We start from the raw sequence: 216,772 nt of genomic DNA, 5'->3' as shown, positions 1-216,772 counted from the left end.
GTCATTACTGCAAAGTACTCCCCTTAAAAACCCTTCCATTTTCACTTCCTCTGGATTCACTGCTTTAATGGAAGAGCCCGCCAGGGTGACACATACACTCTGCTTGTCATAGTGTGGTCTATGAGGCCCTGCCAGATGGTCTCCTTCAGAATAAACGCTTTCAATTTGATAATATTTATATTTGTGTTTCTGGCATGAATTAATAATTTTCTCATGATATTTAATAAGAAACAGATTATTTCACTTCCAGCTCATAAAACCCCATACCTTACTTTCCATTATGTCTGATGAGGGTTATTTTTTTCCTGTTGGCGAGTTGGCAGCAGGCATGGGGGGGGGGATCACTGAGTTGTAGCTCTTTTAGCACAGCTGAGTGGTGTGCATCCCACAAGGGTTGCAGACCCACTGCTCTCCACAAAGGTGGGGTTTGCAACGCATCAGAAAATGACAGTCAGGGTAGCATGAGACCAGGGCTCCAACATAAACAATCACGTTTAAGCTTCAGGATTTACCCCTGAGGTCTAATCTTCTGGAATTTGGTGACTGAGTCTGTCCTCTCTGGCCATATCCATCACGTGGTTTGTTTATTTTTTTTTAGCCGGGCTGCACTGCATGTGGGATCTTAGTTCCCCGACCAGGATCAAACCTGTCCCCCCCTGCAGTGAAAGCGCGGAGTCTTAACCACTGGACCATCAGGGAAGTCCCCCCCATCATGTCGCTTAAGAGACCTATCATATTCCTTTCTAAGCCTTCATCTTTTCGCACTGGAATCCTTATTATTTTATCATTCTGGCCACAGTAGTGGGGGGTGGCTTTCCATCCCTTGACCATTTTTCTTTTTTTGCAATTCTCCAGACTCTTGTATTTAGGAGAAGTACCACTAAATTTTACCCATGCAGCCCATTTCCTGCAGATGTCTTTGACTGACAGAAACTGGTCCAGGCATATAGCAAGAGCAGGGATGGTGTGAAGACAGACCACATGCACTTCACAGGATGAATTATACCAAAAATGATGAGGAAAATTGGTTTGAAGCTCGGCTGGGATTGTAAGGTCAGCAACTTTCTCTTCTCTTCGAAGGACTGCGAAGTAGGGATGGGGACAGGTTAGATCTCCCTGAGAGGGAAGGGATGGTTTGACATCTTTGGGCAAGTACGAGGCACGCATGATTTTTTTTTCTTTCACTACCAAACTTCATACAAGAGTAGACTTTTCTCCTTGTCACCAGGTGCTCACCATCAATTCATTCTTTAACCTGTTGGAATTTGATTTCCACCCCCAAACTGTCACGGACACTGCATCCTGAAAGATCACCGAGGACCAGCAAATCGGTAAAGGCTGTGCAATTCAACCTCGGCCTCCTTAACCTTCTGTGGAATTGCATATGTGGCCCTCTTCCCGCGGCTCCTTCTAAGTGCTGTGCTTGGCCGTGACTTCTCTGATCGTTGCTCCTTGGTCTCCTGTGTGGCCTCCTCCCCCTGTAAAGTTGGCGTCTCCCAGGGTTCTGTCTTTGGTGCCTTTGTTGTTGCTGCTCTTGCTGCCATCGTGTAGTCACCCTCGCCGCTGGCTCCAGATACCACCATTGTGTCTACAAGTCTGATCATGAACTTTCTTCCAATCTCTAGAATACCTTCTTCACAGGCTTTTCTACCCGAGAATGTCCTGTTCAGAGAGGAAATTATTGTGAGACACCTGGCAAGGATGCCGAGGACCTGCGCCAAGATGTGAAGAGGGGAAATACAGGAGAGATTCATACAAGTCTTGGCAGATAAAATGAACAGGAATTTGATGGATTAGCGGTCCAAAGCAAGGGAGGAAGAGAAAGGAAGAGGAGAGACAGAAGGAGGCAAAGCTGACCCCAAGTTTTGGAGCTCGAGTAACTTGGAGGGTGGGTGTGCCCTTATTGGTCTAAAGAACACATGGTTAAGGGGCAGATTTAAGGGAGAACATGGTGGCTTCAGTTCAGGATATTTGAACCTACCACATCTCTCTGGTTCATTTTTGTCTCTCGAGTCCTCCTTTTGCAGCGCTGCTAGAATTATCTTCCTAAAACACAGGTCAGATCCTGCCATTCTCCTCCTCAAAATGTTTTCTTAGCTCTTATTAACTAGAGAGTCGTTTAGATGTTCAGGATCCTTAACAAGGGATTCGAAGCCCTGCACAAGCTGGCTTTGTTTGGTTTCATTATAATCTTCTAGCACAACAGAACCCACCATGCAGTTTCTCACCTTCTTGCTTTTCCTCAAGCTGTTCTCTCAATCTGGAATGCCCTCCCCACTTTTCCCGCCTCTGAGAATCCCACTCAGCCTTCAGATTGCAGTTGGCATGCTCCGTCCCCCACAAAGCCTCCTGTCACCCTGGTTGGAAGTAGTCACTCTTTATTCAATATTTCTATAGCAATTTATGAGTACTTTTTCCTGGTATTATAATGCATTTGCTCAAACGTGCATTTCTTCTATGGGTTGGTAAATGTCTTAAAGCTAGGGAATGTATCTTACTTTATCTCTGTTTCTTACCAGCTGCCAGCACATGACTTTCCACATATTGGTTGCTCACTAAATAACGAATGAAAAGGAGAGAAATTGGTCAAGGTTAGAGTGGAAGCGGAGTCTGGGGTTTGCGGGGAGAAGTGATTGGTCGGATGGGCTTGGGCTTGCTTTAGAACATGGCAACTGGGGTGGAAACTCTAGGTTGTGGGGAACAGGTGCAGAGAATAATAATGAGGGAGGCGGTGGATTATGGGTAATGTGAGGAGCTCATATTTAAAGGCAGGATCCCGTGACACAAGATCACGCGTAAACACAATTTAGCCTTCCTCACGGGCAGACACGCCAAATTGTAAAGTCCTTCATCAACGGGAAATTATTATTCTGCCCATTTAAAAAGACACATTGGCCTCTTTGCATAACCAAGACTCCTGCATATCCAGTGATTGCTGCCATGTCTATTGTCTGATGCCATAAAGAGACGGGACCTTGACTGATAGCATGGTGATGACCCATTGCTATGCCCGTTTATTTAATTGTAGAAAAGATGGGCAAGGGCATATTCTGATTAACGAGATTTCTTTGACCCTTAATTATTCTTTTCATATGTTACTCTTTCATCAACCTGTATTTATTTTCAGCAGTACAAAGGAAAACTGAAAAGTACTATCTTTTAATATTGTGAATTCCAGAATAAGAAAATTCATGGTCTTCCTTCTGGATGCTCTCACACAAATGCATATCTATAATGTTTATATCTGTATTGTGTGTGTTCTCTATGCAGTCTCTCTATGTTCTGTGTAACCACGCTTAGCCCAATCTTCCATTAGTGAAAGGACTGCCAGTTGCGGGTTAGAGATGGAAAGAAACAGGTGAAATATCGGAACATTTCAATTTTCAGTCAGTTGTTTTCCATGAGGACAGATACCTCGCTGTTCAGCCCCAGGTTCCCGTGGGAGATACAAGTACAAAGAAAATGCCAGGCGAATGTAACTTTTTTATTCCTCAATGAGTTCCGGCTACCAACCCCTTTGCTGGACCTGCATTCACGAGAAGTTGGGACCTAGGAGAGCCACCAGGATGCCTTTTGCTTGGGCTTGAGGTGGCCACCAAGTCTGGGGGACGGCCCCTCGCCGCTGGCCTCATTCTGGGCTCTCCCAGGTCAACAAGGCTCTCTGAGGTGGGAGGCAGCCCATGTCCCTGTCAAGTGATTTCCCCTTAATCAAGTCCTAGAAGGGCTCAATCTCGTTAGAGAAATCAAAAACCAAACCCCAAAGAAGGGAGGACTCTAAAGAGACTGCGCCATACAGGTGAGAGGGCCTTTATCTGCTTCTCATATGCCACATCTTCCCTTCCGTAGCACCATGACCCAACACTGCCTTGTCTCTGCCCAGCTCCCAGTGGAGGAAAGGAGAAGAGCTTCAAGCTAACCTAATAGGTTGGATGTGTAGCCAACGTTGGTTTAGAGGCTAAAGTGACGCCAACATTTAAGCCAAATATGACCATTTTATAAGACACCTATTGTTCTGCGTCTCACAAACTCACCTTATTACTCCAGCCTTTGCTGTAGCAACCAGCTACGGCCAGGTGTGATTGACAGCACCTTCCCTCGGCTTCACCAAGCCGCTCTTGCTTTCTGCACCACTGGCTTCTTTGCCATCTCTGTGGCTGTCTGTGGGGACCTACTCAGCCACTGCAAATCATGGGCAAAGCTGGAAGTGCAAGGGAGTTAACACTCTCTGTGGCTACTCCAGCCCCTTCTCCCTTCTCTCCCTTGGGCTGTCAATTCTGAAATACATTTACACAGCTCCGCATGAGGTTTCCCAGACGGGTTGCATCCCAGTTGTTCACAACAATGACTAGCTCACCGATGTGCCCTGGGATTGGCTTTCCCCTCTTACTTGCTTCACTCATCTAGTTTCCCACCTTTATTTCTGGAATTTCTTTCCAAAATAAATGTCAGGGTTCAGCTTTTTAGTGGAACCCAGAAAAGAGAGAGAGAGAGAGAGAGGCTACAAATGCTGATTAAACCCATTGCATGGAGAATGTTCTAATAGACATTCTGTTTGAAGTGGGACATAAGGGGAAAGGGGACTTGATGGTCTTTTTATTTTTTTTTAAGATTTTTTTGATGTGGATCATTTTTAAAGTCTTTATTGAATTTGCTACAATATTGCTTCTGTTTTATGTTTTGGTTTTTTGGCCGCGAGGCATGTGAGATCTTAGCTCCCTGACCAGGGATCGAACCTGCACCCCCTGCACTGGAAAGCTAAGACTTAACCACTGCACCGCCAGGGAAGTCCCTGATGGTCCTTTGTAATACACACTGAGAAGTCTGTAGACCACTAATTTGGAATTGCAGTTAAATAAATATAAGAGAACACTGAAGCCAAGTGATGGCATCTCTTATCTAGAAATCTTTGAGACTGGAGAGACATCATTCTAGAATTCAGGCTGGAGGATGCCTAGATAAATTTCTCAGGTCCTAGCCCGGTGTTTACTCTTTTAGTTTTGCTTGTCTGATGATGGGGACAGATCGGTTATTTTCCTGTGTCTCTGTAAAACACATGGAGCCTTTCTATCCGATGGAAGTACCTGGAAGCTTTGATAATGTGCTTAGAGTCCTTGGGCTGAGAGTCTGTCTCAAAAAGTGGCAAAATGAGAATAGTATCAATATATTCTTTCATTATGTTAAAACTAAAATGTCTTTCATTACCTGTTAAAAGAAACCATTTGCTCTTCCCCAGAAAAACATCTGAAACATGGTCGGCAGGAGCTTAGCAGGCACAGCTGCACTTGAGGAGGTTGGAAGCAGGTGGTGGGAAAAGGAGGGTGCAGAGTTAGAGAGATGAAGACGGGCAGGGCAAGACCTTTCCATCCCCACCTGGCTACCCCCAACTCATCTCACCAGATTAAGTACCCATAGTTTGGTAAAATATGTTTAAGCCACCCTCAAGATGACTGCAGGCAATCCAAGCATGATGACTTAGTGTTTAATCAGAAGAGACACATTTTAGGCCTCCCAAACTCTGAAGTGGGCAAAAAAGTATTTTTAGTCATTGTTTTCTCCCTTAAGTCTGTTGTGGCTTGAAAATGTTGAGGTGCCATTTTTTGCTATAACTGCCCTGCAAGGATTCTGCTCTGTGACCACTTTTGCTTCAAAGACTACTGACTTTTGCTTGTTTAGAAAGAGTAGTGGAATCTGCGTATATTAGATGTTATCTGTTAGGGCGGAAGGGGTCTTAGAGACCATTTAGTTCAATCTTTCTTTTTATAAGGTGCTTTCGAGTCGGACTTCAAACTCGGGTGATCAAACTCCACGGGAATGTCTTTTGTGGTTGGGTAACATTATCTGTAATCCAGATATTCTCACTAAATAGGGTAGAAAGCCACCTGTAGGGGAAAAAAATTTAGAAGTATGAACTGAGATAGATTCTGTGTTCTAGTTCTACAGTTCTGTTGAAAACTGACAACGAATTAACTATACTTACCTTAACTCCATCAAAAAAGGAATCCTAAGGGGATACAGCAATTGATTTTCCTTTTCTCCTTTGCAGCTCCTACGAACATGAGCAGAATTTACATTTTCCTCTTTTACAGATCCAGCTATCAAGAAGAATTATGGGGCTTCCCTGGTGGCGCAGTGGTTGGGAGTCCGCCTGCCAATGCAGGGGACGCGGGTTTGTGCCCCGGTCCGGGAGGATCCCACGTGCCGCGGAGCGGCTGGGCCCGTGAGCCATGGCCACTGAGCCTGCGCATCCGGAGCCTGTGCTCTGCAGCTGGAGAGGCCACAACAGTGAGAAGCCCGCGTACCGCAAAAAAAAAAAAAAAAAAAGAAAGAATTATGAAGGGGAGAACTCCTACCTCATAAAGAAGAGGCCCTGATTGATAACCTCATATCATTCAGACCTTGGACGGGAGAAGAATGGGCCCCTAGGTCCCCAGAGCCACATTTTATTTACTCCAGGGCCTGCATGATGGGCATTTGCTTTCTTAGTGAATTGTAATTACTTGCAAAATAAACCTCACTTTGAGTGAGATTCTTGTTTTGAGAGAGTTCTATAAGTAAAAGAGTGTTGGCTGGGGTCTCTTGAACATCTGTGGTTGATGGCTCCTTGGAAGGGAGTCCAAATCCCAAGAGTATTCTCTGATCCTGCGATTTTGCTCACAGGTTCTAAGTCACCGTTGGGAAAGATTCCAGTTTTACATTCTCTGAGTGAAAAACTGATGAGATTTTGTTTATTTTGCACGAGCCCCCTGACCGTTTATGTCCCACTTCAAACAGATGAAATCACTCAGCTGCTGTCCCTTTCCGTCCCTCCCTCCCCTTTTGTATGAGCTCCTCCCCAAGGACTGAAAGCACCGAGGTGACTTGATTCTGTGTTTCGGCCACTAAGGAGACATGCCTTCCCCTGCAAGTCCTTCATGAGCCCCACGTGACCTTTGGCAAGCGAGGGTTCTAATGTGACGCCCTGACTGTGGGTATGGATGTACCAGTGCTCATCAAGCCTTGACGTTTCTCCTTGTTCCCCTGTGACCAGCACTGCGGCTCTATGAAACGGTCAAGGATAGTTTCTGGTGTCCACCAAATGGGGCCAATCAGCCGTAGAGACGTTATAGAAAACATGGCCTCGAGTCTTCGCTTACAGTCTTATTTATTGAACACGACAGTAGGAAAAGTATATATGATCTGGTATTAAATTCAAACAGGGGCCGCATAACTGCCTTGGAGTCCACATGCAGCGCTCTCTGGGTAAGTGAAGGAGGCGGATGAGGTCTGTCCTCTCATGGATGGCTCCCATCCCAGCCACTCCTCAACGCCACTGGAAGCCCATTAACAGGGGAAACAACTGCCAAACTGATGATTATTTTCTTTCTACTTCTGGCTTTTTTCACCCAAAGGGAAAATGTGAGGTAGGTGTGGAATCTAAGGGAAAAGAATACGTACACAAGATGAGATACCATGCCTGCTGTAGTGCTAGCAAAAAGCCAAGAAGTCTGACTTACTTTAATATTTTCAATAAATACCAGCCATCCCCAAACAAAGTGAGTATTTGAATCAAGTGAGAGAACTTGATTCAATCACTTAAACACAGTTACTGGATGAACAAATGAAGGGGAGAATAGTGTCTGATAAGTGACTGGCCATTTTCAAAGTGGGTTCTCCTACATTACCTCATTTTATAAAAAAGTAAATTTGATCTTTGTGAATGTTAGAGTGAAGCAGGTCATAATTTCTTCCAACAAGCCAAGGACGTTATACTTAGAAGCATGCAAATTGTGAACCAGGCAAAATATTCTCTTTTGCTTCTTTCTATGTTTCACCAGCCATCAAGGATTCATGGGGAAGTTCTCTAAGGGACAGAACTTTAAAATGGATTTTAAAAAAAGTTGTTTCAATGTATCAGTGTGCTTTCTCACTCTCTCTCTCTTTCTCTCTTTTGGGCTCAGTTTCTTTCTCTGGTACCTTCCTTTGAATGGAGAACTCTTACTTGCATTTGGATAGATTATTATTTAGCTTGCAAAGCATATCATTTTCCCCCTCATTACAGTCTCATAGTTGCCAGACTTCATTAAGACAAATGGAATTACTCATCTGTTTCCCCCCCGCTATGGCTCTGGGGTCAATAAAATGCTGTTAAGCAGGAGAGGGTAAGGCTGGCGAACACTTTTAAATGTCACTGAGTATTTTCAGCAAGGAGCCGGCCTGCAGCTGTACTGATTGATGGATATGCTCTCGATCCTAATGGCCGTGAGTGATTTACATAATACCAGTTTGCATTAGAACCATGGTTGTTCAAAACTTGCATTTTGCAATAGTTATAACTAGTAGTGGACACTTCCTAAACTTATCTAAAATACACTGAAATGTGAAAATCAGAACAAAGCAAGATTAACAAGTAGCCAAGGATGGCACCCAAGAAAGAAAAAGAAACAAGAGTATAGCCAACTTTTTTTTTTAATTAGAGTATATTATACTTCCAAACTGGATACACTAGAAATTGGCAATGCAACATAAGATGCAAAGGAATATACCAGTTACTGTCAAAATGACCCTGTACAGCCTTGTAATGCAAAAAGCTTTATACAATACAAATTTTCAGTAATGTACATAAACCTTGACAGTATGATCATCTGAACGTAATATGAGGAGTTAAAAAAAGGAGAGAAGAAAGTGCTGAGAACTCTAACTGCATTACTATATGGAAAAATAAGCTAGCTTTCATTGAAGAATGCATAGTGAAAACAGAATTGAAGTTAGTTGGCAGGTGACTATCTCAAAGACATTAGTGTTCTACACGGAAAGGATATCTATGGAATACATCCTTCCCTGAGTATCAAACTGCAAACCAAATTCAGGGGTACATATTACTTCGGTGGAGTCTGAAAAATGCTGTAGATTTTTCTTTATTAATAACAATAATAATAATATAAAAAGTCAAACAAACTCCAAACACACCTTTTCTCACTCAGAAAACTTTTATAATTTACCAGAAAGATTGATGACTCTTTCCAAAGTGCTAAAAAAGTTGCCCAATTACATTAAGCATGACTAAGTCATTCAAATACAAGTTCAGTGGCAAGCATCTGAGCGGCAATTGTCTCCTTCCAACACCCTTCTTGATCTTGAAAGTTTCACCCTAGGACCTCGTATTGCACAAGTGGCATGCTGTAAAATCCGCAGTTTTAATTGTCAGGGCCACCCTTCAGGTTTTTAACCTGCTGGCGCTCCCGTGGGATTCGCCCTCCTGCCAGCCTCTGTGGGATCACCATGGTCCTCTTTCCTGTCATCACTGAACTTGTAATTGTGAAAGTACATGATTAGCCAGGTGGCACATTCTCCATTATATGGGGAAAAGGACGTGACTTTAAAAAAACCAATCCACCCATAAGCCCAGTATTCTTGGAGTGTATCGTCCATAACTGTCTATAGTGTCTTTTACTGAGACATTGATATGGCGACGTTGAATGACGTTTCAAACGTGGCCAAGAACAGATGTCTCTGCTGGAAGATGACCCAGGGTGCGGGAGCTTCCTGCCCTAGCTGGCTCAGCCTCCCTGCCCCTGGAGACATCTCCTTAGTGTAAACAGGTCTGCCAGGGCTGGATGACTGGCAAGGGAAGTGTAGCACACCTGCTAGGTCTGGGGGAGGAAGGGTGGGTATAAGGGAGGACCATGGTGTGGACAGAAGACTTCTGGACTCCTTCCTGTAGAACGGTAACAATTTCAAGGGGAGCTTTCAGTGAAGCAAACTGACTAGAGGAAGAAAATTAGGGATGCTTTTATTTTCCCCCGGTGGAATAGATGAAAAAAAAAATCCCAACCCTAGGATAACACATGATGGAAAAACAGCAACGCAGTAAGAAAGCATTCCTCCTGTACACCAGTTCTTCAATAGATAAATAATATATAAACTTTTATATTCCAAACTTCTCATTATTATACAAAGCACATTTCTTCCTGCTCTTCAGCCTGTTTCATACTGGAAATTCTGTTGTCTTAAAAAATACAAGCCATTAACATGTTTAGCCAAAGATTCTTTTCCTTTTCTTCTTTTTAAATCACCCATTACTTTTTAAGAATAGCAAAGGGCTGTACAACCAATCCATATATGCTTCTTGCCGCGATAAAGTGCTGCACATAAGTTGCCATTTTAATGACCACAAAATAAGAGCTTTAAATAAGTATAAAGTTAGCTTCCTAGCAGGTTATATCTACCAGGTGTTAACAAAATGGAATACAGAATTATTAATAACGTGGAGAATACCGCTATAGCCTGACGATCTGCAAACAAATGGAAACGTCTCAGGGGCATAAACTGAACGGTAGGACAAAACAGCACCTTTTTGTTGGGTAGTTATATGTCAAAGAGGTTATGACAAAAGTTTCAAACATACAGTCTACTCTTTCCATAAAAAAGGTACATTTTCTTCCTTTTATTTTACTTTTCTTTTTTGCAGATGAGAAACAAAAACTAGTGCAAGACCAAAAGCACTGTGCAAAACTGCCATTTCTTTTTTAGTCTGAGCATTTATACCCAGAATTTATCCAAACCCCTTTTAATCTCCTTGGCTGGATTTATCAACCATAAAAATTTTCACTCATACAATTTTTCTTTTCCTGCAAACAAATGGTAACCACTGACTTAATACATCACATACATATATATATATAATCTGCCCTTAAAAAAATGATGCACTGTGTGTGTGTACCATACACACTGCATACGTATGGACACACACGCAAAACACACTTAAGTTTTGTGATGTTGGCTGCAGTGCTGCAAGCTATTTCTCCCAGATGGGGCTCTCAACGGCTCGCATCTTCATAACCAGAGATGCGAGCACAAGGTCTCCAGGACTCTGTCGGAAATCTCAGGCAGCACTGAGATGTCTACCATTCCTTCGTCGCCTAAGCACCAGGCCTTACCACTCTGTAGCCACAAAATAGAGAGGGAAAGGTAATGAAGGAGCTCGGGGTGCGACTGTAGTGGATGAACAACCCAGGAGGGCCAAGAACGTTCATCCCTGTGAAAGAAGCCAGTACAAAGAAGGTGCAAATGTTATGGCACACGACACACGGCTGTCTCTTTCCAAATCCACAAACGCCCACACGCCCCATTCACCCAACAGAAAACAAAATGCACCGGTACAGAAGCTTACAAGTGCTGATTGCTATTAAGGACACTCTCTTTAGGGTTTAACAAGACGAATTTCCTTTCAAAGTACTGAGAAGGGCTGAGGGTGGGAGTGTGTGGCTGGGGAGGCATGCCTCTGAAGGTAGACGGATGCAGTAGGTCACCTCTCTGAAGATCGGATAAAGCAGCTTTCAGGTCAATGCAATAGGTATACACACAGAGCCAATTCTCTATTCCTCACTAAAGATATACAGTACACGTGGTCAGACCCGGGCGGGTCTGTAGGTTTTGCAGCAACGTACATCTGCTGGGGTTGTGTTTAAGTTTTGTGAGTTTTGTGTTTTTGTCTCTGTCTCTTGGTTTTTGGTACAGAGCCCGGCTGCCCTCAGACAGTCTCTGCTCTCTCTCTCAGTCCGAGATAGGCGAGGAAGGAGTGTTTGGGGGACGGGATGCTGGGCGGCGCAGTCTGAGGTCGGGGAGGGTGGAATGTGAGATCCAACTGGTTCTTGGGGTATAACATCGTCAAGGGAATGAGATGGGCGAAATCCGAGTTCCGGTACTTGTCAAAGCGCAAAGGGGAGCCATTCAAGGGCAAGGCCTTGAGTGCCAGGTTGGGCTCGGAGCAGCCGCCGCTGCCACCGCCGCCGCCGCCGCCGCCGCCGCCGCCGCCGCCACCGCCGTGGGCGGCCGACAGGGCCACGGTCTGCAGAGCCTGGGAGGCGGACATGACCGACAGGGGAGACAGGAGGTGGCGGGCGCTCCCGACCACGAGGAGCGGGGCTCCGGGGCCGGCGGCTTCCTTGGGGGCCGGAGCCGGGCCCTTCTTGTCCTCCTCGGGGCTGTCCGCGCTCTGGTGCTTCTTGACGTGGCGGCTGAAGACGAAGGGGTGAGTGGTCTTGAACAGGCACTCTTCGCAGCTGAAGGTCTGGCGCGGGGCGTGCTTCAGCTTCCTGTGAAGGTTGAGATTGTCCTTGCGTTTGCAGCTGTAGCTGCACTGGTCACAGTGGAAGGGCCGCTCCCCGGTGTGCACGCGCACGTGCTCGATGAGCTTGTTGGCGGTCTTGGACAGGTAGCCGCACTGGTCGCACTTGTAGTGGTTGCCGAGGCGATGCTCGCGGGTGTGCGTCTCCAGCTCCAGCTGGTTGGCCTTCACCATCTGGCAGATCCGGCACTTGTACTCCATCTTGTAGTGGGTCTTGAGGTGGCACTCCATGGCGGCGGGGCGGTTGGTGGAATAAATGCAGAATGGGCACCTGTGGGCGGGGGGCGGGGGGGGGGGAAGCAAGGACGGGGAGGGTCAGCCACGCGGGCTCGGTGGCCGCCCGGCTGCTCCCCGCCTCACCAGCCTGCCCTCGGCCGCCCTCCCAGCTCCGAGGTCCGGCCTGCTCCCTGCCCAGCCCGGCCCTGCCGCCTCCTGCGGGGGCGACGAGGACCCTCTTCTGGAGACGTCCGTCGGCCTGCTCGGGGTCTCCTGGCTGCGCCCGCGGACGCCGGCCCCCAGGAAGGGGAGCAGAGCCAGTGCGGGAGGGGGCGCCCGGCTAAGCTGTTCTCCCCTCCGTCCTCCCCGCCCGGCCCCTCGGAGCCCTCCCCGGCCCCCCCCCAGTGGCCTCGGCCGAGGGCTAACCCTCACGACCTCCCCTCGAGATGGGAGCAACACAGAGAATCGACTTTTCATGCACCACACCAAGCACACGCAGAAAGGCTAAGAGTTTTGAAGAACAGCTTATAGGGGGAGAGCTGCCTCCAGCAGACAGAAAGTCGTAGGGGTCAGAATCGTGCTGATTAAAGGGTGGTTAGGACGAGAAGGCCTGGGTGTGTGTCTGTGTGTGGGAGTGTGTGTGTGTAGATGCAGAGACCTGTGCTCCTAAAACCTGCCTCCTACAGCCCTGGGGTCTCCATCAGGGAAGGGAGGGGAGGACCAGGGGCGGGCTCGGCAGAAGGAAGCCCACCCACCGGCCCGGTTAGGAATGGGGGATGGCGGGAGGGAGGCGACTGCTATCTGGAGCTTGAAGACATTATTAATGCATTATTAATGATTAATGTTATTACATCATGGAAATAATCATCATCCAAAGGGATCATAAACCCTCAGCGGGCAGGACCATATCCCCCTTTTCTTCTGCGTTCTCTGCAGTGCTCGGTAGAGTACCCAGCACATGGTGGGCGCTGATTCATTACTGGACGGGTCTCTGCAAGTCATTTAGGCAGAGTCTATCTAGAAGGGACGGTTTCAGTCCCAGCTCTGCCACCTTATCGGGCTGGCTGTGCCCTGGGACAAAGCCTGGGTCTCTCCATCCTAGGCAGTGAGGCTACGCTACCCACAAGCCTCCCGGCTGTCCGGAGGGGCAGGGAAAACAGAGGGCAGGTTTACGGATTCTGCTGAGCTTTGCTCTGTAGAAGCTGCCGGGCTCGAGTCGGTGGCTGATATGCTAGCTGTAGCCTGTGTGTGCTCTCTTTACCAAAAGAATGCAAATGCAGAAGTGGCTGCCTCGGCTCTGGCCTGGCACCTGCAGGGCAGGGCCTGGGAGTGAATTGTCCTCGGAGGGTTTGGAGAGGTTTTCAGCAGAGCCCAACACACCCAGTGCCCGTGCACTGCGCCTCAGCACCAAGCCCACCGTTAGCCTCGGAACCTCAGCTCACAGAAGAGTGCACACGAGAGAAATATAAAGCCCATTCCCAGGTCAGGTGCACACACAACCCCTACGCCAAGCTGGGCCTTACCTAGAGGAGTCTGAAACTCACCACTGTCCTGAGCTACGGCAAAAGAAAAATAATAGTATAATCTTATTTGATCTGCATTATGAACAGGATATAGAGTACAAGCAGTCCCATCACAGAAAAGCAATTTAGACATCGGCAGTCTGTTTCACGTTAAGGACATTTCTGTGACCCACGGCTCAGTCTTTCCTTCGCTGCTCAGGCAGAGTGCTAAGGGTTTTCCGTGCTCCCGTTACTTATTGTAAAGACACTCTCTCAGGCAAATTAAAGCTCTGATATGGCCAAGGGAAAACAAAACAAAACAAAACAAAGACTCACTGTACAGCCAGAAGGCTTTAGCAAGTTTTTCAAAGTATTCTTCTACTTGGTCATCCTAGAACATAAACTATTACATAGGGGACCATTAGTACTGTATGGGAAGTGTCTATACCCGCAAAAGCATCAGCGTTCACTCTGCATCCTCCCCAGTGGGTCGGAGGCTCGGGGCTCCTTAGGTCCCCGAAGAAAGGGGGCCTAACTGGCAAAGCCACAACTGGCAGGGGCCGCGGGTAATGGGTGTGACTGGGCTTCTGGGCAGGGCAATGAGTGCTAGTCTAACCACGGAAATACATGGCTTTTTTTTTTTTTTTTAAACATGAGTACACAAATATTTAGAAAGGGACAGTGGGAATAAACCAAATCAAATTCCCAAATAAGCTCGTGCTAGGCATTTCCCATTTACTGGTGGTCGGGAATGATAATCGCCCCTCCCCCCATCCCATTTACCCACCCCTCCCCCTCCCACCTAATCATCCCCAAGGGTGAAACAAAATGGGATCCAACAGTAGGTGCTGCTCCTCTGGGCAAGTTCTTGAGGAGGGTCCCCCTGACCCGGCAGGAGCCCGGGGAGTCCACCCTGCAAGGAGCCCCCCGACTCGACTCCCAGGCTCCTTCTGGATCTCTCCACCCCTCACCCATTCAGGACAGTCATGCCACTTCTCTGGCAAGTTGTGAGTTTCAAAGATAAAAACGTTTAAAAACAAAAGGTTTTTTGTTCTTATATTAAGTACAATGTCATTTTTCATTCTTTTAATAACAGGATCATTTCAGCTAAACATGAATAATTATGCTTTGAAAGTGGTATGTCTTTCTGTGCCCAGTGACAGATGCTTTTTTCTCTTTACTAGACCATGAGTGCCTCCTGAACAGGGACTCTGATTTCAGAACCACTGGGAAGATTAAACTCTGGTTGTGCTCGGACGTACATTTCCCGAGGGTGGAAATTATGTTTTATTCCTTGTTTGCCCTTTAGCACCTATTATCAAGCCAGACACACAGTGCATTTGATAATAACGGATGGGTCTCTCTTCAGACCAGAGGGCTTGTTGCAAATATTGGTTAATGATGATGCTCATTGTCTAGGTCTTTGGGGATCTGTGGAGAACATGTGACCGGAAATGTCAGATCTCACGAAGGCTACACCAGGGAGATCCCAATTGCAGCTCCTGGGAAGGCGTAAGGCATATGTGCAGGAAGACACGAGGCACATGATCTTTGCATGAAAAACGGTGCCTCTTGCCTGTTCACACCGGCAAGGATCCGATATTTGGGTGTGTGTGTGTGTATGGGGTAGCTGTAGTGCTTATTTAAAAGACTTGCGGCAAATCATCTAAAAAATAGAGGATGAAGTGCAGTGTCAGTGTAATGATTTTGGGGACACTAACCCCCAAGTCCCTTAAAATCAAGTCTGAGTGAAAGTCAAGCAGTGTAGGATGGGTCTACCCTTGCATGCCTGTGCAGAGCTGCTTCAGCAAGTCGTCTTGTGAAATGGATTCTCCTGCTGATATCTGCCAACCTCCTTGGGGGCAGATCTAATTCCTGTCCAGCTAAAGGCAGCAGAGGTGCCTGACTAACGCCCCCCCCCCATGCCAAGCCCCCCTTCTGCATGACCCCAAAACCTTCAGGGGAGGGGATGGGGTAGGGATGGGGAGAGGGTGTTTAATAAACAACACAGTAAAAGGTTCTGTACTTGCTTTCCTTACTTGAGCCCACCGGTGGGGACAGTGTGGCATTTCTTATGCTCCAGCAGCTGTTCAGGGGTCTTCATGAACTTGTGGCACACGTCACACTCAAACATCCGGGTGATGAGGTGGATCTGCAGATGGCGCTCAAACATGTTCTTCGTCTTGCAGACAAAGTTGCAAAAAACGCATTCGAACCCTGAAAGGACCGAGGCTGGGTGTACGGGTGCATGGGGCAGAGGGACAGGAGGGCAGGAGTAGGACAGAGACCCCCCACCCTCCAGCTGTACCCTTCCAGGCACCGTTCCCTGCATCTCCGGGCTAAAAGGTGTTAAACATACAGCTTCAGAATCAATGTCACACTCCCCATCTTTCCACCCCATATACGGATGCCAATCAAGCCAAAAAGCACACGTAAATTTTAGATTATACGTACTATACTGTTCCCAGGCCTAATACCTGTTTTCCAACATCACTTCTGTCAAGGGCTTATTCTCAAGACTGGGTCATCCCCCCCAGAGTGGGTAGGGTTGAGTAGACCAGCCCACCTCCTCCTTTACCTTTCTCTGGCTTTTCCTCACTGTTCAGTGAGGGCTGGCTCCCAGGCACGACAGAGATGACCAGCAGGTTGTTTCCGCTCTTGTTTTTCTGGGAGCTGTCTGAATCGTCTTTGCTGTTGGCTGAATCACTCAGAGCTGAGAGGGAGGATGAAGAGGGGCTGTTTGATTCACTGGGGGTCTTCCTATCTTCCCCTGAAAAATGAAACAAACAAACAAACCCAGGTCTGTTATTTAGGAGATGAAAACCCTAGAATAATAGCAATTATGGGTGGGGGATTTGGGGCCTCATGTCTACATCATCATTCAGGGAGCACAAGCTGAGGTTTCCAGCTCTCCCAGTGCTGGATCCCAGGTCCCAGTCACCTATGGTGATGACACTTGTGGTTCTCGGGCCAAGAGTAGATATTCAATTGGCAAGTGTTTATTGGCGTCTTATAAGAATTAAAATAAAATGACAACAATAGCTAAGATGAATGTGTTACCAAGTTCTAGGAACTTTAGATGCATTAAATGGGTTATCATGCTTTAAATGCGCTATCTCATTTTATCCTCTCAAAAATCCAATGAGGCATGACTATTATCACCCCCATTTTACAGACTAAGGAAGGGAGGCACAGCCAGGTTAACATGGCCTTGGTCACGTGGCTAGGAAGTGGTGGAGCAGAGATTTCACTAACGTCCATACTCTTCATCAGGGCACTGGACTCTCCCTCAAAACCAGGAGTAAATAAGTCAAGAGGCCATTGAAATCTAGTGTCAGGAGACTTCTGCTACCATGCAAGATGGAGTGTCAGAGACGGGATTTACCACTGCTATTTATCAACTGACAAAAAACAGACAAAAGTTATCAAATAATAGTTTTCACAACATTGGACATGAGGCAATAAAGAGGAGTGACCCCTGAGAGAGAGGAAAGAAAACAGGCAGGCTCTAGGTTTAACCTGCTTCCTGCCTTGAGAGATTTTACTTTCCAGACTGCAGTGCAGGGTGGGGGAATGGCCTGGCAGACTCACTGAGTTGACGAGATAGAGCTGAGGGTCTGAGGAGGTTGGACTTTGCAGGACAGAGCACCAGAGAGGAAAGAGCAGCACAGGAGAGGAACCCGGAGACCTGCAGAGGGTCCCTCAAGGACATTCAGCAGAGTAGGGGTCAGAGCATGTGTGTGAGGAAACTACCCAAAGCTAGAGGGAAAAAAGCCATCTGAAAGGCTTAGAGAACAGTGTCTGTTTCCACTGGCCAAATTAGAAAAACTTATAATTCCCAAGGCATTGAGTAGAAAACTGAGGAAGATCTTTGAATAGTGGGTAATGATTAGCCCTCGATGGAGCACTGCTCCAGACCTGCCTAACAAATCATAAAAGCAAGACCCCCAAAAGATCAAAGTTGCCAAGTAATTAACTGAATCCTAAGACAAAGGTCAAGACTATTTATAGGAATATAAAATATACAGCACCCGACAAGGTAACAATCACAATGTCTGACATCCAAACGAAGATTATCAGCATGCCAAGAAATGAGAAAACACAACCCAAAACGAAAAGATTAATCAGCCAATCAAAACTGACCCAGAACTGACAAAGCTGTTAGAATTTGCAGACAAAGACATAAGAGCAGTTATTGGAACTGTATTCCACATGTTTGGAAAGTTGAGTAGAGACATGAAAGATATAAAAAGATCCAATCCAAATTTCTAGAGGTGAAAATTACAATGTCTGAGATGAAAAATGCACTGGATGGGATTACCAGCAATTTAGACATGGTAGAAGAAAAGATTAGTGAACCTGAAGATATAGCAATAGAAATGATCTGAAACGAAACACAGAGGAAAAAGAATCACAAAAATGCAAAGGGCATCAGTGAGCTATGGGACGCCTGCAGGTAGCTTGATATAAGTTCAACTAAAGTTCCTAATGGGGTAGGGAGGGCAGAAAAAATATGTGAAAAGGCCAAAATTTTCCCCAATTTGAGGAAAACCACAAACCCACAGATCCAAGAGACACAATGAACCCCAAAGATAAAGAAATCTATACCAAGGGACATCATAATCAAAATGCTCAAAATGAGTGATAAAAAAAAATATATCCTAAAAGCAGCCAGAGGAGGAAAGCTACATTACGTGCAGAGGAACAAAAATAAGCATGACAGAAGATTTCTCACTGGGAGCAATGCAAGTGAGAAGTAGTGGAGTGACGTCTTTATAAAGTACTGAAAGAAACAACTGTCAACCTGAAACTTTATATGCAGTGAAGATATATTTCAAAAATGAAGGCAAAAGAAAGTCAAAAGAATTCATCACCAGCAGACCCAAATTACAAGAAATGTTAAAAAAGAATTCTTCAGGCAGAAGGAAAGTGACACCAAATATAAAAAAATGGATCTACACAAAAAGAATGAAGAACACTGGAAATGATAACTGCATGGGTAGATAGATGAATTTTTCTTTCTATTTAAAATCTCTTTAAAATATAATAAAAGTAATTTTGTTTAAAAAATAATAACAAAGTATTATAAGGTTTATAATAGGTAAATGTATGACAACAATAACATAAAGGCTGGGAGAGAAGAAGTTATTGTGAGGTTCTTATACTACATATGAAGAGGTATAATATCACTTGAAGGTAAACTGTAATAAATAAAAATGGACATTATAAACCCAAATAACTGGAGAGCTATCCATTGTAAATGTTCAAGAGACTCAGTATTGTTAAGACATCAATTCTCCCCAAGCCAATTTTATCCAATTAAGCCCATAGTTTTAGGCTAGGGTTGAAAATGTAGGGAGTCTGTGCTTCCATTCCCTTCAGATCAACCAATTAAGTAATCTAGTGATTGTAAACTCTAGAAACAAAGTTCCTTTATTAGGAGATTAAAAATATAAATCATATTTTATATATAGGCATAAAAAATCCAGAAGTAAACAAAGCTGTAATGGTGGCTACATCTAGCATATGAAATGATCAGCCTTATGCCTGTTTTCTTTTATTTGGGTTTTCAACATTTTCTGGAGTGACCATAAATTACTTGTCTAATTTAAAAAAGTTTGTAAAAAGAGGAAGGGAAAATATTTACCGGCTTACAATGTTTTCAAGTCCTGTTCCTGTCAGAGCTGCACTTATGCCCAGAGCACCCAACCCTTACTTCAGTTGACAATTTTAATTTTCCTTTTTATTTTCCTTTTTGGGCACGCCCCACGGCAATGGCATGCAGGATCCTAGCTCCCCAACCAGGGATTGAACCCGCGCCCCCTGCATTGAAGCTCGGAGTCCCAACCACTGGACTGCCAGGGAAGTCCCAAGTTGACAATTTTTAAGATCTTATTCCTTAGCAGAAGTGAACTTGGTTCCTGGACAGACAGTAGGTGACCTCACTTACTGACCCACGAAAGGGATGGAACATGCCTTTAGGGTACATTCCTCCCTTGGTACAAGGAAAGCCAGCACCATGATTGCCAGTCTCTTATCTAAATATTGAACCAGTTCAGTCACAGTTTGTAGACAAATAGAATATTTTCAGTGGGGGCCCTGAGTCCCTGACATTGCTTCACCAAATCCATCCTCTAAGACTAGTCTTATTAACAGAATATTATGAGTGATTATTTTAAATGAGTTCTTAGAATTAAAACAGATAATTTTAATTACCATCTTTAAGAATAGCTTCAAGTACCCTCAGGCTTACGGCACTGAGGAGAGCTCCCTAAATTAATAAATGTATAAATATAGAGGTGCCACGGCAAACGCTCTGGGCTACAGCATGGGGAAACAGCCCAGCCCACGCTCTTTATAATCCCTCATCTACACAGCTTCCTCTCCCCTCAGTTCACATCTCCCCTCGCTGTATCTGTAGGGAGTGAGCCAGGGTGCCCTTGTCAACCCAATCCAAGGCTCACTGCAATCCAAGCCATCACTGATTTTCAGCATCGCAAAGATTTTTGGTGAAGGACACCTGTGCACAGGTAAGGCAACCTCAAACACTGGGACAGCCAATTGAAGAGAACGTTAAAACCCTAAATATTTCGTAATTTAAAATGACACAAATTGAGAGATTGAGACCAGAAAAAAGTACCCACCCTCTTGCTGCCTCAATACAAACAACATTACATTTTTGGTGTTCTTTTTTTATTTTTGAAAAAGTAAGCATTTTTATTTTAAAACTGTTGTTGTTAACTGCATAGTGGTTAAGAATAAGCATTTAAGACAAATATCACATGATATCACTTATATGTGGAATCTAAGAAAAAGGGTACAGATGAACTTATTTACAAAACAGAAGTAGAGTCACAGATGTAGAAAACAAACCTATGGTTACCAGGGGATAAGTCGGGGGAGGGATAAATTGGGAGTTTGGGATTGACATATATACACTACTATATATAAAATAGATAACTAATAAAAACCTGCTGTATAGCACAGGGAACTCTACTCAATACTCTGTAATGACCTATATGGGAAAAGAATCTAAAAAAAGAGTGGATATATGTATATGTATAACTGATTCACTTTGCTGTACACCTAAAACTAACACAACATTGTAAATCAACTATACTCTGATAAAAAAATAAATTAAAAAATAAAGAATAAGGACTTAAGATCCAGAATACCTGAGTTTGAATGCCATCTGTTCAACTCAGTAGCTGTATGACCTGGGACAAGGTATGTACTTTGTGCCTCAATTACCTCATCTAAAAAATGGGGATAATAGCAGCACCTGCCTCATATGTTTGTGGTGAGGCTCAAATGGGTTTTTCTATGCAAAGCACTAAGGACAATGCCTGGCTCATGGTAAGCATTATTGAAGAATATATTATTATATTATAAAATATAACATATAATATTTATAAAATATAATAATAATGATAACTAACACTTTGTATTTTCCCATGCTGTTTTATATACCTGGCACACAGTTGGTGCTCAAAACATTTGTGAAAATAATTATGAATTAATACTTTTAAATGATATTATTATATCCATGGGGTAAACTTATCCTACTCTACTTATTTCCTTAAAATTGCATTTGAAGTTAAAATTAATATTCCACTGGCTGGTTTTTTTTTTTTTTTTTTTTCCCCTACAGATAAATTCCCAGAAGCAGGATTACTGGGTCACAGCGCATTACATTTTCAAGGCTCTTGGTATACACTAATTAGTTTTCAAAAGTTCTACCACTTTGCAAGGCCATGGCCACAGGCGGATCAGCAGCTTCTGGTAACAGTGGGTAACATTATAAGACGTGCTCCTAACTTAATAGGTGAAAGATAAGCCACTTTTGAGTTTTAGTTTGACGGCTAGCGAGGTTGAACATTTTTCCTGATGTTAAGTCATTAGCTTTTCTTTGTTTTATTGTGACTTGACTGTTCATGTCCTTTGTGAATCCTTTAATTGGAGACCTAAAGTGTTTCTTACCAGTTTATATGAATTTTCCATGTTGTAAATAGATTAACATTTTGTCATTTTTACAAACACATTTTTTTCAGACTGTGGGTTTTTGTTTTCCTTTTCCTTCTCTTTTGCTTTGCTTTTGCAAACAGGAGAAATTTTCCTGTGTCAAACCTCTTGATTCTTCTCCTTCGTGATTTCTTCTGTCACTTAAGCTTGTACAAATCCTTCTCACTCTGGAAGTTTGAAAAATATTCTATTTTCTTCAAGCCTTTCTAGGGGTGATTTGTAAACAGGGATTGGGTAAGTCATGTGGCATTTATTTTGGTGTCAATGTGACGTGACATACAGATGGTTGTATTTTCCAAATAGCTATTCAAATTCCTCAATGCCATTATTGCAACATTTAAAGACTGCAGCAAAATTTGCATTTAGGAAGCACCAGAGGGAATATTTTATCTTGCTGATGTTCTCTGCAGGGACAAGGAGCCGTGGAGGAAGAGGGTAAGGGAGAGTCACTGAAGAAACACTAAACAGAGGACAGTTCCTCAGATACCCGCTCAGCACTTCATTCACAGGGTGCCTCGGGTAAGAGTAGCCAGTAAGGAAGTATGAAGAAGGATGTGGATTCTAAGAGAGACTGAGTAAAAATCTGCTGTTCATTAAAGCTCATCCTGTAGATCACAACTTCACTAGGTAACAAGAAAGCACTTCAGATCTCCTAGGGTACTGAAATAAAAGATGCCCATTCCTACGACAGGTAAGTCAAATGAGGGAACAAAGCTCACAGAATTAGAGAATCTCAGGCCTGTCTGGCATCTCCTACTCATTAAAAAAACTCAGGAAACAGATGGAGGCCCAGAGAAGTTAAATGAGTTCTTATATTCCCAGAGCTATTTACAGTAACATGGGGTCTAGAGCCAGGATCTAGAATTCAACGTGTGCTCTCCTCCATCCCAACTAACTTCTTCCACATAGAGTACAGGCAAACCTCGGAGACATTGATGGTCCGGTTCCAGACCACACCAACAGAGCAAATATTGCAATAATACAAGTCACATAATTTTTTTGGTGTCCCAGTGCGTATAAAAGTTATGTTTACAGTATACTGTAGTATATTAAGTGTGCAACAGAACTATGTCTAAAAAAACAATGTACATAACCTTAATTTAAAAAGACTTTATTGCTAAAAAATACTAACCATCATTTGAGCCTTCAGCAAGTCTTGATCTCTTTGCAAGAGTAACATCAAAGATCACTGATCAGAGATCATCATAACAAATATAATAATGATGAAAAAGGTGGAAATATCACAAGAATTGCCAAAATGGGACACAGAGACATGAAGTGTGCAAATGCTGTTGGAAAAACGGCACCATTAGACTTGCTCGACGCAGAGTTACCACAAACCTTCAATTTGTTAAAAAAAAAAAAACCCCAAAACCTGCAAAGCTAAATAAGGCAAAGTGCAGTAAAACGAGGTATGCCTGTATATACACAAGTTAGTGGACTCTAAGGTCAGGCAAGGGCCACGTTTCAGTAGTTTTCTTACTTGGCGTGCACATGTGTGTGTAGATGTGCTTGCACACTTATATTCATTCACTGGATGAAGGCTTACTCCCCACCTACACAGTGCAGCCACTGCTCCAGGTGCTGGAGACACAGCAGTGCCTTACATAAGCTCCTTATTCTCAGGAATATACATTGTTATCTATATTATATCGCATACATACTGCTTTATATCATAACTTTGCAATTACACAGCTTACTGATTACAGATGTAGGCTGACATATTTTGGGTTAAATTCTAACCTCAAAGCAACAGCTAAATACGAGAAACCCAAACTGTGGGGCCATAAGCTTATAACTGGGGGTCAGCAAACGATAACCCTTGGGCCAAATCTAGCCTTGGGTTTTTGTAAAGCAAGTTTTAGTGGAACACTGCCACGCCCACTCATTTGCATATCACATATGGCTACCACTCCCGCTCATTTGCATATCACCTACTGCTACTTTCCATCCAATGGCAGAGTTGAATTGCAGTGACAAAATCTGTATGGCCTGAAAAGCCTAAGACAGTTACTATCTGGCCCTTACAAAAACCTTGCTAGCACCCCTGGATTATAAAATAGGATAGAACCTTATTCCTTAATAGCAGCAGCACTAACGGCTTCTACTGTGTTACAAAAGAAACTTCTTCAATGCATTTCACTCTGGGCTCTCTGTGCTAACAAGCAAGAGTGTTCTTCCCAGCTAGAGCAGGGGTCCCACCATCTCAGAGGGAACAAGATCTTCACCGTGTTCCCTGTGGCAATTAGGAGGTCAGTGACTTTGCGTTGGTTGCTTGTGAATGTGAAGTTTCCAGTGATGACAATTAAGTGGTTCTAAGTCCAACAACTTTCCAGCCATATGGTTTCTATAGTTTTCTTGAGGTGGGGTGGAGAGAGCTGTGGATAGGGGAGGGAGGAGAAAAGTTCTCAACTGGGTTTAGGCATACTTTGGGGTGGAGAGAGTTAGAAGAAAGGAAGTGTAACAGACAAGAGAAAAAAAAAATCTGAAAGCCAGTGGAAATAGAAGAGAGGCTGGCCTTTCCCTCCACTGGCCACTCCAGAAATGCTGAATTTCATTTGTCTCCATGTGGGTTTCCCAGCTCACCCGCTGCCCACAGTGCTAACATGGTTATGGTGAGACAAGTGACTGTAAAAACGGCACCTCCTCACTCAGCATAATGGTTCTCTGCAGACCTCCGAGTCATAGCTGCTCCACTTACTGACAAAAGCAAGCGTTTATTGCTGCTGGCACCACGGAGCCAAAGCGGCCAGTAAAGCACAGAGTGATACTTCTCGGCCGTGCACATTGTCAGCACAACTGCCAGGGAATTTCCCCTTCCCGAATCCTTCAAGGGCCGAGGATGCAAGGGGCTGATCCACCGCCCAGGGCTGGCAGTCAGCAACGTGAGCTCATGACTTGTAAGCAAAACGCAGGGGGAGCTCCTCTTCACTGTCACTTAATGACGCCACGCTGGTGTCATTTGTAACCATTACTTGGGAGAGGACAATTGTGTGGTGAAGTCCAAATGTTAACATCATGAAATGGATGAAGTTAACCAGTATGGCCGGAGCTTTATAGGAAAGGAAAAGTGCTGGCAAAGTCTTGGCTGCAGGCTAGAGAGCCACTGAGTTGTTTCAGGAGAAGCTGGCTTTCTTTGCCCCTGAACAGAGCCGCCATGCATCATTCTGGAGGGGGTCAGGGCTGCAGTTTCAGGGAAGAGGGGCAGAGCCTGCAGAGCTAGGTGCACAGGGCTCTGGCCCCGCAAAACAGAAAGGGGCAGCCCTCTGCCCAGGGTTGCCTGGGGCTGTCAGAACAGCAGGGTCACAGAGAGTGGCTCTAGCATGAAAGTGTTCTGGTCTGAGTATCTGGAGTCACTTCCTGGTTGTAGACCTTGGAGAGAATACCTGACCTCAAGCCTCAGTCTCTCACCTATATGGTATGCCCACGATGGTACTGACCCCAGAGGGTTGTTCTAAGACTTCAATGAGATCTGGGACACAAAGGTGCAAGCCTGGGGCATCATAAAAGCTCCATGACTGTTACCTACAATGATGATATCAGGATGAGGAACAAGCAAACAGCCCTCGCCTCTCCACCGCACCTGAGCCGGTGAACCTGTCAGATGGGCGAGGCATAAGCCAGGCCAGGCAGTGGCCTTGTGGATACAGAGGGATGTGGCTCTGCTACCCTGAGAAAGTCCCTCCTTCGGGAAGGAAGTGTCAGCGTCGCATGGCGATGAGGACATCCATGCCAGGTGGGGCGGCGGGGGATGTAGGAGAGATGGGTGAGAAGGGCAGACAGGGAGGGTCACCTGTGTGCTTGGTGCCGATGTGCGCCTTTATCTCCGTCTCCTCCATGGTGACGAAGTCGCAGGCCGTACAGCAGATGGAAAACATCCACTGTTCCTTGTCCACATGGAGTGACATGTGGCTGACAAACTGGACGTTGAGCTCTGTCTCAAATCCGCACACGTGACAGCTGTACGGGACGAGAGAAGAGTGAGCTTCTAAATGGAGGCTACCCAGTTGCACGCGGTACACTCCGAAATCTGGACCTTGACACGTGTTTTCCTCCCACCAAAAGGCTTTGCGTTAGAAAATTCTTCCACTTTCTGGGACACCTCCGAAGTGGTCACTGTGCCAGACAGGCTAAGTGCCAGCATGATGTACCAATCCCATTCATGCTATAACTATGCTAAATAATCATAAAGTTAATTAAAAATTACAGATTCCAGATGCTGTACATTAACCTAACTGACTCCTTCGGGCAAAGAGATGCGGGGCAGCCTTGCCAAGATATCAGCAGAGCTGGTGTGCTGATACACTCGGGCAGGATTCGATAGCAAGCCCGAAAACTCGGGATTTTATAGCAAACAAACCAAATACTGATTCACGGTTGAATATGGAAGAGAAACATACCATTCCAGGTACTAAAGGATAGCACAGCCAGGGGAAAGTATGCAATACTTCCAGGGCTATTCCCTCAGGGTTCTCAGATTCATTTCTCCTTAGGATAATTCTCAGGAAGCAGCGAGGTGCTCAGTGACAAAGGTGGGAGCTTCCCAGCTGTCCAGACCTCACAGCTCATCACCCCTGAGCCCTGCCACTCTCTGGACTCCGCTCCACAAAGCCACCTCTAAGACCTCCACCCTTTTAATTAACTCTCCCAGGGCCACCCAAGCCAGGAAGGAGTCAGTGCAACACAGGGTTCAATCCAAGCAAAGCCAATATTAAAAGGAAGCTCAGCCCTGTGACTGAGAAAAGACACTTTGTCATGTGTGCCCTAGCAGATGGGCAGGGAGTGTTCAAGAAACTCTGGGCAGCCTGGACCAGCAGGTTCCACTGGCGGCTCACCTGTAATAATAAGGGTGCTTCTTTCCATCACTGCCTTCAGAGGTGACGGCGCTGACGATGTCCTCGGTGTCCGTACTCACCAGCTTCACCGAATGGACGGTCAGGTGCTGGTTCAGGTTTGCGCGGCACTTAGCAGCATACGGGCACAAGTGGCATTTGTATTTTCTTTCCTCTGGGGGAGAAGGGACAGGAAAAATCCCAAACCACTCTCAGAAATGAAATCCCAACACCTTGCCAAAGACCACTTAAGGGTATCAGGAAAGGAGGGTTCAAATCTCATTTCCAATGGGGACAAAGGGAACACTCTGGAATTTTAAATATCTAAAAAGTCTTCACATGGCAGGTCGCTTCTGCTTTCAGACTTTCAAAGATGAAAGAAAGTTCCGGGGCAACTGGACCATCTGCTTTTTCCTGGGTACCTATAGGCCCCTCTTCTTGATAATGTGAGCTCCATGCAGGCTACAAGAATAATTTGTGTGCGTGTGTGTGTGTCCAAGCCCCGACATGTGTCAGTCCAGGGTGGGTGCTGAGCTGAGGAAGGGGATATGATCAGCCTTCCCAGGACTGGTGTGTAAGAGAAGCCCCTCATTTTTCCTAAGCTCCAGGCCTGAGTTAGCCAAGAAATAAACACTAATGACATTAAAGGGACTCCAGATGAAATAACTTAATTGGAAATTTTCATGCTACATAAATAAAATAAAAAACTTTAGTTGATTTCTTAATAGAAACCCTTTCATAAAACTGACGATGTTTCAGGGCTGTTTCCAGAGTGGCATTCTGAATTCATTTGATTAATTAAGGAAATTAAAGGAGCAGGCTTTGCTTTTAGGTACAGATCAAGGTAACAGATGGTAGCAGAGGAAGGAAAGAACAACTTCCTTTTCTATCCTTAGTTCTGAATTTGTAATAGTGGGCTCACCTTAAAGAAAACACCTGTCTTATCTACTTCATGGGAAAGAGTGTGGAAAAAAATTTGTCTGCAACAAAATGTAAGGCATCATTATTATTATAGGTGGTCCCCAGCATCCGAGGTGCTGGTGGCCTGGGCTTCGCAGGGTTGGGGAGGAGCCCTACAGTACAGATAGAAGAGAGTCTTTTCTTTAGAATTTGTGTATTTGTATTAATAAGTGAGGTTGTTAAGTTTTGGTGTTAAGGTTATGATTTCTTCATAAAGTGAATTGCTGCGCTTTCTTTTTCTATCATTTGGAAAAGTTTAATAATATCAGAATTTCCTTGTCTCAACAAGTTAAAAAGAACCCAGCTGGGGGCTTCCCTGGTGGCGCAGTGGTTGAGAATCTGCCTGCTGATGCAGGGGACATGGGTTCGAGCCCTGGTCTGGGAAGATCCCACATGCCGTGGAGCAACTAGGCCCGTGAGCCACAACTACTGAGCCTGCGCTCCGCAACAGGAGAGGCCGCGATAGTGAGAGGCCCGCGCACCGCGATGAAGAGTGGCCCCCGCTTGCCGCAACTGGAGAAAGCCCTCGCACAGAAACGAAGATCTAACACAGCCAAAAATAAATAAATAAAAAAACAAACCAATGAACTGACATTAAAAAAAAAAAAAAAAAAAGAAGCCAGCTGGGAAAGTTTCTGGACCTGATGCTTTTATTAATAGTATCTCCATCATCTTTCCAAATTCCCCTTTGGTAACTGATTTACTTAAGTACCACCACCTCCCCCCTACCCAGCTTGGGTCAACTTTGGAAATTTTGCTTAAATTATCTATGTCTTCTAAAGTTTTCAGCTTTTTTTTTTTTTTTTTTTTGCCATAGAGTTGCCCTTATTCTTCAATAATTCTTTAACAGCATCTGTATTAAGAATAAGGCTTCCCAACCTAAATGTCCAGCAACAGGTGAATGGATAATGAAGATGTGATACATATATACAATGGAATACTACTCAGCCATAAAAAAGAATGAAATCTTGCCATTTGCAGCCACATGGGTGGACTTGGAGGGCATTATGCTTAGTGAAATAAGTCAGACAGAGAAAGACAAATACTGTATGATATCACTTATATGTGGACTCTAAAAAATACAGCAAACTAGTGAATATATCAGAAAAGAAGCAGGCTCACAGATATAGAGAACAAACTAGTGGTTACCAGTGTGAGCAGGGAGGGGCAATACGGGGAGGGGGAGAGGGAGGGGGAGGTGCAAGCTGCTGGGTGTAAGATGGGCTCAGGGATGTATTGTACAGCACAGGGAATAGAGCCAATATTTGGTAATAATTGTAAGTGGAAAGTAATCTTTAAACATTGTATGAAAAGAATTAGGCTTCCTTTTTCATTGCTAATTTTGAATATTTCAGCCTCCTTTTCATTTCTTTTTTTTTTTTTTGCTGTACGTGAGCCTCTCACTGTTGTGGCCTCTCCTGTTGCGGAGCACAGGCTCCAGACGTGCAGGCTCAGCGGCCATGGCTCACGGGCCCAGCCGCTCCACGGCATATGGGATCTTCCCAGCCCGGGGCACGAACCCGTGTCCCCTGCATCGGCAGGCGGACTCTCAACCACTGCACCACCAGGGAAGCCCTCCTCTTCCTTTCTTAATCAGACTTAAAGGGATTTATCTATTTTATGGTCTTATTCCTAGATTTTGTTCTTCTACTAATTCTTTAATATGAGTGCTAAGTTCCTTTATTTTTGTTTTTCTTCCCTTCCAATTAAAATGTTTAAATCTATAAATGTCCCGTGGACCAGAGCTGTAGCTATTCATTCCAGGTTAAGGATGAATGTTCCCCTTTCATTCCTCTTAGATGTCTGGAATTTGTGATCCTTTCCTTTGATACAATTAGGTAGAACATTTTATGGATCCTTGGTTATTTTAAATTTCATTTAAGTATGCTCAGAGAATGTGGCTTATAGAACCTCTACTTTTTATTTATTTATTTATTATTATTATTTATTTTTGTGGTACGCGGGCCTCTCACTGTTGTGGCCTCTCCCGTTGCGGAGCACAGACTCCGGACGCGCAGGCTCAGCGGCCATGGCTCACGGGCCCAGCCGCTCTGCGGTATGTGGGATCTTCCCGGACCGGGGCATGAACCCGTGTCCCCTGCATTGGCAGGCGGACTCTCAACCACTGCGCCACCAGGGAAGCCCCCTCTACTTTTTTTAATATGTGAAAGTTTTCTTTGTGGTTAAGTATATGACTAAATTTTGTCTTTAGTGGTTTAATAGTTAAGATTAAAAATATTAAAAAATATATATATATAAAAAGAAATTAATCTTGCCATACTAATACTGTCTTGCTTCTTTTAACTTTGTGTGAGATACAAAACTTTTATTTTCTTTACCACTTTGTTTTGTGTTTCCTGTAAATAAGACACATTTGAATTTTTAACAAGGCTGATCTATAGTGTAAAAATTGAAATAGTTCATTTTTTATTTTCCATCTTGCTTTTTGTTTGCTATTGATTTTACCTCACTTCTTATTGTCCTTGCTTATTATTGCTGCATTGATTAAGTTACTATTTATTCGGGTTTCCGCTTCCCAACACTCAGAATCAACCACATTTCTCCATTATTATATGTAAATAAAGACAGAGACTGTTTCTCCATCAAGGTGCTCTTTTCCCCTCTGCTTCCACCTACCGCAATGAGATGAATCCAATAAGATGGGGTGCAGCCCCATGCCCTGCACCCTCAAGGTGACATCAATAAACTCCTTAGAGTTCAGAAATTTTACCTGAACACACCTAAAAATGTGTATCTTTTCTCATCAATCATCTTTGAACTCAATGGATCCTTTCAATACAAATAAAAAACCCTTTCCAGAGGCTTATTTGAACATGCCAGGTAAAATGGCTTGAAAAGGTCCGGATAAAAACATTTCTACCACTTCCTGATGTAATTCTCTTAGAGACACAGCTTCCTGATCATGGAGAAGCTGGTGGTCCAGGGAGGGAAGGCCCGGCAGGGAGACCCTGACTCACCTGTGTGCAGAGACAGATGTCGGGACAATGTCTGCTGTCGGCCAAATACTTTCCCACACACGTCACAGGGAAAAAGCTGGTCGTTGAATTTCCAAGAGGGCAACCCATTTCCTGCCTCGAGGACTATCTTTTCTGTTTCTGGGCCAAAAGAACAAAGCAGCATGAGGAATAAACAAGGCAACGTGAACACATTTCAGTTTAGTCAACATTCAGGACTTAAGCAAAGACTTCCTTCTGAAGAATGTGGCCGGTAAACTGCAAGTATTGATAAGTCCAAGTAACCTCTGGTCTTCACGCTCAGCTCCTGTCTCTAAGAAGGCCATTCTTGAAAGCTGTGGTGGCACATGGATTCCAATTTTAGTCAAGTCTCCCGTGGTTTCTCTCCTTCCTCACTAAAGGTTAGTGGACCTAACCCTCCAGCAGGTTGACAGCTTGGTTTAGCACTGTGCTCGGTATACAGTTGGCACTCCATAAATAGGTGCTGAATGAGTGAATGGTTGAGTTGCATGTTAAAATTCCAGAAATGCAGACTCTCGCCACCAGACCGTAAATCAAGAGGGCCGAAGCTCAGATTCTGATGTAAAAATAGATGGTTCCATCTCTTGAAAGGAAATACACTTTCACTGCCCTTCATGAAAACAGGCTTTGCCCTATTTTCTGGGTTGTGCAGAATCCTTAATGAGGAACTTAATGTTACACAGACTCAGGGACGACAACTGCATACTGCTGGCTATGGTCTGAATGTGTGTATCCCCTGAATTCATATATTGAGACCCTAGTGCTCAAGGCTGTGGTTTTTAGAGGTCGGGTCTCTGTGAGGTGATTAGGTCATGACGGTGGATCCTCATGAGTGGAATTAGTGCCCTTAAAAAAGAGGCCTCATGTGGCTCCCTAGCCCTTTTGCCACGTGAGGACACAGCAAGATGTAGGCAGTTTGTGTCCTGGAAGATTGCCCTCACCCGACCATGCTGGTACTCTGATCTAGGGCTTCCAGCCTCTAGAACTGGGCAATACATTTTTATTGTTTATAAGCTACCCAGTCTGTGGTATTTTGTTACAGCAGCCTGAACAGACTCAGACACTACTCCACATAAAACTCCCTAATGCAAGAGTACACAACCAGAATTTCCCCCAAAGTCTCATCATATTAGAGAAAATGACGAGAAACACAAGGTCTTCTGTACCTAATTCACAGCCATGAATGACCTAAGTGGGCGTTAATACCTTCTCCTGTCATCTTAAAAAGTTTTATTTTCTCGTCATCATTCATTGAGTTACCTTTAATTTTCTCACCCTTATTTCTTCTCACTGAACTGTAATGGATTCTACAAACATTCCTTCTACAGTAAGATAAGGAGAGAGATGACAGACTACCAAAAAGAGGGAAGGGGACACTTCCACGAGGACACTTGTCTGGGCCACTAATAGGGCTTTTGGCCTCAAGTTTGAAGAGCAAGACAAATAATTTACTGAGTCAATATCTTGTCCTTTACCTCAGTAAATTCTTGCGAATGTTCCTACAGCACGGTAGTGCTTTATAGAACCGGATACCACATGGAAAGAACTTTTCATAAAAACCAAGCAGATGAAAACATTCAGACCACTGGGCAGAGACAGCATCAGAACAAAGAATTTGATTTCACACAATTTGGTTAAAACTGCTTCCCATATACAAATACAGGCTTCCACCTGGATCTGGGTGAGTCAACTGGATCAATTTTCATCTGAATTCAGGCTTGCCAGACAGTGTGATCTCAGGAAAGAAGTAAATACGAATGTATGTTTGGAACGGGGTGGGGGATTGATGGTGAAATTGCAACAATGTTTGCTGTGAGGCACCTGCCAGCAATCCTAACACCGATAAGGCACATTTATCGATTTACCTGTGTTTGTTAAACGTAGCTTTTTGGGCCTCAGAGAGAAGAGCTAGTCTTCTTATTAGAGTAGGAAACGTGTGACTACAAACCTCTTCAGGGGAAGGGGCGGAATTCTGGGGGAAGGAAGGTGAAAAGGGAGGTACAGGGCTCTGAGATGTGCGGACAGGAGCCACTCTCAGACGACTGCCCTTGAGTCCAAGCCATGGGCGTTTCCACCGCATGGCGCAAGAGGGTATTTTAGCAGCTCCTTTGAAGTGTGTAATCAAAACAGTGCTTCAAAGGAGGATGACAGTAATAATTATAAGGAGAGATCAAGAGGGTACAGGGTCTTCCAATACATTCACAACAAGAATGAACTAATTGGGTCACAGACTGAACAAGTAGATGCAATTAAAAAGAAAGACATCTCTTAATAATATTAGTCACACGCTTGAGACATTGAAGCATCATGAAAAGTCCACTTCCCTCCAGTAGCCTAGAAAATGGTTCGAACCATGAAGGCTGTGCTGCCGGCAAGCAGAAGGCCCACCTGCAGCCGCGGAGGCAGGAGAGGCACCACGGGGGCGGCCAGGCTTGGTCAGCCACACCCCTGGGGCCTGGACCCCAAGCCTCACCCCGCTTGCTGTCTGCATTTGCTACGGCCGCCTGTTGTCATTTCACACGCGGGAGCAAGGCAACCCGGCCATAGAAGCCTCATCCCAGAACACGACCTTGAAATCACAGCGGGGTGAGGCTGGAAGTGGAGGTGCAGGGGCGAGAGGGGAATTATTACTGCCTAAACAAGTACTAAAGTAAAAGGCCTGCTCTTCTTTTCCCGGAGCTGAAATGGAGCTCAGCAGATGCTACGTTCTCCCACATTTCCTGGAGATGGTGTCAGCCACATGCCATGGGAGAAACACACAGAATTTTTTGATTCTTCCTGTCTCTGTGTATGTACCACCAAAAGCTGTCCATCTGGTTCCAGAGTGATATCTGAATGTGATGGACACCCAGCAAGGCCAGGCTTTAGAACGACCACAGCCTGCCTTGTGGAAGCTGGACTGGCCCCATCACCGTGGAGGGCTGCCAGCTGGGACACCGGCTCTCCAGGAAGCGTTCTGGAAGACAGCAGCGCACTCTGTCTGCAGCTCTTGAGGATCGAAAGTTGCCAAAAATACTGAAAACTATTTAAATTGTGAACCTATTGATAAACGTTTATAAAAACAGATGCGTAGGCCTGTACTAATCTCTAGGCGTTAGCAATACAGACTAACCCTACATTAAGCAAATCACTGCACGGACAGTGGCGAGTGTCCCCAGGGTGTGTATCTTAAAGCTCAATTCATAGTCACAGGTACTGTTCTCCATCTCCTTCTCGGAGGAACCGAATGAACTGGCCTGGTTACCTCTGCGGTCACATGCTACAGGTTTAACAAAAAGATATCACGATTTGATTTGTGTGTGTGTGGACACTGTGAAAGCTAAAATTGCCATATTTTAATGTAAAGTTTTCCTGTTCTTTGATTTTTGATAAACTTGGGAAACCAAAAAAAAAATAAAACAACAACAAAAAACCACAAAGACCTCAAAGATCTTTCTGGAATCCCACTGCCTTAACTGAGTCATCATCACTCACCAGGACTTGCAAAAGCCTCTAAAGAGCCTCATGGGTACCATTCCAACAGCCCCTCTCTCAATTCCAACAGCCCCTCCTCACGGGTCCCAGAATGATCTTTCTGAGGCCCAGGTCAGGTTATGTCTCGTCCTGTGTTCTAATGGCTTCCCCAGGCCAAACTCCTGTGCATGGAGCCTGAGGTCCTTCATACTCTGGCTCCAACCATCTCCCCGCTTCAGCTCCCCACTTCACCTCCCACCATCCAAGGGCTCCGCGGAGTGAGCGACTCACCTTTTCGGGAACAAGCTAGTGCCTTTGGAGATGTCAGTGCTTTTGAACCAACTATGCCCCCCCGCCAGCAGCCACTCCCCACCTTGGCACCTCTTTCTGCACACAAACTCCAGCTCATTTTCAAGCGCTATCTCAGACTGCATCTCCTCGGTAAAGCCTTCCCCAGTTCCCCAGGTAAGGAGTCATTTCCCATTCTCTGTCCCAAAGCACTTTTATGAATACTCTATTGCACCACTTTACCTGTTATATTATTTATTTACGTATCTTCTATATTATATGCATTTTTTTTTTTTTTTTTTTTTTTTGCGGTACGCGGGCCTCTCACTGTTTTGGCCTCTCCCGTTGCAGAGCACAGGCTCCGGACGTGCAGGCTCAGCGGCCATGGCTCACGGGCCCAGCTGCTCCACGGCATGTGGGATCTTCCCGGACCGGGGCACGAACCCATGTACCCTGCATCGGCAGGTGGACTCTCAACCACTGTGCCACCAGGGAAGCCCTATATGCATCTTTTTATACGGAGTACCCAGCAAGTCCAACATGCGGTGGTGCTCAGTAACGATGTTCGCTGGCCTCCTCTCCCTGTTCAAAGGTGACTCATTGAAGGAGGGGGTTCTGCAGGATTTATTTGTGCATCCTTGGTATGGGCACAGTGCCTGATACATAGCAGGTGGGTAGTAGATAGTTGCTGAAGAAATGAATGACTGAATGAAAGGATCCAAGTGAGGCAGGGAATAAACATTATTCTTATTTTATAGTGGGAAAGACTGAGCCCTGGAAATACCATTAGTTAAGGCTAATGGCCAATTCAGGGTGAAAAATAAGGCTACTTGCCTTCTGAATGGTGTCTTAACTCAACCCAAGAACGGTGATTTTATGATTTTATTAGTGGAAATATTTACAGTCCTGAGCCATATCCCCAGAGGTCCTCTGTCCTTACTTCCTCCCAATAACAAGCCACAGGATTATTCTCTTCAAGACAAATTCTGTGGCAGACGCTGTTTTTTGATTAACCCAATAGTTATTCTCAACTTTCCTTCTCCCCTGTCTATTCCCACTGTACAGGCAGCTGGGGTGGTCATGTGCTAAAATTCTGGCCAATGAGAAGGCTTTTGCTTTCCTGACAAAGAGAAATGTAGGCTTGGTGTTGGCCCTCTTCTCTCTTTTTCTTGCCTTGATCACAGAGGAAATGCCTGGGATTATGGAAGCCATTTTGTGCATATGAGACCTGAGGATGAAAACCAACCTGCCAAGGATGGAGGAAGGGAAAGATGGGAAAAGTCTGGGTCCTTGATGGCATCTTCCAGTAGCTGAAAAAATGGCAGGAATACCGCTCTGGACTTACTTCTTATGCGAGGAAAATAAACCCCTGTTTCTTTCAGCCACTGTTAGTTGGGTTTTCTCTAACTTATGACGTTCTTAATTGAAACCCTCCTATGGTTACTCTTGGTCTTGGGACTTTGGAAGTTAGGTCTGGCCTTTGACAAGCTTTATTCCAAACCACCTGCATCCTGTGAAGAACTCTCCATGTTCACTGTCAACAGCAACAAGTTTACAGACATCTGAGCCCATTTCCATCTTAATCGTCTTCTTCTGTTCTGCTCAAAAAACTTAAAAAGTTCCTTTTAAACTATTAAGGAATATGCTTTCTAAAAACTTCTGATTGAAGCATAACACATCACAGAAAAATTCACATAACACTAACTCCTTTTCAATCAGTCCAAAGTCACGAAAAATTTTGGAATATAGGTATTATTTTTTTTAATTTGCTCTTCTTGGGCTTCCCTGGTGGCGCAGTGGTTGAGAGTCCGCCTGCCGATGCAGGGGACACGGGTTCGTGCCCCGGTCCGGGAAGATCCCACGTGCTGCGGAGCGGCTGGGCCCGTGAGCCATGGCCGCTGAGCCTGCGCGTCCAGAGCCTGTGCTCCGCAACGGGAGAGGCCACAACAGTGAGAGGCCCGCGTACCGCAAAAAAAAAAAAAAAAAAAAAAAAAAAAAATTGCTCTTCTTCATCTTTATTCCCATATCCTTTAATATTTGTTTCATTATCTTAAAAAGATGCAAATGATTTTCTTCATTTCTTTTATAGCAAAATACTTATTTAATGATTATGTATTTTTTATACAGTGTCTCAGAGGATTCTGTCTCCTACAAAGCATTTTATTTCCCTTTATCCTCTTACACTCTGATTCCTGAGATAGCCATAAATTTTTCCCATAAATTCCTCGCTACTTGGTACTATTTCATTAGATGCTTTTCTCTCTACTTTTCCACTCACGGTCTTTGCTTTGAATGCCATTTGGGTCTTTGCCTCTTCCTTAAATACATTTTTGTTTTAAACGAAGTAAATAGGTGTGCAGGAGCAAGCACTTTTTTTTTTTTTTTTTTGCAGTACGCGGGCCTCTCACTGTTGTGGCCTCTCCCGTTGCGGAGCACAGACTCCAGACGCGCAGGCTCAGCGGCCATGGCTCACGGGCCCATCCGCTCCACGGCATATGGGATCTTCCCAGACCGGGGCACGAACCTGTGTCCCCTGCATCGGCAGGCGGACTCTCAACCACTGCGCCACCAGGGAAGCCCCAGGTGCAAGCACTTTTATCCCCTACAGTACAGTCAGGAATATGGGAACAGGGCATTTGGAAAGTCACCTCATCTTAGTGGTCCCAATGCAAGGCTCTCAGCTCCTCCCCTTTTTGGTGAACTGAGGCCCCTCATTCATAATGGTGAGGCCCAATAGCCAAGAGACAGGATGCCAAACTCCTCCTCTTGTGACCTAGTCATCCAAGGGAAAAGGTCTCATTTCATGCACAGATCCTGGGAAGATGAAACCCATCCATCAAGTATTTCTCCAAAAACTTCCATGAAAGAAACCCATCTGGTACATTTGCGGAGGGAGCTCCATCAAACTCTACGTGACAGAACATTGGATCCAGTAGAGGACTCAGCTTTTTTCTGAATCCAACTCCTTCATTTCCATAAGGATGAAACCGAGGTATAAAATTCCAGGACCTCTTCCCCCTCAGTGCACCCCACAACCTGTACAGGGTTGAATAATAGAATCAAGGTTTCCAGAGTCACTAAGGCTCCCTCCTGCCCCAAACTTTAGTTCAGGGAGGAACCTGAAGGATTGTCTTGTTCAATGTTCTCTTCCTACATATAAGGAAACCGAGACCCAGAGGACTGAATTGATTACCCAGGTAACCTGGCTAGTGACGCTGGGAGAGGAGACAGCAGACCATGGGTCTCACTGAAGCTCCTCCAAGCCATACGGGATCACTGCCAAAGGTGACCATAAACAAGGAAGGGACTTTTCTTTCTCCTCTTGTGTTTTGGCCCTGAGTTTAATTTCTTGGTTACAAGTGGACATGTGTAGATTTAGCAAAAATTCACAGACACTAGGATTTCTTTCCGTCTCTCTTCTTGAAGGTGTCAGCCTAGAGTATTTCCAGCCACAGAGAAATTAGAAACTGTAATATGTCATGAAGTAGAATAAAGAAGGAACAAGAGGAAGATCAAATGGGAAAATCCTAAAAGCCAAGCCCCTCTGAGGTAAACTAGTTATTACTATAGAAAGTTCCCTTGGGCCTTTCATTGACATTTGGGGAACATTTTTGTTAAGCAAACAAAACGAGGGGCAAAGGAAAGGACTTGAATTTGCTTCTTCCGGTTTTAACATCTTTTAGCTCCCTGACTGGTGTATCATCTGGCTTTGTCGCTGTGTTTTGCTGTGTGAGAAGATCCCTGTATCTTCTGCCAAAATAATCCTCTCAAAGAATCATCTCTCAACCTGACTTTGGCAAGAGAAATGTGGAAAGAGAAGGCTTTATTTGGTTAAAGCCATAAGCAAAAGATTGGCCAAAATGTGACCTCAACACATAAATAACTGTCCAGATTGACTAAATCTGCATCAGTTGCTCAATGAGGAAGAGGCTCTGGGGCCACATGGGTTTTCCATTACGACAGATGGTATTTTGAGTCTTTCTTTCATCGTCAAGCCTGGAGAGTTTCGAGGCATATTGCAGATGAACTTCTGAAACCCTCGGCATTTAGAGTCAGTACTCTGCTATAGGGTTAAAACCTATCCAATCATTTCCAGGCAGGGCGTGTGATTTTTCTGGTTAGTCCTTTCCCTGCTGGCTCTATCCTTTGGTTTCAGGGGCTTAAGACAAGCTGCCGCCCTCTGAGGGCTGCTTGTGAGTTAAGGAGTCAGCTGTGGTTTAGGACTCTTTGGGGGTTAATATCTTTGCTCTAGTGATTGCGGTTCTATATCCTTTACAAATTCCTTTTCTTTTTAAGGGTCACTACAACTTAGGGTAATATGGCAGGTCCTAACACAACTCTTAGGTTCCCTATGACCACCTCTCTGCAGGTCTTAGTGCAACCAAATTCCCCTTTAAAGACCATTCCAAACACTCTGCCAAAACATAGGATTTTCTGCTGGTTAAGATGTCAGATCAAGGAACAGCTAAGATAGCAGAATTTAGTAAGAGTCAATCTGTGCTCAATTAAAAATAGTGGGTAGAGATTTTTAGGCATAAAAGAGTTCACAGCCTTGTTTGGCCTCATTTCAAACTTTAATGCTTAACATACTTAAGCATTAAAGTCCATGCATATGTCCAAGAAGTACTTCTCCAAAAATTTTCATGAAATAAATCCATCTGGTAGAATTTGGGAGGGAACTCTATTAAACTCTACTTGACAGAACATTGGATCCAGGAGAGGACTCATGTTTCTTTAACCCTAACTGCTTCCCTTCCATGAAGATGAAACCAAGGCATAAAATTCGAGGACCTCTCTCACCGCAATGCACCCCACAACTTAAAACTTACACAGGGTTCAGTTAACAGAGTCAAGGTCTCCAGAGTAACTACATCTCCATCCTGCCCCAAATCTCACTTCAGGGAGGAACCTTAACAATTATCTTGTTCAATGGTCTCTTCTTATTCAATACATATAAGGAAACCAAGGTCCAAAGAATGGAAGTAACTACCCCAGTCTCACTCAAGCTCCTCTCAACCACAAGACTACAGACGTCTACAACCAACACGGGTTTGTGGAATTGGTTATTAGTAAACATCCTGGGATCAACTTAGAAAAGTCTTATGGCATTTTTTGCATAATTCTGGGCAAGAGTTAGCCTCAAAGAATCCTTACTAATGGACTTTTAATTTGGTAAAGAACCATAAGTGTTTTCTACACCTGCTTTTATTCATTTAAAATCAATAGAAGAAAACAGAACCTGGATTCCTCTGGTAATGGAAAATGGCTAGGACTTGGTACCCCTAATTCCAGTGAGGCTGATCACATGAGCATCTTAGGGAACTTCTCTAAGCATCCAAACAGAGAGAGTCACTGGCAGAATTTAGCCAATAGATGTCTGTCATCTCTGTATAACTTCAACTTAACAAGAAATCCATTGGGAATTTGGATGCTGCTTCTATATTTTCCCTCTACTTGTGTTTCCAAGATCAGTGGACCTTCAATAAATGCTTACTGAATAAATGAGACAGTCACATCACCAAGATCATGATTGGTGAACTAAATGGCAACCAAATTTTACATTGCAACAGGGAAGCAAACTGACAATATTGATTCAGGAGTGACATCTACAGGGCTTTGGTTATTATCTTGCCACTTACATACACCAGTAACCACTTCTCTTCTTAATGATGATGGTAAGATTTAAAGTCTTAGCAAATGCCCTCAGAATGTCCCAATGTTGAGAACATTTATAAATCTTTGTTAGAAAACCATTAGGCCTGGGAGCTGTGTCATTCTTATGTCTTTGTGGCAGACACTGCTGACTACTTACTCAATATCCGACAGAGTGACAACTTTTTTCTTTAGGGTAGCACTGTGCCTTGTTAAAAATCATGCACTTCCCTTCACAACTTCCACTGCTGTTAGGGCCTTGCCCTGAAACATAGTTCTGGCCAATGAGATTCACCCCATTTGGGCAGCATATCTCCATTATGCAAAACAATATCAGAGTTTCCTAAAAGTATATTAAGGATTTAAGTTTAATTAGGTCCCATTTGTTTATTTTTGTTTTAATTTTCATTATTCTAGGAGGTGGGTCAAAAAAGATGTTGCTGTGATTTATGTCAAAGAGTGCTCAGCCTATGTTTTCCTCTAAGAGTTTTATAGTGTCTGGTCTTACATTTAGATCTTTAATCCATTTTGAATTTATTTTTGTGCATGGTGTTAGGGGGTGTTCTAATTTCATTCTTTTACATGTAGCTGTCCAGTTTTCCCCAGCGTCACTTATTGAAGAGGCTGTCTTTGCTCCATTGTATATTCTGGCCTCCTTTGTCATACATTAGGTGACCATAGGTGTGTGGGTTTATCTCTGGGCTTTCTATCCTGTTCCACTGATCTATATTTATGTTTTTGTGCCAGTACCATACTTTCTGGATTACTGTAGCTTTGTAGTATAGTCTGAAGTCAGGGAGGCCTGATTCCTCCAGCTCCTTTTTTTTTTTTTTGTTCCTCAAGATTGCTTTTGCTATTTGAGGTCTTTTGTGTTTCCATACAAACTGTAACATTTTTTGTTCTAGTTCTGTGAAAAATGCCACTGGTCATTTGATACAGATTGCACTGAATCTGTAGATTGCTTTGGGTAGTATAGTTATTTTCACAATATTGATTCTTCCAATCCAAGTACATAGTATATCTCTCCACCTGTTTGTGTCATCTTTGATTTCTTTCATCAGTATCTTATAGTCTTCTGCATACAGGTCTTTTGCCTCCTTAGGTAGGTTTATTCCTAGATATTTTATACTTTTTGTTACAATGGTAAATGGGATTGTTTCCTTAATTTCTCTTTCTGATCTTTCACTGCTAGTGTATAGGAATGCAAGAGATTTCTGTGTATTAGTATTGTATCCTGCAACTTTACCAAATTCATCAATTAGCTCTAGTAGTTTTCTGGTGGCATCTTTAGGATTTTCTATGTATAGCATCATGTCATCTGAAAACAGTGACAGTTTTACTTCTTCTTTGCCAATTCGGATTCCATTTAGACAACCCTCAGAATGGGAGAAAATATTTGCAAACGAAGCAACTGACAAAGGATTAATCTCCAAAATATACAAGCAGCTCATACAGCTCAATATCAGAAAAACAAACAAACCAATCAAAAAATGGGCAGAAGACCTAAATAGGCATTTCTCCAAAGAAGACATACAGATGGCCAATAAACACATGAAAGAATGCTCAACATCACTAATCATTAGAGAAATGCAAATCAAAACCACAATGAGATACCATCTCACACCGGTCAGAATGGCCATCATCAAAAATTCTACAAACAATAAATGCTGGAGAGGGTGTGGAGAGAAGGGAACCCTCTTGCACTGTTGGTGGGAATGTAAATTGATACAGCCACTATGGAGAACTGTATGGAGGTTCCTTAAAAAACTAAAAATAGAACTACCATATGACCCAGCAATCCCACTACTGGTCATATACCCTGAGAAAACCATAATTCAAAAAAACACATGCACCCCAATGTTCATTGCAGTACTATTTACAATAGCCAGGACATGGAAGCAACCTAAATATCCATCAACAGAGGAATGGATAAAGAAGATATGGTACATATAGACAATGGAATATTACTCAGCCATAGAAAGGAATGAAATTGGGTCATTTGTAGAGACATGGATGGACCTAGGGAGTGTCATACAGACTGAACTAAGTCAGAAAGAGAAAAGCAAGTATCGTATAATAACGCATATATGTGGAATCTAGAAAAATGGTATAGATGATTTTATTTGCAAAGCAGAAATAGAGACAAAGACATAGAGAACAAATGTATGGATACCAAGGGGGAAAGGGCTGGGGAGGGAGGAACTGGAAGACTGGGATTGACACATATACATTATTGATACTATATATAAAATAGTCAACTGATGGGAACATACTGTAGAGCACAGGGAACTCTACCTAATGCACTGTGGTGACCTAAATGGGAGGGACGTTCAGAAGGCAGGGGATATCTGTATGTGTATGGCTGATTCATTTTGTTGTGCAGTGGAGGCTAACACAACATTGTAGAGCAACCATACTCCAATAAAAATTAATTTTAAAAAGTATATTAAGGAGATAATGCATAATTAAAACCATAGGCTACAGGTACAGAGGATTTACCATTGTGCCAGGCACTCTATTATGATGTACACATATTATATTGAAACGTATAACGGCACTATGGTTAGATACTACTGTTACCATTTCCATTTTACAAAAAAAGACATATCAGGCTCAGGGAGGCTGAACAATGAATTCAAGGTCACGCAACTGATAAGTGACAGTCTATCCCAAGCCCAGGTCTGACTCCAAAGCCCAAACCCTTAACCATTCGTTACATGATACTACTGTACAAGATCAAAGAAGAAAATCCAAGGGTTCTGATTTATCTCACCAAAGACAAATTTATCTGCTACAATCTCGATTTGTTTCAATTTAAATTTTCCTATATTCACCAGCCATGAAGAAGAAGCATCCGTGATTGCACAAATTTAAAGGAGGCTTTACTGGGGCGACCCAAATGCCTACCCCAGGACCTAGATGGAGAGAGAATGGTGGAATTCGGAGCCTGCCAACTCCCTTCTCTTGCCTGATTCCTCTCGGGTCTCCTCCTAGGTCTTTACTGCTGATGGGTTGCTGGATATCAAAAATCTGAGCACCAGTTATGTAAATTTTAATTAAATCCTTTCAGGTCAGCTTTCATTGGTCCTAGAATAAGCCCCTCTAATGACTGTTCTTTCAACTTTTCCCAGCGAAGTAAAAGAACAGGCATTCAAGTGTGGAGCTACCCCATGACTGTATTAGGTGATGGTGAATCTTTAAATCAAAAAAATTTTCTTCTACAAATTATTATAAAGTATGGGCACATATGAAAACACCTTGAGGGAAAACACTACCACTCCTTGGGCAAATGGGAGAATTCACTCTTTTTCCCCTTGTAAATTGCTGAACTCGGTGCTCCATATTTATTTATTGAATAAAGGAGGGGATGAATAAACTAAAAGCAAATCACCATTGTTAAAAAATTTAAACTTTATAAAATATTCTAGACTGTGAAAATTCAGACCTTCTAAACTAACTTCTAAAATACTAAAAATGTTGATGTTCATTTACTTCTAATATTATATGATGTGCTATGCACCACACCTATAGAGTATTTTTAAAATATTTAATATGTTTCTTTTAAAATTCAAGTCACAGTCATTTCCAAATATTATTCAAGTAAGCCCCTAGGGATTCTGTAGTTCCCTTCACTGAATTGGAATCCGCTGGTATTCTCAATTATTCTAGTTCTCTTTTCTTATGGACAAGCCTTGATCATATCATCCATTCCTTTAAAGATTTCTAAATTTCCTTAAAGCCCTTATCAGCTCCCAGACACTGCAGTATTCTTGAGTGACTACATCCAGTTTCAAATTTTCAGTCTTCTCTCTCTGTTTCCTAATCTACTGAATTCTGTATTAACAGAAAATATAACTCTTCCAGTTTGCCTTTCTCTTGACCTTGGGTTTTAGCACATTATAAAATTTGCAGTAGTTGATGGTAGATTTAACATTTGAAGGCAACACTCATCACAAATATTTTTCTCCTGGACCCAGAAATACTATCTATTTGATTAAGCTGAGCTGTATGTTTTTATATGGTGAAGATTCCTGCTTGTTGGTTTCTTTAATTATTTTTCCCCAGGTAGGGCACACCAACATGGGTTTGGGACATATCTTGTTAATATTTTCCTATGAAAGTGTGTCTGAATGATTGGCAACACTGATAATTTGTTAACAATAATAAGTAACACAGCTGGCAAACATTTTATTTTTAAAATAAATAAAACAGGCCATCTCCACAATAATATTACTGTCAATTATTTGAATATCCACGTACTTTCTTTAATGGGGGAGAAGCCTGTGGATTTAGATGTAGCTGAAAGAGGAATTATACATACAACCAGTTAAGATTTACTTAGCACTTATGTTGTTCTAGGCACTGTGGCTAAGTCCTTTACTTATATTATATCATTTAATCCTCAAAGCAACACATTAAGGTTGGTCTCACTGTTATCCTTATTGTACCGATGAGAAAAATCAATGCTCAAGACGCTTAAGGAATCAGCCTGTTCTCACACAGCTGGTAAGAGGTGGAGCTGAGATCTGAACCCAGGATCCCCAACCTGGAAGAATATGTACACTGGCTTTCCTCATACTGCACGTAACACTCGGTGTGTCCATGGGATGCGTCACCCCTCTTTTGTGAAGGATCTTTAATCTCTGTGTCAAAGAAGAAAAAGGCTGATAGCGGATTTTGGAGTGGGTCCTAAGGAGGCCAAAGTTGTGTGCTTAATTTTTCTCTTTCCTAGATGGCAAGTGTCGCTGCATTTTATGGTTTCAGATGAAAGTACAACCTTATCAGCTGCCTTAAACACACATGTCCCTGTTAAAGAACAGAAGGTAGCTACAACATGGACGGTTTAATGTAAGTTTAATCCTACTCCAAACACATATCCTATGGACAAGGAGTCTGAAGAATTGAACTTGAATATGAAAGTTAAGGCATTACTATTATCAATATAACTAAATGAAAACTCGAAACCACTTCTATTTAATCATTTAAGGTTAGAGCAAATAGAGGATTTTCAGCTTACAAACCAAAAATGCAAATATCCAGTAGCCTAAGGATATGTTAAGGAACAGAAAATACTCAGTGATACAACTCCAAAGTAGCTGAGTGAGAGGAGGAGAAATCTAAAAAAAAAACATGTTTTCCTTCCATTTCAATTTTCAAACTGAAAAGGAAATCAAATAAATTAAATACAAAAATATCAGTGCAATATTTTGGTTACAAATCAAAATAGAGAAAGATCAAATAATAAATTTGGAAGTGTGGAGGCACAACCTTAGTCCATAGTGGAAATGCAATATATTTTAACTATATGTCCTGTATTACTGAAGGTTGTATGTATGTATCTTTCTCATATATTCTGACTTGGTCATCATTTTTTTATTCTTTAATTTAATTTTTTTTATTTGGTCGTGCCACACGACATGTGGGATCTTAGTTCCCCGACCAGGGCTCGAACTTGTGCCCCCTGCATCGGAAGCATGGAGTCTTAATCACTGAACCTGCGGGGAAGTCCCTGACTTGGTCATCTTTGAAAGCATCTCTTCCTAGCTTCTTGTTTTACATAGATCTTAAATATAATAGACAATCAATAAATATTGGTTGATTTGATTAAAATTTCACTAATTATAGGCAAAGGAGAGAAAAGCATTGATGCATGATATATGTAAATTAATGTAAACCACTTGCAAATAGATAAGGCTGAGAAGTCCTAGCCTGTCCCATGTTGCACCACTGTCTACCCCATAACAGAAAGTTACTACCTCAAACTATGATGATGGAGGTTCAACTTTCTTTGGAGACTTCACCTCAGAAGAATCTTGGCCTCACCTTCTGTGAACCAGGGAGAACTGGGAGAAGGCTTCTATCACTGCTTCTAATTTATAGAGAACCTGAGGTGTGGGCCAGCTAATTGCCTGCCTGGAGTCATACAGTAAAATCCAGATTGGGAGTGAACCAGTCTTAGCTCAGTGCTCTCCTCACCTCCTCCCCCTGCCTCCCCACAGGCTGAAGTTCAGGTGCTTGATCACACTACCTACCAATGGCTTTGCATAACTAATCAGTCTTCAACCCATACACTGTCCGATAGAACACGTACTACAGTGGAAAACAGACGTCACCATGATAATCTCATTTTCTGTTTCCCAGTTTTGGCATACGCACATCTGTAACCTTAACGTTGCATGAACAAAGATTCTTACATTTAATCTTAATATGGGAACTCACAAATGCTCCTCCCATCGGAATGCCGCCATATTCTGATTTCAAGAGTGTTCGAGCATATGATTTGCCTCAAGGTCCTGTCGGTGTTGTCTGAGATGAAAATGTAGTCACAGTCTAATCTCACAGGACATAATGTCAGGTGAAACTCCTAGAGATCTACATTTCTCATTTAAAAAGCGTACACATACCCAAAACCCATAAGGGCCAACGGGAAAGCTCTTTACCTGTCAAGACCCAATTCACAGAACTATTTCTACTGTTAGGGAAACCAGTAATATCTCCAGGAGAACAGAGCACTGAAAAACGTCAAATCCCAAATACTGGTCTGGCGGGTAACCATGGGTAAAAAGCGAGTTTCCAAAGGCTTTCAAATGGAATGGCACACCTCTTTCCTCTTCCAAAGTAAAGGTTTAGCCAAAATTGCAAACTCTGATACCTAGACTAAGCCTACCTACCATCCGTGCGTGTCAAATGATGTCAGAATCACTGCTTATGGGGAGTGACTGCGTCTGCTTCTCTCTCTGTGTTACTTATAGATAATATAACCATATTACTTAGGCACCAGGATACTCAGAAGTATGCCCTTTTAACCCAATCATTTTTGCCCTAATTGATGGAATGTGGAAGAGCTAAATCTGATTTGACTAGGTTCCTGTGGGGGGGGCAATGGGAACGATCGAAAGAAGGGAAGTGGAGCAACTGGCATTCTTCTGAAATTCTTTGCTCTATCTGCTCAGCTAGAGTACGGTGCTTTACACCACTGACTCCTCAACTAAGGCTCCTAATTCCCCGTCAGTGTAATTTGGAGCCAGTCAGCTAACAAAGCATATAAAAATATGTAAAAGAGAACTGGTTGTTGATTCTGGGCACCCACATATTTGGACCACATGCTTAAATGATCATGTCTCTATGTGGAGATAAAATGGCCTGTTGAATGCGGTAATAAGCTCCAGTGTGAACCACCCTTTGGGGCCTCAGTGTCTACCCTGTCAAAAGGATCCTCTATATCCAATGTCCTCTTTATCTTCTTAAATCAGGAAGGATGTAACCACTGGATTCCACAGGGTAGAAAAACTTGCCATTTGCAACCATGCAGGGAAGAGACTCTTAACTTCGTTTCCCTACTTCAATTATCAGCTTGAAAGGAGGTTCTTTATCCTTTCAAGTGGAGGGCTGTTCAAGAATAAATGTTCCAAAAATAAATATGGATACACGCAGATATACAGATACATTTTCACTTGTCTGTGCATACAGTATCTCTGGAGGGATGCCCATGGAACTGGTAACACTGGTTGAGTGGCGGAGAAGGGGGAAGGAGGGGGAGAAGAGGGAGAGGGCAGGAGCAGGGAGTAGTGAAGTGGTGGTGGGGAGAAGGGTGGGGGGATACCTTATTTCATCAGTGGCAAATCGAATTTCTAACCAACTGTGAACATTTTTTTTTTTTTTTTTGTGGTACTCAGGCCTCTCACTGTTGTGGCCTCTCCCATTGCGGAGCACAGGCTCCGGACACGCAGGCTCAGCGGCCATGGCTCACGGGCCCAGCCGCTCCGCGGCATGTGGGATCTTCCCAGACCAGGGCACGAACCTGTGTCCCCTGCATCGGCAGGCTGACTCCCAACCACTGCGCCACCAGGGAAGCCCCAACTGTGAACATTTAATATCATGTCTCCGTTTACCCTCTTAACACCTGGGCAGGAAATATGGTGGCAGCACCAATAATAAAATTTGCTACTGAGAGCTAACAATGCATCAGGTGCTCTGTAAAGTACCTGAAGTAAATTATACCATTGGCTCCTCCCAACAGCCTCTGTGGTAGGTTCTGTCCCCTTTTCACAGGTACTGAACCAAACCACGCATTCTGGGGGTGTCCTCCCAAGTCAGAGCAAGGTCAAAAGGCAAGGTCAAAAGGCAGGAACCGTGTAGTGTTTTATCAAGAATTTTGGTCTCTTAGGGGCAGTGACCCTGAGTCACACAATTCTGGGACCACATTTGCAACAATTATTAATCAATGGAATCCTTATATAATATCTCAAAACAAAAGCCAAATGCCTTGAAGAGTATCCCGCAAACAAACCATATCTGGCTCAAGCCACGGTGTGCTGGATACGATCTCTGTACTGGATAACAGAGACCCTACAGAACAAAGTACAGATCTTGCTTTTAAAGGTAAACTCTTTACCTTTAGGTAAAATTATTGTGGAAAGCTTCACACTTGACCTTTACAGACACTCCGTCTACTGCTTTGATATAATAATAGCCAGAGGATTATCTTTTTATCAAGTTACAACTGTTCACCTAGTGACTCACATGAGTCTATGCTTCGTTCCAGTTGGCCAAGGAGAGGTTTGTGAAGTCCTTGAACTTTAAGAGATTCACAGCGGCTACCCCTGCCCCAAAATGCTGCATCACAGGAAAAGTTCTTTGTCCCCTTTTTCTCTGGAGCTTGTTCACCACTAAGGCTATTAGCCCTCATTCTCCCATGTTCCTTCTATGCCTTTCTGTTTCCTGTATTCATTTATTTGAAAAAGAAAGAGAAAAAGAGTGGAATCCTTCTGTTTGGAGGAACCTGCACTCTAGGGCTTGCTTCCTTAAGTCCTGAATAATTTTTTAAAGTATTATACTGTAATATGCTGAGTTTTAAGAAACCAAAACTTCTATGGCAGAAATGGAAATGATTTATTCTGGAAATCGTCGTTGTATTTTTTTTTTTTTTTTTTTAGGGTTGGGCATCATTAGCTGTTGTATATTCACATTGTTAAACCCACATGCCCTCTTGAGTGCTTAAAGTTTTAGCCTGCCTAGTAAATATTTTGATACAGGTCAGTCTAAATAACTTCCATTTCAGAATTCCCTGGTGGCGCGGTGGTTAAGAATCCACCTGCCAATGCAGGGAACACGAGTTGGAGCCCTGGTCCGGGAAGATCCCACATGCTGCGGATCAACTAAGCCCATGCGCCACAGCTACTGAGCCTGCGCTCTAGAGCCCACAAGCCACAACTACTGAGCCCAAGCACCTAGAGCCCGTGCTCCGCAACAAGAATGAGAAGCCCACACACTGCAACGAAAAGTAGCCCCCGCTCACCGCAACTAGAGAAAGCCCCTGTGCAGCAACAAAGACCCAACTCAGCCAAAAAACAAACAAACTGAAAAACCTTAAAAAATAAATAACTTCCATTTCCATGCAATTGGGTGAAATTGTTTTCTTTACCATTTTCTGTTGATACAATAATAAGAATTGCTATAATGAGTCACCATCATTCTTCCTCACTGAATTTAAGAGTAAATGGATGTAGAATCATCCATTAAATTTTATGTTGTAAGGACCAAAGGGACTTTGAGAAGAAAATCAAGACAAATGTTTGTGTACTGGAGTATGGCTGCCCCCACTAATTTTATATTCACATCAGAGTATGTTATAGCCTATGGAAAATACACCCTGCATTCCATAAACAATATACATGATTTGCATTTCTATTACTTCATATAGAGGTAAAATACTAATCTACTTTCAAAATTTATACTAGTAAAAAGTAGGAAATGACCTAACAAAGAACATGTGTGTCGTAGGGGCCAAACTATATTATCACCCGCAGAGGATTTTCTCTAATACACACACAGATACGTATGTACATTCATCAGCTTTAAAAATGTCCTAACCTTAATTTTAGTGATCTGCTCAGAATTCAGGGACGGATATCTGCTGTACGATGTTGACACATGAAATACTGTAGAAAGCATGATAATTACTGCCATTTGTAGATCTTCTGAGTTGCAATGTTTTTGCTGTGAGTTTGTGAATTCCTTTACTGAAAAGAATTACCTCGAGTTTAATGAAATTGATCGGATCAAAGCAGAAACCTCTGACATCTGCAGAGAAATCCACAGGTAGTTGACAAAGCCGCAGAACATTAGCTGTCTACTCTGAATTTCTAGCTTGTCCACCGATGTGACTCCGATGTAAATTGCTGGCAGTCTACTAGCTCGTGAGCTGGCTCAAGCCCACATCAATCACGGTCAGCTTTATTTTCATCCCAAATCAAATCCCATGTTCTGATAACTTTTTTGGGGGTGGGAGCTACAACTCAAAATTAGGTCAAAGCAACAAATCTGTATTAGGATTTTAAAACCAAATGTAATTGACAGACATGTATGTGTTTACTAAGTTAAGGTTCAAATCAGCAGAGAGGAAATCAGCTAGTCGGGCGCAGGGATCCACCACAATGATAACAATGTGTAGAAATCTTAGTAGGTCACTCTGATGGGCACTGGTCTGAGTGCCTTATGTGTATGACTTCACTAAATCTCACCCCAAGCCTGTGAGTTAGGTATTATTATCATCAACAATTTACAGAGGAGGAAATCCAGGCACAAAGAGTGGAAGGAAGCTTGCTAAAATCGACTCAGCTGGCAAGTGGCGGAGCTAAGATTTGAACCGTGGCAGTTCAGCTCCTGAGCTAGTACTGCCCTACGTGTGATTGAGGATTGATGTAACAGAGTGAAATAACGAGCCATTGTAGACATCATCACAGTCTGTGCCCTCTATCCTGACCAAAGGCCAACTGGAATCATTAAGCAGTCTTTGGGTTCCTTGACCTTGAATTAACCGAAGACAAGATATCTGAAGCAGAGGCTGCTAGCTGTCTTCCCACATGCATGCTTTTCTTCTTCCTTTAATAAAGGAACCCCTGAGGTTTTGCTGGGCACATGTCTGCCCAACAAAAAAACTTTGTCAGTCTCCCTAACAGCTACATGTAGCCATGTGACTAAGTTCTAGACAATGAGATGAGCAGAAGTGATGTGCACAACCTCTAGGTCATGACCTTAAAAGGAGGGCCATGCCCTTGACTTTCTTCTTGCCTTCCTGCTGTTGAGGATGTGGGCATGATGGTGGGAGATGGAGCCGCCATCCTAGGTGGTGAAATGGAAGCTATATACCAAGGTTGGCAGAACAAGACAGAAGGAACCTGGCCACCCTGGGGCCACAATAACAGCCCCAGATTGCTCACACTCCGGCTGACATATCAGAGAGAAATAAACTTCTACCTTATTTAAGCCACTGTTCCTTTGGCCTTTTTTACAGCCATCAAAACTTCATCCTAACTGATACATGTAATTTTTTTTATCATTTAAAGTAGGCTCAGGTACTTCACAGGGGATAGGACTCCCGTTCCATAATGCATATCCTCCATTTCCTGAGATTTTAAGAATTCATGAGCAAGGCTGTGTTCACGTTTGATGCTTGTTTTTCAGGCCACTGTTATAATGAAAGAGTGTCACCGTTGCCCAGTTGTCTATTGTGAAACAAGTGCAAGTGTTAATAGAGCTATTAAACAACAAAACCCTAGCTTAGAAACTTGAAAAATTTCCAGAAGTCTGTGTTTATACACAGTTGAAGCAATACCACTTAATTTGTATATCTGGTCTATGACTTTTAGTTTTCAACATGCCCTTTAGGTACACACCCGCCAACAGCTAAGGTGGGGTTTCTCAACCTCAGCACTACTGACATCTGGCCCAGATAATACTTCGTTGCTGGGCCTGTTCTGTGCATTGCAGGATACTTGGTAGCATCCCTGGCTTCTAGATAATAGGTGCTAATAGTACCTGCCCCCTGGTCATGGCAATTAAAAATACCACCAGGCACTGCTAAATGTCTCCTGCGGGGGACAAATCAACCCCAGTTGAGAGCCATAGATCTCATCCAGCCTAGGTTGCAGATTTTGAGAAAGCAGACTAGGACTTTAAATTCTAGCTGGGACACAGACAGGTAGGTCCTTAATATACCTTCAATGATAGTGGTACCCTGGTGATTACCAGGGGCAAGGAGCACGAGCTGATTCTTAAGTTTTGAATTAAGAAGTTCACTGAGCTTTCGATAAGAAAATTCACAAGGCAGTAAAAAAAGTCATAGGCATAATTCCAATCACATTTAACTATTAGTCCAACTTCCTCTATCCAAGGTTAAGATGGAAATAATTGCCTATGTGAAGTAAAAAAAAAAAAAATCCTCCATGTCTGAATGGGGTTCTTTTGTAGAAACTCTAATGACAGAAGAAAATTTGACCCTTTCAGAATGGAGAACATTGCCCTATTAAACTTCCAATTCCTTTAGCCTTTCTATGTTGCTGGCACCATATTTTTCAGACATTTGGACACTGAATATGTGTAATAAGTGAGAATTATTTGCAGGTATCTTCAAATATGTAAGCCTTTTTAGCCCTACCAGTCAAGTTCTTCTACCTTAATAGCCTTCGCAATACTTCACATACATATAGATCTATTTTTTATTTTATTTTTCATTGAAGTAGAGTTGCTTTACAATGTTGTGTTAGTTTCAGGTGTATAGCCAAGTGATTCAGTTACACATATATGTATCTATTCTTTTTCAGGTTTTTTTCCCTTATAGGTTATTACAAAATATTGAGTATAGTTCCCTGTGCTATACAGTAGGTGACAAATAGAAACTTTTCTATGTTCCACGGAATCAGCTCATTCCAAGCAAATAATATCTTCAAAATCTCTTTCCTATTAGAGAGAGTGAGGAGGAAGTGTACTGTAAAAAGATACGTCAGGCCCGTCACCTGTCCTGAGATGGGGCTTCGGGGGTGAGGTGAGGAAAAGGCTGTCACCTTACATTTCTTTCAGATCACTGCACTCATTAGGAAGGTCCCCAGCACCTTTGGCATAACTAATGATTGTCAGGGCGTGGGAAGCCAATCAACTTGATGTTCATTATCATCAACAGAGCAGAAGTAATACCCCAAGGGTGGGATGAAATTTCATTGTTTTAATTGAGAGAATTCTCTCTTTGCTGATTCCTGGAGTGGGTGGAATCCAAGACATATCTTTTTCTCCCTTTCAATACACATGCTTTAAAAAGCTTAGCTGATTACTGTAATCCATCATTTCCAGCAACCGAAAAACTCCATTATTTCAATCTGAGCCTTTTATCATTCATGGGGGAGGCGGAGGAGTGGGGGGGAGGCAGGAAGGGTGATCTGCTATTCATAGGAAATTATTTTTAAAAATGGGAACTAAAGGCAACATACTGCGGAGAGGGGGTCATTCAGCCCCTGTCTAACACACTGAATAAGAATCAAGGATGGACACTGTCATAGCTACTTATATGCAAGAAGGTGCAAAACCAAAGACTGGTTTCAGATACTAAGGACTAGATTCAATTAATGGCTAAATGCAGAATTCAAAATTTTTCTTCTATCCTTTTCCTCCCACTTAAGTTCACTTTGCCATTATTTTAAAATTTTGAAAAGCAATCTAGAGACATTTGTTTTTCAATGAGATTCACTCACATGCAAAACATCATTACTTTCCAGTTCCTACTGAGATACAAAGACCAATAGTACCAGACCACTCTGGGAAAGGTTTGGTTCCTCTTCTGTTTTGTTTGTTTTTGGTACAGTAGGGCACAGCTTCAAAGGTCTGGTTCAGGAGTGATCCAATCATCTCAATAGGATGGGAGTTTGGATCTGCAAACTGTTTGGCACAAAACAGCCTGTTGAGTCAACACCAAAGGAGTTGGGACTTCCCTGGTGGTCCAGTGGTTAAGAATCAGTCTTGCAATGCAGAGGACGCTGGTTCGATCCCTGGTCGGGGAACTAAGATCCCACGTGCCGCGGGGCAGCTGAGCCCGTGTGTCACAACTAGAGAGAAGCCTACGCACGGCAACAAAGAGCTCACGTGCCTCAACTAAGACCCAAGGCAGCCAAAAAAAAAAAAAAGACTAAAGGAGTTGGCACCTAGTTGGTCCTTCTTGACTTTGCCAGAAGGGAACTCAAAGGAGGAGAACACTCCCGTTATCCTTATCGGTTAGCCCAGTGATGATAAAATTGCTGGGTGTGACCCACCAGCAGATCAGGAAATGAACCGGGCTCAACCAGCACTTTTTTTTAAAAAAAAAGGTGAAATAAAATAGGATAGACTGGAAAATACCAGACGTGGTACATGGTGAAGATTGTGTCATTTACCTATCTTAATCGATCAACCAACCTACCTCTATATATTTTACACTGTCATTTAACACACACATATACATACATGTTTGTAAACACATAAAACTTACTCTGGGTTTCTGTCCAAAAGTTTGAAGGCCACCAACTCAGTACACGTTTCCACCTATTTTGTTATGATCAAGCATTTTAAGAGTCCAAGTCTATTAAAACCAATACATAACATAGCTGCACATATCTTTTTCCTTGTGCATATTTAAAATTCTTTCTTTAAAAATCTCTTTAATCCCATCAACCTGAGCAATTGGAAAACAAACCAAAAAGAGTCCAAGCTGGTTACCACCTTCAAGAGGATAAGATAATCACTTCTTTGCTAGCGGTGTACTGGGATCACTCTCGTTCTTCAATTGCACAAATAAAGGTAGTCGTGTTGGAATTCAGCTGTTTGCAAAAAGGATTTAGAAAGCCTCAAGGATCTAATCTGAGAGGAGTTGATAGCATCACCCTGAGAATGTCAACCACACAATCTGACCTATGAGACTTCTCTGTCCTCCTTCCGAGTAGAGAGAAGTTTTTCCAGTTGATCAAAGGAATCCTTATGAATCAGTGTATATGACTCCCCAAGACTCCAAGACTGTAATAGAGACAGCAATATCATTTAGCTTGAGCCAGTAATGATTTCCCAAAGGTCTAACTGCAGGTTTATCCCAGCTCCCCAGTAAAATGAAAATGACTTAAATGTATTCAGTGCGCTAAGCACACAGGAACATCCTGGTTGGGTTATTGGTGCACACACACAAAAATCCAGTTTCTCAAAATGGATGCAGTTTTTCTCAAATTCATTTCCCTTTGTTATTACTTGTTCTAACATATGGTGTGCTACCCTGAAAAGGGGCCACCATTGCTAGGGAACAATGAGTCAATTAAGAACTTTCTAACTATGAAATCTCTTAAGTGGACATTTCTATTTAAAAGAGCAAAGCCCTTAAGTCAGATGGAGAAAGACAAATATGGTATGATATCACTTATATGTAGAATCTAAAGAATACAACAAACAGTGAATATAACAAAAAAGAAGCAGACTCACAGACATAGAGAACAAACTAGTGGTTGCCAGTGTGTGTGTGGAGGGGCAACATAAGAGTGGAAATTAAGAGGTACCAACTACTAAGTATAAAATAAGCTATAAGGATGTACTGTACAACATGGGGAATATAGCCAATATTTTATGATAACTATAAATGGAGTATAACCTTTAAAGATTGTGGATCACTGTATTGTACACCTGTAACTTATATAATATTGTACAGCAACTATATTTCAATAAAAAAACAATGCTTTAAAAAAGTAAAGTAGCAAAGCCCTTTTAGAGATTTTAACCAGTTTCTTCCCACACGCCAAAAGAAAATGAACACACACACACTCATGAGTGTAAACAGATGTAAACGGACCGCTTGTAAAGGTTTCTCTTGTCTCCACCCTCAACCCTTCCCCCAGTGAATTCTGAAGCCTGCATCACCCTGGAGGAAACTGTAATTCAGACTCACTCTTCAGCTCAATATTAAGTAGTCAACCTCACAGCTCGCCAGCAAGAAGTGGACTGCTTTTCTATCACTGAATCTTATTATCTCATTCCCTATCTCAGCAAACTGTCTCTGAAGGACTTGGCTGAAAAATTGTATGGTAACAGGTTTAGTCTAGAGAATCATCTACTCTATTCTGGTGGTTGGAAAACACTTAAAACAAAAATTTAGCCAAACAATGTGTTTATATGATGCAAGTCTCAAAAAGTCTAGGAAGAATCTCCATTGCCTCAGATATTACAGATGACAAAATATTGTTAAAAAGGGATTTCAACATCTGAGGATTGCTGGAGAGAGGTGGGAAGAGGCACATATTTAGCGGGAAGGTCATCTCGAACCTGAGCTTTTTTTTTTTTTTTTTAAAAGGGAATTCCTTTATTTTTATTATTTATTTATTTATTTGTTTATTTTTGGCTGTGTTGGGTCTTTGTTTCTGGGCAAGGGCTTTCTCTAGTTGCGGCGAGCGGGGGCCACTCTTCATCGCCGTGTGCGGGCCTCTCTCTATCGCGGCCTCTCTTGCTGCGGAGCACAGGCTCCAGACGCGCAGGCTCAGTAGTTGTGGCTCACGGGCCTAGTTGCTCCGCGGCATGTGGGATCGTCCCAGACCAGGGCTCGAACCCATGTCCCCTGCATTAGCAGGCAGATTCTCAACCACTGCGCCACCAGAGAAGCCCGAACCTGAGTTTTTGATGGTTTAGTACTTGGTCGTGTTTCTGAGAAATTTCCTTATTAAGTGCTATTTCCTTGAATGGGGAAAGGCACCCTCCCTGCTCCACACACACACCAAAAGAGTCATATTATGTACTAGCAAATATAAGCTCTTCTGCTTGTCAGTAATGTATGTAGGTAACAAACATTTAGGATTTCTGTTGTAAATAACGGATGTTATTGTCTTACACAATATAATTTGGTATAACATTTGTAAAGAGCCATCATTAGTGGTTTTACGACTGTAAATCACCTCTCCAATGGCAGAACTGGCAAGACACACATATACAATAGCCTCTAGGCATGCTTTGTGAGCGTCTGTTTGAGTAATTTGCAGTTTTTATTGGTGAATTCACAGTTCCCTGACATAGCTCTTTATAAATAATGCTGGAGCAATTCTTGATGAAGCTAAATTCCTCTTTCTTATGAAGGCATTCTCTTTTCTACAATGAATTCTAAATAATGGATTTGTCTTGTCATTTTAAAAAATAATTCTGATTTCAAATTCTGTGAGTTTCCAAGCGTTTTTTTATTATTGAGTTTTGTAGACTTTTTTTCCATAAATATTCAGTTAACTATCTAGATAGTCATTTTAACTGATTAAGAAAAAACCCAAAACATTCAACTAAACATAATAAAATAAAAATATTTTGGGCTTCCCTGGTGGCGCAGTGGTTGAGAATCTGCCTGCCAATGCAGGGGACATGGGTTCGAGCCCTGGTCTGGGAAGATCCCACACGCCGCGGAGCAACTGGGCTCGTGAGCCACAACTACTGAGCCTGCGCGTCTGGAGCCTGTGCTCCGCAACAAGAGAGGCCACGACAGTGAGAGGCCCGTGCACCGCGATGAAGAGGGGCCCCCGCTCGCCACAACTAGAGAAAGCCCTCGCACAGAAACGAAGACCCAACACGGCCAAAAATAAATAAATAAATTTATATATATAAAACAAATATATATATTTTTGAGTTTTTAATAAAAATTTATTTTAGTTTTAACAAATTTTTATTTTATTTTTTATTGCGGTATAGTTGATTTACCATATCGTGTTGGTTTCAGGTGAACAGCACAGTGATTCAGTTTTATACACACACACACACACACACACACACACACACACATATATATTCTTTTTCAGATTCTTTTCCTTTACAGGTTATTGCAAAATAGAGTATAGTTCCCTGTGCTATACAATCTCTCTTTCATAACTTAATAGTAAGAAAAATGAAATGAGATAAACATTGGGCAATATTCACCACCAATAATTAATTATTACAAGGATTGCACAGATTCCATCCACTATAAAAAGAATACCCAGCAAATTAAATTAACTTTCTCTGCCTCTCTTATCTTTATTCAGGGCCTCTCTGTTTCCATTAAGCCTTTCAGGGGACCTTATTAAGGCTTTAAAGATTAAACAAGAAGTCAGATTAACTTTTTAAAATGGAAGTGAGATTCTGTCGTTTCTCTGCTCCAAACATTCCAGTGGTTCCTAGGATACTTGCAGGAAAGCCCAAACCCTTGCTAGTCTCCTCCAGCCTCTGTAAGCTCTTCTCCCTCCCTCCCCTCCAGCCAGCCACTCTTCCTGCTGTCACTTCCCCAAGCCAAGCCCATCCTCCCCTCTGGGCCTTGTAGTAACTGCTCCCTTTACCCAGAACTGCACCTTCTCAGGGAGAACTTTCTCTGACCATCCTACCTTTGATGGTCCCTTTCCAACCCCCCTTACATAGCTTAGTTTTTTCATGTTATTAAATAATATAGAAATAAAATTATATATTCCATAAAAATATATATTATATACTTCTACAATGTTATTATATATGTGTGTGTATATATTATATACACACTGTATAATTATTTGTATATCATATGTCTCTATCTCTAGCACATAAGCCCCATAAGGACAAGGACTTTGTTCTGTTCACTGTTGTTCCCCAGACCTAAAAGGTACTCAGCGTATCATAGCTGCTTCATAAGTGTTTGTTGAATGAATACATAAACTTTCTTTTTACCCCAGGGGTACATACACCTCATAATAGCTCCTCAGACTGCTCATCAAATACTTAATGCTCTCAGATCCTTTTATATTTAATCCCCATTTCATAGGATCTCAATGTCCTCTGACGCTAATGGAGAAGAATGAAAATTATCTAAGGGGAAGTGAATCTGTAGCCACGAAGATCGTTTTTCTAATTGACCTCTTCTGTTAGGAAACTAAACAGATGCAACAAAAATGTGAATGCTCATTTTACTTCTTGATAAAACTACTGAAAACATTCTCCATCAGCAGCTATTATTGTGTTAATTATACCTAAGTGAAGGATATTTATGAGACCAATAGTGCAATGTAACAGTACAAAGGGCTGTTCCATTAAACACCGTTTTCAGCGACCCAGTTAAATAAGATGGTGTGCACTTCTTCTCCAACAGCTGGTGCCCTAAGATAAATTTAATTCATTAATCTCCCTTGTAAGGTTGAAAATAAGGAACGATCCTCAAACTTCAATCATTCCTCAAGTGAACTTAGTAAGTAGCCAAACTGAAATATGTACTTAAAAGACTACGGTCATATTTGTATCTCATATGAGGATTTCACAGCCCTTTGTGAATAACTTACAGGATATGTAATTTAAAATTTTTGAAACAACTCTACCAATATTTATTCATTGTAACACAAGATGTTTGGGAACCTTGGACAAAGGCCCATCTTGTGTGTAACCATGAGAATGACTATAGTGCAACTCAAAGCGTCATGACTCTTATCTTCCTCCCTTAACAAACGTACTCCCTCTAATAAATTTGATTTTTTCTGTATAAGTGTTCCATGCTCATTATACAAAACTAGAAGAACACAGACAAGTGGGGGAAAAAAAAACCCCAAACCACAACGACAGTTCCCATCATTACCCAAAGACAACTGCTATGAACATTTTGGTGAACTTTCATTTTATTCCTTTTTCATGTCCAAATGCCTTTAAAAAGAGACATTAATTACTATGAAAGGCTTGTAATCCAAGGCAAGTCTTAGTAGGACACCAGTGATGATATTTTTAAAATACCACATTTTCGAGTGATAAAAGTAACAGTTGGGAGATAGACCGGAGCGCTTTAAAAATTAACATTTTTCATAAAAATGAAAAACAATTTGGCCAAAAATAGTGTCAAAAATAACTTTCACATACCGAAAGCATGCCTACATGTTAAAAGCATTTGCAAGAGTACACATTTTTTTTTTTCCTGAGTAAAATTTTCCCCTGCTTTTCTTTTGGCAAGTACCTACACAGTACATACAAAATTAGTGAGCAAAAAAAGTAATTTGTATGAGTCATCTTGCCTTTAAGACAAAATAGTTACCTCAAATCCGCATAACCCATTAATTCCTGCCTCCACACTCCAGCAAAGATTGACAACCAGAGTTTGGACCTAATCTTTTTAATTAATTAATTAATTAATTTGTATATCATTCTACCTCTGGGTTATCTGACTCCCTAATTATTCTGTTTCCTGTTCCTATAATAGAGCTGATTTCCCTGATAACCTCACCACTGCCTTTCCTGGGACCTACTGATTCATGAATCTTTCAACTGAACATCCCAGAGTCTAATTCCATTCAAGTTAAAAGACAAGCAACTGATCTGAGTGACTCATTCCTGGATACTTAAGGCAAGGACCTAGAATTTGCAGATGGATTACCCTGAGATAACAGTTAACATTTCTATCCTTCCTGATTTTTCCCCTGTATGCACACAGTTTTACAAACCATGCGGTCACACCATTCATGCGGATTTGTAACCTGATTTACATTCTCATGAACTGTATGAAACACTCATTTAACCCTGGCATCTAGCTGGGGGAGTTCACCAAGGGAAGATGGCTAAGAATCGTTGCTTTATCCATATTTTTAGTAGTTCACTTAATTTAGAGATTATTCATTAGGGCTCCAAGTCATCATATGAATCATGGAATCCATAGAATGATGGATTCTAAAAAAAAAAAACTGATTTGAACACATAAGTATCTCACTTTACTTTTGATAACTTTAAAAAATTATAAAAGTGTAAATTAATGGTAAAAAAAAATAGAACAAAGGATACAAACTGAAAAATGAAAGAACGCCTCTCACTTACTATCCCTCTTCTCCCAGTCCTTTTCACTCCTATGCTAATCACTGTTCAGAATTTACCTGTGGGGAAATTATCTCCACACATGCAAGCATTTTGTGTGCACATAAAATGTACCACCTCTGGCTACCCTGGTGGCGTAGTGGTTGACAGTCCGCCTGCCAATGCTGCCGATTCAGGGGACGCGGGTTCGTGCCCCGGTCCGGGAAGATCCCACATGCCGCGGAGCGGCTGGGCCCGTGAGCCATGGCCGCTGAGCCTGCGCATCCGGAGCCTGTTCTCCACAACGGGAGAGGCCATAACAGTGAGAGGCCCGCGTACCGCAAAAAAAAAAAAAAAAAAAAAAATGTACCGCCTCTTTAAAAAATATATAAATGGGATCATGTCACACATATTGTCTGTAGCCAGCTTTTTGTTTTTTAAAATCTAACAATATATCTTAGACATCTTTTCATATAAATTCTCAAAGATCTCCTTTAACCTTTTTTAATAGCTCTGGAATTTTCCATCGAATGTCCTATGGTTCATTTCACCAGTTCCCTACCTATGAACATTTAATTTGTTTTCATATATTTATGTGGAGAGCACAGCCTTGTCCATACACCTTAGTGTTACTTGCTCAAGTTTATTGGTAGATTAAATTCCTAGAATGGGACGTGAAGGTTAAAGTTAACAAAATAACAGGGAGCACTGTATTTCTCTGTAACTCAGAGAATTCATTTCTTATTGACATCTTTAGTAGAATATTTAACATAGGTCTTGCCTCATGTAAACCCCACAATGGCTCACGATAGAAAAAGAGAAGGAAAAGATGGGGATGAGACAGAGTGCCCTGGAGAAGACAGGTAGCTGAGGGCAGAAACGGCTGTGTATGTGTGGGAATCTCCAACTGCAGGGGGCTCATCTCAGCTGATTCTTGCAGAGGTGAGGAGAAAGGTGTAAGAGTAGGGAGGGGTGTAGCCTGACAGCTGTAGAAAACTGTTTCTCTCTTCAGGTGTAAGAAACAACTGAGGAAGTGTCAGAAAATTTGGGGGACATTTCCCAAGCAAGAGGAAAAAGCCATGTATCATTTTTTAATAATTTGCAAGAAAAAAAAATTCCCTTTCATGGGCTGCCCAAATTCCAGAGAGCGTCAGGCCTGAATTCAAATCTGTCTCACACAGTTTCCCCTTAGTATGGATGAAAGACTCTTATGTGAACTTTTGCCCTATTTGGATCAAAATATAACACTGTCTCTCAATGAAATAATTTACATTAAAAGAGGAGCTCATCTCATAAAGCGGTTGGCTCACGGATGGGAAAACAATTCTATCTGAAATAATTCCAAACTTTTTAATATGAGACTAATGACGTAGGGAGTTTTATGCCTGGGAAGTTTTATTATTATGCATGAAAATCAGTACTGGGTTTTCACATTAATTCCCGTGTTAACCTTTAACATCAAACCATCTAGTCTTCTTGGACCTCCACCTTCCACTCTCTGCCCTCAGAAATGCTGCTCTAGACTTTCTTTTGTGGCAGTTAGATCTATACCTAAGGTGAAAAAAATGAACACAATAGCCCTGCAATCTTTCTCCTGTCAAGCTTAACCGTTTAATTCTAAAAAGACAATTATGTCATGGCAGTTACCCACACTAGCTAGGGAGACCAACTGCATTTGAGAAAAGCTTTATTGCACACCTTACATTTATAAAGAGGTCCATTTTAACCTACAGTCAAAATCGGATCTGTGTCATAATCGAAGTCTCATCAGATATCTCTTAGAACATTTAACACGAGCTCTACAAACAACATAGTTGTTCAACAATATGCTTTCATCCAAGATTGATGAGCGATTACACTTGGTGGTGACTTCTGGGAGATACCATGGTCACCAAGTCAGCTTATGCCCACCAAGGAGTTTACAGCTAAGGGAGAAGGCTGATGCTTAAATAAACAGGAAATTCTAAATACCCCAGGAGATCAAAGGAAGCAGCACCTAATCCAGTTTTGGAGTGGAAGGGGAATGCAGAGGCTATTAAAAAAGAAAACAGTAAAACAAACCTATAGGGAAAGACTGCAGGTGTCAGTTAAACTTTATCCTGAGGGCAGTGGGAAGCCACTAGGGCTGAGAGTGAGATGATGAGATATGCCTTCTGGAAAGATTACGGCTGCAGGATGGGAAGACGGGACCATCAGGGGTGACACTGGAGGCAGGAAGACCTGAGAGAGCCCACTGTTGTAACCCAGAGGACTAATGATGGAGACTCGAACAAGCTTATTGGCAGTTGGGAAAGAAAGGAAAACATGCATTTAGGAGAGAGGTAAGAGGAAGAATCATGCAGGGTAACTGGTTAGAAGTGGAAGGTGGAGAAGAGGCAGTAATGGAAAATGATGCAGCAAATACTGTCATTCCTGCCCCCTCTCCCGCCATCACCTTGCCTTTATCACTTCAGCACCTGCCTTCCCACTGCTAGCATGTGCCTACATTTGCCAAGGGCTTCCTCTGGCCACGGGAGTCTGCTTTGACCACCTGTGTAGTAAGACCAGGGTGTTGGGGAATTGACTCTCCTGGGAGAAGCTTGAATCTCACCTCTCTCAGTCCCTCCAGTAGAAAGTTCTGAGGTGTGTGTCCTCCATGGCTTCCCAGAGTCCCCCAGTGACATTAATCTCCAGTTGTCTACGTAGGTAACCTGTTTGAGAAGGAACCTTTTGTTGACTGCCTGCCTTTCCCTGGCCCGCTTTCCCGTCTCTCTCCCAAGCTTTCCTGGTCTTGCTTCCCACAAAACTTCTTGCATAAATCCTTGCCTTGGGATCTGTTTCTGGAGGAACGCAAACAATTGGTATCGAACCTTATGATTCGTGCCATGGGAGGCGATGATGCTACTCAGCAAGCTAGGAAAAAAAGACAGAGCAGAGGGTTTTAATCAGTTTTAATTATTTGGGGAGGGGAAGGATGGAGACAGCAGGGGTGGGGTGGGGAATACGTTTAGTTTGGGACCTGTTGAATTCAGAGAACTTGCGAGACCCCTGTGCGGGACGTCTCAGTAGAACTCCAGAGGAGGACGTGAGGAACCAGGGATCTCATGAAGCCAGTGCAAAGACTGTCCATACTTTTGCGCTTCTAATTCACACCTTCCTTTTCTGGATGATAGATGGAGAAGAGAAATGGTAAGGACTTTGCTAAAGGAAACACACTGCATGAGCGAGAACAGCCCCCAGCTGAAGCCCTGACAGTCATTCCAACAACCACATGGAGGAAGGGCTGTGGTGTGACGTGGGGCAGGGGTGTCTCTCTCACTGCAGAGAAGTCCCCGTTTGGCCTACATATGGGAATACAGAATGGATCCGTTTGAATGAAAAATAGATGGTCTAGTTTGTAAGCGGAATGGCTTTTCTTTTTTTCTACACTGGTTACCGGAGGGCACTTGCTGCCCTGCAAAGGAATAAACACAAAGAAGAAATTGCATGAAATGAGAATACGTATCTTTGATAGCAAAGGAATGGAAGAACGTATTGTATATACAGAAAAGGCCTTGTAGATTGAATTAGCCGGTCACAAACTGAAGCCAGGGTCACCACATGGCAATTTTCAAGCAAATACTCTCCATTGTCCATTACACATACTCAAGAATTTGACCTTTTATAGCACTATTCATTCTCCAGGCATCTCAATGGTCTTTGCAAAAGTAAAAACACAACCACAGGCACCGCAGAGGCCTTATAAATGGCGTGCAGAAAATTTTATGTTCTGCTCACGGGAAGATATCAGGCCGGGGCCGAAGTGGTCACAGCCTCAGGGACCTAACCTGAGAAACACCTGAGAAACAAAGTCCTCAAACTGGATTTTTTCTTTTCCTGTATATTTTATTACAAGATATTGAATATAGTTTCCTGTGCTATAAAGTAAGTCCTTGCTGTTTATCTATTTTATATATAGTAGTGTGTATCTGCTAATCTCAAACTCCTAATTCCACCCCCCTTCCCCTTTCGTAACCACAAGTATGTTTACTTAGCCATAAAAAAGAATGAAACAATGCCATTGGCAGCAACATGGATGGACCTAGAGAGTATCATACTAAACGAAGTAACTCATTCAGAGAAAGATGAATATCGTATATCACTTATACATGGGATCTAAAATATGACACAAATGAACTAATTTACATAACAAAAAACTGGCTTTAAAGAAACTAATTTATTTTATTTATTTATTTTTGGCTGCATTGGGTCTTCATTGCTGTGTGCTGGCTTTCTCCAGTTGTGGCAAGCGGGGGCTACTCTTCGTTGCGGTGCGCAGGCTTCTCATTGCGGCGGCTTCTCTTGTTGCGGAGCACGGGCTCTAGGCACGCAGGCTTAGTAGTTGTGGCTCGTGTTCTCTAGAGCGCAGGCTCAGTAGTTGTGGCGCACGGGCTTAGTTGCTCCGCGGCATGTGGGATCTTCCCGGACCAGAGCTTGAACCCGTGTCCCCTGCATTGGCAGGCAGATTCTTAACCACTGTGCCAGCAGGGAAGCCCAAAAAACTGGGTTTTTAAAAGGGCTTTTGGATGTCACCATTTCCCGCAAAGTACAAACACGAAAGAGTTGATGATTATCTTCAATACCAAGTGACTCAACCCCGGTGCTATCTGGGCATAGATAAAGGGACTTAGCACAGCGACCACAGTTTTGTCCTCTGTCTTTGTGGCTTTCCACAGATAGCTCAGGTGAGGCATCTAAACTGGAGATAAATTTCTCCTTTGGAAAGGTTACCACAACTAAACCCCTTCAGTATATGAACACCACAACCGCTGGTCTGCAGAGACCTGATTAGTCACATTTTTGAGAAGGACTAACTTGGACACGAAGACCTTTCTCTTCAAAGAATTTTTAATGGAGTCAACAGCTCCCCTTTGGAATTCACCTACACTCTGACTGAGACCAAACTAGTCTGGTGAGGGACAGATGGAGCTAGTTGCGAGCACATCATTTTTAGCCTCAAATAACATTATCTGGGTCAGGAAGCTGTGTAACAACAAAAACTTCTCCCTCTAGTAAACAGCTGGACAGACTACATAGCTCACCTTTTGTAAGTACATCAGAGAAATGCTATAAGCAGTGCAGAATACTTTCCCAATTTGAAACAGAACGGGAATCAGAGATATCAACCTATATGTCACTTAATTCGGGGCAATTTTGTGCTACAAATGGAAATGTTCCTGTAAACTAAAAATTGTCTACTTGAAAGACAGCTGGCATCATGATCACTTTCGGTCTCTGAAGTGAAGATGCACTCGTATTGATGGCCTGGAGGTGGCCACGTGGCATCGAGACCCACCTATTTGTGAATAAGGCAATTAGCCCTAACACAGCTTGATGAATTTTCACAAAATTACCCATATATGTAACCAGCAGCCAGATCAAGAAATGAAATGGTCCATCTTCCCAGATGCCCTTCTTGTGGCCGCTTCTCAGTCACTACCATCCCCAGGACTGTCCTTCGAGGATTATGTCCCTTCCCCAACTCTTAGTGGGTGTGGTAGAATTTCTAGTAGACTAAACTGATGTTCCCCATACCAGCATATAGTTTTGGCTCCACAAGGAAAATAAAGAAACCTGAGTTGAGGTCACAGTACCATTACAGATGGCAGTTTTTGAAAAAGAGGGGATGTGGAAGAAGCTTGAAGCTCTTCTATTCTCTTTCTACTGGAAGCTTAGCTAGGGCTAAACCCGGGTTCTCCTGATTCCCAGTGGAGAACTTTTCCTTTTGCATAGCTGATCAGATCACCACTCACTTCAGTGTTATGTGTCTTATTTAACCAGGAGGTTTTAACCAGGTTCATGAAACTATTTCTACGGCTCAGACAATCCATTAAAGGTTACTGAAAAGCGGGCTTCCCTGGTGGCTCAGTGGTTGAGAGTCCCCCTGTCGATGCAGGGGACACGGGTTCGGGCCCCGGTCCGGGAGGATCCCACATGCTGTGGAGCGGCTGGGCCAGTGAGCCATGGCCGCTGAGCCTGCGCGTCCGGAGCCTGTGCTCCGCAACGGGAGAGGCCACGACAGTGAGAGGCCCGCGTACCGCAAAAAAAAGGTTACTGAAAAGAAACATTGTTTCTTTAAGTTTCTTGACTGAAAGAAACATTCCAAGTGACTATGATTACTAGATATCGAGGCATTAAGGGAAGGAAGAAAAGAATTAAAGGGGAAGAGGACAAAATTAGCATTATATTAATAAACAATACATTCTTATCTTGTCACTGCTTTGAAATATCTTATTTAAAGGACTACTTTTTATTCCTAACTAAAAGAAGGCCATCCATCAGTAATACTTCAAATGTCAACTGGGAGTACGTATGGGCAAACCCTGGAGAGATGTGCTTCTTTGCTCACTGCTGGTGACACATATCTGACTTAGGAGGCAGTGTGACAGGGCAGAAAGAGAGAAAAATGCACTGTGGAGTACTGGGTTTGAGTTCACGGGCTGCCACTCACCAACTGGATGATTCTGAACAAGTTATTACAGGCATATCTTGCTTTATTGTGCTTCGCAGATACTGCTTTTTTTTTTTTTTTTAACAAATCGAAGGTTTGTGGAACTATGCATTGTCAGATGATGGTTAGCATTTTTTAGCAATAAAGTATCTCTTAACTAAGGCATGCGTGCTGTTTTTTAGACATAATGCTATTGCATACTTAATAGACTACAGTATGGTGTAAACATAACTTTTATATGTACTGGGAAACCAAAAAATTTGTGTGACTCACTTTATGGTAATATTCGCTTTATTGTGGTGGCCTGGAACTGAATCCACAATATCTCTGAACCCATGTAATCCGTAATGTCTCCGCAAAAGGTACAAACTTCCAGTTATAAGATAAATAAATTCTGGGGATGAAATGTGCAGGACGGTGACTGTAGTTAACAATACCACATTGCAGGTTTGAAAGTTGCTAAGAGAACAGATCTTAAAGGCTCTCACAAGAAAAAAAATTTGTAACAATGTGAGGTGGTGGATGTTAACTAGACTTATTGCAGTGATCATTCTGAAAGATATGTATATCAAATCATTACGTTGTACATCTTAAACGAATACAATGTTATATGTCAATTATATCTCAATAAAACTGGAAAAAGGGTATTAAATCTCTCTGAACCTCCATTTAGTCACCTGTAAATTGAGCATAATTCCTATGTCTCAATGGGTTGTTTTCAAAATTAAATGAGATGACACAGATCCCGGGCCTGACAATTTAGCAGGTCCTTGATAACTATTAACTTCCTCCTCTGTACAGGATGAATCTGTTTAATCAAAAAGGAGCTTAAGCCACCAAATGATACACACCAAACAACACCCAGTGTTCTACTGTTTATCCATGACTTAGTCTGAATTTTAAAAGAATCTGCTGTGTTTGAAAAAGGATTGAAGAAAACACTTTGCTGTAATCCAGGAAAGCTTGGTATGTCTCTCTCTCGAGATATGAGTCGGGAAGTCTTAACATAAACAAAGGTGACATGCACATCTTTTAAACCCACTGCCTGAGAGAGGTCATTCCTATCTGGGCAGCTGCACGGCAGGCCAAGAGTTAGTCACTGGCGGCACTCTAATGCAAGGCACCATGAATTTAGATTTCAGAAAAGTGTATATGACAATTCAGAAAAGTGTTCTGAATTTAGATTTCAGAAAAGTGTATATGACATGGTACAACTTGTATTAGAGTGATGGGCAGAACAGAGAGAGGAAAATGGATCAAGAATTGGCCTGGGGACAAGGCAGACCATTCTAAATGTGCCTTTTTATTTAACATCAAACCTGATTGGCATATCAAGTCTTGAACTAAATTTTGCCCATGTTCTTCTTGTTTGGATGTTATGAACAATAACAGCAAAAAGAGTTTCTTTTTTTAAAGGGAATTTAGCAAATAATGGGTGAAGGGATTTACAAATACAATTGCTGATATGTTTTACATTGTCTGACTCTAAGCTCCATCTGAAACAACAAACAGACGCATCGGTGACTCCAAACACAGTGAAAGAGTTCCACGGAGACCTGCATTTTCCTTCACACCCGCTCTGCTTGTGTTTTTGTCTTAATACAGAGCAAACATACTGTGACTTCAAAATCATAATAAAACAGAATTGAAGCTCCACACTGCTTAAAAGCAGTGCTGAGACGTAAACCCTTCTCTTAATAGCCTTTGCTTCGGAAAGACGAGGGGAAAACACAACAGCTGCAGGTACATGGCGATGGGTCCACTCCTTATACAGAACTGCCCTCGTGCCCTGAAAAACACCTGACCTCAGAATCTCTCCTCTATTAGTGTAAATCTTTTACAAAGTGAGACAACTATAAATTAGACAAAGTACATTAAATTACACAGAGTCTGTAATTTTATCTCCCCCATAATAGGACATCTCTTTTATTTCTTTTGTACAATCACCACCAGCCACGGCACTAGCCAGGGTGCACTCAGTCATCTATTCACGGCCTTCAGGTTATTTTGTCCTCACATCCCTCCAGCAGACGATGACAGCAGCTTTTAACTCATTGTTTTATTAAGGATTCCTGGTGTTACCTCCGCCTAAGACATTCACAGCAAGTAAAAATGTTAGGTCTTGGCTCGTGAGCATTTTTTGGTTCACAGGAAAGTCAGTCTAGAAATAGTGGCAACAACCGGGTCCAGGACACTGCGAAGCTCTGTGTTTATTCTGTTTCTCTGGGATGGTGGCAGCTGTGTGTCTTAGAGACCATCTGCCGAAGGCAAATGCCTAGTTAACAGTGCTATTCTCAATTTTTCCATGATCCGTGGTGCTACCACCTCTCCCCATTTTGCTCTCTCCCACACCGCTTGCTTCGTGCTCCACAGGCCTGAAACACAATCACAACCCACTGTGAGCATCGCTTTGGCCTGGAGCTGCCAGGCCTTCAACGATACTCTCACGTGGTACACTCCCCTGTCCCGTGGTCTCACTCCAAAGGCGAATGGGAGAGAATTTCATCCCACTGATAGAGGTATATAAATATATACCAATATATATTGTTGAATTAATGCTGTGGGTTTTCAGCATTTGCAAGGGCTTTCTTGGATTGTAACTAGGCACATTAAACCTCATTAATTATGGTCTCCACTAGTTGGGACTCTGAGATCATTCTCCAGGCTGACATTTATCTTTACATGATGTGTGGCAAGAAGTTTGCTAAGTAAATAAAGAATGGAAATAATTTTTTAATGGTGACATTTAAATTACCCAAGAGAAGATGTCTAAGGATGCTGACGCTTTTATTTATATACTAACAAATGATTTTCTGCCTAGTCACTAAAGCCAGCTATCTCCTTCCTGGCTTCCCCATTTCTGCACAGCCACCATAGGTCCCTACTTCAACCTGCTGATAACAAAGCTAACCAAACTAGTCAACTAGCCCATTTCCTGCCTGTCCTATCCCTGTCCTCCTTTTCTCGAATCCAGGCCCTCACTGACAATGCTGTCGTAGTACTAGAGCATCTGCCTCGGACAACTCGTTCTTGCCACATCGCCAATGATTCAGAAATCTGCTGTCCACTTGGTCTTCCGAAATCGTCTATAGGAATTTATGATTCTTATACCCTAGAACCTTAAGATCTTTAACTGTGGCTTCAAAATTTCTTTGTTCCCAGCACTGCATTTAGCAGAGTCCTGGAACAGACGTAGGTTCACCATATCTATCTAAGACCCCTGGGGCCTGATGTATTTTGGGATTCATACTTTTTCTGATTTCAGATGATAATATGGTGCGTAAGATATTATTTTATGTAACACTCCGATGGGCCTTCGTAATCAAGCACATTGATATTTCTGCAACAAAAATGTATGGATTTCATCCTTGGCATAATACATAAAGGCTATAAATAGCCTCCCATTAGGTTTTGCCACCAAACAACTTATTCAAAAAATTATGGATTTCAGATTTGTGGGTAAAGGATTGGGGAGCTTGAGCAGGTAGTACACAATGGCCATGTATCACGGTCCAGACGTCAAACACATGTTTTCTTGAAAAGTCTCCGTACTTCAATCTTTTGTTAGTTCAGATTGGTCTTCTCCACAGTTCGTCCAAATTATCAAGGTTTTCCTTGCAAAATATATCTTCGGATTACGAGAACTTTGTGATCACCAGATTGTCCTTACCGCTTTTAATTTTTCTAATTTTAACTCCATTTCTAAAGCATTTTTACCTTGCTTGCTTTAAATAGGCCCTTTTTAGTTGTCTCTTTTGGCAAAATTTAAATATAGTCATTTTGCCTATCCTCTGCCTAAAGAAAGGCTTTTTCAAGAACAGAGACTGATTACCCCTCAAGAATGGTGGATTTACATTAAAAAAAAAATCCCGGTTATGCTGACTTCTCCCCCCAAAATAAGAGTTAACTTTTTAAGGGTGAGTTTATCTAATTTGTAATAAAAGTCTGTGAAGCGCATCATAGCAAGTTCCCCACCCGACAACACAACACACATAGTTAAACATATTGCTTTTTGAGGGCGAGCTGTAACTTGACCAATAAACCCTTCTTAAAATATAGCCAAGCCGCACATTAAGCCAGCAATGCAGGGTTTGTATATACATCACGAGATGCTTGGCTGTATGGGTCACAGCATTCTGACAGGCAATTACTAGGCAGTTATTTTGACATTAGAAAGTCACAATCCATCAACTTAACAGCAGGGTGATAATTTGGGGAACAGGGAGATGGTTATTCAAAAAGACACTGTGGGAAGTAAACAGCAGTTCCAATAGCCCCTGTTTGAGAATGAAGGCATCAACTAACCAGAATTTCTTTCCACCTCTGGAACCAGGTATTATGTAACGTGTTTTTGTGTAAGCATGTTATTTATGGGGTTTGAATAGAAAAGCCCTGCCAGGCTAACAAGGACTCTTTGGAGATGAGAAGAAATGGATCTGCCATCACAAGACTAAAGAACGACAAAGAGTGGCCTCTTCCCCACTGTTTGTCACGGACCACTTCCAACGACCTGTGACATCCACAAGCCAGTATCTCAGAAGATGCTCCTTGGGTCTTTCTGAATCGCAAAACACTCAGCTCTGCAGCCGTTTGCGTCTGTGACACGGGCTCCTTGCGTGTGAGGGGGACACTGGACTTTATTCTTGCAGGAATTCCTGGCCAACAACCCTGCTGTGAGCCCCTCGTGCACACATGTGGCCTTGGTCTCTCCTGGACACATGAACGGGTGTGGAGGCCACCAGGAGCTTCTGAAATTCTCTTAGTGACTGGGAGCTGAAAGCTTCCTGGCAGCTGGACTGGTGGTACTGGGGTGGGGGAGGGGTGGGAAGGGAGGAGGGACTCCAGGGCAGGGGTTCTCAAACGTTCTCATTTCATGACAACTCTGAGATGCACATGTTAAGTCCTGAGGGATGGCCATGCTGTTGGTAAGGGGACAGCAGGCACATCTTTCTTTCTGCTCGGGAAGGGAGCAATGAAAAAGGAAGCGTGGATAGGAAATTGTGCATTGAGGCCGAGGTGGCAAAAGGAAGTGGTAGATGGATCTATGCGGATCCTCTCAGAACAGAGGTGATATCTGGGTGGCAAGACTGTCGTAACAAGCTGTGTTGCTGCCATGGAAACCGAAGTGCTCTTTGTGGTGGCCCACACCCCCCCCCAGGGTCACGATCTTCCCGGTCTGCGACTAGCGGTCTTGCCACCGCCCTCCTGCATCTTCCTGGCTGCCTGCCTAAAATACTGACAACGTGGAAAGCAAATTATTTCCAGGTTGTACTTCGCTATTTCAAAGGAATTCACTCTGCGAATGAAACATCAGCCGATAAAGAACAATAAGCCCCCGCAGCGGAGAGCCTTCTTACTGTCTGCTTTTTCTTTTAACAAACTTTTGTGGCTATTTAAATTCTCTCTCTTCTCAAAAGCCTAGCTTCAGATGAGTAACTTCAGCCTATAAACTGAACCAACAGTACCTGAGAATCCACGCATTCCAGAAAAGTAATTTTTAAGCAACCATTAGTAGAAGCAAAATCGACAATGTTTCCATACCTGGAGCTGATATTCTTCCGTGAAGCACAGATTCACTGGGCAGCAGGTCTTTTGAGTTGGAGGTGAATGGTGATTGTCTAAAGGTATCTTCTGAAAAGAAAGGGCTGGGGGTGGGGAAGGAGGAGGGAAGTTTAGTAAATCAAAGTTATTTAAGATACCCAGAGCATCTGGCCCCAAATATATACGTATACACAAACAACATGTGGGTCAACGTATTTTTAAAATGCTGTTTAGAGACTATAAGATTGTGCTTAAAATGGAGAAAGAGAGACTACATTACATCAGACAAGTGCCATCTGCACGTTCTGCCCATTGGTTGTATACTTAAGGTGAACAGATGAAACATCTTTGATACATTGTTAAACCCACTGGCAGGACAGCTGAGCAGTAAATTTTACTTTTGCACTGTATGATCTGGGAGTGAGTTGCGCCTGAATGAAGACCAAGCACATGTGTCAGATCAGAAAAGCCTGTTTTGGAGGTCTTTCCAGAGTGGTGACAGATTTGCCCCAGCTCGCCCACACTGTGTCACCTGACCCCTCAGGGACCAATGGCACCCCTCCAAAGGGCAGATGGCTGGAGTCAGGGTCCGCCGAGCCGATGGAGACAACTCGCTGGTCCCCACAGGAACTGAGTCTGCATCCTACAACTGTCTTGGTTTGGAAGGAGTTAAAGCCAGCTAATGGGGCTGCCAGAAGGGACCCCGGGGAGCACTTTCATTTTTCAAGAAGCTGAGGCTTTGACTTGAGTGATTCTAAGCTCCCCTAGTGACTCAGTGAGAACTAGGCACCAGACACCCAGGCAGGGTTTTCCCCTTATACCACAGCCATAGTGAACACAAACACTTAGACTGCTTTTAATCAGCGGATTTTAACCCAGTCATAGCCTCCATCTCCCATGCCTCTGAAGAAAACTATATTGCGATCACGTGTGAGAATACTGGAATACACAACAGAGTCCAACATGGAGCACGGGAAGCCCTATTACTGTACAACAGAGCAAATTTCACTCGGTGCACAGGTGGTGGAAGGTTCATAGGTGCAGCCCAGAGCTAGCAGGAAGCCACCAGCACGCTGAGGCTGGAGAGACAAAAGGCAGAGGTAAATGGAGCCCAGGGAACTGAGGTCACCTGGTGGAAGCTGCAGGCAAGGTGAGCCTGCCCAGCAGGGAGCTGGGACCACAGAGGTGCAGCCGTAGCAGGAGGCAGACAGGGAGGGCAGGGAGGGAGGGAAATACCCGGGCAGGGAGGGAGGGAAATACCCCGCCTCTTTCTTAAGCCCCACCCCCACCACATCAAAGGCTCTGATTGGCTGAACCTTCCCGGAAGTCAGAGACGTACAGCCTGCCGGATCGGCTCCTGCAAAACTGCAGACGGGGGAAGGAACAGATCTGGGGTCACGCAAAACTAGGACTCCCATGACTGGTGCTGCTTTTCTAAACATGCCAAGAGGCTACCGGTTACTGTTATTAAATATTAAAAAGGAAAGATTACGATAAAAATGGAAGACATATCCATCTTTTAAAAATAAAACACACAGTTAACAGTATAGTTTCACATGACTCAGGCTAGATTTGATGCAACTTTGTGTGGCATGCTTTCTGGTTTTTTCTTCGTATTGTTTCTGATAATAAAATTTTAATCATTACCCTTTCCTCAGACTGTTTTATCTCTTTTTTTTTCACACACACACTGTATTTTATTTTTACAAGAGATAAATAAACTGACACCAAGCATTGTAAATGGATGACCACAACAGAAGCAACAATGATTGCAATTACCAAACACGAAACACACCCATACTATGTCATAATATTGACATTCAGTCCAGTAATCCTCCACTGTAACAGCTCCTTTACTTTGCAGTGAAAACTGATTTGTATATTTTTTGCCTCTGAGTCCTTGTGGGATTTTTTTTTTATTCAAACAGAAAGTCACAAAAATTATAATCATCTTCATCAGTTCACTCAGTCCCATGTGATTAATTTTTTTTTATGTTGATCTTTTGTTAGCGCTTTTATGAATTCATCAGTTTTCCATTAGAGTTTTGAAAATGTGTGGCATGCTTTTTATTTGTATCTTAAACATAAAACAACTTAAACAGGCTTAAAAAGTGAACTGGCTATAGGATAGTCAGTGATGGGGAGTGGGGAGACACGTTGTTTTGTGCCAAACAAGTCAAAACCTGCAAGTGATACAAAACTCGTGAAAGGATAAGGCAAGGCAGCATGGAGGCTAAGAGAGTGCACTTGAGAGTGGGCAGTTCCAGGTCCAAACTCCAGCTCCACCACTTACGGCTGTGTGACCTTGCACAAATCGCTTAACTTTTCTGAGCCTTCATTTCTTGTCTATAAAGTGGGACGTTAATAGCATCTATACCCACTCTAGGAGGACTGAGTAAGGTGGTTCATGGAACGTGCTTTTCACAGTGTCTGGCAACCAGTAAGTGCTCGATCAGCGTAAGCTGTTTTTATCTGTATCTCTGTCTAGCTCAAAAGGAAGCATAAATTAATCAACCTTTCCTCACGAGTCGACAAAAAGAATAGAGTTTCCTTGCATAAAATGCATGAAGGAAAGGTCACTCTGATATTGAAGGGTCCGTTGACCGCTGGAGAGATTCGGTTAATTTCTAACTCTTCCACAAAGAAAACTGTTTAGAATCAAAGAACTTCTAAGGAGGTAGAGCCCTTGGAGGATTGTTGGTCAGACCCAGAGCATGAGATTTCTAGAATCCCACCTCCTTAGTTCTGAAGCTTCTATACAAGGTGACAATGACATCCTCGTGTTTGAGTGGACAGTTCACATGGGAACCACCACCGGCTGGCCCAAGGGCACAGGGTAAACGTCAGGCAATGGGCCTTCGGTTACCCTGGAATGACGCTAGAATCTGAGAGTTCAGGAAGCTCATGGAAATGTTTGGTCTGAAATGTGGAGACTTCCTTTGGGGACACCCAGATCCCCTAGAGAGGCCCCCTAAGGTATCTAGGAATATCACCCTTCTTGCCACAGAGAAAGGTGTGCACTGCCCTCCTTCCCTCAGTTTCGCAGTAACCATTTAGTGAGTGCTTGGGCATGCTAGGCACTGGGAACATAACGTCAGCAAAACTGGCTACGGCTGCAAATGTTAAGAGGACTCAAAGACCTGCGTGGCTACCACGACTAGACTAACGCGGTGGAAGAGAGGGGAGCGGGGTCGCAGCGCGGGCCTGGCCAGGAGCGGCTTTCCTGCAGAAGCCACAGCTGAGCTGAGACCTGAATGGAGGGCAGGGTTGTCAGGGTTCCCAGTGTCTGGGGGAAGTGTCCCCTGCACAGTGAGAGGACACAGCCAGTCTGCGGAGCTGGATGAGGCTGGAATGCCGGGCAGGGTGGGCACACCGAGTTCAGGGATCCCGGCTTTGCCCTAACAGTCCTGGAAAGCCCGGCGGTGTGTTCAGTAAGGCAGGGACGCAGTATGATTTCAGTTTCAGGAAGCTCTGCCCGGTGGGTTGGAGAACCCAAGGCAGGTGGCCAGAGCAGCAGTCCATATGGGACATGGTGACGCTGGTGGCCAACACTGCAAAGCGGCAGCGACACAGGCAGATTGAAAAATAGTTTAAGAAATAGGGCAGGTAAAGACCACAGGTACATTTCCAACCAACCCGAAGGTTTCCAGGTGAACCAGGCAGAGGCGGCCACGCTACGTGCTGGGAAGAGCACCCTAGGTTTTGCTAGCTCTGCATCGTCACGTGTTCTCTTCAACAGGTTTTCACGCACATGCGGAGTGAAGCCCTATAACCATCTAGCCGCTCAGAAGAAACGGAGGCAATCGCTGAGGGAAACAACATTGCAAATAATTTTCTACCCTGGAGGCCAGCTTTCTCCTGTATAGAAAAGAAAAGATTTCTCCTGAAGAAGTGGAGAATTAGAAGGGAATCAGGCTGGATGCTAGAAAAGCACAAAAGGACTGGCAATGTTAGGGGCAAAGAGCCAATGGAGAAACTTTGACAAGTCAAAGCAGCTTAAGACTGGTGTAAGGTCTCATCTATAAAGAGAAGATGCTACGTTAACAGAGCGTGTCTCAGACCTGACACCCCGCTGCGATGCTCCGCATTCGGATCCATTCACGCTGGGAAGTGAGAGTGCAGTGGTTTAGCACTGAGTTTGGAGTCAGAAGGATCTGAGTCTGAATTCCATATTGGCCAGTTAATGGTGAAGTGATCTTTGTCAACAACCTCCCTAGCCTGTTTCATCATTGGAAAAAAGCTTTTAAAATACCATCTTTAAAATAAATAAATAAATAAAATACCATCTTTATAGGGGAGCTGTAAAGGGTTAAATAAGATATTTCATGTTAAAGTTCTTAGTACATCATACATGCTCAATAAAAATGGCAACAAACACATGTATTGCTTACTAAGTATCTGGCACTGCTCTAAAGGGCTTTGTGTATATTAACTCCATTGGATCCTCACAAGGACCCTCTATAGGGTGTCGACAGTTACTATTATCATCCATATGTTACAGATGAAGAGACTCAGGTACAGAGAAGGTAAGTAGTTGTCCATGCCCGTGGGCTGAGACAGGATTTGAACCCAGGCATGTTGGCATTGCATTTTGTACCCTTGCCCATTAAGCTAAGCTACACTGCCTTTTGCTTGGTCTCTTAACATCTAGGGAACACATGGACAATACAAAGTCATGGATCCTTCTTGGAACTGACAGAACAAAAGGAAGAGACAGTGGAAGAAGGGAGGGAAGTGGGGTGGGAGTACTGTTTCAGTACGCAGGATCCTAGGTCACCAAAGAAAGGCTTTTTCAATTGAGAAATAGAAGATGTGAAAAATGATTTGGTTATCTTTAACTTTCTGCCTGTGTTCTGAGAACAGAAGACGCTGTACTTATAACTTGGCACCAAGCACTGTCATTCTCAGAATGTGGAGACCGTCATCCTTAGGCCCCTTTTCTTTTCCTGTGCCTCACAGGGTCTGTAAAGTGCAGAAGCCCATCTGCTCTCAGAGGACGTCCAGCTCTGTGGTGAACAAACCGGCCCCTCGTTCAGGCCACAGGGACTGTGGGTGATGGGAGAGGGTGGCGGGCAGAGAGGGGAGGCCCCAGAGGTACCTGATTCAGGATGAAGCGGGTCTGCACTTTTCAGGGAGGAAGGGAGTCAATGAACTGAAGATTTTACGACGTACTCGACTCTGAAGCGTGTGTGTACCGTCCTTCAACTGCTTAGATAGTTACCAATTCTCCCAGGAAGAAAGGAGCAAGCTTGCGAATGCCGCATGGTTCGTGCTCCCTGACTCAATTTAGTCATTTTAGTGTGAAAAAGCCCCTCTACCAGAAAGAGAGCTTAGGAAGTGGAAAAGGCAAAATCCGTCCAGAAAATGATTTATTTCTAGTTCACAGTTTTCGGTAAAAAGTTGGTAGAGAAGCAGGTTGACTAATAGCTAATGGCGGAAGGGACTGTCACTTATTCTCATTTAACAAAATCACCACCTACCACAGTGGCTCCCCTTTGGTCCTGTACAACGACAGGCCACCTGAAGACTAGCTAACTCGTATAATCGATAAATACACAGACACAGCATCTGGAAGGTGTTGGTGTAGACTTAGAACTGCCAAACACCCCCCTTACTTTTCCTGCCTTTTGTTACTTGGAAAAGACAAAATGTTTATTTATTCGAGTTTCTTTTCTGAATAAAAATGAAACGGACAATGAACGCGTATTTTGATTTTTCTCCTGCAGAAAATCTAAGGGTTAAAATACGAAGGGGCACTGGTGTCACAGTGACTGGACAATTCCAGGCATTAGGTGGCATGCGCTGTGAGGTGAACAGCTCAGGGCTGCAGAAAGAAAAGATTTACAATAAATAATAAGAGTCCATAAAAGATTATGGCTCTAAATAGGGATACATTTTGCTAACTGCTGACTGTGGCACAAATATTTCCACCTTTAACATCTGAGTGCCGACAGGGAGTTCGGCTTCGTGCAAAACAGAAGGCCCATCTACTTACAAACCATCACCCCCGGGGTGCCACCACTGAAACCAACACGTTACGGGAATTCTTGTTTTGATGGCAAGAGCAAAGCAGAACAAGACAAAAAAGGAAAAGAATAAGGTGGATATAGCATGTAAGAGAAAGTTAAGAAAAAAAACTTTATGCTTAGTAGTGGCACTATAATTTAAAAGGAACACCAAAGAAGAAATTTTTTTTCCTTCTAAAAGACAATAACTTTTAGGACTGAACTTGGGGATGGCAAATAGAAAAGAAAGATTAAATAAGAAAAAAAGGCTTTGCTCTGCGATGAATTTGTCCTCAGACTCTAGAAAGATCTACATATTTCAGAGTAGAATGAAATTCTATTAAATGTAAGCGTTTCGGGCAAATCATCCTGAAGTGATATTCTGACTTCAATCCGCACATAGACAAAATTTTCTTTAATCAGTAAAAAAGATGGTGTTTTTTCAAGTAAAAGTACTTAATTATTTATTCAGCCATGTATCATATAACATAACAGGGCTTCTGGATTTTTTCCTAAGGCTGGTTAAATATGTCCAAAAGAATGTTGGTTAATTTTTATTTCATTTTGTTTTATTTTAAGGAAATTTTAAGACCAAATTATCTGACTTAGATATTTCGGAGAAGCTATATATTGCGGAAGGAGAGCCAGAGCCCCCTCTGGGGTGGGAAAGTTCTGTGGAAGCCAAAGTTTTCCCTCTGCAGCCGCTACCTGCCTCCCAGCAGACCCCAGCCCCTGGGCCACCGCACCAGATGGCCATCTGTCCGTCCTGGTAACAGGGCTGCCTCAATCTCTACTTAGCCCCAGCTCTCAAGTCAGGACACTGAAACACTTGTTTTCTGTATGGATGTATCAGGTTAATTTTTTTAAGAACTGAAATTCCATACATTTATCAACAACCATTGTACTGACCTCCGAATCACTTAGACCCAGGAGTGACACATTGCATTAACATTCTGAAATAAGCAGGAGGCGTTAGTCAAGAAAACAATCCTCTATGCCGCCAAAAGCCTCAAGCAGAGACAGGCGACAGACTAAATTCTTCCAAGAATAAATCTCACTCTAGTCTCAAGACTTTCTGACTACACGTTATACGAATGTTGCAGATTGAAATGGATACAGGTAACTTCCACATGGGATCTCCAGGTATACATCTTGCAACCAAAGGAAATGAGAACAAACCGGAAACATTGTCTTTGAACAAAACTACACCTTGCTAACAATAACAGGTTATAGTCCTTGACACAGAACACAAAGGGTTGCGGTTTCCTTTTTTTTTTTTAAAGCTTTTCAAACATATCCAGATAGGATTATTCGAAAATAAGGAACAGGGGAAATATGTGGATTAGTTATAACTATCTTCTCAAAATTTCTTCAAGTACTTTAAGGTCAGAAGAAACTTTCTGAGAAGCTGTACTAGCTTGCATGAAAATATGCTCACAACTGAGAAACAAACACACTTTATTTTTAGATATTCCATTTTTAAAAAAAGATCAAATAACATTATTTCAAGTTAATTTTCATGATTAATGCAATTTTCTTTAGGTGGTGCTTATTTTTTTCTCAAATGTTACTGTCCTTGGGTATTTGCTAATAATTTGTAACAGAATAATGGATGCTCACTATTTCTTTTGTATATATTTACATATCTGTATGTTCTGAAACATATTTATAAATCATCGTATTTGAAATATATTAAATGCTTAGGTCTACCGATTTTTGTAAAAGGATTTTGAGCTCTCTTTGCAACCCGGGTAAGGTCCTTTTGCTCCAGTATAGCGATCTCTATGTGTCACTGCAGACAGTAGGTGGTCATCCTACCTGCCCGCTTGGGCCCTCATTTCATTTTGGATGAGATTGGGTAGCTGCTTCTTCTGAAACGGGCCCAGATATCAACATTTTAGATATAAAAGTCAGTGCCAGTTTCCCTGTTAACTTTCTTGCAGTCAGTTAAAAAGGTGATCTATAATGAAAGAAAACACAGCTTTAGTGGCGCTCATGTATACTGTCCCTCCCGAGGACCCCTACTCTTGAATGATTTTATTTATTTACTTTTTTTTTTTTTTTTTTTTGTGGTACGCGGGCCTCTCACTGTTGTGGCCTCTCCCGTTGCGGAGCACAGGCTCCGGACGCGCAGGCTCAGCGGCCATGGCTCACGGGCCCAGCCGCTCCGCGGCATGTGGGATCTTCCCGGACCGGGACACGAACCTACGTCCCCTGCATCGGCAGGCGGACTCTCAACCACTGCGCCACCAGGGAAGCCCTATTTACTTATTTTAATAAAAGAACCCTGGGTGGCAGCTCAGGGGATGTGGCGGTGGAGCAGAGTGCTCGAGATTAAAAACAACTGCGAGTCCCTGACCTGAGGACAACCCTGAGCATCTGAAACAGCAAGTTCCCTATTCAAGCTTAAAAGGGACACAACAGAGAAGCCCTCTCATGACCCCAGTGGGCTAGGCCTGGAAACCCAGTCATCCATCATGTTGGGGACACACATTTTCAAAGAAAGAAGGACTGTAGTGGGTAAAGCTTGAATGAATCGTTATACACTGGCAAACTTCAGCCGGGGCATTTATCTACAAATTGAGACTTGGCATTGCAGATTCAGTGGGTTTCTAAATGGGGCTTGTGGGCAGATGGAGAACCAAGGTCACTCCATCATTCGGCTACGCATATAGGCACCAGATTTTCTTTAATTTTTGGAGGTCATAAGAAAGCCAAGATGTGCTTCTCCTCCTCATTGACACGGCTGTACACTTGGTTGGTGCTGATCAAACAGAACCTTCTTAGCAATTAAAAACCAATCGAATGTGTTGTTAATTTGTAAGGTATACAATGGTATTGCAGAAAATGTCCTTATTTTTTAGAGATATATATATCAAAGAATGTGGGAGTGAATGTCATGTCAGGGATGTGATCTAAAATATAAGGAAAAAAAGATTGGTGAAATAAGTGTAGCAAACATTTGTTCAATCTGGGTGGTGGGAATATGGTGGTTTATTGCATTATTCCTTTCACTTTGTTTTAAAATTTTTCATAATAAAAAAATCAGTATCAACAATCAAATAAAAAGTTCAACCCAGACAAACCACCAGACAGAATAATAAGTGACGATTAAAAAAAATACAAGGGGCTTCCCTGGTGGCGCAGTGGTTGAGAGTCCGCCTGCCGATGCAGGGGACACGGGTTCGTGCCCCGGTCCGGGAAGATCCCACATGCTGCGGAGTGGCTGGGCCCGTGAGCCATGGCCGCTGAGCCTGCGTGTCCGGAGCCTGTGCTCCGCAACGGGAGAGGCCACAACAGTGAGAGGCCCACGTACCGCAAGAAAACCAAAAAAGAAACCAAAAAAAAAAACCCCAAAAAGAACAAACAAAAATGTCTCTTCATGAATAAAATGCTTGATATCACCAGGAATCAATAAATGAAAAGGTTTTAACTATAAGATATACTTTTTAACCTCCCAATCGGTAAAAAAAAAAATTTTTAATGATAAAGCACAGAGACCTTTAAAATATTCTCTCATTAGCTTCTGGTAAAATTGTAGATTCAACCTTTTTGAAAGTCAATTAGACAATTCATAGCAAATGCCTGAAACCTGCGAATGCTTTCTTGAGTCAATTTATCCCAGAATTAGCAACAACTTGAAAAACAAAACCAAACCAAACCCTTGATATCCAATAATAGGAGACGTATTAAATAAATTATGACATGCAAATATGAAAAGAATAATATTGGGTTATGTTTACTGACATGGAAAGAAATCCTTAATATATTACTAGGTAAAAGAGAAGATTATAAAACTGTATATATAGTAGGATCCAGTTTTGATAGGAAAGGATACATCTATAAATAGATAAAAATTCAGCCAGGATACACACCACCAACTTAGCAGTGGCTGCTTCTAGGTAGCAGGATTGATTATAAGTGGGTATTTTTTCTTCTTTATGTTCTCCTATATTCTCTGAAAATAAAAGTTTGTTTGTTTGTTTTTTTGCGGTACGCGGGCCTCTCACTGTTGTGGCCTCTCCCGTTGCGGAGCACAGGCTCCGGACGCACAGGCTCAGTGGTCATGCCTCACGGGCCCAGCCGCTCCGCGGCATGTGGGATCCTCCCGGACCGGGGCACGAACCTGTGTCCCCTGCATCGGCAGGCAGATTCTCAACCACTGCGCCACCAGGGAAGCCCTAGAAGTTATTTTTTAAACTTAAAACAAATGATTAAGATTTACTGTTCAGTATCCTTTATTTTTTAAAGAGACTCTTAGTCTTTTAAAGAGTAATCTGAAGGATGATATAATTGAAGGCAGTTGTAAGAGACACAGGCGGGGGCAACTGTATCTAAATTCTGATCCCATTCATATCAGTCAACTTCAGTTGCAGAAGGCTGAGAGCCACGGAAGAAAAAGGCTGTTTAAAATACTGTAGAAGAAAAGTAGAACATTTTAGGGAGAATTCATTTTGGTAATGTTTTTAAATTTTCTTCTCTGAAAAGTACAGATGCCTTCTATTTAGGGCTGTCCTAGAGGCAGGCCAATCCGTACAACCTAACACCACGTTTTCAAGGAACAATTCCTGTTGCTGCGGCTCGAGCATTCATCCACCGCGGAGCCAGGAAACTTCTCAGGACAAGTAGCACAATGCCAGGTCTTGTCGAGGGCGGCTGCGGCCGGGAGGCCAGACCTCGGGGAGCTGGAGCCAGGCGCAGCCGCGGAAGTGAACCTGCACGTCAGGATCCGTGAAATGTCAGCTCGTGGAGGGACCTGGATCTCCCGCAGGAATCTGACTTTGTACATAAACAAGGACAATGGGCTTCTGCCGAGGCGAGCAGAGCACAGATGAACTAACTCAGTCTTCTCTGCAGCGATGTGAGACCCTTTGTCCCGTGGAAGTTGAAGGTGGCCCCAGTGAAATGTGGATGGGCCTTGGCCTGCCGCATCATCCACCAGGGCTTTCCCTGCTAAACAGAGGTCAACCCTGGAATATTGGAGATATTTCTAGTAACAACCATGGAGACACTCTTGAGAGAAAATCCCAGATTAGAAGAAGCTGGCATCTGAGCCACATGTCACATGTCACCTGTGCACGATCTGTCAAAGGAGGATGTCTACTTACAGAGGCTTACACATTTCTACCTCGTTCCTGACTGCTCTGAGCTGTACAAACAGATGGAACACAGTTGTAAGCCAGCAGAAATAAAGGTGGGAGAACCCAGGGAAATGAAGAAAAGAAAGGCACAGCCCTCTTCAGATCCTTGAAAAGAAGATTTAAACTCTTCACAGTGACACCGTATTAAAGAGTTCCGGAAGCACAGTGTCTCAACTATAACCGTTCAATGTAGAGGTCATGGGTGGGAGGAAAAACAGCAGAGCGTGACACCTACAGGACAATGGCGTATAGAAATAGAGAAAAGTACTGAGGAAAGTTTGGTGTGATAAGAAGGAAGAAACCTCAAATGGCAGCAATGCACAAAGTTTGAGGCTATATGTATTTGAAAAAAAAAAAAAAAAAGATCCACTGTTTAAAGGATGAGTTTTAACTTCTTTGAAAACTCAAAGATAAGTTGAGAAGGATTGACTGCCAGTGAAAAACTCTCCAGTCAACACTCGTGTCAGGGCAGCTACATTCAGTGGTGCAGGCTGTGCACTGCACAAAGGTACCTTACTGGGTGGGTGGGGGTGGGTGGGTACTTAACATCACAGACAACAAAGATTTACATATTTATTACGTCAGTATCCCAGTAGATGGCAGTGTCTTGAGCAAAGGCGCTTTTAAAACTTTTCAATGGCCCACCAACCAGCTTTGGCTTCACCAAAAAAGCACCGACTGTCCTAACTGGACGGATTCCATGAAATTAGTAGCCATTTCCATTTTTTAGAAACAAAATTCTGTGCCTTTAATTTTAACGTTAGAAAATATAAAGGGTGAAGAGACTATAGGGAGAGCTACTCCAAAATCACCAATTTCATTTGCTCTGTTTCCTGTTTATTTTCTTAATTGCTTCCATCTAATCCAGTGTTCTTTCATCTTTTACTTCTCAAGGTAATGGAGCATGGTTCTCTTATGCCTTCTAAAAAATGAAAGGGGAAATTGCACAGATTGAAGCGGCACATCACGCTCGTACAAATTTGTGCAATTTCTATTACTGACTCATAAATATTTAAGGACAGGCACCCAAACAATCACACCTGAAAATTCTGTATTGGACACTTCCAAGTACGTATGTCTTTTAGTAAACTCTGTAAGTGCCATTATCTAAATCACAGAAAAATAGCCCACATTTCAAATTCTGAAAATTGGGCAAATTAAATGTTGGTCAGCACAGCATGGTAGGACTCTACCTTTCTGATTTTCCCACTTCTGCTTTTTGTCTAGTAATGGAGAAAAAAACCAATTCAGGTAAATACTTCCTTGCTTTTGGAATAGAGCAAGCCAGGTGTGAGAAGTTTTTCTTATAGGCCTGCAATCTTATAGCCCCATGGACGCTGAATTATTAATGGCGAAGAGAGAGAACAAATAACCAAGAGAGGGTTCTTGGCAGCCATTGTTTGAAGTTCATGGTGTTACACAACATCGAGCATGTCCAATTCACCTGCCAGGAGCTATCTGATTCTTACTCTAGGGTTCCATTTTCCTATTTCGATCTTATCCAGCATCTGGTTGGGTGATGGTCCATGTCAGAAGACGTAGATCTTCTTTTTATTCCATTAAACTTTGGGATCTGGTTATGATATCATGCCTCATATATTTTCATCTACAAGTGATCATATTAGCTGGTTATCTGCTCCCAGCAGAACCTAGGCTTGTGCTGGGAAAGGAAATCGAAAAATCAAGATTGCATTAGTCTCTTAAGCATTCAGTCCTTCTGTTCTCATGGGACTGGGCGGACCTTCTCCCCATCTCATTTGTCAGGTAGAATGGCATTAAGAATGCCACCGGCTATCTCAAAGGGGACGCACAGACTTCTTTACACTTAGGTTGAATTTTCTAGACTCTAAGGTTAAACAGGCAGACGAACTGCTGTTTAGCATTTACAGTGAAGCTCCATCTGAAGGACTGATTCAATGGAGGTGCTCCTAGGAGGGCACAGACAAGGGTGGAAGGAAGGGAAAGGTCAAGGCACTGGTGAGCAGGACCATGGGACCCAATCATCCCGGCTGCTAAGCAGACTGATTTCTCTGCCTGGCCACATGGGATACCCTGGTGGATGGTTTTCTCCTTTACTTTTGGGAAGATGATCCTAACTGAAGCAGCTGAGTCTAAGCTCTTAGGATAATTTTTTAAAACGGCGTTCTCAAACCAGTTCTTCCAATGATGTCTAGGATTTGCTTCAAAATAATCTACGGGGAAGAAGAACAAAAGGAAGGGATGGATGAAACATGAATCGATAATTATTTAAACTTGATCATGGGTACATTCTCTGTTCTTGTATCTGTTTGAAATTTTCCATTGTAAGAGTTTTTGAAAAATGAGGTCAAGAGCCAATGATCCAGAAACTTGCTAGTTATTAGTTTCAACCCTTAGCTTTACCTAGAACTTCTTTTAAAAAATGGCTAACGGGGCTTCCCTGGTGGCGCAGTGGTTGAGAGTCCGCCTGCCGATGCAGGGGACACGGGTTTGTGCCCTGGCCCGGGAAGATCCCACATGCCGCGGAGCGGCTGGGCCCGTGAGCCATGGCCGCTGAGCCTGCGCGTCCGGAGCCTGTGCTCCGCAACGGGAGAGGCCACAGCAGTGAGAGGCCCGCGTACCACAAAAAAAAAAAAAATAAAAATGGCTAACAAGGAATGCTGTCCAACATCATTTTCTCTTTCCATGTCTCCCCAACTTATAATCGAGGAATTAACAAACAGCAGAATGGCCAATGGACAGCTGTGACGAGGAAGGACTGGATGAGGACAGAGGTGCAGTCATCAGCCCTTATGGGATGGGGAGTTACCTGTACGCACATCCATGGGCTTCCTGTTGCCTTGGTGCCCGGGCATGGAAACCAGCACCCCCGTATCTCATTGGTAAGCACACATTGGAACTGCCAGAGACAGAGTGTTTCACACTTGGGTTGCTACACTTTTCCTTCATTCTTGTGTTTGGCATGAGAGTCAAGATTAATAATGATTAACAACAGTGGGGAAAGTTGTGGGTTGATAAAGGACAGAGAGAGAATTGGAGAGAATCAGTTTCTTTTTTCAGCATTGCACATCTCTTTTCTCCTCTGGTTCCCCTGGATCTCCAGATCCCAGAGGCAGATCTCACTGAGTGGAAGGGCTCAGGCACCTATCAGCATTTGGAAGTGCCTGATCTCAATACTGCGCTGAGGCCGGCATCCAAGGCTGCCCTTCACAAGTCAACTATCTTAAATGTGCCCAGCAACTCTGAAACATGGACAATTCCGAACTTTGATTCCCATGATGAGCCTTCGCTCTGGACAGTCAGCTTCTTCCAGGAAATGAAATGTGGGAGATCTGATAACTAACCAAACATCCCACTAAGTACTTAAAAAATCTGCAGGTATGGGAAGTTGGAGGCTCGATGTAAATCTTTCTGGAAAGTATCACAGATCATACCTTAAAACATAACCCCATTAGCTGACCTTGTGCAGACCTCTTCCAAAAATAAGAGTTTCTTCCAAAACGGGAATCAAAAAAGAAGAGAGTTGGCGTTTTTTCCCCTTATTTCTGCTATCGGTTAACTCAGGTTAAAGAGGGTTTCTTGGCACAAGGCAGCTTGATTCTATTCCGCCTGAAGTAATGAGGTGAGAAGGTAAAAAGAGATCTCTTTGAGGGGAGGCTAATTGGGCAAGTTGCCTACTCAAAGGAAAAATAAAAACACACCAAGGATTTTGTAGAAGAACAATAAACCGAGAAACCTATAACACTGATTTCTGCACACCACATTGTAGGGGTGGGGGAGCTCATAGGAAGCACCTCTTGTTCTGCATTGGGCAAAAGATCTGATTTGGATCTCTTCTTACGCATAATCTCCCAGCAACAGGAGAATTTAAGGATTGCTTCGTTTTTTGCCAAATGGCTAAAAAAAAACCCTCTCTTCTATCCTGTAATTATGCTTCAGCTCCAGCCAAGGCAACCGAGGCTAGGAGGTATTGTACATTTCACTTGTTTGGGGCTAGTTCAAACCTCCTCTTGCCTCGTCCCAGAGAACACCTGAAAAGGATAATAACAGGGTCTCGCAGCATACCTTTCTCCTAGGTAAATATTATCATGTAATCTTAAAGAACCGGCAGAAAGCCTCCATAGGAGATGGGGCTGGGGTCCTGCCCAGATCCCCTTTACTGCACTGGTGCACTCACCCCGCATCCCCAGGGGTGCCGGCTGCTCGTAGTGAGAACTGCCCTCACCGTTGGAGCCCCCCTCACCTGGCGGGCTACACATCCCCTGATGAAGTTAGTGGATAATGAGGGGGGACCAAGAGCTGGCCCCCTTACCTCAAGGCAGGATTTACTCTGTGGTGCAATTTATGCTCCAGAATTCTCTGCGGGAGACAACCGGCCCTAGAATCCTTGCTCAGCTCCCCTTCCCTCTCCAGCCCCATCCCATCCCTGCAGGTCCCTCTGAGAGAACGCCCTCCATAACACACCTGCACAGGGATCCCTGTCTCGGGCTCTGCTTCTAGGGAACCTGACCTGTGACACTTCAGGAAGCCTAGGGAAGCAACTTAAAATGGACACCTCTTATTTTTAATCTGCCGTCTTTCGATGTCTACCAATCTGGCCCATTTCATGTGTTTAGACTCACGAACATAAGCATAGATACCAAAAAAAAAAAAAATAGCCTTAGGATTACATGGAGAAGGCAGGCTGGAATCTATAGTAGCTCACATCTCCTATTTGGGCATCCAACTGAACAAAGTCCCCTCTCCATCCCCCAGACCCATTTCCCAACACAACGCACAGACCAGATGGAAAGACTCATTCCCCATCTGCGTACTTATACACGGAGGTAAGCCTAACACCATGCTTGGGTTAGAGTCAGGTTCTGTCCCTAATACTATATGAACCCTGTGTGACTCTGTTTTAATTACTGTTTAATATTTGATAGTCCCAAATGCCGATTCACAGAGTTAAAAAGAAGCAAAGACTCGCGTTAACGGTGTTCAAATGAACACCGTTCATGTGCCTGGTGATGGTCCGAGGTCGACTCATATCACATCCAAAGGAAAAACACTGTTGATCTTCTGTCGCAAGAATTAAATAATAAAACCAAGCAACGGCTCCCAGGAGGAAGAATCTAAGTTTGCTAAAGTTCCTTGACTTAAAGCCTGCCAAGGGGGAGACTGCCTCTCCCCTGAGCTCCCTTTCCACGGAGGTGGGTCTGCACTTGTTGGCACCTGCCTGCAACAGTTCAGGTCTGGGTGGTTATGAGCCTCAGGATGGGTGGCAGTACTGACCCGTCCTTTTCCTTTCAGGCGGCAGACTGATGGGCAGCCCACCCTGGCTGACCTTCTCTTAAACTGCCTTTGGCAAATGGAAAGCTTCCTTAAGCTACAGTTGTTAGTGATGTCAGTTTTCCTGCAATTTCTGAAAGCATGGTCTTTCTTCTGCTTTTTACATTTTTGCCCTCCTAACAATGCAGTGAGTTAAAAGCTGGGGTGTCCCTGGTGACAAGTTATCAGCCCACAGCTGCAAAGCTACTTAGGAACACAGCTCAACCTCGGTCTACCCACCGACTGAGGCTTTCCTGAGATACAGATCCAGCTCCCAAATAGAGCCACCCACTTCAACTCTCCGGTCAGGAAACTTCTGCCAAGAGGATAATATTATCTACTTCACACAATCATTGTAAGGGATAAAAAATAATAGCATAAGGAAAACTCTCCAGCAAAGTGACACATTTAGATGTTTAATAACTGTGAATGGCCTTCCCCCTTGGTGTCCTTTGCGTTTTGGGTTGTTTCCACCAACCAAAGCTCAAACACGAAATGATGAAAAAAGGGTGACTTTTGAACCCAGCGGGAGAGAACGGTTTGAGGAATGTTGCTCAAACTGTGACGTGGGCCTCAAGGCCCCCAGAGGGAGTGTTCCGAGGGGACTCCACAGTGGCCTACCTGGTGGTCGTCCGGATGGTGTTTTCTTTCGTGTGAATGTGCTCTTTGCTCACCTTCTCTGTAAAGAGAAAGGATGAAACAGACACCTCTTAGGTTGTTCTGACTCGATTTGTGTGTTTAAGGCTGAAGCAGAAACATCCTCCACATTCCTCTTTCTCTGTTGTGGGTTTCTTTTTTAAACATTCAAACCATTCCTGTCTTATTGGTAAAGACAGGCAACAAAAGCATGTCGATAGCATCCACCAAAATAGTTTATTAAAAACCAATCAAAGGGAAAGAATTACTAACAAAGTACAATTGTGTTGTCTGATTTTCATCAGGCCTCAGTAGGTACATGTACACACACACACACACACACACACACAGAGATGTGCATAAAGATAGTTATTTCTCTTCTATTTTTCCCCAGCTGAAAATGTCTGCTTTTCTCTGATTCAGCATGAAAACTGCAGTTGTTGCAACTGTTCCGCTTCTGACTTGGATGACAACCTTTAAGCATTCTGTATTGTCAGGCCCCTTTGTGAGACGGGATATAAAAACAAACGTAGGACCTCTGGGTGCGAGAGTCATCGAGTGCACACATTCTGATAAATGTCACAGGGGACAAAAAATATCATTAGACAAGAGGAGGTAAACTCTGTCCTGAGGTCTGAATCTACCAGCTGTCAGAAATTATTTAATTAGCTTTCAGGAACACAAAAGTTGACCTCTGGTCTTCCCCGTCCAGTTCAAATGTGAGGATTCTGCCCTGACGTTCACAGCTCTGGGTGGCTTCTTTTAAGTCTCCAGAGGAAACCTGGCCACCTCTACAAGGGTTTCAGATTTCAACAGCAGGGCAAGTGAAAAACTCCTAATCTTACGGATTTGGGGGAAAATTTTAAACAAAGATATACGCTGTCCCGTGTTTTTTAACACTGGTCTGAAGCTGCTGTGTGCATATTTGCGTGGACAATTCCTTTCTGTCCGTTCAACAGTGACAATGAGGGTGAATCTGGATTCACAGGCAGTGTTCTTTCAGAGAGCAGGAAATCGGGGCTAAATGACTTGCTTGAGGTCACCCAGGCAGTCAGTGACAGCGCCAGGGTGAGAACTCTCAGACACAAAGTTCTTAGCTGATAGTAGACCATGATAATGTACTGCTAGAGACAGAGACTTTTTTCAAAGAATCACACTGGCCTCACTCTTGCAGATTTGAACTGCTAAATCATTTTCAAAGTTATATTGTTTTTAGAGATGCTTTCAGCCTGTTTTTTTTTGTTTTTGTTTTTTTTAAAGCAAAGCATCTTGCATGTTTGGAGTTTTTTTGGAACTTGCAAAGATCTATGTGGCCTATTCAGTTTACTGACTTAACTCTTTCCACCTCTCTGAGCTCTGCACAAACACAGTCCTTGTTTGAGAACTCAGAGGCTGCCATTTTCGGCACTGACTGATAACTTTACAGCTATGGGGGCGTGTCATGAGGCCAATGAGAAGGTGAGCTATCACGATGCCTTGCAGATTCTAGCTTCTTTCCTCTTTTCTGGTATTTTTCTTAGGGGAGAAAAGTCAATACTTAAATAATGAAGCATTTAATGGGTGTTTTAAATCTGTTAGCCATAACAAAACAGAGTTTATCAAATATTAGTAACAAACTCTACTGATGCCTGAATTTCAGTATGTAGGCCAATGCTTGACCAAGGACAAAGTATCTGTATTTCTATATAAGTCTGAATCTTATATGAGTCTCTTTCATCCATCTCAATCACATTCAAGCAGTAACGGCACATTAAATTTGACAAAGAGCCTGCAGCTTGAATGAGGTGATAAAGAGAACAACTTAGGTTCTAGAACCCTCACCTATTCTATCAAGACACTTAGCTGAGCTAGAATCGGTGATTCCTTAGCTTTTTAATAGGTGATCACTTAGCTGATTCCTAAACTTTGACTTCTGAGTATTTGAAGTAGAAAAAGTTGGTTTACAGGAAATGTTCTACTATGTTATAGCTGGAAAAGAGTCCTCACAGTTTCATCTTTTGCCTTCCCCTTTCCTTGATTTTTTTTTTTTGGCAAGCTACCGTAAAAATCTCATTAATTCCGACCACACTAATTTGGAATTCACAGTAACTCAGTCACTGTTGGAGTAAATTGAAGTTTATCTTTTGCACATTAGGAAAACAAAAGAAAGGCTGTTAATCAGATCAACTGCCTAAACAAAATTAGAGGTGAGACTTTTAGTCCAGGCAACAGGGATCATTTGCACGGAGTTGCATAGGTTCCAATTTCAAATGGTTCTTAACTATTTACTAAAGAAAGTTTGGCAGGAGTCCTACCAGGCAGCCTTTGATGAACTCTTCGTTTGAGAGGTCGTATACACGTTAAAGTAACAAAATGGATTTCTGTCTAAAAAATCCTATAATGCTGGTGTTTTTACTTCGTTAGAGTGGCTTTCCCTCCAATTAGTCCCCATTATTGACTTTTTTTTTTTTTTCCTCGAGGAAACGTACCTGACAGTTGAAAAAGAAGCTCGGAAGCCATCTTCACAGAGATGTCCTGACTGAAGAGGTTTCTCTCTGGGGGCACTCTACTTTCTGGCATCTTCTGTAAGGGTTCAGTTTTCTCTCGCCCAATTAAAGTGCTATAGCCAACACTGCGGCTGGGTGATATTGAGGCCTGCGAGTCCTGGATGTCCACCTCCATGGGTTCCTCTTTGATCTTCACCATCTGAGTGTCCTTGTAGCTTTCCGCTGCAAACAGGTGAATGAAGAACAAAAACGCCAGAGTTTCTTAATTCTGAACCAAACCCAGTTTCTAATCACAGGGAGAGCTACGAGGCTTGAGTCAGGGAGCAGTTTAGAAGACAGCGCCGTGGCACACTGGAACACAGTTTGAAAAACTTCTACTTTAATCTATCTGGTTTCCAGAAAAGGAAGGAACCTGAAGCTCAGAGAAATCAGGGGACTTGCCCAAGGCCACACAAATGGCAACAGAACCAGGCCTGCTGCTACAGATCTAGAACCAGGTTTCTTGACCAAAGTCTCCCAGTCACTCCCACACACTCCTTCCTCTCTGCCATGATGCTTCCAGGACTTACAGAGGACACAGCGAATATCTGTCCTTGTTTTATAATGTACTCAATTTCAGTGAATCAGTTAAGAGCAAGCATATTCATACTGTGATTTTCTCCCTCTATTTTGAAAGCTCTGATCAATGTTTTTGCTTTCTCTTCTAGGGCACCTAAATTAATAAAGGATAAATAGGGTTGATTCAACTGAGACGTTTACACCTTGCTGGGAGCTAGTAATCCTCAAGACCACCTAGGATGTTAATTGCAGCGCAAGGATTAACACTTAGAAAAACAGCGATCTTACAAGTTATAATAACAGTTCAACTTACTGACTGCTCTGGCTTTAGGTGTGGCCATTGAACATTTGGTCTTTAGTTTGAAACATACATTTACTTTGCAAGGCTGGAGTGTCTTTATGTTCATACGTTCCATAGAGCTAATGAGAGAACATCTTGGAAACAAGGTGGGACAATTAGCGCATTAATTTGGGTCACTTTAAAATAAGGCCACACTTTCAAATTGGTAAGCATTTATTAGTTATTACTGTGTCCTCAGCATTCTGGAAAACACAGAAACCAAAAAGGATCTGATAGATAGACAAGACAGACAGATAGATAGGGCAGTGGGTTGAATCGTGGCCCCCCCAAAACGATATGACTATGTCATAACCCCAGGAACTTGTGAATGTGACCTTATATGGAAAAAAGGTATTTGTAGATGTGATTAAGGATCTCAAGATAAGATGATCCTGGATTATCCAGGTGGGCCCTAAATCCAATGACAAGTGTCCATATAATAGACAGAAGAGGACAAGACACAGACACAGTGGAAAAGGCCATGTGAGGACAGAGACAGTGCTGTAAGACTGACTGTCTGTGTCTCCCCTCCAAATTAATATGCTGAAACCTAATCACCAATGTGACGATATTTGGAAGTGGGGCCTTTGGGAGGTGATTAGGTCATGAGGGAGGAGTCCTCAAGGATGGGGGTTAATGCCCTTATAGAGAAGACCCCGGACAGCTCCCTCACCCCTTCCTGCATGTGAGGACTCAGTGCAGAGATGCCTGACAATGAACCAGGAAGAGGGCTCTCACCTGACCGTGCTGGCACCCTGACCCTCGACTTCCAGATGCCAGAGCTGTGAGAAATACCTCTCTGTTGTTTACAAGCTACCCAGTCTGTGATGTTCTGTTACAGCAGCCGGAACGGACTAAGAGAGACTGGAGTTTTGCTGCCACAAGCTAAGGATTGCCTGGTGTCACCAGAAACTGGAGGGAGTAAGGAAAGATTCTCCCCTAGAACCTTCAGATTTCAGACTCCTGGCCCCCATTTCTGTAGTTTTAAGCTACGAAGTTTGTGGTAATTTGTGACGGATGGATGGATAGATAGACAGATATAACTAACTATAAGAGGCAACATAAAGCAGGTGCTGATCTTGGGACAGTTAGGAGATATGACAGGGGAAATCTCATTGCTGTAAGCTGGGTAGTCAGAGAAAGCTACGCTCTCCTTGCCAAGTATGAGACAGGTGAAAGTCAAGTACATGCGTACTTTATTGATTTGCAATAAAGAAGACAGTGGAGTACTTTAAATTAAATGATTAAAATTAATGTGGTGCTATCCATAAGATCTCATGTAAGAATTGTGCTTTTTTTCTTCCTGACATATTACACATGCTTCTCAGAGAAAACGACTTGTTTTTTGTCAGCAACTAAACTTCAGGCAACTGTTATATTTAATTTAGATCCTTTCCCCCTCCCTGTATTCCTGCCAAGCTGTTTTTTTCTTTTTTCTCTGCATGTCTGTGAAGCTCAGAAAAACCAAGTCCATTGATTCAATCATGATAAAAAAAAAAAAGAAGACTATAAAGCTTTCCAAGTTACATGCCTGTCTTCTCTGCCTTTATTTCTAGTCCCTGATTCTTTCCTGAGGACTGACGACACCCCCTGTCCACTTAGGGATTTGGGGACCTGACAGCCATCCTGACCTTCCCTTAGATCACCCATAGGTGCAGTCACCACGCACAGTGCCCTGTTTGTGTCCCCTCAAACTACTTAGGATTTGGAAAATAAACAGTGGGGTCAGTGTCACAGGTACATAATGATGTCTCTGAACCTTGCAAGTCATTCCAAGGCCTGAAGACAAACACAAAGGGATACTAGAAAGAGATTCATTTTGTTAAAAAAATAAAAATCTCAACAACATAAAAAGAGCAAAGCTAGAAAGAAGCTCCATTATTTATATCCCCCAAGCGCCCTTTCCCCCAGCTTTGCCCCTGGATTAAAAACCACCTGGCTCCCTGGTGGCGCAGCAGTTAAGAATCTGCCTACCAATGCAGGGAACACGGGTTCGAGCCCTGGTCCGGGAAGATCTCACATGCCACGGAGCAACTAAGCCCGTGCGCCACAACTACTGAGCCTGCGCTCTAGAGCCCACGAGCCACAACTACTGAGCCCACATGCCACAACTACTTAAGCCTGAACGCCTACAGCCTGTGCTCCACAACGAGACAAGCCACCGCAATGAGATGCCCGCACACCGCAAGGAAGAGTGGCCCCCGCTCTCCGCAACTAGAGAAAGCCCGCGTGCAGCAACGAAGATCCAATGCAGCCAAAAATAAATACATTAATAAATTAATTAAAAAACCCCCAAAAACCCACCTGGCTATTTGTGCCACCGGATTTAATGAAACCTGTTTTTAAAAGCTACTTGGGATAATTTCAAATATGACTTTCCATGAAGTGCTTTCTGCTCTTCCTTATGACAACTCTTGACTTTTCAACTATGCATAACACTGATCACTGAGTGAAGTAAGTCAGAAAGAGAAAAACAAATACCACATGCTAACACATATATATGGAATCTAAAAAAAAAAAGTTCTGAAGAACCTAGGGGCAGGACAGGAATAAAGACGCAGACGTAGAGAATGGACTTGAGGATATGGGGAGGGGGAAGGGTAAGCTGGGACAAAGTGAGAGAATGGCATGGACATATATACACTACCAAATGTAAAATAGACAGCTAGTGGGAAGCAGCCACATAGCACAGGGAGATCAGCTCGGTGCTTTGTGTCCACCTAGAGAGGTGGGAGAGGGAAGGTGGGAGGGAGACGCAAGAGGGAGGAGATATGGGGATATATGTATACGTATAGCTGATTCACTTTGTTAAACAGCAGAAACTAACACACCATTGTAAAGCAATTATACTCCAATAAAGATGCTTAAAAAACCCCCCAAACCCTTTAGCATTTGTAATCTACCCGACAGACTCCAGACTCACCGAGAAGACTTTTCAAACTGACATCTCAATGGGCAAGTGAGACATGATTCAATAAATATTTTTATAGTCCTTGCTCTTGTATGCAATAGCATCATTGTCAAGTGTTTTCTTGCCTTTTTTTAAAAAGCAGGTTTCTCAACCTCAGCCCTATGGACATTTGAAGCCAGATACTTCTTTGCTGTGGGAGGCTGTGCTGCGCACTGTAGGGTGTTTAGCACATCTCTGGTCTCTACTCTCTACAAACGAGGAGTGCCAGCCCCCTAGCTGTGACAACTACGAGTAACTCCAGACATCGCCAGTGTCCTCTGGAGGGCAAAACCACAGCTGTAAAGTTTTTGCCACACTCTTGTTTTCACCCCTTCTCCTCTTCCCGCCCCCAATTAATCAGGACCCAAGGCCAAGCAGAAAGAAGCAGCTCCTCCTAAGTTCCAACTCGGTTGATCACCGTCTCAGGCCAGCTCACCTCAGGCCGAGGATGCGGGAGGCAGCTGACTTGGGAACAGAGTTTCTGCTACAGATCCCACTTGGTCCCCAGGCCAGCTCACTCCCTGTTGCCTGGGGCGTCCTAACATAGCAATGGTTGAGTACCTCACTCCACTTGCTCTTAGCTTTGACTCCCACGCCACAAATACGAAGTCAACTCCGGTGGGCGCTACTGCTACTTCGAGAGAGAGCCTGGCACGTGGGAAGAGATGAGAGAGTGTTAACAGTGCCTGATGCCTGGGACGGGGTGTGGGTGACTGTTTACTTCAACGCTTATTTGTATTCTGTAATTTCTCTGTGATGGATATGGATATCTTGTCATTCACCTAAATTTTTTTTTAAAATGGAAAACACATACACCCGTAAAAAGATGCTATTTCCTCTTCAGAAGTGTACAGAACAGTGTACATGTGTGTGTACATGTCTGGTAGCATTGGAAGAGTTGGTTCGTGGCTCCAACAAGCCCTATTCAAACTCTGCTTGGCAACAGAAGGGGAAAAAAGCAACAGGAATGCCATAATACTGTTTTCTTTCCTGCCTTCATAAACACAATACATATTAGCTATCAAACTGGATTATTTCATTCATCAGTCACTTGGCCATTCTGTAATCTTTTTTCTTTTTTTTTTTTTAACATTTTTACTGGAGTATAATTGCTTTATAATGGTGTGTTCGTTTCTGCTGTATAACAAAGTGAATCAGCTATATGTATCCATATATCCCCATACCTCCTCCCTCTTGTGTCTCCCTCCCATCCTCCCTATCCCACCCCTCTAGGTGGTCACAAAGCACCGAGCTGATCTCCCTGTGCTATGGGGCTGCTTCCCGCTAGCTATCTATTTTACATTTGGTAGTGTATATATGTCCATGCCGCTCTCTCACTTTGTCCCAGCTTACCCTTCGCCCTCCCCGTGTCCTCAAGTCCATTCTCTACATCTTCGTCTTTATTCCTGTCCTGCCCCTAGGTGTAATCTTTTATCAATGTCTACTATGTACTCAGAACTATAATAGATGATTCATGGGATTCAGAGACAAGTAAGACAAGGTTCTTGCCCTCAAGCAGTTTAAATCCAAATGGATGTACGATCAGACAAGTATCAACAGCCCTCTCATACAAGAAGTGAAATTAAAACACAGTGTGGGAAGAGGGGTCGAGGAAGACCACGAACCAAAGCACAAAGGTGGAATTGTACTCGACCGGGGGCGTCCAGGGAATAAATATCACACTGTCCGTTCGGCTGCAGCGCCAACGTTGAGAGGCGGAGCTGGCTCCTTGGGTAAGCGGGACTCGTGAGGTGTCAACGGAAAAGCAACTCTAGCTTTGTCTGCCGTTGTCTCTTTAAATCTGCCTGGTAGGAAAATGTTCCTCGCCTGGTCCTGGGTGAAATCTCAGTCAGGCCCATAACCCGATAATTCTTAGGTAATACAAAGCCTTACAGCCCTTTAAACAGCAAAGGAACGGTCTTGATTCGGAATCCGGAAGGCCCAACCCCACAGGTTAAGCCACAGTTCAGCCTTTCCGCGAAGGTGATCCCAGCTCCTCCCTGGAAGGGCCCACAGGTCTCCTGTGACTGGGGGGAAACAGTGGGTTCTGCACCCTCTCCCTGTTTTCTCACACCCTCCCCAGCACTCTAGCTGCCCTTCCTGAATCTATAACTGGAGAAGCAGGAGAGGGGAGGGGAGGCAAAGCTCTACTCTCGCTGACCTGATCTAAAATGGTTTTACCCTCTGGAGGCAAGCAGACATTTCTCTTATGGGATTCTCCCATCGGGTCTTCGGAGACCTTTAACCCGATGGTGATCTCTCCCTGCGCTTCCTTTACCTGGCTGACCGGCCTCTAGCCTGGGCTCACTGATTTCCTCCACTGCCTGTGGAGATCCACCTGTGGGCCTCCATCTCAAGGCAGGCAAGGGTGCCATCAACTCTCTACGGAGCACCCCCAGACAGCATTTAAGACAACACCCCCGTTGACCCTCCTGTGGGAATCCGGTCCACACTGGGGCCTCCTTATTTGATCACACAAAAAGGGTGAGTTCAGGTCCCATGCAGCCCAGCATCCTCTCTCTTCCACTCAGACACCAAGGCAATTTGCCCTCTAGATTCCCCAGGCTGACGTCAGGCACCAGGTCACCAGGCTCCCAACTGAGGAAAACATGGGACAAACTTCCCGGATGATGCCCCTCAAGCCGTCCTCTCTAGATTTGGGATGAGAGACTGGTACCCTTTCCTCCATTCCCAGTACCCTGCAGTGGGGGAATCACAGCCCAGCTCTCTCCAAAAATCCCCTTGCCCGATCTTCAATAACCTCTCACTTTTATACTCTCTCCATTTGACCACGAGGTGCAAGAGGTGTGTGTGTGTGTGTGTGTGTGTGTGTGTGTTCAAATATATATAACATAAGATGTATCTTTTTAACCATTTTTAAGCACACAGTTCAGTGGCATTAAGTACATTCACATAGTTGTACAGCCATCACCATCATCCTTCTCCAGAATTTTTCATCTTCCCCAACTGAAACTTTACCCATTAAACACTAACTCCCCATTTCCCCCCTCTCTCAGCCTCTGGCAACCATCATTCTACTTTCTGGCTCTAGGCCAGGAGTTTTCGTATTTTTAAAAATATTCTTCATGCAGTAACCTTGGTGCCGAAGCCAGATCTTCCATTTAACATACTGTTTAACAAGGAGTGTCAGATTATATTCCAGAGAAATTACACTGGAGAGGTAGGTAAGGGCAGAATATGGAAACTAAGATGCTGGGTCCGGAAGCCTGTCCTGAATGGGGAGCCGGCGGGGACCCAGCCTTTGTGTGTGTGGGGGGTGTTTGCTTGGAGAAGCAGCATGATCAGATTACAGTTCAGAAGGACAATCTGGCAGGGGCACTTGTACGGGATGAAGGGACTGGAGGAAACGGAAACGGGACCGTTGATGGGGACTTGTAGTAATCCAAGCAACGAGATGCTGAGAGCCTGAACTAAAGGTCATGAGGGTAGAAAAGACTCACAAGATATTCCAGAGGTTGAATGCAGAGGCACTGGTGGTGGACCAAATAAGAGTCTGAATCAAGAATGAAGAGACCAATGTGAGAGTAATTGTGAAGAAACCTTGCATATGGTCTAGACAAGGGAGAGGTGAGATTAAAAGAAAATAACAATTCTCTGACTTCTAAGCCTCTGAGATTTGGAAAATGCTATCAATAAGAGTAGAAAAACAGAAAAGTTCGGTCGGTAAGAAACATGAAGGAAGATTTTCATATCTATTTTGGCTAAGTATCTGTAATTCCTTCAGGAAGTAGAGGTCATGATGGCTTAGAGGCAGTAAGATAAGAATCACTAGTGACAGACAGATTGGAAGTCATCTGAATCCAAGGGACTGGGTGAGATCAGCAAGGGAGGTCGAGTAGAGAGCGGTGGATGGGGAGGAAATGTTACCATCTACTCCTACAGAGGAGGAAGAAGAAAAGAAGCAAGGACAGGAACTTCCCTGGTGGCTCAGTGGTTAAGAATCCGCCTGCCAATGCAGGGGACACGAGTTTGAGCCCTGGTCCGGGAAGATCCCACATGCTGCGGAGCAACTAAGCCTGTGTGCCACAACTGCTGAGCCTGCACTCTAGAGTCCGTGTGCCGCAACCACTGAGCCCACGCACTTAGAGCCCGTGCTCCGCAACAAGAGAAGCCACCGCAATGGGAAGCCTGCGCACCACAACGAAGAGTAGCCCCCACTCGCCACAACTAGAGAAAGCCCGCGCACAGCAACGAAGACCCAACGCAGCCCAAAAAGAAAAACAAATTTTTTTTTAATTAAAAAGAAGTGAGAAGAAGCGGAGAGGGAGTGGTCCAGCACAGCAGCCGTGTGCATAGAAAGCCAGAGAGAAGGGGGGTGAGGGCAGAGGCACCACCCACTCCTGCCCCTGGGCTCCTGCACCCCTACAGTGATTCCTTAGTTTCTGCCCTATGTAAAAGCCCCAGCCCCGCTCTCCCTGCAATACTGAACTATGCCAGCTGCCTGAATACGCCCGGCCATTCCTCATCTTATTCTCTCTTAAATACCCGGATAATTCCCTATACAGATTTCAAAGTAACTTAGACGTCTCCTCTCTGAGCAGCCTTTCTTTATTTTCATCAGATGGCACCTTTCCCTCCTCGGTCCTACCTCTAGATTGCTCAGATCTTGCCAACATTGTACTGCGCTGTGGTTATTGTCTACAGATTTCATTTCCCCTGTGGACTGAATGCTCAGTGACAGCCTGGTTGTGATTCATCTTTCATCCCCAGACTTTGCACATTTGATGCGATTAATAGCTGTTTGTCACATGCATCACCTGAGTCAGAACACACAGTAGGTGTGCAATGCTCCTCTCCCTTCCCTGACTGCCGGAGACACTCTGTCTGCTGCAGACACTCACGTATGCTATGAACTTGAAACAAAATACGGAAGGATGCAGCATTGGCAGTGGCACTGAAATAACAAACAAACATCGGCCATTCTCTCTCTGGACTGCCATCATGATCCTGAGCTGGTGTTTCTGAATAACAAGAAGCTTAAAAGAGCCTCTAGAAGCAATGCCAACGATGCCATCTGGAAACAATTCACTTTCTAGAGTGATACCCCCTGTCAATCAGATAAATTAAAAATCTTTTATCTCCAACTTGCCATCCTGAAAGATACAAAGTTCTGGGTTGGGCACAAAAACATGGTCCAGGTAAAAAAAAAAAAGAAGATTCCTGGAGGTGTCGGGTTCATTGCTTAACACTTTGTGAACGACAATGCAGGTCAAAAGACCAAGTAAAGGGAAACAGATGACCAGGAACAAGAAAAGAGACTGCATGGTAACACCACGCCATGGCAGTGCTTGGCTCGCCGCTGGAATCTGATGAAGGCGACTGCTGTCTCCCTTTGCTTTCTCTTACTTAACTTTGCCCTTGCTAAAAGCAGCTGCTCCATATTCTGTAATAACCTATATAGGAAAAGAATCTGAAAAACAATGGACATATGCATAGGTATAGCCGAATCACTTTGCTGTACACATGAAACCAACAGAACATTGTAAATCAACGAGACTCCAATAGGAAATAAAAATTAAATAAAAAAATAAATACCCTTCAGAAAAAGATGGCATGAAGAGTTGGGCTGGGTTTCCTGGGTGGCACAGGAAAAAGACCGAGCCCCAGCCCTGCTTGAGCAGAAATGGAAATGTTATTTCCCAGAAGTCTCATGCTCTCCATCATGCTTTGCATTCTCAGAGAGCAGCAAGGTGGGAGTGAAACAGCCTCTGGGCAGCCACGACCTCACCCTATAACTGAGGCTGCGTCCCCAGTGCAATGCACATAAACACAGTTCCGTTCTTGTTATGAAAATTAGGAACCTGACGCATAGAGGCTGAGTGTGACTCTTCCTTCCCTCTCTCTTCTCCTACGCTGTCTCTCTTCAGGAGCCATCACATGGAACAGAAGGACATGCACATTGAGACAGGTCTTGAGTTCTTTAGAGGACTAGATTGGTACATGCTTCTCCATGGGAAGTTAGATATTAAACTTCATTTGTCTGAATGGATAAAGGAGATGTGGTACATATATACAATGGAATACTACTCAGCCATAAAAGAGAATAAATTAATGCCATTTGCAGCCACATGGATACAACTGGAGATCATCATACTATGTGAAGTAAGTCAGAAAGAGAAAGACAAACACCATATGATATCACTTATATGTGAGATCTAAAATATGACACAGATGAACCTATCTGTTCACAAATGAACAGAAACAGAATAACGGGCATAGAGAACAGACTTGTGGTTGCCGGGGGAGGGGGCTGAGGAATGGAGAAGGAGGCTGGGGTGAGCAGATGCAAACTGTTATATATAGATGGATAAACAGCAAAGTCCTACTGTAGAGCACAGGGAACTATATTCAATATCCTGGGATAAACCGTAATGGAAAAGAATTTTTAAAAGACGGTATATATGTGTGTGTATGTGTGTATAACTGAATCACTTTGCTGTACAACAGTAATTAACACATTGTAAATCAACTATACTTCAATTAAAAAAAAATAAACTTCATTTGTCTCTGCAGTGGTCCTTGGGGCGGTAAAAGGAAGGAAGGAAACCCATGCCTGGGGCTTATCCACGGCAGCTGCCACATCCCAGGAGAGGCAACACAGGCTCCTACTGTCCCTATTGGACACATCGGTCATCTGTTCCTGGGGAAAAAGAGAAGAAACACTCTCCACAAAAGAAAACAGTGGTGCAGCAGTTTTTCTCTAGTTTTCCTAATACACAAGAGCTTCCAAGAACAGTATCCACTGCCTCTTCTTGGAACAGCAGAATGGGAGACATTCTCCGGAATGAATAAAATGCATGGTCTCTGGCCTTGAGGGTAACAGGCACAGCTGAGGGCACGGCTGCTAAATGGTGTGAGGTAGGGAATTGAATTTTTCCCCCTCAATTAAAAAAAAAAAAAGGAAAAAACAGTATTTTTCAACAGAAGAACCTTACAATGACCTCCACTACACACACACACACACACACACACACACACACACACACATTTCACCCAGAACTGCACAGAAGGAACTGAGCAAATCATGAGACCAAGCCAGTATCTATGAGGGAAACATGCAAAGCTCTACACAAACTTAAATAATTCATTAGATAATTAATTGATTAATTAAATCAGACCATCTTTCCCAGGTGGTGAAACCAATCTGCACAGTAATCTAAACATTAGGAGAATCTTGTTTAAAATGGTGGAATGATGGGTCTAGGTTTTTTATATGCTCCTTCCTTCTTCTCTCTCTCTTTCTCTCTCTCTCTCTCTCCCTCTCTCTCCCTCTCTCTCTCTCTCTCTCTCTCACACACACACACACACACACATGCACATGCCCCACATTTTTTATTCTTATAATAATTTCAAAGACATTTTATCAGAATTGGCCCTTTGAATTGGATCAGCAAAACCATACGAGAACTTGCATTTCCCCTCTTTATCAGTACACTACCTGGCAACTTAGGAAGGAGAATTAACAAATGTCTGAAGAGTGAGCTGTGCACACTAGAATTCACAATTAAGTGGACAGGGGTAAGCAGGAGGTCAACTCAGAAAGACAAAATAAGGAACACCCAGTGTTCCATTTTATTAGTTGTTCTGTGTCTGCAAGGAAAAATCTGCCCTAAAACAAACCAACAAAAAAACAACAGAACTCAAACTTTAAAGATCATAAAGAGTGAGTGAGACCTGGAAGTTCACTTTCAGGGATCCAAGAAACATATCATTTTCCATCAGAGCAAAGCACTTGAAGTTTATTCTTCTGAGCATTCTTCAATTAGTCTTCACCTCCCTGACATCAGCAAGCAACGTAAGAGGTCCTCGTCTGAGATAACTCAGCTGGGCGTTTGCCAGTGTTTTCAGACTGGCCATAAAACGGGACCCAGAGCTGCAGCACAAGTTCTGGAATTGATTCAGGGTATGACACTGCCCAGGGTTAAACTACACAGGGGGCTCCCTGACTTAAAGGAAGGTCCCTCAGACCGGCCATGGGGAAGGTGATCACAAGTCAGAATACGTCCATCACACATAACAAATGCTGCCTTCAATTTCACTTTTGTCCCAAGGACAAGAATTAAAATCCTTGAGTCACTGGGGGCTCCGGGAGATCAGCTTCTCCAACCAGCAGACGACGTGGAGGGGTCCAGTCATTATCTGTTGAACTCTGAGTGTCCTGGTGGTTAAAGTAAAACCTCTCCCAATCGTCTTGTTTTCTTTTCATTTGATGATTTCACGAGGAATTAGCTAAAGATGTGCATTTAAACTGTAGGTCTGCCATTTGGTAACGTTCCAAATGATCTCATTTTTAAAAAATTAACCTATTTTTCATCTAACGTCCAGAATATACTCTTCTTGTCTCACATTAAAAAAAGAAAAAAAGAAAGAAAAAGGGTCAATTAAAGTATCTGATCTAAGCCTAAAGCGATTTAACATCATTATCCTTTGTCATTTAATAAATCTAAGTCCTGTCCACCTCATCTGTTGTGATTAATAGGCCTTTATATATCTTCCTATGAACTTGAATGCAGGAAGGGTGGGGGGGGTGTGTGCATGTAGATTTTAAACAGAACTTCTGAAAGATTCAGCAGAATTCCTGCTGACATAAAAAAATGACCAAAAAGCAAGATCCATCTCTGTCTGGTGATGGGTTGGCCATTGCTTGATACTCAGGGAGGAAGAGGGAGTCTTTAATGCCCAAGGAAAGGAAGGAGCAAATGAAGAGTTTTATTTCAATAACTGAGAGTTTTACCAGACTTTTAAATATTTTCCACTAACAGATGGTAAAAGGGCTTTAGTATATGCAGACAAGTTTAAAATGCTTTTCTTAGGTGGTGCTAAATATTACTGAATCGTGTCCCAAGGATATCTCTGTTGAGAAGCCCTGACTGCTTTTCTTCCATCGGTCAGTGTTTCCAGCAGGCAGGGAAGGGCTGGTAAGATGGTGCAGAGAGCAGAACACTGCATAATAACAGAGACTGGAACCCAGGCACGACCCAGAGTAAGCATGGGCAGTGGTGGATGGGGTGGGAAGAGAACGCAGGCTCACGCAGGAGAGGACACTGTCTTGTTCACCTTGGTGTCCCTAGTGCCCAAAATGGGGCTTAGAAAATAGTAGGGGCTCAATAAATAGTGCTGAATGAATGAGTACATGAACGAAAACAACAACAACAAAAAGAAAGACCATAAAGAAGAAAAGGAAAGCTATGATGAGAAGTAGAGAAGAGCTAAGGTACAGAGTTCATTTAACCCCCTTTACAAACTTTTGCCAAAAATCAAAGCCCTCATGGCCAATGATATATGAGCCTCTGCTTAGGATGGGGCAACATCCTTGGTACCATGCCTGTGGGAAACCTTGGAGTGGGGACCAGACCATGTGACGGTGGGAAACGTTCCCTCTGGGCTCTAATTCCTCATACTTTTTGGAGACATGGAGTGCACGGATAGTCTCTGAATGCATTTTAGCTGGGTTTCAACCTTCTTTTCCAAATGTTTGAAAAATCAAAGCTACTTGCAAGTAACGTAAGTGACTCATCTCAATGTCCTTTCCTCTCTCTGTTCCTGTGTCGTCTCTAGCACAGGCGGTGAAGGGTGACAAACAGTGAACCAGGAGCATGGGGACGAGAAGGCGGGACCCTTAAGTGAGAAGTAGGCCCTCATGCTTGATCTCTCCCTGTTACACATGGGCTGAGGACTTCAGCCCTGGGCATCTCCAAGAAAGCTGAGGAGTCACGTAGGAAAATCTGTCTAACATGAACCACGTTTTGTAGGTGAAACTATGTTATACAGTATTAGGGTGGAATAAACATACACACTACAATGTATAAAATAGATAACCAGCAAGGACTTACTGTATAGCAAAGGGAACTTTACTCAATATCTTGCAATAATCTATAATGGAAAAGAATCAAAAAATGAATAGGGCTTCCCTGGTGGCGCAGTGGTTGAGAGTCCGCCTGCCGATGCAGGGGACACGGGTTCGTGCCCCGGTCCGGGAAGATCCCACGTGCCGCGGAGCGGCTGGGCCCGTGAGCCATGGCCGCTGAGTCTGCGCGTCCGGAGCCTGTGCTCCGCAACGGGAAAGAGGCCACAGCAGTGAGAGGCCCGCGTACCGCCAAAAAACCCCCAAAAAAACAAAACAAAAAAAGAATAGATGTACATATATATGTGTATAACCGAATCACTTTGTTGTACACCTGAAACTAAGACAACATTGTAAATCAACTATACTTCAATAAAATGTTTTGTTTTGAAAAAAAAATTTTTAAATAAAGGTAAATTTAAAAATTAAGTTGTTTTTTTTTTTTAAAGAATCAATTTTATTTATTTATTTATTTTTGGTTGCATTGGGTCTTCGTTACTGCATGCGGGCTTTCTGTAGTTGCGGCGAGTGGGGGTTTCTCTTGCTGCAGAGCACGGGCTCTAGGTGCGTGGGCTTCAGTAGCTGTGGCACATAGGCTCAGTAGTTGTGGCACACAGGCTTAGCTGCTCTGCAGCACGTGGGATCTTCCCGGACCAGGGATAGAACCCGTGTTCCCTGCATTGGTAGGTGGATTCTCAACCACTGCGCCACCAGGAAAGTCCCCAAAATAAAGGTTTTAATACAAGTGATTGAAAGGAGACAACCATCTGTCTCGATTAAATTATCCCGAGTCCCCAGTTTTCTTCTTTATTCTACAGCTTTCAAAAAATAAGTGCAGACGGGGCTTCCCTGGTGGCGCAGTGGTTGAGAGTCCGCCTGCCGATGCAGGGGACACGGGTTCGTGCCCCGGTCCGGGAAGATCCCACATGCCGCGGAGCGGCTGGGCCCGTGAGCCATGGCCGATGAGCCTGCACGTCCGGAGCCTGTGCTCCGCAACGGGAGAGGCCACAACAGTGAGAGGCCCGCGTACCGCAAAAAGAAAAAATAAGTGCAGAAGAAAATTATCTACATAACACACAATAGGTTGGCTATGTAAGCACTGATGAATCCCAAGTGAAGATTTCTGCCACTATTTAAAGGTGGAGTGAGGCACAATGATTCTGCTCCCAAGGTAAGTCCCACAAATCACTGCCATTTCACCTTTAGTCCCATTAATCCTTCAGCTCTGCTAAGGGTCTCTCTCCCTCTCGACAAGAGGGCTATTAAATATACATTTGGCAACGTGGACGTGGACCACAGGAAGCCTCCAGAAAGGCTGTCCCCCTGATTGCTCCAACTCCAAAACAGTAGAAAGAGTTTTGGTAGCGACAGAAGAGAAGCGTGTGTGTGTGTGTGTGTGTGTGTGTGTGTGTGTGTGTGTGTAGCTGGGTTTACGGGGCTAAGGTTGGCAGTCAGAGGACATAAGGAAACACATTCGTGATGTATTCTTTAAAGAGTGATCCTCACCACTTGATTTTGGACATAAGATAAGAGATGGTGGGTAACATGAATATTCTAACATTGCCCCCCACGTCTCCAGCTGTGGAGATAAGTGATACAAGCATGTGGAAGCCATGAGAAATCAGGAAATGTGCTCGAATCCAACTGCAATCCCGTATTTAGAAAACAGGAAGTAAATCAACTCACAGCATGAACTCAAGATGGGGAAAATGTATACATGGGTGGAGTAAATAGAAGACTTATTAGGAAGAAGACAAAGAATGTCATAGGTTCTCACACTTTGATAATGAGAAAATACCACTCTTCAAGCCTTCATCTTCCTATCAGAATAACAGAAGTCAAAAGGGAGAAATAGTTCTCTTCAGAAAGTTTTCCATTCTTGGGCTAATATAGACATTCCCCAGCCCAATGGAAATGGGCTCCATCAGTCTCACCCTGTGTGTATCTTCCGGTGCTCAATGTGGCTGATGGGCCCGAGTACCATCACCCAGTTGAGCTCCAGGTGGGATGTGGCCACTCAGCAGCAGACAGAGGATTCCCTTCTCCAGAGGTAGGGCTGTGATACCAGCCTGTAGCCAGATGGGCACAGAAGCCATGGGGTTTAATTATACATGCAAATGTTCCCCTTCTTTGACATGGATAAGTTAAAGGCTAAGGGTTAATATGACAATGAGAAGAAAAACCATCGTGGAATGAGAATGTTTTAGATCTCTCACTGAGGAAAATAATGACCGTGCTCTCCCTCACAAGACCATAACTGTGGTAATATATAGCCAAAGAGTCTGAGGGTAGGAGCCATAAAAAGCGAAGAGTGGTGTAAGAGATTCTAATGCAGTGACAAGATGCACAGCTTCTACCTGGCAGGGAAATTTGTCCTGAGAGAAAAATGGAACAGAATGTTTGACTGGTTACACAAATATTTGCATTCACACTGCAATTGGCTCCCTCAGAAAATAAAGCTTCTTGTTAAGAGTTGTCACCATCAAATAGTACTTACTAATGGCCTCTCTGTGCTACTGTTTGTGTCATGTGTCATGTCTGTAGAAATGTTTTTTTATTTCTATCAGAAAACAGAAAATGACACAGGAATACAGGAGACGGGCACGCTAGGCCAACTGCGATCACATCTCCTAGGTGCCATTCTCAGTTATTTTGCTCAGTATTGTAAAGGATCTGGAACCCCTTCACCACGCCCAACCCCACCTTGCACCCCTTGCCTTACAGCCTTCCATCCCCCAGTCCAGCCAAACAGAAACGGCATCTGTAATGAAGGTGGAGCCTATGAAATTCCTTTCTGAGCTTTTGCCTGGTTTCTGAAACACAGGCCAATACAAATTTTTGTAGCTATATTAACATATGTGCTCTGCACCGGGGAGATGATAGTAAAACAAGAGCCCTTTTGAGTCTGGCCTTTCTGAGGCCCAGGCCTCAGTGTGGGAGGTGAAGGAAGCCGGGTCAAGAAAGCAAAAGGGTGGCCAAAGGGTGAGGGCTCTAAGGGGAAAAGGAGGCGCAGAGGCGCTGGCCTGGGGTGTGAGCCCAGAGAGCTCCCCGGGAGGTGCGGGAAGCAGAAGCCGCCACTCAGGTATATGGGCTCGGGGATTTGGAAGCTGTGTGTGGAATCCCAAAATAAATAGAAGGGGGCTTACTAGTCAAAAAGTGAAGGTAACACCAGTTATGGTGGGAGCTTCTGTTAGAAGCAAGTCCCCTCTTCTTGCTGGGAAGAGAATGGCCCTTCCAGAGCTGCATACAGCTATTTCCCACTCTGTCCTGTCTAAACAACCAGATAAATAACACCAAGGTATACCCTCTGAGCTTAACAAAATCTAGACCTTCAAGAAAGGAATTCTCTGGATATATACACAGGTTACATTTTTATCTTATTAAAGTGATCTATTCCGTTTATGTAAGAGTTTCTGCGCTCCAAAATCTGCAATTCTCACTGAGTTTTCAAGCGCAAAAAAAAGAGCCTAATTGCTTATTTATGACTTAACTCCCCCAGTTATGGGTTTCTGTGTGTGTGTGTGTGTGTGTGTGTGTGTACACACACACACACACACGTATATCCTGAGAGTAACGTAGGATATATATGGCAGTGGCAGAGTGATCTCCTCATTAGTTGTAAGACCCCTGTTGGTTATATTCATTAAAAGTCATTTAAAAAGTTGACATATGGATATCCTTTGCCATCAGCTGAAGTACAGAATGCTATAGCAAAAACAGAAATCAGGGAGGTCAAGTTAGGTTTCATAGGCTTTATATCTGAAAACTAAATATGGTGCTAATATATAATATACATAAAGACAGGCTTTCACGTTAATATTCAACAAGTCTTCATTTTTTACCCAATTTTTGGAATTATGGAAATGTGATAATTCCTTAATTATCACAAGCAACAAGCAACAAAAGGAAAGAGAGATAAACTGGATTATGATTAAAACCTTTTGCGCTGCAAATACCATCAAGAAAGTGAAAAGACAATCAGCAGAATGAGCGAAAGTATAATATTTGCAAATCATACATCCGATAAGAGACTTACATCCGGAATATATACGGAACTTTTACAACTCAAGAGTAAAAAGACAAATAACTCAATTAAAAAGTTGGAAAAGAACTTGAGTAAACGTCTCTCCGGGAAATATATACAAATGGCCAATAAGCACATGAAAATATGCTCACCATCATTAGTCACCAGGGAAACGCAAATCAAAACCACAATGAGACACTAGCTCACACCCAGCATGATGGCTATAATAAAAAAGACAGACAATAACAACTTTTGGCAAGGATGTGGAAGAATTCAAACTCCCATCTATTGCTGTGGGGATATAAAATGGTGCAGCTGCTTTGCAAAACAGCTTGGCAGTTCCTCAAAATGTTAAACGTAGAGATACCATTTGACCCAGGAATTCCACTTTGAGGTATATATATACCCAAGAGAAACAAAACATATGTCTCCACAAAAACTTCAAATGTCCTTATCAGCAAAAGCTGGGCAACAACCCGAATGTTCAACAGTGGATGAATGGATAAACAAAATGTGGTATATTCATTTTATACCATGTATAAAATTAGTATTGCATTATTGGTATATCCATTCCAATAATATCCGATGGAATATTATTCAGCCTTAAAAAGGAATAAAGTACTGATGCATGTTACAACATAGATGAGCTTTGAAAACATTATGCTAAGTGGAAGAAGAGACTTCTTGGGTAATTACATTCATATGGAATGTCCACAATACGAAAATCTATTGAGAGGCAGTAGATTAGGAGCTGGGAGAGTATTTGGTGGAGACGGGAGGTAAAGAGTGAGTGCTAATGGGTATAAAGTTTCTTTTTGCGGGGGATGAAAATGTCCTGTAATTAGATGTGGTGATGGTTGCACAACTCTGTCAATATACTAAAAACCACTGAACTGCACACTTTAAATAGGTAAATTTTATGGTATGTGAATTATATCTCAATAAGGATGTTGAGAAAGTGGGATGGTATTTAAAAAAGCAGTCTAGAAGTCCCCTCTGAGACATAACAATCTGATTTTATATGTATATATATCTCATTAGAAAATTAGAGTACTGGGTTCAGTAGGTTTCTCCAGGTGCTCAAAAAAAGCTGAAGTGAAAAAAAGCATTTTTCAATTGCAGACTGATTAGACTAGGTCATTTTGACATTTTCATGCTTTCAAATTCCTCAGCACCACCTATTTGACAATGGGATAAATAGACAATATTAATAAAATAAATAAAATACTTTTTAAACTGATGCTTCTAAATTACTCTTTAACTCTTTTGTAGTTGGCTAACATGTCCACCTGTTCACTTCAAGAGTGTGCTCTACTTTCCACTGTAAGCAAGGAGAATCACAGGAACTAGGTAGAACTAGGCCTCCCATGTTCCTTCCACCATCCAACTAAATAACCCGTAAGTCTGAAGGAGGGAAACGAGAGATGACATTAATATAAACTGAAGACACCTATTTTCCATCCTTGCAGATAATTACTGAAGTCATAGCTTATAAAGTTTGATAGACTACGATTTTCCAAGGGAGGAATATCAAATAGAACAGTGAATAGTTTGTGCCCTGAGAACTTATTTAGCTAAAATCCCTACTCTATCTCAAGGAATTCTTTAGAATAGCAGAGTCTCCGACGTGACCTTGGATTTGTTGGGGCTGAGGGCGGGGAGCTTGTCCCTCCTAAAGGAATGCACACGTTGCCCAGGAATAATCCTGAAATTTAACAGCAAAGCACATGGGAAAAAAGCAGCAGTATCTGAGGCTAACAACCATCGCTATCTTGATTTATTAGGTACACGTGCCCTTCTAAAAAAGGTTCCCAGATACCATTATTTCCTAATAAATGAAAAAGAATCTCCACTGAAGACAGATGATTCTTTTTAAAAGGCAAAATGTGTGTTTAAGAGAGCTTTCTTCTCTGTCAGTTTCAACCCAAGGCACTCTTTTTTGGATGGACCAAACTTATTTCTCTGATTAACCATTTCCTCAGCACAATGCTTCTCAAAACTTAGCTTTCAGAATCACTTGTAGGGTTATAAAGAACTCGAGAGTTTCAGCTGGGTCCACAGTAAAGCTCAAGAATTTGCATCTCTATCACTTCCCTACCTTCTCCAACTCATGCTGATTCTGCTGGTCTGGGGACCACACTTAGAAGCAGGGCCTCAGCACATACTGAGTTGCTGCTGGGTAGGCTGAGTCCTGGCTGGGCAGTCTTCTCCACCAGAAAGGAAAGGCAAGCATCACCCAAAGGCCTAAACACATTTACATTCAATATTTAAATAACAGCAATGACCATAATCTGCTCCTCGAACTTTCGGGGTTCAGACATATTGCTTATCTTCCTGGTCTCACACTTCCTTGCCCACCCAAGGTGCGTTTCTGGGGATTCTTCTCGTCCCAGCAATCCTACATGACAGCAGTCATGTCTGCTCAACATGCCCTTATTTGTAGATACAGCAGAAGTTTCCACTGGTGGGCCCCAATTGGAGCTGAGGCAATCAGCTAGAATTTGGGATTGGGACTAAGAAATTTCTGTTTAGGGACTTCCTTGGCGGTCCAGTGGTTAAGATTTCACCTTCCAATGCAGGGGGTGCAGGTTTGATCCCTGCTCAGGGAGTTGAGATCCCACACGCCTCGCGGCCAAAAAAGCAAAACATAAAACAGAAGCAGTATTGTAACAAATTCAATAACGACTTTAGAAATGGTCCACGTCAAAAAAATCTTTAAAAAAAAAAAAAGACATTTCTGTTTAGCTACTCTTTTGAACGGGGGGTATACTCAGAAGCTGATGGCAACTGTCATGTTCCACCATGTGGGCTGGATATCAGAAAACGTCCATCTGTATGTGCAGAGAAGCAGGGGTGAGCAGGGACCTCCTGGGCTCCATTCAGTCTTCCAGTCCCTGGCTTCAGTGGAGGCCTGACACCCTGCTGCATCCCTACCTTTGCGTTCATTCCAAAAGTCAACCCCAAACCTGCACCTTCTATTAAATTCCTCTTTCCTGCCTAAACTAGCTGAAGAGGATGTGTTACTTACAACCAAAAGGGCCCTAATTAAAACTGTTAACAAAGTCATTCTCTGGGTACCTTTCCTCTCTGCTTCAGTTCACCTCGGAGATTGAATTCACCTTAAAACTTCATCCTAGCCAAGTTACCTGCTTCTAAATATCTCTGCACTAAAGCCCTTTCTTACGTAGGTGATTCCCTGAACCCTACATCACTATGTATTCCAAATCCAGGACCTGCCTGGATTCCTCTGCAAGAGGCAATTATAATTTATATTTCTCTCCAAGACTAGGTGGGGATAAATGAATATAAATCAGAAATGAACATAAATCGATGCAGTTTCCCTCTGTGAGCACAGAAAAAGGAAAACCCATAGATGTGTTTTGAATCAAGGTCTAATGTGAGGTTTTATTTACCGTGTTAGATCAATTTAAATGTTTAATTTTTCATTAATGTTTCTGAATAGCTCCAGCTTTCCAGCTACTTATTTTTTGTGGGATTCATCTTTTTAAATGGCATTCTTATCTACTACTTCTTGGTTCAACCATACATGTGGTACATTTTACATATGCATGACCGAGGTAGAAGAGGGCATTTCTTTGTTTCTTTGAGCGTAGCTACTTCTCTTTTTTTCTTTATTGAGGTATAGTTGATTTACAACATAGCTACTTCTTTTAAAGCACAACAGAGACAGAGCAGATAAAACTTTGGGTCACTTCGAGCATTATGTCACATCTGTGATAACACATTTGTTCTATAAGTTTTCACAGTCACTAGACGTTGCAAAACCAGAGATTAAGACTGACTTGATTCTCTTAGTCTATCTGATGTTACCTAGCCTCTCTATTGGACTTCAGGATCTTGGCCTCCTTAAATCAAGCCTTCTGGGAATTATCTTTGGCAAATATACACTTAGCAGAAAAGTCTGATTATCTTGGCTTTCTCATGTCAAGTAACAACAGGTAGTCCCAGACACCCAGTGGTTTCCTTAGAGTGGGTTGCTTTCTTTATGGTAATCAATTTACTTGGCCCAGCTGTCAGGCACTTGACTGCCCAACTGACAACTGGAAATAGGAAGGAAGAAACCTCAGATTTTCCTAAACACACAGTTAATGAAAAATTTCACCTGGTTGTTAACGCATCTGTGTTTTTCCCATAAAACATAAATGTTAATTTGGAAAACAATATGCCTACAGAGGTTTCTCCACCTAGGAAAGTTTCACCTGATATTTCACCTGGCCATGTGCCCAACATCCATCGTGAAGGAGTTAACATAAATTAATTTAAAACCGGAAATGAGGCAGCCAAGTTGTTGACTAGTTTCCTCTTGTTAATTCAAGGAAAAGATGAAAGGGCCTAAACTACGACAGGTCGTAGCATTGAATCTCAAGGAAATAAGTAAGAGAGATGAAAAGTCCTCTTATTCCAAATGGTAGTTATTCTTTGGGTCAAAACTGAAAGAAGGAAGAAAAATGTATGATAATGCATGGGGCGCACTTTTCTCACCTAGCTCTTCCTAACCATATGGATTTTCCCCAGCAGGACAGAAGACCATAAATGAAAATTAGCAAGGCAGGGACTCCCACCCACAGGAATACCTGCATCAGGGCTTTGGGGTATTAGACGGGGAGCAGCCCTGACTACCTGCACAGATGCTTTGGGAAATGCATGACTACTCTTGTCTATACAGAGACAGGAAATAGCATGGAAAGGGGGGCTTGAAGACACTGACAGGTCCTTTCCTCAGATGGCTTTCAGGGCATAAACATGGAAATTGTTAAAATTATAACTTGAGGAAAGACAGCATAGGTGGTTTTTTCCTAACATCTTCCTTCTTCCAAGAGCACCGATCCACCCGTGATTAGAAACCCTAATATCCACTTTAAACCTAATAAAGGGTGAGTCCCCTTTTACCTTGCAGCTTCAGAATGAAAAGACATTTGTGTTTTTTTAAGTCATATTCCTATTTTTAGGGCTGACTTGGAAACTTCTTCGCAGTTTAGTGACCACAGTCTGCTAGACTGTCGAGGTATGAAGTTCCAAGGGCAAAGCGCTGACTGAATGAATTCCATAGCCCTGGATGCCTTCTGACTAGACCACAAGCATCTAGAAGGTAGGGTCTGTGATGCATATTTCTTTGACCTAAGTCAAAGCATACGGAATACTGGAAAATTTTTTCAGGGCAAAACAATACTTTTCTAGGTCTTCAAACAAGTTTTCATTTCCACAGCATGAAGCAGGGCAGATGCCCTTTGGAAACACGACCATGTCATCCATTCAACTATTGCCTTTCTTGTTTTGTTTTTGTGTTTTGTTTTTCTAATTTTTGGTCACGCCACACACCTTGCAGGTTCTTAGTTCCCTGACCAGGGATGGAACCCGTGCCCTCGGCAGTGAAAGCGTGTTGTCCTAACCACCGGACAACCAGGGAATTCCAGATTCAACTACTGTCGAACCCCACAGCACGTGTACTCACTAACGCCCAACATAAGCATTAAGAAGAGCCATTGCTGACCACAAATATCATTAAATGTGCGTGGCTGCCTAGCCATAGTCTATTTTGGGAATCTCTTATTACCTAGGAAATGATTTCATACTTCATTGTCTCAAACTGCATCATCCAAAAGGACCAAGATAAAATGTTTTCCTTCGAGAACATCTTTCCTGAAATCTCATTATTGCATATTATCTTTTGGTGCCACCCTAGCTTCCTCTGCTCACAATGCTGGCTGCACAGTAAACTCTGAAATAGAAATACTGCACACTGGAATCTTACCACCAGGAGGGGATAGGAGTCACTGTTGGAAGAGCGTGAAAGTCTATGTTATGGGAGAAGCATTAGAGAGCTGTGTAACCTCTCTGAATTGACTGGAAAACCAACAGACAGATTACTGTATGTCACCAAGACCTTTTGCCACAGGAGGGAGGGTTCAAAGTATGTGGGCTCGAACATCATTTTTTTTAAACTTGCAGCTTTTAGCAATTAGCACAATCTTGCTAGAACCCCCATTTACATAGGAGAAGCTGCGTTATCACTGCGAAGTTTAGAAAAATGGGGCGACAAGGTGACAACCGTATTATGCTTTATCTGTAACAAATCATGTCCCCCGGAGGTTCCAGTGTGTTTTAAATTAACATCAAAGGAAAGAATTCTTCACCCCACCAAATGGCAAATACAGGAATTTCAACTGTTCTAATACAACAGCCCTAAGTAAATAATTATTAATTTCTTACTTTCCAACCTACTGGTCAACCAGAAACACAGAATTGCTGCTGAAATTACACTGGGAAGGGGTCTCCCTAATACATATCTCGCTTTCATCCTCCAAGCACACCAAGTTACAGAACTGAAAACAGCTTTTGATTCATATTAGTATTTTGAGTAGAGTCTCTAGAAATTATTTTTAAGCAGCAGCGAACTAAGGATGGGATATGACTTGGTAAGTACTATTATTTACATAACTTTTCTTTCCATGTTCTTTTTTTTTTTTCTTTCCATGTTCTTAAAGTCATACCTTTGAATTTTAAAACGCACTAAATTTCTATCTGTTCTGAAGGGCATGGGGCAGATAGGAGACGGGGTGGGAAAAAAATCCAAAATACATGAATTTCAAATTATAACCCATTTTGCCAACATTTGATAGGCTGAAATGACATTTAGATACTAATAAAAATTATTTGTTTGCCTTAAGAACTTAGATTAATTACTGTAACATTCCATTATGAGATTTTCTATTTCTAAAATCTTATTGCTACTCTATTGGTAATCACTTCAAGTGCCATCTTAATGGTTTATTAAGTTCAGAAAGATATTTTTAATGGTTCTTAAAGAACATAGTACAAAAATACCAAACAGTGCAAGGTCCTCTATTAGGAAAGAATAGCTATTTTGATCAATTAACAGAAGTGCTTTGAATGTCATTAGAACCCATTTGAAATTATGACCTACAGCATCTTAGAAAACAGCACTGTTTTCCAACAATTTGCGGGCATAATCAGGAAAGGGGGAGTGTATTTAATAAGACAGGTACACGGCTAACATCCGCAAACAAACTCACACACAACACAGGAATTTTAGCCAAGTAATCCAATCATTCCTGAATTCACTGCAATAATGTGATATTGCCGTCATCGGGCTAATTATAACCCATGCAGGAAGCAGCCCAGGTGGCTTGCAAGTGATGGTATCAGAATGTGAATATTTTAGAAGAAATCAAGTACCTGATAGTTTCATGAGAAGTTCAGATGCTGCTTTGACTGACATATCCCGCCTTAGTACGTTGCCCTTTGCTTCCTGGGGCTTAAGTGTGTCCTCAGAGATGCTCGGGGCTGGCACTTCAGACTCGGGGCTGAACACATAGTTGGACCGAGGCAACGTGGCACTTAGAGCCTCCTCTTCCTTAGGCTCCTCTTTCACTTTAAAATTAAGATTCATGGGCTCCTTCTGATTTGCAGCTGTCAAAAGAAGAAAAGGATTACACACATATACCTGTATGAAAGGCCAGTCCCACTCTTAGCTGTTCCCAACTTAATGAAGTATGTAATGCATGATCATATCTTGCTAACGCAGGAGGGACCACAAACCAATCAAAATAGGCTGAGCCCTGAGCACAAAAATACAAGTCACTCCATGAGCGTGGGACTTAGAAGAGTGCGGGCTTCTGAATCTTCGGAACCTATCATATTTTAGGAAGTGCTGCCTCTACAAAGTGTTTGGGCATTTTCTCTTTGGTTTCCAGTGTCTTCTTTCCTGTATATGCTGCTGCCTCTCTGACCTATTAGCACTCTCCCTACCTAATCCTGTTATAGAATAATGCTTTCAGACAGTTATTCTGCCATAAAATATTGAATATAAACATGAGTCAGAGGCAAAAACCAAAGCAAAAACCTAGAATGCGATGGTCAGGTGAGGATGGAGAATTTGCCAAAGAGAAAAGCTCAGAATGGAGATATAACACTTTTGCCTTATTATAAGCTGATGCCACTGTCCCACAAACAGCGGGGCATGCACTTGGCATTGTCTTTCTGGTTACTATCTGTAGCCCAAGTTATCTCCGAGTCCACAATGGACATTTTTAAGAGAAAAAAATTTTATTTTGGAATAATTTTAGATTTGCAGAGAGGTTGCAAAGAGGGGTCAGGGAGTTCCCATACATCCTTTACTCAGTGGTCCCTAAAGTTAACACCTTACGTAACACCACGGAGCATTTGTCAGAATGAAGAAATTCACATTACTATGATCTAAGATCCAGATTTTATTCAGATTTCACCAGTTTTTCCACTAATGTCCTTTTTCCATTTCTAGCATGGTTGGCTGGTGTGGAGTGTGTGGTCAGGGCAGAGCTAACTGGCCTATTGGGGATAGATTCTTTCTGTGGCTTGGCTACACCTTACCAGGCCTTCACTCACTGAGCTACATACTACTTCCTGGTCTTTCTTGGGAAAAACCAAGAAGGAAGACTAGCAGCCGCTTTTCCCGCTTGTCACTTTCACAGCCATCTTTGCCCCTTTAAAGGGCCACATAGTAGGACCTTTAACTTGGTTAATTTAGGTGTGCTGGTATTTTAAGAAACAAGATCTCATCCTAACATGGAGTTCTTAGAAAAGCTTCTTAGAATGAGCCTTGGGCTTCCCTGGTGGCGCAGTGGTTAAGAATCTGCCTGCCAAGGCAGGGGACAAGGGTTCGAGCCCTGGTCCGGGAAGATCCCACATGCCATGGAGCAACTAAGCCCGCGCGCCACAACTACTGAGCCTGCGCCCTAGAGCCCACGAGCCACAACTACTGAGCCCTCACGTCGCAACTACTGAAGCTCCCACGCCTAGAGCCCGTGCTCCGCAACAAGAGAAGCCACCACAACAAGAAGCCCGCGTACCGCAATGAAGAGTAGCCCGCGCTCGCTGCAACTAGAGAAAAGCCCGCGCACAGCAACAGAGACCCAATGCAGCCAAAAATAAACAAATAAAAATAAATAAATAAATTTATAAAAAAAAAAAAGAATGAGCCTTAAGCCCACTCTTGCTTAACAACAACAACGACAAAAAGGATGAAAATAAAGCCCCAAAGGGTACGCCTATCAACCCCCTGCCCACCATCTACCTCCAGCCAATACAGAGACACAAAGTCCTTTCTTTATACCTTACGCCCTTCTAAGAATATCCCTGCTGGAGTCACAAGTTCACACAGACCAGCATATTTGGGAACTGGACCCCAGAGGGCTAAAGTGGCACTTGGAAGTTTTACTATCAAAAAGATGAAGAGCTGAGACTAGAACCCACATGCACAGGCCGCCCACCCGGTGTCCCCTGCCTAGCTCCACTACGTCACTCCTCCATCTCTGGTCCCTGTGTTATAAGAACACCTGAATGGAACTTGACCTTCAAGTCTTTGCTAAAATACCACCTTCTCAATGAAGACCACAACCATCCTGATCAAAACTGCAACGCCCACCCCACAGTACCCGCAGTCCCCCAAACTCTCTTACCCTACTCTAATTTTCCTTTTTTTTTTTTTTTTTAATATTTATTCATTTATTTATTTGGCTGCGTCGGGTCTTTGTTGCGGCATGCGGGGTCTTTCGATGCTGAGCGTAGGCTCTCTAGGTGTGCCACGTGGCTCCAGAGCACGTGGCCTCAGTAGTTGTGGTGCATGTCTTAGTTGCCCTTCAACATGTGGGATCTCAGTTCCCCGACCAGGGATCGAACCTATGTCCCCTGCATTGGAAGGCAAAGTCTTAACCACTGGACCACCAGGGAAGTCCATAATTTTCCTTTTTATCCAAAATACTTATCACCAGACAACATCCTGTTATGGATTGAATTGTGTCTGCCCCACCTCCCCAAATACAAATGTTGAAGCCCTAACCCTCACTGGGACTGTATTTGGAGATAGGGAGAAAATTCAGTTAAACGAGGCCATTAGGGTGTGGCCCTAATCCAATATGACTGGTGTCCTGAGAATAAGAGAGACACAGAGGATGTGCAAACACAGAGGAAAGACCATGTGGGGACAGAGCAAGAAGGAAGCCATCTTCAAGCCAAGGAGAGGCCTCAGGAGAAACCAAACCTGTCAGCACCTTCATCTTGGACCTCCAGCCTCCAGAACGGTGAGAAATACATTTCTATCGTTTAAGCCACCCAGTCTGTGGTATTTCGCTATGGCAGCCCCAAAGACTAATCCATACTACATAATTTTCTTATTTATTATGTTAACAATTTATGGTCTATTCCTTCAACTCAAATGAAGGCAATAATCTCTGTTTTAACGCTGATGTATCTTGAGTGCCTAGAGCTGGGCCTGGCACGTAGCAGGAGCTCAACATATATTTGTTGAATAAATAAAATAGGCTGGTCACAAATCAGTGACATCTGTTGGCACTCCATTATTACCTGTGGTAAACAAAAGCTACGAATCCCAAAATATTCCACCAAAGGCAATCGGAGGTGCTTTCCTCAAGTCTGATCATGAGATTGGGGATAAGACCTTCCAGATAAAGTTAAAAGCTCTGCTACTACACCACAGCGCTTACTGAGGTGTTTCTGAATGATCACTTGGACTCTGGCATTACTAAAGGAGGAACCCAGAAAAATCTCAAGGAAAGTGCTGAAAATCTAGCCCTCTGGGGACAGTGCCATTGGCATCTGAGCCCAAGGGAACAAGGACAGTCTCTAGAGCAATCTTCAAGCATGTATTTTGGACCTCTACAGAAGGTAGCTCCCAAGAGGATTCTGTTTATCTAGCACATTTCTCCCCTTTCAACCACTTCCAGAGGGAGGGAGTCGTTGCTGTCCACCTCCTAAAGCTTCTCTCACCCTAAGCCTTTCTTCCAGAATCCTTCATAAAACCCTTTCCAAGAGCATCCTAAGTTATTCACGATAGAGTAATTAAATGGTGTGCTGTCGGGGACTTCCGTGGCGGTCCAGTGGTAAAGAATCTGCCTTCCAATGCAGGGACACAGGTTCCATCCCTGGTCGAGGAACCAAGATCCCACATGCTGCGGGGCAACTATGCTCACGTACCACAACTACTGAGCTCGTGTGCCTCAACTAGAGAGCCTGCATGCCACAAACTACAGAGCCCACGCTCTCTGGAACTTGTGCGCCATAACTAGAGAGAGAAAACCTGCTAGAGAAAACTAGAGAGACGCCTGTGCGCCGCAACGAAAGATCCCCCATGCTGCAACTAAGACCCAACGCAGCCAAAAAATAAAGAAAAGTTAAAAAAATAATAATAATAAAAAAAATGGTGTGCTGTCTATTAAGTCTTTAATTTTGATTCTTTGGGTAGGAACAATATAAAGTGAATGGTTATATATTTTTAAAAATGCTTCAGGCTTGCATCTTTTATTTTTGAAACTTTAAAAAATTCTAAGGTGAGCCTAGGAAAGAGATAAGAAACTACTGAGGCCCTAGAAGCAAATCCTAACTGCTGGAGAGGGCAACCATGAAGCCAATGCTCTCTGAAGATATAAGTAGCTTCTGGGAGCATTAGTCAGAATATGTGCTACATAAGACTTAAGAAAAAAAAAAAGATATTTGGCATTATTAGTACAACCCAGATTTAACAGAACTGTAATAAGACACTTTTAAAAAATAATAGGCAAGCTGTATGTTGCTGTCTTATAAACTTGCAAGGTACTTCATACCTGGTTTTCATTCTGACAATGTCAAGAATGGCATAAAACTAGTAATGTGCTAGGGAAATGTAAATATGGCTAATGACATATCAAAAAATACCTGGGAAACACTCATTTGTCCAAGTTTTAGTTTCCAAACATTTGGATCTAAATAGATGATGTAAAACTAGCAATAAGAAGGCTACCCTGCTTTTTTTCAATTACCAGAAATATTTACACTAAGAATAGTGCATAAAGCCCTATATTTTAAAATTAATATGACTGCATAATTGCCATCATTTTTTTATTATCTTAATTTAAAAAATTGTTTTTCTACAGGGAAAGGTGAAACTAAAGTTGTTTTCTCTTTGGGGAAATCGCTAAGAGAAAAGCAGTAATTTATGACTCACTGCCTGGTCTTTACTTCATTCTTACCACTAACAAGAAGATCTGTGCACATATGGAATTCAGTTTGTAAAGGACTTTTCACAGCAAGTACCTTGACTTCCGTTTATGTATCGTCAAGCTTCCGGACACTCCAGTTAACTCAGTGAGGAAGTCCCACTAACCAAGAGGTCCCTTCTCTCACTGTTCAAACATTTTGCAACCTGAGAAAATTATGATTAAAAATTATGTACATCTGTAAGTTCATGTGCTCGATGGAGTTGGGCTGCCAGTGAAAGGAAACAAATCAGCTTTTTCTAAATCAGGATTTAGAAAGGATTCAAGACAAAGGCTAATATGGGAAAGGAACGGGAAAGCCACTGGGATAAAAATGATTCCAAGTTTCTAATTCTAATAGGCCAGCATTAATGAGTTGTAAAAGGAACCGTCTTTCCGGCGAGGTGTCCTCAGTACACTTCGAGATTCTGTCTAAGCCCCCCTCATCCCCACCCCCAGGACAATGCTGTATAACTTCCTTAAAGACCATTATTTGTTTCAATAACGCACACAACTAGCATTTGAATAGTTATACAGGAATTGATCCTTCCATCAACCACAGGAGACAGGCATTGTTACTACCTTCATCTTGCAGGTGAAGGAACTAAGGTCCCAAGAGGTTAACAGACTGACTTCTCCAAATCAGAGACACTGGGCTTCAGGGCTTCTGGCTGAAAATGCACCCAAGCGTTCTCCTTTCTCTCCAAGATAGTCCAAGCACCTTTAAGAAGGAAACTAACTCAAGCAGTTGCACTGTGGGCTCTGGGCAGAAGTGATACGGTGTGAACTAAGTATCGTGAATGAGAAATGAGGAAGGGTGGCGTGTAACCTGAAGGAAAGGCATGTTTTCTGGTAGGGAAGAATTTTATGAAGATCTAAGAGGGTGGAAGAGAAAGAAGGGACTGCGACGTGACTGTTACTGTTCTGCTTTGTCTGTTTCCTCTGGGGAAGGGAAACGACACTTTCCTTGAGTTTAATAAGACCGAGCTCTCTTTCAGTTCAGAGTCTGCTGAACTGGTACATGAAAAAGCTAGGCCATTGAGAATTTTACTTACTAGCTCCCCCTAAAGCAGAGCCAAGGACCCTTGGACCTGGAACGGACCGCAGATTTGGTGGTTTTCAAACGGTGTCCCAAGGAACCAACCCTAGGATAAGCTTCTGGGGTTCCAATAAATGTCGGTTTCCAATTCAAGCTTTTAAAATTATTGAAACTAATTTAAAATTTTAAAATGTGGACCCTCAGCTCTGTTATATATAAAATGTCAACTCACTGGAAACCACTGATGGGTTAACTTGAGTTAACAAGTTAATTCAGTTTTGTGTATCACTTGTGATGCATTTCTCCCTGCCTCTTAGGAGTGGCAGAGTTCTAGTAATGTGTCATTAATAAGGAAGTGCTTGGCTATACACTAATCTTTCCAAAACTTCAGGCCTGTGCATGTTAAAACTGTACAATTATGGTACGACTAAGGTCTATAGGTATGCCTCAAATCAGGCTTTCTCAACCTCAGCACCACTGACATTCTAGGCTGGGTAATTTGCTGTGGGTGACCGTCCTGCAAACGGTAGGACGCTTAGCAGCATCCCTGGTCTCTAGCTACTAGATGCCAATAGCACTTCCCAGTCGTGGAAACAAAAGTTTCTCTAGACATTGCCTTACTCTCCCCTGAGCACGCCTCTGGTTGAGGACCGCTGCCTTAAATTAGGTGCCAGGGTAGTTTCAAGTGTATCTGCTTTGGTGAAGCTTCTGATCGTGGCTAACAGCCACACAGAAATATGTAGATATACACATATTTGGTTCTGCCCACTTAATATGGGCCAGGGAGTATGCTGTTTCCTTGGATTAATTTATCGGATCCTCTCAACGACCCTCTGAAGTAGTTACTATCATTATCTCCATCTTGTAGGTGAAGAATCTGAAACTAGCAAGATTAAATAAACTTCCAAATAACGGTTAACTGAGTGATAACCAAGTAGCTAAAATAGAATTATCGATGGCTTTAGTATATGCTGAAAGTTTGGGGTGCTTCTGTCTGGTCTTTATTATGATAAGGAATAAGGGCAATTGCTAAATGTTGTCAACTTTGAAGCAAAAACTTTTTATTATTGTACTCTTCTTTCAAGCAGCTGAATACATTTAATTAAAGGGATCCTGAGATTACGAGGTGAATTGTTTAAAATCTTATCTCATTTGCCACAATGTCCCTGTGTAAATGGTATTTCTTGAAGCTGCAATCAGCAAAATAAGTTTAGAAATACACTAGATACTTATACTGCTGTAAGACCTCACCGTAACATAACACTAATTTCGTGTGTGTGGGAGTATCACTTAGCAACTTTTTTCTAATCGCTGGACTTTTAAAATAAATAAATATAATACATGAGAACCTAAAAACTAAAGTTAAATTTAAAAATACATTAAACTACATATTCTTCGTGTTTTGTATATTGAGTCTGCCCTTAAGATTTTGTTTGCAAAAAAATGGGTTTAATGTTTGAAAACCAACAAACAAAATGAAAACCATTACTGTTTTCCACTCCCTTATTTTACAATAAGAAAACACAGTCTCAGAGAAGGATATGACCTTTTTAAAACCACACAGCTCATTCATGATAGACTCAGAATCAGAGCTCAACTCTCCAGATTACAAACCAGGGCTGTTATAACTACCCAAGTTCCCTTGTAAGTGTATGTAAGGATGTATGATCCGTCTGGGGACCTGGGATTTTTTTGACAACTTGATGCACTTTGGGTGAGAAGAAAATAAATTGCCTTCGGAAATCATAAGGAAAGCCGAGATTTCATTAAATAATAATTAACAACAGTGAAGCATATTATATTCAAATAGAAAGTTTAAAACATTAGCTAAATATTTTCAAACCTTGCTCTCTCATAAGGTAAACTACTTAATTGGCCTTAAGTAGTTTTATATTTAGTGTTTAGCGGAGTTTTAACCATCTTATATTTCTCATTATATTTCATTATATCTTTCATCCCCACCTGAGCTAATCCTCGGTCACACTTCAGTGTCTATGTCTGCAGACCAGGGCCGCGCAGGTCCCCTGTGACAGCTACTGAGATTATAGACAGAGCGACAAAGGGAAAACAAAAGAGCCTTTGGAGCAGGGAGGGTAATAACAATAAGGAGCGCCACCGAACTTTAAAATAAATAAATAAGGCTTTTCTCCGTGAACGAAACTACTAGAAGCCGCACATAATAAGCAAGAGCAGCTATCTGCTGAAATCCACTTAACAGACAGGATATCTCCCTTGTCAAAAGCAGGAAGGACCAGTCCTGGAAAACCGATCAAGCCTCTAGCCGGGAGGAGAAGGGAGAGAAAACTGCATTTTAAATTCACGCTATTAACACATTCAAAGAATGAGCTGTAGGAACAGCCGTGGAGTGATTTGCATGTAAGAACAGCTTGAGGTGACTTGAGACTGGAAAAAAAGAAAACCTAAAGATTGGATCATATATTTCCAACACTCTTCAGGGAAGTCGGTGACCATCTGCCCCAAATGACATCTGCTCTTGATTGTTACACTTGTCATTTTAAATGACTATACTGACATTCTGGTTCATACATTGGTATTTTAATGTGTTTTTGTCTTTGTGGAACACCCAGTGAGCCTGAAGAACTCTGGGCGTTGCAAGGAGACTGCAAAATGGTCCTCATGATCCCTTCTGCCTGCAAACCCACCCCTTTTGCCATGTGACTGCACGGCTCTTCCCATCAAGAGGTGGAGCAGATTATCCCACCCTTTGAATCTGGGTTGAAGTGGCTGGATTTGGTCACTGGAAGGTGGTGGAAGTGATGCCGCTGGACCAGCTTTGAGCCCAGCCTCCTGGAGCACTTCTGCTCTCTCCTTTGGAAGCCAGCTGCCATGTGGGTGAGCCCAGGCTAACACACTGAAGGATGGGACACCCTGGGGGACAGAGAGAAGCCCTCCCAGCTGGGACCCACCTAGACCAGCCATGCCCTGGCAACCTGGCAAGGTGCTGCAGATGGATGAGTCAGCCCAGGAGAGACCAGAAAAAGCACACCGGTCAGCCATGCCCAACTGCCAATCCCCAAACTCGTAAGCTAAGTAAATGGCTATTGTGTTGAGCTGCTAAACTGTGGACCGGTTTGTTACTTAACTCCCTGTGTGACCGACTCTAGTTCCTAGATTTGGCCCCAGAAGCTGAGGTCCCGGCCAACGCCAAGGTGCTCACACCCTTTGAGGCTCCCTTTGAACAGCCTGTTTTCTTCCCATGGACCACCTCTTTCTTCCGTACTCTTTATGGCACTAGGAGCTGGTTGTGACTTTGTAAATCTTTTTTTTTTTTAAGTTAAATCTTTATTTATTTATTTTTGGCTGTGTTGGGTCTTCGTTTCTGTGCGAGGACTTTCTCTAGTTGCGGCAAGCGGGGGCCACTCTTCATCGCGGTGCGTGGGCCTCTCACTATCGCGGCCTCTCTTGTTGCGGAGCACAGGCTCCAGACGCGCAGGCTCAGCAGTTGCGGCTCACGGGCCCAGTTGCTCCGCAGCATGTGGGATCTTCCCAGACCAGAGCTCGAACCCATGTCCCCTGCATTGGCAGGCAGATTCTCAACCACTGCACTACCAGGGAAGCCCTTTAAATCTTTTTTAAGTGAAGTAATACCACAACCTCTGAAAACCTGCCTCCCAGAGTATATATGACTAATGGAATACCTTTCTTATCATCTACCACGGAATACATTGTGGATGATACAAAGACATTATAAAGGAAACGTCATCCCCTGCCGCTGCCCCTCCCCCCCCTTAGCAATCTGAAACATAGTTGAAGAGGCAAGGCTAAGACACAAGCAGTAATGCAAGGATCAACTTGGATGTTAAGATTCTAAGTATCATTGGAGCAGGCAGTAGGGGTGGATATCACAGCAATAAGACGCAATGTTGCTAGAAATTCTCTACGAAGATACAGAACCACTGGGGGTCAGAGATGCATTAAACTAGTTATTTTGTGGGGTTTTTTTGGGCCACACCGCACAGCAGGAGGGATCTTACTTAGTTCCCGGACCAGAGATTGAACCTGTACCGTCTGCAGCGGGAGCGCAGAGTCCTAGCCACTGCACCTCCAGGGAAGTCCCTAGTTATTTCGGTTTTAATAACATTATTAATTCTTTTTAGAACCCCCCTCCCCCATTTTACCTAACAGGAGGAAGATTTATGGAACTCCATGGTTCCAGTGACCGGACTCCTGGAACATGAGGGAAGGCAGGTAAATGGAAATGGGGGGCAGGGGGAGTGAGTACCAGCTGGTGAAGACTCAGCATTTTTCTTGAGAGGAGTGGGGATACCATTACTCAGGAGAAGGAAGCCAGGCAGGGGCACAACCTGATCCCAGAGGTATCAGAAGAGTCCATTAACGCCTTGGAGGCCTGGCGGAGGGGAGGGAGGGTCCTGGGGTGGAGGAAGCATCCGGGAGGGAGCTGGTGGGCCAGGAAAGGCCGCCCTCGAGGGATGGATTGTGGGTGTATTTTGAAGACACACAAAAATTTAACCAGATTAGTGACTGAATTAGCATGCATTAAAAACGATGTCATGGTTTGAAGCCAAGGAAAATAAACAGTGAAGCAGACGGAGGTCAAAAGACAGTTCACTCAATTGACAAAAAAAAAAAAAAAATTAGGTAATAGCTTATTAAGTGGTTAGGCAGCGCTGAATCTCTGCTCTATCCCTCGGTCGCCAAAACCTACCAAGCCTCAGCTTCCTCATCTATAAAATAGGTTTAACATTAACAGGGCTGTTGGGAGGGTTAACTGAGAAATTACATCAAGCTGTTGGCACCGCCCCTGGCTCACTGGAAACCCATCTGATTAGTAATAAGGTAAGGCTCAGGATAACAATAGTAGAAGTTGTAACAACAGTAACAACAGTAGTGAGTGGAAGAAAATGTACTCCTGAGGGAAGGAAGAAAATGACCTGGATTCAGTTGTGCAGAAACACAGAGTTTGAGCAATTTTCCCAAGAGTCTATCAAGGTAAACAACTACTGTGCGGACAATTCTGGAATGAGATGAGCTCTATCCAGCACGGTGAGGAAAGAAACGTCTGGATTCCAGTGGCAACCCTTCTAACACTACTGACTTCCAGTCTTGGTTTCCTCAACTACATGCTTGTTACGAGCCATTGAAGACACACTGTAACTGGCTTTACTCTTACTACTTTATCTGCACTAAACAATGCCTGAAAAGCCCACAAGTATTAGCACAACTTTCGGTGGCATCTAACATACGATGTTCAGAGAATGGCTCCCTTGCTGGGGACTCTGACTCTACAAAAACAAGGGCAGAGAACAGAGCCAACCTCCAGTTTCACCACTTCCTTACTTTGTGATTTGGGGGAGGGGATGCTGGAGTCTGGCTGCCTGGATTAGAATCCCAGTCCCACCATTATTAGCTGTGTAAACGTGGGCAAGTTTCTTAACCTCTCTGTTTTCATCTGTACAATGGGAATACCAACAGTATCTTCCTCTCGGGTTGTTATGAAGTTCAAACGGGTTAAATAGCAAGGAGCAGGCACCATGTAAGTGATTGTTAAGGAAAAATCATAAACAATGAGTCAGTGTCACAAAGTCTCCATCCCTGGAGGCCTGAGCACGTGAGTGTGTAACTCCAGGTCCCACTTTCTTGTTACGCCACCTGCTCCTTTCTGTGACTCAGATCAGCCCTCATCCCATGGAGTGGCAAGTCACTGAAAAACAGGAAAGAGTCACACTCTCCCTCTCATACGAATCACCCACCAAGTTCGGTAAAATCCAGGATTTCAATAGGACATTCGGGCTGCCTGCACACATGAGGGCCCACAATGTGGCTTCTGACACCAGGAATTTTAGTCAAGTGATCAGTGAGTGCCCATCATGAGAAAAGTCAGGCAGGGTTAAAAAAGGGCCAAACTGAAGATACAGAGGAAGACTGCCAAAAATAAACCCACTGAGGGAAGGCACACTTAGGCGTGGGGAGGGCCCCAGCTAATGGCACTAAAGCCTGAGGGCATGAATGGCAGAAGGCTGGCACTTCCTTGGTAGAGGGATGCTAAGATGTTTGACAGAAAGCCAATCAGAGCCACCCGGTAATAAGGATGCCTAGTTAACGGGCATCTCCCGGCCCCCTCCTTCTTCAGCAGCACAAACAAAGGTATCACAGGATAAGGAGCTGCCCTTTACAGACAAACCGTATTGTAACTACAGATGCATAACATTATGGGAAAGAGATGGAGGTGGCAGAACAAAGGCCCACGGGAAACCGCAAGATACAACACAAACATTCACCAGCTCCCCTTCGTGTATTCAAGAGAACCTTTGCCATTTTACCACTGAGCTCCTAACACATTCGAAACAATTCAGCTTGGACCCATTTGCAAGTCACTGTTTTCCGAAGTCCACCTCTCATGGTTAAGATGTTTCGGCCCCAATTTTATGAAATTAATAGAATATGGGAGAAAGGATAAATTTTTTTGGCCAGTTTCCAAACTAAAAATAGTTGAAATGACTTGTATCTTTTATTTTCAAAAAACCAAGTACAAAAAGATAAAAAGATATTCCCAGCCAACAACTGAGGTGCCAAGTTTCTGTCAACTGCTTGGTTCTAATTTGGAGAGTTAGATTTAAATGTGATATCTTGAAAAGTGTAGTTTTCAGAAAGAGAAGTGATGTAAGCCCACAGCAGGCAACTTTTAATCAGGCATCTAATGATGGTACTCCCAGCTCCTAGATGTTCTAGATGAGTCTCGAGACTTTCTAGTTCTAACTGGAGAACATCAAGATGCTTCTTTTAATTCTCCTGTCATGTGGCTCCACGAGGGAAAACATGGGGCTCAATGACCATGACTCACCCAGGCCTCCAGTTCATGTTAACCTTGACCTATAGTGAATGCCTCAGACCCATCCCAAACCACCAGGCCCTTTTCATGGTCTTGGATAGAAAGTGAGGGAAAAGAGTTGCACTGAAAAACTATAGGTGTACTGAAAAAACAACAAACACAAAAACAGGTACCAAATTTATCTTCCACATCAGTGGTCCTTAGTCCTGGCTGCATTTTAGAATCGTTTGAGGATTTTAAAGAAAACACCAATGTCTAGGGACTTCCCTGGTGGTCCAGTGGTTAAGACTTTCACTGCAGGGGGCGCAGGTTCAATCCCCAGTTGGGGAACTAAGATCCCGCATGCCACGCTGTGTGGCCAAAAAAAGAAAAGAAAAAGAAAACACCAATGTCTAGGTCTAGGTCCTATCCTAGACCAACTGAATCATAATTTCTGGCAGTGGGGTTGGACCCTGGCATTTAAAAAAAAAAAAAACTCCCCAGGTAAGTCTAATGTCAGTCAAGGTGAGAACTGCTACTGGATAAAGGAGAGAAGGCACAGAAACAGTAGGAATTTAATCTCCTCTCCCCTGCATAGCCCCAGTCACGCGGCTACTGAATCCCTTGCCCTGACATGCGACAGTCTGCATCTGCCTTTTGGCTCTCAAGAAAGATCGATGCAAATATGCAGGGCTGCAGCCCTCAAAGGCCTGCCTCCTAGGCTGAAACTTGGAGCAGAGTTTGCAAAATTATCTTTTCCAACAGCCCAGAAAGCCAGCAGCAGGGACTGTCCCATCCTCTTCCCTGAATCAATTATGGTGCTGAGCCTGGAAAGCCTTGGTCCTAGGGAACAAGGCTAATCTTGAAGGACGAAGGAATGTTAAGTGTGGGCTCAGGCAGAAGAAGAGTAGACGGTTCAGGGAAGGGGTATGATTTCACAATCACAGACACTAGGAAACCTCAAAACGGGGGTAGGGAGGGAAGGATTTAGAGTCCTTTTAAAAGAGGATTCCAGGGCTTCCCTGGTGGCGCAGTGGTTAAGAATCTGCCTGCCAATGCAGGGGACAAGGGTTCGAGCCCTCTGCTGGGAAGATCCTGCATGCTGTGGAGCAACTAAGCCCGTGCGCCACAACTACTGAGCCTGCGCTCTAGAGCCCGCGCGCCACAACGACTGAAGCCTGTGCACCTAGAGCCTCTGCTCCTCAGCAAGAGAAGCCACCGCAATGAGAAGCCCGCGCACCGCAACGAAGAGTAGCCCCCTCTCGCCGCAACTAGAGAAAGTCTGCACACAGCAACAAAGACCCAACGCAGCCATAAATAAATAAAATAAATTTTAAAAAAATAGTAAGTATCCTTTACACATTTATAAGGTTTAAAAAAAAAAAAGAGGATTCCACCAGTGATTTTTAATCCAGTGGGAGCAAGAAAGACTCCCCTTAATCACCAAGCAAGAAAGAATCAAGTGTTTTCCATCTCTCTTTTGGAAACAAGAAGGTATGGACACGCTTGAATTTGCCACTGTGCTCCGGTTCTGCAGACTGTGATGTGGCTGGCACAGAGACTCCCAGCCCCCGTGTCCACAAACAGCTGCACCCTAGAGTCCCAGCAGGTGCACACACAGAGCCCAGCTCAAAAATTCATGGCAAGAACAATGGCGCCGTTATGATGCCTAGGGACAAGGCCTGATGCTAACCCGACATCTGATAAGGGAAAGAGCTAGAAACTCAGGCACAGCTCCCCGGGATCTGGCCTTTTGGTCCCGGGATCACAGTCACAGACACAGCCAGGTAGAAAACCACAATGACGGGAGCTATCAATTCTAGAGGCTGACCAACTAGAGAGTGAGTGGAAGAAAAATAAATAAATAATGCCTCCCCACCTCCGGAAAATGTATTCCTTTCCTTTTCCCGTGAGCTGCGTTGCCACTGTCACCAAGTTTACATTTACATCCAAATATGCACACACACAAAAAAATTACCAATGCATCTCACTCCCCGGTGACTTTGTAACAGGTTGCTAGGTAACAGTGCACACAAGTCAAGTTTCAGGACCTCTAGTAAGCCACCATAAAATAGCTGCGCGGGCCTTTTGCATAAACAGCGTGCATTTGTTATCTGTTTTCTTATGCCAACTGATCAGTCAGTAAATACTGCGACTGCCAAACCCGTAAACAAGTCCCCGTCAATAGCCGACTGAGAAAACAGATCACAGTATAAGGCCTGGGTGCACAGTTTTTCACCCCAACCTACCGACTGGCTTCTCCTCTTGTGTTTTTCCCGTTTGCAAGCCTGGCTCCCAGAAGCCATAGGCCTTATCTTGTGCTCCCTGAGACTGGGTCTGGGGCTAATTACAGCCTGATGCTGGGCACTCACAGCTGAGCTCAGCAGGAATTGTGTACCATCAAACCTTCCTCCACCCCCCTCACCTTCCTCAGGATTAAAAACTTTCTGGAGTCCTGGAGTAAAGGGAGTACCCTCTTCCTAAGAGTTACTAACCCCATACTGAGTTACCCCTGTCTGCTAAGTAAGGAAATGTCCCCGTTTGTTTCTAAGCTATGCTAAGTGAATATGCTATTGCATTCCTTGGGAAAGTGCTAGAAGAGCCCAGAAAAGGAGCCCCTTTTGCTCTGACATTGGTGGGAGAGACCATCAAAGAAGAACCAGAGATCTCCCAGAAGTGAAAACTAAAGGATCAGCGGCGAAAGGAAAACCAGAAGCCTGAATTTCCCCCACATTTTCAAAAATGTTTAAATACAAAAAGCAGAGTCTCAAAGATCACACGTCCCCCTAGGTTGGGATACAAGAGAAGACAAGGGAAGACCGTTCTTCACTGCCACGGTTGAATTCCTGACACCCGATCATTTCCGGTGTAGGACGAGCTCACTCATCTTGCGGGGTGGGATGCCTCCCTGTAACATTTCCATCTCAGTTCTTTCTGCGGTGCCTCATTTCCATCCCCTGCCTTTCCTCATTTCTCCCAACCAGCGTTGTGCACTCCTGAGGGGCAAAGACCTGGGGTGATGGGGACATTCCAGAAGACCTGACTGAAGTGTCACTGAGCAAAGGGACTTCAGAGTGAAGCAGAACCTCGAATTCACCTGGCGATGACATTTAGTGAAATGCAACTCACAGTCCATTTAAAGGAAGGTGGTGACCAATTATTCTCCATTTAAAAGGGTATTGTCAATCTCCAAAGAGCTGAAATGGCATTTGGAAATCATCCTGGGGACTGCCATCTTCACTGAAAGATAGAACCAATTCTCAGCCGACCTTTCCCCACCCTCCACATCTCTTTTAAAATTTAAAATCAGACATTAAAAAATATAATGGGTAGCAGCACAGACCCACAACATGTTTTCTCATTCCAAAACGTCAGGAAAAACAGCGATCCCTCAGCATCTCTACACCCCCTCATTCAACTCCACAACTTAAGGAATTGAGGGGAAAAAAAGAAAAAAACTAAAAGAAACATCATGCATAATTTGATGGTGAAAGTGATATCAATTAGTAATAAGTTTTGAAAACATACTCCATCTTTTTTCTAAAAGGCACTGGGGCAGTTGCAAAAGAATGTCTAAAAAAAAATTTTTTTTTTAAATTACACTTTACATGAGGTACCTGGAGTACTTATGTTCATAGAGACAGAAAATAGAATAATGGTTACCAGGGGCAGAGGGGAGGGTGGAATGGGGAATTCTTGGTTAATGGGTACAAGGTTTCAGTTTGGGAGGATGAAGAAGTTCCAGAGATGGATGGTGGTGATGATTATACAACAATGTGAATGTACTTAATGCCAAAGAACTGTATACTTAAAAATGGTTAAAATGATACATTTCATGTTAGGTATATTTTACCACAATAAAAGAACTTTCCATTAGAAAAAACAAAATTTAAAGATAATTTTATCAGTTGCTCAAATTTTAAAACTCTATAATTCCTAATAGTAGCCTCTGTGTACATGTCCTTTAAAAATCTTTTAAATCAAGGCAATAAAGAACTTGAAAAGCAAGATGACCCATACAAGCACTTTAGAGAACCCAACGGAGAGACAAGTTAAAATGACTCAAGGTCACACAAAGAACTGTCACCAACCTGGCTCACGCTGTGGCCTGTCCCCCACAACAAGAACTCATACAGGTGGAAAACCAGAAAGAAATCAACAATCCCTGTTGTTTTTGGGCCCAAACCACAGCCATGCCTACTTCCAAAGGACTGCAAAAAACAAGTCTCAAGGAAAAAACGTATGAGCGTGCAGACAACTGGAATCTCAAGCGATCTTGAAATCACTTAGTCCTACCAGCTCATTTTATAGATGAGAATACTGGTAGAGGGATAGAGAAGAGAGAGAGAGAGAGGACAACCCTCTTCAAGTACCTGACAGCTTCATGAGAAAATCAGACGCCATCTTAACAGAGATGTCCTGGCTGAACAATGCGGACGCATTGTTGGCTGCATACTCGGAGGGCTCTCTCAGCTTCGTGTGGTTGGCCGGCCTGTCGGTAGCATTCAGAGTAAAGGAGGTTGGCAGGCCATTATCTTCCTTGGGCTCCTCCTTCACCAGCAAAGGCGAGACGCCAGCCCCACCCTGGCTAGTCCTCTCTGGAGTGCTGGACGTCATCATGGTCCCCACTAGCTCTGTCCCTCCTCCTTCCCTTTGCTGCCCCAGGCAGGCACTGTCACTGAGGTGGGGAGATCCCTTGACATCGGGGTCTGGGATCTCCTCCTTCACCTTGGCTTCTGTCCTCAGGAAGTGCTGATGGCAACGCATGTGGAGTTTCAGGCTGAAGTGACGGGAGGAAGTGAAAGGGCAGAGCTGGCACTGAAAGGTCTCTCCCCGGTCCTGGTGCTGATGAACCTGGCGGAGAAGCAAGAAGAGTGAGCTAGCCACTGTGTGCTGATGGAAAACGCCCTGCTGAACATCCGCGCCACTCAGCAACAATTTCCTCGCGGTACAGAGGGCCGGCCCAGGGAATCTCATCGCTAGAGGAGCACTTCATTATGTGCTTCAGGTCGTGAGGGCCATCCCTAAACATAAAGCAGGTCCACGCAGGTTAAGAATCCATTAGTAAAGCCATACTCACGACTGAGGATGCTGTCTGCCAGTGGAGGCCGTCTGGGGTAGAATCCTCCTAATATTCTAGTCATCCCATCTCGGTTGATGTCTTCAGAGAAAACATTATAAACCCAGCACAATTTGAACTTACATACTTACTAGTTGGGGGTCAATAGAGGTAACCTGTCAAGTAATATAAATACACTGCAGGGACCCAATTATTACCACCCAGAGAGTTAGTTACGTTTTGCAAACATAATTTCCATTTTCAAAAATGCTTCTCTAGGTAATTAAGAATGTGGAAAATAATGCCTCCAGGGTATTCCCATTTCATAGACAGAGAAACTGAGACCCCAAAGCACATGGCTAGAGCAAAATGACATATAAAGGAAGCAGAGGGGGACAAAAACCAGGGGCTGATGCCCACCAAGCTGTCTCAGCAAGATGGAACCAGTGTTTCCAAACGTGGTTCTGTCTGCAATGAAAGAATGCAGACTTTTAAACACAGTTCCAGCCTTGCCTGCACAGTACCTGTAAAAATGGCTAGAAATCTTTTTCTTACTTCCTGTCACAATCAAATTTAGTGCTTGAAAAAGTGAGGAAATCATTGCATTGGCCCGAGCGAGGCTTGGAGCTGGCAGGTGCTCATAAGCTTGTAACTTCCCCATTCATCTCTGCCAATGTACTTCAGGGCTGACCTGCTCCACCCTGCTATTTCAGGACTGGCCCTCCCTTGAGTAGAAACTGCCAATGGTGGAGATTTGGGCCAAGAGATTTGGGGAGTTGTGTGATTTTGGACAAACGAGTGGTTGGAATTCAAAACCCAAGTCAAACCGACCTCTCATCTTTGAGAGGTGATCTAGGCAGGATTTGAATCCAGGTCTAAGGAAGGTTAAAGGTTAAAGATTCCTTAATCCACTGGGCCACCTGGCCCCTCTGCGCGGGCTTCCTTTCCAAGAGTGCAAGTTTTACTACAGCCGTTTATGCGTTCTGAGTGCAATCCAAAAGCATTATTCACCAGCCAAAACATACTTTTAAATAATGTTGAGTGACCAACAAAAGCAAAGAAATTAAAAGTTAATGGTGAGATCCTGTCGCTACAGCACCCCACTGTGGCTTTTTGAAAAAAACAACAGAAGAGATTCTGGGTCCCCCAAAGCCTGAATTTCTCCACAGAGATAACCGTATACACTTAAATTCAGTTACAGCAAAGCCTTGCTCATTAAAAGGCTTCCCCTCTGCAACCTCGGGAGGGGCTGGAATGGGGGGGACACACACTCTTTGTCACCAGCTGTTAACCGTCTCTGTTCTTTCGCAACAAAGGGACTTCGCTCTGGAGCGGAGCAATTCATTTACTTTCTCACTCACAGAATCGGGAAGATTCCCCACCCTCTCCTCCAACCAGTTCACACAGGAGCAAGCACCTGAGGGGGGCCTCAGGTCACAGCCCCAGGGGACCCTGACAGGTGCCAGCCACAGCTCGCCCCGGAACCAGGTGGCAAAGGTCATGAGGCTGAAAGCTTCCGGCGTCCCTGGGAGCAGTGCGGTGGGGCAGATTCCATTTCAGGAGTGTCCTGACATCTATTGCCCCGGGAGAGGACAGGAGCTAATCCAAGAACAGAAGCTCCGGAAGCAGCTTCTGGAAAAAGGAAAAGGACAGAGCCCATGTTCTAAAATCAAACACGGAGCCCTGGATTCAAAAGCGTCTGTGCCCAAGTCCTGTATGCGGTTCCTCTTCCACCTGATACTGGCCTGGCTGTATTTAGTGGCAGAAAAATGAGTGACCGTTGAAGAGAAAAACAGTGGATGAAGTGTTGACGGTCACACTTAGAATTTTATTAGAGCTAGACCTTCCCGGAGGGGCGAGAGCTCGCATTTGGCCTTGGAGGGAAGGCTCTCCCCTGCTCTCCCGACAGAAAGGGATCATCTGTACTCTCTTTAGCCCAACATCGGCTTAAAAACCCCTCTTGGTCGGCTACTGTCAAGAAACACTTGACTAAAGCGTGTCATTCTTTCCAGGTCCCATAGAGACCTGCTTTCTGCAGGTCATCCTTCACAGAGAGAGCATGTCACCACCCCAAGAGGTGGGAAGTATAAGGGCTGTTGCATCACTGGGTCTACCTCCTGGTAGCAGCTGGACAAACACGAGGACACTTCGGGAAATATCTCCACCTCACTGAGGGGACAAGGCAGGCTGCGAGGGGGCTTACCTAGGAGTCAGCTCCTTAGCTGGCAGGCCTGAGACTAGAAGAAGTCGGCGCCCTGATCCTTGCCTATTTCTTGCCGTTTCTTCACCCATGTTCCCGATCTCAGCCCTCCTCACCTTCTCTGTTCAATTTTAGCTTATGAATTCCGCATTTAATTCCTGTACGCTCGCTCATCCAGGAAAGTTGTAAAAGACTTAATGGAAATCTAAGATAACCCCGAGGAAGCTGGAGGCATTTACAAGCTCCTTCCGCAGCAAGCCATAAAAACATTTGCGTGATATATGGAGGAGGAAAGGCAGGCTTTCAGAAAATTGTACAGTGCCTGAACCCAGTAAGTACTGTAGTTGTTGAACAAATAAAGTAGCATCCCGTTCTTCCTTAAGTAGCTTTATGTAATCAATATAGAAGATTAGGATGATAATGGTTATTTCTGCGTGATGGGATTAAGGGCCAGTTTCAGATTCTTTTTATCAGTATTTTCTAAATTCTCAACACGAAAGCTATGTCATGAAGAGAGAAAAGCAATAAAATTTAGAGTAATTCTTTCATGCCATGTCATCGACTTATTTCTAAATGTAAATATATATTCAGATGGCTTTCGGATAATAATTACTACAGTAGCTGTATTTATTGAGTGTTTCTCCATGCTGGGCATCATATTAAGTGCTTTATATCCGTTATCTCATTTAACCCTTATAACAAGTCCGTGAGCTAGATTGTATGATTATTATCTCCACGAGCGGAAACGGAGCCTTGGAGAGGTTAAATGATTCACCCAAAACTCCGCAGCTACTGAAAGTCATGGAACCGAGATTCTAACTGAGGTGTTTTTTTTTTTACCACGCAGTTTGAGATCTTAATCTATAGGCTATACTGCCCCTACTTCTGAGGTAGGACTTGTTTTAGAAAATCTATCCATCTTGTAGCCTCCAGTGCACAGAGCAAAGAATACGTATTCCTAAGGCCACAGCTATTATGTTTCTCTGTAGACTATGTTTTCAAAATCTACCAAAATGAAAGTATGCCTCATCAAAATTAAATCATGAATTCTTTGATCAAAGCAAAAAACACGGGCCCATAAGTGAGGTGGAGAACAGAAAAGAAAGCGGGCACCATCTGATGAAATTAAACTTGCATAAGCCCCTCTCACACTCCCCTCCTCAAAAGCTCAACAGGTTAGGACACTATGAGTTTGAATAAAGTAGTCATTTCACACCACTGCTTTATTGTACTGGTTATTGATTTGTTCTGAAAGCATTCTAAGACCCCACGACCCACAGAGCCCTGGCTGCTCTCGTCTGCAGCGCTGTCATGGCTGACGGTCTGTATCATCAAGGCACCCAACTCATCTCCCTGTAGTTTCAGGGTCAGTAGTTCTTGCTATTGAAAACCCAGCTTTTTTTTTTTTTTCCCATGGGTTTATAAATAGGTTGTTTTAAGTGACCCTGAGCTGAAAACAGGCTTACAAGGTGTCAGGCCAGATGCAAGTTTTCTGCTCACTGAAGCTTTAAATTTGCCAGAACTGATTTCTAAACACAGAGTAGGACACGGTAACAAAAACAAATTTTAGTTTTAAAGGCATTTCTTTGGAAGGCTCATCCTGCTAATGAAATCCACTTTGCAGGTGTAAAATACAAGATTTTACGCTGGGAAGAGTTGACAGAGGATGAGAGGGATGCAAGTAAAACACTGAGTCAGCTCAGTAAAATTCAACCAACCAGAACCCCTGGTTAAATGGATTCTGAAAATGAAGGGCCTGCTACTCCCTGGAGACAAAGGCAAATGGTAGAAAACAAATTATATCATGGCTTTAATTTATTTTTTTAATTTTCCAAGCAATTTCCTAAAGTCAGTAGAGGTTCTGTCTGATCATACATTTTTAGATCCACAATTCTAAACAGTGGTTACTGATCTATTCAGAAGGATAAGACTGCAACATTTTGAAAAAAGCAAATACCTCTATTATGTACACATGCTCTACTTCTTACGGCAGGAAAGTAAACACTTTATAAGTAATGTCAACAGTGAGACGATATTGCAAACATCAGTGAAAATGATGGTTATTATTATTAAGGTGTTCAACAATAGCTATTGAAATGAAATCACCACCACTGAACACTTCTGTGTCAGATACTTTGCTAATACCTCCTTAAATATTAATGATATCCCTTCCAGATGAACATAATCATTCCCATTTAACAGATGAGAAAATTAAGTCTAAAGACTCATTTGCTCACCACTTAGCTAGTAAGTTATACAATAAGATTTAAAGGCAAGCCTGTCAAATTCAGAAGCCATGCTTTTTTGATCTCTTGGGTTTCCTCTTTGCATTCCTTAGCATTAATAGGGTCTGCTAAAAAGACTGCTAGATGGCTAAGTTTCCCCCCAGCTCACATAAGAGTGACACATAGTCTAGTCAATTCCCTATATGCTCATTACAGGCACAAGTCCCCCAGTTGCTGCTAATAGGACACTGAAAACAATGTCTTTAGATGTTTGCTAAGTGTGATCCCGGGAATTATGACGGCTCAAACGCTGTCAGCCTCAAGGGGACTCAGTCTTGTCAGGAGTGGCCCTCAAGCCTCCCACAGGGCGAAAGTTAAAGCCCAGGTGTCTTTCAATGTCCTCACGCTCCCTGTAAGATGTCTCTGGGTGTGTAAGCTGGATGGCAAAGCAACAGCAGAAGAGGGCATTCCTTCCAGGAAGGGGGGCAGGTCCAGCAATCCTTCCTGAACCCGTCTTTCCCTGCTTCTTGCTCTTCCCCAGCTTTTCCTCCTAGTGCCCCAAAATGCATCACCGTGCAAGGCCAGTTAGGCTGTTGCTTCCCAATAGGAAAGGATGGTTCTACACTACGTTTGGATACTGAAGCTGCTCTCTGCTTTAAGTTCTGGGTTGTCGGATGGACTTGAAGACGCTTATAATGAAATCCTTTACAAGATCCTTTTCAATGTGCTTCATTTGCATTGCAATCTACCTTTCAACACGGAGCTCTGGGCATGGATTTGTGCAAGGGCCCGGGCTGTGCCTGCCTCTCCGTGAGGCCCATCCGCAGGTGGCTTACCTTCATGTGGGATTTGAGATTGTCCTTGCGAGCACACCGGAATGGACAGAGCGGACACTGATGGCTTTTTAAACCCGTGTGAATCACCATGTGCCGCTTCCAGTAACTCTTCCTTTTTATAACCAAACCACATATGGGGCACTGGAAAGGTTTTCCGCTTTCCTCTTCTGAAGCTTGGAAGAAGGAGAAAGACAGGAAAATTAAGGAAAACAAACAGGCACATTGCGTCCAGCGCTAATTCACATGCATTGCTCTATAAAGAACACTAACAAGGAACTGGGGGGCTTGAGGGGGTCTTTTGTTCGGTTTTGGGGTATTTTTGGTTTTGGTTTTTTGGGTTTTGGGGTTCTGTGGGGTTTTGGGGGGGGTTGTTTGTTTTTGCTTCGTTTTGTTTTGTTTTTTGCCATTCCAAGACTTTATATCCATGAGGAAGCTTTATTACTGCTTTTCTTCAGGTAGAAACCCACGTTCATCTCAATACTTCCATCTGGGTTCCAGTTTTTAGAATCCGATCAACCTGCCTGGGGAAAGCCCTGCTTCCAGAGGCCATCCCACACTTCGGAGGGCATCCGTCCCAGCTCAGCCCAGAGAAGACTGGCTTCAGAGCCTTTGTTTTCTGAAGGAAACTGCCAGACTCAAGCTCACATCTGAATCCCTGAACTTGGAAAAGGGTAAGAAATAAAGACAAGTCAAGTGGGACGGAGAACAACACTACAGTGAAAACCAAACAGCCGTCGTAAACCTCACAAGCCCGGCTCCAGGGGAGACAAATTTCAGGCTCCTACTGCTGACTTGTTTAGTTTCGGCTTCAGTAGATGCTGCTCCCAATTTGGCCATCAGGGGGTCTTAAGGTCAGGGGTTGTCACCCTCTTGTTTCTGTCCCTCGGGTGGCCACTAAGATGCACTGCCCCCCTCTGCACAGAGACTGGGCCCCACTACTCACTTTGGGAAGAGCTACAACCGGGCAGCTGCCAATGCTTCCATTTTTCAGGAAATCCAACAAACCAACTACTTCCTCCAAGGAAAGCTGAGATCACTCTCTCTTCCACCAGCCCCCAAGGGGAGGGTGTCTATTGTGACACTGTGTTGCTACACAGCTAGTCTATCAACTTATACTGCTCAGGGCCACACTAGTCTCTGCGATTTAGGGATATAGGAAAACGAGTAGAGTTAAGGACTCAGACTGTCTGTTCTTAATCATGAGGAATCAGGAACGCTTCCAAACTGATTAAATAAGTTGTAATACGCCCATGAAATAAAACATGAGAAACCATTTTTTAAAATGAACTAGATCTATAGATGCTAATATAGAAACATGTCCAAGATGTTACACTTAGTGGATAAAGCAAGAATTGAAACTATGTATCTAGGGAGATTCTATTTTTATTTTCTAAAAAATGGGAATCAATTGCTTCTCAGACCATTAGGTGAAAGGTTGGTAGGGGACTTTCTAAAGGATGAATCAAGCTGACAACACCTAAAACCATTAATCTCAACATCACTAAAAATGGGACAGACATTGTGTGCCCTCTGATAATCCATCTATGAAATAGTCTTACAAAATATTTAATCAAGCTTCTACATAACTAGTAAATTTACTGGAAATACATGTTGTTTTTCAGAAATGTTAAACACACCAAGAGGGATGGAATCAGACAAATTCAGAATGTGGGACATTCTGTAGGACAGATGACCCAGTTTCTTCAACAAGTAACTGGCATTTTAAGGAGGGAAGAGGTTATAGATGAAAAGACACTTAAGAGACATATAAAGCAAACGCAAGGTGTGAAGTTTATTTTGCTCCTGATTTGAACAAAGCATTATAAAAAGACACTTTTGAGATAATTAAGAAAATACTGATTATAGCCCGGGTGTTCCATGATATCATGTAGCAATCGTTGATCCTCTTAAATGTTGTAATAGTTATCGAGGCTATTTGTTTTTAAAGTCCTTATATATATGTAAATATTTACAAGCAAATGAATATGAGGTCTGGGATTTGCTTTTAAATACTTGAGCACAAAAAGAAAAAAAAGAGGGGAATAGGAAGAATGGGATGAATAAATGAAACGAAAAAAATGATATCTTATTTTTAAAAAATGACATTTTATTTGTATGAGAATTGTCTAGAAGCGTACCCAGGAAAACATTAAGCAGTTCATTTTAAAGGACTGTGGATTAAAGGGAAGGGGTCATGGCGGGAAACTTTTATTTTCATTGTATATTCGTCTGTACCATTTGAATTTTTTAATATACACATCACTTTCATAATTTTAAAAGGAAATATTCCCAAGTGTAAACTTTAAAATAATCATATAATGTATTCATGGAGTCAACTGAATCTCCACATGCAAAGAGCCACTTAAAATGGATGGAATCGGAAGAGTTCTGGAATAAAGTCGGGGCACTCCCAAGATGCCGTTTTTACAGGTGTAAGCAATATTGGTTAGCTCAACCAAGCACCTGGAAAGAGAATCCTCTACCTGAAAATATACCCTTCAAGTCTGGAAATTCTCCTTGTGATGTGTTCCATCACAAGTATTTCCTTTTTTTGATTGGGGGATGGGGTGGGGACTGAGGATTTCCTTTTACTCTAGGAAAAGCACACTTTGCAGAGGCCTATAAACACGCTTTTTATAAACCCACACGGGCTTTCCTGCTGTGTCTCGTTGTGGGTTGCCTCTGCTGACCTCTCCTGACCTATCCCTAATTCGGCCTCTCACTTTCTATCCTGCATTGTCATTCCTTCCACTCTGATATCCTGATCACAAAGATGGCATGTTGAACAACAGATTTGAGAGAAAAGACTGAATCAGGCCCCTAGGCGAGATTAGTGTCATAAGCCAGAGGGGGGGAAAATGATGACGATGTCTACTTGGGGTTGTAAGAACATCAAAGTAGGCTTCCACTAATTCCCATCTTCAGGAAGTATTTCCTACCGTCTAAACCCTAAACGGCCTAATTTTACACGATTGTCTGGGAGAGGAGAGAAAAACTGAGATGTCCTCCACTGACCTGAGATTTCCTGGCACATCATGGGAAGGCCATCAAAGGCCATTTACTGACAAGAGGAACACTGCTGGCTTCCCCCAGACAACTTGCTTTGCCTAATGTGATCTATAGGCTTCCTATTTTTTCTGATGCCCTCCCAGCCCCTACCCTAATCACCTATTCGACATAGCAAATGGATCACAGACTACATACACTACATTGAACCCTGCATATTCATATTTCATATAAATATATTTTATTTGGGAGCTATGCTTCCTGAGCTTTAATTAATATCAAAATATATATGCATCGTGCACAAATTAGGGTGTCTTTGGATTGACTGGGAAAAAAGAATTCAAATACTCATACTGAAGAGAAACTAACAGCAAGATATGTGGTCAAATAGCTACACTACTGTAACGATTTGCCGTTTTTAACTGATCGCTGCAGGAAAGGAAGACAGAAGCCAATGGTAAAAGTAACCAGAATACAAAGATCGAGTTTAAAAATTGGCCAGTAACTTCCCCTGGTAATACTTGCGTTTTTATTTATTAAAAAATTCATATTTTAGTAGGATGCCCTCCACACGTATACGATGTTGTTAACTACTTTAGGGAAAGGCGAAGTAAGGATGGACTCTATTTTGTATGCCAAAATATTTTCAAGGAACTGATAGCTGTAAATTTCACTCAAATTTCGAGCCTAAGGAAATAGGACCACTTCCTCAGAATGAACCACACATTCTCGAGGCAACAGGATTGAAGTGTTCATAATTTTACCTAGTTTACAACTGTCCGATGAACAACTTCCCCCAGATACACCACTAGTTAGTACCACAGCAAACAAAACTAAATTCCACCAAATGCTACTAGACCTGGTGGGATGGATAGCTGCTAATTTGCTCCCTTGGAGAAAACATTTTCTCTTTATAAGCAATAATATTATTGGAATAAAAAGCAATACTAAATGTGTGTAAAAGGCCTGTCATGCAGTAAATGGAGGCTATCTGTAGTAGCTATGGTAAGAATAGTAGTGACAATAAACTCTTCCCTCCAAAGCAGAACGCTTACCACCACAGCAGATGTAAATTTTTTTTTAATTAATTAATTTATTTATTTATTTTTGGCTGTGCTGGGTCTTCGTTGCTGCGCGCGGGCTTTCTCTAGTTGCGGCGAGCGGGGGCTACTCTTTGTTGCAGTGAGCGGGCTTCTCAATGCGATGGCTTCTCTTGTTGCAGAGCACAGGCTCTAGGGCTCACGGGCTTCAGTAGTTGCGGCGCAAGGGCTCAGTAGTTGTGGCTTGCGGGCTCTAAAGCGCAGGCTCAGTAGTTGTGGCACACGGGCTTAGTTGCTCCGCGGCATGTGGGATCTTCCCGGACCAGGGCTCGAACCCGTGTCCCCTGCATTGGCAGGCGGATTCTTAACCACTGCGCCACCAGGGAAGCCCCCAAGCAGATGTAAATTTAAACAATTAACATCACGTGAGAAATATGTAGCTCAGGGCTTGGCCCAACATGGCAGATTATTCCTGGAGCCAAGAGGAAATAAAATTCAGCAGCAATCCAGTGTGCTGTTCAGGTAGGTCCAGCTCAGCCTGTGCAGAACTCTGATGGCCAAATTCAGCTCAGCAGGGGAAACAGAAAGATGGAAAAGATGGAAGGAGAAAAGAAGAAGGGAGTGGAGGCAGGAACTGGCTAGGGCAGAGCTGGAAGTCCTTACCTAGTGTCTCTAGCATCCAAAACAATGCTGGGGACCAAGTACAATTCAGTCATTGTGTGTTGGGCCATAATGAACTTAAGTGGAAAGGGCTGGGTCAAGAGAGTATCAGAAAATGAAACATGGGCTGGAAATGGAAGAAAAAGGTCCAGGAAGCTGCCAGTAAGTCCCAGCGGAAGTATGTTAACCTGAGAGCGCATGCTTTTCACAGAGTATGCCAATACACATCTTGAAAGAATGAGTATATAAACCATGATGATCACATACTTATAGAGATGATCACATACTCATAGCTCACTTATTTTCCAAATGAATTTTGGAGCAACTAATGTTAACAATGCATGTACTGTGACTACCCCATTAATAAAGTACAATGATATATGGCATCTATTTACAATGGACAGGATCTGTCCAAGGCGGAGAGACAATCTCGCAGAAGGTTTGATAGGGAATTTTAAGAAGCAACGTATTTAATTCAAAAACAGAAAAAGTTTTATTTTGAGTTGATAGACAAATAAAGAAAGTAAAAGCAAGGAATTTTAAAGCGGGGAACAATCTTGGAGGATAAATTCCGAGCAGTTCAGTGCACAGTTGAGGAAACTGAACTGAGATTTATGCTTAGTATGGTCCCTCTGCTCATTAGTGGAAGGGTGGGGATGACAGCCAATCTCTTCATGTCCGGTTGGTGCTCTGCCCTATTGTCTATACATAAAAACTTCATTGGGTTAAAAAAAAAAAAAATCATGGAGGGTTTTAACTAAATCACTGTAACTCAAGGTAGGTAATTTTTTAAACAAATGTAATTGTTTTGTAGGCTTTGAAATCAAACTTTGCCTTGTTATATCCTAAGTGGTAAGATAATTTGCAAGTGGGTTGTTTCCGCAAACAGACCTTTCCATACACATCGAAGGAGTTTAAGACGCCAGGTGGCCCTGGGTGTGTTTAATCCCTGCACCATCCGTCCCCACTCTAGGCCCACTAAACTACTAGTGCGTATCTCCGTAGGATGAGCCATCATCCTCCTTCCTAGCAATATACATGGATTTAACATCTTTCCATGGAATTTCTTGGGCATGTCTCTCAACTCCTATTTCAGGGAAACAAAACCTATGTTGGCAATGGATGTCACTGGGTCTTTCTGCTGTTACTGACATCAAGATAATCGATGTATATTTTAACAACTGGTAAGCATTCAGTAAAACTAAGAGAGAAGTCTGATATCTTGAAGCAGTCTAAGTTTAAATCACTGGGGAAATATAAGTGAGATCGGTGACAGATAGTTCTGAATCTTGATTAAAAAGTGAATTTTCTAAGGAAGTCCCTCTATGCCATCATCCCCAGATTACGGCTCTAATAACGATGGACCTAAGGGGAGTATCAGAAGAGGTGACCTGACTTTCTGGACTTTCTCTGCTTTTGCAATAATGTTAATAACATCTCATAAACAGGAATAAAAACAGCAGCCAGGAAACCGTATCTATTGACCCAGGAAATATTCTTAGCTCTCAGCTAAATGAGACCAGCTTGCTTCTAAGCATATTTAAATTTTACTCAGGAAAATAAGATGCTTTGGAGACACTCTCTCGGAAACTCGCCTAGTGATTTCTTTTAACCAGGAGCCTGGCATCCTGGGAATCTTGTCGGGCTTCTACAAGAAACTTTGTCTTTAAAATAAAAACCATTTATTTTGTTCTGAGCTGCAACAGAACAGTAGCTTCAAAGAGAATTGAGTCAATGTGTGACATTTATCTTTAGAGCAAATGGACATGATCTTCTCTCTATCGTGTCCCCTTTCAGAGGAGCAGTGTCACATGTGCCGGGGCACAGGGTCACATGAAAGAAACCTCCTCCTCCAGTGTCACCTCTCCTTGCAGGGGGAAAGGCTATCGAGTGGTGGACTCTTTAAGGAATTAAATACACCATGACCTGGCAACAACCGAATCCTGTTCAAAAAAGACAAATAAGGGCAGACCTAAAAGACACTTTCTTTTTTTCATGGTTTGGACTTCCCTTGACCTAAAGAAGGTCAAAGAAATGCTAGTGTCTAAATGACTCAAGACAGGACTGGCTTTTCTAGCACATCTCCCTTTGTAACTCCAGAATCAACTTTATATGCCCTTTCTGCAACATTTTGAGAAACAGCTTTAAAATGTAAAGCCCCACTTGAAATCGGAATGGTGTGTAACTTATTTCTGTGGATTTAAAAATTTTTTTTGGTTATTATTTGTTTATTTAAGTAGTAGGCAACAGAAACCTTTTCCCTGCTGTGAGAAGTCGGTCCACCTACCTATTTTGAATTAAACTAAGATTTCTTTCTAAAGTAAAGGAAAAAAATAATCACGAGAACTGTTTAGAAGCATGGGTGACAGCTCTCACTGCATTCCCATAATGCTTTTTAGGTAAAGTCAAGTCACATCCAAATCCAGCCCCCAGGTGGCCCTGAAACCAACAGTACCGTGTGGAGAAAGGGAGAGGAGGGGGCAGACAGAGAAGACCCACCTTCCCTTCCGCTCCTCAGATTCAAAAACCAGTGATTCAAGTGACGCCAGCCAAATTATCTCTCCATGGTACAAAGTAAATAACAAAATCGGATATTCTATCAACTTCTTAATCCATAATCCAGTTAGGATGCTAGGAGGCGATGACATTCACTTTAAGTGAAAAGTGCACAGAGGCACCCCCTCTCCTATTTCCAGTCCATGCAATAAGGAACAGAACTTGTCCACCAACCTAAATGTCCATCAACTGATGAATGGATAAAGAAGATGTGGTGTATGTATATATATATATACACACACACACATACACAATGGAATATTACTCAGCCATTAAACAGAATGAAATAATGCCATTGGCAGCAACATGGGTGGACCTAGAGATTATCATACTAGGTAAAGAAAGTCAGACAGAAAGACAAATATCACGTGATATCGCTTATATGTGGAATCTAACTTATTTACAAAACAAATAGACTCACAGACATAGAAAACAAACTTATGGTTACCAAAGGGGAAAGGAATGGAAGGATTAATTAGGAGTAAAGGATTTATAGATACATATCACTATATATAAAATAGATAAACGACAGGGATTTACTGTACAGCACAGGGAACTATATTCAACATCTTGTAATAACCTATAATGGAAAAGACTCTGAAGCTGTACACCTGAAACTAACACAATATTGTAAAGCAACTATGGTTTAATAAATAAAAGTTTTAAAGAAACATAACTTGAATTTAGGATGCGCCCACACGGACACACAGGGGATCATTTCAAGAGCCCTCGTGTTTCTCTTTGCAGCGATCTTTTCTCTTGTGTGAGTTTTACAAAATGAATGTTTTGTTTTGTTTTGTTTTTTAATACAATCACTCAGTCAATGGAGCCGCTTTGCCAAGTCTAGGACTGTGAACAGAGGCATGTGGAAAACAGGGGACACAGGTCCCTGTCCATCAGCAAAAGGGGTGGCAGAGCCCCATTCTGAGAAGTTCTTTTCCCTCCTCTTTCAGTTGGAACATGTTCATTGATTCAAATATTAAGTGTTTCAGCAACAGAATAAATTCAGTAAAGAAAAAAGAAAAAATCAATTTCGTATAGATCTTCATATTCAATTCCACTGAGAAGCCTGTGGAGGTATGGGCATGGATTAAGTGCATTTAAACCAAAAAGGGAGCACATCTCATCCCTAGAGTGCAGATCCTACAACGAAACAGGCAAACAGTCTATCGCCCACCCTGGAAGTTCATGACCTTTCTCCCATCTTCACGTGCATCTAGTCACTTGAGTGAAAAGATCACACTTCATAACTATTGCTGGTTACACCCAAGACACTTGAAAATGACAAAGTCATTAGAGTCTGCCGTCAGGAGACAGTTTTATCAGTTCCCTCTTTCCAAGCCTTTAGCCAACTAAAGTTTATTACTAAATTTGTGTAAGCTTTTCCTAGTAACTAATGTCAAGGTGAATTTACAGGAGAAACATCATTAATACAGTTATTTAACAACCAGATGGAGAATACTTATAAAGTGACATTTTACACAGATAGCCATACCTCTCTTTCTGCTGCTACCCCTAAATGAAATTTCTATAAACCAGGAGTGATCTATTCCCTTGCAGAATTACCCCACTCCCTCTGCTTGTCCCCCTTTTCCTAATTTTAGCCATTTTTCTCTTTATTTCCCCAGATGACGAGTGAGAAGTGAAGAGTAGGGAAACTCAGAATTGATCAACATTCCAGGATTTTACTGACACTTCAGAAACCCTAGACTGAGCAGTTTGGATCACTTAAAGAGTCATAAAAGTTCCACATATCCATTTGCCTAGCTCTGTTCTGCTGTTTACACAAGTTTTCCAGTAATTATAATGAGTGCATATAGCTCACTCAGCAATTTAAATGGAAATTTGTCATAAACGCATCAAACTGATGTTAGCTGTGATTGTTCAGTCAATTATTTGCCATTCTAAGCTCCTGTCATCAACATGGCTGCAAATAATCAAAAGTTGGCTAGACGCACACAATGGCAGCGTTTCTCCCGATGAGGACACACATGGCCCACTTCCTGTTCCAGTCTGGCAGGATATCCTCAAGAGACATCCGAAACTCCATATATCCATCTCTGGGGCCCTGTACTTACCATGGGCATAATTTAGAAACAAAGCAGTACAAGAAATGATGTTTCCACTGTGAGGACTCAAGTGACTAAGTTTCTCCCTCGGATGAATAACTGTGAATGTCAAGGCTCTATAAAACGGCCACTTCTCCTTTGGAAAGACCGTCTCCACAAGAAAAACCCATGATTCACATTTTCCACATGCACATTCCTTCAGAATCTGATTGGACTGGAATAAAATAAAGCATTTGCAGGAAATGCTTTGATTACATCTGAATGACAATACTCTTTAGAGTTCTTGTGTGACAAGATATTATGGAAGAACACGATAAGTAAAGGCTTACGTTCCACGAAAAATTAACATAAATACTAACATGAAAGTATACAGTGTGGTAAATTAGGGCAGAATAGCTACTGATGATACAAAAGTCCATTTGTCATGGAGGCAGTAGGACGGTAAGCTCTCTCTTGTCAACTGTTTCAAAAGCAGTGAGTTTTTCTTCTCCCCTCTGTTCAGGGATGCCATGCACTCCATGACAAAGGTGCTTTGATCTTCCCCTATTAAATATATCTTGTGTGGACCCAGCCTGAACTTGGTAAGAAAAAAAAAAAAAAATCATTTCTATGCAACGGAGGAGTACCGTATGTCTCTAAGATTATTCATTACCTTTCAAAACTAAAGCTATTGGTGAAGTTTTTTGTGTCACACATACATGAAAGAACCCCCTAGGCTGCTTACTTAAAGTATTCCTGCTTTTTTCTTCCTGCCTCAGATCCGATGGGGAACCCAAGTGAAGAAGTCAATGAATTAGACGTTGCAACTGACAGGTAAAAACAAAAAAGACTTACAAGATGATGGAAATGAAAGCATCCATACCTGAGTTGGAGGGTTTAGACACTCTGCCCTTAGGAACTGGGAGTAACAATAATTCCAAGGATTGTGGCGGAGGTGGCGGCGGGGTCACTTTGTCTTGCTTCTTCTCTGAAGGCGGTGGCGGGAGAGGGTCCTCAGGCACCAGTGATGATTTCTCAGCCAGAAGGGTCCCGGCAGCCCTTGCTGCGACCTCTTTCAGAAGGGCCGCCGAGGAGGTCATGGAAGCCAGGGAAAGGAAAGAGCTGGCCGGGGGCGGGTGTTCCTGGCCAGGAGTCAAGCTTCTCTCGCTGACTTTCTTGGATAAAGCTGCCAAGGTGGAGCTGGCAGACTGGGAGCTGAAAGGGGAGGAAAAGGACTCAAATCGCATGGTCTCCTCCGTCCTGGTCAGCGATTTGTCCTGCAGGACAGCATTGGCTGCAGCTTTCAGTTTGAGGATGGCTGAATCCGGGGACAAGCCGCAGGTGGTGGTTGAGTTTGGCAACCACTTACCTTGATTCCATATGAAACGGTTACTTGGAGTGTATTGGTCATTCTGTTCCTGCTTCTCTGCCAACTTCCTGGCCAGCACGCTGAGCTGTTGGGCATGGTGGGACGGTGGGGAAAAGGAGAGATTCGAGCCGACGTTGACAGGGGACTCCACCCTGCCGTTGGCCGTGGCCGTGGCATCGAGTTTGAGGGACCCGGCCTCTAGCAGCCGCCTCAAGTTGCTGCTCAAGGGCTTGGTGGAGCCCGCGGGATCGTCATCACACAAAGAAGACACGCCGGGGGAGAGGTGATCCGGACACTGCAGTGGGTCTCGCAGGACCTCACCGTCAAGTGCCACCAGCTCCAACGTGTGACTGCTGGGGGTCCCGCTTCCCAAGGAGGTGTCGGGGGAAGTGGACTGCTCCTGGATCCGGTCCTCCAGGGACAGCTTATAGTTCTCCTGGACTTCTCCATAGGATGCTTCCGACGGCGTCTCTGAAGAGTTCCCATACCAGTGTTCTCCTTCACTGAGTTCTCCCTCCGCCTCGTCCTGCCTACTAATATCTGGGGGAATTAAGAAGATCAGGTTTACTCCCAAAGCGAGCAACAAGCAAGCCTGAAGACACTCACACGGAGTCGTGGACATGCTTCCTCTGCCCTTCCACCCACGAACCACACGAAAGACAGACACAACTTCAGAGCACGTCAGGTGCTGGGTCAGACCGTCTCGGCCTAAGCCTGAAAGGATGCTGAACAGGCCAAGGTAAAAACACACCCACCTTCTACATGTGTTCATCGTTCTCATAATTATTCCAGGTAAAGTGAAATGGAAAAGGAGGAAAGAGAAAAATGGATCTGGTAAAGAAGAAACTGCTACTTTCAATGATGGGGGAAATGGGAAGAAGCTTGTACCCTGGTGAAAAATCCCAGCATGACATCTTTAGGATTGCGTGGGGATGAAAGAGGCAGACTGGCAGAGGGAGAAACACAGTGTAATGAGGCCCAAGGCAGTGGGAAGCCGCTTCTCCACCTTCTAACTACCAGTCACTTAGCTGGCTTGATACAGTAAAATGCAATTAACTTTAAGTTGATCAAATCATGTAAATAAAAACCTGCCTATTAGCTATTATACCAACTTCACATAGTTGTCCTGAAGCCTCCATCATAATAAACATGTGACCATGTTTTGAAAACAGTCAAGTACTATATAAAGATGAGATCTCATTAGCAAACACTATTCACATTCCTGATTTCTTAAAAGGGACAATCTCTCCCTGATTTCTTAAAGGGACAACGCATGCTGCTTGTTTGAGATTCCAACCCCCGACTCGCCTGCCCTCTCAACATGGGCAGTGATTAGTAATTCGTTCCCTCACTCCACCCAGAGTCCCCTTTCGTTATTTTTCTATCCATTGGTTTATCTGTCCACCCTTACTGCTCTCACTGGCCCCCAGCACTGGTTACTTGGGACTCTTTGCCGTTCCAGGAGCACAGGTGGGCTCTGCCACTTTTCTGCCTTTGCTCAAAATATGCCTTTGATCTGGAATGTCTTTCCCCAGAAAACCCGACGGTCCAACTCTGCCCATCCTTCAACAGCCAGCTCAAAGGATTCTTCCTCATGATTCTGCCTAGAACTCTCAGTCAGAATTAGTCTCTTTCTCATTCATTCACTCGCTCATTCAACAAATAATGAGGGAGTGCCTGCTGCATGTCAGGCGTTGTTCTAGATTGTTCTAGACTGAACAACGTTGAACTAAACAAAGATCCTGCCTTCTTGGAGCTTACATTCCAGTGGAGAAAGACAGATGTTAAACAAAATGAATAAATGAGTAAATCCTACAGCAAGCCAGAGGGTGATAAGTGTTATGGGAAAAGATACAGAGCAGAAGGAGGAGGGTTGGAGGTAAGGGGTAGGAGGTGAGTTGTCATGTGAAATAAGGTAGTTGGGGTGAGGCTTCACTGAGGCGGTGGTGACATTTGAGCAAAGACTTGAAAGACGCCAGCAGCTGGTCAGGCAGCCATCTCTGGGAGAGGGGCCCAGGCAGAGGGGGTCACTGTAAACGCCCTGATGTGGGAACTTGCCTGGTATGTGCATGGACCAGCAAGGAAGCCAGTGTGGGGGGAGTGGAGTGAGCGAGTGAGTGACAGAGCAGTAGGACAGAAAGACAATGAGAGAGAGAGAGAGAGAGAGTAAGTTATAAAGGAGGGAGGCCATACCTATCAGTAGGACATTGTAAACAACTGAAAGGTCTTTTGCATCTGCTGCAACTGGGAACCGCTGGAGGGGGAGGGGCAGGGCAGTGACATGCTGTGACTCAGGTTTTCAAAGGTTTGTTCTGGACGCATGTGGAAGAGAGAGCGCAGGTACAAGGTGGGAACAGAGAGGCCAGCTCAAGGTGATCGCAGGTGGGGAGAAGTAGCCGGATTCTGTGCATAGTTTGAATGCAGAGCCAACACTCCCATTTTTAAAATATTGGTGTTATATTACTCTAAATGAACTGTCTGCTACGGACCTATCTTCTAAAAAATTAAGTGGTGGTGTTCCTTGAAGGCGGGGGTTTTCTTATTATGTACAGATCCCACATATGCCTAGCACAATGCCTGGTCCCTAGCAGAGTTCCGTGAAGGTTTAGGGATCGAGCCAAAATGCCCCACTGTGCCAAGCTTTGCTGTATAACATGCTGTTTCCTTTCCCAATAGAAATAGCCGCAAGTAGTAATGCACGAGCTACAAGCTAATACACTGATCTTCCCCTGCTCTTTAGAGGAGAAATGTCACAAATGACAAATTCTCTTTCACTACGTTAAAGTTCTGCAACTCCTTCCTGAGATTCCTTATTAAGTTATCAAGAAGATATAAAATATCAAATGGAATTTGCTGGAAAAAAGCAGACAAAATTGAGTTTTCTCTGTTAAGAACAGTCCGGCTCCTTGTGATTTGCCACATTTCCTTCTTCCCATTTGATTTCAACATTTTTCATCTTTCCTGAAAGCGGCGGGACACAGAACGACGCATCTCCCACAACGGCTTCTCGAAGGGATGCTTTTACCAAACAACAAACAGTCAACATCCATTTCAACAATGGGGCTAATTTTACGTTCCTTTGGCAAAGCCCCTGTCTTGATTTCCGAGTATATACCTCATCCTGCAGAAAAATCACATGGGAGCGATCTTATAAATAGTAAGAGAACTAAAAGATTTAAAAATCACTCCAGTAAGAATCGTTGAAGATCTTGTTCAAGGATCTCTCCTTTGATCTTTATTAACACTCGCTAAATGAACTAACATAGGAAAATGTATGTTTGAAAAGGAAATACTTGTAGATTACGTTTTTGTCAAACTAGAGTAGCTGGACATAGTCAAGATTGGTCTAGAACTTTGTAGTATGAGGCAATTAACAAGGTACATAAAATCGGGGTTTTGAGAAACACAAAGAATTACAACCACATCCGTGTCCAGTCTTGTCATTTTACTGAGACTATTAAATACTGTAAAGGTTACCTGGTTGCATCAAAGGCACACAGCTAACCCACTGCTAACACTGGAACCCAAAACCCAAATCTCTCAACACCCGGCCCAAGGCTCCTTTTCAAAGCCCCTGCCAGATGCCCTCTGAATAGCAACTTCTAGAAAGCTCTGAGCAGCTGTCCTCCCACCCCCAGCCAGCTATCCTTCCACCCTCTGGAAACAGAAATCAGCAAGAGAATTCTCAGTGATAAGGACTGTATTTACTCTTTATTTTAAGATAAACCATTAAGAGGTAAATATCTATTATTCCTATACTCTGATCTCTCCATTCCCTCTCTGCCTCTTCTCTGTTGCTGTCGTCAAAAATTGATTTCAAACGCCTGAAGAATTCAACACATCTATTGGAAAAGCCCCAAAGGCAAAGTTTAATTTCCTGCCCCCTCCAGACCCTAACTGAGTAAGAATATTCCCCCTCCAAATGTGCTGAAGCCGTGAGTGGGTCAAAAACTAAAGAATTCAGGCTCTAATCCCATCAAGCAGTGATAAGGAGATCCAAACGTTTAAGAGTGTTAAAAAAACAAGGACTTACTGTATAGCACAGGGAACTCTGCTCAATGTTATGTGGCAGCCTGGATGGGAGGGGAGTTTGGGGGAGAATGGATACATGTATATGTATGGCTGAGTCGCTTTGCTGTGCACCTGAAACTATCACAGCGTTGTTAATCAGCTATACTCCAACATAAAGTAAAAAAAAAAAAAGGGTGATACAAACAGTTGATATCCACTTTTAAAGCAACTTCCTCAACCTCACCAAAACACAGCCCAGAAAAAGCAAACAATCAAACAAAGCATTTCTTAAACAGACCAATTTACGTCCTTTAAAACCCCGGGATATTTCTTAACCATCCATTTCTCCCTGCTTTGCAGACACGCTCACTGAGATACATACACCCTCTTGTGCACTGCAAGGAAACTCGGCTACCTAAAGAATATTTTTAAACTCGTAATATTCTATTAATCACGTTTCCAAAAATGCTGCTCCTGAAATCGAGGTTATTCAAGTAATAAACCAGCAAACAATTGTGAGGCATGACCTAGAAGGAGCCAGACCAGAGACCCGAGGAGAAACATCTCCGAAATTATTCTGTCGTCACCTGAGTTCAAGCAAAAGGTGGGAGATGCACGCAGAGAAATGAATGCAAGAGAAGTTGGGACCTGCAGAGGTTTAGAGAAAAATCCTGACAGGCTTCGATAAATAGGCTTTCAGTTCATAAAACGGCGGCAACAAGGATTTTTCTCCCACAAATATTAATTTTGTTTCCCTTCTTCTGGGCTGTTGTTCTATTTTCACATTCAGTTTCATTCTCCCTGGTCCAGTTGCGGGGAGCTCCGCTTCTGCGGGGTCTGCACCGCCACCCCCCAGCCCCCCACCCCCACCCCCCCGCCCCAAGCCTTTCACACCGAATGATGAGAAAAGGTTCTCTCACTGGGATGCTCCAATAGCATTCCTGCAATCTAGGGGATTAATCTGCCTGACATCACGAACTTCAGAACAAGCGAGGCTTGACTTTTGACGCTCTTTCCCAACCTGAGGCTCCCCCCACGCACACACCCCATCCCCCAGCCCCAGCCTGGGCTGCGAGGCTGTTCTGTTTCCTGGTCTGTCACCAGCAGGGAACAGTGGCACGTAATCACAGGGCAGCGCACAGGCCACTCTCCTGCAGACGCTCCCCGCACATCCAGCCTCCACCGTGGATCTCACAGCTCTCCTGACTGAGGCTCCTGGGGAAGCCTCCGAACTGCCCGTGTAAATAACTCCCTCCTAGATCCATTATTTTTAACCTCCAGAACAGGAAGCTATTTCCATTGCTATGTCTCTGACAGCCAGGTTCACACTCATTCCTGTCAATTTTACACAACAGTCTGTTTTGGTGTTTTTCCCTTTAAATCAGAAACTCGAAGAATTAAGAATAGAAACGGTGCAATTACAGAATGAGATTATGCTGAATACATTTTGTTTCCATGTGGCAAATACTTCTCCTTTGGGGAAAACAAAACCAAATTTCACTACCTAACACATTTATTTACAATTCAGTCCTCAAGCTGAGAAACTGGGTAACTTGAGAGCCACAACTCTCGCTGCATTTTTTTCAACTCACTTCCCTTTCAGTTTGACAGTTTTAATCAGATGCATTTAATTGGACTGATAGTCAGCTCAGAAGGTCCTCATTCAGAAAGATCGGTAGGAGAGAGAAAAAAATATATAAGGAGTCGCCTATTAATTTTCACGCCTTTTGGCTGAGGTGAAAGCAAGTGGAGATGGAAGCCGAAAAGCCTCACTTCTAAATCTACCCACAAACCATTCCCACCAGTCAGTCCACATGAATCTCACCAGCAGGTATTGAAGAGGATGAGGATTAAGCTCTCAGGACTCGCCTGGATGGAGCTGACTCATGGTCAGTCCTCTGGCAGCCAACACCCTCTTCTTGTGACCACAGGTGTGTTCACCTGGTCCCTAACCTTCTGGTTCATTTTCATCTACAAATCTTCCATGTTTTCACTTTCCACCTAATGCACGTCCATAGCTAAAGGCCACACATCACTATCAGTATTATCAGTTATACCTGGAATACAAACCTTAAATCATACAACAGACGTTTCCTTGTAACTGTATACAAAAGCAGTTTGCAAAGTTTATGGAGCCGTGTACAAAAGTTATTAATAAAACCAATGCTGATAATTGGCTTAATTCAACATTTACTGAGCATTTACCATGTTCAGGGAACTGTTCTCTACAACAGGGCGCCTCGAATTTCTAGGCCAACAGTTTGTAATCAACAGGGAAGCCAGGAATGCAATCCTATGAAACACAATGACTAGTACCATCAAGCAAGAGCCGTGTGTGCGCAAATCATTCCAATTGCGCAGGTGGCTTTGGAAATGGACCTCAGAGGGTGAAAAGGATTTCAACAGACGATGCTGGAAATTCACTCATAAGAGGGCCCACTCCTCTGCCAGCTATCAAACAGGAAACAGCCCAGTTGTGGAGTAAGCTAATATTCTGGTGACCAATGTTAGATAAACTCACCTAAGGAAAATGTTTCCAGATCCTTCACATTTTAAAAACTCACCGTCTATTGATTTGATAAGGGCAGAGTTGACCAACTACCTTACCCTACTCACTACTTTGGGGGGTTTTTTGTTTTATATATTTATTTACTTACTTACTTACTTGTTTATTTATTTTTGGCTGCATTGGGTCTTCGTTGCCAGATGTGGGTTTTCTCTAGCTGTGGCAAGCGGGGGCTACTCTTTGCGGTGCACTGGCTTCTCATTGCGGTGGCTTCTCTCGCTGCGGAGCACGGGCTCTAGAGCGCAGGCTCAGTAGTTGTGGCACACCAGCTTGGTTGCTCGGCGGCATGTGGGATCTTCCCGGACCAGGGATCGAACCCGAGTCCCCTGCATTGGCAGGCGGATTCTTAACCACTGCACCACCAGGGAAGTCCCCACTACTTTTGAAATCAAACTGTTAGGTTGTACATTCCTGGGGCAGGACTGTGATCAAGTCACTTTTGTATTTCCCCTCAAAGCCCTGCCCATAGTAGGGGTAGGTAGTAGGGCTTCTCTGGTTGTAAATGACAACCGGGACTGCAGGAAGCCATAGGTAATATTCTTGGTCCCTACATCACTGAGAGGGACACAATGTTGCTAGCACCAGAGAGGGTGTGGAAAGCACCATCAGGGCTCCCTCTCATTTGCCTCTAGTCTCTTCTCGGAGATTAACATCCTCCTCTCGGGCCACCTTCCCAGGAGGCTAAAACCCTGGCCGCGTAGGTTCTGGGTTCTCACTCTCAATGACGTACCATGGGAGAAAGGTCTTTCCTCCTCTGATTGACTGCTGCAGGTCATGTGCCACTCCCTGGACCTATCGCTGAAGCTAGAGGGCAGGCTTAACAATGGCTCAATGTGGGTCACAGAAGAAACGAGAGGAAAGAGGCACCAGGAGGACAAAAGCAGTGACCTCTCTAATGTTTCATAAAGGTTTAGTATGCTGCACGTCAGGCGGTTTGGAACCCGTTTTGTGACTCTGAACATAAACCATATCCTCCTTTAGGCCGATTTACTTGCCAATTTTTCAGTTGTCCCTTTGTAGCCTGAAAGCCTCAGCACATCCCCCCACACCGGTTCTGCCCTCAACGAAGAGACCTTTCAGGGGTTTGGGGCTCCAAGGCCACAGTCTGAGTGACAGGCATGGACAGGTAATCGGCTCTGCAGGACCAAGCAGCGGAGACTGCAGTTACAGGACACCGATGCCCGGGGGCACCCATCCGCTGTCAGCGTGGCCAAGAATAAAATGTAAGAATTGCTAGTTATTTTAAACTGCCAGGGTGGAGAAGACAACCAGATCCCTGTCACCAGTCCAGCTGAGGAAAAGGTGACGTGAGGGCATGGGGAAATGAGAGGAAGTCTGGAGAGGATAAGCGTCCGCAGACTGAGATAGCAGAGCGGCCTCCTGGGTCAAAATGAGCATTTTGCACACAGCCGTGTTTGCAAATTATTGTTGGAAGTGTCCACGAGGAAAACAAAGGTATCGCAAATTAACACATCGCTCCTTATCTTCAGAGTGAGTTCCAAACAGTATCTAAGCCAGTTTCAATATTCTCATATAAAGTGGTCAGGTGTTCCAGTGACCGAGGAACTACCCAATCTCCTCCATCAAACTGCTCATCTCAACGTGAATGGCAACTACTCCATCCCTGCAACTGCTTAGACCAAAACGCCACAGCCAGTCTCCTCTATCCTCTTTCTCTCACCACCACCCCCCATCTAATTCATTTGTGGATTCTCTTGGTTCTACTTTCAACATACATCCCAAATTTTGCCACTTTTCACCATTACTACAACTCCCACCCTCATATACAGCACTGCACCCTTTGCCTGGACTATGGAAGTAGCCTTTTTTTTTTCCTTTATACGTCTTTATTGGAGTATAATTGCTTTACAATGTGGTGTTAGTTTTTGCTGTATAACAAAGTGAGTCAGCTATACATATACATATATCCCCATATCCCCTCCCTCTTGCGTCTCTGTCCCACCCTCCCTATCCCACCCCTCTAGGTGGTCACAGAGCACCGAGCTGATCTCCCCGTGCTATGCAGCAGCTTCCCACCAGCCATCCATTTTACATTTGGTAGTGTATATATGTCCATGCCACTCTCTCACTACATCCTAGCCTCCCCTTCCCCCGTGTCCTCAAGTCCATTCTCTACATCTGCATCTTTATTCCTGCCCTACCACTAGGTTCATCAGTACCATTTTTCTAGATTCCATAGACATGCTTAGCATTCAGTATTTGTTTTTCTCTTTCTGACTTACTTCACTCTGTATGACAGACTCTAGGTCCATCTACCTCACTACAAATAACTCAATTTCGTTTCTTTTTATGGCTGAGTAATCTTCCATTGTATATACGTGCCACATCTTCTTTACCCATTCGTCTGTCGATGGACATGTAGGTTGCTTCCATGTCCTGGCTACTGTAAATAGAGCTGCAATGAACATTGTGGTACATGACTCTTTTTGAATTATGGTTTTCTCAGGGTATATGCCCAGTAGAGGGATTGCTGGGTCGAATGGTAGTTCTACTTTTAGTTTTTTAAGGAACCTCCATACTGTTCTCCATAGTGGCTGTATCAATTTACAGTCCCACCAGCAGTGCAGGAGGGTTCCCTTTTCTCCACACCCTCTCCAGCATTTATTCTTTGTAGATTTTTTGATGATGGCCATTCTGACTGGTGTGAGGTGATACCTCTTTGTAGTTTTGATTTGCATTTCTCTAATGATTAGTGATATTGAGCATTTTTTCATGTGTTTGTTGGCAATCTGTATATCTTCTTTGGAGAAATGTCTATTTAGTCTTCCTCCCATTTTTGGATTGGGTTGTTTGTTTTTTTGATATTGAGCTGCATGAGCTGCTTGTATATTTTGGAGATTGGCAGTAGCCTTCTGACTGGTTGCCTTACTTCCAATTCTTGCCCCACTATTCTTAGCCGGCAGCCAGAGTTAAGCTTTTAAAAATATCTCCAATTCCACTACTCCATCCACAAAGCCTCCACAATGGCCTCTCACATTTCTCAGAATAAAATCCAAAACCCTTACCTTGACCTCAAGGCCCTACATAATCTGTATCCCTCTGGCTTCATCTGCTACCACTCTGCCTTGTTAATAAAGTAGGCTCCTGCCTCAGGGCCTTTGCACTTGCTATTCTCTTTGCCTGAAAGCCTTTTCCCCCCAAAAGAGCCACATGGATGATTCCCTTACTTCCTCAGGTCTCCCCTCAAACACAACTGTTTATTAGAATAGAAGCTCCATAAGGGAGAAGGCTTTGTTTTGCTTGCTGCTGTACCCTCAGCACTTAGAATGGTACTCACTGGAGCACATGTTCGAATATTTGCCACATGTATGAATGAGAAAGAAGAATGGGCTTGGGACTTCCCTGGTGGCGCAGTGGTTAAGAATCCACCTGCCAGTGCAGGGGACACAGGTTCGAACCCTGGTCTGGGAAGATCCCACATGCCGTGGAGCAACTAAGCCCGTGTACCACAACTACTGAGCCTGTGCTCTAGAGCCCGTGAGCCACAACTACTGAAGCCTGCGCACCTAGAGCCCGTGCTCCGCAACAAGAGAAGCCACCACAATGAGAAGCCCACGCACCACAACGAAGCCTAGCCCCCACTTGCCACAACTAGAGAAAGCCCGTGAGCAGCAACGAAGACCCAACGCAGCCAAAAATAAATAAATAAATATTTTAAAAAAGAAGGAAGAATGGGCTTAATAATCAGAAAGGTAGCCCTTGTCTGTACTGGAAATGAGAACTGTTTTCCAAATTACAAATGACAATTCTATTTTTCTCATGTGAGTCAAACACAGAATAGGGAAAAGAGCCTGTTTTGCAAACTTTTCCACCAGAGCCTCCCTGGTGGCCAAGAAAAGACAACAGTAGCCTAGGGAAATGTGGGACTGAAGCTGATGCCCCCCCCAGGAAGCCCCAAATTTCTTTGAGTTTTAGCTTAACATTTCAAGTGAATTCTGCACTCTATACTATAGCTGTGCTTGTCCTTACTTAATAATATGGGGGTATTTCTCACAAACCATCCAGAAACATTTATTCTCCTGGAAGGTGCACCATTTCCCTCTGGATACCCACCTGCTTTGGAGAAACATGTACCCTATTTGGAGAAGCAAGAATGTATGAAAAGTATGTAGCACACTGTCAAGAGCTCAGTAAGGGGTGGCTGTCAGTGTTACTATTATTACTATCAGGAAACAGCACTCATCCTGGTACGCCCCACGTCAGAGAGCAAAGCAGAAGCCCAGAAGGTAACTTCCCAGGATGATACAACGGACCCGTAGGATATCAAGAACTACAACTCTATTTGTTGAAACTGAATTTTGTTATAGGTATTATTTTAGAGATGGAAAAGCCTTGGAGATCGAGTTCATAGGTCTAGCCTCTAGGCAGAGGCCTAGAGAGAGCTGGTGATATGTCCAAGGTCCCATATTGATTCACAAAAAAGACGGGACTTGAGCTCAGATGTCCCAATGCAGAGGTCAGTGCTTCTACTACTAAATCACTAAGTGATCATCGCTGAGTGAATGAATGAATCCTAGAATGAAGCCTGGAACACTGCAGGTTCTCAATAAACATTTGTTGAACGAGTAAACAATCATGTATAAAGCACTGGAAATGTACCTGTTTCTATACTGGGTGTTTTAATATGCACCAGCAAATTTGATCCTCACAATAATTTTACGTGGTAGACTGTACTCTCTTCGCTTTACAGACCAGGAAACCAAGTTTCCAAAAGGCTTACTTAATATACACACTTAGTGACAAAGCGAGGTTCAAACTCATACCTTCGGAATATGAGTAACCTGACAAAGAAGTAATATTTCAGGTAATCAAAAAGTACCGAAGTACCTTGATGTAGTCAGCATATTTTTATTTTGTTTTGATGAGATTTTAAAATGCATACATACTCAAACAGGATGTGTGAAACATAATTACTATGTTTGTAACATGATTATTATGTTCTGAGATGTGTCTCAGAAACTCCTGGGACTTTTCAGCAGCTTGCCTCCATATTATATAGCCCCAAGCAATGGTATTTTAAGTTACTATTCCTACTTTAATAGTCTTTTGATTTCTTTTTTTTTTTTTTCTATTATGCCCTACACAGAGTCCCTTCCTTCTAAATTTGAAGCTTTTTTGTCTGCCATAACTGAAAAAACAATCACCAGGCTTATTAAAACTGTGCACACTAAAGATGAAAACCAAGTGTCATAGGTTGAATTGTATCCCCCCAAAAGATGCTGAAGTCCAACCCCCAGTACCTGTGAATGTCATCGATTTTAGAAATAGGATCTTTGTAGGTGATCAAGTTGAGATGAGGTCATTAGGGTGGGCCCTAATCCAGTATGACTGGTGTCCTTACAAAAAGGGGAAATTTGCACACAGAGACAGACAAGCCATGTGACGACTGTAGTTGTGCTGCCACAAGTCAAGAAACTACCAGAAGCTGGGAGAGAGACCCACAACAGATACTTCCCTAGCACCTTCAGAAGGAGCATGGCCCTGCTGACACCCTGATCTTGGACTTTTGGCCTCCAGAAAGGTGAGACAATACATTACTTTCGTTTGACCTTCTTTTGAATCATGGGAATACAATATCTATTTGCTTTGTTTGTATTAAATTGTTGCATATAATTGTCATAGGAGCTTATCGATTAAGAATAATTATTAAAAGAAATTTTTTTCTGTCATTTAAGCCATCCAATTGGTGGTACTTTGTAATGCAAGCTCTAGAAAACAAATACACTTACGTTTGAATGAAGGCCTGAGACTTTTTTCTGGGGTTGTTCACCTCTGGATTCTAAACCATAGCCTCAGCTGGTACTGTAGTTTTTGTATAAGCTGGGTTTATAGCACAAAACTGACCACCCTGCCACTCAGCGTGAAGTCGCCTGAGGCTGCAGAGATTACAGACTAAAAGGTTATTTTTGCTTCTCTCTAAACTTTAGCCAAATTTCTGTCAAATGTAAGATTTTGAAAAAGACATTAAGCAAGAGAAGTCTTTTATTATTAGAGCAACTTAGAAATCTCCAAACAAACAAATCTATCTATCTATCATCTATCTATCTATCATCTATCTATCTATCTATTATCTATCTATCTATCATCTATCTATCTATCCATCTATCATCTATCTATCTATCATCTATCATCTATCTATTATCTATCTATCTATCATCTATCTATCTATTATCTATCTATCATCTATCTATCTATCTATTATCTATCTATCATCTATCTATCTATCATCTATCATCTATCTATTATCTATCTATCATCTATCTATCATCTATCTATCTATCATCTATCTATCTATCTATCATCTATCTATCTATCTATCATCTATCTATCTATCATCTATCTATCTATCTATCTATCATCTATCTATCTATCATCTATCTATCTATCTATCTATGATCTATCTATCTATCATCTATCTATCTATCTATCATCTATCTATCTATCATCTATCTATCTATCTATCATCTATCTATCCATCTATCATCTATCTATCTATCATCTATCATCTATCTATTATCTATCTATCTATCATCTATCTATCTATTATCTATCTATCATCTATCTATCTATCTATCATCTATCTATCTATCATCTATCTATCTATCATCTATCTATCTATCTATCTATCATCTATCTATCTATCATCTATCTATCTATCTATCTATGATCTATCTATCTATCATCTATCTATCTATCATCTATCTATCTATCATCTATCTATCTATCATCTATCTATCTATCTATCATCTATCTATCTATCTATCTATCATCTATCTATCTATCATCTATCTATCTATTATCTATCTATCATCTATCTATCTATCTATCTATCATCTATCTATCTATCATCTATCTATCTATTATCTATCTATCTATCATCTATCTATTATCTATCTATCATCTATCTATCTATCTATTATCTATCTATCTATTATCTATCTATCTATTATCTATCTATCTATCATCTATCTATCTATCTATCTATCATCTATCTATCTATCTATCATCTATCTATCGATCATCTATCTATCTATCTATCTATCATCTATCTATCTATCATCTATCTATCTATCTATCTATCATCTATCTATCTATCTATCATCTATCTATCTATCATCTATCTATCTATCTATCTATCATCTATCTATCTATCATCTATCTATCTATCATCTATCTATCTATCTATCATCTATCTATCTATCTATCTATCATCTATCTATCTATCATCTATCTATCTATTATCTATCTATCTATCATCTATCTATCTATCTATCATCTATCTATCTATCTATCTATCATCTATCTATCTATCTATCTATCATCTATCTATCTATCATCTATCTATCTATCATCTATCTATCTATCTATCATCTATCTATCTATCTATTATCTATCTATCTATCATCTATCATCTATCTATCATCTATCTATCTATCATCTATCTATCTATCTATCTATTATCTATCTATCTATCATCTATCATCTATCTATCTATCATCTATCTATCTATTATCTATCTATCTATCTATCTATGATCTATCTATCTATGATCTATCTATCTATCATCTATCTATCTATCTATCTATCATCTATCTATCTATCTATCTATCTATCATCTATCTATCATCTATCTATCTATCTATCTATCATCTATCTATCTATCATCTATCATCTATCTATCATCTATCTATCTATCATCTATCTATCTATCTATCATCTATCTATCTATCATCTATCTATCTATCTATCATCTATCTATCTATCATCTATCTATCTATCTATCATCTATCTATCTATCATCTATCTATCTATCTATCATCTATCTATCTATCATCTATCTATCTATCTATCATCTATCTATCTATCATCTATCTATCTATCTATCATCTATCTATCTATCATCTATCTATCTATCTATCATCTATCTATCTATCTATTATCTATCTATCTATCTATCTATTATCTATCTATCTATCATCTATCTATCTATCTATCTATCATCTATCATCTATCTATCTATCTATCTATCTATGATCTATCTATCTATCATCTATCTATCTATCTATCTATTATCTATCTATCTATCATCTATCTATCTATCATCTATCTATCTATGATCTATCTATCTATCATCTATCTATCTATCTATTATCTATCTATCTATCATCTATCTATCTATCTATCATCTATCTATCATCTATCTATCTATCTATTATCTATCTATCATCTATCTATCATCTATCTATCATCTATCTATCATCTATCTATCTATCATCTATCTATCTATCTATCATCTATCTATCTATCTATCTATCATCTCTCTATCTATCATCTATCTATCTATCTATCATCTATCTATCTATCTATTATCTATCTATCTATCATCTATCTATCTATCATCTATCTATCTATCTATCATCTATCTATCTATCATCTATCTATCTATCTATGATCTATCTATCTATCATCTATCATCTATCTATTATCTATCTATCTATGATCTATCTATCTATGATCTATCTATCTATCATCTATCATCTATCTATGTGTGTATATATGTACTCATCACCACATATGTTGTAGCAAATTTAAAAAAGAGGGAATACTTGAAAATATAGTATGAACCCACTGGCCAGAAAGCCAATCGAGAGACCCAAACAGGACTGGTTAATCCACAGATTGATTCCTTGATGGTTAACCCTTTCAGGCACCTCCATGTATCGAATTTGTCCCCTCAAGCAATCAGTAGTAAATTTACCATGGCTACCATGGTGTTACCAGAAAAATTGTCTGCTAAGGCTGATAAATAGGTTGACCATCTGCTTCCTTGACTTTTATTTCCTCTTGCATAAATGTTTTCATCTCAACATTACCAATACCTGTTCTAAGATGAACGATAAATTACCAAACTACTGAAATCAGTAGGAAATTCTTAATAGATCAAAAGAGAACTTAATAACAACAAAAAGCCGTAATAACATAATAATGCACTCTGTAGTCTAAGAACAGCCCTCTATAGAGAGATAAATGGCTACTTAGTAAAATCTTAGCTTATACATAAAATGATACATTTCTTTGTGGGCACATTTACCAAGTGTTGACAGCAGGCACCTTGGAATGAAACATATCACAGTCATAATTGTTCTGACTGCCACAGAAAAGTTCACACAGTAAGCCCTTTATTGACTAAAAATACATGTATATCCAGAAGGAAAAGAGCCTTAGGGGATAAGAGATTTAGCAAGGGAGAGGAAATTGCTTTTTATTTAGTGATTAAATACACATAAAACAAAAGCTGCAGAGGAAGCAGCTCCTAGCTCCCACATACTCACAAAAGGAGATGGTGCTATGGAATTGTGGGAGAATATTTCTTTGGGTTATGCATGAGAATCCATGACACCAAAGAACACCACTTACAAGGACAACCCTAACTCAAAAGTCAACTTTAAACACTGATTTAGGCCAACAATTTTAACCTTTACTGGAACCAGGCTTTGTGCCAGGGCTGCTATCTAGTGGTCAAATGTTCTCTTATTTGTTCTCTCCCTTTCTTTTCCCTGCCCACCTTCTGGCATACACATACGAAGTCAATGATAGAAAGGCAAAAGACAGTGGATACAACAAAATCTACAAGCAACCAACAAACCAGGGCAATTCCAAGGGCCAGAATACCCTGGAGCTGGATTAAAAGCCCCTTAACAACCCGGAGTCCACCGGTTTCGTCCACTTAATTCTGTTTGAAGAACTCCAGGGGTGATTTCCTTTCTTCCCGGACTTTCCTCAGGCATGCCCACTCGGGGTTTCACTAAGAAAACTTTGCTAAGTCTTTCACCTGAGAGAAACCTGGCACTGTTTTCTAGTTGTCTGTCACCAGGAGCAATGCTCCAGAGAAGAAAACATCCATTCCACTTCCCAACAAAGCTCAGTCCTTCTGGAAATGCATCAAGTGATAAGGCTGAGCTCAGGGAATATGTCTACTGTTGCTTCAGATGGAGGTTCAACCCCAAGGTAAGTGCTCAACAACAGCAATAAATCCCTCTGACGCACAGATGTATGGCCGTTTCCCGGGAGTGACCTCTGACATTATTCGTATGTCAGCTCCTCTCGTTGTTAAACTTTTGGGAGTCTGTAAGATGCCCCAATTCTCTATTTGAATAACCACGCCACTTCTTTTTCATCTTATAGAGCTTAGAACTCTCTGCAGCCCTCTGGCTGCAATATTCTCCCACATGTTATAAGAACTTAGTCACCTAGCTTATCCTCCACCAATAACTTGTATTTGAAAAGGAGGATGAAAAGCTATAGGGCCATTTAAAGCTTTCATTTGAAAAGCTTTTTGATATAAATATTCTCAATGACTCAGGCCTTGTTTTCAATCTACATGGTCTGAAGCTACTTAGAAGAAAGCCAAATTCTTTTGGTATTTCCACACTAACGTCAATAGTAGTGAATCCTGTAAAGCAGGGTCAGCAATCTTTTTCTGTGAACGGCCAGACAGTAAATATTTTAGGCTTTGTGGTGCACATACGGTCTCTGTCCCATATTCTTTGTTTTTTTTTTTTTGCCATTGCTTATTTTTTTTAAACAACGCTTTTAAAATGTAAAACCATTCTTAGCTCAAGGAGCTGCACAGAAACAGGCAGAAGAATAGGTAATTTTTCTTTATAGTCAAAGCAGAATGGTGCTTAAAACAATACTGGAAATTCGGACAGATGGCAACAAGTTTCATCACCATCTTCTTGATCCAGCCACTTCTGTGAGTCACTAAGGACCTTGGTGCCTCGGTTTCTTCATCTATAAGGGGGTTTAGAATAGATCAGTGATTTATAAACCATACCCTCAAAAACCCTAGGACTCCAGGGAAGGTCACAGTTGTGTGGATCCATTTATCTTTCATCTCAGCACACGGCTAACCTGCAGCCCAACTTTGATCTTATCTATACAGGAGCGATCTCCTTAAAGACAAGTGTTCACTAATATTTTTTCTTTTTAGTTTTAAAAACACTGCATTAGATGATCTCGGGGATCTTCCTGGTGTGCATCCTCCATGAGTCTATTATTGGATAATCGATCCTTTTCCAATCATTGTATTGAGAAATGTCAGGTAGATAGGAAATGATTTTTTTTTAAATATCTTTATTGGAGTATAATTGCTCTACAGTGGTGTGTTAGTTTCTGCTTTATTACAAAGTGAATCAGCCATACATATACATATATCACCATATCTCCTCCCTCTTGCGTCTCCCTCCCACCCTCCCTACCCCATGCCTCTAGATGGTCACAAAGCACCGAGCTGATCTCCCTGTGCTATGCAGCTGCTTCCCACTAGCTATCTATTTTACATTTGGAAGTGTTATATATGTCCATGCCACTCTCTCACTTCGTCCCGGCTTACCCTTTGCCCTCCCGTGTCCTCAAATCCATTCTCTACGTCTGTGTCTTTATTCCTGTCCTGCCCCTACGTTCTTCAGAACAATATTTTATTTTTTTTTTAGATTCCATATACATGTGTGAGCACACAGTATTTGCTTTTCTCTTTCTGACTTACTTCACTCTGTAGGACAGACTCTAGGTCTATACACCTCACTACATATAACTCAATTTCATTTCTTTTTATGGCTGAGTAATATTCCATTCTATATATGTGCCACATCTTCTTTATCCATTCATCTGTTGATGGACACTTTAGGTTGATTCCATGTCCTGGCTATTGTAAATAGAGGTGTAATGAACATTGTGGTACATGACTCTTTTTGAATTATGGTTTTATCTGGGTATATGCCCAGTAGTGGGATTGCTGGGTCATATGGTAGTTCTATTTTTAGTTTTTTAAGGAACCTCCATACTGTTCTCTATAGTGGCTGTATCAATTTACATTCCCACCAACAGTGCAAGAGGGTTCCCTTTTCTCCACACCCTCTCCAGCATTTACTGTTTGTAGATTTTTTGACGATGGCCATTCTGACCAGTGTGAGGTGATACCTCATTGTGGTTTTGATTTGCATTTCTCTAATGATTAGCGATGTCGAGCATCCTTTCATGTGTTTGTTGGAGATCTGTATATCTTCTTTGGAGAAATGTCTATTTAGGTCTTCTGCCCATTTTGGATTGGGTTGTTTGTTTTTTTGATATTGAGCTGCATGAGCTGCTTGTAAATTTTGGAGATTAATCCTTTGTCAGTTGCTTCACTTGCAAATATTTTCACCCATTCTGAAGGCTGTCTTTTCGTCTTGTTTATGGTTTCCTCTGCTGTGCAAAAACTTTTAAGTTTCGTTAGGTCCCATTTGTTTATTTTTGTTTTTATTTCCATTTCTCTAGGAGGTGGGTCAAAAAAGGATCTTCCTGTGATTTACATCATAGAGTGTTCTGCCTATGTTTTCCTCTAAGAGTTTTACAGCCTTACATTTAGGTCTTTAATCCATTTTGAGTTTATTTTTGTGTATGGTGTTAGGGAGTTTTCTAATTTCATTCTTTTACATGTAGCTGTCCAGTTTTGCCAGCACCATTTATTGAAGAGCTGTCTTTTCTCCATTGTATATTCTTGCTTCCTTTATCAAAAATAAGGTGACCATATGTGCATGGGTTTACCTCTGGGCTTTCTATCCTGTACCATTGACCTATATGTCTGTTTTTGTGCCAGTACCATACTGTCTTGATTACTGCAGCTTTGTAGTATAGTCTGAAGTCCGGGCATCTGTTTCCTCCAGCTCCGCTTTTCTTTCTCAAGATTGCTTTGGCTATTCGGGATCTTTTGTGTTTCCATACAAATTGTGAAATTTTTTGTTCTAGTTCTGTGAAACATGCCAGTGGTAGTTTGATAGGGATTGCATTGAATCTGTAGATTGCTTTGGGTAGTATAGTCATTTTCACAATGTTGATTCTTCCAATCCAAGAACATGGTATATCTCTCCATCTGTTTGTGTCATCTTTAACTTCTTTCATCAGTGTCTTATAGTTTTCTGCGTACAGGTCTTTTGTCTCCTTAGGTAGGTTTATTCCTAGGTATTTTATTCTTTTTGTTGCAATGTTAAGTGGGAGTGTTTCCTTAATTTCTCTTTCAGATATTTCATCATTAGTGTATAAGAATGCAAGAGATTTCTGTGCATTAATTTTGTATCCTGCTACTTTACCAAATTCATGATAGGAAATGATTTAAAATCCTCTATTGAAGTATTTAAAGGAAAAGGAACAAAAACAAGAAAGAGATCTTATTCTAAGGGGCCAGATGTGCTTATTTAGATTTGTGGAAATCCACCAGATAGCCTTATCAGAGGGTTCCCAAATGCCACGCAGGCCAATGAGAGTTCACTCTTGTATCTCTCTGCTTAGGGCTCTGGGGAAAAGCAGGATGGTTTAGCAGTGGACAGAGCACTGAGCTCAGATCCGGAGACCTGGGTTCCAGGCTGAATTTGGAACTTACCAGGTATGTAACTCCTGATGTTTATTTAACAAAAACTGGACGGCCTACTAAATACCAATCCATAGACTGGATGTTATGACCACAGAGATGAACCAGACAGTTATGGGACACTCCCTCCCATTACTCAGATCCCTTGTCTGTAAAGTAGGATAATAACACCTGCTCCCTCTCCCAGGCCCCGTGGTCCTGCAGAGATGGCAAGGCTTGTGCAAACCGCCAAGCACAGACAACACTGAACTAAACAACTACAGATTCTCCTCCTTTTAAGTACATAACATATATGAAACTTCAAGAATTCACCCAGTTGATAAAATGAGGTGACAATAGGTTTTGCCTAACCAAAAAAACCACAACATTTCTAGAACATGAAGCAACATGGCAAAACAGAAGGAGCACAAGCCTTGGCACCAGAAAATGCCACTCGAATCCCACTGTGCCTCCTACTAGACCCTACCAACATCTACAGGCCCACTGTCTCATGTGTAGAACAGGATATTAATACCTGCAATTTCATAGGGTCATTGTCAAGGTAAATCAGAATTATGTAAGTAAAGTATTTGGCATATAGAGTTAGCACACTGTGAATATAGTTTTCCCTTTCTCTCCCTCCCAGGCACCTAGAAATCTCAGATGAGAGAACGGTGTATTTTAAATAGTAGAGCTTACCTCAAAATTGTTGCTATTGCTACCCAGCTCTATATCATAATCACCTCAACCAAAAAGGGCAGGAAACTTCTGGTTGTTATGACCATGGAATCCAGATGCAGAATACGCCCCGTCATCAGGAAAATCTTACAGTCTTGGCACAGTTTGAGGACAGAGATGGAGAGCAGCAGCCAGTAACAGAGGGGAGACTCTACAGTCTGGAATGCCACAAACTTCCAACCACAAAAGTGCTCTCTGGCACTCAGATTGTGGTATCCCCCTGTGGTGCAGGCCATGGCCCCTGTTCTTGTCGGCAAGTCTCCTCCAGAAGCACATGACTTTCTCCAGTCATCGCTAGGCCACATCCATGGGAAGGTTCGTGGCACTGTTCATCACCTCCACCCAGCCCAGTTAAACAATTCAGGCAAATCGTTTTCTCATTTCTAAGAGATAGCGGGAGATAGTCCCCCAAGTCCTTTCTACCCCTATAACCCTTTGATTCTGTGACCCATTCTTAACTTCTCCATTCGTTCATTCAACAAGGTTGATGGAACACCTCCTATGTCTTGGATTCTGTGACCCATTCTTTCATTCATTCATGCACTCATTCACTCATTCATATATTCAATAATGTATATAGAACACCTCCTATCTTTGATTCTGTGACCTGTTCTTAACCTCTCCTTTCATTCACTTATTCAACAATATTCACTGACCACTTACTGTATACCAAGTACTGTTATGTGCAAGAATGTACAAAAACGAGTAAGAAATAATCCATGCCCCAAGCTTACAGTCAATAAGGACATAGACGAATAAGCAATTATAACGTGGCATGGGAGGTATTATGAGAGATCCATGGGAAACATGGGAGAGGATGCCTAATATGCCTAATTCTGGCTGGGAGGTGGGACAATGATGGGGGGAGGGGAGGCAGGGAAGGTTTCTCAGAGGACTGAGTGTTGAAGGATAAGAAGAAGGTTATCAGGCCAATCAGATGGGTTGAAGACATCCCAGAAGTAGGGAAAAGAATATGCCAAGGTAAGGAGATATAAGCATGGCAGTCTGCAAAACAGATCACCCGATATGATTGAAATAAGGGATATACAGGAGGGCATACAGGAGGGATATACAGGAGGGCAGAAGAAAGGGGGCTCAAAAGATGAAACATCTTCTATACTTTGCTAAGAATAGCAAACTTTATCCTTTCAGGGAATGCCTAAAAGATCCTAAATAAGGATTATCTGGATTACATGAGTCTTTTAGAAAGTCTACAGTGTAAAGACTGGATTATACAGAGGCTGAGGTGGGGGAAGAGGAGATGAGCCTGAGGCAAAAAAAGATGTTAATTCTTATGGGAGAAAATAACAACATAAACTGAAAGCAGTGGTGGGGAGGGTGCGTGATGAATGCTAGAGATATTTTGGAAGTACAATCAAAAGACTTGGTGGTCCATTTGATGTGGGAGGAAAGGAAATGGGTCGCATGTAAGATTATACCCAGGTTTCCGACTTGGGTCGGTGGGTTCATGAATGGTGGGGACAGCAGCCCAGAAAAGGGATCACAAGAAGACCAGAAATCCTCCCAGCTCCCCAGGCCTGAAAATCTCAGGCACCTCCATACGCAACAATACACTCTCCACAATAAATCATGCTGAGCCCGTGGTATCCACAGGAGTTCTCCTTCTCTAAGGGGGCACCAGGAGGTCACAGGATGAACATGGAGCATCTTCATAGATCAACGTTTTGACATATGTATTTCTGGGGAAGAAAAGTAATTTAACTGCTAAGTTTATTTAAAATATTATTTTAAAACAACACGTGTTATAGAGTAAAATGCCTATTTTCATCCAAATTTGCAGATGGAACAAAAGACTTTGAAGATACTTCAAAGAAACTCCTAGAGGCTGAGCACCCTTGTGAGAGAAGGGTCCCCTGCCTTTGGGGTTCTTCAGTGCAAACAGCCACAAAGTGTTGCATTGTAACATTATCAAGCAAAGCTGAGGAAGCACAAACACCAAGACTTGGCATTCCCGTTCCCGTGCAGGCACCTTAGAGAGGTGGTTCTGAAAGTGTGGTCTGTGGACCCCCAGGGGTCTCTGAGACCCTTTCAGGGATCCTCAAGATCAAAACTGTTTTCATAGCAATACTAAGGTATTATCTGCCCTTTTCACTCTGTTAACATTTGCACTGATGACACAAAAGCAATGGTGGGTAAAATGCTGGCACCTTAGCTCGAATGGAGGCAGTGGCACCAAAGCATCCTAATAATCACTGCCCTCTTCACCACCACACACTCACAGTAAACACACACACACACACACACACACACACACAAAACAAAACAACCCTGCCAGTTTCACTTAAGAATGTCTTTGGTGGGGGACTTCCCTGGCGGTCCAGTGGTTAAGACTCTGAGCTTCCAATGCAGGGACTGTGGGTTTGATCCCTGCTCAGGGAACTAGGATCTCACAAGCCATGCAGCGTGGTCAAAAAGAAAAACATTAGGGCTTCCCTGGTGGCGCAGTGGTTGAGAGTCCGTCTGCCGATGCAGGGGACACGGGTTCATGTGGGAAGATCCCACATGCCACGGAGCAGCTGGGACCGTGAGCCATGGCCGCTGAGCCTGCGCGTCCGGAGCCTGTGCTCCGCAGCGGGAGAGGCCACAACACTGAGAGGCCCACGTTCCGCAAAAAAAAAAAAAATTATATATATAAAAAAAGAATATCTTTGATGAAGCAGCAGTAGAAATTATTAATTTCATTAAAGATTTACCCTTGAGTAAACTTTTAAAAAATATTAAATGTAATGAAATATGTGCAAAAAGCACTTCTGCCACGACTGGAGTACGACGGCTGTATCTAGGAAAAGTACGTGTGTGATTGAGTTGGGAGCAGAACCAGCAACTTTTTTCTTGGAATATCACTTTTTTTTTTTTTTTTTTTTTTGCGGTACGCGGGCCGCTCACTGTTGTGGCCTCTCCCGTTGCGCAGGCTCAGCAGCTCCGGACGCGCAGGCTCAGCGGCCGTGGCTCACGGGCCCAGCCGCTCCGCAGCACGTGGGATCTTCCCGAACCGGGGCACGAACCCGCGTCCCCTGCATCGGCAGGCGGACTCTCAACCACTGCGCCACCAGGGAAGACCTGGAATATCACTTTTAACTGACAAACTTTGGTCATTCAAATTTGGGTATTCGGCAGTCAATTTCTTGGAAATGAATGAAGTAAGGTTGATACTTTAAGGAAAAGCTGACAGCATTTGTAGCCAACGATAAAATTCAAGCAAGAATTAAAATTTTGGAAAACCCGCTGTGAACTTGACAGTTTCCCAATACAGACTTTTCAAATAAGACCAGTGTTGACATTAATAAATTTTTTATACTGTATAATGAAATGTTTCAACATTTGGTAGATCTACAGAACTTAGTGAAACAATCCTTTCCAAATAACTCACGTGTGATGGCACAGACATGATGATCCATTCAAACTGCAGTATAGGCCAGTAGGTTTTGATGAAACTGAATACAAAAAATTCATGGAAATGGTTTCAGATTCCACATTACAATGAACTAAGCTAAGGGATAGCTTTAAGAAGCTCCCTCTTTTTGAGTCTTGGCAAAGTACCAAAGAATAGCCGTAAATATCTGAAAAGGCTATTACATATCTGTGTGAAGCCAGATTTTCTTCCTATATTCCATCCAAAACAACACGCTGCAATTGACTGAATGCAGCAGCAGATATGATCATCTTGTCAGACGTTAAAGAGATTTGTAAAATTATGAAATGATACCACTCTTCTCACTAAAGATTTTGGAAAAAGGTATTTTTCATAAAAATATCCTATTTATAATGAACAGATAATGGGTTATAACCATTATTTTTAACAATACAAATATTTAATTTCTTTTTTTTTTTTTTTTTTCGGTACGCGAGCCTCTCACTGTTGCGGCCTCTCCCGTTGCGGAGCACAGGCTCCGGATGCGCAGGTTCAGCGGCCATGGCTCACGGGCCCAGCCGCTCCGCGGCATGTGGGATCTTCCCGGACCGGGGCACGAACCCGTGTCCCCTGCCTCGGCAGGCGGACTCTCAACCACTGCGCAACCAGGGAAGCCCTAATTTCTCAATTTTAATCTCTGTTATTCTATATAGAGATGGATACAATGCATATACACAAAAGCTCTTCGACGTCCTCAATAACTTTTAGGAGGTCCCAAGACCAAAATATTTGAGAACCAGTGTCTTAGAGAAATTTTCACTCAGGCCAAAGAGATATGTACTTGTATGCTCACAGCAGCACTATTCTAACAGCAAAAAGTAGAAACAAACCACACACGCTGTGGTATGTTTCTACAGTACAATACTAGGGAGCAGTGAAAATGAATGCACCACGGCTAAATGCATCAACATGAATACATCGCACAAAGGTAACAGTTGGATGAAAATCCAAGGTGCGGAATGCGTGCTATTTGCCAACTTTTTAATACTTTTACATTTACATTTTTATAAATTTCAAAGACAAGCGAAACTAAATATGGTAAAGCTATAGAGAAAAAGCTAGGGGAATGATCAACAGAAAATTTAGGAAAATGGGAACAGGTAGCAGGAGAAATTTGCTAGCGTTGAAATCTGTTAGATTGGGCAGTCGGTTTATTAATGTTCATTTAACCATAATGCTTCATTATATAGGTATGAATGTTAGATATATTATTTTTTTGTAAATGGCACATACTTTGCAACCTCCAAAGGGAGACGCTTCATTAGAGCTTTCTTTGCCAAAGGAAACCAAAGACGTATGGAAGGGGTGGTGGGAGGAGGGGCAGGGACTAAGCCCTGGCTGAGGGTCTGCAGCACCGGCCCCAGAGAACCCCATCACTGGGGCAGGTCTCTTCTCGGACACCTTCAGTGGTCACAGCCACTGCCATCCATCTACTTTGGTTTTTCAATAGCCCTCCCTACTTAAAAAGGCCATTTCTTCCTTCAGGTCATCATCCTCCATCTCCATCTACAGCACAATGAAAAACTACCAAATTTCACAGTTGATTTTGTGCTGTATCCAAAACACTAAACTTAACCAGCAGAATCTCTTATCACCTGGGCCAGCTCCTACTACATTTTTCCTACTTCCTATCCTTACATCACCAATATGCCCGCTCTGGTTGAACGAAGTTCCTTAGTGTCTCCTGCCTACTTCTGGTTTATTTCAACCTCTTTTGGCTAATGGTATTTCTTCTGCTTGGGTTCTTCTCTCGTCTCAAGATCTAAATCCATCACATCCTTGAGGATGCTTTAGGTACCAATCCTCTCCAAGAATCTTCTACCCATCACTCTTCCTCTGAGTTTCCTCAAACATTTACACACCTAATTCATATATTATTGTCTTGTACCTGTTGGCATATTGATTTGTACTTATCCTCTGTGATTGTTTTGTGTCAACATTTGAAAGAACTGTCAGCACAGACTGCATTCTATACAACTTTTATGAGCCAGGTAAATGCTCAAAACTTTTTCTTAATGAATGAGCACCAAGTAGGGACTCCAACCCTCAGCTGAACAAATCCTCGCTGCTCTAATGTGTGTTGACATCCATGTATCCTTATTCCCAAAAGGCTTTCAATTCACCATACTGAAAGATGTTTTCTCCCCGCTGTAGGAGCAGATTTCCTGTTTTATAAGAGAAACCAGGCAAAGAAGCATTTGCTCGATAGAATTCTCAACATTTCTGCACCCCGTCTCACCCCCTCTTTACTTGCAGTCCTTAAAAAAATCACCCTTGACAGGTGGTGGAGCCAACTTCTTTGTAAACACAAGATCTTCTGTTTCATTTGAGGGCAGTTTTATTTATTCAACAGGCCCTTATCTTAAGAAACCAAAGTTATCTTCCCTATAACTTCTACCCTGTGGGTCCTAGTCTCTGTTTTCTGCTCAGCATTTCAGAAATCTATGAAAATACTTTTCAAGCTGAATTTTAGTTATTTGTTTCCATCTCCTTCTCTGCCTGCTTGGCTCTGAGATCCTTGTGAGCCGGGACCATGCTCTGTTCAGCTCCACAGATCCTTAATCCCTGGCACAGAAGCACTCAGTTACTGCTGCCTGAATGAATGAATGAATGAATGGATGGATGGATGGATGAATCAAGTATCAGTTAGCAGACACAAGGTGAGAATTTAGGATGAATGACAATTCAGAGTAAGTTTACTCCCTTTTTCACTTGACGGAACTTCATATATTTCAATGTAGCTACCATGCACAATTCTTATCCACCCTCACTTTTTTCTTCGAATTAAGTACTCCCAATTGCCTCAATAGTAAATTCCTCACATGACGATTTCAAGAGCTTGCAACATTCTAGTTGCCTCCCTTCTGGTGAGCAGTTTATCAATGTCCCCCTTTAAATCAGGGCACTCAATCTGGGATTCACTATTATGCATGTGATCTAACCAGTTCACAAGGCCAATGTTATCACCCTTGTCCTGAATTCAGTACTTACATTAATGTAGCCAACTCTGCTGAAATGCATCCATTTTTCAAATGGTGGCTGAATTTTAAATATTGCTTGTTGATTAATAGCAGTTATCTCTGGGGGTGTAAGTTGGGAAACGAGACTTTCACATCTTACTATAAATATTCCTACACTGCTTTAATTATTTATACTAAACATGCACTCCTTTTGTCATTAAAAGCCAATATAGGTTTTTAAGAATAAATTAATAAACAGTTAATATCTGTGATTTCCATGGTTCCAGTCTCATGGAGTACACGAGTCATATTTAAAATACGTGTACTCTCTACTACGTATAAAATAGATGACTAATAAGAACCTACTGTATAGCACAGGGAACTCTACTCAATGCTCTGTGGTGACCTAAATGGGAAGGAAACCCAAAAAACGAGGGGATATATGTATACGTATAACTGATTCACTTTGCCGTACAGCAGAAACTAACACACCATTGTAAAGCAACTATACTCCAATAAAACTTAATAAAAAAAGAAAGGAAAAAAATAATAAAATAAAATACATGTATTCTTTTCTTCTCTTTTGTATATATTTCTCATCTATCAACATGTATTTGAGTAGCCACTGGTACACAGCACTTCTAACTGTGATCTAGCCATCCAGCCAACCCAAGCCCTACTTCTAGATTATGAAATTCCTCTCTTCCTATAAATGTCAGAAAGCAGCTCACTATAATTTGATTTCCCTCTTTCTTAAGGTCAGATCAAAACCCAGTAAGTTATTATTGGAGGTTTGCTTTCCCCTAGAAGGGAGAAATCCTATAGCACATTTCCAGAAAATTTCCTGAAGCATAGGGTGTCCCACACTTTGTTTCCTTCCAAATACAGCTGTGTTTCATGCTCCAGAGAGGATTGTTGGGTTAACAAGTAGGGCCAAACAAGCACAGAATAGAAAACAACTCACAATTCTAGGCCATTACATGAAGGCAGTGTTCTCCACATGGAGCACATAATTCAGACCCCAGAAAGTACATCACTGCATGTGACTCTATTCTATGACCCTCTGCTTAGTCTAAGGTCAAAATAAATCTTTGAGGAAAGAAATATGATTGGTGGCACAAGTTTTTGTGAATCACAGGGCAACGTATGTGTTCCATCAGCACCTGGGGGGCCTCCTGCAGTGGAGGGTCTGAGAGGAGGTGCAGGTGGTGAAGGCATATCCTTCAAGCTTGAGACCCCGTGAAGGTTTCACAGACCTCAGAGCAGCTCTGAGCCCAGACACCTGCCCTTCACAGGGCTCCAGCCTTTCATAGTACTCGCTCCAGTGACCTCTCAAGCTAGTTTCTTCCTCCCTGTGGCCCAGTTTCCAGGTCTGTCCAATTGGTAAGAGGAGGGGCTCTTCCCTGCCTGCCTCACAGGCAGATGGTATCGACGAAAATGTTTATATAAGCATTATATAAAGAGAAGGTGTGGCTAATGTACTGTTATCCATTTTACAAGACGGCACTCCGCAAGTACAGAGAGGCCAAGTGACTTACCCAAGGTCACAACACTAGTGAGAAACCCTGGTGATTGTGGTGGGAGAAGGTGACAGAGAAGACTAGAATCTGTGTCTCCTGCTTAGTACAGGTCCTTCCCTGAACCTCTGGTTTCTGATCTGGAGGAGTTGGAGTCAATTATTCAGATCCATGAGCTATTTTTAAAGGTTTTAAGAGTTTAACAGATTCTCATCAATAAGCTGCCCAGACTCAAAATCATGCCTTTATTTTTGGCTGACATGGCATCAGCCCAGAGTGGGAGTTCTGGTTAGTTCAAGGGTCCTCAACTCTTGCTACCCATTTGTTATCAACTGGGGAGCTTTTAAAGGATGTCCATGCCCAGACTCCACTCTGGGCCAATTAAGTTTAAATATCTGGGGGGCGTTTGCATTTTTTAAATCTCCCAGGTGATTATAATGGGCTACCAGGGTAGAGAACCACTGGGTTGGCTCATTATGATCAGAAACTGAGAGGCAACAATAGTTGTCATTGATTGATTACACAGCACAGTTAAAGCAATCGTACTGGGATCCTTAGTTGAAAGGAATTCACAAAATAAAAAAGAAAAGAAAGAAATTCACACCTCGAGTGTCTTAATGTGGCCAGCATTTATTGTGCACATACTATGTGCCAGACACGAATCAAAATATCTACACGTATGAACTCACTTTGTCCCCATAGGACCTACGACGTTTTCCCAATTTACAGATGAGAAAACAGGCAAACTGTAGAAACTTGCCAAGGTCACAGCCAAAACGTGGGACAGCCAGGATCGAACTCACGCGTCTAGTACCAGGATCTTAATCCCGACCCTCGACAGATTCCTGATACTGTCATAGGATGTGGTTTATAGCACCCTAGCTTCAGTGATGAATTAAAAGATTACAGAATATTGGGGAATATAGAACAGTTTCTAATCCAAATGCCTGTGGGGGCTGGGAGATAAGACACTTCACGGGGGTGGACAGATGTACATGCAGACGGGGACACGGCAGCCCAGTGGCAGGAACTGTGGCAGACTGGCGAGCACATGCCAGGGAAGGGAGACAGCCGCCACCGACTGCAGCAGATTGCTGCCATGTGGGGAGGTGGCCTGGTGCTGCTTGCTCGTCCAAGTTTTCAGAAGAAGTTGGAAATCTGGATTTGTATGTGAAACCGACCATTTCCAAATGCTGTCTCGAGTTTTTAAACATACTGTATGGGGCAAAACATATCAGTAGGCCACTAGCTTGTGACTTCTAATATCATCCATAACACACACACAACACACACATACAACACACACATACCCCAATCCTTCTTTTAAAATTCTTGAAAAATAGATACATGTATATGCATAACGGAATCACTTTGCTGTACACCTGAACCTAACACAACACTGTTAATCAACTATGCTCCAATATAAAATTAAAATTAAAAAGAACCCTAAATCATCTAATGTTCTCTTGGTTTGGACCTCTGCAATTAGAAACAGCAGACCCTGTCTTTCCTTCTTTCTGTGCAAAATTTGAACTATTACCTATGTAACACATAGAAAACCCAATAGAAATTTCCCCTGGGTAATTTTAATCAGTGGACTGACTGGTAAATCAATGAATAAATAAACTTTTATTAAACACTTATTTTCTCATTTGAATCTCAGTGAAAGTCTGGGAATGTGGATTTACTATCATCACTTTACAGTAAAACCCAGTCAAAATCCATATGATTATTACACAATTTAGATATAATTCAGTCAAATCATACACACAGAGGAACTTGTTCCTCTAGTAAAAGTCTAAAGTAATATTGTTGGCCTATGAAACAAGTACTTGTCAAGCCCTATTATATAGCCTTATAAAAGAATTTTACCATATCGTATTATTACTCTATGAGATACATGGAAATTTTTTTTAAATAATAATAAACACAGACATCACCAAAAAGTTCTGAGTCAGATATGCCTACAGTGTAATCACAAACTAAGCAAATGGAAACATTTCATATACTTAATAATAGCTAATCTTTCTTGAGCTCTTTTTACAAAGCAGCCACTAATTAGGTATGGCTTTGTGTGTGTACATAATATTGACATTTATATAGGTATTCAATTAATACGTACAATATCCCTATGATATAGGGACTGTTATCACTATTGAAAGATGAGGAAACCAGAGAACAGGGAAGTTAAGTAATTTGCCCAAGGTCACACAGCTAGTTAGTGTCAGAGCTCAGATCTAAACAGCTTGGCAACAGAGCCTGTACACTGGACCACTACTCTATGGCCTTAAAAAGCATGTACGGTCTCCGTTTTTTACTTAAGATGTACTGCATACAGTAGACATAGTGAAAAGAGGGCAAAAATCACATGATATTTTCTCTCTCTCGTTACAAAACAACAACAAAAACTTTTAAAAATACACCACCAAAGGAAACCATAAGCAAGACAAAAAGACGACCCTCAGAAAGGGAGAAAATATTTGCAAATAAAGCAATGGACAAAGGATTAATCTCCAAAATATACAAACAGCTCATGGAGCTCAATATCAAAAAAACCCAAAAATCTCAATTAAAACACGGGTGGAAGACCTAAATAGACATTTCACCAAAGAAGATATACAGATTGCCAACAAACACATGAAAAAATGCTCAACATCACTAATCATTAGAGAAATGCAAATCAAAACTACAATGAGGTATCACCTCACACTGGTCAGAATGGGCATCATCAAAAAATCTACAAACAGTAAATGCTGGAGAGGGTGTGGAGAAAAGGGAACCCTCTTGCACTGTTGTGGGAATGTAAATTGATACAGCCTCAGTGGAGAACAGTATGGAGGTTCCTTAAAAAACTAAAAATAGAACTACCATATGACCCAGCAATCCCACTACTGGGCATATACCCAGATAAAACCATAATTCAAAAAGAGTCATGTACCCAAATGTTCATTGCAGCACTATTTACAATAGCCAGGACATGGAAACAACCTAAATGTCCAACGATAGATGAATGGATAAAGAAGATGTGGCACATATATACAATAGAATATTACTCAGCCATAAAAAGGGACGAAATTGGGTCATTTGTACAGATGTGGAGGGACCTAGAGTCTGTCATACAGAGTGAAGTAAGTCAGAAAGAGAAAGACAAATATCATATATTGACGCATATATGTGGAATCTAGAAAAATGGTACAGATGAACCTATTTGTAGGGCGGGAACAGAGACACAGACGTAGAGAACGGACCTGTGGACACAGAGTGGGGAAGGGGAAGGTGGGACGAATTGGGAGATTAGGAATGACATATATACACTACCAAGCGTAAAATAGCTAGTTGGAACATGCTGTAAAGCACAGGAAGCTCAGCCCGGTGCTCTGTGACAACCTAGATGGGTGGGATGGGGGGTGGATAGGAGGGAGGTCCAAAAGGGAGGGGATACAGGTATACATATAACTGATTCACTTTACTGTACAGCAGAAACGAACACAAAATTGTAAAGCAATTATACTCCAATAATAATAAAAACAAGTAAATAAATAAAATATACCACCAGACAACCCAAGACACTGGCACTACGTAACTTTAGAAAAATCTATCACCTTCCTCAAGTCCAGTAGCTTGTTTCAAAAGCACAGTTAAGCAGGCTGCTGCTGATCAATCATGGAAAAGACCATCCTCCCTGGCCTTCTCCATTCCCCTTTGAAAGCCAACCTCTTCAGAGCACTCCAAACAATTCATCCCGAGACACACATTTCTCTCACCCTTCGCCTTTTTCCCTTCACCACTCACTTCTAATGGGGCTCTAACCACTTTTCTGACCCATGGAGAAATTACAGGAAAGAGGGAGAGAGAGAGAGGGATTATTTTGGGGTTGGCTTTTTCAGGCGCAAGCCTCGGAGAAGGTCCACGCATTCCTTCCTTGCTGGGAGATAGAACTTGGCTGAACTTGGAATTTCTTAAAAACAGAAGCAAGAGTACCTAAGCCTTAGTCATTTAAGAACTCGAGGGAGCTTCAGTGGTAGAAGTTTTTTAACAAGAAGGGAATGGAAGGCTGGAAACAATATCCTTTTTAGGCACACAGAATCTGCTGCATTTACTATAACTCTGGGTCAGTCTGTGAAAAACAGAGTGGCTAAAGGCCTCATGCTGATTTCAGACCGTGGGCGTGTATCACTGTACATTTTATAAAATTAGCTACAGTGCAGCTTCTGTGTATGTGTGTGTGTGTGTCTGTGTGTGTGTGTGTGTACACAGGCAGTGAGGCTGACTCTTATAAAATAAACAGCAATATGCACCCATGCAGCTAAAGGTTAGTATCAAGCCAGTCTGATTTTAATTTATGAAACTACCTTGTAACTGCAGTGATTCTATCCCAAGGTGGGTCCTTGGGGAATGATAAAGCCATCTGAGAGGCCCCTGCTTCAGCACCTAGGTATATATACTATTCTCTAATATCATAAAAATGTAATGTACAGATGGAGGATAGAAATACAAAACTTGCTCCTAAACAGAAGGGGGAAAGCAGCTAGAAACTTCAGCCCATGAAATCTCTTACCTATTTCTAAGGTTCGTGCTTTGCACATTAGTTTCTTATAAAATATGACGAAAGACATTTCAGCTACCATAAACCATAAAGTATTTTGTACACATGGCCCTAGATGGTATGCATTACTGAGCTACACCTAGAAAGTAGGAAATAGAAAAGAGCCCATCAGAAGCAGGACACAGCATCTTCACTGACAATCTGCATCTCTAAAATGTGATTCTAGAGTGCCTTTACTGAGGCCAAAGCAGTAACGAAATCTGATGGATAAAAAACCAAAAAACAAAACCCCCCCCCACATGTCTTCCCATCACTAGGCCTGGTCTGGATTTCTTTCAGATAAGAGGAAACTCAGAATCTACTCCTTCACCACAGAGCTCATGGTCTTGTAAAAACCTTCTGCTAGAAAGCCTTTCACGCCCCCAAAAGTCCTATTTTGTAGGTCATACTCTCATTATCCTGTTCTGCGATCAGTCTGATTAAATTATAGAAAATTACTAACACATCACTCAGAATAGAGAGAGGAGCTCCAGCCTGTTGTGTTTGTTTTTCGGTCCTCCTGTCCTAATACTCCACCAGATATTTAAAAAGGAAGAGTGGAGGAGAGACGAGGCAACTTCAAACGAGGAAAGCGAAAGGATATATTAACCTCCTCCCAGGACTAAGCTGCCCTCAGCTTTCACAGAGGGCATTACTGACCAGTCACGGAAGCCAAGAGAGCTTTTTCCACTCTGACAATCTGGGCTCCACCATCATTTCCTTCGCACCTTATCATCTTTTGAGTCCAAAGACACCACTTTGCACGAAGTGACCAGGGTTAGTGCTACCGGATGAGTTTTTCTCTTCAGGGAAACGAAGTCATTCAGACACAATCTGACCTACTGGGATTACTAAATAAACTGCTTTACCTACACATTTCGAATCTGGTCCTTCCTACAAGGACATCTTGACATTAATTAATTAATCCTTGTATTGTAAACCAACTTGTGACCCCAGGAGAAGCCTGCCTGGTTACTCCATCAGTACAACAAGATCCCTTGGCTGTTTCCACAGCCTTTTTGTCCATCTAATTTTATAAGCCTCGCGAGATCAAGACTTTCCACACCTCCCTAGGAACTCTCCTAACAGGCCATTCAAAGACTCTAAAAACTCAAATGCACAGCAAGCTCTAACACTGGCCAAAAGCTGTCCAATTTCTACTTCCCCAACGTGATTTATTAACACTTGGTGCAGGAGACTTGTCAGTTCACACCAGCTGTGTCATCCCCAGAGCGAGATGGCAACACGTAGACAAATTAAAAATCAATTTCTTTATTACAAACTATTTTGCAGCATTAGAAGGAATGCGATTTTGAGCTATCTTCCTTATTTTAACAGCAAAGCTCAGTGGACCCTACTTACTGTATTAGGAATACATGGATTTCTTTCAGGAGAACGGATAGGCACTTCTGCCCAGCATCAAGCAAGCCTGCTTTGTGGTACCCCAGAATCATCCGAAGTGAAATACTTTTCTATTTCAGATTTTAAAAACTTCCCCATGGTTCCTGTCCTAGTCAGGAGGTACTGTCTGGTCACTGAAAAAATTTAATAAGAATAAGTAAGGGAAAGGGTTCAATCTTCTACCTTCTATCTTTCAATAGACATAGAAAGACCCATAAAAATATAAAAATAAGGGATCCTGTCGCTTTTCAGTCATCTTGTTTCCCAATTTTACTAGAAAGCAAGAAAGAATTTTTAAAGTTTTGTTCATGACGAACACAATAACCTGTTCTGGTCTTGACCCACAACTGAGTAAACAGTGAAAATACTGGAATAACAAAACAACTGTTTTATGAACTTTTCCTTTGTGCTCCCCCTCGGGAATAGGCATCGGGCAGCTTTCCAATGATAAACAGAAGAGAATCTAAACTCATACCCGTTTAGGGGTAAGTTGAAGCTAATGAGGAAATCTTAAAAGTGCTGATGGCACCGATGGTCAAAGGTTTTACAGATGCAACAAACACACCCCTTTCCCTCTCCAGTTTGTGATCCCAAATGGAACGATGTTCACAAAGGGCCGAGCCCCAGGCCTGGCAAACAGTCACCGTATCAGTTTCCCTCTCTTCCTCTTTCTCAGGCTGACAAACATTTTTAAACTCTGCAGTTCAGGATTCTGCTAAAGATAAGCACATCATATAGCTCCAAGGACCTCTAGGACATTTTTTTGGAACATGGTATCAGACCCCGTTAATGGAAAGAAGTTTTGTAAAAGAGCCATCAATTGCAGCAGAGTCGTATTTAAATCCCAAAATGATAATTACTGCTCTAGGCCAAGAAATAAAGGCTTTAGTTTGAATAATAATTTTGAAATCCACTTCTCAAAAATAGTTTAGGTTTAACACCCTTGGTTGGGGGTCACCTCCGAAAGCTAGCGCAGCTCGCCTTTTTGATAGGCAGCCAGTAGGATCACCATTCAATTCTATAGGACAGTCCATTTGTTTTTCTGCATATGTATGAGGCCCACATAACAAAAACAAACACACACACACTTACTTCAGAGGCCCAGGAGGAAAGGACTGTGTAGAATTTTAAATCAGAAATCTAACGCTTAGGTTAGTAGTGTCAGGTTAAAGGCTCGCCCATCCCCAAAGCTAATTCGGTTCTGAACAGTCCCATGGGTGTCTAGTTGAACAGAAGGAGCTAGGAAACCTTAGCAGAACGAAGCCCAGCCTGGGGAATTGCTGGGACTCCGTGCCAGGGGCTGAGGCTCACCCCAGACTTGGTATCAGATAATACCAAGTGCTAGTCTGGATTTCCAGGACTAATCTACTGGAGGGTGGAACTTCCAGGTTCCCTGGTGTCTGTGCTATAGGGTGGGAGGACTGTGGGCTTTGGAGATTCCCCACTGTGGCTGGCTAGTATCATATTTACTAACACATAGAGTTTATTAGTAGCAATGGTTTATGGGGGGAGGGGTACACAGGCAAGGGGGGGAACCTAAGAGGAAGTGGAAAGCATCCTAAATTTTCTAGAGATGCAGTTATCACAAGTTTCTTTTCTTGTAGTCTAATTTGAACTTCTTAAATGTGTTTACAGGTTCTCTAAATTCTAAAAACGTTACATCAATAGTGGCTTTTAAGCAATTGTGTTTACTCAGAAGGCTTTTTGGTTTCAAAAGCAATGCTCCCCATCTCATTCCCCCTCCCACCTTTCCCACCCTGAAACCCACGCATATCACTCCTTTCTTTTATGGAGAAATGTTAAGTCGGCCCCTATATAACTTCTTAAAAACTCAGGATGACAGTCTATTAGAGCAATCAACTCCCAACTCTCTATATTTTAACTTTGATACAAAAGGGTTCTCCAGGGAAAGAAAAATCCGGCCGCCCCCCCCCACCGCACACAAATAAACAAACAAATAAACAAAGAACTTAGCATTAAAACTGGAATTTAGGGCTACAATTATATTCTACATTAAATACAAATTAACACTAATTTGACCAAAGTCCACCTCACTGCAAGTTCTTTCAAGACTCACTCAGCACTTAGCAAGCCTTGGGTTACTATGTCTGAATTGCAAAATACACCATTTGCCCAGAAATTGCTCTTAGCTCAAATGCAAACTGCTCACAAAACATGTGTAAACTATGCTTAAAGCAGGCAGCACACATCCACAAAAATCCATTCAAACCAAAGGTAAGTGGAGAAAGCTTCACAAATTAGGCTTCTCTTTAAAAACTGGAGGGACTTTTACAGTGTTTCCAAAAGGTTATTGCTTTTTACTTCAGTAAAAGTGGCTTTATGTGACTGAGAGAAGGAGTTGATTTTTTTTCTTTTTCTTTTTTTTTTTTTTTAACTTGAGTGGATAACAGTATTCAATTAGAGAACAGGGTGGGAGAGACCACTCTCAAAATACAACTTAATCACCAGGCCCCAGCGCACTGGAGAGGCCCACCAAAACACACGAGCTAAAATGGAGCCTGAATTTCCTCTCAGACGGAGAGGGTAGTCGCACGAGGTCAGGGTCAAGGTCAGCAGCAGGGCACGCTGCAGCTGCCCGACTGCACTACCCACAACGGGAGGGAAGGCGTTCCATCTCCGTCACAACCGAGCAGATAAATCCCTTCTCCCCTCCTACCCTCCCTCTCACCCCGCCAAGGTTTTTTTTTAAGAAGAAAGGAAAATGACCAAATAACCTCACCGCCCTGGTTTTCGCACACAAGCTCATCAGCGCCCAAAGTTGCCATCTAAGGGCAAGTTCGCAGAGAACACTGAAGCCCATTTTGTCCGAGCAGGGCAAGCCTCCCCCGACGCCCCCCCAGGATTCCTGCCTCCTCTCCCTGCCCCCAAACGCCCCCGAAAAGAGCTGGGAACTGCGGCCGGCCGGCCATGTGCACGCACACACTTCCACCAACTGCTGCGAGTTTTCTGTGAATCGCAGCGCGGAGCCTCCCAACTCGCCCTCCCCGACTCCGCCGCCTTCTCCTTCCTCGCACAAAATTTCTCTACACACCCAGGCGCCTGCGAATGATTTTATGTGCATATATATTACATATGTGATATTATCCTCAGAACCTCTAGCGGGCAGGCGAAGAAAGGACTGCACAGGGGCATTTTTTTTTTTTTTTTAAAGGAAGGGGAAAAAAAGCACAACCCAAGCCCTGTGCGTCGACTCCTGCGTACCGGGAAGGGGAAAGAAAGAGGAATGTTTGCGGAGCGGGCTGCCTGCGAGTGCCCTTGCTCGCCACTTCGGCCGCGGCCCGGGTGACACGGAGGCACGGGGGCGCCCGGCCCGAGCCACCCGCGCCGCCTGCGCGTCCTCCGGGCAGGCACCGCCGCGGAGATTTCGCGAGGGGGAGATCGATCGCGCTGCCTGTCTGCAGCGGAAACGCACACGCTCACACACAACCCCAGCCCGAGACACCATAACCTTAACCCTTCCCCCACCCTCCGTGAACTTCAGGTGACCGACCACGTCGGCCTGACACCCGGGCGGGCGGGCGCTCCGGCTCCGCTCCCGCCCCCAGCCCGGGTTTTGCAGGATCGGGCTCCAAGCAGCGCCAAACCGCCGGGAGAGAGGAGCAGTGCGGGGGGAGAGAAGAGAAATTGACCCTCCGTCTCCCCCGACCCCTCCCTCCGGCGCCTCCGGCGTCCCCTCCTCCCCGTCACCCCGCCCCACGCCTTCTCCCCTGCCCCCTCCTCCCTGCATTCAAGGAGCCGGGCGGCCCCGAGGGATATTTTTAGTTGCTTCTTTCTCCTTCACTTTTAGCTTTAGCAGCATCTCGGAACACTCAAAGCGGAGAAAGATGGGGGGGGGGGTGTGTGAGCTGGAGAGGGAGTGGGGGAAAAGTTAAGAGTCTCGCAAAGAAAAGCCGGAGGGAGGGCGGAGAGGGACCAGGGGCGCGGGTGGAGGAGGGGAAGGGGACCGGGCCGTGCCGGCGGTGTGTGTCTCCAGTTGGTGTGTGGCTGCAGCCGGGGAGGGCTGTGATGCACTTTAGTCCTGGACTCTGCTCAGGCTCGCCGGGGAGGGGGGTCTGAGAGCCCGAGTCTCGCCCGGCTCCGTCTGCTCCGACTGACCCCGCATTTTATTGCGGCCAGGAGCCCTGCTCCTCCCTCCCCTCGGCTCTGCAGGGACCTCGCGCGCCGCGAGCCGCCCTGCCTCCTGCCTCCGCCTCGGCGCAGCTCCCGCACCCCACATCCGCCCGCCGCTGCCGGGCCTCGCCCCCAGCCCGGCCGCCCCGCGCCCCCGCGCCCCGGCGCGCCCCCTCGCCCCGGCGCCCCGGGAGCAGCCGCCCGGCGGCGCGTGTGTACCCGTGTGTTTGTGTGCGGTGCCCCCACACCCTCCCAGCCGCTCCCGCCTCGCCCGCCCCCGACTCCCCTCCTCCGCCGCCGCCTCCTCCACCTCCGCCTCCTGCTCCTGCCGCCGCCGCTGCCGCCGGCGGCTCCGGGCCCGACCAGCCCCGGCGCAACCTTTAGCCGGAGACGGACCTCTCCCTGGATCCCGTACTCGGCAGGCGGCCGCGCGCCCTCGCCCCGACACCCCCAAACGCCATGTCACGGCCCCCAGCCCTCCGCGCGCCCCGACCCCCGCACCCTCAGGCACCGGGATCCGCAAGGAATTTCTTGTTTAAAAAGATTCCAACCTCTCCCACCTCCCCTCCACCCCCGATTAAAAAAACCCCGGCATCCACACTACTCCCCTCCTCCCTTCTTTTGCCCCCTCCCCCCAGCAACCCGGAGTGAGGAGGGGGAGGGGGAGGGAAAAGGGAAAAAAGCCCGATCTCAAGGAAAAAAAAGGGGGGGGGTGAGAGAAAGAAAGAAAAAGAGAGAGAGAATAGAAAGGGCACGGGGCTGATCATCACCAACATGGCTGCCTCAGCATAGACCTAAACGAGGAGTAACCCGGGCTGTGTCTTTGTCAGTTTCACCTCTGTAACCCTAAACTAATGCAGAAAACAACGGAGGAGGCTGCGGAGGGGAAAGAGGAGAGGGAGGGCGAGAAAATGGCACGAGAGGAGGTGGAGAAGGGATGACTTACGTGAGGGAAGGCGCTTGGGCTGCTCCTGCTTCCTCCTGGGCATTTTCCCCCTTTTCTCACATTCTCCTCCTTGGTTAATGTGAGATCAAATAAACCCCCGTGGGGGCAGAGAGGCAGACACTGGCAGGAGCGGGGAGGTAGTTGGGGGGCGCGCGGGCGGGCAGGGGGAAACCCCTTCTCTCCGGTGTGTGCAATGGGTTGAAGCTTGTTTCCTGGAGCCAGAAGAGGGGTTTTCTTCTTTTCTTTCCTTTCTTTTTTTTTTTTCCTTTTTTTTTTAATTTTTTGGTCGTGCACCTGGCTTGTCCCCGAGCGTAATATTCTTCAATGGAAACGGATCTAATAGGTGTGAGTGTGTGTGTGTCCTATGCTCGTGTGTGTGATGGGAGGTATAAATAAATGAGTGCCGGTGCGTCGGTGTCTATGGCCGCGCTCTGTGTCTCCGAGCCCCTAACACTAATGTCGGGATCAAAGGGCAGCGGCGGCGGCAGCACAGCTCACAGCTCGCTCTCTTGCTCTCTCTCTCTCTCTCTCTCTCGCTCTCTTTCTCGCTCTCTCTCTCCTCTCGCGCTCTCTCTCTCTCTCTCTGTCACACACACACACACACAGGCACAGACTGAAGGAAAGAGCGAGAGCTAGACACACACACACACACACACACACACACACACAGAGCAAAGAGGAAGGTGCCCTAAGGCTCCCAGGGCGGACTCAGGCTGGGATTTGCAACCGCTCTGTCTGGAAAGAATGGGGGGCGCGCGTGCGGGGGTGGGATGGACTTCTTCAAATTTATCCCGCTATTCGCCAGATCTAGGGGGAAAAAAAGTTTTTCCCACTCTTGAAACAACGATTATTTCATTATTCTTACTGATTTTTCGAGAGAAAATAGGTTTCTCTCGTAACTTTCTTTTGTTGATTAAACTACATAAATTCTTCAGGGTTTTGGCACTCAGAGAATTACTCTCTCACACATTCACCTTAAGTCTGTGGAGCTGACAGTCTTCCACGCACTCTCCAAAAACATTACAATAAAAATAACAAAAATAAAAATTAAAAAATAACATATGGTGACATCAATAACTAGGTTGATGGAATAAGTGCCCCGTTTTGGAGTGTCCAGTGGAGTTAAAACTGGAAAAGGCTGCCTAAATGAAAATTACAGCTCCTTGACAAAGGAGGAAAAATAAGATTAGGTCACCCCTGATGGTCGATTTAACTGCTACATGATACTCCTACAGCAATCTTGACTTCTGAAATTTACTTTTTTCCCTGCTTTAATGCAGGTATGTGAAGCTTACCTTGAAGCAATTCCAGTTTGCATTGTGAGTTCAATATAGCAGTTTTCATTAACTGATACATACTTTCATTACTTTACAAACCACACATCTTTCTTCAAAGAGAGACATAAAGGGGAAAAATAGAAAAGGACGGGTCTCACTCCAGCACAAAAGGTACTTGGTGAAAGAGGACTGTTCTCTTTGTGACTTGCAGTCATTTGGATAAAAGTTCACTCAGAGGTTGTTAATGATTTAAACTCCAAAACCTGCTACTATAATTGAAGTAAAAACCAGTCTGAAGAAGAGTTGTTTCATAAAACTCTCTTTGTAAGAGAAAACTTTGAACTTAGCCGAATACATTATATGTCATGAGTCAGATGTAGCTAAAAAAATAAAAAAGGTGCATTATTTAACTACATCTTCCCTTTTTAGCTTTTTCAAACCTCTGACTCATCATCTTATTATGTTAAATATTTTCTTAGAAATTTTAAAATAGACTTTTTCATCAAAAAAGGTGGAGGCACGGCAAAGATACAGAACATTAAAATGACACTCCATACGCTTACACGGGTAGCTAATGCCTCTTTGAGGTTCTGACTGAATTATCACACCTGGAGTGGTGTTCAAGACAGTCATGGGGGTTAAATCCCTACACACCCCCTTCAAAAATAACAATAAGCTTTCGCATTGCACACTTTCATTGGAGAAGCTTAAAGAGTGTTATATCTCCCAAAAGATGTTTTTCATTGATAGTGAAATCTCAGGGTGAAACCCTCTGTGCCACTCCCCGGAAAGATCTAGCTTCCCAGTGACAGGTAATGCTATCTGACGCAGGTTTTGAAACACCTGCTTGAATTCAATCTAAAACCAAACAGAGAGCAGTCAAGTTTGAAATGGAGCATCACGCTTAAACCAACTCTTCCTTGAAAATTGGCTTAAGTAAACTGGTAGTTAAGTTTCCCCGAGTTCCAGTTTGAAATAGAACTACCTTCCAACTCAGATCAAACTCAGCTGGTGCCATGATTTTGACTACTGTCAGTAGCATTGGACGTGAAATTAGTGTATGAATGATAAATCAGAGCCTACCATTCTAAACAGAGTCATTGCCCTGAGTGTGTAGCATCTTTAAACCTAACACAAGGTCAACAGAACGGCCACAACACTTCACCATCGCTCCCTCAGAGCCTTTAGCTGGGATATGGAGAACTATTACTCTGCACAGATACACCACTACCTTTTCCTGAATTGCTGACTCTTTCCAGTGCTTAGTACCCTATAATTGAAAACACACTTTAAGGCTTTCTTCAAAGTAGAGTACATTTCCTGCAACCTTTTAAAGGCACGCAGGCAAATGCTGTCGACGTTTAATTATACAGGTGTTCTATCAACAGCCAAAAGCATTTTTAATTGAATTTGTTCATACCTCTACGTCTTTCCAAAAATTATTTGAAGTAGTACACAACAAGAGAAAATGGAAATAAGGACAGAACAACTTCTGTTTCAATCTCAGCTTGGTATCTCTCTCTGCTACAAAGCACTCTTCGAGGGCACTGTCATCTCACCCTCAATGCCTAGAAGTTTAGGGAACACAAGCTAATTTTAATGCTAGACTAACCTAAAATATTAGGAAGATAAATAGCTGGAGGTTGCTACAATGGACTGCAAAATCGAGTGGATAAATGATTTGGGGAATGCGTGCCATTTGGATGCACGTACCCATGAACTTGGATTACTGTTGACCGTAGTCATTATTTTGGAATATTCTATTTGATTCACCCCCATGGTCCAAGCTTTTGAAAGCATATTTTATCTTAATAATTATAGTACTCTCTCCACCTCCATCTCCGTCACCTCTCAAATGTAAGATTAAGATAGATTTTCTCAAAATTATATATTCTAAGACGATGTGTCATAAACCCTCACTCTCACAGGATTAATTCTATCCTTTCCCAAGTACCACTAAGGGTGGTAGACAGGGGAGCCCCGCCCCCCCCAGAATCGTGTGGGCTCTAGAGGGGTCCTTGAGGTCAAAGTCTTTTCAAAATATTATTTGCTCTTTTATCTGTGTTGACACTGCACTGATGATTAAAAGCAATGGGAATAAAATGGTGGCACCTTAGCAGCTCAGATCAAGGCAATGGCACCAAAAAAAAGTATTAGTAGTCATTCTCGTCTTCGCTTAAAGAAAGAAAGATTCATTTAAGGATGTCCTTGATGGAGCAGTAAAAATTATTAATTTTATTAAATCTCTACCCTTGAGTGCAAGACTTTTAAATATTCTTCGTGACAAAATGTTAGGTACATAGAAAGTACTTCTGCTGCATACTGAAGTACTTCGTTATCTTAAGGAAAATCTCTCGTGAGATGGTTTGATATAGCTGCTTTTTCCATGGAATATTATTTTTACTTGAAAGAAATACTGACACACAAACTATGATTATTCAGACTTGGGTATTTCTCCAAAAATGAATGAAGTGAGCCTGTAACTTCCAAGAAAACAATTGGTGGTATTTTTTGGCAATGATAATATTTGTAGTTAGAAGTGAAAATTAGAATTTTAGATAACTTGTATCCATCACTGTGACTTTAACAGCGTCCTGATACTTACATATGTTTCTGATGAGATTCATAGTGATATTAATGAATGTGACTTTTTGATATTGTGCTGACATTTTGGAAGAACTATGGAGCTCAATATTTTCCAAATGACCAATACATGATGTTACAAAATCATGCTGTAGTAAAGATCTACTTAAAGTACAAGATAAACCAGTGGATTTTAATGTAAGAGTGTAAAAAGTCATTGACGTGGTTTCAAATTCCACACTGTCAGTAACTTTTAAGAAATTAGCACTCACCAAGTTTTGGTGGTATGTCAAAGAAAAATATCTACAATTATCTGAAAAGGCTACTAAAATGTTCCTCCCTTCTTCCAGCTACATATCTGTGTGAGGCTTGATTTTCTTTCTGTATGTCTTTAACCAAAGCAACATATCACAACAGATTGAAAGCAGAAGCAGGTATGAGAATCCAGCTTGTCTTCTAGTAAGCCAGACATCGTAGAGGTTTGCAGAAATGTAACCCAATGCCACTCTTTTCACTAAATTTTTTGTTTTGACAAATATAATTATTTTTCATAAAAATGTGTTAACTTGTATTCATTATTGTTATTTATATAGGAATTAATAAATAAATATTTTAGAAATTCCACAGTTGTAATGTGTAATGTAGTAAATATCAAGTCGTAACCCACATAAACAAAAGTTCTTTGGGGACTTCAATAATTTTAAGAGTATAAGGAGTCCTGATTCCAAAAAGCTTGAGAACCACTGCCCTAGAAATAAAGAGAAAAAAGAACTTCTATGGGTGTTTTACTAGTCTCGAAATCCAATTCTAAATATTGGTACACTTCTCAAAAAATGAAGCCCACTTATCTCCAGGAACGGAGAGTTGGTTTTGTGTGTCCCAAGACTGGCTTCTCTGATGAGATTCCTTATGAGATGCAGAGAGGATGTATTATTCAGGGTTCTTCAGAGAAATAAATATTATTCATTCATTTATTTACTTATTTACTATAAGGATTGGCTCATCAGGGTATGGAGGCCAAGAAGTCCCATGACCTGCCAACTGTCAGACAGAGAACCAGGAAAGCCAAGAGTGTAGTTCAGTCCAAGTCAAAAGGCCTGAGAACTGGGGGCGGCTAATGCTGTAAGTCCTGGTCTGAGTCCAAAAGCCCGAAAACCAGGAGCTCCAGTGTCCAAGGTCAGGAGAAGAGGAGAGTTCAAGGAGAGAGAGTGAATTTGCCCTTCCTCCACCTTTTCTATTCGGGCCCTCTGTGGATTAGACAATGCCCACCTTCACTGGTGAGAACAATCTTCTCTACTCAGCCTATGGATTCAGATGCTCATCTCTTCTGGAAACACCCTTACAAACACACCCAGAAATAATACTAGCTATCTGGGCATCCCTTAGCCCAGTCATATTGGCACATAAAATGAACTGTCACAGAGGGCAAGTAGTATATTCACCAGGTGCTGTTGGTACAGGCTGTCCAGCCATGTGGAGAGGCTAGTTCCTCTGACCAGAGGGCCCAACCCTCTTCTGACCTCAGACCCCTTAGAACAATAAGACCAGCTCTCTCTCTTTCCCAGGGCCTGAGCTATTAGCATCGAGAGTTAAAACAGGGACGCTCTTAACCCCCAAAGCCCTCCACGTCTGACATTTTAAATAATGAGTGCCTGTCCCAAGGCAGAGATATGGGTTTGCCATCTCTCCTGGCCTGGACCTCATGTGTTGTAAATCAGTATCTGGTGACGATGACCAGCCATCATGTACGGAGGGGGGGAGGCTTTTGCTGTCATCCGTACATGTGTTCTTAGGAGGCCAGGGCCTGACTGGGCTCTGCAAGTTTTTTCACAACTTGGATTAACCATGCTTTCAAAAGTTGCGGATGGACAAGCTTGTGACCTGACAGAGAACCTGGCAGAGGTAACGTTTCTGGGCATTTTGGAGGTCTTCCATCCAAACTCTTGTGCTTGGGATCTTTCCCTTAAATTTCTCCCCCATAGCTCTTCATCTCAACACCATCTCGGAGTACAGGTGGTATTTAGATTTGGTAAGTTCCTGATCTCCAATCTCTATGATCTATGTTTCCCTCACCTTCCTGTCAGCTGTAATGATTGGATCACTCAGTCCCTCCTTATTTATTCCAAACTCGAACCCCAACTGAGTCTTAAGCTCCTGTCTCCCAAGCCTCATTTGCTGGTCTTCTTAACATCTCTATCAGTGTAGCTTCCCTGGGCCTTGTTTTTTTATTCTACTTGGATGAAAAACTCCCCTAAGCAGCAGCTCCCACTTTCATGCATTTTTCCAACTGATTTGTCTGGTCTCTTAATGTACTTCTTTGCTGCCTGACCCAGTCACCCTCTGACCTGCCTCAAATCATACTGCTCTCTTCTTGCAAGAACCCTCATGCCTTGTGGCTTCTCTCACGGCCCCTCTCTGGCTCTGATTCAGTGTCTCTACAATGTCTGTCTTTCCCTTTCTTGATTCTACTCCCCATCGTCTTCTCCCACTATGGGACACCCACCCGGGGCATCTTGGTAAGGTTGTTTATCCAACTCACAGGTCAAGCAACTCCCTCTTTAGATTATAGCGTTGTGTGGCTACAAGAATTACCAAAAACAGAATGATAACAACACACCCCAATTCATGACTACTGGTGATCAGCAAATAAAATGGGAACAGAAACCTATCAAAAAGCTTTCTGTGGATTTCCCTATACTCTTTCCTCCATGATTCCTATCTCTGTGGTCACACCAATCTGCTTCCATCCATTTTTTTTTCCAGATTTTATGTAGTTAGATATCTCATGAGAGGAAAGACCAAGTTACCCTGAGCTCCAACTGTGTCTTCATGGTTATTGAGCAGTTGGCTATGCCTTTTCATTGGATTACAAGTCCTTTTATATAAAACAGCAAATGATAATGCCATGGGAATTAGCTATTGTATGCTCCCCCTCTTACATCACTTAATCTTGTACTTTAATATTTTTAATAAAGAGGGAAAAATACAGCTTCAAATTAGAATCACAGAACTTTATGGCCAGAAGGTACCTTGCAGATCACTTAGTTTAGTCCTGGTATTTCACAGACGAAGAACTAGAGGGACTGAAACGTTGGGTGATTCTTCTAGCTGAGTTCTCACTAGTGACTGTCTGCTATTCCAGAAAATTAGATCTCAAACACAGGATAATGTGAAGGCATATTTGTGCATCCTATAGGATTTAAGTAAACCTACCAGAACTTAGAAGCGTTTGATTTAGCAACATACAAAATGAGAGAACTGAGTGCCTTTAAATATTGGACCTGGAAAACTCAACATAGGTTTGATATTATTTTACTAGCTTCTGGAAGGTTCTTTTAAATATGAATAAAGGGTAGTTATGGGGACTACAAGAAACTTTTTTAAATTACAAAGCACAATTCACAAATCGTAGAGATAGACTCCGTTGAGAATATACTGTTGATAAAAAATTGGAAATCTTCAAAATAAAAGCAGAGGATAAGAAGTATTACATTTCTAAGCAGAAACATTGCAGACATTTCAAAATCAAATGTTTGTACCTTCATGAAAAGAATGCTTATGAAGCCCAACTTCAGATCCCATTCCAATGTTAGCCTGTGGTACACTTGGCCTTGGCTAATTGTCTTACAGAAGTCTTTCAGTGAGGGTCATAGGTATCTTGGAAGGAGGTCAGTGTAACAGTGCAAATCTATTACCCTAAAAGCAGAAACCATGAGTCACCAACCCAGCACCCTAACGGCAGGTCAAAGGGTCGCTTTCACATTGGAAGAACAGGTTCTCTTACAGCAGCAGCTTCTGAAACCTCATCCTCCCTCCACGTTGCATTCAAGGACAATGGGGAAAGTGGAACTTCAGGACCAGAAAAATACCTACTAATTGCTCAAAACAACAGGAAGAAACAGAAAGCCTAAACCACAATACACACACTTGTCCTGGCATCTGAAGCTCAACTGGTTCAGCAAGTGTCCTCTCAGTAAACAGACTCTGGTGAATGGATTAACAAGTTCGTGTGGAGTTACACTCTGACGGAGGAGCTGCACCGGGACATTGTATTGTGGGAAAGCCAGGGACTCAGGGAACTGGCTGCCATACAGCTCCTGGCAAAGATGTCCTGAAAAACAGACTACAGGCATCGCAGGAATTACTGAATTTCCAAAGGTCATGCCTCTAGAAATTTGCACCCCAGGAGGTGCAAGCTCTGTTTGTGCCAGGTTGTTTGTTGTTTTAGAGAAAGGTTAGGTTGTTGATGGCTTTTTTTTTTTTTTTAACAGATTCCAACTCCTTGGAGACTTTGCTTCTTTGTAGGGTGTCCATGAGAAGATTTGTTGAGCCTTTTGCGTAATGTAAATGTTCTGTCCAGCAGTAGTTCTGTCTGAGATCAACACAGTGACATATGGCGAGGTCTTTGACCCACTTCTTTTTTCACTTAATGGCTGGGGAAACTGAGGCACCCCCAGTTAAGACCCTGCTCAAGGCCCCTTTCACCTGGGGCTATGGACATTATAATTCGATGACTAGTGTTCTCCTTCAGCCCCAGTTATCTCCCTCCATCAATCCAGCAGAAACCCGAGGAACAGATGGGCTAGGCGTCATGCCCTAGAAGCCAAGAGACTCTGGCTTTTTTTTTTTTTTAATTGAAGTATAGTTGATTTACGATGTTGTGTTGATTTCTGCTGTACAGCAAAGTGACTCAGTTATACATATATATACATTCTTTTTTATATTCTTTTCCATTATGGTTTATCCTAGGATATTGAATATAGTTCCCTGTGCTCTACAGGAGCACCTTGTTGTCCATCCATTCTATATGTAAGAGACTCTGGCTTTTTGTCTAGGAGAGAAGGGGTAAAACAGATGCCCTGGTACTCTCTCCAGGAAATGTTGCTTCCGGTTTCCTGAAAGACAAGTATGAGCTCCCACGTAGACATCCATTGTTACATTATTAAAGAGAGCAAAGTCATCTCTGCAAGTAACCAGAATGGAGACAAGCAGTGCCTTCACTGTGCCTTGTTGAGGTCGCATTGCGCTGGCTCTTCCACCTTTGCCTCCTCCATTCTCCTCCCTCCCTGCCCTATTCTGAGCCCTAGGAACTGACCTCTAGTGACTGCATCAGCCAAGCTCTCTGGCTGGCTTGATGTACAGCTGGGCCAACCAACAGGAGGTACTTGTGGGAGGGAAAAGGGTAGGAGGGCAGAGGGGTAGGGATATTTCTTCGTTCCCCCTCCCTGCTTTGATGCTTTTTCTCTGGCTGTGACTCTGTCCCTCCATGAATACAGCTTCTGAGCATAGCTCAGACATCACCAGACTTGGGATACACTGTTTCCTCCCCTTGTTTTTTCAGCCTTAGACGTGGTAATGGCTTTCCATCATTGCCAGTCTCCGGATTTATTCCCATGACCTCACCCACACCCCAATAAGTAGTCCCTTGGTTAAAGGCTCTTCATTTGAATCATCTGAGGTGAATTTTGCTCACGGCTCAAACGGACTGATCCAAGCTCCTTTCATTCATTCACCAAATATTTAATGAGCGCTTCTCTGTGCCAGACACCGAACAAGCCACTGGGAATGCCATAGTGAGCAAACAGAGATATTATCCTTGACAGTGTAGAGTTTGCAGAACTCCAGGGCTTATTTTAGTTAACACTTCTTTGTTATTTCCCATGAAACTAGGAGGAGTTTTTTTTTCCTTTAAAGTATAGAAATTCTCCAGGCCAGCCAAGAACTCTGAGAACAGGGAACAAAGCTATGTGAGGGGTAATAATAAGCCTTGACCCAATATTAGACACATAATTAGTAAATGCTATGGACTGAATTTTGTCTGCCTGAAGTTCCTATGTTGAAGCCCTAACACGCAATGTGATGATATTGGGAGATGGTGCCTTTAGGAGGTAATTAGATTTATATAAGTTCAGGAGGGTGGGGTACTCATGATGGGATTAGTGCCCTTATAAGAAGAGACACCAAAAAGCTCTCATTTTCTCTCTCTGTCTCTCTCTCCTTCTTAGGAAAGGCCATGTGAGGACACAGCAAGATGACAGCCTTCTGCAAGCCAGGAAGAGAGTCCTCACCAGAACCTGAGCATGCTGGCATCCTCATCTCAGACTTCCCAGCTTCAAGAACTGTGAGAAAAGCCACACTGTTGTTGAAGCCACCCGGTGTATGGTATGTTGTTATGGCCATCTCAGCTGACTAATATAGTAGATGGAAAAAAAAAAAAAGGAAGAAAGCAAGCAGAATCAGTTGCCCAAAGGAAAGTCTTTTGCCCTCACGATCTAGGACCATCTCAGTTCCACTCTCTGAATAAATTTGGGGTGACCTAAACAAAACTGCCAAGTGGGTGATGTTTTTCTCCAGGACCCATTCCTTACATCTTCTGTCTTTTCTCCCACCCCCACTTCCACATATTTGGTGCCCGTTTACCCTCTCAGCAGTGCTGCTCCCTTTAGTGCCCAGGAGTACCGATTGCACTGCCCACCAAACCTACCCTCTACTTTTTTTGTTTTTTTGGCCACCCAATGAGTATTCCAGACCTTAGATCCCTGACCAGGGATTGAACCTGTGCCCCCTGCAGTGGAAGCACAGAGTCCTAACCACTGCACTGCCAGAGAAGTCCCAACACCTACCCTCCCCTGACAGGTGGAGCCCATAGTCTTTCTTCATTCAAAATATACCTGCTCCTTTTTTCCCCCACCTCCCAAGGTGTCTTCATGTTTTTATTCCCTCCAAAATGATAGCCAATGGAATAATGAGAGCTGTTCATTTTTTTCTTTTTTACTGTCTGCATTATTAAAATATATTGTCATAATTAAAGATGTTTTTGAATTTAAAATTTAAAAATTTTGAACAGTTAAGTATATTAGCTACTCTATGCCAGTGTCTTCAGCGTACAAATAGCTTTTACTTGTGTTTTTTCCAATAGGGATACACATAAAGTAGCCTGAAAGTACAAGATATCACAGAATAAACATGTCTGTCTTTCTGGAATGCTCCTTTCACTCAAATATTTGTTGGCAGAGAGTTATGTAATTTAACTTTTAAATAATTTAAAGCATACTTTTATTAAGATATATTTGGATATACCAGGTGCCTTGGTTTTTCTCCTGGAAAGTGGGGGTAATGACAGCATTGTCCTTACCCTAGGACATTGGCTTGGGATTTAAATGAATCCAGTGTGTGAAGCCCTAAGCACAGTAACTGTTCCTGATGGCACAGACTATGCTATGAAGTCCAAACTCTAAGTGCATTTTAAGTGAAAATGCAAGGTCTCAAAGAAATTTTTCCCGGAAACCTCTTCAGGCTCTATCCCTAGATTCCCGGAGGATGAGTTTTCGTTTTCTTTGGCTACTAGAGGAAAAGTTTGAATATATTACCTCTGCTTTCTAGACTCCCCATTCTTTATCCCAGAGCAGCAACTTTAATAGCAGGAATTTTAGGCATTGTGGCATTCATTCAGTTATGAATTTCACTTATAAAACATTTATTGAGAAAAAAAAACATTTATTGAGGTTTTCAATAAAAGATTTGATTTGTTTTAAACCAACCTATTCTCCCTCTTCCACCCCCATCATTGTGCCCGAAACAAAATAAATGACCCAGTATTATTTGGCATTCATCTGACATAAATCATAACCCACATTGGATTACTTACAAGTCTATGTTATAGTCCTATGGAAAAAGTATATTTCTGAATGAGGACTACCCTTTCCCTTTTAACACTTCTCTTTGTCTAAAACAGGTAGGCAAACAAAATCTAAAAATATAATATCAAAAATAAAATTTATTTTATAAACCTGGACTTTCTCTGAATTCAGAGAAGGAATGTTATACCAGAAAACCTTCCCAAACCCAAACAAAACAAAGCCCACATATACAAAGTTTGATAATGTTTAACCAAGTCTTAGGTTGGAATCTTATTCTTGAAAGAACTAAGGTCACAAGACAAGTCCAGTTGTCTCCATGTGCTTTGAATGAATGAATGCTTTTAATTATACACTACTTCAAGTACCTGTGTCACTCTGTTAGTTACAAAGCATTCAACTCGCCACAAAACATATGCAATAATTAATAATAATAACATTGAATGCAGAGTAATGGCTAATATCATCCTAGGCCACCTATGCTTTGGGTATACAGTATGATAAAGGAACCATGGTCCCTGCTGTCATGAAACAAATATAATGACAAGTTACTGTCCTTTTAGTAAAAAAGCTCTAATGGTAACACCTTAGGTTTTAATCCAGTTACTTTTGTTTAAAAATCAACAAAACAGGGCTTCCCTGGTGGCGCAGTGGTTGAGAGTCCGCCTGCCGATGCAGGGGACACGGGTTCGTGCCCCGGTCCGGGAAGATCCCACATGCCGCAGAGCGGCTGGGCCCGTGAGCCATGGCCGATGAGCCTGCGCGTCCGGAGCCTGTGCTCCACAATGGGAGAGGCCACAACAGTGAGAGGCCCGCGTACCGCAAAAAAAAAAAAAAAAAAAAAAAAAAAAAATCAACAAAACAAAATAATTGAATGTATGAACCTCAGGAAAAATGATAAATGTGATAAAATCTCTTATTTCAGATGCTTTGGTCAAAGAGCTTGTATCTTATTGAAAGTTCTTTAAGTACATAAATCACCTAAATTCACAGTTCATTTATAATTGAGAGGTTGTCTAAATGAACAGCAGGGTCTGGGGACGGGGAGTGGGTTGCACACAGTTGAACAGAGCAGTGAGGCCACCTCCTGTTTCTCCACTCCAGGGACTGTGGACCCTTTCTCACATGTCTTCACATCTTTTAAGAGAAGCAAGAAATCTAAATTTTGTTGTGAAATCTCTAAGCAGGGGGACATATATACCAAACAAATTACATCGTAGGTCAAATCTGTGAATCACCAGTTTTCAATCTCCCCTTTATACATACATAACTCTCAATAAATCATTGCAGCTCATACATTGTTCTTATCTTATGTACATCAGACCAAAAAATAAATAAGGCCCTCAAATACCATGGTGGATCACAAATTTATACACTCTCCACATGGGGAGTGGGCTAGCACTTACCTAGCCTAACTTCTGATTTGATCATCCCAAATAATGAGGAAGACTCTATCTAACTGGACAAAACGTACTGTGAGATAGTTCTTTTGTAGAGTCAGTCAAAATCTAGCATTTCGCTCACACTCATTAGGATGGTTATTATCAAACAAACAAAATAATAAGTAATGGTGAGGAAGTGGAGAAATTGGAACTCTGGTGTGAACGTGCAGCCACTGTGGAAAACAATATGGTGGTTCCTCAAATAATTAAATATAGAATTGGCATTTGATCCAGCAATCCCACTCCTGGGTACATACCCCGAACAATTGAAAGCAGAGACTCAGCTATTTGTACACACAGGTTCATAGCAACATTATTGACAGTGGCCAAAAAGTAGAAACAATCCAAATTTCCCCTGATGGTTAATGGCGGTGTATACATACAAATGGCATATTACTCAGCCTTAAAGAGGAAGGACACTCTGACACATGCTACAACATGGAAGAACCTTAAAGACATTATGCTAAGTGAAATAAGCCTGACACAAAGGGGTATATATCGTATGCTTCTCCTCATATGGGATTCCTAGAGTAATCAATTCATAGATACAGAAAACAGAATAGTGAATGCCAGGGATTGTGGGGAGGATATTGTTTCATGGGTACAGCCTTTCAATTTGGGAGGATGAAAAATTTCTGGAGATGGATCATGGACGATATGCACAGCAACGTGAATGTACTTAATGCCACTGAACTGTACACCTAAAATCGGTTACGATGGTAAATTTTATGTTGTATACATTTTACTACAGTAAAAAATGTGAAAAGAAACCTAGCATTTCCACTCTCTGTTCTTTCTTCTGCCCTCTGAAGCCATACTGCACACGTCTGCCCTTTTACATGACTATTCTCCAAATATCGAAAGAGAGCCGCCCTGGTACTTCCCAGATTCCCTTTTTACATCTTTGCTACTTTCCCCTGGAGCCTTCCAGTCTCTCTGGGCCCTGCACCCAGGCCAGAACCTAATGCGTGTGTAAAAGGTGGAGTGAGGAGGGGACGGGGGGCAGGAAGATTACCACCCCTGATCTATTGCAGTCTCTGGGAGGCTGCCTCTGAATACATGACTCAAGTGATTTAGGTTTTATTTCATTTTCTTTTGGGCCTTGGAAGTTGGCTCACTTATTTGCAGATGCTGGCTAACCTCGAAGGGAAGAAGCAGAGAAAAGGAGACATCCAGGACTGTTATTCCCTGATCAGACATTTTCAAAGCCCATGTATAAGCAATACTTTAATTTGTTTCTGAATTCTGGGACTGCAGCTTGGATGGATTTGCATTTCCACTGCAAATTAACTTGCAGTTGAAAAAAGGCCCCAAAGGGGGCTTTCTGGGTCATCCGTGGACTTTGCTTTCTAGAAGCTGTGTCCATCAGCAACCAGATGAGGCTCCAAGAGGAGGGACACTGGAAGATGCCACAACAAAATTTGTTTTTCCCTCTACACCTTGCCACCCCCTTTCCTGGCACTTTCAGTACTGAAAGATAAAGGCAGTCTTGCAAGTTTAAAAGTTGAAATTTCCAACAGGCCTCCTGTTCCCCTTTGGTCTCAATAAAACCAATTGTCATCCTTCCTGTAAAACCCTCCCTAACCCTAGAATACAGCTACTTTTAAAATATTATTTCTAATTTGCTATTTGCCCATCCAGGAGAATGTAATAAGAAATGACTTTCTAAAGACGCTCTGACAAAATCCGTGAGCCCTTTTGACCTCACAGACTTTAAGGCATCTCAATGTATTTCCTTCTAAGAAGAAAGGCGGAAAAAAGGCTTCCTCGCTCACACACAGCCCGCTTTGCAAAGGACCTTGAAAGGTCTGGGGGATGCTGGGAGTTCCCAGCTGGCCAGCTCAGGCTCCGGTTCCACTAGGTCATGTTCAATGTGAGTGTGCACACGAGAGAAGGGAGGTGACCTCAATTGTCTCAACAGGATGTAGGACAGCACAGGGGCGAGGCAGCAAGTGGCCCAGGCCTTCGCTATGAAGAGCTTTAAATATCACTGGTATTAGTAAATGAGCAGCTACAAGCAGTGTCATAAACTTTATGGGTTCACAACACACTGTGACAAATCCTTCTTGAAATATTGGTTGTGGCTGAGGGATTCCTGAATGTGCTGGGTACGGACACAACGCAGATGAGCCAGCAAGAAAGGTCATTTGTCTCTCAGCCAAAGTCCATCCCTGGGCAGAGGCATTATTACTTCTTATTATTCACTCTAATGACAGCAAGACACGTCTTTATGGCATTTGAATATTGCAAAGTACTTCAACGTCATTCTAAGTTATTCTACCCCACAATGAAGCCGGTACAAGGGCAGAAGGAAAATACCAAGCTTAGACGTAGCAGAGGCTGATCTCAAGATTCAGGTGGAGTTGGTAGCCCATAAGAAGTCGTTGGTGAAAAGTTAAAAAGTCAATGAGAGCAGCTTGCTTGAAGTGGCCAGAAATGTTCAATGTTTCAATTGCAGACTTCAACAAAGTGTCAAAAATTCTGAGCGTTGGAGTTTTTGCTTTGCCTCTCCTTTCCCTTTTAGCCATTCACTCTGCAACTCCCAACTTCAAGCCAGAACTCGAAACTCTCCCTGCCTATTGACCTAACCTACCTCTCTGAACTCACTTCTGGTACCCCTCCCTCCCTCCGCTCAGACATGTCTGGTCACATAGTCTTGCTTCTCTTCCAACAAGCCCAGCTCTTTCCTTCTTCAGGGCCTAAGGTTGCATCATGACTTCTGTGGGCACGTTCTTCCATTAAAAAAATTCAGATTATATTTTATGACTGTGTTGGTAGAAGGATGAATGTATAATGTTATACATTAAAATAGTCCCTTTGATCTGAAATTTTATTTTTTCCTTCTGATTTTAAAAGGAATTAAGACATTTTCACGGGCCCCTAAAAGTATTGTGTCCCTGTGTCTACTGGGTCTGATGGAGAAGTCATCCTTGTCAAGGTCTTTGCATTTGCTGTTCCCTCTGCTTGAAATGCTGTTCCTCTGGACAGTCACACAGCATATAACCTCAACTGCATTCATGTTTCTGCAAAAATGACATTTTTTCAGAGAGGCTTTCTCTCATCACCTCATCTAGAACAGACCCCACACCTCAACTTCTGCCAATCATCTCCATGCTTCAACTCTGCTCTAATTTTCTTATAAGCATCTGACATCATATTAGATATTTATTTATGTTTTACTTGTTTGTGATCTGTATCTCCCACTAGAATGTAAATTGTGTGACACTAGGTATTCTGTTCCCAGGGCCTAGCACCGTGCCAGGCACACAGACGATGCCCAGAAATGTTTGTCTATGTTGAATGAATTCGTGCCTTCTTGATTTCAAACACTTTGTCATCCAATACAGAAAGAAAATTAATAGTGAGCATGAAAGGAGAAGGAAAAGGCTTTCTTGATCAAATATCCAACCTTACAGAAGATCTTAGAAAAGCTGGGCACGTGCTGGGATCGCCCAGCTCTTCCACGCAGGCCCTCTGCTCTGGGCTCTCCATAGCCTTGTACATTTCCCTCTCCCGATCACACCACCTTGTTCTGTAATTATGCATGGTTGCTGAAGCTGAGGTTTTCATCCCTCATGCTGCCTCCTCCCCCTCCTGCTCTCCTTCCTCCTCCTCTTCTTCTTCTTCTTCTTCTTCTTCTTCTTCTTCTTCTCCTTCTCCTTCTCCTTCTCCTCCTTCCTCTTCCTCTCCTCCTTCTCCTTCTCCTTCTCCTTCTCCTCCTTCCTCTTCCTCTCCTCCTTCTCCTTCTCCTTCTTCTTCTTCTTCTTCCTCCTCCTCTTCCCCTTCTCCTCCTTCTTCAATTGCATTTTATTGTGGTAAAAATACTTAACATGAGATCTACCCTCAATGAATTTTCAAGTGTATAATACAGTATTATTAACTATAAGTGCAATGTTGTACAGCAGGTTTCTAGAACTTATTCATCTTTCTTAACTGAAAATTTATGCCCATGGGTTAGTCATTCCCCATTTCTGTCCTTCCTCCACTCCCAGATTCTAGCAACCACCATTCCACCATCTATACATTTGCCTATTTTAGACCCTCATATAAGTAGAATCATGCAATATTCGTTCTTCTGTGACTGGTTTATTTCACTCAGCATAATAACCTCAAGGTTCATCTGTGTTGTTGCATATTGCAGAATTTCCTTCTCTCTGTTTTGTTTTGTTTTGTTTTGTTTTTGGCCACACCATTTGGTTTGTGGGATCTTAGTTCCCTGACCAGGGATTGAACCCAGCCACGGCAGTGAAAGCGCTGAGACCTAACCACTGGACTGCCAGGGAATTCCCCAGAATTTCTTTCTTCTTTTAAGACTGAATAATATTCCATTGCATGTGTATACACACTTGCTTTATCCATTCATCTGTTGATGGGCATTTAGTTTGCTCCCATGTCTTGGCTATTATAAATCATGCTGCAATGAACATGAGTGTGTACAAATACTTCTCTGAGATATTATTTTCAATTCTTTTGGATATATACCTAGAAGTGGGGTTGCTGGATCATATGGTAGTTCTATTTTTAATTTCGTGAGGAAATGCCATACTATTTACCATTCTGGCAACACCATTTTGCAATCCCACCACCAGCTTTCAGGGGTTCCAGTTTCTCTACATCCTTGCCAACACTTGTCATCTTTTGCTTTTTTTTGAAAATAGCCCTCCTGAAAGGTGTGAGATGATAGCTCATGGTGGTTTGGATTTGCATTTGCCAGATAATTAGTGACAATGAGAGTCTTTACATGTATCTGCTGGCCATTTTTATGTCTTTTTGAGAAGTGTCTGTTTAAGTATTTAGTTTATTTTTTATCTGGGCTATTGGTTTTTTTGCTCCTGAGTTGTAGGAATTCTTTATATATTTTGGACATTAATCCCTTTTGGACAGTTGGAAAATATTTTCTCTCATTCCATTGGTTGCTTTTTCACCTTGTTGCTTGCTCCCTTTGCTGGGCACCTTATAACTTCTAAGAACAAGTACTGAGCACTCAAAAAATTGTTGCTGAATTAAAAGTGAATGAACACAAAGGAGAGAAAGATACAGAAGATTCTGTAAAAGTGTAAAGAGCTTATGCTTTATGCTTATGCTTATGCTTATGCTGTAACATTAGATTGCACAGAATTAACGAAGATGGCTTCAACAAAATGGGGACATTTGTTGGCGGATGTGAGAATCATTTAGTGTGCAAAAAAAAAGAGAGCTTATAAATATCACAGATATCTAGAAACAGGTCTCTGGAATGATGCTCAGAGTAGCAGGTATGACTCTTTTGGTTGCAAAATTCTCTCTTAAGGAAAAAGGAGACTTAGTGGTTCTTTGAAAAGTCCGAGGATAGGTTTACTTCAGGCTTCCTGGATTCTGAGGTCTGCCAGCTCCCTGGGCTGTGCCGCTGTCTTTCCCCAGCCCCTCCTCCTACTGGAGTGGTTTCATGGCAGCCTCCAGATTGTAGTAAAATGGAGGCACTGCTCCAACCTTTTTGTCCTCTCAAATCCAGCATGGGAAGTAAGAGGGGCTCTTTCTCAGAGGTTATCCCCGAGGTCTCACTGTATTTCATTGCCTTTGGTTTGGCCATTTACTTACCTTTGGCCAATCACAGTGCCTTGGAGGAGTGTGCTGATGTTCTTAGGCCTGGGTCACCTTGTGGAGTGACCCGTGGTGTGGGGGAGGGTGGTAGGAGTGCCCCTGGAGCCACAGGGAGCAGGGATGAGTGCACTGGGGCTCCCCAAACCGCAGTTACAGGAAGTAGGGTGTATGGACGCTGAGTGGCCAAAAAACAAATGTCCACTACTCTTGGCTCCAGAAAGAAAGTGTAATGGATTGGTTTGGCATCAAAGGTCAGGACTTGAACTAAGAAGTTGCAGGGAAGTATTTGAAGTATTGGAATCCCCTGGGACAACGAGAAAAGATCATTAGCAATTGTGGAGGAAAATTAGATTCCCTTCCTCACAATTCCTGCACCCTGTTATATAAACAATTCTTATGATCTAAGGAATGAAGAGGTAGAGGTTCATTTTACTGAAACATTTCACACACACACACACACACACACACACACACACACACGACATTAATTTTGTTTTAACCCGGCTTCGACCTTGAGACTTGGGTGTGGGTGTGAATGGGGAGTGAATTACCTTTCTTCATGGAAAGGAAGGAATCTTTCCCCGGGGAAAGCTGCTGTATAGACTGAGTAGGTGGTTTTTCTACAGCTGCTTCTGACCGGATTATCTTAAGTAAGTCATATCCATGCCTCAGAGAGGTTGGGTCAATGCCAGATAACTTTCTGCCTAGGCTTAAGTGTTAGGCAAGAGAGTTTGGTAGATGTCTTATTTTATTTATTTTTTTGAAATTGAAATATAGTTGTTCCAGGTGTACAGCAAAGTGATTCAGTTTTACCTATCTATCTTTTTTCAGTAAGAGAGCTGAGTGTGTGTAAAATACTTGGTAATCCTTGGGCTCAGGTGTGTAACCCAAACAAACAAACGAACCCGTAAACCTCTGAAATAACACAGTGTTAGTTCTGTTTTGTTTTGGCCAACAAAAATGTCGCAGAATGTCTTACTTCTTATACCTCCTTCCTTTACTTAAAAGAGAGAGAGCGAGCGAGCATGGTTGCACCACGCGGCATGCAGGATCTTCGTTCCCTGACCAGGGATTGAACCTGTGCCCCCTACCGTGGAAGCTGAGAGTCCTAACTACTGGACCGCCAAGGAAGTCCCCCAGGATGTAAAATCTTGACACCAATCTGGATCAGATAACATCCACCATCTCTCCCCCCTTGAGTGGACGAATGCAAGCAAGAGCAATAGTTCCATCTTACTTGCTAATGTTCAACTTCTTCCCTCCTGGTATCCCTCTTATATCGCCCTAGACAACACTCTCCCAGCAAATCTCTATTCCCACCTCCATTAGCAGGATTTCAGTACTACTGTTTACCCAACGGCATCTTTCTGCCATTTGCCTTTTGCCGTGGGGAATCCCTCTATTTTGTTTACATTTTTAATTTGGTCCCTTATTCATCAATGCAACCAAAACCTGGGTTTCTGTCATGATGCAATTCTCTTACTAAATTTCTCCAGCTGAAGCCACTCTTCTTGCTCATGGGCTGAGAAGAGGGGGATCCCCTCCCTGAACTCTGCTTATTGCACTCAGTTCCACTGCTTTGTCTTCTGAAGTCTACCATTCACTTATGCCAGCCTCTCTCCATACTTTCCACCATCATGTCTCATCTTAGAGAAAGCTTCCTTCTTCCCCAGTGACTTCAGATCTGTGTTCCATGGAATGCCAACATCCATTGGTATTCCGGTATTCCCGTTAATGAAGACAAAACCCTTCAGGCTCTTGACCTCTTAGGCTCTGGGGATGATAATCCCCACTCGGCCACTGATACGGTCTCACTTTAACCTTGGACTTCATTGTCATGTAGGATGTTCCTTTCTAAGCCTTCATGATAGCTAGCCTCCAAAAATGGCTCCCAATAAGTTTCTCTTCCCCGTAGGTTCAGGCTGACTTACACATCAAGAAGTATAATTTATTTCTCCTTCCCTGGAATCTGAGGTGGCATTGAAACTCATTTTGGTAAATAGAGTGTGGCAGAGGAGACATCGGTATCTTCTAAACCTAGGCCTTAAGACACCTGGCAGCTACTACTTCCTCCCTTCAGGGAATCAGCAAGAAGTCTGATTACTCTGAGACAGCCATGTTGTGGGGGAGCTCAGGCTAGCTATGTGAGAGCCCATGTGGAGAGAGAGAGGCTGGGCCAGTTCCCAGCTGTTCCAGCCATCCCAGCTGAGGCTCCAGACATGTTGGTGAAGAAACCACCGTGGACACTTCCCCAACCCAAATTGCGGAAGCGTAAGAAATGATATACTGTTATGGTTAAAGCCACTAAAGTGGGGGATGTGCTAAAAAAACAAATTCAATGGAGTAAATTTTAAGGATTGAGTTGGGGTTTTTTTGCACAATTCATGACTTGGGCAACACCCCATCTAGCAAGTAGAGAGGAGCTCCAAAGGGTTACAGAAAAGGAGAGGTTTTTAAAGGCAACACAAAGAAGTCCTAAACAAAAAAGATAATTTCAGGCTTAGGTAACTTACCTACAGGGAACAGAAGGGAACTATGTGGCAGATGACCTCATCCTCCTTTGGGGGCTGGAGAATGCCCATGTGACAGATTACTTCATTGGTGCTGACCAGAAAATTCCTGACTGAGCAGTAAGACTGCATTTCTGGGGGGAGGTTGAAGTTTCAGTTAGGTTAGGTATGAAACCCCAGTTTGGTGGCATGGCCGAGCATAACTGACTCCATTTTGGGCCTTTGGTTTTCTTTTTTTTTTTTTTGCGGTACGCGGGCCTCTCACTGTTGTGGCCTCTCCCGCGGAGCACAGGTTCCGGATGTGCAGGCTCAGCGGCCATGGCTCATGGGCTCAGCCGCTCCGCGGCATGTGGGATCTTCCCGGACCAGGGCACAAACCCGTGTCCCCTGCATCAGCAGGCGGACTCTCAACCACTGCGCCACCAGGGAAGCCCTGGTTTTCTTTTTAAGGAGTGATTTGTTATGTAGCAATAGACAACCCACACCATCTTGAATTATGAAATTTCTCTCTAGTCATATTCTAACCCCCCAACTCTCCCTCAGTTTCATTCCTACGGAACATCTCAACCGCCAGTCCTTAGAGTCCTTCCTGAAACTCTATGACACTGTTGTGGCCCCAACTTATCTCTCCTTTTCCCTCATCAACACATTTCTTGAAAGAGTTGTCTGTTTCCTGACATTATTTCCTCATTACATACACCCTTTTTGTTTCAATCTTTCAAAAATACTTACTGAGCACCTACTACACACACTCTTTTAGGGATATAACAGCGAATAAAATAGATAGTATCTCTGCGCAGCCCTTATGAAGATTACATTCCTGAAGAGGGAGTCACAAGGAGACAGAAAATAACAACAATGAAAAAAAGAAAACTTAAAATGACAGGTGGTGACTTGCGCTTTGGAAGAAAAGCAGAGTTAAGGCAGAGAGGTCAGGAGTTTGCCTCTGTGAGCCCTGAGTCTGTCTCCTCAGCTCAGTGTTTTGCTTGGGTTTCCCGCCAGAACCAGGGTCCAGTAAATATCTCCAGGCAGAAAGCTCGGGCTCCATTGGGCTTACTCCTCCTAGGGCTGACAGTTGCCCAGTGTCCAACTGATGTTGATTCATACGTTTCGTCCAGTTTTCTAGTTGTTTATGGTGGGAGGGCTAGTCTGGTGACCAGTTACCCCTTCATGCTCAAAAGTGGAAGTCTTCTGGCTTAAATTTTAGAGGATGGCTCTGACTGTTTTTCTCACTACCTGCTATTTTCTGCCCTGGCTGTGCTGGTTGAATTACTTTCTCATCAGCTCTAGCCACCAAATCCAGTGGGCTCCTCTTAGGCCTCATCCTTTCATTAGCGTTTGATTCTACTGGTCACCCTCCCCTTCCTGAAATCCTCTTTTCTTGTGGCTGTCGTAATGCTCAGAGTTATTTTTGTTTTGGCTTTTGTTTTTACAGTGACACACCACTTCACGTGCTCATTTGAATACATACCAACTTCCCCCCTTGACTGCAAGCCCCTTGCAGCAGAGACACGGAATGTTCATTTTTGTGTACCAGGGCTAGTGTAGTACTCTTGACTCCAGCAGGGCTCTCAAGGAATGTTTATTGAGTGAATCTGAAACCTAGTCATAAAAGGCAGTGTATAAGAAACACTGTCGGTCTGAGGGCCACAGAGCCGGTTAGAGCTTTCTCAGAGTGGCTAACCTTCCCTGTAGGCCCAAGTGTCAAACTCTCAGTGCTAAAACTGGGCAAACCAGGGTGATGGGTCATCCTAGCACTTCCCAACCTTGTCAAGTCATGGCATGTGGAAAATGGTTATCTTTTTAAAGCATCCTGGAGTTGGTGGGTGAGACCAGCCTTGGCAGGAGATGGCCTGGGGACTCTCAGCTTCTCAGTCTTGCAGGGCCCCTGGGAGGGTCACAGGGACCTACCAGCTGAGCAAGGAAAGCATATGTGCCCTCAACAGGCGGATAGCCCTGCTAATAGCAATTCCAAGGAGGAGGCGGCTGGCTGGCAGGATGGGGCTGAAATTGGAAGGCTTCCATTAGAGTCCTTACTCAGCCACTCATCACTTGTGAGCGTGGGCAAGTCCCCTTACCTCTCAGAGATTTAAAAGTGGGAAAACAATAATACCTATTTTTTTAGATTGTAAGGATTCAAAGGAAATTAGGTACACAAGAGCAGTTTGTATACTAAAAATTCCATACCGATGTTATTTCTTATTGTTGCCTCTATTACAGAATATGAATTTCTAGAGGGAAAGGAGCTAGTGGAAAGGACAGAGCCACAGAGAAAGTCTTCAGGATCAAGGGGGACGGGTGAGGCTGGAACACAGGAAGGGGCACCATCTTTCCTGAGATGGGGGAAAAAAGAAGAGAGGAAAACATACTGAGGTGGGGCACGTTAATGGGGGGCCGTTTAAATCTAACCACTTTGAAGTTCTCAGGAAAGTTAAAAAAAAATTGTTGTTTGTTCAAACTTAGGTGACACTGGGAACTGAAGGCCCCTGAACAGGGTTTGCAACGACTTCATTTTTTTCTTCTTCTTTTTTTTTTTTTTCCGACGCGAGGCATGTGGAATCCTAGTTCACCAAGCAGGGGTCGAACCCGTGTCCCCGGTAATGGAAGCACAGAGTCTTAACCACTGGACCACCAGGGAAGTCCCCTGGAATGACTTCGTTTTATTAACCCACGTGTGATGGTGGGTGGCAGAGGAGGGAACTGGGGCTGTTTGTGGGGTAGGTAGAAAAGGGAGACCCCCGCAGGCCTTCACATGTGGGCAGAGCAGGGAACAGAGCCTGGGAAGAAAAGCCATGGACCGAATATAATCACCTTTTTTTCTCTACTTTCGTTCATTTCCTCAACTTTCTCATGTCCCTTCTTTTTCCCTCCACTGACCATAATAGAGGCAGTTTTAAAGACATTAGTCTTATGACTTGTATTTATTGAACTCACTATTACTTTAAAAGCTTGGAAGTTGAATGCTTTGTCTTCCTCTCTCTCAGATAAAGAAATTAATAGTGATAGTGTTTTCATTTCCATGCAGCCAGTAATGATTTTTTTTAGTGGATCCTTTATTACTCTTGTAGGGAAAAAAAAAAAATCTCCCCACCCTGACTATTCCTATAATGGTTAAAATATGTGGCATTCATGGCTCTTCTTTAATGTTCATTTACCACATGGAGTGTCATTTTCAACTTTTATTTCCTGGGCAGCATTCTTTCTGGAGAGGCAAAAATCTCTTTCCCTAGATGCTCAGGGCACACAATGGTTAGATCCTCCCAAAGGTCATCTGCCTTGTAGTCTGTCCTGTAGCCAGTGTTGTCCTAGGAAGAGGAAGGTTTAGGTTCAACAGCTGTTAAGCACCACTGTCTCAACTCTGAGTACACCTTGAGTGGTTGTGATGATTCTCATAAATGATAGATTTCCTAAAACTATTGCTTTGGTCCTCATGCTGTAATTTCATTTGTCCCTATTCTCATGACCATGACTGCACCATTTATTGATTACGAATGCCTTCACACAAGCACACTTTCTCATACGATTTCTGGAACAATCAGGACCGCATCGCTGTCTTTGGCCTCCAACAAGCAAAGGATTAACCCTCTGCCATCTCTCTGTTTATTGAAGTCTAAGCCAAGAGATCATTTCTGAAGTTGAGTTTACTTATTTGGCTTTGCTGTTTGAAGTTAATTTATGACATGGTCCAACTAACTTATCTCCTTACCAGCCCACAGTGGTTTAATTTTGCAAAGTGGCAAGGGAATAGTATGTAAGTACAGAATGGTCTTAGGCTTTCAGGTGCTATATTTATCTTTCTTCCTATGGCTTTAAATATCAACCATCAAGTCAATAAGCCACTATTTGGCATTATTATTCAATATGCAAATGTGTCTTCAATGAAATGGGCATTTCGACGGCCATAGATTAAGTCAAGCTACTGGGTTATTTGTTGAATTCCACATTTACACAGAAAATCAGTTCAAGACATTAATTTTATGGAGTTTCAAAATACCCAAATTCAGATATTTGCATAAGTCTATTCAGTTTAATCCATGATTCTCTATCAAGATCATATTCCATAGGAATCTCATTTGGTATCAAAATGAATGACTGTCAGAAAGTTAGACTAAACTTTTCTCATTGCAGTGCATTTAGTCTACCATAATACAGACAGTTTTAAAACTTTCTCCTAAGAATTTGAAGATTCATAAAAAAATTTGTAACAACTTTGCCTCCTCTTCCCATTATTGTTTGGTGCAATCTTCCAATGTCCAAGTGAGCCTCCTGCTTTTGTGGAGCAATTGGAAGTCCTATTTGCTATTTTGCTCTCCATCCCAATTCCTGCCATCAACATGGGTTACATCATTGACCAGGGGAGGATCCATTAAACACCCTACCTCACAGCTCCTTAATCTCTTGTAGGCCAGTGACCTTGGTCTCTCTCTCCCCAAATTTTTACCAAGACCATCTTCTGGACTTCATTAGCGTCAAGGATCACCCCACCTCTGAAACACCACTGTTCTCTTTTTAGACTACAATCTCCTATTCTTTCAGCTCTTGTTCTCATTCTATACCTTGCAAGGCTCTTTTCTCAGTCTAACTCACTAATGCCACTTTCTCTATTTCTTACCATGCTACTGAAAAAAGAGGATATTGATTGTAAAATACATCATCATTTTACAACCACTAGGGAAAATAACGATGCCAATTAAACAACAGCACAGTGAGTTCTTACGGCTTAGAAAATTTTTAAATATTTATTGAAAGAGCTTTTCTAGACTTAGGCATAGTTTTTATTATGTATCACTCTCATGCATCTATTAGTAAGGGAACTTGACTACAATAGTGTCTGAATTTTCTGAATCACTTTTCAAAGCAGAGTCATTGATACCTATGGTTTGCCACACAAAAACTTCCTCTGTGTTATCCCCAGCATTGGTGATGTAGCAATTTTTAAGAGAGAGAGACTGCCACTATTGTCTCTGTATTTTTTTCCAAGACAATGACAGCCACTCTGCAAGTTTCGATGCTGACATATTATTGATCTTACCAGAAAGTATCAATGGAAGGTTTTATGACAATTCTAAGGGCTTGTATTTCTTCCTCAAATGGTCTTCAAATGATTTGTTGACTGAAATGTCAAGGAGATGCCATGTCCTGTCATGACACCAGAAATAACAATCATATCATTACTTTGTAGCAAGCTTCTCTTTAACTGTTAATATACAAGTCCATGAAATGCATCAAAAGCTAATTATTGGGTGGGTTATGTGAGGTTCATG

At 42.9% G+C, this 216,772-nt stretch overlaps 1 protein-coding gene across 2 annotated transcripts; it reads right to left on the bottom strand.

Moving 5' to 3' along the window:
• Nucleotides 1-6,378: 6,378 nt before the first annotated feature.
• ZNF827 (zinc finger protein 827) lies at nt 6,379-152,913 on the bottom strand. 2 transcript variants are annotated; one of them, XM_022599758.3, is made up of 14 exons: nt 150,298-152,913; nt 140,105-140,277; nt 134,158-134,638; nt 117,124-117,357; nt 92,151-92,390; nt 89,668-89,725; nt 72,612-72,715; nt 30,617-30,754; nt 26,682-26,853; nt 25,640-25,806; nt 16,403-16,594; nt 15,864-16,041; nt 13,846-13,878; nt 12,320-12,377 (listed from the first exon to the last, which is right to left on the bottom strand). In XM_022599758.3, the coding sequence occupies exons 1-13, from the start codon at nt 151,562-151,564 to the stop codon at nt 13,863-13,865; spliced, it is 3,420 nt and encodes a 1,139-aa protein (XP_022455466.1). In that variant the 5' UTR covers nt 151,565-152,913; the 3' UTR covers nt 12,320-12,377; nt 13,846-13,862. The 2 variants fall into 2 exon arrangements, with proteins under 2 accessions (XP_022455464.1, XP_022455466.1); XM_022599756.3 differs by lacking the exon at nt 13,846-13,878 and having other exon boundaries at nt 6,379-12,377.
• Nucleotides 152,914-216,772: the final 63,859 nt, after the last annotated feature.

This window comes from Delphinapterus leucas, chromosome 5, assembly GCF_059928025.1.
Source record: "Delphinapterus leucas isolate spDelLeu-1000000601 "Yukka" chromosome 5, BTC_Dleu_Yukka2, whole genome shotgun sequence".
NCBI classification, from domain to species: domain Eukaryota; kingdom Metazoa; phylum Chordata; class Mammalia; order Artiodactyla; family Monodontidae; genus Delphinapterus; species Delphinapterus leucas.
This window is presented reverse-complemented; position numbering and strand designations above follow the sequence as displayed.

Coding starts and splice junctions, on each gene's coding strand:
- ZNF827 (XM_022599756.3), bottom strand. CDS start 151,564: ATGAGAACGATGAACACATGTAGAAGGTGGGTGTGTTTTTACCTTGGC. Junction 134,639..140,104: donor ATCTCAAATCCCACATGAAG/GTAAGCCACCTG, acceptor CTTCTCCGCCAG/GTTCATCAGCACCAGGACCG. Junction 89,726..92,150: donor GCTTCTTTTTCAACTGTCAG/GTACGTTTCCTC, acceptor TTCTCTTTACAG/AGAAGGTGAGCAAAGAGCAC.